Source organism: Acomys minous, assembly GCF_964271855.1.
Source record: "Acomys minous genome assembly, chromosome: 12".
NCBI lineage: Eukaryota > Metazoa > Chordata > Mammalia > Rodentia > Muridae > Acomys > Acomys minous.
The window spans coordinates 24,889,711-25,178,068 of NC_140493.1; the positions used below are offsets into that span (position 1 = coordinate 24,889,711).

At 45.1% G+C, this 288,358-nt stretch overlaps 2 protein-coding genes across 41 annotated transcripts; one reads left to right on the plus strand and one right to left on the minus strand.

Annotated features, from left to right (window-relative positions):
- Positions 1-6,429: 6,429 nt before the first annotated feature.
- Positions 6,430-243,468, plus strand: RBFOX2 (RNA binding fox-1 homolog 2). 39 transcript variants are annotated; one of them, XM_084750903.1, is made up of 15 exons: positions 6,432-7,085; positions 84,175-84,225; positions 182,864-183,088; positions 203,948-204,091; positions 207,905-207,958; positions 216,549-216,641; positions 219,275-219,335; positions 222,359-222,412; positions 222,522-222,614; positions 224,483-224,627; positions 228,104-228,143; positions 232,699-232,730; positions 236,472-236,560; positions 236,968-237,040; positions 238,246-243,468. In XM_084750903.1, the coding sequence occupies exons 1-15, from the start codon at positions 6,906-6,908 to the stop codon at positions 238,298-238,300; spliced, it is 1,389 nt and encodes a 462-aa protein (XP_084607029.1). In that variant the 5' UTR covers positions 6,432-6,905; the 3' UTR covers positions 238,301-243,468. The 39 variants fall into 39 exon arrangements, 38 of the variants coding, with proteins under 38 accessions (XP_084607031.1, XP_084607035.1, XP_084607029.1 ...); XM_084750924.1 differs by having other exon boundaries at positions 6,433-7,085; positions 224,495-224,627; XM_084750892.1 differs by having other exon boundaries at positions 6,435-7,085; positions 203,945-204,091.
- A 21,049-nt stretch (positions 243,469-264,517) lies between these two features.
- LOC311579910 (apolipoprotein L6-like) lies at positions 264,518-277,537 on the minus strand. 2 transcript variants are annotated; one of them, XM_084750952.1, is made up of 6 exons: positions 277,390-277,537; positions 275,167-275,335; positions 274,575-274,626; positions 270,832-270,932; positions 268,679-269,528; positions 264,518-264,675 (listed from the first exon to the last, which is right to left on the minus strand). In XM_084750952.1, the coding sequence occupies exons 2-6, from the start codon at positions 275,223-275,225 to the stop codon at positions 264,577-264,579; spliced, it is 1,161 nt and encodes a 386-aa protein (XP_084607078.1). In that variant the 5' UTR covers positions 275,226-275,335; positions 277,390-277,537; the 3' UTR covers positions 264,518-264,576. The 2 variants fall into 2 exon arrangements, with proteins under 2 accessions (XP_084607078.1, XP_084607077.1); XM_084750951.1 differs by having other exon boundaries at positions 275,167-275,360.
- Positions 277,538-288,358: the final 10,821 nt, after the last annotated feature.

Sequence of the window (288,358 nt, forward strand, 5' to 3'; positions counted from 1 at the left end):
GCATGGTGGCACACGCCTCTAATCCCAGAATTTGGGGGGCAGAAGCAGGTGGATTTCTGTGAGTTTGAAGCCAGCTTGGTCTACAAAGTGAGTCCAGGACAGCCAGGTTTATCACACAGAGAAATCCTGTCTCAAAACCATCCCTTGTCTGCCCCGCCCCCCAAAAAGAGAGACAGCACCAGCTTGTGAATGACTGTTGATAACCAGAGGACTGGGTTAACTGGTTTGAACTTGTCTTTCCTAAGATTTTTGATCTTCTAGAGGCTTTGAAAGAGTCTTGTGGATGGGTGCTCTGGTCCCCACTTGCAGATGGGAAGGCCACTTGCCTCTCATATTCTCTGTTTATTTGAAGACCGCCAGCACTGCTCTTGAGCCAGACTGATAGCCTCTGATCTCCTAGTGGGGAATGGCAGACACAAGAATTTACTTCCCTTTCTTCTGAAACCATAGCCTGGGGCTGCCAAGGTGGCTAAGTGAGTTAAGGTCCTTCCTTGCCTTCCCCTGGGCCTCACCAGCATGCTGAAAAAAGAGAGAGAAAGAGAGAGAGAGAGGGAGGAGAGAGAGAGAGGGAGGAGAGAGAGCTTGAAGCAGACAAGTTGTCCTTTGGCCTTTACACACACTAAATCAATACGTAAGTGTAAGAAACAAAGCCAAACCGGAAAAACAAAACAAAACAAAAACAGCCATAGCCTGGAAAATTGTTCATCGTTTAAATCTAGGTCTTAAGACCTAGGTTAACTATAGCATTCTGTGTAAAAACCGTTCTATCTCCTCCAGGCTGAGGGAGTAGCATCTACCTCTGCAGCCCTCTTGGTTTGGGCACATGCAATAATCATTCTAATAAGGATGAGAGAGATGTGCGCTGGGCATGGTGGTGCTCAGCTTTATTCCCAGCACTCGAGAGGCAGAGGCAGGCAGATCCCTGTGAGTTCGAGGCCAGCCTGGTCTACAAAGTGAGTCCAGGACAGCCAAAGCTAAACAGAGAAACCCTGTCTCGAAAAACTAAAAAAAAAAAAAAAAGACGAGAGATGTAGTGATGTGTACAAAGGTCTTCAGTGGCACTCATCAAGTACCTGTGAGCCGGGCGCTCGCGGCTTTACATGCATTATTTAATGCTCAAAAGAACCAGGAGAGACGCCACCTTTATCCTTTATAGATTGTATCGGTGAGGATTTGAGTTGGGCTGGTTGCATGTTGAAACCTATCCACAGTGGCTTAGGCAAATGGGAGCTTCCTTTTCTCAAACAGCAATGCATTACAGGTCGCCAGGCTTGTGTGGGTCTAGTGGTTCTCCAATACCACTCTTAGAAGGCAGCCTTGCTGCTGCAGGGACAAGCTCTCTGCTGGTTTCCCAGTTGGTGTTCTAGGCAGGAAGAAGGGTAAAAGGCAAGAATCCTTTTCTTCTTGAGGGTTTTGTCTTAGTGGTTGAGAAAAATTGCATCTACTACCTACATCTTGAGGGCCACAACTGTGTTATATGGTTGTCCTTAGCTGCCAGCAAGCCTGGAGAAATTCTTCCTTTTTTCCCCCTCCCTCCTTCCCTCTTTTCTTCTTTCCTCCCCGAGGCTGGGAAGATTGAACAAAGTTATGATTTTGCAAGTAACAACTAAGAAAGTAGATGTGGGGCAGTGCATGTGATATAGAAGGCATACTGGTCACCGTCAGTGCCAACATCCTTGCGCAAGCAGAGCTGTAAGGGAAGGCAGGCTTAGAGCTACGTCTAGCAGATGCCAGAGACTGTGCTCTTGCCCACTGTGAGAGGTGAGCTCCAGTCATGATGCATTGCAATTAGCTCTTTATTTATTCATTCTTTCTTCCTGGATGATGGTCCGCTTGGTCCTCAGAACAATTTTGTTTTGTTTTGTTTGAGACAGGGTTTCTCTGTGTAGCCTCGGCTGTCCTGGACTTGCTTTGTAGACCAGGCTGGCCTCCAACTCACAGCAATCCACCTGCCCCTGCCTCCCGAGTTCTCAGATTTTCCCTTTCTTTTAAGCAAGTTTGTATCTATCTCTATACTCCAAAAATCCACTTAACGTTCTCAGAGGGTGCAGTAGATATTAAAATAAGAACAGGCACTGCACAGAATGGACAAAGAATGATAAAAACGTTCTTTCCCCCGCCCCATGCATACATGTGTGTTTGGTATGTTAACATTTGAATGTGTGAATGTGCATGTGGCTGTGCTGAGGTCTGAGAGTCTTCTTCAGTCACTCCCTATCTCGTTCATTGTGGCAGGATCTCTCAATAGAATCCAGAGTTCATCGATAAATCTAGTCTGGCTAGGCTCACTCCAGGTATCTCTTGTCTCTGCCTCTGGAGTGCTGGAATTACTGGGGGCTGTCATGCTGGGATCTGAGCTCTTGTCCTTAAGCTAGTGCTGCAGGAGCCATCTCCTCATCTTGAAAATAATTCTTCAATGTTATTTATTTATTTTTCGGTACTATTTCATGCTTTGTTGTGTGACTTTGCCTGGGATGATGTGGATAAACATGTGTTCACCTCAGATAGGGCACCAATGACAGACCAAAGAAACAAGTCCACTCAGGTCTAGCTGTGATCCAGTGCGTTTATAAGTGCTAGTTACAGCAGTGTGGGTGAGGAGCTACCTCACGGACAACTCAAAGGTAAGTGCATCAAAGAAAAGCCCTTTCTAGCATGGGCGATGACTCACAAAACTACACCCCTGGAGCTTGCTGCAGGATTTATAGGCAGTTCCATAGGTCAGATAATCCCCGGAGGATCCTATTGTTTATATAGCCTTGGGGGAGGGGGCATTATGAACCCTTTAAATTTCAGGACCTTTCTGAGACCTGGGAGTTGTTTACTTTCTTGCTTTTGATCCTGGGGAGATAGAATGTTTGGATTCAGAGGAGACTAATACACATGTATCTATTTCCAGACAAGTAGCTTCAGAGTGTAAGAAATGGAAGCAGCTGTCTTTTTGCAGTTACAGGTGCATTTGACAAGCTCACTGGCTGACTTCTAGTCTCTTGTACTTATTTTTTTTCCCTAAATTTTATTTATTTATTTTTTATTGTATGCCTGCATGTCAAAAGAGGGCATCAGAGCCACCATATGGTTGTTAGGAATTAAACTCAGAACCTTTGGGAGAGCAGCCAGTGCTCTTAACCACTGAGCCATCTCTCCAGCTTCTCTTCTTCTTTTTCTAAAGTTTATTTTCATTTATTGTTATTATTAATAATAGTATTATTTTGTTTTTTTCTAGACAGAGTTTCTCTGTGTAACAGCCCTGACTATCCTAGGCGCGAGTGCTGGGATTAAAGGTGTGCGCCATCATGCCGGTTGCAAGTACAATTTTTTAAGGAACCAAATATGTATGTGCTTAGGTTTGAAAAAAAGAAAGTTATTGTTGCTCCATAGGTCAGGCCAGAGACAGCTGTGTTTTCTTCAAGCTGTCATGGTCGGGTGGACTGGACCAGGCTTGACCTAATCATTGTAAGATAGTGCCAGTTAGGAGACCCCGGATTTAAGTGGGACTCTAGTTCTACACACTGAGCTGGTAGGGAGGCACTGGTGGTGCAAACAGCACTATAAAGAGATGTCTGGGTTTCCATTCCCAGCCCCATGAGCTCCTGGCCAGTAGCTTATTGGCACTGAATGAATTAGATGACAAATAATTACTACCTATTAAGCAGTTACTGTGCTAGGCATTCTGGTAAGTGCTTTCATTTAATGCTCAGAAAGACATCATGACTATTATTATTGTCATTTTACAAAGGAGAGATGTAAGGCTTAGTAAAAATGAGTAATTGGCTTGACATTAGTGGTTACACCCGTGGATGCCTTGTGGAGCTTTGTCCATCCCATCTGAATCTTAGGTAGCCTCGTCCAAGCCACCTTATAGAGCAACCCCAATAATAGTAATTAACCCTTTCTTTCACTGGACATCTGAAGGCCAGATGGGTGACTGCAGTCACCCTTGACATTTCGGCTAGGGTTCTCATTCTTGCTATGCTTGCTCAGACTGCCACAGTCGGATCCAGAAATACTGGCTAAGCATGGGCCAGCAGTGTTTGTGTCAGCGTGGAAAGGACACAGGCTCATTGGCCTGCACGCCCTTCCTGGACTGGACTCAACACTGGCCACCCAGTAAAGGAAATCATGATAGCTTGTTGTACACCAAAACCGTGTAGAAACCTTAAAAAACCAAACCAACCAACCAAACAACAACAATAACAACAACAAACAGTGATAAGAACAGTTTTTGATTTTGGTAAAGAACATTTATTTTGAGCAGGGTATGGTGGTGCATGCCTGTAATCCCAGCACTAGAGAGGCAGAGGCAGGTGGATCTCTATGAGTTCAAGGCCAGACTGGTCTGCAGAGTGAGTTCCAGGACAGGCAGAGTTTTACAGAGAAACCCTGTCTTGAAAAAAACAAACAAACAAAAAAACCAAACAAAAGTCCAGCTTTGCCAGGTGATAGTGGCGCACGCCTTTAATCCCAGCACTAGGGAGGTAAAGGCAGGCAGATCTCTGTGAGTTCGAGGCCAGCCTGGTCTACCAAGAGTCTAGGACAGCCAGGGCTACACAGAGAGACCCTGTCTGTTGGGTGGTGGTGGGAGTGGGGAAGAAATGCAGCTTCGAGGCAAGTTGTACAGTCTTTTTCTTTTCCAGGAGCCTTTTAACCACCAGCGATCCAACATCACGCGGGCAGTGGGTGGTAAAGCCTTGGGGCTCTCTGGGTTGCTCTGACTCTGAAGCACTTCAGCACTTTGTCTAGTTCTAGGTGCTTAACTCAAGCTCAAAGGCCAAGTCACAGGCTGCTTGCAAGTGGCCTTAGGAATCATCTGACCTGGGGTTTCTCAATCTCTTAACTATTGACACTCCGGTTTGGACAACTCTCTGTTGCAGGGTCTGCTCTATGCACCGTAGAGTTTTGAACAACATCCCCAGCCTCTATTTACTGGATGCCAGCAGCTGCCGCCTCCATTTGTGAAAAAACGACATTTATCAAATGACAAATATGGAAATGGGAGATGTTGGGTGGGTGTGAAACCTTCCCTGGTTGGGAACAACTGACCCAAACCATTTATTTTGCAGATACTACACTTTGGATCCAAAGAGAAAAATTAACTTGTCTAAAGCAGCAAGCCAGCCTGACCTAGACAGGAGCAGGGGCTGTCTCTGACTCTGCTGCCTGCCTTTGGATCCCTTTCCCTTGGCTGGGCTGCCTTGTCTGGCCTCAGTGGGAGAAGATGCACTTCCTGCTGCTGTGATTTGAGGTGCCATCGTGGGTTGGTACCTCTTAAGGCCCCCTCCCCTTCTCTGAGAAAAAGAGGATAGACTGGAGGTGAGGTGGGCTTGAGGGTGGAACGGGGAGGAGAGGAGGGAGTGGGGGCTGGGATCAGGCTGTTAAGTGATTAAACAAATAAAAATTGAAAAATTGAAAAAAAAAACAAACAACCTAGTATACGCTCAGCAACAACAAAGTAGCAAGCAAGGGAAAGCCAGGGAGGCTATTGTGAAACATCTTACAATGGATATGTGACGCATGTAGCATAGTATGAGACCCTGAGAGGCAGAAGCAGTTTCCACTACAATCAGGCAGAGAAAACCTACTGGTCAGACCTAACTGCACGAAGCTGATAAGCAATGTAGGGCCATTCAGGCAGCAAGGAGTCAAACAAGAAAATGCGATCTGGACCGGTCACGGTTTCTGCTTTGGGACTTGAGCAAATTTAGGTTCATCCATTAGATTGAAAGCAACTTTTCCACTGTCAGGTTCAAAATGGTTCTGTGTATGCATTGTGTAAACCTTAAAGTACTTTAAAAAAACAGGCATTATTATTATTAATTATTATTTATGGTTTTTCAAGACAGGGTTTCTCTGTTGTAGCCCTGGCTATCCTGGAACGCATTATGTAGAACAGGCTGACCTCGAACTGAGAGATCCTCCTGCCTCTGCTGGGATTAAAGGTGTGTGCCACCAGGCCTGGCAACATCAGGCATTATTAACATCATCAGGGATGCTAATTCTATTCATAGCAAAATTTCTCAGAAAAGTATATATGGGAGTCTTTATTCCTGGACTTGCCAGTTCTTGGGCGGGAGAGGAAGCAGGCAAAGAGACCCTCCTCTCGCAGAGTGCCCCTTTGCTCCCCCAAATCCCAGGCAGCTAGATAGGAGACATCAGGTCACTACTTGGCACTAGCCAGAGTTGCTCCCCCGTACTCCGGCCCTTCAAACTCCGCCCTCCGGCCACCGCCCTAAAAGAGGCGGACCCTTTCCTCTCCGTGCCTCCCAGAGCATCCCGGAGATTCCCGAGCTTTTCCGATCCCTTCCCGGCCTCCCGCGGGCGGCCCGCGCGGAGGCGGCGGAGATTGCCGAGGGGCGTAGCCACGCCCCTCGGCACAGCCTCCTCTCGCGCGGGCGGCTAGAGTCCCACACATCCAGGTCCCTCCTTCCCTCCCTCCTTTCTCTCTCCCCGCCTTCCCGGCGCTGCCACAGTGGCGGGACGGAGGATCCCGACCAGTCAGCTCGCTGTGGCCTCGCGCTCCTCCTCCTCCCAAATAAACAGCCCTCCCCACGCTGGGAGCCCGGGCCGCCCCCTTCTTCGCGCAGCCGGCGAGTGGTGAGGGAGAGCGGGACTGAAGGACCAAGGGGACCGAAGGAGCGGCGCACGCGCGTGCGAGGGAGCGAGCGAGCGGGCGGCCGGCGCGAAGCCGTAGTAGAAGCCGGAGCCGAAGCCGTAACCAGAGTCGGAGCGGTAGTGAAGCCGGAGCCGAAGTCAAAACCGGGCTCCGGGCCGGCGCGCACGCACTCACGCACGCGGGGGGCGGGGCCGGCGCGCGCCCGCCTGTCGCGACAGTCGGGGCTGAGGCCCAGGGGGAGGTGGCCTGTCGCGGGTCGCCCGGCTCCCGGAGGCGAAGGGGGCGCGGGCGGATGGCGGAAGGTAGCCAGCCGCAGCAGCAGCCGCCTCAGCTCGGGCCCGGCGCTGCCGCCCGGGGCATGAAGCGGGAGTCGGAGCTGGAGCTGCCGGTGCCCGGAGCGGGGGCAGACGGACCCGAGCCCGGCCTGAGCAAGCGGCCGCGCACCGAGGAGGTGGCCGACGGCGGGATGCAGGTGACCGCGCGGGACGGTGCCGGGTTACGGCGGGCCGCGGCGGGCTCGGGCCTCGGGGCGCCTGGTGGGCCTGGCTGGAGAGTGAGCTTGGGGCCCGGTGCAGGGGCTGGGCTCCTAAGGGGCCGCGGAGGCAGCGCGAAGGAGTAGGATTTTCTTTTTGGAGTTGAGGAATTGAACAGGATCGGGATGCAGCCAAGCCCGTCCTTAGTTCCCTGAGAAGTTGGGGTAACTTGGGTTTGGCTGTCCTGGGTGAGCTTGTTGGGCCGAGCCGAGGGCGAGGGAATCTGGTGGGAAAGCTCCTGAGAAGAAGGGGGCGCCTTTTGGTTTACCCTGGGCGCACACTGGGATAAGGAAAGGGGAGCCGCCGCCGCATGTGGAGGACAGATGGAAAAGCTAGCCAACTCCTGGAGAGAGCCTGAAAGGGGATGTGGCTTAGTTTGTGGGTTCAATCAGATACTCGAGTGTGTTGCGAAGTCCGCGGAGTTTGGTAGCGTGATGCTCAGGCTTAGTTTTGGGCAGCGTGTTATTCAGTCTGAAGTCATGTCCCTTCTGTGCTTTACTCACTGCATTCTACATTCATAGGGCACAGAGTAGCTCCTTAGAGACCTGAGGTAGAGAAGAAAATTTATAGGGCTGTTAGGAGACTGGTTTCTGAGTTGTGGCCTCAAGGGTAAGCTAAACTGAGGTGGGGAATGGCAAAGATATTGATACTGTCGGTTGCTACTTAGTTTGAAGAAGGGCATGAATCCTTTATAGGCGTTAGGATTTGCTCTCTGTTTACAAAATATTGGCCATGAAACCGAGAGGCTCACAGCAGCAACGGGATGCTTTCTAATTCTTTTAGAACCATAGAATGTTAGAGACGGAAGGGACCAGAGACACCATCTTTCCCACCAGGGGTTCTCAATCTAATTACACTTGCAAGAGTTAAACAGCGTGGCTTATGTACACTTTCTGTGAAGAGTAATCATCTTTTTTTTTTAAAGTTGTGGTAGGAAAGGGTGTGTTTAAGTTTCAGCATGTGCTTTTTTTTTTAACCTCATTTTTACAGATAGGCAATTAGAAGGTCCTGAGAAGACTAGTGACTTGCCTAAAGCCACCCAGTTAGCTGGTTCTAATTCCTATTCCTGCGCTCTCTCCGCTCTCTCCGTTACACCACCACTCTTGGAAATCTCTGCGGCGCTGAAAGGCTTCCTGTGCCTGACTTCCTGTGGCAGGGAAGGAGCAGTTCTTAGCCTGGCATGTTTGCTGTATGCCTCTTGTCTCCCGTGCAGAATCCGCCCTGTTACCTCTGTTGATTTGAGCAGAAGGAACTCCCTGGGAATTTATTTTTGAATTCTTTTGTTTGCTGGCTTTTATTTCCCTTAGAAGAAGTCTGTCAGGCAGAGGGATTGTGAGGTCAGTCTTGGAGCCATAGAAGAGTGAGGAGACGAAAAGTGAGCCGGGTCAGCACTGGATGATAAAGGGGGACCTCCGTGCAGAGACGCTGATGGGCCTGTTCGCTTGGAGTGTGCGCACATCCCCCCTCCCCCCAGTCAGTAGTGAGTTTTTTGTTTTTTGTTTTTGCTTTCCCTTTCTTCTGCCTGGGGCCTATTACTTGCTGACTGCCTTCACATTGGCTGAGGATAGTGATACTCAGAGTAGTAGTGCATAGGGACTTTGGGATGTGCAGAGGAAGGAGTGAATTAGGTCCTTTGGGTGCAATTGGATAACTTAAAACTATCCCGCAGAGAATTAGTTTACTCTATATTTATGGATAGTCTTTACTTTTCCTTTTGTACATGCTTATGGTTGTAAGGTTTTGTTTCTGTTTTTGTTTTTGAGATAGGGTCTTGAGCTCACTGTGGTAGCTGAGGATGACCTTGAACTCTTGGACTCCTGATCTTGCTTTTTCTCCCTTCCCATCCCAGGAGGTTTCTGAGCTTATGGGCGTGCACGACCATGCCCAGCTCGTTATAATAGTTCTCTTACACCGTGTCACACACGGGTATTAATATCATTATTGACGTAGCCCTCTGTTTTTAATTAGCTGTATTGTCCTGGGGAAAACCCATGTTTGGGGACCTCTGTTTTCTTATTTAGAAAAGTATTTGTAGAGGTTGCCTTCTTAAAAACTCAAGCTAAGTTCCCTTTCCTAATTGTGCATGTGACCTGGGCAAGGAGACAAATGAATGAAAAGTTAAACAAAAAAACCTGTGGGTGCTTATCAAGCAGCTGTGACACTCTTAGGCACTATTTTTTGTTTATTTGCCTTTGAGACAGGCTCTCTCTATTTAGTCCTGTCTTGGAACTTGCTATGTAGACCAGGCTGCCTTTGAAGTCACAGAGCCCTGCTTCTGACTCGGTAGTGTTCAGGCACTGTTTTAACCCTAGGGGATATATAAAGAAACCCTACTTTTATTGAATTGTTATTCTGTGGAAAGAGGCAAATCAAGCAGTTTTTGTTTGCGTGTGAGACAGTTAAGCAGGGAAAGGGATTGGGCACCTTAGAGGTGGTGCAGGGAGGTCTCTCCGTAGGTGACCTTTGAAGTGAAGATGTGAGTCATTCAGAGGTTTTAGGGAAGAGGGTTCAGGCCATTCAGTGGTTTAGGGAAGAGGAACCCAGAGGGCTGAGGCATTGGGAGAGCAGTGGTTTGGTGCGCTGACCTGGAGGCTAGGGTAGCTAGGGCAGAATGTGCAGGCATGGGTCTTCTCAGGAGATAACATCAGCACTTTAGAAGGGCCTGGAGGCTCTATGCAGCTAGCTTATCTTCATAAGGATTTTTATGAATTTGAAGACAGCTGGAGTTTTTCTGAAGTCATGGCTGGGTCTTTGAAGACTTCTCCAACAGCATAATTGGCACTGGCTTGGCTCTGCCTTTGCCTGCTGGTGTATTTATTTGTACTTACGCCTCACCTTTTGTTGTCATTAGAGGCTTCATTGTGCCTACTTCCTTAGACTGTAAGCTTCTACAAGGAAGAAACTATATTTCCTTTGTTTATTCTTCATAATACCTGGGTTTATAATAAATGTTCAATGTCTACTCAATTGAAGTTGAATTTTACCACTTACAAACAACCTAGGGATTAAAATAATCATGAGATGCCTGAGCAAAGGAAGCATCACAGAATCATAGAGTGAGTGCCAAGGATTAATTTTTACAGAGTGCAGCATTGACTGAGTTAATTCCCCGAGACCATTTACTAAATGGAACTACAACCCTTCACTAGGTCCCAAGGCTGAGCTGAGTCTCAGTTAGGCCTCTAAACTTTTTATTTCATCCTTCATCATTACTTCCAAAGTGGAGTGCTGGGGTTCCAGAGAGTCTGGGTTTGTATTGTCAGCCTTGGGTTGAGAAGGAAGCTGAGGGAGAGAGGAAGACTTAGTGCTTTTTAGAACAGCAGCACACAGAAGCCTCATGAGGGGAGAAGAGTTCACTCAGCCCAGGGGAGAGTACAGAAGTAGAGAGACCTGGACTGTGGAGTCGGAGGGAACAGATGGTCAGTGTGAAAATTGAAGTGTGGGTTGAGAAGGATAGCTGGTACAAAGGGCCTGGAGGGCCGGGCGTGGTGGCGCACGCCTTTAATCCCAGCACTCGGGAGGCAGAGGCAGGCGGATCGCTGTGAGTTCGAGGCCAGCCTGGTCTACAAAGTGAGTCCAGGACAGCCAAGGCTACACAGAGAGACTCTGTCTCGAAAAACAAAAAACAAAAAACAAACAAACAAAAAAAAAGGGCCTGGAGCTAGTTACTGCACTCGTGGAACGCTAAATGTGTAACATGTGTAGCTGTGAGCACATCACCTCACTTTCAGCAAGACTGATACGTTTGACATGGAGGTTCTACCAAAACACACCAAGGGATGCTTTCAGTCAGCCTTTCTAGTGATTACAAACAGTTGAATTATCAAAAATTGTGTCCTTATGTCACTTTCTAGGAATTTGGCTGCTGTGTAAGGTGCGTCTTCATTATCACTTAAAACCTTCAGCGAAAGTCCTTACGGCAGTGAAAAGTTGGTATGATTTTGAGGGCTACTAACTGCTTCTGACCATAGTCATCAATCCAGACAGCTAAGTGAGTTCAGCAGTGTGAACAAGTGTGTGTAAGTACGTGTGTGCTAGTGTGTGTATAAACCCATACATGCTGGGGACTGAGCCTAGGGCCTCATGCCTGCTTGGTAATTGCCCTGCTACTCAGCTACCCCTGTAGTTCATGCGAGTGTTTTGTTTCATTTCAGCACTGCAGAGTCAAACCCTTGAGCATGCTAGGCGAGCATTTTACCATTGAGCTATATTTCCAGCCCCATTTTTACTCTATATTTTGATATAGTATCTTACTTCTTTGCCTGGGTTGGTGAACTTACACTGTGGCTAAGGCGGGCCTATTGTCCTTCTGAGTCAGACTCCTGAGTAGCTAGGGTTATAGATCCTAGCCATCAGGTGTAGCTCATTTTTTAGTGACTCTAGTAGGGAGGCTCTTCCTGGTCTCGGGGAATGGCTCTTAGGTATCCTGTGTCTGATTGTGGTATCTGTTTATCTTCTCATTTGCCCATTTCTGGCTTGATCTTCTAGGTAGGCATCTATTTGGACCCTCATTTGGGTTTTTGGTTCTGAAACTTGACACTGTGCTGCTCTCAGTAAAGTTACTCAGCACTGTGCTTTCCTCACAAGTTCTTTCACGGACAGCACCTCACTTCAATGACTTACACCTGCTTTCTCTCTGACTTAGTCGCCTCAGGCTGCTAAATAACAGGCATTTATATCTCGCAGCTTTGAAAGTCCAAGATGGTGCCAGGATGTTTGGGACCTGGTGAGGGTCTGCTTCTTGGCTTACACATAGTACCAGCTGGCTATCTGCTGGGGTGGCCTTTGGTAGAGAAAGTGAGAGCTATGTAATGGTACTTATCTCAGCGGCCCCGCCCTTACCACCTCATGGAATCCTCAAACCTTCCAAAGACTCTATCCCCAAATGCTCTCTCCCTGGGAGCTAAGGCATCCACTGAATCTTTTTGTTGGCAGTGGTGTTTTTTTGTTTGTCTGTTTTGTTTTTTTGACACAGGGCTTCTCTGTGCAGCCCTGGCTGTTCTGGAGCTCACTCTGTAGACCAGGCTGCCCTTGAAGTTGGAGAGATCCTCCTACCTCTTCCTCCTGCTTGTTGGGATTAAAGACGTGGGCCATCACTGTCCTGCCACGTGCACTGAATTTTGGGAGAACACTTAGGTGGGGAAAACTGAGGCATAACCACAGAATTTATTTATTTATTTAAAAATTTTCTTTTAATGTATGACATGGAAGCGCAGAAACGTAAACCTGGGGATGTACCTGACTTACAAGTAGAATTACTCTTCTGGGTGGCTCAGGCTGAGGGGCCCGAGTCTCAGCTCCCTCCCTCCTCTAACCACCTAGTTACCGTTTTCTCTATCATACTGACATGCAGTGTAATCTGAGCTAACCGGAGGTTGAACTTTCATTTTGTTATTAAGCAGACTAGTGCAGACAGGCCCTAAGATTACAGGATGAGGGAAAGGAAGGCAGACTCCTTCATGTAAACACCCACAGCAATGGTGCTAGCGACGGGCTAGGCCGACACTCAGGCCTTTAGTGGCTGTTGGGCTTCAGTGGCAGAATTAGTTGTTCAGTGAGTGGATTTGTTTGGATTTTTGTTATATATTTGACACAGCATCATAAACACCTTACTCTAGGACACACTAAACTTCCTGTGGAGACAGGAGGGAAGAGCCATGGAGGTGGTGGAAAGGAAATGGCATCCTCTGGAGCTGGAGTGGACAGATGGGGCGAGGCATGGCGAGGACATGTGGCGTGTAGGTGGCCCCAGGAGGATTGAGTTTCTTATTCTTTTCCCTGCCGCCCCAGTGGGAGCGGGCAGCTTACATGGCTAAGGTTTCATTACCTAATCCATCTCAGATCAGCCTGAGTAAGCCCATTGGCCGATGCTGATCTAGTTAGGAGGGTATCGCAAAGCTGCTTGAGCCAGGATTGGGACAAATCGGATCAGAGCTGCCATGTGAATCCTGGACATAGTTCTGTAATTTGGGTTGGCAAGTGGTTTGGGAGATCAACCGCGAGAGTGAGGGAGCGGCAGGGCTTTTCCCACCTAAGTGTTATCTTAGGGGCTGCAGGGGAGTGTGCGTGGAGGGTGTATTTCTATGGAGTAGAGACAAGTTGCTTTGACTGTTTGAGCCTGAACTTAAATTTTTTCTTTTTAGTTTTATTTTACTTTATGTGTATGAATGTCATGCCTGTATGCATGTATGCGTACGCATGCGTGCCTGTTGGGTCTCCTGGAACTGGGGTTAAATATGGCTGTGAGCCACAATATGGGTGCTGTGGGTGCTGAGAATGGAGTTCCAGACCTCCTCAAGAGCAACCAGTGCTCTTAACCTCTGAGTTGTGTCTTTAGTTCCTCAGCCTGAACACTTTTGATTATTAGTGTTCAGGGGTGACCTTTTTAAAGCAGCATTTGGAGGTTCCATTTGTTATCATTTAGTTGTGACTTACCTTTCTGAGTGATCCCTCAGCTGAGACTTTAAAGGGGGAGAGGCTGCTATTATCAAGCTGCTTGTGTAAACACTTGCTGTCTGTACATTTCACAGGTGATGTGCTAATGTCAGGAGTCTCCCCTGTTTGCGCCTGAGCCCTGGCTTCTCTGTTTCCCAACTCTTGGCAAGGCTCTGAGTTCTTGCACACACATCTGTGACCTGGCAGAATTAACGCTTATGAGCTATGGCAGTGAGTGACTGAGATTATTTAAAGTGCCTATCAGTGCTGACTGTCGGTTCCCAGCCCTCCTTACATCCTGCTGTACAGCACTCAGCAAGTTCCTGCTTACTGCTTGATCAGCATGGAGTGGTTAATGTGCTTCCGATTGATTAAGTGCCAGAGTTGGGGATGTCAGAGATGAGTGCTGTTAAACTGGGAAGCCTCCTTCGCTCTACATCCATGGGGAGGAAGAGAATGAACCTGGCATTGAGGTCTCCTGTGGTGCGGAGGGGGCTTCATTCTTTGTGAGAGGCAGAGGCTACTGAAATAACTTGGCGGGTATAGCGTCCAGGGGAGCCTTCCTGGGAGGTGGGCGACAGATTGGCTGCTGCTCCTCCAGAGAACCTGGGACACAGGATCAGTGCAGATGTGTTTGTTGGATTACTACGTTGCACTGCATAGGTTGATTGCTGTCTCGCTTGTTTCCTTACAGCTGCATTTGTAGAGTGGTACAGGAGTACCTCTGTTTTCTCAGTGTCTTCAAACTGGCTTTAGACTGTTGATCGGAGGGATTCCCCAAAAGTAAATCTGTTGTTAAGTCAGCTTAAAATGTTGTTAGAGCCTGTGCGTGCCCCAGGATCAAGTCTGTTCCCCTGTTGGGGCTCCCAGGTCCTTCTGGACTGACATCTGCCCAGAGTTCTAGCCCCTCTTTTTTCTACTTTACCCCCACGTCCATGGTCAGACACTGCAGATTCTGAAGACAGTGTTCCTCTACTTTGTTCTACTTTGTTCCTGTTCTTTTTCAGGAAACTCCTGCCTCTTCTCTGTGCCTTTGCCCCTGCCTCCTTACCCCTTATTTGTAAGGCCCAGTTGACGGCCCCTGGATGCCTTCTGACTACTCCCCTCTACCCAGTGGTATGGTTTTGTTAGTTGGTTTTATTTTTGTTGTTGTTTTTTTAATGTTTTCTCTTAGTATGCTTACATGTGTGCTTTGTATGCACATGTGTAAATGTGTTGGCGTGTGTGTATGCTCACTGGTGCACATGCAGGTTTGGAAGCCTGAAGTTGATGTCTGTGGTTTCCCGTGATCACTGTCCATTTTATACACTGAGGTAGGTCTTTTGCTGAACCCAGAGCCTTTTCTGTTAGTCTAGTTAGTGAGTTTGCTGGGGTCCAGCTCCCCATCTCTGCCTCTCTGAAGCTCAGATTACAGGATGGCTACCACAGCCACCAGCATTTAGGTGGGTTCTAGAGACCTGAATCCAGTCCTCACACTTGTGTGGCAAGCGTGCTCCCCAGCCTGTTACAGGGCTTCTAGGCTAACCTTTGCTCAGATGGCTGTGCTCCTCTCCTGCCTGAGCTGTGATGGCCGTGGGGGCCATAGGCTTCAGTCCACTTGAGGCCTGCCTCAGTGGCCACGGAGCCATGTTCTTGAGGCCTGCCTCAGTGGCCACGGAGCCATGTTCTTGAGGCCTGCCTCAGTGGCCATGGAGCCATGTTCTTGGAGGAGTTCAGATTTGTCTTCTGTTTCTAGTTGCAGCTCACAGATGGCTTTAATTGTTTCCCCAGGTTTCCGCTGACGGCCTGGCCCTTGGTCTGCCTCGCAGCTCCGGGGAAGGCTGGGTGTTGCATGCTCTGCGTGTGTTATTGGATCTCTCCGCTGGTATTGGGGTTAGAGGTGAGAAAAGGCTTTCTGAGAACAGAAGCGGGAGTGGAATTGAACTGCCAAATGTGTTGGGTGGGCACGGCAACCTGATATTTGGTTTCCTGTGCTCAGATATTAATTGACTGCACGTGTGTATGTGTAAAAGCGCCTTTGTAGTAGTGTGTTAAGGAAAACAGGAGCCACACCAGAGAGATGGGCGCTGGGAACTAACATGTCGGGTTCATTGGGGCAGCTTGTTGACCGGCCTTTCTGCCGTGCTGCCCAGGGAGTCTGGCAGGTTGTGGCTGAGCGATATCACCACCATTGCCACTAGAATTGCCTGATCGGTGTGGGCCTTAACCTTCCCCTCTCAGCCATCGAGTTTCATCAGATACTGTGAGGGGTCCAGGAAGATTAGTACGTGGAGACACTTTACACAATGGCTGTTTGTTTTTCACTCATGTTGGGTATGTTTGAAAATGAAGTGTGACACAGTTCATTGAAATTTCAACTTTGGAGATAGATTCATTGAAGAATTTTACAACGTTTTTCTCTCTGGCCCTTGTTTTCCCTCTGCTTTCACATGGAGGCGCTTGTACTGATTCCTGTGTATCCCTGGCCTGTTTTCCAGCTTCCAGCCTTGCCCACTTACTGTAGTTAGGGGCCTCCTAAGGGCTAGTGGTCATGCTTCATGGTAGCTGGCACTTTAGCTTCTGAGTGGAGGAGGGAGAGCAGCTGCAGAATCCCTTTAACTTGTCTCACACTGTGTGGCATCTAGTAATTTCAGTTGAGTAGTCATGATAAACACTGTCACAGAGTGGCTACTACTCTTGAGTTATCAAAGCAGTGGTTGACTAGCTGCTTAAAAGCCTGTCTTTCCAAGGGAGGAAAGTGAGTTTTTGAGATGGGTGTGCCAAACCGTATATACATTTTTTCTTTTTTTAAAAGACCCAACTCCCCAATAATATTTGCTTTGTCTTGTTTTGTTTTTTCAAGACAGAAAGTTTCTCTTTGTAGCCTTAGCTGTCCTGGACTTGCTCTGTAGACAAGGCTAGTCTTGAACTTACAGAGAGATCTGCCTGCCTCTGCCTCCCTGAGTGCTGGGATTACAGGTGTGCCTCACTGCGCCTGGCTCCCAATAACTTTTTTTCTTAGCCTTGGCTGTGCTGGACTCACTTTTGTAGACTAGGCTGGCCTTGAGCTTGATCTGCCTGCCTCTGCCTCCCCAGTGCTGGGATCAAAGGCGTGTGCCACCACGCCAGCCTGGGATGTTTCTAATGTAGAGACTGGTTTCTTTGTTGAGTAAAAGCACTTTTCCTTTGGTTATTACATTTTATTCCAGGCGTATGACCTTTGTTTGTTTGTTTGATTTTTGAGACAGGGTCTTAAAAATATGGAATTAAAGGTGAGTGCCACCACCACCAGACTGGCAGTATGGCTTTTTTTTTTTTTTAATTTTATTTACATTGGTATTCTGCCTCCATGTATGTCTGTGTGTGTGTGTGTGAAATCTCCTGGAACTGGAATTAGAGATAGTTGTAAACTGCCATGTGGGTGCTGAGCTTTGAACCCCTATTCCTTTGGAAGGAAGAGCAGCCAGTGTTCTTAACTGTGGAGTCATCTCTCCAACTCTGGCAGTATAGCCCTTAAAGCAGACATTCTGTTTATTTTTCTTTCTGGCTCCCCCATCCGAATTGGAAGTACCACAAGCAGAGCATAATTATTTTGAGGGATGGGTTGGTGGCTGTGGGACTCTTCTTGCTCTGGAGGTGGGTGTGGGCAGAACAGGGGACAGATTTGTTATCAGCAGAGATAGAGGACCGGCAGACTGGGCTGTGGGGTCCCACTGTGGCCTCAGGCTACAGCTTGAGTTGGAACACTTGAGCAGAGAGGCTCATGGGAAGTTCTTCCAACTGCTTTATTTGGAGAGCTTTTCCTCTGCATATTGGCAGCTGTTTGGAGGAGGGGACATTAATTGCTGACAGTCAGGATGTTTTCCAAAGCAGGCCTATATGGATCTCATTTAGGGATTAGTTTCTGGGGATGAGCCGAGACAGGAAGACTTTGGTTCCATTTCCCAGGAAGTTGGTGGGTTTTGTGATGTGCCTCTGCCATTTGCGTTGGGTGCTGAGGCCAGTAGAAAAGCAGTTGCCTCATGCGTGGAGCTAGTGGCAGAGATTGCCTTCTCCTGGGACTTTCACACTCATGCTTTCAGCCTTCATTTGTTTTCCTTTTCTCTTTGGTTTCTTTCTGTAGTTAGTATGCTCCACAGAAATTCTTGAGAGGCTTGGAAGTGATCTTGTGGAAAGCAGGGCTTGTAGATCTTTGCTCAGCTTCTTCCCTCCTTTAACTTTCCACCCCCTGTGCAAAAGCGTCTGCAAATAAGGTCCCTTATGCCTAGTCAGGCTGGCCCTGTAGCTTTGACAGCTGTACCTGCTGCAGGGTGGATTCCGTGGGATGGGATGATGGGATTGTGTGACTTGAAAGCACAGTTCGGCAGAATCACACATTTTGTGGTGGTTTTTAGCATCACCCTGCTTAACCCATTGCCTTGTAGCATGGAAACAAATAGGAGCACTGTCACTATCAGTGGTGGGCAGCCTGGGCTTCATCTCCGCAGCAGCTGCCTTGCACACTGGGAGCTTTGGCAGAGCGTGTTGAGGTTAGTAGTGCTTCTCTTGAAAGCACCACCAGGTTTTGTACTGCACATCTTTCCAGGAGAGAGGCAGAGAAGCAGCTGGTTTGCCAAAATGGAGCAGAGTTAGGCAGGTTTCTTATATCTGTGTTTGCTCTACTCACTGGCTTAACTGCATATTTTCTATGGTGTATTGGAATTTGAAGCCATAGGCTGAGCCATGTTTTCCAATAAGCCAGTTTAATATCAGTGAAGACTGTGAGGTAGGTGTTGCTGGTCACGTTCAGGTTTGCATCTGGCTTCAGATAGTCCTTTTTTGGGGGTGGGGGTAGGGGACAAGGTCGCTTGTGTCCTAGGCTGGCCCTGAACCAGGTATGTAGTTAAGGGTGAGCTTGAACTTTGGATCTCTCTGCCTCTACCTTCTGAGTGCTGGGATTATAAACACCCATCACCATGTATGCTGGGCAGATAGTAACATTTTGATCACCCTAGTCCCATGTTACTCACTGCTCATTGTAAACATCTTTTGGCTTTCTGCTTGTGCATAGGTCTGTAGCTGCTTCCTGTGATACTATGTGGGTCTTTTTGCTGTAGCAATTTGGGCTCGCTGGCTGTTTTACAGTGTTAGAGACCAGTTGGTTTACTTGGCACAACGTGCCTTAGGCCATAAGTTTTAAGGTGTTTCTGTGTGTGGCAGAGGTCATTCAGAAAGATGCTTCTCTGGGACCATCAGTGATTTTTGTCAGTTGGCTAAATGTTGTGATGATAGATGGCGCTGTATCTGTTTGTGTCCCCTATTGCTTTATGCCACTCTAGGTTTTGTTTTAAAAGCCTATCTTAAGAATTACTTTCATATTCTTGGGCTTAGTGGTGGGCTCATTTACTTTTAGATTTTTAAGTTGGAGTATCCCAAGCTGTATTTTGTTGATCTTTGAGAAACATAATAAATATCATTCTGAAAAAAAAAAAAAGTGAAATCACTTCGGGAGTTAGAGTTAAACAGAGTTAAAACTGTAATGGTGCACATTTCCAAGCAGATGTGGGGACTGTGAAATCTTACTTGTTTGTTTTTTCAAATCAGGGTGTCTCTGTGTAACCTTGGCTGTCCCAAAAGTTGCTCTGTAGATCAGGCTGGCCTCGAACTCAGAGATTGGCCTGCCTCTGCCTCCCAAATGCTGGGATTAAAAGCATGTGACACCACTGCTCAGCTGTGACTGTGAAGTCTTATATAAGCATTTCTAAATAGGCTTAAACGAATCTGGATTTGTGCCTAGGTTTTCTGCTTCTAAGTTAATTCCTCACTCTGACTTTATAAACATAATATTTAATGAGGTGCCTCCCTCTCTTGGTGAGTCCCATCTGTCCCAGATGCAGCGCACTGTAGTCACCACTCTTTGGAACCCTACGTTTTTCATTTATTCTACCAGAGTTGTAGGTGCTTTTAATAGGACAGTGAAACGTGTTCAGTAGTGGTTTGAGGTGTGTGATGCTCACGGATGCTTTTCTCAGTCACTGGTTACAGAAACTAGAGTGGACCTCACACAGTCCTTACTTAGCTGGTGACTGAGCATCTTCCATCTCCCATGTGCTGTAGTTCCCTGTGCCAGGGAATAGCATATAACTCAGTAATGTTTATTGAAAACAGATAATAAGCTGGGTGTGGTGGTCCACGCCTTTAATCCCAGCACTCAGGAGGCAGAGGCAGAGGCAGGTGGATCTCTGTGAATTGGAGGCCAGCCAAGGCTACACAAAGAAACCCTGTCTCAAAAAACCAAAAACCAAAACAAAAACAAAACAAAAAACCAGATACAGCTGTGAGTATTTCTAAACATCTCTCAGTGACCACCTTTCTGAATTAGAAGCATGCTGCCTAAAGGTGCATGGAGTGTGTTTGTGAAAGGCCTGCCTCCGACAGTCCTAAAAGTCAGGACTAGGGAGAGACAAGGGGAGGCTCCTCCACCTGTGCAGAGGCTCTTTATCACGGCCTCTTATGTTTGTTCTTCACTGGAATCACTGCTATGGCAGCTGAAAACCATAGGCAGGTACTTCATTGTCCTTGAATGCCACACACTTAATCCTGAAAGTACTTCTTCCTGCTTCAGGTTGCCGGGTGCTGGGGTTGAGGGTGTGCCCACCAAGCCTGGCTTAAAAACATTCAAACATTCCCAGTGATGATGTTTTCTGCAGAACCTGAAGCCAGCATTGACCCCTGTGTCTTTCTTAAGTTATTTGGATATAGCCAGTGTGTGTCCAAGTGCCAAGCATATCAGGGCTTTGTGTGTTTATCTTGGTTTCCTGTGGTTTAGATTTATGGGAAGCCACATGAGATCATTGGTTGTGGTGTGTATGATGGGGTGTTTTTTTTTGCTGTTTTGTCTCAGAATTATCTCATTTCTAATTTTTTTGTTGATTGAATGGTGAATTGATCATGGAAGGCAAAATAAAATCATCAAAGCTAAAGGCATCTAGAATGTAGGTAGCTTTTCCAATCCTTGGCTTTAGTTGGGGGGGGGGATAGTTGATGTACTTAATTTATTGTTGTACAAGGTCTCATTGTGTAGTCCTGGCTGGCCTGGAATTCACTATGTAGATCAGGCTGCCCTGGAACTCAGAGATCAGCCTGCTTCTGGGTGATGAGACTAAAGTGTGTGCCACCATGCCCAGTTTTACATTTATTTTAAAACCTACCATATATTCACATGGGTAAGAGTCAGAATACACAGACTGAGGAGTAGAAAGAGTGCCTTCTGCTGGCTTTCCCATCTCTCCTGGGGTAACTGGTTGGTAGTCGTGCGTTCTCCACAACAGATAGTGCCTCCACGTTTTCCCACCTCTACAGCTCTAACAAAGGGTTAATACAATTCTCACTGTTGTTTTTCTCTATTTGGGCATCCTCTCCTGTCAGTTTGATCTGCCCTTTCTATTTGTAAGCTTTCTAGAATTAAGATGATTTTGTTTTGGTCTCTGAGGTGCATCTGTATGTCCAGCATGGATGAATGATTAGTCCTGGGCCTCATTTGGTACCCTGCCTTGTTTCTCATGGAACCAGAAACACAAGGCCAGAGACCTAAACTGCATCTTTATTCTTTGACGTGAGTATGCTACACATCCTTGACTCTACAGAGTTGGTGGAGTAAAACCCAAGTACTGTCAGCTTTCTCCCTGCCAGTGGCTTCGGGTTGTCTGTCTGTCTGTCTGTCTGTCTGTCTGTACTAGTGGGGCAAGCTGTGGGTCACATAGCCCAATTGTCATTGAGCTAGTTATTTGTGGTCCTCAGGATCTGCCTTGCTATTTGCACATGCTATCTGACTGCAGTGATTTTTATTTCATATGACATCTCTTATAGATAAGACATCTCCCATGTACCCAGGTTTATTTAGATTGAATGTCACTGCTTTGCAGTGACTCAAACTTGCTTTTGAATTGTGAGAAAGGAGGGTTTAATTGCCTTTAGCCACCTGTAACCCCTGTGTTCATGGAAAGCCCCAGGTTGATGTTCTTTTCTAGAATATGGGCTCCCTGTATCTGAGGCCTGATGGGAAGTAAGAAAATATGGCTCAACACACAGGAAATGTTTTTATTTCCTGGATGGTAGAGGATTAGAGTTCAAACTCAGGCTTGATTCTAGCACAGTAACCTTTGCAGACTAATGCATTTAAAGATGGGAAAGAACTGGTTTTATACTTTGTTTCGAAACCGTTTCTTAGTGTGGTCCCAGAACTCACTATGTAGACCAGGCTGGCCTTAACTCACAGATTCACCTGCTTCTGCACCCGACTTGAACTGTTTCTAGAATTGGCTTCTGTGGGAGGCTTTGTTCCATGAGGAAGAATGCATCCAGGGCCAGCATCACAGTAGCCTGGAAATGAGAATGAGGCCAGTGGAGGTGTGCCTTCCTGTCTAGCTGGATGTCGAGCTCTCCTCAGTCCCGGCTCATCACACAGTCATTGTGACCCCTCAGGCTCAGTGGGTGAATCAGGGTTGCTCTTAGTGGCCTGAGTCTTTTGCCTGATGAGTGAATGAGTGCAGACAGGGTACCAGATGCTCTGTTGTTTCGCCTATTGCTCTTTCCTTCACACCCAGTGTAAGGTTTCCAGGCATTTGTGCAACCTGATAGCGGAAAGCGCCTGCTGTAGCCGTCTAGAGATGGGCTGGCAGGCGGCTCAGGTTACCGTGATCTTGATAAGAGCCATCGATCTAGGTTGGTGGCTGCTGGGGGCGGGATGTAAGCTGCCAGTGCTGTCTCCACTGGGAAAGGTGATGTGGGCCTCTGCAGGACCTGTAGAATGTCCCCCAGTTAGCCTGAGAGGTATCTAGCCAGTATCTCTAGGGAAACAGCACACACCGTTATGTGTATCTTACCTTCCAGAGAATGCCTTTGTTTCACCATCATGGATCTTAACTCTCTAAAGCCGTAAGCCCAATTAAATATTTTCTTTTATAATTTGCTTTGGTCTTGTTGTTTCATCACAGCAACAGAAAAGTAACTTATGACAACATCTATCTGAAATAATAGAATGTTCTCCGACCTTAGATATGAGCCTCTCAAACAGTGGTTTTACAACTTGTGGTGCTGCGTAAGTGAATGTGGAGGTCATAATCATAAAGAAATGCTGGCAGCAACATCAAGTTTATGAATATAATACAAAAGATTAATTCAAAAATACAACATGTAATAGACCCAAAGCATCTGCAGCATTCACCCACATGACTTCTCCCCACGCTCTACAGCCTTGGTTCTAAGTACACATGTGCATGCTACACTGTGCGTGCCTGTCACGTCACACACTGTCAACAGACACTGACTGAAATAGCTCAGATTTGAGACTGATAAAGCAGTTATGAATAATAGTGTTTTTACTGCTCTTACAGAAATGTCATGGTTTAATCATGAAGACTTAAGAGTTCCCTACCAGCCGGGCATGGTGTAACTCCAGTTTAAGAACCAAGTGGGAGGGCGGACAGTTTACAAAGGGAGCTGATGTGTGTGCGTTGGCTAGGCATGCTACTCACGCCTAGTTGAGTGTTTATGGAGCATCTATGGAGCGTTCTGCTGGAGCTGTTGCTGAGCACTGAGGGGGAGTGGAAGGAGTAGCCCCTTCTAGGAAAAAGCAGCAGCATTTTTATGGACAGGGCTTGCAAGGCTGGGGTCAGGGCTAAGGGTGGGGAGTTTTCAGTGTCCTTGGCATCCTCAAGTCAGCCTACCCCGACCATCCTGTGCCAGTGTTCACAAAGCTAGCTGCATGTGACTGCCTTATCCTAGTATCCCTCAAGGAGTATCTTCTGTAGTGGGGTTGGTGTAGTGAATGCTCTTTTGTTCATCAATGGAAAGCTTGGGCTAGCTGTGGAGCGCAGTGGTAAGGCACCTGCCTAGCACTTCCAAGGCCCTGGATTCACCCCCTGCACTGCATCTGGTGATGGTGGCGGGTGTTCTTGTGTAGCCTCCAGTGGGCTCAGCTGTCATCAACATACAAGAAAGTTTCCTTGGTTTGGAATCACAGTTTGCTCTGTGGAAACAGCTTGAACCTTGTGCTCTTTTATTTTATTTAATTCATGCAAAGCCCTTGCTCCCATTCAGGTGCAGGTTTTGTTCTTCATATTCTGGGAGCTACAGCTGGCCCATTCTGAGAAACTTTGAGATGCTCCCGAGAGCTGAGTGCTTCATTGCTGAAGGCACTGAGTAAGTGCGGCTGGGTGCCCTGGGTGGTGCTGCACTGTGATTGTCAGCCCTTTAGAGGAGCTGTTGTTCCTTTGGAGCTGAACGTTCCATGCTTTGAATCCACTCAGGGACAAACTATTCCGAAAAACAAAGCTTGAGCTGAGCCTGGTCAGAGTCTCTGGTTATGAGAGAGGGATTGAAATCAACTTTTCCAGCTAAAAATAATTTTGCTCACATGTTACCAAAAATGGTTCACTAGAACTGCTTTTAAGACACTTGTCTAAGCTTTGAGGTCAAGAAAAAGTTGAGAACACATTTTAAGAAGGATTTTACTTTAACTTGCTAAAATTTTTGCCAGGCTGCTTACCCCATAATTACCTCATGAGACAAAAGCTAGTAAAAAAGTGTTTATCTTGGATTCATTGGGGGCCAAGTAACTGTGCTTGTTTGGGCTTTGAAATGGGTCCTCATGTAGTGCAGGCTAGCTGTACTGCAGGCTAGCCGTGTGTGTGTGTGTGTGTGTGTGTGTGTGTGTGTGTGTGTGTGTGTGTGTGCGCGCGCGCGCGCTTCATGAGTATGGGGTTAGGGGAAGGGTAAGAGAGAAACTGTAGAAGTAGCTGTTCTCCATCCAGAAGCAGTGGCAGTCCCATATAACTCCATACTTGGGAGGGTAAGGCAGGAGGATTGCTATCAGTACAGGCTAGATTGGGTTATATAGAGAGACCCTATCTCAGAAAAATAAGAGCAGTGCTCATGTGGGCAGCACATTTTTGTGATATGAAAGAAAGAGACTCGGTCGGGCAGGGAGGTTGTAGGGGACAGAGGGACAGGGGAGCTGGGGACGGGATGGGAGGGGAGGAAGGATCTTCTAAAACATACTGTGTTTGAAATGCCATAACTATAGCTAACACTTTCTATGCAGCAGTAGCTGTTTTCCCTGTGTAGTAAGGATTCCTGAGAAACTCTCTGGCTTGGAATCAGGCAGTCTGGATGGCGTAAAAAATACTTTTTCCAAAATTTGCTACAGTGTATACTGATAATTTGTATACATATGAATGATACATGTATGTAGATACACATGCCATGGTGTAGCTTAGGGGAACTTTGTGGGATCAGTTCTTTCCTTCCACCATTATGTGGGTTCTAGGGATCAAACTGAGGTTGCCGGGCTTACATGGCAAGCTCCCTTACCTGCTGGGCCACCTTGTCAGCCCCAGGCCTTAAGTTTACCAAACAGACTTAAAACATCCATGAGTGTAATCTAGTGCCTTAGAACTGAGCATTGATCTGTTGCTGAGGCAGATAGGTTTGGATAGACTAAAAAGTTGGGAGAGAGAAAGACAGGAAGGAGCTTGTGATCTGAGCCTGGATCTTGACTTTGCAGGTTTGGGTAGTGGCGATTCCTGAGGGTCTGATGGGTGACTGTGGAGGTGACCCCTGGAAATAAGAACTTGGGTTTAGAGTGTGGATATGTCTGGCAATCTGTTGAACAAACAAGACTGGGCATCGAACCTGCTGGGCAGCAATGTTTCACAAGCTGGAGGCTGAGGAGGTGGAGATGATGGAAGGGCTGAAGGCCACTTTGTTCTTGCCTGGAGGTGATCTGTTGGGCTTCCCTAATTGAGGAGATGCTGGTGTCTCCACAGGATACAGGGCAGGGATGCTGCATGACATCCTAACATGTGCAGCCGTAGTCCCCCAGTGAAGGGCTGCCCAGGAGCTTGGAGGTTCAGAAGCTGCACCTACTTAAAGAACAGGTGTTGAGTCAAGACAGCAATTTATAAAATAGGATTTTCTCTTCTTCCATTCTGCTTTGTAAGCCTTGCCACATCATCTGGTGACCGTTGTGGAGCTCCAGGTACAGCTGGGCACTGTGCTCTTCAGACATAAGGACAGTAAATTAACTAGATGTTATCACTTTCTTGACGTTTCTATTTTACTTTTAAACACTACAAAAAAAAAAAAAAGAATTTTTGTAGTCTAGTCTAGTATTAGACTTGTATCCTGGCACAGGCTCCCGAGCGCTGGAATTACAGGCATGCACCCCACACCTGGCCTTTAAAGTTTGTTTATACTTCCAAGTTAACATGTAAATTTGTTCTTACAAACACTCCTTCCACATACACACTGTAAGATGTAAAGCCAATTGCCAGTGACCACCACCTTCAGTTTCTGTTGGTCCCTTACAGTGCCCAGTGTTAGCAGCTGTTAGCAGTTGGCTTTGTTTAGCTGACTGTTTGACTGTTGCCTTCTGCATTCCTTTTCTTTCCCATTCTTTGTTTTTTGAGATGGTTTCTCTGTGTATCCTTGATTGGTCTGGACTTTCTTTGTAGACTAGGCTGGCCTCAAACTCAGAGATCCACCTGCTTCTACCTTCCTAGGGCTGTGATTAAAGGCTTGCACCTCACTGCCTTGCTTCTTTCCCATTCTTATTTGCCATGTTAAGAAGTTTAATATTGAACATCTCCCCTTAGGCTGCTGTTCCTGAAGATAGGGACAAGGGCTAGCCCTTTCTTCCTTTTTCTCTTATTTATAATGGAGCACAGTTGTCATTCAATAAACGTCTGCCTAGTGTGTGAGATAAACCAACAGAAGAACTGTCAGTGGGAGTGAAAAATACCAAATCCCAGCAAAGGGCTCCAGGCCCTGGGCGGGAGGTGTGTTGGTGTGAAGGAGCAGCCCAAGCTGGGTGAGTAGAGGTCCTGGAGGGCACAGCTGGAGTGGGCCCGTTGATACAGACGGCGCAGGAGATCCGGGCATCTTTCTCTGTTTTCTTTCCATTTTAGACAGTTTCACCAAGTAGGACTGGCTGGCCTGGAACTCCTGGTGATCTCCCTGCCTTGGCCTCCCAAGTACTGGGACTATAGGCTTGAGCCAGGAAGCCGGAGGAACACGGGGGCTTTTTAGGAAAGGTTCTTTTTGGAACACTGACATGATCGATGTCAGCGGCCTCTCTTGTTCTGGAAAAGAGCGTCGTCTTTGTATACCCAAAGATTCAGCAGGGCTTCTTCACTGAGCAGAAAATCTCAGGGAATGTTCATTTTGGCTTGTGCAGTTCATCTCTGTTTGAACTACCATATAGTACTATTCACTAGTAAGGAGTGGTGGTGGTTTTTTTGTTTTGTTTTGTTTTGTTTTTTAATCTTATTTGTTGGAACATTTCCTTTTGGCAAGCATTTGTTACTGCTGTAAACAACCCATCTTCACACAGCTCCTGTGGGGCAGGGCAAATACAGGTATGTTGAGCGGAATCCTGTCAGCTGGCTGAGGATGTGCACAAGCAGGCACAGCTCTGCTTTGCCAAGCAGCTGCCACACATGTCCAGAACAATGGAGTAGAGCGTCTTTACTTTTGCCATACTTTGGTTTGTACCACTTGGGGTGGAAAATTGTATCTTGATCTTCTAGTTTCTTTAATGTAATCTCCCCTCCCTCCGCCCTTCTTCCCTCCCTCCCTCCCTCCCTCCCTCCCTCCCTCCCTTTTTTCTTCCCTCCCTCCCTCTCCTTCTTCCTCTCTCTCTTTCTTTCGGTTTTGGTTTTTCGAGATAAGAGTTTCTCTGTGTAATAGTCCTCTCTTTAGGCTGGCCTAGAACTCACAAAGATCTACCTGCCTCTGCCTTTTTTGTTTTTTTCAAGACAGGGTTTCTCTGTGTGTGGCCTTGGCTGTCCTGGAACTTGCTCTGTAGGGCAAGCTAGTCTTGAACTCACACGAAGGTCTGCTTGCCTCTGCCTCTGAAGTGCTGGGATTAAATGTGTGCGCCACTATGCCCTGCTTAATAATCTAAAAAATTTCTTTTGTAATTTTTTGTTGATGCTCAAGAACTTTTGTAAGTTTAATAAACTTTCATAAATAGCCCATGTTGTTTATATTTCAGTGTTTCCCATCAGCGTGCCATTTGTCTTTTGAGTTTGTTGTATGGTTGTGTGCATAATGTAAACGTGTGTTTGTATAGTCCTGTGTGCATGTTTGTATGTGTGTATTTGGGACGGACAAAACTACTTTTTTTTTTTTGAGACAGGGTTTCTCTGTGTAGCCTTGACTGTAACACCATAATGAACTCTGGGATTAAAGTCTTTCTGGCTTTTGAATGAGATTAGCTTTTGTGATTTCTGGAGACATGGAGTTGGATGTCAAGGCAGGCAGGACGACGTGCTAGGAAGACCAGCAAAACTCAAAGGAGCATGACAAGAGAAGGTACCCAGGGACCAATGCCCCCAGGAGGCACCCATGGATGCAGAAGGGTAGGTACCAATCAAGGTGGCTTTCTCCAGTTTCTTTCTGTTTTGGACAGTTTCACTAAGTAGCCCAGGCTGGCATGGAAGTCCTGGTCATCTTCCTGCCTTGGTTTTCCAAATGCTGGGACTACAGGCTTGAGCCGGGAACCCAAGGAGCATGAGGGCTTTCTAGGAAATGAAAATACTTTGTTCAGTCATCACCCCCAGCTCCCTGCCTCTTACCTCTCTCCTCCCTTCCTTTTCTTTCTTCTAATCTTTAAGGTTAAGTATAAGGCAAAGGTTATGAATAAGCAGGAGTCAGAGCTTCAAAGTCTTCCTCTTGTTGCACATGCATAGCCTTTATTTAAAGCCAGGTCTTAGAAGTCCTTAGGTGCATGTTTTGGCATTCCAGTTCTACAGTTCCGTTTAACTATAGGCAGATATTTTACCATTTTCTTAGCCATAGTGTTTACATGGATTCATTTTAGGTACTGTAAAGTTAATGTATTTATATATGTTTGGTGTTTCCCATGTGTCATTATAAAAACTAGCCTTCTGCCTTGTGAGTGCCAGTCCTCTATGGGACTGTGCGCATGGACGTCTTAGCTGCTGAGTGCGCAGGGGCCGCCTGCCTCACAGTACAGAAGGCAAGTTCCTTGATCTTGTGACATAATGTTGTTATTTGCAAAGGTCACAGTTGTGAACTATGCAGTTGACTTATAGAAAAGGGACAACATTTTATGTGTTAGTAAGTTTGTGAGTTTATGTTGTGCTGCATCTGTAGTTGTCTTTGACTGCGCATAGGGCTTGGGTTGGGCAATTAGGATCAATTATTTGTATCAGTTAAAAGGTCAGTTTGGGGCATGTAGAATGCATTCTCAATGGCTTAGCGCACTGGCTGGTCTTCCAGAGGACTTGAGTTTAGTTCCCAGCACCTACGTGGTGGTCACAGTCACCTCTGGCTCCAGTTCCAGGAGATCCACTGCCTTTTCTGGTCTCTGTGGGCTCCAGCCTCATGGATACTCAGAATAAAGTAAATAAGAAAAAAAAAAAAATCAACTGCTTTAAAGAAGGTCAGTTTGTGCTTTGCCCTTAGATTCTAATTATGACTACCTTGTTATCTTGGCTGAAAACTAAAGAACTTGTAGGAAAAATGTGCACACTTGAGTTGTGTCCTCTGACCTTTCAGCTGATGGTAATTTTTTTTTCTCACAAACTCTCTTTACCTTTCTAACCCTGTGGCCCCTCTGGAGCTGGCCTGGGCCAGTCTTTTGTTGGCAAGTTGCCCCTGAAAACATGACTAGATATATTAAAATGATTTCTTGTTACTGTGGCATTGGTTCTTCCACCCCACTGGAGGCATTTTCTGTGAGCATCAGAAATGCATGAGGAAGAAAGGATGAAGTTGAAGGGTTTCGGCTTCTTAGATCTGTTCTAGTTCTTCCTTTGTTATGGGGAGGTGGAGAGACCTTCTCTTCCCCACCATGATTTGATCAGAAGCTTTCGCCTGCTCCACCATTGGAGTGTGGCTCACTTTCATCTGTTCCTCATTTTGTGTAGTTTAGATTCAGTCTTTTCATCTCAGACTTGCACTCATGTGTCTGACATATAACCAGGTCAGAGGTGTTACTTGAGGCTCTGCTGTGTGTAAGGTAGTGTGGGAGGGAAAGGGTTAACTTTTTCTGAGGGCTCAGGATTTAGTTGGTGACAGCATGGAAACTCATCCTTTAACTGTCCGTTGAAGTTGGTGATGTACAGCATAGGTTCATAAATTGCCATTTTGTTGGTGAGAAAGATATGACTAGGCTTGACATAAAATTGAACTAGAACTTAACAAGTAGTTTTAGCTTTGGTAGTTTTAGGAAAAGGAGAAACAAAAGAAGGGGGAGAAGATGTAGAATGTTACCTTTCTTGGAGACAGGATCTTATGAAGATCAAGCTGGCCTCAAGCTCACTATCGAGCTGAGGATGACTTTGTACTGCTGACCTTCTGCGTCTCAGGTGTTGGAATTATAGGCATGCACCACTGCCACGTCAGGTGCTTCGCCTTAAACTTGCGGTCTCACCCTGGAAGCAGCCCTTTGTCTCTTTTCCCTCCCATCCACTTGCCATGCACTGCTTGCAGGATCTCCTTGACTCTCTTCATTATCGCAGAATGTTTCATAAATCAATGTCACATAGTAAATAATAACACGTGTGAACAAAATGAAATTCTGTAGAGAAGGTAGAAAAACTGGGGAAAAGGAATGTGTAGAGAGTTTGGAACCTTGTTTTTTGTTTAGGGAAACTGTTCCTGATGGTGGTGGGACAGAGGGGCTTTTCCATGGGTTTCCATCCCCCGCCTCCATAAGGTTTTCCCCTGGCTGTCCTGGACTCTTTTGTAGACCAGGCTGGCTGGGATTAAAGGCTTGTGCCACCACACTCTGCTTTTTTTTTTTTCCTTCAGATAACCCTGGCTGGTCTGGAACTGGCTATGTAGATCAAACTGGTCTGGAACTCACAGACATCGGCCTGCCTCACCTTCCTGAGTTAGGGCGTATGCCCCCATGTCTGGCCTCATTGGTGGTTAATCTCTCCACACGTCTTCTAACGGCAGCATTGCTTCAGTCTCAGCATGATTTGGCGGGTGTCTCGGGCTTGATAGAAGTATCATGTGACTGTCTGTAGTGGCTGAAGAATGCCGGACTGACCACCCCAGCCGTGTGTGCATCAACTGCATTTGAGTTGTGAGCCAGAGACTCTGAAGGGTGGTGGCCACCTGGGTGTAGAGCGAGCCAGTGGGAGATTGCTCGTTAGTTCTCAGGTACTGGTGCCCACCAAGACACTGCTAGTTTGCACGATGCCAGGGAGAGTCTGTTTGCTTCCCTGTCAGTCACTGAGAGGCTCTGGTTGACAACTGGTCCCTCCTCTCTGGAGCATTGCTGTTCATTTTGGTTCTGTAGCAGGACTGTGCTCAGCCACTTTTCCTTCTAGAATTGACTTCCAGAATTGAAGTGTGACCCGTTTTTGGCCACAGTGGAAAGTGAATCAATAGTTCTGAAGTTGGTGGGCTTGGATTTGTCCAAAGAAATGCTTCTGATTTTTTTTTTTCTTTCTCTTCTTTTGGTTTTTCAAGACAGGGTTTCTCTGTGTAGCCTTGGCTGTCCTGGACTCGCTTTGTAGACCGAGCTGGCCTCGAACTGACAGTGATCCTCCTGCCTCTGCCTCCCGAGTGCTGGGATTAAAGGTGCGCGCCACCATACTCAGCTTGATTCTTCTTTCTTAATCAACAGTGTTGTATGATCTTTGTCAGGTGAGGCCCAAGAGCTGGTTCTTGGGTTTCAGCAGCCTTGTATTTTTGGTGTGTGTCTTCTCTTCTGGGCTCTGATACCCGCACCGTTTCTTTTATTGATGGAAGATGTATGTGCGTTCATGTGTGTGGGTATAGGTAAATGTGTACCACAGTGTACAGGTGGTCAGTGGTCAGCCTTGTGTGTCAGTCCTCACTTTCACCTTGTTTGAGATAGGGCCTCTTTAGTGATTTCTGCCACTGCTAAAGCCAGGCTAGCTGGCCTACAAGCTTCTGGGGCATTCTCCTGTCTCTAGCCTTCTGTTTTGGCAGTAGGAGTGTGCTGGGATTACAGGCTTGTGCTGCCACACCCTCTCCTATGTGGGTCCTGGGAACTCTAATTCATGTCCTTAAACTTGTGCACCAAGTGCTTTATCCACTGAGCCATCTCCCTAGCTGGATGTTTTCTTTTGAAAGTTTTATTTAAGTTACAGGTGTGTGGCTTTAGCAGATACTATTAAATAAAGCATTGTCACCATTTTCTCACTTGTTAGCTTCTGCTCTGCTGTGTATTGTGGGAGACCAATGGTGACAGTGAGTGGCCTCACATAGGCTAGTACTTTCATGGGGTCTTTGGTTGTGAATCTATCATTGTTCATTAGGAAAGTAATCTTAAGAAGGAAGAAGAAACATTGTTTTGGAGAGGAAAAAAATCATCTTTCCTGAAGTCAGAATGGGATCGTGTGTGATAAGCCATGAATCCATCCTCTTTCCTCCTGCTCTCATTGCAGTTGATCTCATGGCAGCTGTTTCCAGCTGGCTTCTGGATTTTGCCCAGGCCCCTTGGGATGGCTGCACTGACTCACACAGCTGGGCTGTTTTCTATAATGGTCTGAGTCTAGAAATGGTGGAGGAGGAGGAGTTTGGCACACTAGCGTAGGTTTTTTGTTTTGTTTTTTAGTGGGAATCACTGTCTCTTAAAGGACTACGGGTTTGATTGGTCCTTCTTTAAATTAAGGATCCTAGGAAGTATCATTGGTAGGAGCTAACTGGAGAAAGCCAGATGTGCCTCCTCTGCCTGGGAAGGCCAGAAGAAGGTGCAGCATTTTCCCTGGGATTGGAGTTACAAATGGTTGTGAGCTGTCATGTATGTAGGTGCTGGTAATTGAGCTCAGATTGTTCTGGAGGAGCCGCCAGTGCTCTTAACTCCAGGCCCCACTTTTTATTTGAGTTAGGGTCTCTCTACATAATCCTGGCTGTTCTGGAACACTATGCAAACCAGACATAGACCGGGCCAGCCTCCCAGCTCAGAGATCCACTGGATGCCTCTGCCTCTGCCTCTGCCTCCCAAGGGTTGGGCTTTAAACGCATGAGCCGCCATGCCCGGCTTCCTCTGCGTTTCCCTTCCCATTCTCTTTACTATCTTCTGTTGGCTGCTGGCCTTTAAGTAATCCTAGGACAGAGTGTGTGGTGGGTGGCTGGGGGAAGCACTAGTCAAAACTCAGGCAGTGTCTTTTGTGCTCTTGCTTTTGGTACTTACAGGGAGAATTAGTTTCTCTTGGATTTTTCCAAGGGATCCTTCTTTTTCCTGGCAGTGACAAGTAAGCACGGTCTTTCCCAGCTTAAGAACCTGTGTAATGAGAGGCCAAGCCCAGAAAAGAGAAAGAGTTTTTTGGTTGTTTGATGTTTCACATACTATACCACTTTCTTCAAGGGAAACAAGCTGCAGAGCAGAAACTGTACAGGTCACTGCTGGCCACATTTCACTGTCAGCAACCTTGATTAGCTGCTCTGCGTTAAATGTACTGCAGATGTGTTAAGCATAGGCTTTGAAGAACTACTACAAAAATTATGTGGAATATACCTTTTAAAATACAAAGTTTTTATATCAACATGTACAATTCCAAAATTTCAGATATATTAGGTTATTAATAAAATATGTTATTAAATCAGTCTCACCTCTTTTTACCCTTTAAATGTGGTTGCTAGAAAAATTTAACTTGTCTAAATGTCCTACATTTCTGGCTCTCATTGAATTTGAAAGCCCTTTCTTGGTAGAAGTCACTGAAGTGCAGGCAGTGTCCCCAAGATCCAGAACCTTTCTTTTTTGTTTTTCGTTTTTGTTTTTTCTTTAGTTTTTCAAGACAGGGTTTCTCTGTGTAGCCTTGGCTGTCCTGGACTCACTTTGTAGACGAGCCTGGCCTCAAACTCACAGCGATCTGCCTGCCTCTGTCTCCCGAGTGCTGAGATTGAAGGCGTGTGCCACCACACCCGGCTTTAAAAAAAAATACCCCCCCCCCCCCCACACACAGTGTATATGAGTGCTCTATCTGCATGTAGACCTGTGTGACAGAAGAGGGCATCACATGCTAGTATAGATAGCTATGAGCCTAATGGTTTGGGATTCCTGACTCCATGGGCTCTACTGTCATAGTGATATCAGCTGTCTGTTGGCGCATAGCAATGGCATCCATGCTGACTGGCTTCAAACAACAATTTCTTCCTGTCACATGTGTGGTGGCAGCATGAGGTTCTCTCATGAGGTTCAAGCCTGCAGTCTGCTGGACCTCAGTCACCTGAAGCCCTGTCTGCAGCAGTGGTTCTGCTTCAGTTTATGCCCTGTGCTATTAGAAGCAGTCTAGCTCCTCCTGGTGGGAGGAGAATGGGGCTCCACTTCTTGAGTGGACCTAGAAGCAGAGTATTTGCCATGTGGCTTAAAGCCTGGACTTGCCTGGCTGCTGCTTATGGTCAGTGCAGTGCCTGAAGCCCACTCCACCATCGTAGGAGGATTACTTGGAATGGTTGTTTATTTTGAGCTTTCAAATTCTGACAAGTAATAAAAACAGACCTTTAATGAGCAGGGCAAAGGTGAATTTAGCTCTACCATCATGTACGCACATGTGCGCTGTCTTACCTGTACCTTAGCTGAGGTACAGCAGGACGTTTATGCTGCTGGGGCTTTGCCAGTAAATGTGTTACAAGTGCTAGGGCATTACCTGTTTGCCCCTCACATTTCTGCTAAGTGAGATTCAGACTCCTGCTTGCTGTGCTGTGAGTAGGGGGATGGGTGTGAAGCTGAGTCAAGATAGGCACAGAATATAGACGTGGCTAGGGCAGAGGTGCAGCTGTGTCCCGAGGTGGGTTCCTGTGTGCTACCTCTCCTAGTAGCTGTCTTTTGGACTTGGCCCCAAAATTCTGAAGCAAAAGGGCAAGAGCTGTAGGTTAAGCGGCCCAGGAGATGAGTCTTGAGAGTACATGGCTCTCTGCTTGGGTCAGTGTTAATAGGCGGCAGGGGAGAGTGGCTGGGTTAGGGTAGGCCCAAGATTCAGGAGAGCCAGGGATTCAGTTCAGACCACTGGGCTTTATGTTTTTCTTGTGTACTGTGCTGTAGCCTGGTATTTCCTCAGGAATGGAGCAGTAACTCTTTAGTTTGGTAGGCAGTGGACTATGTAAGCTTGGTGCCTTAGATGAGAATTAAAAAGCTGTTAATTCTCCCCTAGTTTCTGGGGGTTCTTTTGCTACTAAGATTGGATTTTGGGTCCCCACTTTTTTCTTTTCAATTTAGAGATGGTCTCACCAAGCCTAGGCTGGCTTCCAGCTTTCTGTGAAGTGAGTATGGTCTTGAACTGTTGACCTTGTCACTACCTACTAAGTACAGGGATCACAGGCATGGCCAGTGTGCTGGGGTTGAAGCCAGGGCCTGGTGTGTTTCAGGCGGACACTATGAGCCGAGTTGCATCTCGAGCCATTGGTTATTATCTGGCCGCTCTCTTCAGACTTTATTTTCTTACACTCATGCCTTTGATTTATTTGTTCTTAAAGCTGTGTTTTGAATTGTGTAGGTGAGGGGAAATGTACTTGAGAGCAAGGATGGCCATGCCCATCTGTGTAGTTTGGTGAATGTCAGGCAGAGCTCAGTGGTCAAGAGTCTGAGGTGGCTGGGGTGATGGTGCACACCTTGATTCCCATAGTCAGGAGGCAGAGGCAGGCCAATCTCTGAGTTTGAGGCCAGCCTGGCCTACAGAAAAAGTTCTGTAACAGCCAAGGCTACACAAAGAAACTCTGTCTCGAAAACCACAAATAACAAACAAACAAACAAGCTTGAAGTTTAGAGCCACTGGGCTGTGCTCCTTAAGAGATGGGGATGGCAGGCGTGTTCTTGAGTTCTGAGGTGCCTTCACCTTACAGTGTTGCTGGTAGCTTCTGCCTCATAGGTTTGTGACAAGTACAGCACGTGGTACAGAAGGGCTATGTATATTATTAGGTTGGTAACATTGATTAATTTATTTTATTTTTCCACTAAAGGCATCAAAGTTCTTGAGTCTTGAAGTAATAAAGCATTGTTTATGTGACATTTATTAGTCATTGCTGCAGGAGGTGTCAGAAACCTAAGTGTTAGGCTGTAAGTGACTCCATTTAGAGAGTTGTCTGAGCTAGGAAAATAGAGGGGGAAACAAACACAAAGCAATCCTTAAGAACCTTGCCGTGTCCTATGGGCACAACTCTGCAGCTCTTGTCAGCTTGCAGAAGGTATGGCCCTGGTCCGGTGTGCTTCCTTCTCAGGCCCAGACCCGGTCTTCAGTGGCTCCTTCACTCTCTGTGGTCTGTCCTCGGTCCTGTTGTGTAGTGGCCGTCTCTTCCCCGCCCACCTCAGTCCTGCTCCTTTCTTAACTAAGCCCTGTTTCTCTCAGAGGTCCTGTCCTCGCAGTGGGTGCTCCTAGTGCTCCCGTCAAGGGAGGTGAGGGGTCTGCTCTCCCTGTCCCCTTTCCTCCTCTACCGCACATCTTTGAGCCCTCTGCTGTGGGACAAAGTGTCTCACGCTCTGATGTCACTTATTTGTCTTACCAGCTCCCTCCCCACTTGAAACACAAACAACTTGCGGCTCTTGCACGCTGGGCTGTTATTCAGGGGGAATCCAGAGCCTCTGGGAAGATTTAACATCTGCTCTACTGACTGTAGCCTCCCTTCCACCTATTTAAGGCCTGACCGTGTCAGGCTGGAGCTCCTTTATTTCTGCAGAGGTTACAGGCTTCTCTCTTTAAGTCGGCCTGGTCTTGTCCCCAGGCATTACAGCCATTGTGCCTCCATGTCACTGAGAAATGCAGGCCTCTGTTCTCCTCTCCAGCTTGTTCACACTGTTAGTCACTGCTCTCTGCTTACACAGCTCTTTGGTCATATGCTTGCAAACCCAGCCTGGATCCTGTGGCCATCTGCCTTCTGCCCTCATGGCTTCCAGCCTTCCTGGACCAGCATTCCTGATGTTTTGCTCCTTTTCACTTGGATCTTAGGTTTTAAATTCTTGTCCTTGGAACCACCTCACAGCCCACAGATGTGTTCTCCTTTTTTTGTGCCTCATTTATTCTTCCGTAAATGCTCCTGGGTCTCTTAGATTTTGACGTATCTTTCTGTTTTGTTTCATCAACTGAACAGAATGGATACAATCCAGCATGCTTTGTTTCATGACAGTCTTCACTTCTGGCTCCTTTTCTACTCTTCTTCCTTGTTCAGGCACCTTCTTGCAATAGCTGTTTGTCTGAACTTGATACAGTCTGGTTTCTACCTCAGCCACTACTGCTTTCCTAAGTATCACCATTTCCCCAGTGCCTAATTCTGCTGAGTTTCCCTTTCTGCTGCCTTGTCCTTGCAGTAGCTCGGCTCTGCTGGCTGCTCTGGGGCTAGCCTTTGAAATGTTCCCTCTCTCTGCCTGCCATCTCTTTCTCTCAGGAACATCCTCTCAGGAAAAGATCTGCCCTAGGCCTTTCACTCTGCGTTATTATGTATGTTCTGCCTGTTGCAAACACATCTATGTTTAGCTTTATTTAGCTGTGTGATGACAATTTCCAAGTTGTTTTCTGCGGTTGCCTGTGTCCTGTGTGTGCATATCTATGTATATACTTCATTACTCTGTAGCCACTGCAGATGGAGCATTGTATGAAACTGAGTGTTCCTCATCTGTCTCAGTGGCAAAACTCCACCAGCATGTAATTCGGGGACCAGTGCCTCCATTTGTCCAGTTTGCAGCCACTGCTAATAACCTTGTGAATGATCCTTTTACTCCTAATTTTGTCACTCTTGATCCCTGTCATTGCACTGTAGTGATGTTGAGTGACCCTTCTGAACCGTGGCTATGCGTACTCCTCAGCCCTCAGTGTTTCAAAAAGGTAGTGGTGTGATCTACCACGGCATGCTTTAGGCTCTCGGTAAGAATTCTCCCGCCTTCCATGGCTGCCCTCATTTTTGAGACTGCAGTTGGTGGACCAATTTTCATTGGGTCTTCTCAGCAATGGATAAGAAAGCAAGGGACTCTCTTGATTGCTGCCATCACCCCTTGTAGCCTCTCTGTCTCGAGTCTGTTGCCCCGTGTGTCAGCTTTCCATTATGATGGCAAATGATCCAAGATAATCAGCTATCAGAGGAGAAAAGGTTTTAGGCGGTTCAGTTCATGGTCCCTGGGCCCTGCTGCTTTGGGCATATGGTGGTCAGAACATTATGTTGAGAGTGTGGTGTAGGAGGCCTGTTCACTCACGGCAGTCGGAAGGTAAAGAGAGGAAAGTGGGCCAGGGTCCTTCTGTTGCTGTCAAGGGTACTCATTCCCAGTGACCTAACTGCCTTCCACTAGGGCTGGTTCTAGCACCTTCCAGTAGTGCTACTTACTAGGGACCAAGCTCTGGACTTGGGGCCATTCAAGATCTAAACCAGAGCAGGCCATGCTGTAAGTGCCTGTTTACTTTAGTATGGCTCATATTCAGTTTCTCAAGGGTGGGTACCGTGCTGGGTACCTTGTGTCCAGCACAGTGCCTGGCAAACAGTAAGCCCTGCATTTAATTACATGGCTAAATGGCTAATCGTTGGATAGACAAGGATTCTTTTTGTACAGAATACACCCACTCCAGATTTTGGTTCCTGTGCTAGAGATAATCAGTTGAGAGTCAAAGGTCCAGAGCTGCCTATTAATGCTTGCCTCTGACAAAGCACCCTGCTTCTAGCACTGACTAGTAAGTTTCGAGTTTTGTTTTGTTTTTCCAACATTCCTCAAATGTGAGGGCTCATTAGTGTTATGTGAAGAGCTTTAAAACAAATACTGCTCAGCTGAGTGTGATGGCCCAGCACTGGGGAGGCAGAGGCAGGCTGATCTCTATGACTTCAAGGTTAACCTGTGTACAAATTGAGTTCCAGATCAGCTAGGGTTATGTTTGAGGCTAGCTAGGATTACATGAGACCCTATCTTTAAAAACAAAAAACCAAAATTTTGTTCCAATTTCAGCACTTGAATGACAGACTCTTTTGTTGTTGGGAAGCTTGTTATTTTCCAGTGTATTAAAAGTGGTCACTAGTGGTTTTTTGTTTTTGCCTCCACCTCCACCCCCAAAGAAAGAGAGGCAAGGCAAGACTGCATTATCTAATTTCTGCGTGCAGCAGCAATTAAGCATTTGGAAATTTGGGGCCTTTTCTGTCTGAGGCTCTTGAGAGCTTGCTTCATAGACCTTGCTCGGATCATGACCTGTAACAGTTTGAACAAGTGAACATCTTTTGTCTTCTCTAAGGGTTCTGTGGGCTTGTCACTGTTGTGTGTTACACACTCCATATAATGGACTGGCAAATGTAAATAGGAGGATTTGTTATCATGGCAAGAAGCGGGTTTTATTTAATTACTTTCCCATTTTAATGCTATTTCTTTTGCTTTTAGGGCTGAAATACTTCCCAGTCAGCCTTTGAATTTTGAGAAGTTTTGTTTATGGCTGTTGATAACTTTGGAGATCAGGTTAATCTTCACAGTGGTTTTTAAAAGGATGGGCTCACACTGAGTACATTTATCTGTGGCAGTAATTGCTTGACAAGATAAACTTCCTACCACTTAGCTAGTGCAACAGTTGGTGTTGGGCTTCAGACCTGGGGCAAGCAGCTAAGGTGCCTTTTGGAACAAAGTGGACCTGGCTTCCAGGTTCTCCCAGCATCCCTTGGTCCCTACCTGCTGCATACTTGGTGTGGTTGGCATACCCTGCCCTTTACCCTTCCCCTTTCCCAGAGGCTCTTCACTATACAATCCAAGCATTTTAGTGCCCCCGCTACACCCCCCAACACTCTCTTTCTTTCTGCATTTCCTCTTCCTCACCCCTTGTCTGCTTTTCCACTCTCCTCTCTCTGCTTGTGTGTTTTCCTCTTTCCCTTGCATGGCCGGTTCCTTGGGACTGGTGAACCCACTGACACCTGCTCCCAATAACCCTGCATTTATATACGTTAACTTGCGTCGAATTAGCTCATTTCACCAGTGGAAAGAATGATAGCGTATCAGTTAGGATCTTCTTTAGAACTTTGCCTCTTTAGAGCCTTAGGATTTGAAGTGTACCTAAATTGTTCTTCATCCTTGATTGTTGGAGCAGCGCAATGTTAGTGTTGTGGCATTCAGAAGCTGGTTCATGCTTCGCATGTTGTTTACAAGTAGCATTTACCAGATGCAAGATGGAAAGAGTTGTCTGCATCAGCCAGCATAACAGCTTTCAGATACTGAAACACTTGAATAATTTTGAATATTCTGTTGTCATTAACAAACAAAACTGCAAGTTAAAGTGCCACACTGATCATGGACATGTGAAAATGGACTGTTGACCAGTTTTCTGCCCTACGTCATTTATGTAGTAGATTTTTATTTTTTTAAATCTTTACATACATAAGCCGGGAGTGGAGGCAGAGGCAGGCGAATTACTGTGAGTTTGAGGCTAGCCTAGTCTACAAAGGGAGTCCAAGACAGCCAAGGCTACACAGAGAAACCCTGTTTCGAAAAACGAGAAACCAAACCAAACTAAAACAAAACAAAATCTTTACATACCCGACACTCATCAGTCTAAGAACCAAGGATGACCAAGGCCAGTGCTCCAGATGTAACTGGATCTGTTTTCTCATCAGGCCTGTGGGCTTGGGTTAAGAGTGGTTGGGGTACCCATAAGCCAGAGGTTGGCATTGCCAGCTTGCAAATGGATATTAATGTTGGTGGTATTTTGCTTCTGCCTTCGATAGTAGTGGAAAGGATTGAGAGGAGTGCCTGTTCCTTTAGCTCTACTGGCTGGGGTGTGTGTGTTGTTGTTGTTTGGTTGGTTTGCTTTTCGAGATGTTCTTACTGCTTTGCCCTGGCTACTCTTGAACTCATATCTTCATGCCTCTCTCCGCCTCTGGTGCGCTGGGTTTAAAGCCACATGCCTCATGGAGGCATTCTTAGAAGATGGATGTGAGGAAAGTACATTCTTTTTTTAAACTGCACTATGGGACTGCTGCTTACTTTCAGGTTTGGTCCTTTTTGATGAGTTAGCACTCGGAAAAATAAACTTCTCCCACTCCACCCTCCTTCCCACCCCTCAACCCCCATCCTGCCCCAGCAGGTGCAGGTGGCAGTCTGTTGAGATTGCAGTTCTCTTGCTGTTAGCTAAGGGAGCTTGCACAAGCCATGGGGCTCAGCTTGTGCATGACAGGACTTTGTTAAGTGAATCAGGGTCTGAATTATTCATTCTTCGTCTCCATCCTGCTGTTCATATCACATTCCTGCTGTGTCCTTGGGGCACCTTGCCAGTCTTAAGTGTAATTGATTTCCTCATTGTCCTGTGTGGTGGTGTGTCTGTGTACATGGGTTGTGCCTGTTTAAGAACCTAATCACCTGGGGTAGCTGCATGTTGAGGACATGTGGGCAAAATCCTGACAGCCCAGGTTAGAGGTCCTTTTCTGGTGACACCTTTGCGGCCTGTTAAGCAGGATAATGGTTTTCCTGCGCTCTCATCGGTGCATTTGGGAGGGGACTGCTCTTTTTTGTTCTCTAGCCCTGTTACCTCCTTGTTCTTGTAGGAAAGCTGTGAAGAGCTTGGACTCTTAGTACTAGGAAAAGCTTAAGGATGATGTGGCTAGAGGAGCAAGCTGTGTGGCACTTGATTGACTCCTGCATGTGGGGTTACGTGTGACTGACTGACTGTTTTATTTCCTTAAAAACAGGTCCCATGTAGTTCCAGATTGTTTTGAACTCACTGTGTAGCTCCCAAGGATGACCTTGAACTTCTCATCCTTCCACCTCCACTTCCCGAGTGTTGGGGTTACCAGCAGGGCATGTTATAGGGTGCTGTGGATTGAGCCCAGGGCCAATGTCATGTGCTACGTCCCCAGGCTTGACAGCATCGGATTTACGCTCATGTGAAATCTTGATTGTGTGTGTGTGCAAGGAAATTTGAGGTAGTGTCTCATGTAGCCTAGGCTGGTCTTGAATACCACCTGAATGCTGAAATTAAAGGCCTCCATGTGTGCCTCCATGCCTGGTGAAATTCAGTTTTTTGGCTTCTCTAGGCAGAGTGGCTCCCATCTTATGTGCAGCAGTTGAAGCTGCGTAGGTAGAACTTTTAGCTACAGTTTTGCAAAGCTCCTAGCTGTGCGGTTCTCGATACCTCTGTGTGTATCATCCAAGCAGAGCCTGTGTTACTGACTGGGAAGGATTTGCCCACAGTCCCGTAGGTGATAAGGGTAACTCAGCTTCACGGTTCTTGACTTTTAGTTGGTTGTGATTACTGCTACCAATTAGAAGTTTTTACTTTCTCTTACATATTTTAAAAATTAATTTATTAAAAAGTACTCATGATCTAGGCCTGGTGGTGCACACCTTTAGTCCCAGCACTTGGGAGATGGAGGCAGGCAGATCTGTGAACTTGAGGCCAGCCTGGTCCACATAGTGAACTCCAGGCCAACCTGGTCTACATGAGTTGTGGACAGCCAGGGCTATGTAGAGAGACCCTGTCTTTAAAAAAAAAAAAAAAAAAAAAAAAAAAAAAAAAAAAAAAAAAGCAAACCAAAAACCAAACCAAAACAAAAAAATTGTGTACCAAAAGTATGAAAAAAAAAAAAAAGGTAAGATTTCTTGTTCTTGATTTGGCTGTGAGGACTCACAGGGTCTGCCCCCATTACCTACTGTGGCATTATGCCAGCACTTTTTCTGCTATTACCTAACCTTAACCACCATTCAGAACTGCCCCCCCCCCATTTGTTTTTAGTTTTTCAAGACAGGGTTTCTCTGTGTAGCCTTGGCTGCTCTGGAACTTGCTCTATTGATTGGGCTGGTCTTGAACTCAGAGATCTGCCTGCCTCTGCCTCCCAAGTGCTGGGATTAAAGGTGTGTGCCACCATGGCTGTTTCACATAGAATTATCTTAATGGTTTCTTTGTTTGCTGTCTGCCTTTCTAATCGAATATAAGCACCATGAGACTAATCTAAACCTTATTCATTGCTGTATTATTATTATTATTATTATTATTATTATTATTATTATTATTATTATTATTATATTTTGGTTTTTCGAGATAGGGTTTCTCTGTGTAGCCTTGGCTGTCCTGGACTCGCTTTGTAGACCAGGCTGGCCTCAAATTCACAGTGATCCACCTGCCTCTGCCTCCCGAGTGCTGAGATTAAAGGCGTGTGCCACTGCAACCGGCTATTATTTTTTGAGACATTCTCACTATATAGTTAGTCCTGGCTGGCCTGGAGCTATATAGACCAGGCTAACTTTGAACTCATAGAAATTGGCTTGTCTCTGCCTTTCTGAGTGCTGTGATTAAAAGCATGCACTTCCACACCTGGCTTCATTACTTTATCTCCAATGCCTGTGTTGATGCAGAACACAGCTGTCAGTTTAAAGAAAGTAATAAATAATATATATTAAGTAAAATTTGAGTGACAGTGGCCTGGGAATGTGGGTTCATACTACCTCACACGATGTATTCTAATGTGGAAGTGTTTACATGAATATTGATAGTCACAGAACAAAAGATAGTCACAAGTTGGTGGCATTATTTCAAAACTGTTGGTGGGAACATTAGGTGGGTGAGTTATAGAAAAGCAATACTACGTTACGTGGTGGCATTTTCAGCTTTTGGCATGGTGGAGGCTGCTGGTCTCTAAGTCTACTGCAGATGTTTTCCTGATGAGTAAAAAGATGTTAGGCAGTGAATGATTAGGGAACTAAAGATAGCCCAGGATAATTTGTCTTCAGATGCACAACTTTCCAAGTCTTTATAATTAGGGAGTTCTAACCCACTAACCAGCCTTGTCAGTGTAGTTTTTGTATACAGTGCTCTGCCTTCATGGATACTTGAAGGCCACAAGAGGGCATCCAATCCCATTATAGATGGGCCACCATGTGGCTGCTGGGATTTGAACTCAGGGTCTCTGGAAGAGCAGTCAGTGTTCTTAACCTCTGAGCCATCTCTCCAGCCCATAGGTGTAGTTTTAAACTTCTTTCATACCTTCCATAAACTCAGTGGTTGTTGAATGTAGCATGTAAAGGTAGTGGTTGGAGGGTTTTGAAAGATAGTTTTCCCTAGGGACAGGGTAAAGCTATTCTAGACAGGAGTTAGTATGCACAGAGGAACACATGAAAATGCATGGCGTATTCTTGTGCCTTCTTGTGGGTTTGTACATGTACCACAGGAAGCTATTTTTGATGCAGAAAGACCATCTGGGTTCTCTGTAAAACATGAAAAACTAAATGTCTCTGGGTGAGAAGCCTCCCTCGCAGCCCTTTCTCCTCCTGTGCTCTCTTAGTTCAGAGGGTGCTAGCCGTTTGCTCTCATTAGCAAGTTTTGGGACTCCTAGGACAGACCTGTCTGATGAACTTCTGAGGTGCTGGGCAGAGGCTCTCTGCCTTCACTAGCTGTGCGTGAGAACCCCCTTAGAACCTTAAGACACTCCAGTGCACACTCCTCCAGACCAGTGAAACAAGGACTGTTTGGATGGGCTTAGGAATCCACGTTTTCAAACTTGGCTGGGTTTTATGCTGCCACTGGCTTACAGGGCTACAAACGGGAAGGAACAGGCTTTGAGATGGTTTTGTAAGTTATATAAGGAGGAATTCCAGAAAGGATAGTCATTAAAAGAAGTAAGAAATAATATGTACTATTGGCTAATTATGGATGGTTAATTTAAGAGAACTATTGGAAGGGAGTAGACAAAGAGGGATGTCTTAATTTAAATTTAAAATTTCGATGTTATTTTTAAAGAATTTCATAAGAGTGCTGTATTTACCTCACCACTGACTCATTCAAAGCTGCCCCTCCCCCACCCATGGAAAAGGGGTGTTTTTGAAACTAGTTTAGAAATGTATAGGTTTTAGAGTAGTTAGAAGAAAGATGGGCTGGAAGCCCAAGGCTGGCGTCAGATGCAGAAGTGCTCATCCCGCTCCGTCCATGCCAAGTGCTGAGCACTGCCGGGGCAGATCGACTACAGCATTGTCATTGCCGCTAATGTGACTGCCATCCTGTGAACCGTTCTCCATCTGTTCAGGATTGGGGGACGCTATTTCTGAGGTTGCTTTTTAGCTCTGATGCCCCGTTAAATAAAATTTGTTAAAGACCAGTGTCTCCCCAAAGTAATTGCTGTGTTTTTGTCAGGAGGGAAAAACATCCTAAGCAAAAGTGCAACTGAGGATGCAGACAGAAGCACCCTCAAGACCTTGTAATTGCTTGGCCTCCCGTACTCTACCCTGTTCAGTTTGATTTTGGCTAGTGTAGTTGTCCAGGGTGGCGTGGAGGTCAGAACTGGCAGTGCTAGGGACAGTTCTGTGCAGATAGGACCCGCTGGCCAGGCGCTGTTGGTGTGGCCTTTGGACAGCTCTTCTTCCCAGTGCTTTGTTGAGTTCGTAACTACATCGTCACTCCGGTGAGGTTTGCTGTCATTGGCAACACGTTGCATGTCTTCTCGACGGCCATAAGAGAATCATATTGGGGGCTGGCGAGATGGCTCAGAGGTTAAAAGCACTGTCTGTTCTTCCAAAGGTCCTGAGTTCAATTCCCAGCAACCACATGGTGGCTCATAACCATCTATAATGTAATCTGATGCCCTCTTCTGGTGTGCAGGCATACATGTAGGCAGAACTGTATATGTAATAAATAAATAAATAAATAAACACATCTTTTTAAAAAACCAAATGGGGAGTGCTAGGGAGATGATCTTTCTGAGAACTCATGAGGATAGAGTGCATCCATTGTTTCTTGGCTACCTCATGGGGGATATGGTGAGCAAGAAGCCAAGGGTGAAAGGAGCCCTTGGAGAGCTGCTGAGAACCAGAGCTGGATGGGAGGCTGTCATTTTGTCTTCCTTTTGCTTTGTACTTGAGGATATAACACAAAGATGAGTAGTTTGTGTGTGTGTGTTTTGATTTTTGTAAATAGGTGATGCTCTGTTTTGTTTATTTTTTGAGATAGGGTTTCTCTGTGTAGCCCTGGCTGTTCTGGAACTCACTCTATAGACTAGGCTGGCCTTGAACTCACAGAGATCTGCCAGCCTCTGCCTCCCTGAGTGAGGATTAAAGGTGTGTGCCAAGACGCCGGCTATAAGTGATGCTCTTAATGTTATCTTTTATTCTGTTTTAATTTTTATTTATTTATTTTTTAAGACAGGATTTTCTCTTTGTAGCTTTGGCTGTTCTGGACTCACTTTGTAGACCAGGCTGGCCTCAAACTCACAGAAATCCGCCTGTCTCTGCCTCCCGAGTGCTGGGATTAAAGGTGTGTGCCACCAAGCCCGGTTATAAGTGATGCTCTTAACTTTGTTTTTTATTCTAAAGTTCTCTGTTAGAGACTGTTAAGAGCCAACTTTCTTATATAAATATGCTCACTGGTTTTTGTGTTGATAGTCCTCTACCTTTGAACCTCAGATTACTGCCAACTGTTTTCTTTTTCACAAACCGTGTCCCTGTTCTTTGAGCACTTTTTGTATTGACCCAGCATATCTCCGTTTTTGCACTGTTTCAGTAGCTCTGTTATAGTGGGAAACCAGTAGTGGCCGCACTGCAGTGAAGAGCTGAAAATCTGGAGAAACAGGGAAAGGGTTTGTAAGACAGCCAGGGGCAGGATAGATGTCACCGAAAAGGGCAGGGAGGTGAGAAATGGCAGCTCATTCGGTGGGAGGCTTAGGACCTTTGCCTTTGGTCTTTTGTGTTCTGAAGTATGGTGGCTTTCTTTGCTTCTTGTTCCTGGCAGCCGATTATCTATTCCTTTGAAATTATGTGGGCTGGAAAAGAATGGAAAGGAATTGGCCCACCTGCATGGAGGGAGAGGGTGGCGTTAGGGATGTGGGTGTTTAAAAGCTCTTGGCATGCCTGCCTCTAAGTACAGATGGCTATTTGTGTTGCCATTATTGTAGCTGTTATGCCTACATTCCCTTCGGTATGCCTCTCTACAGGGATAATTGTAGGCCCCTAACTTATATTTCTTCCTGCTGTCAGGTAAAATGGATGCTGATGTGTTGTGTGCTGCAGAATATACAGTGAACTCTGTGTGGGCTGTCTGCTGGCCGCTCCCTTAATCTTCTGGGGCCCTGGGGCATAAGAGAAAAGGTTTTTATAACCCACATTGGTGAAAACATAAAGCGAATATACTAGATTTTACTGAATGGAGCCAAATTAACTTTGGTGAATGTTTGGAATTTAAAAGTGTTAAATACAAAGGACTTGAACATTTAGGGTACAGATTTGTTAGTGGAATCCAAGCATCCTGTCAGATGTGAGAATAACTGAGGAGGATAGAGCAGGAAGATGGATTTTCCAGTCAGGCTGTCATTTGTGTACATCCCTTGAGTCTCTGTCTTTCCTCAGGCCCCCACGTTCTCATTAATAAAATGAGACTAATGATAATTACCAGAGAGCTCTGGTGATTAAGTGTTTATTCCCTGTTAAAAAAAAAAAACCCTTCACAGCTTTCTTTATTAAAAATCATGTTCAATCAAGTCAGGTGTGGTGGTGCATGCCTGTAGTCCCAGCACTCTGGGAAGCCGAGGCAGAAGGATCTCTGTGAGTTCAAGGCCAGCCTGGTGTGTAAAGTGAGTCCAGGACAGCCAAGGCTACACAGAGAAACCCTGTCTGCACCTCCTATCTTCCCTAAGAGTGCTAGGATCACAGAGAGAAGAAACAGACAAAAGTGTGTCCAGCATTTATGTAGTTCTGGGAATCTGAACTCAGGTCCTCATGCTCAATCAGCAAACATGTTTAGCCCCTGAGCCTTCTCCCCAGCCTTTCCTTGTTTAGGTGTCAGCCAAAAGGCCTTTCCTTCTCAGGAAGCCGATGCCTGGTTATTTTGGCTGATAGTTCTGGAGATTGAAGTTCAAGGTTTGGTCTCTGGTGAGTAACGGTGGTATATCTTAGTGAGACACCTGGAGCTGGGAGGCAGGAGGAGGAGAAAAGAGTCGCTTTGAGGGCATGCTCCCAATGGCCTCAGAACTCTCTGAAGGCTTCCAGCTCCTAGGACACAGCACGGCCGCTTGGGCTGAGTCTACCATAGGCAGTGGTGAGGGGTGATTCCCACATATGAACCACAGCAGCTCTTTTAGGTGATGTCTAGGTCACTGGGCAAGATGTGGACCTTAAGAGGTGCAGAATGTGCTTTGACTGCCCTTGATTTGTAACAGAAGGAAACCACTTCATATGCACGTAATTGATGGTAGAATCTGCTTCTTTGGGAGTGATTTGATGTTCATTTACTTGGTGCTGTCTTTATATAGAGAAATAATTCTCTTTTTAGCATTAAAAAAACCAGGGTAGAACTGACGACAGTAATCTAGCTTAGCTGTGTCAGACAGTTCTAATCCTATCATGACCCCTGCTTTCTAGTAAATGACTTTCTAAATAAAGTATAGAGACCTCTTAAGGAAGATGAAAACCTAAGGGCGAGAATAGCTGTTAAACCCGGTAGGTAGAGGCAAGTGGATCTTTGAGTCCGAGGCCAGTCTGTTTTACAGAGTTCCAAGAGGACAGACAAGAGAAACCTTGTCTTTAAAAACAAAAACAAAAACCAGCAGCTGTTTAAGCCCCTTCAAGTCTGCCTGTGTGTTAGCCAAATAAAGTCCTTCCCTGATGTTGCTGTGGCCATTCATGTTCTGCATGTCTCAGGTGTCATGGCCTCTTGCCTATTAACACTGCATTTTCTTCATTTAGATTTCTCAGTTGTTAACACTTTCCTATGCTTGCCCCATTGCCTGCCACTGTGTGGGGTGAGGGGGTTTGTATGTTTAGGTGTGCATGTAGACCCTTTATAATTTTTTTTTCTGAATTCTTTCTGAGATCAAGCTGCAGATGTGAAATCTTTTCACCCCTGCACATGCTCTAGTGTGTACCCTCCAGGAATGACTTTCCCATTTAGCTTTCTCTATGGCTCTCACATTAGGGAGTCAGTGTGGCACTATTTGTCTACTGAGCCCATTAGCATTTTGCTTGCCATCCCAGTAAACTATTTGTCTGTTTGGTTTTTGGCGCAGGCGCCTATGTAGGAGTGAATGCATGCTGGATTCCTGTATGCTTTTTCTGATCCCTGTAGGCTGAAACAGTTTCTTCTTGTTCTTTAATATTCTTTTAAAAAATTATACTCTGTGTGTGTAGGTGGGTAGGTAACATGTGTATGTGTGTGTGCATGCATGTGTAGGATAGAGGTCTGTCTTGGGTGTTGTTTCTCAGGGGCTGTCCATAATTGACTTTTTAGGACATAGGCTCTCTCGTTGGCATGAAGGTCACCAATCAGGCCGGACTGATTGGTCTAGCAAGCCCCAGCACAAGTGTGGAGGTCAGATGATAACTTGTGGGACTTGGTGCTCTCCTTCATTAAATAGACCTTGAGGCTCAAACTCAGGCCCCTTAGGCTTAGTGGCAGGTCTTTCACCCACCGAACCATCTCATTGGCCCATGTCCTTCATATTTGAAGAATCTAGAGTTGAGTTAATCAGTTTCTTCCTGGGGGTGGTTAGTTCATTTTTGTCAGGAATAGGGCAGAAATGGTGCTGTGTTCTTGCTGCCTCTGATCCCTGTCGCACTGTAGCGCCCTCCCCTGGTAATACCATTAGGATTACCTTGTAAAGTTGATATCTTCCAGATATTTCCACGGAAGCTCACCATTTCCTCTCTTGCAGTTGGTTGTGTTTCTTGTGGAAAGGTATTTTGAGATTACACATGATCGTGTTCTACAACAGACCTCTACCTGAGGGCCTTAGGCTTTGTGTTGTAATGTTTACAGTGCTGAAGATTGAACTCCGAGTGACTGTGCTAGAGTGTTGTGTCACTGAGCTGCAGCCTTAATGCTGACCTTAGTACAATTGGCAGCTCCTGCCTGGGCCAGCTGAGTGATGAAATGACCTGTTTATTAGTGCCATTCTGTTATTGGAAGGGGTGCTCTTGTTGATCCCCCCGCCCCCGTGTATGTGTGTGTATAGGTATATATATAATTTTTTCCTGCTATTCAGCCTGTCTTGCATATGGCCAGAGATCCACTTTAAGTTTCTTTGCCCTTAGATCTGTCACCCATCATTCATGAAAGGTTCCCTTGCTTTCTGTTAAGATTTTTCATGCTTGTTTTGTTTTATTCTTGTCAGAACCCGGAAATGAGTCATTCCCAAGCAGTTCCTAGTCTTTCAAATGGAGGTAGTAGTTAGAAGCCAAGGTCTGGGTGGCTGGTATGCACATTACTAGGTTTATCGTTGTCTCTAGACTCTCAGCAGACAGAGTAAAATGCTACAAATACAGCATACATGTATATCTTTATGTCTTTGTGTTCTGTGCATGACTAGTATTTGTGTGTATAACTATGCATTTTATATTATAGACCCATGAGTTTAAACAAATAACTACATCTAACACCTGCTCTATCTCTTTTATAATATCTTTTCTAGCAGGGAGAACCTTGGCTCCCTTAGCTTTAGTGTAGTGACTTATTTGCTCAATGGAACTATCCCTTCCACCTCCGTAACCTGTCTTCATGCCTGAAGTCCTCAGTTGTGGACTGTTAGCCCATTCTTGATCATGTGACTTCAGGTTGTCACTAGTTCCTTAACTCTCACTGTACCCGTGTCTTGGCTGTGGGTCTGTAGTGTGGGTATTCCTCAGCTTGCCGTTCCACCTGTGTCCTTAGCTGCTTTATTATCCAAAGGTGGGAAGGAAAGGGTATATTATTAGATGTATTTTACATGCAGTGACATTCATCCTGTAAGACTTTATTTTTTCTAATTTTTACAAATTTAGTCATGTAGCCATTGTCACCATCAAAGCACGTCCGTACAGTGTTCTTTTGGGCTTCTTTGAAGTTGGCCTTCCTTTCTGTTCCTGGCTGCTGGCCTTTCCATAAATGCTACACATACACGTACCTTTTTGAGTCTGATGTAGTTCTTTTAGAATTAATCCATTGTGTTCTGTGCACTAATTAGTAGTTTATTCTGTATTGTCAAGTGATTATTTATACACACACTAATGTGTGCATCTCTTTTTGGTCAACATTTGGACTCTCTCCAGTTTTGACATTTGTGAATAAAGCTACAAAAAGATTTGTATGTGGACTCTTGTGTATACCTATGTCTTTGGGGTAAATAAGTAGAGGTGGGATTAACCATGTAGTTAAATGTATGGTTAACTTTGTGAGAAGCAGGGAAGTGTTTCCCAAAGCGGCTGTTCTATTAGGATTTCCATCAAGAGAGTATGTCTTCTTTCCTCTCCCTGCTATTGTCACAGTAAGAGCCCAGAGTCATTCTAGGTGGCATGCAGTGCTCTGTCTTTGTGATTTTAATTTGTACCAATGATGTTCAGTTCTATCTGTGTTCTCTAACATTTTTGATGATGGGTTTTGTAAATCTTTTGCCTTTCTCTTTTCCCCTTGGTGACTAGAGATGGAGCCTAGGGTCTTAGGCATGCCAAGCAGGTGCTGTACCACTAAAGCTACAATTCTGGCCCTCTTAAAATTGGGGTTTTAACTTTTTTAACTTTAAAAATAATTATGTATCTTATATAGATGGGTGTCTTGTGTGCATGTATGTCTGCACATCAGAAGAGGGCATTAGATCTGAGACTGGTTATAGACGCTCTTTTGAGTCACCATGCGGTTGCTGGGAAGTGAACTCAGGACCTCAGGAAGAGCAGCCAGTGCTTTTAGCGGTCTAGTCTCTAGCTCCAGTTTTTGTTTTCTTTCTGAGTTGGTTTAGAAAGTTCTTGTCTTTGTTAGCAGTTATGGACTCCACAAAGGCTTGGGTATTTAAACGTGTGATCGTGTGATCCGAAGCTGTGCTGTTTCAGGAGGTTATGGAGCCTTGAGGGAATGTGGAGCTAGGTCACAGGAGGTGGGGCTTTGAAACATGACCCAGCTGTGGTCCAGTCCTTCCCTTTCTGCATCCTGTCTGTCACAGCAATGTGTGACCAGTAACCTTGCTTTCTCTTCCCTCCAGACTGTGCCTTTTCTGCAGTGAAAGACTGAAAGGACATTATCCCTAATGCCTAGAGTCTGGGGCCAAAATACTCCTCCTCCCTTAAGTTGCTCTGTCAGGAATTGTGTCACTGAGAGACTAATACAAACACTTCTCTCATGTGCATCATAGATGCATTTGCCAGTATTTCTGCCAGTTTGTTACTAGTTTTAAATAGAAATTAGCTCACTCTTTCTCTCCTTCCTTCCTTCCTTCCTTCCTTCCTTCCTTCCTTCCTTCCCTGTCTTGAACAAACAAACAAACAAACAAGTGAGATACGAATATATGTTAGTTCCACCAGAAGCTGCAAGAGATAAAATGAGAATTCGTGCTGGGAAGCAAAGGAATTTGTTCTTCTAGAGGCTAAGAGGAGAATGGTACAGGTTGTAGGTCTGGATTATGCTAGTTACAGTTAGCTGTGAAAACACAAACTCCCGAGGGGAGGATTTGCTGGAGTCTGAATTGCCTTTGGATTAACAGAGGGTTCTGAGTGAAGTTCTTGGAAAATGTGACAGTGGTCGCTGCTGTTTAACGTGATACTGGACTCCTTGCCTCTGCCTTTTCCTAATTCTTCATAACAATGAGGAGTGTTTTGTGACATTACGTTTCTAATAAGTACCAAAAGCTGGGATTCAGAGAAACTAGATGATGTGGCCAAGGTCATATAACCAGGAAGTTGGGCTGAGATTCACCCTGAGGTTTGCGAGGTATCCCAGCATGCTTTCTTTCTATTGTGCCAGTGTTCATTAAGGTATCATTTGTAGGCTGGGATTGTTTCCTTCACTGTTTGTTGTGATCAGTTCATACAAGGTAAGATGCAGACGTTGAAAGCACTTAGAAACTCATAGCAGTTGGACAGTAATTTCCTGAGTGTGCAGTCCAGTAAGACTGTGTTTTGTGTCTTTGGACTTTTTTTCTTTCTTTTCTTCTCTCTCTCTCTCTTTTTTTTTTTTTTTTTTTTTTTTTTTGAGACAGGGTTTCTCTGTGTAGCCTTGGCTGTCCTGGACTCGCTTTGTAGACCAGGCTGGCCTCGGACTCACAGCAATCCGCCTGCCTCTGCCTCCCGAGTGCTGGGATTAAAGGCGTGCGCCACCACGCCCGGCTGGACTTTTTTTCTTTTAAAATTTGATTTCACACATATACATTTTAGTGCATTTGAGCAAACAACATAAACAAGCAAGCAAAAAATGCTAATTCACTCGTGGTTAGAAACCTAAAAAGAAAAGGTTGCTTTTTACTGTTTCTCTGAGAAGCCCAACTGGCCTTGCTGTGACCCAGTTGTAGACACTTGCCTCAGTAGAGTTTTTATATTGATGTTTGGTTGGTGGAGTTCTGAGTGGGTGGGGAGTGAGGTCAGAGAACAGGAGAGGAAGGAGGGGAGAGGTGAGGATGGGGAAGGAATGTGCAGCAGAGCCTAGCCCTCAGCAATGGCAGTAAGGTAGGGGGCCCTGCCTTCTGTGGTCAGTAATGTCCCGCTCACTGTCTTTCTGTAGACTTACTTTTTATTAGACTCAGTGGCAATTTCTGGGAATGATGCAAATTAGACCAAATATAGAAGGAAGTCATAGGAACAAAGTTAATTGAAGATTGAAGTTCAGAGGAGACATACACACACACACACACACACACACACACACACACACACACACACAGTGCCTTAAAGTGTTTCCCTTTAAGGAAAAGGCTGCAGCTTTTTGGCAGAGCCAAGAGTTTTGATTGGCCCCCTCTCCTGCTGTTTGCCAGAAGAATCCTGACCAGTCCAGATTTTTTCAGACTTGGTTTGGGAGTCAGCCCGGCAGCCCAAGTCTCTGGATTTAATTTGAAGTGTATATTTCAGGGAGGGTTGGACCTGCTGACGCGCCCCCTACTGTTCAGTTTTTCATGGTCCACCAGCAAGTGCGACTTTGCTGTTTTGGGAACACCCTCTGCACACCCACCCCATGCCTCTTGGATTCTTGCTGAATTTCTGAGGTCTTGCCAGTGTGGAGAGGAAGGAAGCCAGCTAACTGAGGTGCTTAGGACTCCCAAGCAGTGACTATGGAAGACTTATTCATCCCAGTCACCCTCTGTTACTCAGGACATGAGCGTAAGGAGTGTGCTCTGTGACTGCACAGACTGGCTTTCTCTATTGCTTGATGCTCTGGGAGCTAGATCAGTTTCTGTTGTGAGGAAAACATTTTGGACATTGACTGGAGATGAGGGCAGCTGCTGTGTGTGTAGATGGACCTCTTGCTGAAAACTTTACATTTGATCTGTGGCAATCTCTGCCATCTAAGTTGTGTTTGAAGGCAAAGCGACCAGTAAATGGCAATTTAATCCCCAAAGTTCGATTACTGACTGATCTCAAACCCTAGAGTTTAGCCCTGGCTCCTTAGGTGTGACTGGTGCCCTTGGGGCCACAGTTGCAGTACACTGCTAAGTCTGGTCCGATGGCTCCTCTGTGTGGAAAGTGACTGCTTGTTTAGCACTTGTCGGCTTTGTGGGAAGGTTAGACAAATTGTAGTGTCTGCCTGCACATTTCATGGTGAAACTGTTAAACCCTCATAACAGATTAATTGAAGATGAAGATAGAAAAAAACACCACTTTTAAAAAGTACCCCTTAAAGAAGGCTTAGGGGAGCATCAGTGACAGGACTGCAGTATTTATTGTCCCTTCTTTAAATGGTTGATGCTAGCCTAGGTATCCTTGGATGTGTCCTCAGTGGTCTCTAGATCACTTATGATAGCAAATATATTGTCATGCTGTATAAATTGTGGCTACACTGTATTGTTTAGGGAATAATGACAGAAAATCTATATATGTTCATAGCAGATGTAGTTTTTTTGTTTTGGCTTTTCTCAAATATTTCCAGTCGATGGTTGATGCAGGTATGGAACCCACAACTACGGAAGACTTAACTTCACTTATCAACATTGTGAACTAAAATTGCCTTCTAACACCTGTGCCTCACCAATAGCCTCTAGTCTCCTGGCGTGTAGGCAGTTTCTTGGTCTGCTTTCTTCTCAGACAGTCTAGTCTTGGTCGATTCAACCGTTAAGTGATTCAGTTACATAAGAAGAAGCTTTTAAACTGAGAACAAAGGATGGTGTTCTTTCTGCAGCTTACTTGTAAGTTTAGCTCTTCTGGTCTTGGTGCTGTTCTTCTCATAGTTGCTGGGTCCAGGGGCTTGTAGACGCCTCCTCTTCCTTTAATGTTACCCACCTGCCTTGTTTGCCGGTCTCTAAGCAACATGAGGAGGCCCTGTACTAGAGGAGCTTTACTAACAGACAGCTTTCATCCATTCTCCCCTTACATACTTAACTCTCTCTAGTCTGGAGGGAATGAGAAGCTGCCTTAAAGTGATAGTCCCCACCTATGCTTCTGTCTTACTAAGTATGTGGAATCGGAGGAGTTCTGGTGGGTGCTGAGAGAGACTGCTGTGCACACTTTACTGGATTAAAGAATAGAGACCTGGGAAAGTCCAGTGAACAGCTATGGAAGGGCTGCCAAGATTGTTGTCAAGACTCGGAGTTCCTGAGCTGAGTCCCAGGCTTTCTCCACTCCACCAGGATTCCCAGTTTTAACAGAAAGCATCAATAAAACTTGAATTCCTGAAAAAACAAGTGTTAACAGTTAACCTAGGATTGTGAGTGGGAAAACCAATTTTTCTTCTGAATGCTAGGACAACTGTGCCAGTTCTTTTTTGTAGTTTTTGCACAATTTAGAAGACAGGATAAATAATAAAACTTCACAAAGACGTGCTTCATATACAGCTTTTTAAAAAGTGGAGCAATATTTGAGTTTATAAACATAACATTTAAAAGTGCTAATTATTAAAAAAAATTGGTTGCACAGATGCTATAATTTTCTTGGGGTTCCTGGATTCAGAGAAGATGGGAAGCACTAGCCATATGGGGTTCTTGATTGTGGCTCCCGGGGAAAGATGGAGAAACTGCCTCTGAAGTTCTTTTCCCTTTGTTTTTCCTTTCCTTTCTTTCCCCCTTTTCTTTCTCTTCCCCCTTCTATTTCTCTTTCTCTTTTCCTTCCTTCCTTTCTTCCTTCCTTCCTTCCTTTCTTCCTTCCTTCCTTTCTTCCTTCCTTTCTTTCTTTTTTCTTTCTTTCTTTCTTTCTCTCTTTCTTTTTTCTTTCTCTCTTTCTCTCTTTCTCTCTTTCTCTCTTTCTCTCTTTCTTTCTCTCTCTCTCTCTCTTTCTCTCTCTCTTTCTCTCTTTCTCTCTCTCTCTCTCTTTCTCTCTTTCTCTCTTTCTCTCTTTCTCTCTCTCTCTCTCTCTTTCTCTCTCTCTCTTTCTCTCTCTCTCTCTTTCTCTCTCTCTCTCTCTTTCTCTCTCTCTCTCTTTCTCTCTTTCTCTCTCTCTCTCTCTCTCTTTCTCTCTTTCTCTCTCTCTCTCTTTCTCTCTCTCTTTCTCTCTTTCTCTTTCTCTCTTTCTCTCTCTCTTTCTCTCTTTCTCTCTTTCTCTCTTTCTCTCTTTCTCTCTTTCTTTCTTTCTTTATTCCAAGCCTGGTCCTAACTGATTCCAGATGGGCTTGTTAGAGTACAAAGGTTTTCAGTGTGTTTGGGCTAAGGCTGACCATGAGGCCCCCTGAGCACTTCCTGTGCAGCTTTGCAATTGTATTCACCTAATAAGAAACAGCCCTTATGGTCAGAGCCCAGAGCAGCCGTGTTGGTGTCCTGTCTTTGTGCCTCGTTCTCTGAGCCACCCTAGCCTCTTGCTTGGCTTCCTCACTAGCCTCTTCTCTGTTGTTTTCAGGGACAGTAAAATACTCACATATGTACACATATTTTTCATGGATGAGAGAAAAGAAGAGAAGAGTTGTCAAATAATGGCAGATTATGACTATGTAGGAAAGCCTGCTTTTTCCTTTCTGGACCTGAGAGGAGTTGGTTGGCATGCAAATCAGACTGGGAAAACCAAGGCACTTTTTATTTCTAATTTTGAAAAAATTCTGGCATGCTTCCTGAGTAGTTCAGAATACCATGTGTGGTGGTATATTCTTACTGTACACTGAGCATCCCAAGCTGTGTCTGTGCTGCAGGATGAGCATGACCTTGAATTCAGAGGAAGGTGTTTTGCATTCAGACCCTGTGCAGCATTGTTGCCAAGGGAGTGTGCCTGCTGTACTGTGACACTGGCTTGAATTTGGCTGTCCTCCCAGCCGCTGCAGTGTATCTCAGGCCTCTGCACAGCTTAAAAGAGGATTCTGTGATGCTCTGCTGTGGGCTTTGTGAAGTGTCTGGGGCTTTCTAGATGACATCAAGAATATATTTATGTATATACTTAACTTTCTATTTTGGTTCCAATGCCTAGTAACTGAGGGTGTGCTGGTATCAACCAACTCTTAAGTTTTCTGCTTTGCAGAGACTCTGCCATCCTTGAGGTCTATCTGGGCCTTTGCAGTCGCATTCCAGTATAGTCAGGGGACAAGTTACAGGAGCCATTACTCCTTTCATTGTGTGGATTCTGGTGATGGAACTCAGGTCATTAGACTTGGCGGCAAATGCCTGTACTCAGGGAACCATCTATGTGGCCTTCCCCTCAGCTTTTTCTTGAGCCACACATGAAATGTAGGTCTGATTCTGAGTAGCAAGTATTTTGGTGTTCGTGACAGTTGGAGTACTTGAAGTGCGATGGCCTAAGACAGGACATGTGGTCACCTTTATTATGAGTGAGCCCTCGCTTTGCTTTTGAAGGCGATTACCCATAATTAAACACCTACTACTTGTAATGTTCTCAGTTAACCCGTAGGATCCTCTTTCCTTTACTAAAGTTAGCTGTGAAGAAAGAAGGCAGCCAAGATGTGTCTGCACCTTTTGAGAAGTTGACATTTGTCAGTACCCGGCTCCTGTTATCTCTTTCATTATAACTGTCAGGTAGATGACCTCATTTCCCCCTTCTCATAGGAAAACTGTGTTCACCATTGCCGCAGAGCTAGTACCAGATAGGTTTAACTCTCACATTCTGTGTCCAAAAGTGATGGTCATTCTCCTCCTAAACCTTTCTTGCAGCTCTTCCAAAGGATGTAGTGACTTATGAGACATAAAAATAAATTTAGGCTTATTTTTTGTTTCCATCATCTTCTCTTGTTAGGTTTGCTAACTTCCTGCCTCTGATGTATAAAGTGTTAATACTGAAGAAGGAGGCAAGCTATTTAGCCATTGTTTATAGAAAGACGTAGGTCTCCAAAAGATGCCATTTTTAGTTTTAAAATTTTCAGGGCAATTATAGAGTGGCATATATTTGTATAAAAAAAAGCAACTTTGAAATCACAAGAAAGCAGAGCTGACCTGGACACCTACTCACTGTCTTCCAAGGCACTGTGTAGGGACAGTATATGAGAGGCTTTGGGGATCCCACTTTAGGGGTGCAGTGATTAGATACTCTGAAGTGCTTTGAGAGGCACCTGGTGTGTAGCTCCAAGCTCAGGCTGTACCCTGAAATTGTACAGATTTGCCTGAGCAGAGATAATATTGAGACTGTGGGCTATGTCAGGTGGGGTACAGTAGCCAATCAGGTGGAGGTGGGCTCACTTGAAAGTCTCTGTGTATGTTTTTCCTGTGCTTGCAGTACTTGTAATGATTTACTTAGTGTAGTATCTTTTGTCCCAACTTGACTGAACTTCCCGAGGGCAAACACTACGTCTGCTTTTCAGGCAGGATTCACGGTGCTTGTTCATTGAGTTCTGACCAAGCCTTTGTCTATTACTTCAGGTTAGGGAACTGATTTTGCAAGTTTTATTGAGCTGGGTCTTGTGGTACAGACTTGGAATCCCAGCTGTGTGGGAGAGTGAGGCAGGAAAATGGAAAGTTCAAGACCAGCCTGGGCAAGTTAGAACCTGTTTTGAAATCAGTAAAGAGGCTGGAGATAGCTCAGTGAGCTAAACAGTGGGTAGAGCGCTTGCCCAGCTTGAGTGAGGCTGCTAGGTCCAGACCCACCGACCCACATTGGAAGAGGAGCTGAGGGAAGGGGGGGTGAGCAATGGGGAGGGGAAAGGAGGTGGTTCCTGCCGGTGGTTAGGATCCTCAGGCCTTAGGTTCAGCAGTGGACTCCTGCTTGTTCGGAAGATGGGCTTAAAACTGAGAAGCATCTTGCTCACCATGGCTGCTGAAATTAGCAACTCGTTCTTCCCCTGTTCTGGATGTTTAGTAGAGAACAGATGTCCATTTTAAGGCATATTGTAAGATGGGGGAAAGAGGAGTCACTGTTTACTTTTAAAACTCTGCTCTCTAACAGATTGGGTTTAAATACTGTTCTTTTATTTAGCCCCTTTAACTTTCTATCTTCAATTGACCTGTACATTTTTGTTTTATGAAAAGGTATACACACATGAGAGAGAGAGAGGGAGAGGGAGAGAGAGAGAGAGAGAGAGAGAGAGAGAGAGAGAGAGAGAGAGAGAGGGAGAGAGAGGGAGAGAGAGAGAGAGAGAATAAAATCTCTAGTTTACTGGTCTTTTTAAAGGCCAGCATTGAAAAAAAATTGGTTTTTCATTCCAAGACCAAGAAGAAAGAGATAAACAGTTATGGGCAAGAGAATTAGAAAATGTTTGGGAAAAAGAATAGGTAGGGTTGTGTGGGTGTGGTAGCATATGTGTACACATATGTTTTCCCTTCTCTGCTCTTTGCCTGGAATGACCTAGTTATTTTGTTTGTTTTGCTTTTTTTTTTTTTTTTAACATTGTGGAAATCATTGCATAATTTGTGGAGCCTGTTACTTTAGGTAGTTGGGTTAGAAAACACTTGACTTGTAACTCCCCCTTTAAAGGTCTTTCTTACATGTTTAAGAAGAGTATTTAATGATGTAGGTTTTAGATATGTGCATCAAAGAGGCAGTTGCAATAATAAAGTAGTGGCTTTCCCACATGTTCTGTGAAGTAGAAATTGCTCAGGGCTGGGGGTGATGAAGGATTATTTATTACTTGGGGGCTCTGATGTCAGACTCTTCTGATTTACTCAACTACTCAATACAACCAGTGTTTGAGTCATGCTGTCAGCAGATGTTGATGTATTAGCTTGGTTTTGTTCCTATAATGAAGTATTTAAGGGTAAGTCTATAACGTTTCAGAGGCAGGAAGCCCAAGCTGCATAGTATTCCTTGTGGAGAGTCCCTTTAGGTACAGTCTCATGACTGATGACTCCCTGCAGACCCTGGGGCAAAGTTTGAATTGGTTGACCTATATGGTACAAGAAACTTCATTTATGTACTTTATGTATGCCTATCTGATAATACAATATGCCTGGGAATTCTCTTTTTAAATTTTTATTTCCTTATTCTTCTATCATATATTATATCCCAATAACAGGTTTCCCTCCTTCCTCTCCTCCCAGAAAAGGGCAGGCCTCCCATGGATATCACCCAAACGTGGCACATCCCCTCAGATTAAGGCTGGGTGAGGCAACCCAGTATGACAAAGAGGATCCCAAAAGCAAGCAAGCAAGCAAGCAAAAAGAATAAGAGACAGCCTCTGCTCCCACTGTTAGGAGCCCCACAAGAACACCAAGCTACACAACTGTAACTCATATGCAGAGGATCTAGGTCAGCCCCATACAGGCTCTCTGTTGTTCAGTCTCTGGGAACCCTCATGAGCCCAGGGTAGTTGGTTCTGTGGTTGTTCTTGTCGTGTCCTTGAGTCCTCTGGCTACTGCAATCCTTCCCCTTTTCCGCAGGATTCCCTGAGTTCTGCTAATGTTTGTTGTGGGTCTCTGAATCTGTTTCCATCAGTTGTTGGGTAAAGCCTTTTTGATGACAGTCTAACTAGACACCAATCTTCGAGCATAGCAGAAAATCATTAGGAATCATTTCATTGACTTTTTTTTTTCCCAGTCATGTTTGGGTCTCTAAGCTATCCAGCTTCTGGGTCCTGGCCCTCCATGCAGTGTCAGAGATGGGCACCCTCTTAGGGCGTGGGTCTCACACTGGACCAATCATTGGTTAGCTATTCCCACAATTTCTGTGCCTTCTTTATTGCAGCACATTTTGTAGGCAGGACAAATTGTAGGTCAAAGATTTTGTGGCTGCGTTGGTGTCCCAATCCCTCCACTAGAAGTCTTGTTATAGGAGGTGGCCAGTTCAGGCTCCGTGTTCTCCATTGCTAGGAATCTTAGCTAGGGTAACCCTCATAGATTCCTGGGAGTTTCCATGGTACTGGGTTTCTTGCTTATCCCTGAGATGCCCCCACCCACCCCTGTTCCACTTGTCTCTCAGTACTCTCTCCATTCATCCTCCACCTACCTAGTTCCTCCTGTTTCTGTCCCCACCCACCCCATCCCTGTCCATCTGAAATGTCTATTTCCCCTTCCCAGGGAGACTCATGTGTTCCCATTGAACCCTTTCTTGTTATTTGGCTTCTCTAGGTCTGTGGATTGTAACATGGATATTCTTTACTTTACAGCTAATATCCACTTATAAGTGAGTACATGCCATGTTTGTCTTTCTAGGTCTGGGTTATCTCACTCAGGATGGTTTTTCTAGTTCCTTCCATTTGCCTGCAAATTTCATGAATATATAAATATATTGCTCCATTGTGTAAATGTACCACATTTTCTTTATCCATTCTTCCCTTCAGGGACATCTAGGTTGTTGCCAGTTTCTGTCTATTATGAATAGAGCTCTGAATGCCTGGGAATCTTAAATGATAAATTTAAAATGCCACTATATTAAAGTTTCTAGAGGAAAGCAGACAGATACTGCCTTAGTTAGGGTTTCTGTTGCTGTGTTACAATACTATAACCATAGACAACTTAGGGAGAAAGGGCTTGTTTCAGCTTACAGCTGTCAGTTCATACTTCATTGCTGAGGGCAGGAGCTGATGTAGAAGCCGTGGAGGAGCTTGCTTACTGGCTTGCTCCTTATGGATTGTTCACCCCGCTTTATCAGAGCACCCAGGACCACCGACTGGCCCAGGAGTAGTCACTGCCCACATAGTTGTCAGTCAAAAAATGCACCACAGGCTTGCTCACAGGTCAGCCTGGTTTGGGGAGGGGGTGATTTCTCAGGTGACGTTGCTTCTCTCCAGATGACTCTAGCTTGTGTCAGTTTGGCATAACCAGCCATTAGAGCCACCATTTCATGATACTCTATTTGAACAGGACTGTTTGGAAGAGACAGGATAATCCGAATGCATTCATTTTAGGAATAGCTACTTACTAAGAGACAGTTAAGAAAGTTAAAAAAGCAAATCACAGTGTAGGAGAAAGTATTTGCTACACACAGATTTGGCTGCTATCCAGAATACATCAATTATTCCTGCAACTCAGTATATAAAAGGAAGGCAATAAATCATTTAAAAACAAAACAAAACAAAACAAAAAGCCAGGCTTAGTGGTGCACGCCTTTAATCCAAGCACTCAGGAGGCAGAGGCAGGTGGATCTGTGAGTTTGAGGCCAGCCTGGTCTACGAAAGCAAGTCCTAGACAGTCAGGGCTACACAGAGAAACCCTGTCTCAAAAACCTTAAAAAAAAAAAAAAACATAAGAAAACAACCTAGTAGCAAAATGTGCAACATACATGAATAGGTACTTTACAAAACCTGATATCCAGCTGTTCAAAAAGTGGATACATGATTACTTTCCAAGGTGAAGCAGATGGCCAAAGTGAAGTGTTTCCTGCCTCCTGAATGACTGAAGGAAAAAGGCAGACATTCAGCCCTGGAGCCTCAGCAGTGCTGGGGAAAATGTTAAGTAGCACAGCTTTGCTAAGAGCTAGCAGTTGGCAATATCTCCCAGAGCTTTACCACTCCTTGCCACGGCAGCAGAAACAGGAAATGTGTAATATGATCACCAAGAGAGTGAACAAGGATGTGCACAGCAGCACTTTTTGGTAACAACTTGTGATAGTAGGTTTTCATCACCAACTAGGCTGGATTTGGGATCACTGAAAGATATACCTCATGGCATTACTTGTCTTTTGAGGAAGGAGACCCACCCTGGATGTGGCCAGTACCAACCCATGCTGGGGTCCAGACTGAATTACAAAGGGAAAAATGAGAAAGCCAGCAATACTCAGCTCTCTCTGCTACCTGCTCTGCCCAAGTGTGAGTGTGCAGTATCCTGCCGCCATACCTTCCTTGCACCCTTAAACTGTGAGCCACAAGTGTCTTTCCTTAGGTGTTAGTCAGAACCATAAGAGAAGTAGCTTGTACTTAGCCTAGGCTGGAAGTAATGCCTTTCACCATTTGGGAGTGCTCTCTGGGACAGTATGGTGTATTTGTAAAATAAGATATTTAACATGTACAAGTGTCGAAGCTGGTACAGAAGGGAGCATGACATGTGGTCATTTATTTACAAGACATAACAGTCAATCTGTGGTGCTTATGTTGTTGTTGGGTGCAGCTGAGGGTGACTTTACACAGGCACAAGACAGGCTTCCAGGATGGTGCTGGGTTTCTCTTGGGGTGGATTCATTTTTTGATTGCTGCAGCTGATAGGTGGCCCCTCAAATGTATATCATTGCCTGGCTGGTAGGATATGATATGTGTATATATTTATATTTTAGAGTCTTATGTGGGAATGAAGGGGCTTTTAAAAAATGATAATGTCAAATATTCAACATATTGTGATCTTAAAGAGGCACAGGAAAGACACATGATAAATAAACTCCTGTTTACTTTCAAAACCAGTTCTTTGAAAAGAGTAAGAAAACGTTCACTGTCCTCACTCACCAGGCAGCACATTTGGACGTGTTCTCAGGATAGAGCACTCTTTAAGAGGGTTCTTAGCTGGTAGAGCCTTATCCTCTGGACATACCTCGTTTTGGCTTTTTATTTCGCCATGGATATTTTAAAGATAAGAACTACCCACATGGTATTAAAATATGTTGATCTATTCCTTGTTGGAGATCTAACAGAAAAAGTCATCTAGGCAAACCCGATCTGCTGTGGAAGATCTAAGAGAGATTGCCTGTGCCTTCTGTTAACTGGTCGTTTCTCTCAACTCCAACCTGGCCTTGATAACTTACATACCTGAACGTTTTCCATACTTGCTGTGTTGCTTTGTTCCTTTCCTTCGTTTATAGCTCTTTGTTCTCTGTCCTAGGAGTGCCTTTATCTTTATTCTTTACCTAAATGAATCATGCACTCCTGGTGCTAGCAACCTTGCTTGCTCTACCCCTACACATTGTATACCTTTACTGTTGCATGTCATGCACTGCTGCGTTTATTATTTGCCTACGTGCTTCCCTTTTGTGATATGTGGTCAATGACTATTGGAAAACATCTGTATTCTAAAGGATAAAAGCTAATTATATTACATGGTATTGTTAGATGCATGGTTTGAATCTGTTTCCAAAATGTGTACTAGGCCACATTACTTCTTGATAAAGGCAAGTGTATGTGCTTATAATTAGTAGTGTGTTGCAGTAGGAAAGAGTGATGCCAGCTGGATCCCGTGAATATCAGACATGTGACCTTGGCCTCTTTAATATGGTCTCTAATCACCTGATTTAATTTTAGTGGAATCCCTGCAGAAATGCTCTGATTCAGTATGTAGAATGTGAAATTATAAATGTAATATAGATCCTGACTGCATTAGGGCTTCTGGTTTAAAGTTGATGGACGAGGGGCTGGGGTATAGCTCAGTCACTGATGAGCTGCTCATATTTAGCATGTTTTAGGCCCTGAGTCCCATTTTAAGCACCCAAACCTCATTTACAACTGTTCTCCATCAGAGCAGAACAAGCAAATGACACTACATACGCATTATGACATTATGACTAGGTCAGTGTGGGCATTAAGACTGATTAATTTTTTTATATCTCAATATAAGAAAATTAAATACGTTATCTGAAGTTTTGTCATTTCACTTCAGCATGTAATTTCTCAAGCTAATCTTAATTTTAAAAGATCTGAGTAGAATCATTACCATTTGTTCAGAAGTTTAGAATAATAGGATTAGAATAATAAATTTCTAAGTATTGCATGCCCACTTATAGTTAACTGGTTATTAATACATCAAAGTATGACAGTGACTTTGATGCCCAACAACTTATATTTTATTGATGATATAAGAGAACATAGACACAAAATGGTATTTTAGACATTTCTTTACAGCTATGTGTGTGAATGGGAGTAGGAAACTGCATAGGCCCTGGAGTTCAGCAGCCCTGAGGTAGGCATTAGACACATTGACATTTTGAATTTTGTTTTTCATTTTGCAGAGTGGAGATAAGAATATATACAGCTCACCATTTTTCCTTATTTTAGACACCTTCATAATAAAGGGTTCAACCCTAGCTGATATGATGGGCAGTCTCAGGCTACTTGGGTCTGCCCATGTGTAGAATAAGAATGGTTTGCTAGGGGTGAAACCATCTACCGCCACCTCAGAGACAAGCTAATCATCTCTGTCCCCAACTGCGGGGACGAGAGTCTTGGTGGTTTGTTAGTGCATATTGTGCCCTTTAGCATATTCCACTGTGCTTTTGAAGCACATTCTTTGGCCATGCAGAATTAATGTTACTCTCATGTCGCTTTTTTATCCTTGGAAGATGGGTGCCTTGGAGCTGAGTTTCTGCCGTGCACCCAAACCATAACTTCCCTGGGCATGCCATATTTTCATTGACTCTCTCTCTAATACCAGGTCCTGAGCTGCTTGGTGCCTTTCCAGCTCAGTTACAGCTTAAGCTTTGTCTGTCAGAGCCATATAGACATAGTTAGCTACTGAATCCATCAAGGAGGTTCCGAGAAGGAATTTTAACTAGAAGGTCAGTGGGCAGCTGGACTGAGAAGCAAAGCCCTGGTGCATATTACCTGTTGTCTAGGGAGGAGAGTGGGCTCCACTTTAGAATTAGAGCTTGGATTAAGGAAAGAGTAGGATCAGCTCCAGATGAGCACTAGGCACAGATGAGCTTACTCTGTTATACACCAGTAGGTGTTTTCAGAAGCAGAGCCCTCTGAAGGGACCGTCCAGGGGGTTGGTCATACATGTTTATGATTATGAGGTGGGTTTCTAGAAGCTCATGTTCTTCTGTGGCAGTTTCAAACTTTTCATTTTGCTAATCATGGTGTCACCATACTCACTTGCTTGGTCCCTTTGGCACAGGGACCTACTGCTTCTTACTCCTTTAGTCAGCAGCTCCGAGAGCATCCCTGTGTGGAGCTACTTTGTAGGTGACAGGTGTGAGAACCTGCTCTAGTTTCCATAGTAGGTCAGCCCGAGGTGTGAGCACTTGGATGCAGAATTTGCAGCATGTGGCCTTTCTGCCTCTTGTTTCTGTGATGGAGGAAGTTCTGTCCAAGGGCAGATACTGTTCTGCCTATGTAGGCATGACTTTTCTCCTCCGCTTAAGGTAGACATGAACAGAGGCAGCCCACTGATGTCCCCTACATGATATGCCCCAACTGTGTGTTTTGCATTTTGTTGTTGTTCTGTTTTTTCCTCTCCTGATGGGAGGAGGTGAATAGAGAGTGTTCCCTGGGCCAGCCCGTATGTGGGTTGATTTTTAAATTCTGGTTGATTTTAAGGCTCAACACATATTGCTGCTTGTGTTTGAGTTGGGGGTCAGAGAGAAGCAGCAGCAACCACTTTGGGGTGTGGTTTAGGGGCCGGTAGAAAATAGGAAGGAGGATATTTCTATGTTTTCTTAGTCATAGGACACAGAATCGCAAGTAGCTAAATTTAGCTCTGGTTCCTGTTGAAAGCATCATTTTTGCGGGCGGGCAGTGGGGGCAGAACGGAAAACCTTTTTGTGTATCCTGCTCCATGAAGCCAATAGGGAAGCAGGAGGAGGTGAGGTTGCCATGGCGATGGTAGCTGTGTGCAAGGGGAGAGCAGCAGGGTTTAGAATTCCAGGAAGGAAGAGAGAGTGATGTCATCAGATTCCATGGACCAGCCCAGGAACCCCTGTGAGGTTGGTGGGGCGCTGGGTGTGTGTGGGGTGGGGGTGGAGTGGGAGTGTGTAGAGGGGAATGGTGGCCTCAGTTCGGTGTGGGGAGTCCAGTTCAAGCAGAGAGATTGTTGCTCGGAATTATGCTCATCTGCATTAATGTCTGATTTGAGGGAAAATTCCGTAAATCATTTACAAATTAGCAGGATATTTTCTTTGTTGAGAAAGGACATATTTCTTCCACAAAGGAGCTCATCAGATACAAAAAAGCAGTATCTTTTTAAAGCTAAATCTCTATAGTATTTGTGTATGCCTTTATGTCTTGCATGCGAGGGCACTTAGACGCATATTTTAGATATGTAGTTAGTTACCTCTGCACAATTCCTTTTATGGGGCTGCATGCAATTAAATGATTCATTAGTGCTTGAATATGGTTCTTATTTTCCTATGGATAGATGTGAATAAATTCTGAATTAAAAATTATGAAATCAAAGCGTTACTTTTCAGCAGAGAGGAAAACTATGCTTCAAGACAGTTTTGAGCACATGCATGTTTATATTGGTAGTCAAGGACAAATGTATTTGTTCAGATGTGATTCAAAGGATGATTTTTAAAAGGAAAAAAATGTAACAGGATCTGTGCATCCGAATGAGTACTGTCCTTCAAATAGTCACCTGAGCTCTGGCCATAGAAGCATTGCGCAAGACATAAAGAACTCTGGTTTGAGTCAGCTTCAGAAACCAGTGAGGAGGAAAACATTTCCATATCTAACTACGGACTTTCTATGAGAAAATGCAGTCAAAATTGGTTTTTCCTGATCTCGCTGTGTTAAAACCGTATCCATGCTTAAACAAGCCCCTATCCCAATTAAAGCTATCTCATGTCCTGAAGGCATGTTTGTTTTCTGAACAAGAACCGCTGTGTGCTATAGTTCTGCAGTGATGTCTTGAATGATGGTTGCATGTGAGAATAAGAGCATTAGCTTTCCCTGGATGGCATCTCTGTGGTGACCCACTTGGGTTTATTTGTTCAAATGTGCCACTGGGCAGTGCAGGGTTTGGTGGTGTGTATGCCAGCCTAGAGATGCTGGGAGCAGACTGGTTCTACTCTTCTCTAGCTGACCTTGGACGAGTCAGTGGTTCTTGCTGCATTGTTTTCCTCGTATATAAGTGAGTTGTGATGTAAGAACCAGCCTCAAAGTGCAGCTTGAGGATTAGGCAGGCCAGTATGGCAAGTATTTATACATTGTATGTGTTCTCAGTGCCTACTGACTGGTCACTAATAATGCATATTTCTTAAGCTGGTGTGATAGGACACTCAGAATCAAAGCACAGGGGTAGCTGAGGCAGGAAAGTTATGAGTCAAGGCCAGTTTGAGCTACATTCAGAGATGTTGTATCATAAAATAAAATGGGTTAGTGAGATGGCTCAGTGGGTAAGGTAAGGTCGTCAGGCCTGATGACCTGAGTTTGATGCTGTGTGACCTACATGGTGGAAGGAGAGGACTGACTGCCACAAACTCTCCTCTGACTTCTGTGTGCTTGTCCTGGCATGCCCCCTCTCCCCGAGAGAAAGAAGGAAGGAAGGAAGGAAAGAAAGAAGGATGTTTGAGAAGTATTAAAACCAAACAAGGACTAGGGACACGGCTTGGTAGCTAAAGGGGTTGCTGAACAGGTGAGTGCTGGGATTCGGATCCTCCGCACCATGTCAAGGCAGTTCTGGCTGCCTGTGTGCCCAGTGTGGGAGGCTGAGACAGGATCCCCACAGCAGTCTGGCTGGCATCACTGGCCAGTTTGTGAACTCTGGCTTCAGCAAGAGATCCTGCTTCAAAAAACTTGTATAGATTGAGGAAGGCAGCCTCCATCAGCTTCAGTCTCCCACACACACTAGCCAACTTGTACCTATTAGATACACATGCATTCACACTTATGGGAATACACACACACACACACACACACACACACACCAAACAAAAATGTATTTCTTAAGATGAAGAACTATGAGGAAGAAGTTATCTGGAACAGTGTAGTCCAATGGTCCCAGTTTGGTATTGGAATCCACCTGGAACCTTTTCTACGTAACATGGGCCCCACTAGAAGGGGCCCAGAACTTAAATAGGGTTTTAAATGGTTGCCCAATTATCACATAGTACTGAGAACCACGGAGAGGAACCTATGTAGGACCAGGTGCCTAAGCTTCATCATGCATCACCTGGAGGATGTGAGGGCTGCAGATGTCACTCAGAGCAGTAGCTCTGATTTCCAGAATCTGCATTTTAACAAGGAACTAAGTAACCTGTCTTTACATTAAAGTGTGAGAGGCACTGCTGGGAACAACTGGGTAGTAACATGTAGTTTCCTCCATAGCCAGAAGAGAATCAGTTTGTTAAGTCAGCATCCAGATTGTCCTGTTTTCCTTGGCCTCAAGAGCAAGGCTTGTCTGCACTAAGCCCGTGTTTAGCATGTGGTGAGAAGAACATCTGCAGTTATAGCTCAACCATAAGTAGCTGCTTGCTTAGCTCAGCTCGCCTTTCCTACTCTCACTGTACTCATTTGGTAATGGACGTGATTCCTAACTGGGACCTAACGTATACATTGTGCTTTATGCCAAAGTTACGGCTTTTTCCTCTCACTTCTCCTTTAGCCTTTGTTTCTCAGAAGGGCCCCTTCTTGAGTCTCAGTATCATCTTATCTCTTCCTTGCCACTTAAGCCGTCCCTCAGCTATCTCAAGTATTTAATTGTACACACAGAAAATTGTACAAACAGATTTTCCGTACAAAATACCGTCCATCAAAAGTTTATTCCTCCCAAGACAGGCTGAATGAGGAGGTTCTGAATAGTTGAGTGGATACAGGGTCCAAGTGTTTGAAGAGGAGGCAGATGAGACAGCTCTGTGAATTCCTGATAGCTGACCACAAGTTTAGGAAAAGGAAGTTTGTGCTTTTTAGAACTTAATCTTGGGAGAAAAAGGATTGTATGTCAGGAAAGGTACCATGACCATTTCAGATATAATTTGTGAATAAGAAAGTTGTGTTTGTTACCCTCCCGCCCCCCAAAATCAACCTCTCAGGTGGTTTTGTTTGAGGGTCCCTTGATCGGTCCTAAGCAAGAGTTAGCATGCTGGGCTGGAAAGATGGCTCAGCAGTAATAGAGTACTCACTGTTTTTGTAGAGGACCTGGGTTTCATCCTTAGCATTTACCTAGTGGCTTACAACTGCCCATTCTTCTTCTAGCCTCCATGGGCACCTGGCACGCCCATGTCGTGTATTTACATGTATTCAGGCAAAACACTCACGCACTAAGATTGAGCATGGCAGTTACCAGCTGACCGCCCAGTCATCAGCATGAGTATTGCTTTCCTCCTGAACAGGGAAGCTACACAGTGAAAGGAAGTTCAGGCATCTCTCTAGGCACCCCAGGAGAGACAGCAGGGGTTGGCATTGCACTGGGAGTGACACAAGAGAAGGAACGGGAAAGGCCCATTTGTACTTAGTCATGCAGATCTTAGGGGACAGAGAAGAAGAGGGGGATTGTGAGCTCAGAGCTTTGCTCTGTAAGGTAGGTTGACCTGCACGTGCTTCTCTTTTTTATGCTGAATCATAACATGTGTACAGTATAGGTCTAGTTACATACATGTTACAGATGAGAAAACAGATGACTAAGGCACCGTGCCAGTAAGCAATAGAGCTGGTTTGACGTGTAGAATATCTGTTTGAGACAAGAGGTAGCTATAAAAGCTAAATTGAAACAGTCAGTATGGACCAATAAAGTAAAAAAAGAAAAGAAAATATTTAGTCTATATTGACTTTTGGGTAGAATGGTTAATTTAAATATAGACTGTGATGTTCAACATATTAACCTATTTCAGAGGGATTTTTTGAATATTACAGAATGATCATTTGGGATGTTTCTTTTGTGCTCAGAAGCTAGTTGAGGTATGTTTTCTTGTTTTGTTTTGTTTTTGTTTTTTAAGTGTCACTAAGCCTTGGGCTTAGTGAAACACCACTTTTAATTGAGTATCACAACACACACTAATTTGTTGGTAGTTATCAGTTGGCAAATTTAGTCATAATAAGTATTGTAATCATGTCTGTGGTTCCATTCAAATCCAGATGTGGATGATTATCAATTATTGCACAAAACAAATTTCATTTTCTTAGAGAGTTCTAAGTTCCAGCTGGGAGACCCCTAAGTATGTAGTTAGAAAACTTAGGCGCCAGGCCACTTTGCTATTGACTGCCTATGAGGTCTTGGGCATGTCACCTCAGCCAGCCTGACTGGGGTTTCTGTTATCAGCCAGAAGGGAGAGCAGAGTTGCTCCTCAGTGTCTGCAGAGATCGGTTTCAGGGTCCACTCAGACATCCAGATCTCCTCACATATCTAATATAAAATGGGGTGTGTTTAAAATGTAATGCATGCACATATAATACCTTTATACCTTACATAACCTCTATATGAATTTACAAATACAGTGTCAGTGCTATGTAAATATTATTCTATGTTATTTAGGGAGTACTAATTAGGAAAATGCATATCTGTGTTCAGTACAGACAGTTCTCCCTACTGCTCCCTGAGTGTTTCCATCTATGGTCAGATGAATCACAGATACTGAAGTTACAGATATGGGGGTGGCGTGCACAGCTTAACGCTACCTGTCCTCCAGGACTGTTTCCTGTAAGATGTCTCACAGCAAGTTCTCCCTCAGCTCTATGACCACAGGCAAGGTGTCTTAAACCTGATATGGTTTTCCTGTGGGTATTATGGTGCAGGTAAGACACAGTTGTAAGCTGCAGTATGGGTGCTGGGAGTCAAAGCCACATTTTATGGAAGAACAGTCAGTGCTCTTAACTGATGAGCCATTTCTCCAGCCACAAGATTAACTTCTTAAAATGGAAAATTTGGTTGCATATAGTATATTCTCAGTGTCAAGCCTATCATTGCTTCATATTATTTGGACATTTTTCATGACCCCAGGAGAGCGCTGACCCTCTGTCTCCCTTTAGCAACCACCAGCTCTTTCTCTGTTTCTAGGAGTTTGATTGTTCTCCATACTTCATGTTCCTTTGTGTCTGGTTTCTTCCAGCAGTGCAGTGTACTGATAAGTTGCTATATGACACACATAGGTGGACTTTGGAAACATCTTTTTTCTTTTTCTTTTTGGTTTTTCAAGACAGATTCTCTGTGTAGCCCTGGCTCTCCTGGAACCCCCTCTGTAGGTCAGACTGGTCTCTAACTCAGATCCGCCTGCCTCTGCCTCTAAGTGCTGGAATTAAAGGTGTGCGCACCCCCCCCCCCCAAGCCTTGCTAGGCATCTTTCAATAGCCATAGAGCAGTCCTTTGTTTATGTAATTCATTCTTTGTGTTTGTGCACTGATGTGCTGGTCACAGTTGAAAATAGCACTGGGAGCAGTGCATCCAGGGATTGTGTGAATATCTGCTCTATGTTTGATTTATGTGCCTGAAAATGATGGGAAATGGCTGGGTCTCATTTAACTTCCCAAGGAACTGGCAAATTGTCTTCCATAACAGCTGGTCTTTTATGTCCCCACCAGGAATGCTTAAGGGTTTATCAATTTATTATTAATGAAGAACACACTAAGATAGGGAAGGTAAAGAGAACAATGTACGCTTGGTCTTTTGAGTTTATTAGAGCTCTGTATCTCAGATTTTGTCTGGTGGACTTATTAAATATTTATTTACCATCACTTCAGCACTAAGAATGAAATTGAGCTCAGGGAAATATATCTAATCCACTTAAGTGGTGCACAGACTAAGAAAGGACGACTGGAGAAGTGAAGGAAGGGAGATTTAAATAGCCTGTGAAGCTTCTTGAGCGTAAAGGACCTATTTCTCTGTACATTTCAGTGTTTAACAAAGTGATTAGCCTCCCAAAACCTCTCAGGCTCAGTGATTTGCTAGGACTTACAGCACTGAGCATGCAACAAGAGGATGTAGTGAATGACACCAGCTCAAAGAGAGAGTGCAAGAGGCCCCATACTGTCTAGGAAAGGCCAGGCTCTCTTTCTCAGTGGTGTTGCCCAGGACAGAATTTGTCACATTGAGTTGCAACAGTGCTGTCTACCAGGGAAGCTCAGAAAGACTTGAGTGCTGAGATGGATATGGTGGGCCTGTTCAGACAGGGGTACCCTATTCCTAAATTTCATACTCTCAGTAGGAAAGTGAGTGTCAACTGATAGGAGCCACTGTGACTGGTCGGGGGATGGGGTTGGGGTGGGGAGGAGGCGGGCAAGAACCCTGCCCAGATCTATGTTTCTAGACTCCAAGCATTCAAAGGGTAATAGTGGGGCTTGCTATGTCCCTCCGTGCATAGATATGTTCCTAGGCTTTATGAAGAAACATAAATAACATTGTAGAGAACCAGCAAAAACTGGAGCATTGAAGGGCTTAGTGGGGTGATATGTTAAGACAGTAAAATAAACAGTGTTTACTCTGTACTAGTAGGTAGCTTTTAATATTTCACTTCATCTCATTTATAGCAGTCTGATGGAATTGGACAGAAAATTTGATGAATGTAATGCAGGGTCGGGTTATGTTACTTGAGATAAAAGCTAAACAATGGCACGCATAGTAGTCAAAATAATGCACTAATATGATTGCTATATGATAAAACACAGTGTAGCTTTTATATAATAACACCTACTCTTGAAGTAGGATACCTAAAGAGCTGGGTTCCTCAGTGGCTCCTGTACTTTTCACCACGCCAGACCAGATCTGGACTTTGTTGGAGGGGGTACAGCTATAACTCTAGATGGCAGAGAATAAAGTCTCACACTAAATTGCCAGAAGTTCACCCTCTGGGATGCTGGAGAATTAAAGGGAAATTGACTCAGCAGAGAGCTTTGCAGAGGGCTCCTGGGGAAGCTTCCAGCTGGCGCTAGGAGCTGGATAGAAGGGAAACTGCTTTTCCTATAGGACAGGCTGGGACTTTCCCTCCTAAGGTATCTCTGCTGTGCCCTCTACTGACAAAGTTGCACATCACGCCTGCTAGCAAAGCAGAAATAAAGGCCTCAGATAGAAATCTGTGCAGATGCATAGAATGGGCATTTAATTTCATAACTTTAGAACTGAAGATGATAGTAATGGATGGAGACGCAAGTAACTTTTAAAAATGCAAAGAAGTTGGATCCTACATGGTGTATAAAGCTCTGCTTAGGATGGTGAACCTTAGAATGATTAAAGAGAATTTAGGGTGAATCTTTATGACCCTGGGTTTAGCCATGGATTCTTGGGCACAGCACTAAAGGCACAGAATACAGAAGAAAGAAACCAATGTGTTTGACTTGATGAAAATTAAAATTGTTAGCTGGGTGTAGCATCTCATGCCTGCCATGTCAGGACTTGGGAAGCTGAAGCAGAATTGTTGTGAGTTTTAGGTCAGCCAGGGCTACATAGCAAGATACTATCCCCAAACAACCCAAAATCTAGAAAAGACTTTCATACTTTTATGCATCAAAGGGCATTGATAACAGAATGAAAGGAACTCACTGATAGTAAAAATATTTGCAGATTTTTTATTTGTTAAGTGATTGATATTTAAAACACAACACTGACCAACTGGACCTAGTAGCTAAATAGTATTCCACAGTTCAACTGAACAAAATATTTAATAGACTGTCAAGATAGTTCTAGCAATATATACATAAATGATCAATAAGGACAGAAAAGATGCCCAATTGATTAATCATAAGAAAAAGAAAATTAAAGCTATCATTCGGTGCTACTTTACATCCACAGAATAGCTGTCATTAAAGGGAAAAAAAAGAGCAAAATACGCAAGTGTCTATGAGGATGGGGAAGAAATTGAAATCCTTGTACTGGTGGCTGGAGAGATGGCTCAGTGGTTAAGAGCATTGTATGCTTTCCCAGAGGTCCTGAGTTCAAATCCCAGCACTTACTCTCTTTTGGCATGCAGGTGTATACGCAGATAGAACACTCATATACAAAATAAATAAATCATTAAAATAAAGAAAAGAAATGCTTGTGCTGATAAGAATGAAACATAGATGCTACAACTGCTTTGGAAAGTAGGTAGCATTATGGAGACTCAAAATTTAGTATCACCAATGACATAGTTCTCCTCCTGGATATAAACCCAGATGAGCTGGAGGCAGGTGGTGAGCAGATGCTTGTCAGCTTTACCACAGTGGCCAATGGCAGAAGCAACCTAAGTGTCCAAGAGGGTTAAATATGCTGTCCATATACAGTGCAGTGCTACTGAGCCTTAAAGGGAGACAGATACTAAGGGTCTGCTCATAAAGTGCCTTAGTAGTCAGATCTGTGATGACTCAGTGTAGAGTGGTATTTGCCAAGGCATATAGAATAGAGAGTTAGTATTTAATGTACACAGAGATTCAATTGGGGAACCTAGAAAGTCCTAGGGATAGGCAATTGTAAAAATGATAAATTTTATATTTAATAGACAACAACTTTTAAAAAAGAGATTTATTAATTTATTATATATACAATGTTCTGTGCCTGCACACCAGAAGAGGGCACCAGATTTTCTTATAGATGGTTATAAACCATCATGTGGTTGCTGGGAATTGAACTCAGGACCTCTGGAAGAGCAGACAGTGCTCTTAAATGCCGAGCCATCTCTCCAGCCCCCACAACTTTTTCAGAATGGGAAAAAAAAACTGCTTAAGAATATTTATATAGATTAAATGCACACACACACACACACACACACACACACACACAGTTAAATAATAAAAGCAAGGACAAGGTAAATGTAAAAAACCGGGGGTGGATGGCAGCAGCATGTCCTGCCTAGTGTACAAAGCACATTTATTATAAAAGGTAAACTTGCTTGCTTACTTAAAAGTAATCCCGTTTCTTCTTCAGATGCCTCGCTAATGATTTTGTTTATTTATTTGTTAATTTTTGTTTGTTTTATTGTTTCAGTTTTTTTGTTTTGTTTTTTGTTTTTGTTTTTTCAAGACAGAGGTTCTCTGTGTAACTTTGGCTGTCTTGGAACTCACTCTGTAGACAAGGCTGGCCTCAAACCCGCAGAGATCTGCCTGCCTCTGCCTCTCAAGTGCTGGGATTAAAGGTGTGCACCACCACTGCCCTGCTACAATTCATTTATTTAATTTTTGTTCCTTCAAAAAGGGTCTCAAGCTGGCCTTGAGCTTTCTGTGTAGCTGAAGCTAGCTGTGAGCCCCTGATCCTCCTGCCCCTACCCCTGGAGCACTTGGGTTACAGAAATGTGCACAGAAAAGTCATTCCTGACTTTTAAACATAGTTTTGCTCTCTACCCCTAGGTCCATTTCTAGCAGGTCTTGCTGTGTCACCTGGGTTAGCCTTGTACATCATTTCTAATGTGACCATCACTCATTCTTAGCAAGTTTTTAACATCTCTGAGACTGGATGGTCACTTGCCACATGTCTCAGGAACTGATGTTAGAGAAAGCGAAGAGAGCTTAGTTCTTTGGAGATGTGGGAAGTTGTGGAATACATATTCACTCATTATGTAGTTTAGAAACTGCAACCTGGAAGTCATTCTTTTGAGTATCTCTTGTGTTAAATTCTGTGCCAGGTAAGCTTGTCCTGTGTTTCCTAACCATCACTGCCATGTAAAGCAGACAGTCTCTATTATATAGTTCAGAAATGGAGGTGTGGCTGCTTGCTAGCATCAGGCAGTTAGAAAGCAATGTAGCCAGTATTTGAAAATGAATCTTTCTGAGTTCTAAAGCCTACACCTTCCCTGCTGTAAGGAGACAGGAGTTGTATGTGTAAGTTCAGTGGTCAATAGGATTTGTGAGCAGGGAATTCTAATTTCTCAGGCCAGGCAAGGCCTTTTACTTGGCACTGGTTTCTTTGAAAGGTGAACTAGGGATCTTCTCTCAACCTCTCAGCCTCCTCTCTAAAGAAAGGAGTTGATTTATCTTTTAGATCTTATGGCTTACTGGAAGATGGGCTATGAGGAGCCTGCATAGTATCCATCTAGATTTTGGTATGAAATGTATTTAAACCATGGATATTTCTAGTTATAACAAACAAGTAGTAAAATTAGCAAGGTCAGAGTGTGTGTATGTGTAACAAAGAGCTGTCATCCATTTTGGTGACCAGGAGGTGCAGTGAGCTGTTTTGTAATGGCAAGAAAGCTTAGTTTACCAGTTAGCAATTGAACCTTAAACTGGAAGCATGCTAGACCTACTAGATCTCTAACCCCTTAGAAATTCTCATCTTATAATTCTGTGATATGGGAGCAGAGTAGTACTCACGATTGCTTAGCAGTATCTCTTGTTGAGCTAGAGGTGTTTGTTGCTGGGCTTCTGTTTGCACATATTAGCATGTACAGCTTAGGCTAGAGTTCTGTGCCTGTGGTATTTGCTTCCTTCTCTGTTTAAACTAGAGCCAATACTTGAAAAAGAGCAACTTGCAGTGAACAAGGTAATGGAATATCTTGAGGAATTGCCCCCCAATCCAGATGGTGTAAATAGTTTCTCTTTCTATTGTTCCAAATACATGCAAAGCAATGAATTCATTTCAAACAGAGATTAAGTCACGAGGCAGTCTGAGTTTGCAGCATTGCCCAAGCTGTTAAATGTGCTTCCTTTATTCTCCTGAGGCATACATTTTGTTTTATTCAGTGAGCACTCCATCATTGTATGAGAGAGAGAGAGAGAGAGAGAGAGAGAGAGAGAGAGAGAGAGAGAGAGAGAGAGAGAGAGAGACGGGGAGAGGGAGAGACAGACAGATAGACAGACAGACAGATATTGATTATGAGAACATGAGCAAGAGAGAATGGGAATGAACATCCAAGGGCGTCTGGAAGAGTCCAGAGCAGAGAGTAAAGCCTAGTGAATAGCTTGCACTCACAAGAACAGCAGCGAATAGCAGGTTACAAGCAGGGCGAGTAGCTGTGCAGAGGGAAGGGCTGCAAGCCCTGAGAGGGGGTTTGAAATGATTAACAAGTACTTGTGAATAGGGACTGAGGGAGCCTGGAGGGTGGAATGAACTTTCATATGCAGCCACAGGTATATGTCAATGGAGCCATATGTCCCTTCTGCCAGAGGTAAGGGAAATGACTTTGTTTGGCAGATGGGAACCAGCTTCGCACGTGAGTGCTGGCTTTTATCTAACGTCAGAAATCCTCCTGTAGTCCAAAGTGAGCTCATTCTTGGATATTTGGACTGCCTGAGACCTAACAGTGGGATAACATTTGAACTTTTAAATTGTTTAGCTTATTTCATTGTATATTTATTGTTTCTGCCTCTACTCCCACCCAGCCCTCATCACTGGTACTTACCATATGATAAACCTTTATACAACTTTTTAGGTGGGTAAAGCATGCCCTGATGAGTACATAAGGCAGGAGGAGAGGCAGTATGCTGTCTCCTTAGGCTCCTGGGAGACTTAGCCCTAGTGCTGTATGGTCTGTATCCCGGCTGTACTTGTGAACTTGATGCTCTGCATTAGCACCTCCCAGTTGTATTTTAAATTGCTTTAATGGTACCATGTCCATGAAGTATTCTTGGAAATGGTGGCTTTAAAAATTTTTTTTTGCTCATACTTTGTACATATTTTAGGTAATTCAGAATGATACTGATAATTTTCAAAATAACTTATTTACTTTAATTTTTTTTACATAATTTTTAAGTGGCTTTTTAAAAAGCCACCATATCAAGAGCAGATTGTATGCATGAGGCCCTCGGCTGGGTTCTCTGTCTTTGGGATGAAGGCAGAAACTGACCATGGCCAAAAAAAAAAAAAAAAAAAAAAAAAAAAAGAACTGTTTTCTGTGTAGCATGCACCAGTTAGTCACAGTTTAATTGGATGTTTTATCCTAATAAAAAGTTAGGAATGGGGGCTAGAGAGATGGTTCAGAGGTTAAGAGCACTGACTGCTCTTCCAGAGGTCCTGAGTTCAATTCCCAGCAACCACATGGTAGCTCATTACCACCTAGAATATGATCTGATGCCCTCTTCTGGCCTGCAGGTGTACATTCAGGCAGAGCACTGTATACATAATAATAAAAAAAATATTTTTTTAAAAGCTAAGGATGCTAGGCTGTGCACTTCCTCCCCCCTAAAAAGGGTCCTGTGGTTCTTAATAGCTTCACTAATTTGCTTTCTAGTCATAAGGACTATGCCCTTCAGTAGCAAGGACACTGGTGCCTTGGTTGTCAAACAGACATTGTTCCATAGTTGACGGTTCTCATGCTTAAATGGATCTCTCATACCTAGGTGTGCCAGTGTTATTTGTTTTGCTGTGTCACTTCTCAGTGTCCACTTGCACACCCAGCATCCATTGTGGTTGCTCTACTTGACAATTACTTATGGCTCTTGTGTTGCCCTTTCACATGTTCACACAGGTTTAATTGTGGCCTCTGTAGCTAATAAGCATTTCTGTGGTTGTGATTACACTTATATGTGTAATTTAATTAATTAGTTAACTTACGGGTTTTTGAAACGTAATCTTACATAGTCTGGCCTGGCCTGGAATTCATTGTCACCAAGGACAGACTTGAATTCCTGGTCCTCCTGTCCCCTTTCCCCAGGATTATAGGCTCATGCTACCATGCTCTGCTTGTATGCACTTTATTTCTATTTAGCCTGTTAACTTTTCTTATAATTTCATCCCCGTTTTTAACTTTCACACCGATTAAATACTCAACACCGGGCCAGCAAGATATCTTAACTGTGTAAAGAACATGCTACACAAGCTGAATTATGTAAGCTTAAGTCATTCTTTAAAAAGGAGATTTTTCCCTTTATTTTTAAACTTGCACATAGGATGTTGAAATCACATAAATGATAACATTTCCCCATTGTGAGGTGACTGGCAATAGGAGCAATCCACACATGTGCTCCCTGAGCACATGAACTGGAGAGAACAGTGGGGCTCTAAGATCACGTAGCACTATGTATTTTTGTCCCATTGCTTGTCAGTGGCCCCTGCACACTCAGGTTTCCTCATGAGGTATGATGATTCCTGCTCGTGCAATCTTGACAATTGTAATCTCATGGATGGGAAGTGGTGTTTGAGCTCTAAAAGGATGCCCACAGGCTGGGTGGTTTTAAGCACAAAGTATAACAGAGGAATTTCAGTATTCATCAGCAAAGCAAGTAGGGTGGGAATGCCTGTTGGCACTTAGCAGAGTGCTGTGCCAGAGCAGCATTGGGGATGAGTGGAGTGCAGTGTGTGCATTAGTGGAAATGAGGTTCACGCAGCAAGTTGCTAGAAAACACATACTGCAAGATTAGTATTTATAAAATCCAAAGCCAGGAGAAGTTAATGCATTGTTAGAGACGGGTGTCTACAAGGTGAAAAGGAAAGGCAGGCCTTTTTATTTAGTTAGACCACTCTGAGGCATGGCTCTCCAGCACCCATGAGTTCCCAGGAGCCTGACCTTATTTTGGTATGACAGGTGTTGTTGTTGTTCCATCTTTGCTTCTAGTGTTTTCTAACAATGCTTGCTTCTAGGATCATGATCTTTTCTTTTTCTTTTTAAACAGTTTTCTGTACTGTTGGTTTCTAGAATGTCAGGGCATAAGATGTGTGTGTAGACTGTCGTTTTGGGGGTATGGGTCCTTGTTAGCAAGCACTTGGGCTTTTTGACTACTGTCTTAATCATCTGTGTACCCCCTCTGAGACTATGCTGCGGTAATATGGAGTGGTCATTGAGATGAGAACCTGCAACATGGAAGAACAGGGGCCCTGAGCTCTAGGTGCCACAGGCCCCAAAGATAGGAAACACACCGTTACATGCTCCTGTGTCAACTCTTTGTTCTCTTCCTCTTCCTCCTATCCTTGAGTCATACTGCTTGGACTACCTAAGATCTGTGCGCTTTCTTTGTCATTAGCACTGTTAGAAAATGACATTGAGGTAAAACTGCAGAGTCCAGATCAAGTGAGGTACGTGTGGATTTCAGGAGCCGTGATCCCTGTCTTCTCCTGTCTAGTCTTCCTGCCTTGCCCTGCCCCACCCTGCCCTACCCCACTCTGCTCCCCCATTTTTATAAGTAATCTGTGTTTCTTTCCTGTAATTGCTAATGTGAAAGAGCCAACATTGCCTTTGACTATTATTGTTTTTAATTTATTTTAATATCTTTTTAATAAAAAATGTATGTGTATACACATATGTACATAAAATACAAATACATGCTACAGTACATGTGTGGAGGTCAGAGGACAACTTTGAGGAGGCAGTTCCTGCCTCCTCCCCTGTGGATCGAGAGATTGAACTCACGTCCTCAAACTTGGTGGCAGGCACCATTTTGCTGGCCCCTATTATTTTTTAAGGGAAGAGACTGACTATTAATTTCATCTTTCTGGAGGATTGGTGGTGGTTAGTATAATCACGGAGCTGTGCATCTGTCACCAATACCTAATTCCAAGCAGTCTCACTACCCCAAATAAAACCTGTTAATGGTTACTGCTCATTTTTACCCCATTGTCTCTGAAACCACTCACCTAGTTTCTGTCACCATGGATTTGTCAGGTTTGGACATTTCCAATGAACAATGAAATTTGTGGCCATTTTCTCTCTGGTCTTTTTTTCACTCACTGTGATGTTTCTAGGATTCATCTACACTTAGTATTCTGTTCCTTTAATTGTTCCGTTCACCGTTTACTCTCTGAAATTAGGCTGCACTAAACACTGTCTGATTGGATATGTGGAATTTCTGGGTCATGTGGTAACAATGTGTTTAATTTTTAAAAGTTTTTTTATCTTTCTAACTGTGTGTATGTGTGTGTGTGTGTGTGTGTGTGTGTGTGTTTGTATGTGTGTGTTGAGTATGTACATGTGAGTGCTGGAGCCCACAGGTGCTACAGGCAGTGAATCCTCAAAGCCAGAGTTATGAACAGTTCTGAACCTTCTGACTTGGGTGCTGGGACTGAAATGGAGGACTCTGTAAGAATCGTCTGCACTCTTAGCCACTGAGCCATCTCGCCATGTCTAGCTTTGTACTTAACCTTTTGGGGGACTCTCAGCTGTTTATTAGGTGACTGTACTACTTTCTGTTTTTACCCGAGCTGTATAGAATCTTGATTTTTTACCCCCATCCTCAGCACTTTCTATTTGTCAGACTTATGATTATACCTACCCCATTGTGTGTTGTCTTTGTGGTAGGGTTGTGTCAGTGGCTAATGACACATGGCCTCTTTCCATGCACTTTTTCTTATCTGACATCTTCATATCTTTTGGAGAACTGACTGGCCAAACTCTCATTTCATTTTCAAGTTTTTGTAAGTGTGCTTTATATACTTGCATACTTCCCCCTTATCGAATATGATTCATAAGTGTTCTCCATTGTGTAGATTACCTTTGTTCCTGGTGGACTTTAAAGTGCAATAGTTGTAATTTTTAGTGACATTTAATTGATCTCACTTTCTTGTTTCCCATGGTTTTGGTATCATAGTGGAGAAATTGCTGCTTTTCCAAGGTACTGAAAGTTTTCTTCATACAACCTTACAGTTTTACATCAATCTATCTTGAGTTAATTTAGTACATGGCACGGGTCTTTAGCTCCTTTCACATGTGGATATCCGTTCATCCAATTGTCTCATCAGCATTTCTTGAAACAAAACAAAACAATCCTTCCTGCCCTTGACTTTCTTGGCATCCTTAAAAGACATTAATTGCTTATAATTGTGGTTTTTTCCCCCATAATTCTCAGTTATACTTTTGACCTACATGTCTAGTCCTTGCCCCTCCCCTCTCAGAATCACCAGGCTTTTATTTAAATCAATATAAAAGGGCTGGGGTAGTAGCTCAGTGTTAGACTGCTTGCCTTGTGCATGTAAGGCCCTGGGTTAACTTCCCAGCAGCATACATACACACAAAGAAATGGATGTAGGGAGCATAGTTCATCCTATGCACAAGCAGACATGCCTGCCCTTAGTGTCACACTGTCCTGATTGTCATGGCTTTGTAGTAAGCTTGGAAATCTTATTCTTCAGCTTGTTTCTTCTCAAAGTTTTTGGTTTGATATACATGGATTGTTTTTTGTTTTTTGTGGTTTTTTGTTTGTTTGTTCATTTGTTTTGTTTTGTTTTTTGTTTTTTCGAGACAGGGTTTCTTTTTGTAGCCTTGGCTGTCCTGGACTCACTTTGTAGACCAGGCTGGCCTCGAACTCACAGTGATCTGCCTACCTCTGCCTCCCGAGTGCTGGGATTAAAGGTGTGCGCCACCACTGCCCAGCGATATGCGTAGATTTTTAAAGCAGTTATCTCTTAATACTGAGCAGTGTTTTTTGCTTTGTTTTGTTTTTGAGGAGACTATAAATATTTAAGTGTCCAAAAGAAATACAGGTCCAGAAAATAACTTAGATTAGAATTCCTAGATTATGTAAGACCAGTTCTACTCATTTGCTTAAATATTCCTTTAAGTGTCTACTAGTGTTAGTCATTGTGCCAGTTCTTGGGAGGGAATGAATGAGGCATGGTTTACAAGACACGGTGGCCCTCTATAAGCTCAAACTGACTCTACCTCCTACGGTGGTTTTTGTTTGTTTGTTTGTTTGTTTTTTGGGTGTTTTTGCTTTTGTTTGTTTCTTGTTTTTCTTTTGAGACAGGGTTTCTCTGTATAATAGCCCTGGCTGTCCTGGACTCACTTTATAGAACAGGCTGGCCTTGAACTCACAGAGATCTGCTTGTCTCTGCCTCCCAAGTGCTGGGATTAAAGGCATGGGCTACCACACCAGGTTACCTCCTATATTTTTGAAGGGAGTGCAGACTTTGACTCTATGTGAATATATAGCCATACTTTGAATATAATTATATATTTGATATGTAACTGCTTACGTGGAAAGTTTGTTCTCCTCCCATGAAGCCCCATCAGTGAAGTTCCTCTTCTCTATAGTGTGAGTGAAAGAAAATCCAAGTGCCTGGAAGAGGACTGGGCTATTTAAATAGCTGCATTGAGTTCTTAGAAATTACAAAAAAATTGTATGCGATCTTTTCTCCTTTGTGTATATACTGTCTCTTTCTAAAGGTCCTTGGGAGGTGAGGACATTGTTTTACTCACCTTTCTAATGTCTTCAGTCATTTAACATTAATTTGGCATTTTTATTACTTGTATCTGTTGCCTGAATGATTAAGTGGGTGCAGTCAGCCAAAGTGGGAGCTCCTGATGTGTGTGCTGAGGTACTGAATTAGTTGCTTAGCTTTTGTTGGCTAGCACCTCTGCCCTCGGGGATCTTGATTTAATTTAATTGTTTGCTATGAAGAACATTTCTGAAAGGAAGAAATTAAAATAATAAATAACATGGAAAGTGAACTGTGCAAGTATTTAAGTGATACTAACTTGTAAGGGCCACAGGTGGGGGAGTCTTGAGCAGACGTGGAATTTCATCTGGGTTTAAAAGAACTATAGAAAAGAACTGGAACTTTACCAGTTAACAAGCATTTCTTAGCTGCTGGTGGTGGTGCACCCCTTTAATCCCAGCACACAGGAGGCAGAGGCAGGTGGATCTCTGTGAGTTCGAGGCCAGCCTGGTCTACAGAGTGAGTCCAGGACAGCCAAGGCTATACAGAGAAACCCTGTCTCAAAATCAATCAATCAATCAAACAAACAAACAAAAAACACAAGCATTTCTCCACAGGGTGAGTGCACATGGAAGCTTGTGGAACTCTCGTTCTCCTAGGTCAGCTCTGGGTCTGCTCTAACTTCTGGGGTGGATGAAGTTAGGACTTAACTCTCCCTGTGCCTCAGTAGTACTCCGCTTGAAGTACACGAGGAAGGAAACACTTCACTTGCATAAAAGGAACTAGGGTTTGTCTGTGGTGTGTTTCTGCTTATGGCACCGTAGGACTTATGGCACTGTAGGCAGGTAGAGTATAGAAATGGCAAATTTTGGGAACTTGGGCAGAAATTCATATTTGATTAGTTTGGATGATTTTGATTCTTAACATTTCCTTTTCTTTTAAAGTTTGATTATTATTATTTATTTTTGGTCTTAGAACGAGCCACTGACCCCGGGTTATCATGGATTCCCAGCACGGGACGGCCAGGTAGGTGTCTACTGCTTCTGATTCTGTAAGTGTGTTATGAAAGGATTCACTAAGAGACGAACAGTGACTTGTACTAAAATTACTTATTTTGGAAGATAATATAGTTTGTTTCACAAATGAATTTGCTTTTAGAGATGATAAATTAAGCACATTTCTTAATCCTAAAGGTATTATAGTTGTGATATTTAAATTTTGGGTCTTATAGGAGAATCAATCTCTCAGCAGTATATCTTCTCTAATGCCTTTCATCTCTAGGCTGTATTTTTAGCCTGATTTTCTTGGCACCTCCTATTTATTTATTTATTTATTTATTTATTTATTTATTTATTTTGAAGGGTGTCCCATTTCAAGACAGTGTTTCTTTGTGTTGCCTTGGCTGTCCTGGAACTCACTCTGTAGACCAGGCTGGCCTCAAACTCAGAGATCCACCTACGTCTGCCTCCTGGCCTCCTGAGTGTTGGGATTAAAAGTGTTAGCCACTACCTCCCAGTGGACCTCTTATTTCTTAATAATGGACTTATCTTTTTATTTTTGTCACTTGGATTGTGGCTGTACAAATTTTTGGAGTCTTTGCAATAATCTGTAGCAAGACAATTCCATTCTTCTTCCTGGGGTTGTTCTTAGCCATGTGGGTGGGTTGTATACAGGAAGGCTTGCTGGAGAGAAAGCAGTTTCTGTTGCCTTTGTTGTTAGCTTGATGGTCCCAAGCTCTCCTGCAGCCTGGGCAGAAGTACTTCCTACAAGACAGCCTCAGGACATCCAGTGTGAGCCTCAGGACAGCGGGTGTGTAAAACCTCCAGTCTCAGGACAGCTAGTGTGAGCCTCAGTACAGCTAGTGTGTAAAACCTTCAACCTCAGAACAGCCAGTGTGAGCCTTAGTACAGCTGATATGTAAAGCCTTCAACCTCAGGACAGCCTGTGTGAGTCTCAGATAGGCCTGATGTGAGCCTCAGTACAGTTGGTGTGTAAAGCCTTCAGTCTTAGTACAGCAGCTGGTGTGTAAAGCCTTCAGTCTTAGTACAGCTTGTATGAGCCTCAGGTACGGCTGGTGTGTGCCTCAGTACAGTCAGTATGTAAAACATTCAGAGTCTTTATGTTATTTAAAGACATAGGCGGGAGCAGAGGTAAGGTAGGACCCATAATAAGGCCATCCCTTAGGGAAATGATGTGAATGAGCTTCATCTTGTCAGCAGGATATTGACTTTTTAAAGGATGTTTGAAAGGATGATTTCTGGTAACTTTGGAGGCTTACGCATGTTACACTTGTCCGTGGAACACATGGTGTGGCAGGGCTAAGCGTAAGCTTGGGTGGTTTCCGGTCTAGTAGGTAACTGAATCTCATCAGATCTGCTAAAGCCGATCTCACTAGGATAATCAGCATGCCTTTGCATGATTGCCTTCCACTTTAAAGACTATTTGCCTAGTGCTTGCATTTTCGCCAGGTTGACGTCAGAGTGCCCACAGGAAGGATAGGAAAGACAGTTGTTTTCAAGGGCTCCTCTCCCAGTGACCGCTTCTGCTTGAAACAGAAGATGGGAGCTTTTATTGAAAGATGTGGTCACTGACCCCGAGTCCAAAGAGAGTATAGAAGTTGCGCATGCTTTTCTTTTTAGCGTAGGTCTGCTCTGGAGTGTACTGGTTATGGTTCTTATGACCTTTGACAGTTCTGTATCTTGGCTATATATCAGAAAGAAGATGCTGGTGCCTGGAGATGAGCCCCTGCAGATTCCGGCTGAGCAGGCCTCAGATTGGCTTTAGTGGCTCTAATGTTAGCATCCCTGCAGGCGGTTCCATCATGTGGAGCGTGAGCTGGAGTGGGGGGCGGGGCTGCTTGGTAAGAAGGGACTTTCCTTTGTATGGCCCTTTGCATTTCACCTAGGGTGCTAACATATAAGAGATCACATCCAATCTCCTAATCTGGTCTTGCATGGTAACACACATGGTTCATTATTTAAAAATACATTGCCTATTTGGGGGTCAGAAGGTAGGTTAATTGATGTACCTGTAGGGAAATAGAATTTAAAGGCTCTGAAGAGTACTGTCCAGTTTTGTGTTCCTGTGCGGACTGCAGATCAATGATGAGCTAAGAAAAGAGCTTAGTAAGAATCTGTAAAAGCCCATACATCAGTCTCAGCCCCACACTCTTTTTCTCTTCTTTTGCAGCAGGAAGCTGCCTGTGTATCCGTGTGACCATTACTTGGGCTACTGTGCTGTAGCCTGGTGCAGACTCTTTGCCATGGGGTAAAGCTGCCGATTTTACTTGAACATTCCAATGGTGAAAGGCTTATTTCAGTTTATTTTCTTGGGCTTTGTTTAGTACTCTTGTTGGGTCTTTGAATTTTAGGGATCTTAGAAGAGTGTGTAGATGCAGATACTGAATAGCTGCTTGCTGTGGTTGGTGGGGACAGAATCCAAGGAAGTTCTGCTAATTAATGCGCCTAACCTTGCGAACTCTCACTTGATGCTCTGAGATTTGGGAGGCATTTATCAGTGTGAAACAGTGGTCACTGAGCAGATTACACTAGGCAGGAACTGAACTTGTGATCTTTACAGCTCCCAAGTGTGGATTTGTCTCAGCAAATCCAGGAGCTGGGGTGGGGGTGGAGTGGTGGGGTGAATTTTAGTTGTGTCATTATTTGCTTTCCTTACTCTGTTGGGATTCTGCTCTAAACATGTAAGAACTATTTCTGCCCAGGACTCACATCAGCGTTCATGCCTTTCTGATTGTTGTGGGATGCTGTCATCAGTGATTTCCCCTTTCATCGTCTCAGGCTTCTCTCACAGTAGACGAGGCAAGTGTTCCCTTTGGAAAGGTAAGGAAACCAGTAAAATAAATGCCTTCCCAAGGGTGCAGTTTGCTGCAGCACTTGATCAGGTCTTAAACTTCCCTTGTGCTTGTGTCCTTTCCTTCAAAATGGAGGTGATCAGCACTCGCTCGCTCATGCTTTTATCCATGTAGAGGTTTCCTAGACTTTGTGGTGCTCAGCCATAGATCTGGTAGGAGTTCATTATCAACTTAGTGCACCAGCATTTCACTGTGTCTGCAGTACATTCATCACACTATAAATGATAAGACATCATTACGTTAAAAACCCATGAAGAAAGGCCTTCTGGTGCCTAGTGGTGCCTGCCTTTAATCCTAGCACTTGGGAGGCAGAGGCAGGTGGTTCTCTGGGAGAGAGAGAGAACAGCCTAGTCTAGAAAGCGAGTCCAGCACAGCCAGGGATCTGTTACACAGAGAAACCCTGTGTAAACAACAAAAACCAAGAAGAAGAGCAGAGGAGAACCCATCTACTGGTAAGGGTTTCATTTTCTTTTTAGTGGTGTTTTTGAGACAGGATCTTTCAGTGTAGCCCTCGCTGTCCTGAAACTCTCTTTGTAGACCAGACTAGAACTCACAGAGATCTGCCTGCCTCTACCTCTCACATGCTGAGATTAAAGGTGTGCATTACCACTCCTGACATGATACTTTTGTTGCTGTTTTAATTTTTACTTTATGTGTATGGGTGTTTTGCCTGCATGTATGTGTGCCAGGAATGGGCTCCAGGCCACTGGAACGGGAATCACAGGTGGTTGTGAGCTCCCATGCGGGTGCTGAGCACTGAACCAAGTCTGATGCAAGAGCAGCCAGCGTTCTTTTCTCCCCCAAGCCAGTGCTCTGAACATTTTTTCTAGCTTTATTTTGAGTTTCTTTTCTTCTTTTTCAGGTTTTTGTTTTTGCTTTTTAAATTATTTTATATACACAAGTACTCTGTCTTCATGCACATCAGAAGAGGGCATCAGATCTCATCACAGATGGCTGTGAGCCACTATATAGTTGCTGGGAATTGAACTCAGGACTTCTGGAAGAGCAGCCAGTGTGTGTCACCTGAGCCATCTCTTCAGCCCACTTTGGGTTTCTTTTTTCTTCCCAGATAGAGTTTCTCTGTGTAGCTTTGGCTGTCCTAGACTCGCTTTGTAGACCAGGCTGGCCTCAAACTCACAGTGATCCACCTGCCTCTGCCTCCCAAGTGCTGGGATTAAAGGTGTGCACCACCAGGCCCAGCTACCACTTTGGGTTTCTTAAGCAAGGTTAGCATAAACTTTTTTCCTGTGCGGTCACTTGGATGGCAGTCCGTTTCATTCAGAAAGTGCTCAAACACACTAGTACTTTCTATAAAAGCAGAGAAGGCAAACTGTTCGAGTTTCGCAGGAGTAGAATCATCTCAAAAAAGCTAAATATTTATCAAAGCCATGTATGAGTTTAGGCTGCTATTGCCATTTAGTGGTTTAGAATTCTAGCTACTGAGGGCTGGAGAGATGGCTTAGGGGTTAAGAGCACTGGCTGCTCTTCTGGAGGACCTGGGTTCAATTCCCCTCATCTACATGGTAGTTCACAACTGTCCATACCTCCAGTTCTAGGGGATCTGTACCCCTCACACAGGCATACATGCAGGCAAAACACTAGTTCACATAAAAATATACTGCTGTTGTTCTCTCCTGTCCCCCTCTTACTGCTGTGGCCCTTTTCTCTTTGCAGTTCATCTCCCTCCACCCCCAGCTCGATGGGTTTGCTTAAGGTGCTTTTAGAAGCACCCAGTGAGAAGTTATTTACAGTAGCATTGCTATATCACTGGACCCATTGCCTACCTAGAAATCCTTGGCGATACGCGAACCTCCTGAGCCCCATCCTGCTCCATGATGAGTGTTGATGGTCCAGCTTTGTGCAGCTAACTACAGCTGCTGTGAGTTCAAGGATGCCACAAACACGTCATACCTGAAACAGCATTCTCTGATGCTCCATCCCCTTCTCAGTTTTTTCGTTCTTTCTGCCCTCTCTTTTGTGGTGTCTTGAGCAGGTGACATAGATGTCTCGTTAATGGCTGAATACTACATGATAACAACACTTTGCTTGATTATGTATGAGTTAATACTGCCCAGTGAGGAGGGGTTCCTCTGGCCAAAGCTGTCAGCAGCACTTACCTGTGGGGATAAGCATATATGTGTAGATGGCAACTTGATGAGCTCATCGCGTCCATTCAGGAAGAACCACAGTTGCAGCTTCTCTGCTGAGACCTACGACTCCATATCATGCTCTCACGCTTCTGACCAGATTTATAGCACCAGACATGGATTCCTTCTTGTGAAACAGACTTGATTACAGTCTAAAGGTGGTTGGTTGATTATCCTTATAAAAGGCATGCCGCTGTTGCACTAGTGGACGCATCTTGCCTGACCAGTGTCGGTATTACAGCCAAGTCTCCTGCTAAATGAGAGATTTTGCCATGCACATACTTACAGATGTACCCAGGTATAGTAAGAATGAGACTGTTTGTGAGCTTGCATTGCTTTCTTTAAATGGGAGGATAATTACATGTGTCAGGTTTTGTTTGTGTGTAGAAGGGACTTAGGAATGGTGGTCCAATTAGAAGAGGGCTTAAGTTCTCTATAAAAACCTTACTGATTTGCTAAGATGATTGATTTGGAAATGGCACTCAGAGGAAACCTTCAAAAGATAGCAGGAATCCCAAGGCTTGTCTTTTGTCACTTCTGAGTGCCACAACTCTCTATATATACTATTATTAAGATAACTATATTAATCTGCTGTCAAGTTGGGGGCACTTCTGAGAGTGGAAAGGGATGCTGACAATTACACTAACACAGCCCCAGCCTAACTGGGTGGCATGGGAAAAGGGCTCATTTTAGCTGTGATAAAACAGTCGTTTGTAGTGTGATTCAGACTACTGGGCCACCAGGGGTTGAAGGGGAGAAGTAATTTTCAACTTTTGTTTTAACTCAGGGTGTTGTAGTTTAACTTAAACATGTTTACTCTTTTGTCTTTCAGTAGGAGGCCAGGGCATTCCACATGCACACAGCTCTACTGAAAGAAATGCTGTTCAGTTGTTTCATAGCCCAGCTTCACAAAAAGCCCAGTGTCTGCTAACTTTTGTTTTTTGAGACAGCTTTCCTGTGTGTTCCAAGCTCACCTCCAATTTGTGATCTTTCTGCTTAGCATGCAAAGTGTTGGGGGTAACAGTTGTGTAGCCAGCCTTGGCAGTGTGTGTGCTTTGCCGAAGAGAAGCAAGGCATCAATGGTGTTCCTACTAGCCTGCTGGAAGTCTGTCCTAGTTTCCTCACGTTTGTCTTGTCTGCGTCTAGTCTAACTGAGCAACAATTTCTAGCGGCTTATTAAAAGTTCTCAAAGCTTTCAGATTAAAATGTGAACAGTGTGCAAGGAAACTGCATCCAGTTCTACTGTAAGAACCGAAACTGGTCGCAGATAGCCCAGCAGCTGTGAGCAGGTCTCGGGGAGGAATGCAGGGTTGTGACTGGGTCTGTCAGGCAGGGGGCTGGAAGCATGGCTGGGAAGTGCAAAGCTAGTGACCTGACTGACAGCAGCTGTAGCTGAGATGGCAGGAGTTCAGTACTTCTCTAAAGTTACTGGGCTGAGTTTTGTTTCAGTCACCTCAGTGCAGGCGTGGGTAGGGATAGAGGCAGATGCATGTGGATGAAGAGTCGCCCATCTGAGACATGCGCAGTAGTGGTGGGAGAGTTGTAAACTAAGTGTTGGAAGCTAATCCTGCAGTGCCACCCTCTTGCAGTCCTGTCCACACATAGACTGTTTGGAATGAAGTGTTACAGTCAGCGTTTGAGACAAGAGCAGACTGGCTTAGGTTCAGGTGTTGAAGTCTGTAGAAATGGGATTATCAGTAAATTACAAACAACTGTCTGTAAGGTGCTCTGTGGCTTAGGTTTATAGGCTCTTTGTGTTACTTGATTTTTAGAGTAGCTCTTCCAAATTGGACTTCGTTCCTAGGTTATAAACAGATCACCAAAGCACTTATGTCCTAAAGTTCTGTTTGTCAAGTTTTCTTTTTTGTCTTGCTTTAAAGGGCTGGTGGCCCGTAGTTACTCTCTTTATTTTAAAATTAGAGGAAATTATTGTTATATTGTCAGGCTCTTGGTTTGATTGAAGAACAGTGACCCTTCTCCAACCCCCAGTTTTTAAAGTTTATATGGATATGCTTTAGTAATTCACAGAACTAAGTGAAAATTTCAGAGCTCATGTTTAACTCAGCATGTTTGGGGGAGCTAACACTGAGAGGAGGCTAAAAGTGATAAAATTGATTCCAGACCAGCCTAAGTGTTTTTAGATGTATTTGTTTGCTTATTTTTATGAGTTTACCTGCATGTGTTGAGCACTTTGTGTATGTCTGGCACCCCTGAGGTCAGAAGAGAATATCAGAACCCCTGGAGCTGGAGTTACAGATGCTTGTGAGCCCCATGTGGGCGCTGGGAGTTCAACCTACATTCTTTTTGTAGGAGCAGTTAGTGCTCCTAACTGATGAGCCACCTCTCCAGCCCCCAGGCCAGCTTTTGCAGTGAACTTCCCCAAATCATAGTTATTTTGACTGGAAGTAAGGACAAAAGCAGGTATGCCTTTTCTGGTCATTTGGCCTAGTGGCAGGCAAGTACTGGCAACTCAGCTTCTCGTGAGTAGAAATGGTAGATGGGGGGCATAGGAAGGAGTTCAGTTACATAGCTCAGTGCCTCCCAGCTTAAAAATGGACACAGGTCTGTGTAAGGTGTGCCTTTCAGTTCCTAAGCCAGTATGAACATGTACACACACACACACACACCCTTCAGTCTTAGTTTTACCACACCCCACTGCTATGTCTTAAATGTTGTAAGGTTTTCCATAATATTCCATCCCATTAAAATATTGTTGATTGTGGCCAACAGTTGATTGATGGAAATTATTTCCTGGACATGCTAATGGACTATAATCTGTGACTGAAAGAATATTATCCCAATCATTCTTGTCCTTCAAAATTCAACCTTAGGGACTGAGAATGAAAATCTGTTTAGCATGTGTGAAGCCCTGGGTTTAAGCCCCAACACAGATACAAACAAATCAATACAAGGATGCCCATGTCGTTAAGCATTCACTGCCCCACCTCTGCATCCCAGTCCCCAGCTAGAGGCTAGGTTAAAATGATTGACTCTTAAGTATTTCTTCTGTTCTCCCTCCTTCCCTCCTTCCCTTATCTTTCCCTCCCTCTCCCCTTCCCTCCCTCACTCCTTCCCTCTCCCCTTCCCTGCCTCTCTCCCTCTCTCCACTAAATATGCTAGATGTTGTCCTTACGCCCTCTAGTGGAGGAAGGGAGGGCACATGCCGCAAATTTTCAGCCACGTGGTTTGCTAGGCCTTGGCTTTTGCCTCTGAGGTCTCTCATTCCTCAGGTAGTTAACAAGTTGCATTCTTCTGGGAAAGAGCTTTTGGTGTTGGCATCATCATGGAGATGCAGAACTTGCATTCTGCTGTTTCCTGTTTATTGATTGTTCATATCCTCTTTCTGCTGCTGAAGATAGGAATTGTGTTTTTATAAGTATACCTTCTTCTATCTAATATATTCATTATAGCCACTTATTTATCGTTGTTTTATGGGTTACATGATACATCATTAGCGCTGTAAATATTTTATAGCCAAATGGTAAAGTAGTATGACTACATTTCCTTTTTTATATAGTACTTTCCTCCTGAGCTACTGTATGTATCAGTATACATAGGATAGGAATCTGTTTAAATGCACATGTGGCAATTCTTTTTTAAAAGCTCTATTGAAATATAGTTTCCATACCATAAAGTTCATCCAGTATAATGGTTTCATTCAGTGACTTTGGTAATTTGTGGAGTCATGAGCCTATCACCACACTCCAGTTTTAGGACACTTCTGTCAATACCAGAATTCACGTAGCTTCTCTTGTAGTCAGTCCTTGACTGTGAAAGTCTGGGTGGTTTCTGTTGATGGACTTGTGTGATGTACATACTCAATTGTCTGTGATTGTTACCTAGCATAGTGCTTTTGAGGCTCACCCAGATTGTAGTCTGTATCACTATATAGAAATGTTTTAGCCAGCAACAGTGTGGTAGCTTTTTATTTTTGAGCCACTAGAGTTCTATTGCAGCAAGTTGTCTATAATTAGCATTCAAGCAAAAGCACAGTTCTGATATTACTGGTGTCTATTAAACTGCTTAGCATGTATCTGCTGAGTAGTCTCATTGCTGGCCCCAGCCTCTTCCCCTGTGTTCTAGCTGGGAAAGGGAAAGGTGGCGTGCATTCATTACAATGGGTTTGAATTCCAGGACCTTTACTTGGGGACTGCCATGCTTATATTCAGCCCATCCCTAAGTCTCTCTTGAGTTGCTACGTCCACTATGAAGTCCTGCTGATCTGTTTATTTAGGAATAGGTTCTTGTTGTCTGCTATCCTCCAAGGGACGTGTACTTTCCACTTCTGTTGGTACCTTATCATTGCCATTAAGGGATGGTTAAAAGGTTATGATCCATATAGCTCTGTGCTAAGCCTTGATATATTTGGGCAAAGAGGGAACCAGAACAGCTTTGGCCAGACTGCCAGATTTCATTGCCTTTGTCTTGCCAGAGGTTTATGAAAAATTAATATTCAAGAAGCAAGATATCTGATCTTCCATGAGAGAACACCTCTTACAAGTTTAATGAATTTGGTCAAGTGGGTATTAAATGTAAATCTGTCATTTTATGTAGCCCTTGAAGGCTCTTAAAGCACCCAATAAATGTCTTTATTGAATTAGTAGAGCATTCCCCGTGTGTTCCCTACTATTAGGATTGCCCCCTGTTCTTCAGTACACCCGAGCCAGTGCTTTCAACGAGCTTCCTGGCATCGTGTGAATCACAGAGTCACCTAAGAACTCTGTAATTCTGTTGTTTTGTGATTGCCTCCCACCTGCAACCCAGAAGTTCTTTCAGTAGATGTGCTCTAACCTCAGGATAGCAGGTGGCCAGGCAGGGGTGATGTGATGAAGCCACCAGTGCGTGGAGAGCACAGTGGTGCCATGACCTGCAACAGACGCTCAGACCTCAGCTAGTACTTAATACCATATGTAGGTAAAGAAATAAGGCACAGGTTAAGACAGGCTCTGGGGTTCTGTGTCTCTTAGTGATTCTCAGTTCTAGATCTAAATGTGGTAGGTTTCAGATTTTATGAATTTTTAAATAGGCACATTTGTGTTTCATTACTTTCACTTTGATTAGAGAAATATTTAAATAAATTTCTTTGGGCTAAAGAGATGTCTAAGTGGTTGAGAGTACACACTGATTCTCCAGCGTACTAGAATTTGCTTCCCAGCTTCCATGTCCTCTGAATAACAGGTAGCTTTTTACAGCTGACTCTGCCTATCCAGAACCTTCTTCTGGCCTCTGCAGGCCTCTGTACCCAATCTGAGCCTTTACGTGTGTGTGTGTGTGTGTGTGTGTGTGTGTGTGTGTGCGCGCGCGCGCGCGCATGTACGTGTATGTGCGCGTGTGTGTACGTGTGTGCATATGTACACATACATACATATATATGTCACAATTACAAACAAAATCAATCCTAAAAGAATTTTGTTTTACTGTAGTCACATTAGCTTCCCCTTCTCTGAGGGGTCATGGCTTACTTTGTTTCTGCCTGTTATCTTCATACTGGCTCTCCTTTGATCTCAGTGAGACTTCCAGAGAGTCTGTATGTAGAGGGACAAGATTTTAATCCTTTCTGGCACATGATGAAATTAAGATTTCCAGTTTTGTGAGAGCTTGGTAAGACACTGTAGGAAGTGGCATGGCTGGCTCCTGCTTTGGTGAGATACACTGAATTTCAGGCTTCAAACTTTTTGAAAAATTTTCTCTCAAGATGTTTGCTTATGGTGGAAGTAAGGAAACAGTCATGAATGTTGTAAATCCTACAGTTTATTACCACACAAAGGCTTTATTTTGAGCCTTAAAGACAGGTGGAATGATGTAGTTACAGAATATCCTCAGTGGGCAGGGATGCTAACCAGACAGGGAGGGGACCGGATGGAAGCAGGCTTTGTGCAACAGAACCCTACTAAAGTTCTTGGGGAACACCAGCATGGAGTTCTTGGAGGACAGAAAGTGTGTAGCCCTGCCACGGCCCAAGTGCTCAGTGGTAATCAAACTCTTGAGCTTGGCGTGTATTGAACTTTAGTAGTGAAGGTCAGTAACTTACATGTGGATGTTGTCTAAAAGTTTTTGGGTAACATTCCTAAGGGGTGGGATCTAATGTCATACTCTAGAAGGGAGAGGGGAATGCATAATGTGTAGCAAGCCATGTAAGTGCCTGACGTCATTTTATAGCTCACAATATGAGCTACAGGTACAGAGTGTGCGGGTAGGTAAGTGGGGGTGGCTTTGGTGGAAACATAGGGAAACCAGAGCCTGTCCTCTTGGTTTCTTTAACTTGGGAGTCCTGGAAGCTGACTGCAGCAGTGTGAAAACCACTGGCGAGTGATTGGAGGACTTTGGGGTCAGACTCTTTGAAGTTTTGTTCCTTCTTTATAGAAAGGAATGTTGCAAAATATAAACTGAAAATATACCAACCAGCTTTACAGTGTTTCTGGAGACAAGATGGGTCAGGTACACTTAGTATGCAGGCATGGAGCTGAGTTGCTGGCAGGTGACTGCAGAGGCAGAGACCTCACTCACATGGGTGGTGAACTTTCTACAAAAAAAGAAGCAGAACCCGCCCCCCGCCCATGCCGAATGGGGCAGGCCCTGCTTTTGTCAAGTATTGGGTTAGATAAGCAAGCTTTGGGGGCCATTCACTCTGTTATGAGGAAAGGAGACACAAACAGAAAATTCAGCTTGTGTGTGGCTTTTGCTTTAATAACATTTAATTGGTGGGCCCAGAAATTAGAATTTTTAATAAAAGTTTCATCTGCTTTTGATTTTTGTTTTCATCCACTAAAAACAAAAGCAAAAACAACCAACTAGGCTAAGGAGTTGGCTCAGCTGATAAAATACTTGGTGCACAAGCACAGGGACCCAAGTCTGATCTCCCACAGCCGTGTAAAAAGCAGAACATGGTAGTACTTTTGGGTCTTATCACCAGGGAGCCAGAGACAGGTAGATCCCCTGGGCTCGGCTGGCAGCCAGCCTAACCCAGTCTTCAAACCCAGGGTCCCAGTGAGACCATCTCAGAAAGTAGGGTAGGTGGCTCCTGAGAAATTCTCAGAGTCAACCCCTGGCCTCTGTACATACAGGCATTCGTTTATACATGAGCGCCTTGAACAGGGAGGAGAGGGAGGGAGGAAGAGTGAGGCTGAGGGAAAGAATGTGCCTATCTTACACATAGGTGGTGTGTAGATTAAACAACAGTGATGGGTCGATTTTGGCCCACAGACTGTAGTTAACTGGTCCCTAATACAGATATTTCTTTTTAATAGCCTATATAGCTTTTGCCCTCTGAAAAACAATTAAATAACAGATTGTTATTAGGTGTTAGGAAAAGCTTACTTTTGATACTAGAAGTAGGACCCACCCTGTGAAGAGTTACATGCTCCTTAGGTTTTCTTAGTCCCAGTCCATAGAGGTGGTTACGATGTAGTTATCTTTGATGGCTAAGTGAAAGAAGAGTTCGGCTAGGCTTTGAATCCCAGCACTTGGGAGGCGGAGGCAAGCCTCCTCCAGAGGGTTCTCTGAGTTTGAGCCAGCCAGGGCTGTATAGTGAGACCTCTCTAACAAAAAGAGAGAATGTTCTAAATAGCAAAAAGACCTTGAGTCGTGGGTTTGTTACTGATTCCTATGGCGTATTTTTGATATTTGGCCTTTGGGCCCCTTAGGTTTTTTTGTTTTTGTTTTGTTTTGTTTTTCCTCAGATGAAGACCAGAGAAGGTAGACATGAAGACACTTTGTAGCTCTTGCTTTTGGCTGATACAGTTCTTGCCCGATAGAGATGCCCAGGATACCAGCAACATGTCACATTATACCGGGCACTTTACAAGAGCAACTTTTTTCCTATGCCACTTTTGAAGTGACAGGGTCTTACACTCACAAAACCATTCCACCAAATGCTGGTCAGTATTGTTCAACCGCAAATCAGTTAATGTGCTTGGAGATAAGATAGGGCCCTACACATGGGGAAAGGGCCTAGGAAAGCTACCAGAAGAAGTCTGTCCTGCATACTGTAGCTGAGGAAAATGTCTTAACTGGAAACCTTTTTGCCATTTGAGTCATATTGTAGGGATTCTTACATTTTCTGGGTGGGAGGAGGCTAGGGAGGGAACAAAGGTGAAATGCTTATGCTGGGTTTTGTCAGCAGAGGGCACCCAGAGCAAAGCGAGTAGCTGTTGGCCTTGGGTGAATTTTACTAGCTAGGCACACAGCAACTTGCCCTGTGTGCACAGTATCTGTCTGTTGCACATTGTTTATCTGTGTTAGCATTCTCAGATGTTTTTATCCACATCGGAGTGTGGCCTTGTTTGTAGCCCACTTTCAGTAGAAACCCAGCTCCTTGAGTGTCCTGGGGTGACTTACACCACACTGTAAATCTGGTCTCTTAATAGATACTTTATTTCATATAGAGTAAGAAAATAACTTTGATCTAAAAAGGCCCTTAAAGGCCATATGGCATATTGTCAGGTGACTTTGTTCTTGTTATGTGGGGCAGTGGTCTTCAGTGAATGGCTTCTGGGCCAGCAGTGTCAGCACTACCTGGCAGCTTATGTAAATTTATGGTCTTCCTGCCTCCCAGGCCTACTGAACCAGAAACGAGGAGGATGTGGTGCAGCAGCCCATTCCAGCGTGCTCTCCAGAGGATTCTGGCTCACACTCAAGGCAGAGAGAACCGCTGTTGTGCAGAGAAAGGGTTAACAGAGCCCAGGCTGGTCCTTGCTGGAGGGTGCTTCCAAGAACACAGCCAGGAGTTTTCACCTTTGCTTTCTTTTTTCTTTTTCTTTCTTTCTTTTGTTTTGTTTTGTTTTGTTTTGGTTTTGGTTTTTCAAGACAAGGTTTCTCTATGTAGCCTTGGCTGTCCTGGAACTTGCTCTATAGTTCAGGCTGGCCTCGAGCTCACGGAGATCCACCTGCCTCTGCCTCCCAAGTGCTGGGATTAAAGGCGTGCGCTACCACCGCCCGGCCACCTTCGCTTTCTAGGCAAGGATTTCAAGCCTAGGAACACCCACTCACTTGTCACTTGTGTATAATAAGTGATGGGGAAGCTGTGAGCTAGTTGCTAAGAGAGTACTGAGGCATTGAATTCATGTTTTAAAGTCTTTAAAAGCAGTATGCATCCATTAGAGAAAATATATAATACATAGTAGATCAAAGGATAAAATGAAAGTTTCTGTAGTGTGTTGAACCTTTCTGCTCATTGTTTTAGTCTTGTTTGTATGTAGCCTCTTTGTGTATATGCACATTTTAATTTTACTCCCAGAATGTCAGTTGTATTGATAGGCTCCCAGCTCAAGCCTACGCTACTGGAAATTTCATTTCATGCTATTAACTACTGGAGGATTTTGGTTGGGGGTGGGGTGGGGTGGCTTCCTAGTATTCCACTGTGAGAGTATCAAGTTCTGTCGTAAGTAGTTTTCATGATACACTTAAGAAGAATAAGATTGTTAGTGCTGTACTGGGCAACAGTTATCCAGGGTGGCTTAAAAGTGTCAAACTTAAGATGATAAATACAGATGGTGGTAGAGGAGGGAGGTGAAATAGGAGAGGCATGTTTGAGGTTAAAAAGTGAGTTGGAAAATAGATAAACAAATTGAAGAGCATGCCAGTAGTACCCAGCATGCACCTGGACTTGAGCAAACTGGACCAGGCCATCTAGGAAGTGGTTATAACCGGTCTGGTGCTAATAAACTGCTTTTATCACTGGCCTTTTGGCATGGAGGCCAACCTGCCGGTTAGGTAACATGAGGAAAACTGGGTATACAGTTTCTATAATTGGTTTTATCATCGAGTACTTTCAGGCAATAAGCATCATATTAATTATTCACATAGATTATGTTGCTTAACTTTTGCTATAGCCCACATATATTAACTCTGTTAGGCAGTATTTCCAACTTACAGAAGTGGGTGCTGAAAGCGAGAGTTAAAGAAACTGACGGCTTTGCTCTCAGCCCTACAGTTTGAAGCAGCCAAAACCAGGGCTGTCGCCTGCTCTCATGATGTGGCGGGCCATTGCATCTCTCTCTCTCATGGCAGTGTGTCTGTGTGTGACCTCACTCTCCCTACTGCACAACAGAACAATTAGATGTGTGGGGAAGGATACTAAAGTCAAGACTGAGCATGGGCTGTCTGTAAGAACCAAATCAAGCTGACATGAGCCCCGTTGTTCTCTTGGGGAAGGTGGAAGGAAGCCTGACCTGGATACTTCAGAGGAACAGAGAATGGGGCTAGAGAAGTCACAGGCAGGAGCTGGCAAGCATTGAAACAGATGGCTGGCTGGAAAACCAAATCTCCCTCATCAGCTTTCCTTCCAGAAGAAAGCTGCTATTTCTTCGGAGGTTTGTAAATGCTGGCTCTGAGCTCTATAACCTGTATGCTATACAGTTGAGTCATTTAGTGTAAATAATTCCACTGACTTTGTATATGCTCGCAGAGTTGTTCGGCCACCTCACCATCAGATTCAGAACAATGTCATCACTTCATCCAAAGCTGCTTCCCACTTAGTCATCCCTTCCTGATTCCTGGATTCCACCCATGCCCCGGGTTGCGGGCAGCCACTCCTTTTGCTGTTTTCTTGATGGATTTTTCTTTACATATAGTTAGGTCTGGGGCGCTTTGAGTCTGGCTTCCTTATACTGCATATTCATCTATCCACCCATGCTGGGTGGAGGGTTGTGTCAGTGCCTCCTTTTCCTTGCTGTTGCTAAGTCATGTTTCTTTCTATGGCTATGATGTAAAAACTTATTCTTGAAAAAAATATATATATATGTTTTACTGCTAGGAAGAAAGGGTAAAGGAAATGTGACATTAAATAAGCTTTGGTAATTCTTAGATTATGGGAACTGCTATGTAAAACAGACATACCAGGCCTGCAGAGTATCAATACTGACCACAAAACAAGTACAATGGCTGGCAGCTGCTTCTCTGTGGATCGTTTGTGGCAGAGCGGCAGTGCTGCCAACCTGGACACGTGTGGCTTTCAGGGAGCCCGTTGTGTAAATCTTGTGTGGTGGCCAGCACAGCACCTCTGCAGCACCTCATGTGGAACTGGAGAGGCCTTTGCTGATCTAATCTGGATACAGTCGCCCTTGGTTCCCGTGGCACTGAGTCCCTTGAGCATCTTTTCTAAAGAGTTGGCAGTTTGCTGAGTGCAGGCAGTGTGAGATTGTTTGTGACCGGATGGTTTGCCCAGGGCAGACAGCTCCCTTTGGTTAGGGCCTGATCCACTGGTCAGATGTAGCTGCCATCATTCCTGTGTGGGGTATGAAGGACAACTCAGTCCCCTGAATGTCCTTCTTAGCTGAGGTGTGTGGGAGGGTTTCTTTACAAGCCAATAAAGTGCCCTTCCAGGTGTCAGGTGATTTTCCGTTTGCCTATTGTTTCCTGCAGCTCTTTTATTTTATACTCCAGAGATGTGTCTTGACTGGACCTGAACTGTCAGTCTGCTCTAGAGAATGAGCTGTAATTACCGTTCTTGATGCCTTGGCTCTTCACTGGCATGTCTTCCAACATGAAAACAGCCCAGGGTAGGAACATTAGCTGGGGCTTCAGCTCAGAGCTGGGTTTAGTCATGTTATCCTGGTTCTGCAATTGGGGAAACCAAGTCAGAGAGTGGTGTTTGTTTGTTTTTAACTTACTCTAAGCCATAGTCTGGTATGCCTACTGTAGGTAGTAAAGAGGTGGGCCTGGGATACAGGGCTTTTATTATCTGTGTGCGCTTTCCCCAGAGCAGTTTCCTGATGGACATGTACTGTCATGACCAAGGTCTGGCCTGGTCTTGCTCCACTCCAACACGCAGGCTTCGAGGAGTGGGTGGGTGTGAGTTTGACAGGTCAGGGTTGTGACGATGAAAATCTCAAGAGACAGCAATCCTAACAGCACTGGGTTGTAAGCTCAGGACCCAGATTGACCAACTCCTCCCCCTATGTGGTGAGTGTGTCTGTCTGTGATTATATGATTGTAATTCCTTGAGAGCGTATTTCTGTTTGATAAAAGCATGGGCCCTAGTCTAACAAGCAGCTACCTTACAATGTCTGCCTAGAGAGTTGCTTATGGTTGTCAGCTCCACGCCTAGTAGGATGTGAAGAGACGAGGCCAGAGTCCTTTTCCTTCTTACCCACATTTCCTGCTGTCCGCCCCACTTTCTTTATGTGTGCAGATCGGAGAGGGTTTGCTTTGGAGCACTCCGGTGTGGTTTTTGTTGTTGTTTGTTTGTTTGTTTGTTTGTTTTTGTTTTTAAATCTCCACAGATCTGTTCACTATGCAGCACTATGCAGTGGGGCTCTGAAGCTGAGGGCTGACTCTGTATTGAGACCCTGCTCACTATCTGGCTTCATGACTTTCTTTTCTCTGTGCTTCCAGCTACAAGTCTCTGGCAGAGATATGGTGTATTGCATTCTGCTCCTTCCATGGTCTGTAGCATTCTCATGTTGTTTATATTGCACCCATGGGATGGACAGAGAACAGAAATGCTAATAGGATGGTTGTCAACTGGCAGTGTTACTTCTCACAGCGTCATTTTACAGCTCTGCATTATAATTTATAGCAACAGCTACTATTTATGGAATGCTTACTATGCATCAGGCACACACTAAGTAATACACCTATGTACACCTCCCTTCAACTCCTCATTATCTTAACCATCATTCTCTTTCTAAGGCGACTGGGAGAAGCTGTGTTTTGCAGATACATAGACTGAGCTTTAGTGAGGTTGAGTCTCAGAGGCTGAAAGTGGTGGAACAGGTATTTAAGCCTAGACCTTCCTGACAGCCAGCCTGTGCTCCTAACAGCTATGTTCCTGTCTCCTCTGAGTAGTTAATTTGCTGAACATTCCTGAGAAAAGACTGCCTGGTGACCAGTGCTTCTGAGATGTACACAGGAGGCACCTGTGTTAGCAGAGGGCCCTAGCATCATAGTGTGAGTTAAACTTGGCTTTGGGATCCAGAGGCAACTGCTGCTTAGTTCCTCAGCTCTGTTCAGGGGTTTTTGCCCTTGAGGTCAGAATGATTGCAGGTCTTCCACAATCTCCATTTCTGAAGAGATGGGGCTGTCCAGCCTTTCTGGTTTGTTCGGTTGGGCAGGGGAGGATGTGGCCCAGCCCAGGTTCTGAGGCCACCCAAAGGTGAGCTTAAGTTCGTCCCTGCACGGACATGGTTTAGGCTCCCAGCTTTGCCACTGAGTGGGAGCCCTGCCACTGCCGCCCCTACCAGTTTAGAATTTGTGGTGCTTTTTAGCTACAAAGAGCACAGAGCTGATTTCAGTGACTTTGCTGCTTAGCATGTGGAATCCTTGCAGAGCGAATGCTGCTCCAATGCTCTTCACAGAACAGATACACTTCCTGTAAACTTTAGAGATGGGGCAGAGGAACTGTGGAGCAATTGAGTTGTATAGTTATGGCACGAGGGGCTCACATTTCCTGCGTCCACCCTAGGGGAGAGAATGTAGCTAGGACTGAAGGGCATCACCTCAGCTAATCCAGTTAAGTGGCCCCAGCCTGACTTAATGACTTGGGCAGACCTCCCAAAGGATTTGGCAGCATATTAGGTTTCTCTCTTCTCTTCCTTCACCGTGTGTGTGTGTGTGTGTGTGTGTGTGTGTGTGTGTGTGTGTGTTAACACAATTGCAAAGTTATAGCTTGAAGTGAGAGCGATTTCTTTCAAAATCAATCTTCCCCTTCCCCTTCCTTTCTCCCCTCCCCTCCCCTCTCCTCCCCTCCCCTCCCCTCCCCTCCCTTCCCCATCGCTTTCTTCCTTTTTTGATAGGATCCTTCTTAAAGAGAGTAGAGAGACAAACCAGAGCAAGGAATGGGCTTGAGTAGCTAAGTCGTGTTTCCAAAATGTCAGAGGGAAAACACAGGTAGAGTGAAGACAGGCTGGGTCCATGTGGAGGGGGAGGGTGTCAGTGTGAGCTTTCAGCCCCAGAGCTTGAGTGTGGGGCCCTGTGGAAATATGAAACTGCACTAGTAAGTGGTTAGTCATCCCAGCTGGATTCTTAGGACTCTAGTCCTAGAACAGCAGAGGCTTTGGTTTTTGGTGAAAGTCAGAAGTGACCATTTCCTGAGCTTGGTGGTCACTAGTATTCAGAAATATGTTACAGACTGAGTGGAAAACCTGAGCAGATGCTCCACTGTTTTTTACTGTGGAGAATGGTGGCATTCTTCTCTCTTCTTCTTCCCATCCCTTTGGGAACCAACCAATCATTGCTTCTCTGGCCTCTTCCCATAAGGCCCTGCCTGGCATCTCCAGTCCTAGTAAGGCTGTGTGTTTAACTCTTGGATGTCTGAATCACAGAAGGGACAGCAGTACAGACTCTGAGCCACCTCCCTCCCCTCCAGGAGATGTGAATGGACTGAGCAAGAAAGAGCTGGGTTTAGCTCAGATTCTGTCACTAACCTGTAGTATAACTGGGAAAGCTACTTTGCCTTCTGGGGTTTGATGACCTATTCTGCAAAAGGAGAGCGAGGAGAAAAGAGACCAGAGCAGGATTAAGGCATATTCCTTTACTAACCACTTTTCCTATATCCCTAGGATCTGAGGTATGGGGGAAGCATTTGATATATAGTAGGGGCCTATTCTGAAGCAGCTTACTTTTTGCCAAATTCTTACAAATACTGCTCACTCCGTTTTATAGCTGAGAAAACAGCAGGCTTAAGAGAGGCTGTCCAGTTCCTAAGGTTGCTTCTCTAGGAAGGCGCATCTGGCTCTCCTGCCCAGACTAGACTCCACTGGATGCCAGAAAACGCCTTGGACATCCTCCCAGCCACTTCACTTCAGTCCTCTGAAAACTTGAATTCTTTGCCTTTAGTCCCATGCTAAAAAGCCAGTCCTGCCTCCTGCTCTGCTGCAAGCAGGCTAATGGGCTCTACACGTTCCTCGTGCCCTAAGCAGCAGTGGAAGCTGGTACAGCCAGGGGCTGGGAGAGTTAGATCTCATGTCTATTAGTCCTTTAAATTTAGAAATTCTTTATTTGTGGGAGAGGCAGGCACACATGGTGCATGTGTGGCGGCCAGGGGACAATTTGAGGGAATTGCTTTTTCCTTCTACTGTGGGACTCAGGGATAAAACTTAGCTAAGACATTTTGTCAGCCCCACTTAACTTTTGTATATGCATGTTTTAATTTTTTACTTGTTTTTATGTGTTTTGTCTGCATGAATGTAGATTACTTCGATCCCTGGTGCCTGTGGAGGTCAGAAAAGGGAAGTGTTCGATCCCTTGGAACTAAAATTAGACTTTTATAAGATGACATGTGAATGCTGGGGACTGAGGAAGAGTAGCCAGTACTCTTAACCCTGAGTCATCACCAGCACCTCACCCCTTCTGAACTCACTGTAGATCAGGCTGGCCTCAAACTCACAGAGATGCACCTGCTTCTGACTCTCCAGTGCTGGCATTAATGGCACAGACCACAACTGGCTACCTCCCCCTCTCAAGATTCATTCTCATCCCCCCTCCCCCAGGGTTTCTCTGTGTAGCCTTGTGCTGGGATTAAAAGTTAATCTCTTACATTTAGTTTTTGGTTCCCTTGCTTAGTTTAAAAAAAAAAAAACCAGACAATACATTATGCTTTATACATAGACAATGATGTTTATTCTTTGGCGGTGTTTTGAGAATTAGAATGAGATCAAGCACAGATGAAGACACCACAGGCCCTCTGGTGTTCCCATCGCCACTTGAGGAGCTTGCTGTGTGGGATTGCTGTGGATGGCTGTTGAGCATCCAGGGAGTTCCCACCCACAAAGCATGCCACAGGAAGGACTCCTTTTAAGCTCCCATAATTTACCTTACACTGTGCTGTGGGAGAAGATTTAGGAAAAGGAGCTTCTTTCTCTGTCCTCTCTGCCGTGCTTGCTTCACTTAAGTACCTAGAGATAAAGATAAACATGGGGACTTGACATGAGAGCAATATTAGCCCCAGAGAAGTCAGAGGAGGTCATATCAGCTTAAAGTGGAAACTATGTTACAACCTAAGTGAGGAGCAACTGATAGGTCTATTAATAGGATTTTATCTCCTCAAAGAACATTTCTGGCATGGTTTGTAGCTTCCCATGTGGGGGACTATAATATTTACTAAAAATAAACTGTTTTCCAGAAATAATTAATATGAATCACAATGGACTCATTTGTGTTGTTAAAAGTATTATCACAACCTGAAACTAGCGGTGGCACTAATTTTTAGGACCGCTTTGTTATGGAAAGCACTGGTTAGAGGGGATAGAACAGCACGGCCTGTCTAGTGTGGCTTTAGATAGGCCATTCTCTTGCAGACCCAGGTCACTCCAGGCAGTTCTCCTTGCTAGTTGGCCATCGCCCACATTCAGACCCAGGAGCTGGTGCTGTGAATGTTCATCTAGGCAGCTGGGCGGCTCTCTTCCTAACAGCTGGCCCTGTAAAGCTGAATAAATACGGCAGTTCAGAGCAGAAGCTACATAAACCAGCCCTTCCATTGGAGAAATAAAATCTGGAACTGTCGGGAGCCCATTTCTCACACTCCTCTTATCTGACTGTAGCTCTTAATTTTGTTGCAGTTTTGGCATCTGTCTGCCTGTCAGCTCATCTTTGACACCCCTTAGTAGTTTTTTTCTTCTTCCTATCAGTATTTGTAAACTTTGTCAAAAAACGTCTATTAGTTCTTAAATTGGGCAAATAGTAAAATTACTTAAGTTTAATTCTCAGTTATTCTGAATCTTTTTAAACTGGCCAGGATTGAGCAACACGGCAGCGGGGTGATTCAAGTTCAGTGCATATGGAGTAAGAGTCACCATAAATGGCCTCAGAAAAGAGGTGATTTCGTGTACTCTTTCAAACTGTAAACCACATGTTGAGTGTTAAACAACTTATGGGTACACAGATCTTTTTTTGGTTTTTCAAGACAGGGTTTTTCTGTGTAGCCTTGGCTGTCCTGGACTCACTTTGTAGACCAGGCTGGCCTCGAACTCACAGAGATCCTCCTGCCTCTGCCTCCCAAGTGCTGGGATTAAAGGTGTATACCACCACACCCAGTGAGTACACAAATCTTAAAGAAACTAAGCCAGTTTTGTTTTGAAAATAAAATTCCAAAATGCTGAAATTGAAAATTTAAGATTAGTTTATCATCAGAGTAAATGGCATGTGTGACATGAAGGTCGAGGAGCCCGTGTCCCTCTTCTCAGAAGGGTTATGGCTTCGTTCTCACAAAGTAGAGCTATACATGTACTTGGCCTTTTTGACTTGAAAGAATAATTTTTAAAGAAAAATGAAATCATTAATTGAAAAATTCTTGGGGGGCTGGAGAGATGGCTAGCAGTTAAGAGCACTTGCTGCTTGCTCTTCTAGAGGACCAGGATACACGACAGCAAACAGATTTCTGTAACCCCAGTTCCAGGGGGCGTGCCTAATGCTCTCTGCTTGCCTCCTTGGTCACTAGGCACACAGGTAGTATGTATGTGCCATATATACATATATGTGCATCATATATACACATGCAAATTCACATATAGTAGACAGTTTGTGAAATTGTAGGGCAGCTTAAAGACTTCAGTGGACCATTCACAAGGCATTTTAAGCCTTTAACTATTCTTTGTTTTATTATTGCTTCCCTTCCATTCCTAAAAGGGAACTGAAGTTCCGAGTAGAATAGTTTTGGAAAGATACAGAAAGGAGAAAGCTGTGAAAAGAGGCTAGACAAATTCACTGATTTATTTGGGTTACAAGTCAGAGTTTATGCCTACTTAATTGTTTTCATGTAATTTTTGTTTGTTTTCTAACATTTGCCCATTTTCTGCTGCAGTGACCACATGTGAATATATGTGAGCATACACTCGAAAGGGGGCAGGGACTGTGTGTGGCCGTGGCTGTGCATATGGAGGTCACAGGACCTTTTAGGAGTCCATTCTGACTCTACCATGTGGGTTCTTTGGACTGAACTCAAGTCACCATGCTAAGGTGCCTGGATCTGCCAGTCCATCTCTCTGGCCTGTATTTGACTGTTCCTCTCAGCAGTACTCAGGACTGCTATGTTAAACTTTGGTTTCAGTTTCGGTGAGAGTGCTCAGGGACAGGAAGCTAGGGGGATTGACTAGTGGACTTCTTGGCCAGGATTTCCTGTTTAGACATTTCAACACTCTTGGATAGACAGTTGGTTAGTCATTACATTTGTACACTTTTGCTATGTATAGAAATTTCTATGCTTCCAAATGAAGTTGAATGGGTTTTTTTGTTTTGTTTTGTTGGTTTTTTTTTTTTTTTTTTTTTGGGTTTTTTGGTTTTTTGAGACAGGGTTTCTCTGTATAGCCTTGGCTGTCCTGGACTCACTATGTAGACCAGGCTGGCCTCGAACTCACAGCAATCCGCCTGCCTATGCCTCCCCGAGTGCTGGGATTAAAGGCGTGCGCCACCACGCCCGGCTGTTGAATGGGATTTTAAGTTAGTGTGAAATAAATCATTTGGGTAAAGGTTACTGTGAAAAACCAAACCAAAACCCCCAAACACACAAACGACCTTCCAAATAAAAGAGGTTATTTACTTAAATAAGAGAGGTTTATTTGTCTTTCACAAAAAATAAGTCTGAGCACAGGTGGCCAAGGCTGGTAGGGGCCTCATGGTTGCTGCTGTGGGGTTTGCTACTGGTGGGGTCTCCCCTCCTGCCTCTCCCTTCCACCTTCCATCTTTTTCCCTTCTCTCTCTCTCCTTTATCATTTCTTTGTCGTGTGTTTGGTGGGAGGTGCTTTTGTTCAGGTGGAGGGCAGAGGTCAGCTTCAGCTGTCTTCCTCTGGTGTTCTGCAGCTGTCTGTTTCTTCAACATCTTGACTAGACTGGGCTGACCAAGAAGCCTGAAGGGCCCGCCTGTCTCCGTCCTCACTCCCCAGCACTGGGATCACGAGCATGCCCTGTCACGCTTGGCTCTTTATGCTGCTCCTGAGGATCTGCGCTCTGGTCCTCGTGCTTGTATAGCAGGCACTTTAACCAGTGAGCCATTTCCTCAGCCCCTTATCTCCCTTTCCTACAAAGTAATTCAAATGGTGGCACAGGTGTGGGGCGGGGCGGTAAGGCATGACTCTCCCAAGAGGACGGGACTTCAAATAGCTTTTCTAGGCAGAGTGTAGTCATCTATCTACACTTGGCTGCAGTGAGGACTAGGGAGAAGAGCCTAGTTGCTGTTAGGTAAGGCAGAAGAGCCGCCTTCTGGACAGTGCCCTTGGCCATGTGCCAGAATGGAAACCATGGCTTGGTTACTAAGGAAGGGGTATCACCAGCATTCTCAGCCTCAGTGCCTGTCTGAGAGGTCTTATGGCACGGCCATATGGCATAGAAGGCTTCTGCAGCCTCCCGGGGGCTTGTTTAATCTCTTCCTATCCAGTGAGCCACGTTCTCCACTAAGATGACTTAGGCCTGCATATCTATCTGTGTGCAGTTAGTATTATTTTAGGTTCAGTAATGTGGGCCATAAAACATGAGTGAAACATTTAAATATCTGATAAAGGAAATTCTTAAAAAGGATTGATTATATTTTAGTTTTTTAAAGCCTGGATAAGCCATTAGAATACAATCCATTTTGTGGGGAATACAGACTTACTTTAAAAAAAAAAAAAAAGATTGTTACTGTGTAGCCCTGGCTGTCCTGGAACTCTCTCTGTAGACCAAGCTGGCCTCAGACTCAGAGATCTGCCTGCCGCTGCCTCCTAAGTATTAGGATGAAAGGTATGTGCCACTACTGCCCAGCCAAGACTGTTATCTTTTCTTAAAAATTTAATGACAAATTTATTTGAATCAATCTCTGAAAAGCACACAGCAGTCATATGAAAAGTTGCCACCTCATTCCTTCCTCTAAAGTCTCAGTTCTCAACCTGTGGGTTGCACCCCCTGGGGATGTTGAACAATCCTTTCACAAGAGTCCCATATCAGATATTTACATTATGATTCATAACAGTCGCCAAATTACAGTTATAAAGTAGCAGTGAGCTGGGTGGTAGTGGTCCATGCCTTTAATCCCAGCACTCAGGAGGCAGAGGCAGGTGGATCCCTGGGAATTCGAGGCCAGCCTGGTCTACAGTGCAAGTCCAGGACAGCCAAGGATATACCTGTCCCAAGAAACCAAACCAAAACAAAATAAGTCCAGGACAGCCAGGGCTACACAGAGCAACCCTGTCTTGAAAAAAGTAGCAGTGAAATAATTTTGTGGTTGGCGGGGTGTAGTCACCACAACATGAGGAATTGTATTAAAGGGTTGCATCATTAGGAAGGTTGAGAGCCACTGTGAAAGATAATTGGTGTTTCTGCCGTGTATGTGGCTGTTTGCCTTTCTTAAGTAACTGGTAATGTGAGATACATCATTCTGAAACTTCTCTCTCTTCATTGTGATACCATTTAGCACCCCCCCATACTCCCATGGTGTTCTGTTGTATGGTTCAAAGGTAGTTAAAGAAAAGTAGGGGACATGTCTTACTCTCTTAGATACCTGCTTTGTAACCTGCTTTGCTCATGTTTGGTAAACTAAAGTCTTAAATTTAACCATTCAGATGCCGGGTGTGGTGACGCACGCCTTTAATCCCAGCACTCGGGAGGCAGAGGCAGGCGGATCACTGTGAGTTCAAGGCCAGCCTGGTCTACAAAGTGAGTCCAGGACAGCCAAGGCTACACAGAGAAACCCTGTCTCGAAAAACTAAAAACAAACAAACAAACAAAAAACAAAAACAAAAACACACCAAACCATTCAGAACATTTTTTGGATGGGTGTTTTTGTTGTTGAGTATCGTAACTAGCTGAGAGGATTTACCCCTTGGAGAACCACGATGTTTAAGAACAGTCACTGGAAGTGAGTTCTTTAAGGAAGTGCTACATAGCTTTTTTCTCAACAGTGAAATGTAAATATAGACACTTCTGAAAGGGGATTTTAACACAACTGTCAACACCTGAGATGGCTGGGTGTGTCAGGGCATGCTGTGGGAGTGGGGGCTGGCATTCCTTACCAAATGCTGATTTTTGCCATTGTTTTGCCTTTTGCGTCTTCCTTGCATCTAACACAGCACCTCATGTCCTACTACTCCCTACATTGCTTTCCTCACTTTGAACCTTTGGTGTGCAGTTAGCCAGGTCACTAGGGCTGAACTCCTAACCTAAAAACTGCTTTCCGAGAAGAGGGCTTGGGCGCGTCCCCACGCCGAAGGCACACAGCAGTGCTTCAGAGGCCTTCTGCTTCCTGGTCAGTACCATTCTGTCCACACCGCTTTCTGTTGGTGAAAATGTTTTGTGTTTGCCATGTCCACGGTGCTATCTAACAGCCATGTGTGGCACTTAGCTGTGGTGGAGGAACTGTACTTTGAATTGAGGAATTTGAATAGCCACATAGGCCCACCTCAGGGGTTTAGATTTTCGTGTCCCTCATCTGACTTCAGTTGGGTGGTTTTTATCACAACAAGAATAAATTTACAGCATTAGAAATGAGGCAGTTTGGAATATTAATTATTAAATTAGCTTAAAATAAATGAGTAAATTGGACTTACCTTTAGTACTAGTATTTTGATTCTTTCTAACTGCTATATTTTGAAGTCACTGGTGCTAATGTTTATTTTTGGTTTGTAGTGATGGTGAAGCTTTCTGCCCTTTGGTAACTAGGGGGAAATTAGTAGCACTCTAATTTTATTTATAGGACTGGTTAAACAGTTGCTGCGTGCCAGAAATGCCTCCAAATAACTTTGACCTTCCATAACAAGAAGTCAAGGGATAAAACAAGTGTGCCATGATAGAAAGTCTTGTGTCTGCCTGACTCACAAAGCACTGCTTTCTAAAGGAGAAACTAGCCGCAGACAAGGGGAGGAATGTCTAAAGAGTTTGTGGAGCTGTCAGGAAGAGAAGAAGCAGGCCATGGCGATAGAAGGCCAAGGGTTGGGAGGAAGGGCCTCACTTGAGTGGAGTAGCTGGCGAGTCTTATTTCAGGGAAGGGTGTTTAAGTTAAGACCTGAGCCATAAGAGGAGCCAGCCTTGTCAAGAACAAAAGTTGAGTGTAGAAAAATTTGGAGATGAAGGAATAAAAGGGTTTACAGTGTGGGGAAGAGGGAATGGTGTTTACCGGGTCAGGAGCTGACATAAGACCCCAGTGTATTCAGAGCATTGATAGGGACAAGATAATGGTTTGAAGTAGGGCTGGTGGTTTGGGAACCTAGCAGAGCACAGCGAACATTAAAGGAGTTTGGATAGAAAAAAAATCCGTGTGTGTGCTGACATTGGAGACGGAGGGAGTGTTGTGTGCTATCCTCTTGTTTTGTGGCTGCGGTGTGTAGGTATTTTGAAGGGGGACAGCAACAGAAATGGGGGAAGTATTGTGAGCTTTAGGAAAGAGATGTCCCCTGGGTTATGAGAGAGATGCCAAGGCAAGTCGGGTGCTTCAGGAAGGGTCCTGTTCTTGTACTTGCCGGTGGTACCATTCACTGAGGTAGGGAAAGGCAGGGGCGTGCTAGATTTCAGAAGTGGTGGTGGTTAAGGAACCAGTTTTGAGCATGTAATATTTTGTCATGCCTGTGGGCCATGTAGTGATTCTGGATCATGGGAAGGGAGGCAGTTTAGGCTAGGAATGTCACTTGGTCATTAAAGGTGTGATCGAAGCTATGGGAATAGAGAAGACAGCTTGGAGGGAAGAGAACAACCTAGATTGAGTAACAGGGAATATTCTCTGATGAGGGGAAAAGGCCCACTCTCCAAAAAGCCACTGAGGAGTAACCAGTGATATCTTCAAACAAAACTACACACACCCAAGTTGTAGCCTGTTCAGAACTAGAGGAGAGCATGTTAAGAAGCTGCCAGCTTAGTTGACTTTTGCTAAGGAGCCAGATAACTTCATTGCGTTAGATGACATGAATGAGGGAGGCTGAGTTGACTTAGTGGAGTGCAGGCCTTGGAAACGTTGATCAGATGGAGCAGAACGGGTAGGGGGAGAGATAAAGAGGAGGCAGATCCCGAGGACTTCTTTGAGTTTTACTGTGGAGTAGTGGGCAAGAAAGTGGTAGGATCACAAGGGGCTGAAACGGAGTGCGGGATGGCAGTAGAACCTTTAATAACTATGCCTCACCCCACCCAATCACTACTGAATACTCAGGCTTAAACTTTGCATTTTACTCGTAGAGATTGATGCAACTCTTGGAGTCTGTCCTCAGATGGGCCACTTGAGGGACATTGCAGTGCCACAGGCCTTCACAGTTCACAGGGCATTGTAGACTGACTGACTTCCAACATCAGGACTAACTTAGGCGTTGCCCAGAAGGTGAGATAGTGTGTCTTATCTGACCATGATCAGCAAAGAGCTGAGGCTTCCTGTAGAGGTTCAGGAACGAGTGGGCAGAAGGAGAGGCAGGGTCTCACTGAGGCACTCAGGGGATAGTATACATGTGCCGTAGTGAGGGGGCACTGGGTGGGAGAAGTACCGTTTCCTTGTGCCTCTCTAGGCAGAACTGAAGCCTTAATAGTGAGAAGACACTTTCTTCACTTTTAAAATGACCCATTTGTAGAAAGCACCAGCTAAAAGCAGGTGGTAGGGAGAGAATGTGGCAGGTTCCAGATTGTCTCCCAACCCCCCCCCCCCAAAAAAAAAGAAAGATCACCTTGGAGAGTGCAGAAGCCTACAAAGACAGCCTTGGTAAGAGCACACATTTACAGTATGCAGTGATGTCAGCCTGTGGGATTTTCCTCTTGTAGCATCAGCTAGAGGGGTGCACACCCAGAAGACAGATTTGTATTCAACCAGGATGGGATTTTGCTGGCAGTGACTAGAGCAGGTGCTTGAGGCACTCAAAGTTGGACAGAGGCAGTGGAAGGCAAACCTGGAGTGGGTAGGTAATATAGAAGTGTCTGGGTTATGAAGGCTTCTCGAAGTCTGAAATTATGGTGGAGGAGATACCAAAGAAAGTCACAAGTCGAGGAGGTTCTTTGAGAGAATATTTGAAACGTGTTCTTAAGATAATAATGTTTACTATTTCAGGAATGGTGGATCTGGTTTCTTTCCCTTGGGATTGGAGAAAGAGTCCTAACATATACCCTGCTTGCCTTTGCCCAGAAGCCAGCTATGAGATTTCCCTTTTATTATGTATATAGCTAGAGTTTATCTTAGCTCTCCTGGAACAGCCATCCCTCACAGAATGCTCTTGTCAGTGCCTCAGCAGTATGTCCTCTCTTTGGCCTTTGTTTTCAGCCTCCATAATGGGCAGAGGTAGAGTGTAGGGTAAAATTCCTAAGTGACTTTGCCAGTCTCAGTTGTTGGTGAGTAAGTTTGACATTAAAATGATCATGTTGGGGCTGGAGAGATGGCTCAGAAGTTAGGAGCACTGTCTGCTCTTCCAGAGGTCCCTAGTTCAAGTCCCAGCAACCACATGGTGGCTCACAACCGTCTGTAATGTGAACTGATGCCCTCTTCTGGCCTACGGATGTACATGTAGATAGGGTATTCATATATATGAAAATAAGTCTTTAGAAATGATCATGTCATCTTGTGATCAACTTACAGCCCTTTTAGTCAGCACTGTGAGAGCATGAGTGATGTTAAACTCTTTTGGCCTCATTTACTTTTGATACACGTGGTAGATGTAGTGAGGCACTGAACGTAGTTGTAGTTGAGATTGCCTGTACAGGAAACGCACTTGGAGCCCTTGTTGCCGTGTGTTTTGATCTTGTCTTTTTGGAGTGCAACTCAAGAATCTCTGTGTCTAAGAAGCTTCTTCTTGGTGATGATGATGTGGGTGCTGGTCGTGGGGCACATTTGAGTAGCAGAGCTGCCTTATGGGGAATCCGTGCTATTTTAAGTTGAGAAAATAAGGTTAAGAATAGGCTCATTCTTTTGAGCTTTTAGAAGTCAAATTCAGCTGGACAGCTGGACAGCTGGACCTCCAATCCAATATCTCTAGCTTAACTTTTTTTTTTTTAATTTAAAGATGGGTCCTCATTTTGTAGCCCTGGCTGGCCTCGAACTCTAATCTGTAGGCCTGGCCTCTGCCTCTAAATGCTAGGATTGAAAGCATGTGCCAACATGCCTAGCCCTCTAGCTTTGTTGTTGTAGTGAGGCCTTTATTGTCTTTTCTTGGCTTGGAGGTGAAAGAAATAGAAAGTGTATGTGATATTTGCCTCAAGTTCTTCTTAAATCTCAGTACTTGATTTTCCAAGTGTGTTCTTCAGAAATTATGCTGCCTCGAGATGTAGACAGCCTACCCCAGCTTTTCACAGTCACAGGAAACTTACAAAAACTAGTAGTTGTGCCTCACACCACACCCTGAGACCAGAGGCCTGTGCCTGTCCCCCACCCCCACCCCATACAGGGTTTCTCTCACTTTGTAGACCAGGCTGTCCTTGAATTCCCATAGATCCACCTGCCTCTGCCTCCTGAGTGGTGGGATTAAAGGTGTGTGCCACCACCTCCAAAACTAGTTTCTTAAGAATATTTAAAAGTCTAAAATATGGCCCACTAGACTTCCCAGAATAGAATCCAGCCCTTTTGGAAGCCGCAGTCAAAGGCAGGCCCATGGTAGCTTTGTAGACAGCACCTACAGCTGTCCTGGGCTATCTTTCCCAGAATCAAGCATGCTAGAGATGCCTTCAGACCTTCCCTGAAGAATGCCTCCTTCATTCCTCAAAATGATCCACTCCCTCTGGACTAACACGGAGGCTGATACAGTTTGAAATGTGGACACACAGTTTTAAGGTAGCTACATAGTGTGACGTCATTAGACCATTCTGTGGTGGCACCCAGTGTCCCACACATGCTGCCCAAGCAGTTTTATGTGTTCTGTCCCCGAATCCGATGTGGCTGTAAACCACAGGCTTCCTTATTTAACTCTGATGTTTGGAAAGCCTTTTTCCCCTCCCTCTTTGTTTCTTTTGTTTTAAGGGAGGGAATGTGAGCATGCCCCAGCTGGTCAGTGTCCTTCCTGTTTGGAAGGAACAACACAATGGAGTTTGACTTCTAAGTGTCCACCTTATAATATAATATAAACATTTCCTATGGTTTCAAAGATGTTTCTAAGTGGTTCTACCTGTGATAATTGGTAAAGGTGATTTTTTAATTTTTGTGACATATTTAGACTTTACTTGTTTTATTTTGAGGATTTCCCCCCATGGCTTTTATCTTTCTTTGCTGCACATATATTTTTATTTTTTATCTTATCCCATAAAATGAGAACATGAATATTTGAACTTGATCATGTGTTTTATTGATGCCACATTTAATGCATGATTAAAGAATAGCAGCAAAGTCTTAAGCTGGGTATGGTGGCATAGGCTGCTATTTCTAACATTTGGGATGCTGAAGCAGAAGGGTTGCTTTGAGTTCAAAGCTAACCTGGGCTACACATGGACATCATATCCTTTTCCCCCACCCCTCTCCAACTACAGCCTCTTAGTGTGATGCTATTTTGTTTATTTCTCATAGAAGAGGGGTGGGGCTGGTGGCTTCAAATTTAGATCATTGTCTCTGAGACAGGAAAATTGCATGTATTGATTAGCTGTGGACATATTGCAGACTCTAAATAACAGTTTGTTTCATCAAAATTTGTTTTCTTAGGGCTGGAGAGTGTTTCAGAAAAATACTTTTTTGTTCTTGAATAGGGGCTAGGGCCAGACTCAGATAAAACGCTACCATTTTAGTAGGCATGTAGGACAGAGCAGCACAGAAACAAGTGCCAGAGATAGCTTGCCTTGCCTCTGACTTGCTTACAGCCCTTACTCAGAGATTTCCCAAGCTGGAGGGAGCTGTTTAAACGTGTCAGAGAGGAAATGTAAGGCTGAATGTACAGCTGAAAGGCAGTAGGCTGTTGTTTTTGTTTGTTTTCAATTTTGTTCTGGTTTCCATTTAATAAGTTAACCAAGCAGAATATTCCTCTAAAACAAAAACATTTTGGGAATATTTTTGTAGCCCTTTGCCAGTCATTATGCAGAAGATTTCAGGGTCAGAAATAGATAAACTGTACCCTAAAGGATGTAAAGAGAAGATTGGTTTGAAAATAAATACCTGTTGTTGTGGAGGCGGTGAATGTTGAGTTACAAGTGACAGGCCTGGGAGAAGAGTTAGGCACTACTAGGGTGGGCTTTGCTTTTATTTTGTTTTGTTGCTTTTTTGAGACAGGGTTTCACTTTGTAGCCATTGCTGTTTGACCTCAGACTGCAGGATCTTCCCTGAGTCTGACTCCTGAATGTTCTGAGTGGGAGTGCTTTTGAGTTTCAACACTGAGTAGTGAGTCAGTTAAGTCAGGAACGAGTGTGAGCATTGGCATATATAGGGGCAAATTTGCTGGTTTTGAAATGAAAACCACCAGGGCAAGTGACATGCTCATCATTGGTCAAAATGGGTAGAAGACTTGTCATGCAGAAGACGTAGTGTTTAAAACTGAGTTAAAATCAGAAAATGTAGGGGCCTGGAGAGACGGCTCACAGGTTTGCTCTTCCAAAGGTCCTGAGTTCAAGTCCCAGCAACCACATAGTGGCTCATAACCATTAATACTGAGATCTGGTGCCTTCTTCTGGTGTGCAGGCACATATGCAGGCACACACGTAGGTGAAACACTGTATACATCTTTAAATTTTTTTTTAGAAAGTGTAGCCTAGTAGTGATGGTGCTCATCTTTCATCCCATCCCTTGGGAGGCAGAGGCAGGTAGACCTCTGTGAGTTCAAGGCCGCCTGGTCTAAAGAGTGAGTTCCAGGACACCCAGAGCTACACAGAGACCTTGTCTTGGAAAACCAAAAGAAAGAAAGAAAAAGAAAGAAAGAACCTGTACTGATGTGGCAGAGGTTTACAACACAATATGCATTTATCTAATTGCAGCTCCAAAAAGTGTAAACACCTGCGGTTTAGGGTTGAGGACTTTACATCCAGACTCTTCCCTGTCCACATGCTCAGGTCGAGTCTGTAGCATACTAGAGACCCAAGGGCTATGTGACGCTAAAACCCTTGTTGCTGGTCCTTTCAGACAGAAGGCTGTGTTACGTAGGGACAGTAGTGATGGCAGCAAGAGCTAATAATGATGACTGTGAAAAGCCATCTTAAGTTTGTGTCTAAGCCTTCCTGTATTTTAAAATCTTAGAGATGGAGAGCTTTTAGTAAAGAAGTGACAAAAAGCATAGTGGGCCCCTGGCCAGTGTCATGGAAATGGAATGCAAAGCCAGCAGATCTGTGTGCCCAGAAGAATCAGGGCAGGGGCAAGCTTGGTGTGTTTGCCTTGGTCTTGGAGGGCAGAGTGTTTTGGTTGTATCACTCATGTTTGAAGTAATTTATGTCTAACACTGGAACCTGGTGTTGGTTGTTCACTATCAGCCCCGCCCGGCCCTGCCTTTTGCAACAGTCTTTGTGAGTGGCGATTGTGCTTCTTGAAGGAGAATGACTGAGAGATTCCCTGAAGGCAAATACAGAGAGTGTGTGTTGTACACTCCAGTTTAGACACTTGGGCTGGGAACTCCCTGAGAGGGGGAGGGAGGGAGGGTGAGAGGGAGGAGAGAACAACAGAGCAGTCCGCTGGAGAGGAGGGAGGAGGGGGGAGAAAACTGGTGGGGATTTTTTAAAGAGGATTTTTTAAACTCAAGTGATTTGAGGGGTTCTCCCCGCACTCGATCCCTTGCTCCCCTTCTAGTACCCCTTTCCTCTGGTTCACTGAAGTGCCTTTTTGCAGTCGAGGCTCAACGCCAGCTGAGTCTGCAGCGGCTCTGCCATGATGTACCTCTGGGTGAGTAGAGTGCTCTGGTGAGGCTTGCACTTGCACTTATAAGGAGTGGAAAGCTGAGGTTCTGTCTTGCACAGAGGCTTCACAGAGCACAGGCCACAGCCTTTCCTCGCACAGGTGTGAGGGCCGTCTAGCCTAGCAGATTACGATGTCAGTGTTTGGTTTCTGAATGTTGTTTATCTTGTTAGGCTTCATGCAAGGGCTGAGCTCCCTGAGCAGTGCTGTGTCCCCTGGGCTTGGTAGGTTTGGAGAAGAGACATGGGTAGGTGACATGAGCTGGAGGTTTCAGGAGTGGCAATCTTACTTGTGGGTTAGGATGGGCTTGTGTGTTATGTGTTGAAAACACTAACTTTGATAATCAAGCCATGTCTGTAGATAGCACCAGTAGATGGCACAGTCCTTAATAAAAAAGCACTTAATTAGGAATAAGCTTTTGTAAGTTTTTATCTAATAACTAGTGTCCTTCACAGTTGTCTTGTGAAGTATGTCGTTGTTGTTATTAAAACTATATGAGGGAAATAATTAAGTGACAAAGAGCGACTTGCTTATAGTTAGAAATAAAGCCTATGGCAACTGGAGTAGCAATTAATAACCAGCCATTATAAAGCATTTACTTAATGTATGCCTTACTTTATTTTAATTTACTGGTAATTGTGGCATTGTACTTTGGGGTAAAGAGAACATTTTATACTTAGAAAAGTTTACAAATGATGAAATATAAAATCTTTTAAGAGAATGTTAAGGAAAATAATACAGAGCTCACCTTACTCCCTTTGCTTTTAGTTGTAAAAAATATTAAAATCAGCAATCTCTTGTAAAGATGGCCATATCTGTCTTGAGCAAACAGCTGTTGTGAGTTGCTAAGGGAGCCTACTATTCCATGTGATGCTCTGGCTTCTAGCCAGCTTTTGGAAGTTTTGATTTACCCTTTGCCCTTCCACCCAGATGTCTGGAATTGCAGGAACCTACTTGGCTCTGGGAAGCTACATTTGTAAATGCCAGAAGCCAACATTTTAACGAAGTGCGTGAAGATGGAGCTGTGTCGTAGAGTGTATATCTGTATGGTGTGTTAGGGAAGCTTCTTTATCTGTTTCTTCTTCCCCAGTTGAATATGACCTTGAAATGTAATTTCCTCCCCTCTATTGATTTATTTTTGTAGCCCTGTATTTATGAGAACTCAGGGGTTTGCTGGCACACTAATGCACACTAAGTAGCTTTCCCTGGGTGAGGGATTGATCACATCCTTCTCTGGAAGGATGGTCTCTTCTTGCTTTTGATTATTTCTAGGACAAATTATGAAGAGATATGAGTTGAATAAATCTAATTTCAGCGTACTTAGGCTTGATGAAACTGACAGTGACATTCTCCATTATTTCTTCTGTGTGTCTCCTACCATTACACATATATTTACCTTAGTCCCTTTACTTAAAGCCTCAACTAATACACCATATATTGTATTGAGATGCTGTTGTGCCAAGAGAACTGGATGAGCCAAAGGGTCTTTGATTTTTGTTGGTTGTGTTGACCATGTAAATCTGCAGCTGCCACTGTGTGCCATTATTATCTATCTTTCTATCTGTCTATCTATCTATCTATCTCTATGTGCCATAGTCATCCATCCATCCATCCATTTATTTTTTTTTTTTAAGATTTATTTATTATGTATACAGTGTACACTTACAGTCCAGAAGAGGGCACCAGATCTCATTCTAGATGGCTGTGAGCCACCATGTGGTTGCTGGGAATTGAACTCAGGACCTCTGGAAGAGCAGACAGTGCTCTTAACCTCTGAGCCATCTCTCCAGCCCCCATCCATCCATTTTTCTGTGTATCTATGTATCTATGAATCTATCTGCCTATCTAGTTACTTGAGACAGGGTCTCTTTATGTTGTCCAGGCTGTCCTGGAACTCACTGTATAGATTGGGCTGGACTTGAAGTCACAGAGATCCTCTGCCTCCCAAATGCTGGGGCTAAAGATGTGTTTTGTCACACCCTATTCATAAAAATATGATTTTTTTCAAAGCTAGAGAGTGGCTTAGTGGATAAAGTGCTTGTTGTATATGCATAAGGACATGAATTCAGATCCCCAGCAGCCATGTAAAAGAAAATCTAGATGTGACATTGTATGCCTGTAACCCCAACACTTGGCAATGGAGACCCCATTGGCCAGCCAGTTTAGTTAAAACATGATCTCCAGGTTCTGTGGGAGACTGTATCTCCAGCCATAAGGTGGTGGAATGATAGAAGAAGGCATCCTCTGGTCTCCACATGCGCTCACAGACACACACAAATCCCCCACACTCTCCAAGCAATTTTCTGCGTGTACTGTGACACCTGAATGGGTAGGGGGTGTTGTCTGTTCCTGAAATGTGTGCTCTCCTTACCGTTTTCATTGCCTATTATGTAGACACCCAGGAGAAACACAGCCGCACAGCCCCTGAATGTGAAGGAGGTTGTCTGGGTGGTCAGGATTAAGCAGGAATCCCTGGGATGTTGCTGTACGGGAAAGATGGGAGCTCTACCAGGCTTAGCCTGGACCAGCAGTAGTCAGTGAGTGCCAGCTCATGTGGCTATGCACAGTCCTTTAACTGCCTCAGCTTCCATATTCATGAGACAGTAGGGTTGTTCCTCATTCAAGAATTTTGTATAGCAGTAAGTATGCCTAAAAGGTATGCTCTTTAAGAACAAGAAAGCTGTGATGCCATGTCACACATGGCATCTTCACCTGGCTGTTTGATTCAGTACTAGTAATATGCCAGCAGCACTGTGGGCCGAATTGCAGGAAAGGTGTTGAGCTGGTTCAGTTGTCGGTACCTCTGAACAGTGTGGACATTCATCTGACCTGTAGTTGACAGGCAAGGATTACAGACCATCTAAGTGTTTCAGTTTGTGCATTAGGTACAGCTCATTAACTTAGGACTCTGAAAGAGAATGCTGTGGTGTTTGCCTCTTTGCGTTCTCCTCTTTGGTGAATTTGGTGGTGTTAGTGGGTGGCCTAATCTGGGGCAGAGTCTAAGAGTTAGAGACTTTACTACATGCTACTTGTGCCCTTCCCAGTTGTGTAGCTGTGAGCAAGCTACTTAGCCTGCAGGGAAATTCATGCACACCAGATGATTGTCATGATTTGAGATGACCTATAAGACAAACTTGACACGGTGTAGGGCACACTGTGGTCACTCAGTAAATAACTAGCACACAGCTGTTTTTATTTTGCTTGTTTGTTGTTTTCTTGACAGTCTCATGTAGTCGAGGATGTCCTCAAACTGACAAAGATGACAAAGACAAAGGTGGCCTGGAACCTTCCAGTTGCTGAGACGATAGGCATTGCACCACCTTGCTCATCATAAGGCCAGCTTTTTGCTTTGAATATTTACATCATAAACAGACTATAACCATCCCTGAGTAAGTCTTCTCCATTGTGTTAGGGATGTCCTCAAAAATGTAAAGTGACTGTAGTGAAGTAGTCCCCAGACAGCTGGGGGAAGTGGAACTGTGGGAGAGACTCGGGTAAAATAGGCTCAGTGTTGCCATGATGTGGATGAGTGGCAGCTTTTTGTAGGAGGAAAGGTGAAGGGGATCATGGGTATGGTTTTGAATTTGGTATTTTGGGGTAACTTGGAGATGTTCAGAGAGGAACTACTATGTAAAATAGCCATCTGCAGGTCCAGGAAAATGTGCAAAGATAGAGGTTTAATTTTCGAGAAACTACATGACGTGTCACAGAACCTATGTGCTTAAAATGGGAATGGTCTCCAGAGAAGGTGGGGGGGCAAGAAAGGAAGTAAATCCCTGCTAGCCATGGCAGGAAATAGGAAGCCTGTTCTTGAGGAATAAACACAGGATGTGGAGACCAAGGTAAGAGATTGGGAATTAGCAACATGGTGGCTACTAGTGACTTTAGCAAGAGTTATTTTGCATGCATGATGAGGACAGAAGCTGCCTGGAATGGGGTCAGGTGAGGAGGAGTCCACTGGAGAGAGACGCAGGAATCAGATGAAAGCAACAAGTGCCCAAGTTTGATTCCGAGGAATGCGGTGGGAAGCCAGATGTGGGGAGAAGTTGTGTTCGCATTGTTCTCAGTATAAGAGACTTAGGCCTAGGAGTATAGCTCAGTAGACAAGGCTCTGGGTTTGATCTCAGGTTTTCCAGGAATATAAAATAAAATCTAGGAGACTATCATGTTTAAAAGTGAACTGGTATATCTGCTGGAGTAGGAGAGCCGGAGATTATAAGAGTACAGAGGATAATAGCTTGTGCTCTGCTAAGGTAGGGACGCCTTTGGGAGGAGGGCAAGGAGGAGAGAAACAATGGCTTGAGGATTTAAATAAGTTAGCAAAACACACTCCCCCACCCCCACCCCCCTCTCTCTCTCTCTCTCTCTCTCTCTCTCTCTCTCTCTCTCTCTCTTTAAACAAATAAATATATGCCCAGAAAACTGGATTTGAGTGATGGTTCAGTCAGTAAAGCACTTGAAAAAAAATCCCAGATGTGGTAATGGGCACTTTCCCCACTGAGGATCCCTGGGACTCTCTGGCCTCCTAGTAACCTAATTGATAGTCTCCAGGCCAATGACAGACCCTATTTAAAAAGAAATGATGACAACGACACGGACGGTGGTAGTGCACACTTTTAATTCCAGAGGCAGAGGCTGGTGGAACTCTTGAGTTTGAGGACAGCCATGGCCACACAAAGAAACTCTGTTTCAAAGAAAACAGCAACAGCAGCAACAACAACAACAAAAACCCAAACCAACCCCTCCCCCAAAAGAAAAGTTGTTGTCACTGTGTTTGAGATATCTGTTAGATATGTAAGTGGCTCTGGAGCACAGATATATGAGCTGTGGGTAGAAGGCTGAGGGTCATTGGGTATTCTGCTGAATAATTAAAGTCTGGGGATTAAATGTAATAGAGAATAGGTTGAGATCAAAACCCTGAATCATTTCTGAAAGTTACTGTAAAGAATGTGGTTGGAGGCCGGGTGTGGTGGCGCATGCCTTTAATCCCAGCACTTGGGAGGCAGAGGCAGGCTGTGAGTTCGAGGCCAGCCTGGTCTACAAAGCGAGTCCAGGGCAGCCAAGGCTACACAGAGAGACCCTGTCTCCAAAAAAAAAAGAAAAAAGAAAAAAGAAAAGAGAATGTGGTTGGGTAGGAAGAGAGCTAGACAGATGTGCCTGGAGAAGAAAGGGCTGCTAGGTTTGGGTAGTAAGGTCCAGCACTGTCACTGGCCTCAGTAGGGTGCTAGTGCTAGTTGACTGGAGAATGTTGGAATGAGCTCCATTGCTAACTGGTGGGTGTGGGGTTTGAGGCACACTGTTGTGGAGCAGACAACAGGATTGGACGGTAACTGCAGGCAAATGTAGGATGAAGGACTAAGTGTCAGGCGTGTTTCACGTCTCTTGGAAAGATTCAAGCAGAGATGAAGAAACAGAGTATTGGAAAGAAAAAGGCTATTGTAGGAGCAGAGTGTGTTCTGTCCAGCCCAGCACAGAGGTCTCTCGTGGAGAGGAGGGCAGAGTGTGAGCAGCCAGATAGGATGGCAGCACTGGTTTTGAAGAGGTCTGGCTTATCTTCTCTCTCTGTCATATCTGGTAAATAGAGCTCAACCTTGAGTGTAAGAGTGGCAAGTACCACAGCTGTTAGCCTGAGGAAGGGTGTGAGGCTTCTGGACCATTGCACCTAAGCTGTCCAAGAAGGCAGGAAAGACATGATGGGAAGTAAGGACGGTAAAGTGGGGTGGGCTCACTTTGTAGACTAGAAAGCATAAGAAGGTTGGAGAAGTGCTGCAGTGGGAAACTAGCGTACACAGTCTCTCCCTGATGTGAAAATAAACCTGGAGGCACTTGACATTTTTAGAGGTGATGATGGCGTTAGCCTATGATTCTAGGTACATGGAAGTGAAAATTATATTTTGTGCTAAAAACATTGAAAACAAATCTAGGAGGCCAAATACTGGTTCTATGTGGATGTCGAAGTCCTCAAAAGACTACCAGTGGTCATGAAGACAGGGCTAAGACTAGGAAGTCAGCAAGTGGAACCTCTTTAAAGATCTGCACTTTGGATGGAGGTCAGGGGATGAGTTTGGAAGCTTCACTGGGAAGCAAGGAGGCTGCTTGCCTCTGCCAAAGCAGGGAAACAGCTTTTGCTGCAGGGGCTGCCAGGCTTCTTTTAGAGCAGAGGGGTAGAGCACATTGTAGGACAAGTCGGCCAAGGACACTGTTGACTTGCAATTCTTGGTAGTAGGATGTGAGATTCAGACAGACATGTAGACAAGTGGCAATGAGCTGTCCCTGAGGCTTGGGTTTACTTTGATAACAGAGACAAAGGGGAGATGGGCCAGGTGGGACTGTTTGATAGTCTCTCAGAAGAACAAGGAACTTCAGTGACTCTGTTGGGCAGTGGCAGTGATCTCAGAGAAGCAGATGTCCTAGCTCTGCTTCCAGCTTTAGAGTTTTTGGACGTGGGTGGGCCTGAAACTACATTTCTAGTAAGTTTCCCACAATGCTGATGCTAATGCTGCAGATATAGAACACACTTAGAAAACCACTGGTCTAGAGAGATAGTTGTGGCTAGCTGTGAACTCTACCTCACAGTGGTGAGTATCCTGGCTGTAAAGAACTGACATAACTTGGAGTACTGGGGATTGAGTGCAGGGCTTCATGTATGGGAGGCAAGCACTGCACCACCGATTTAATTCTTAGCCCCAGAGTGATCTTTAAATGTCACGTGTTGTTGCTTTTCTCACCCAAACTCTGAGTAGTTGATATCTCAGTGAGCATCCAAAGTCACATGCCTTACACTGGCCCGTGTGGCCCTGCTATTCGTTCTCCTGCTGAAGTGTTGGCATCATCTTCTTAGAAGCTTGTCTCTGCTCCACAGGTGTCACACTGACTGACGTTTATCATTTGAACATACCAGACACAGTGTTCCCTCTGGGCCTTAGCATTTAGCTGTTTCACTGCCCTTTCCTTGGCTAGCTGCATGACTTCCTTTCTTGTTTACATGGTACTGGATATCATCTGTAAAGGAGTCATCTACATATGTGCTGATTCCTTCCTTTTCCATCTCTACTCTCAATTTTTATTTTTCTCTATGGCAGCTACTACCAGTTGAAATTCTTCCTTCATGATGCTGTGCCTATTATGTCCTTAGAAAGGTGCCTGACACATGATGGGCATTTGAAAAGAAGCAAGAAAGCAAAGTTTGGGGGGAAATGAGGAAAACAGTTATCCCTGGAAGTGACAGACATGGGAGAGACATTTGGTGGATACGCTGGAGGACCTTGACCATTAAGTCACTGTTTGCTGAGCCCAGGAAACTCTTGAAGGTTTTTCAGCACAGTAACACATAGCATTCTTGAAACAGTGCTTTGTTAAAATGTGGGTTTGTGGAAAGGGTGGTTTGAAGAAAGACCATGGAGACCTTTTCCCATTTTAGTCACATGGGAGAGAAAAAAGGTTTGGAAATGAGGGGTAAGGTGAGGATACACTTTAGTTAACTGACTCTTCTGCAGGAATGCTAATTGTAACAGGTTTCTGATTCAACCAGAAAGCTGTTTTTGTGATTGTCTAATGTGACCTTTAACCTTAAGAAGATTTGCCATCTTTTGAACCAGCGTGTAGAGCTTTGCTGTTATATAACAATTTATATACTAGAGAAGCCAAGTACATAGAGACTTAGCTTTGGATATTAAGCTGTTTGGAGGGCTAAGGCATCATTGTACCTAAGTGGTCCAACATGGACCAGAGAACGTGGAGAGCGCTGCCACTCCTAAGTGCTCTTCCTGAGGTCCTATGCCCAGTGACAAAACCCATTAGAAATAGTAGTCACAGTAGTCACTTACTCTCCCCCACTTTTTTGGGTCCAAAAATATGGGTTGTTATTAAAATCTGCGATATTCCCATGTGGATATGAGCTCCTGCTGCTCTTCACATGTTGCTTCTGACAAGTCTTCACTTTTATTAGAGAAGAGAACACATGTCACCTACAATATAGGTCTAGCATAGGCTAGGCACTTCACAAACACTGATTATTGTAGGTAAAACAAATGTCAGTACAGCAGTGTCCACTTGAAATACTGGGTTTGTATTCCACTTAGCTGAGGCCAGTCTGCTCTGCACTGCTGTGCTTCTGAAAGCCTGTGGGCTTTGCTTGCTTACTGACTTAGGCCATTCAGAAGTTAGCTAAATTAAGGCTGGATTTTATTATTTACAATAAATAATTCTCATTTTTTGTGCATATGAAATGTACTGCAAGGTTTGTACATTCCTAGAAATCAGACACCAGACCAGCTGTGGCTCCACTGTGCGTTGTATCACAAGCTGGTTGCATTTCCATTGCTGCCTCAGTCCTTAGTCTGCTCTGTGGTCCTTAAGCCACATGATCTTTATGCTTTTGTCTCACATCTAAAATGGGTGCAATTACTTCCCAGAACTTTTTAGAGCGCTATTCTTCAGGAATTTGAACAAAATTAACATGTGCACACATACATGTGTGTGCCTGAAGGTCAGAGGACAGAGTTGGTTCCAACCATGTGGAGTGGATTCCAGAGATTGAACTCAGGCTGTCTGGCTTGGTGACAAGTGCCCTTACCCACTGTGCTATCTCACTAGTCCAGAAAAGCAGCTATCTAAGTAAAGATTCTTAATGATTTATTTTGTTTAATGTAGTTATAGTTACTACTATACTAAAAAAAAATATTTTGGATTAAGATGAGCTGAAAGTCTCCCTAAATAGTGCAGTAAAGCAAAAGGGAAAAATGTTGGCAGGATAGATGTTGGGGGTGGGGGTGGGGCAGCTGCTACTGTGTGTTCTTTCTGTTAGATTTAATTATTTGTAGATGTTTATTTTTTTAACTTTTAATTTTCTTTTATCAAATTAAAAATAAATTTCCTGTACTCACTGAAAATGAAAAATATTTGGTATGCTTCTCAGTGCTGTGCATTCACAGATAGTATGCACGGCCAGAGAAAATGTCAAGATTGTTCAGACGGTTGGGCTAGGAAGGGATGGGGAATAGAAATTGCCAGATGCTTCCTACAGATGAAGTATTGGGTAAGCTATTTCTACAACTGTTACCTTCTTTTCTCTGCACACGAGGAATCAAGATTATTCAAATCTAAACTGATCATGGCACCTTTACTGCCAACACTCAGAAGGCAAGCTGGAGGCCAAAGTAGGCCATACAACAGGACTCATTGTCTTTTAAAAAGATTCAAATCTAGCCATAATGCTTCAGAATTAAGCCTCAACTAGTCTGTGATAGATGGTATCTGGAACATTCGGTGATGATATCTGCTCACATCCAGGCCCTTGTGAGCTTCTTCCCTTAATGCAGACCAGACCTAGTGGCTTCGGAGGACTGGAATGTGGCATTAAACGTGGGTGGGAGACCAGCTTTGCTCTTTAGAGCCTGTCCTTCCCAGTGCTTTCTCTTTGGGTTCACTGTTTGGGGGAACTTGCTTGTCTTCTAAGTAGCCCAATGGAATGGCCCACATGGCTAGGAGCTGGTGACCAGGGCCAACAACCAGATGAATGAGCTTCAATTAAGCCTTGATGACTGCCAACACATGGATGACAACCCTGGGAAAGACCCCAGGCCAGAAGCACCCCACTAACCCAGTAGAATTTTGTGTCCACATTAATTGTGAGGTGATGCTGTTGCTTTAAGCTGCTATGTTTGAGAGGGGTCTGTGACACAGAAATAGGGAACCATGGGCTTTGGTAGCAAAAAGGGAGTACTTAACAGCACAAGTCTAAAGTGACAGGTGTAATCCGGAGACAGGGCAGTGAACTTGAAGGGAGAAGGTCACTGTAGCTCAGAAAGATTTCTAAAATGTAAGACTTTGAGGGGATTGCCATTCGGCCTGATGGAAATGAAGTTGGAGATCCTTGCTGCATGGTGGCAGAGTTGGCAGTACTGTCATTTGTGGTTCTGTGCCTCATGAGATGGGAGGGCTAGCTAAGGAGGCATCCAAGCCGAGCACAGAGGATGCCTGCTCTTGGTTTTACTGCTTGTAGTAAAGGTGGTGGGGAGTAGGATGAGATGAGGGGAAGACTTCTAAACACACAGCAGGCCAGAGTAGGATGCTTTGGAACCTCCTGTGCATTTCTGGATGGTAAATGGTAATAATTTTTAAGCACATGTTCTCAGCCAATGGCAGTTCAAAGAGAAGACAGTCTAAAGAGGAAGCCTACAACTGTGAAACCATTCAGTAAGGCCTCACAGAGACCAAAGGCATTATTAGCGAGGGCTGGTGGCTATTTACATAGGAGCTGCCTTCAAGATGTTTGTGGGGTAACTTTTCTCTCCTGATGAGTAGTTTGCTGAACACCAGTGAACCCGAGACAGGAAAGAAGAAACTTTCCATGAGAAGAGGCTGGCTGAGAGAACTCCTCAGCTGTTAGCACATGCCACTTTTCATGACGATGGGATGACTCAGAGTTTGGAACTGAGAGTTCAGACAACGGAGGTGAGAGTCATGGAGAGCTATTTTCCAGCTTGAGACTGACCCAGGGAACTTATGCCTGCCTGTATTTTGGGATCACTGGGGACCAGAGGCTCCTTTGTGCCTGCCATTCCCTGTCCCTTTCTCAAGAAAACATTCTGCCTATTGACTTCAGAGAACAGAACCCAAGATGGTGAATTGGAAAGATGCTGCAATCTGTGCCAGAGCACCACACTTGCTATTAAGTCACCTATAGGGGTGGAAGGCAAGAGAGAATTTCCTACGGTTTTCAGAGCATGTGGGAGAAACAGCAAGGAGAGGCTCGCCTGCACGCCACTGTCAGCTTAGGTCCTATCTGTGTGCTGGGACTTGGATCTTGCAGCTCTCCGGGATCCTTGCGTCTTCTCTGTTGGGGTTTCACTGTGCTACACTCTGCTGCCCTTTCACCTCTTAAGTCACTCTCCTCCCACCAGTTCTGCCAGCAGCTGAGCTGTGGATTGCCTTTGCCTCCGAGGCAGTGCACTAGGGCTGTTTTCATCCCCTCTTGAACCACAAAGTTAGGTTTCTACAACCGTTGTATTACTGGCATGGCTCCTGCCAAGATTGCCAGCAACCTGCCTGCTAATGAAGCCACTGGTCAGCTCTCAGCTCTCATGTGCCCCGTGTCCATCCTCACCCCCGTGATATACTTTCTTGGATGTTTGACTTTCCTGAATACTTGTAAAGTTTATCATTCTTAGTTTTAGGTTTATAATACCCTAGACTAAGCCCATGCATTTCTTTTAGTCGTTAGTTGCTCTATTCATAGCTTCAGCACACAATTAAAAGGAAAATTTTTTTTTAATGTTTAGCATCAGAATACAATGGGCCCTTTAAATTCTGATTAATCTAGAAGTAAAAATAAAAGGACTGGTGGAATAATAGAGCTGGGTATGATTGTGCACACTTGCAGTCATGGCACTTGGGAGGCTAGGGTAGGAGAGTCACAAGTTTAGAACTTGGACTACATAGCAAGCCTCCCTCCCCTCGAGAGAGTGGTGTACTTTTTTTCATGTACACCTGTACAGTGTCTATAAATCACCCCCTCCCCCTATATTTCTGTTCTGGGGTGCTAAAGGAAATCAGGGCTCTGTGTTCCCACTAGCTCCGTCTCCTGTCTTTATTCTGTTTTTAAACTCCCCTTTGCAGTGTTTCATGTTTTCTTTCTTTCTTCATGTTCTATTTTCTGAGAGCTGCTGCTGGTTTTTGTTTTTGTTTTTTAATTGTTGTGGCCTATTTCCTAGTGTGTGAGAAGTGATCTTATTTGTGATACTTTACTCATAGAAGCGTTCACCTTACTGTAGAGTATTGCATTATTTATGATGTATATATGTGCCTATTTTATTTTTAAAGATTTATTTATTATTATGTATACAGTGTTCTGCCTGCATGTACTGCCTGTCTGCCAGAAGAGGACATCAGATCACATTATAGATGGTTGTGAGCCACCATGTGGTTGCTGGGAATTGAACTCAGGACCTTTAGAAGAGCAGCCAGTGCTCTTAACCTCTGAGCCATCTCTGCAGCCCCTATGTGTCTATTTTAAAGACAAGCTCTCAGATAGAGTAGGACAGCCCGGAATTCCTGATCCTCCTTCCTCCACCTCCTTAGCATGAGGATTTTATGTGTTCTGCCATGACTACTATATGCAGTGCTGGGGATTGAACTCAGGGCTGCTCCTGTCTCTGGCTTCACACCTCTGCTTCCATAGCAGGCAGCTGGAGCATGATCGGGGAGTCTTCCCTGTGTACTACATCAGCACTGTCTGAAGCTTCCTGCCATCTTATTTTACTATTTTTTTTTTTTATCTATTTTTATTTTGTTTTTGCTTTGGTTTGGTCTTTTGGTGCAGGGGTTCTGAGTCTATATCTGTTGGCACAGTTCAGTGGTCTCAAAGCTCCCCTCTACCCCCTTTATTAGTCAGTAGTTTCTTGTGGCCTAATCTCCACATGTACACTCCAGCGATCACATCTGATCTATTAGACCATTGAAATTAAAAGCAGGTTTTAAAACTATGATCTATTTTGTGAATTTTAGTATTATATGATAGGAGGTGAACTCCCTTTAGCGTTGACTTCAGTGTTTAACAGTCTTGTATCTGTAAGGTGAGCCTCACTGTTGTTACCTATGCTCCCAGCATCACAAGAACATTTCTCTTTTTCTTTCTTGGCATTTTAAAAATTATTTATTTTTTATGTGTAGGATTACTTTACCTCCAGGTATGTTTGTGCACTGTCGGTGTGTCCATCCATTGCCAGGGAAGCCAGAAGAGGACATCAGTGCCCTGGAACTGGAGTTACAGACAGTTGTGAGCTGCCATGTGGGTGCTGGGAACTGACCAGGTCCTCTGGAGGAGCAGCCTGTTAAATGAAGCACTCTCTTAACTGCTGAACCATATTTCCAACCCTCTGTTCCATTTCCTGACGGGTGAATGGATGGGTGTGTGTAGATGTGCACATGGGTGAGTGAGTGAATGAGTGAGTGAGGTAGAGAGAGAATATACTTTGATTTAATGGTACTTTGTAATTTTCAATAACATTCATTTTCCTTTGAAATGCTAAAATTCACTTCTTTTATATAAGTAGACTAAATTTTAATTTATACCTTATAAATTTTATATTTAAGTTGAACAATAAAGCTCTATTTTAATTACTTGCCTCTTGTCTGGGACAAAATACCTGACAGATTAAAGAAGGGCTTCTTCTTCTCACTGTCTAAGAGTAAATTCCATCATGGAGGAGATGTTGTGGGAGGAGCCTGAAGCAGCCATCACATGAGTCCGCAGTGGAGAAGCCGATGCAGTTGGTGCCAATGCCGGGTTGACTTTCTTCTCTTTATTCAGTCCTGGACACCAGCCCTCGAGATGGTGCTGCCCACAGTAAAAGTGGATAATTTCACCTAACTTAACCCAGCTGAGCGGCTCATTTACAGGTGTGCCCAGAGATGTGTCTCCTAGGTGATTTCAGGCCTGTCCACTGGAAATACAAGCCCTTTATTTATATTTCTAATACTTTAAGCAAAACGTATTAGGAAGAGTTCTGAAAGTATTGAAAAGTCACCTTTGTTTTGTTGATAAAATGTGATGAATTTTAAAATATAGAGAGATAAAATGTGGTCAGGATAGTAGGCTGGTTAGAAAAGTAAAGACTTTCCAAGTTATTAAAATTGCATTCTCAATGCCATGAGCGTGTACAAACACACACACATGCAGACACATACATGTAGATACACACTCACACATGGGTTGCTACACATATGGAGAGAGAGAGAGAGAGACAGAGAGAGAGAGAGAGAGAGAGAGAGAGAGAGAGAGAGAGAGGGGAGAGAGAGGAGAGAGAGAAGAGAAGAGAGTGCATCTCATCCCATCCACTGAGACCCGACCTGTGAGCAGTTGCAGCATCATTTGGGAGCTAGGTAAAAGATCCTTTACTTTTGTAGCTACATCTGTCTTAACAGTTCATTAGTTGATGAAGGTTCACTGAGTTTCTACTGTGTCTTTAAAGAGTTTATGTGAAGTCCTCCCATCCTCTCACATACATACCTGTAATCCCAGCACTGAGGAGGCAGAAAGACATGGATCTGAGGCAAGCTTGGCCAGTCTAGTAAGCTCAAGACTATTCTGGGTTATATAGTGAGCCCCTGTCACAGACAGACATAGGCACATTGTCTGGATCTTTGCTAAAACTAAACCTGGCCAGTGACCCTGTGGCAACATTTTCATTCTCATAAACAGAAAGAAATGAAAAGGAAAAAGGGGATAAGGCATATATTTGTTCTTTAAGTTAGAACTTCACCATTTTGAATGCGTTCAGGCTTATTGTCTTAGCCTGCTAGGACTAATGTAAAAAAAGTACCACAGACTGCTGACCCAACAGAAACTTAACCTAGAGAGGCCAACCTGCCAGCATGCTCTGCTTTATTTCAAGGCATTTCTCTTCGTTTATAGGCTTCTGCCATTCTTACATTTTGGCCCATGTCTTAGTTGGGGTTTCTATTGCTGTGACTATGACCCTGGCAACTGTTGGGAAGGAAAACATTTCGTTGGGGCAGCTTACAGCTTCAAAGGTTTAGTCCATCATCGTGGTGGGGAGCATGGCAGCGTGCAGGCAGACATGGTACTGGAGGAGCCAAGAGTTCTGCGTCTTGATCCTTAGGCAGCAGCAGGAGACTGTGTGCCACACTGCCTGTAGCTTGGAGACCTCATAGCCTGCCCCCACAGTGACACACTTCCTTCAACCAGGCCAACCTACTCCAACAAGGCCTAGTAGTGCCACTCCCCATAGGCCAAGCATTCACTCACATGAATCTATGGGAGGCCATTCCTATTCAAACCACCACAGCCTACATACATTTGTGTTAATGTGTGGTGGGGGGGGAGGGGAACCACAGACAATTCATGACACTTTAATTCAAGAAGAAATGAAGTTTGTAGACTGGTATGGCAGCATGTGGCTATAATTTAACCACCTGGGATGCCAAAACAGTGCAATCCTTTCATGAATTGGCATGGTTTCTAAGAACTTAAAAGTTAACTATATGTGTTGACTCTTTAACAGATTAAGCAGTATGTGGAGTATTTCATATATCTTTCTGTTAAGCATACTAAAACCTCATACGCTTATTTTACATAGTTATTTTTAGTTGCTGTAGCACAAACATGGTTAGTTTTTTTGTTATTGACTGTCCTTTGCTAAATCATTTTCTCTCAGCGGTGGTTCAGAGGTTGCTAGAGATGCTGGTGTTTAGATACACTTCTACTGAAGCATTTCATTTTTTATTTTTATTTTTTTGAGGTTATAATAGAATCACATTGGTTTTTTTCTTTTCTTTCTCCAAGCCTTTCCATACATCCCTGCCTGCTCTCTTTCAAGTTCATATAGTGTCTTATTTTTCATTACTTGTTGTACAAACATATATGAAGATGTAGTCTTAAATACATACATATTCCTGAGTACATTATATATGTCCCTGAATACATAAATCCAGCATGCTTAGTCTGTATACCGTTACTGGTATGTGTGCATGTTTTCAAGGCTGGAATGCTGGCCTCCACCCCTCTCAGCACTCCTCAGGTGCCTGTAGGTCTTTGTGTATGGCTGAAGCCTCATGAGCATGACCCCTCCCCCTACTCAGCTTTTAAAAAAAAGAACAGCCCAGATAAGGCTAGTTTGATAGATCCATAAGGCTTGCACACTTGGATCTTAGCTTCTCTCAGTTTCTTCTTTGGCCAGCCGTTACTCACTTTCACAATTCTTACTCCCGCAATATCAGTTTTCCTATAGTCCCATTGTAGCATTTAGAAGCTATTGCTGGTCTGAAAAACATTTCTCCTTCTGCTTGGGGTTTTACAATTCCTTACTTTTCCCATCTTTGAGTTTCACATTTTAAAAAAATATTCTCTCTCCTTTGGCTACCTAGTACATAGTATTTGAAGAAACTGAGTTTTATTTTGAAATGTGGGCCTTGGAAATGTGTTTGTCCATGGCCAAAGCTGTTTTCCTTCACTTACCTATCCCTTCCTAGGTAATTAGCACAAATGAATAGAGTGACCTTTTGGAATCTCTTTCAAGGACACTGGCCAACGCGCCAGCTCCCCCGGGAGACTATTGGATGGAAGCAAGCTCCATGAAGTAAGGAAAAGAAGTGTGAACATTTAACACAAGCAATTTCAAAAGTATGGAAGCAATAAAGGATGCCTAGAAATGCTGCTGTGCCTTACCACTGAAAGGGTTAAAAACATCCCCTGAGCTAGTCTCTTTAAGTGGCATGTTCTGTGTAGTTGTGTCAGTGTGTTGGTAAGTGGACTAGATTCATGGTTTAAAACTCATTTTTGCATATAAAGTTAAACAAATAATTTGTTAACTCTTGTATGCTGTCACTAAACAGACTGTAAGGTTTCAAATCACTAGATGTAAGAACATAAAAATATACCCCGCTGCTTTGTGGGAGGTGATGGGATCTATTTTTTCAACCTTTATCCAAAAAAAAAAAAAAAAAAAAAAAAAAATTGGCATATGATCTATCAGTCTAGCTGTGTACCCTGCACCACAGCACGAGTTCTCACAGAACAGTTGATATTCTTAGGAAAAGGAGGTGGCTAACAGAAAGCAGTGCTGTGGGCCTATCAGAGAAACATCAACCTGGAAGGATTTAGTCCACATCAGTCTTGCCACACCAGTCTGCGTTAGCATTTTGTATGTTTAGAGCTCTGGTCCCAGAAAAGAATGAGAGGGTCGTGGAGACCAGAATCTTATGGGCAGCACACAATCTCTACAGTTCAGAAATGAAGTTTTTTGCAGGGTGTGGTGGCACATTCCTTTAATGTGGTGGCTGAGGCAGGCAGATCTCTGAGAATTCAAGGTCAGCCAGGGCAACATAGTGAGACCCCGTCAGAAGAGAAGGTTTAAACCTCCAGGTCATAGTCGGCATGTCAGAAAATAGGTGGTACATGCTGTTCTGGGTTGCTGGAAGATTCAGAAGATAAAAGTAGATATTATGAAACAAGGATTTCAAAATGTTAAGAAACACTGCTTTAGAGGCTTTCATTTTCTTGGACTAAAAGAATGTCGGCTTTGGTAAATGTGCAGTAGAAACATGTCATTAGAGCTTGTTCTGGCTCCAGGATGTGGGGTGGTGTGGTAAAGTGCAGGCACAACCCGGGCGAGCAGCCCTAACCCACGTGTTCACATGGAGACCCGAAGCCAGGTTACTTCAGACTCTTAGCCACCCAGCTCCCTCAGGGGCACTGGCAGTTTTGGGAGCCGGAATGTGTCTGGTCAGTTAATCCCTGCCTTGAGGAATCACCATGAGGTGTAGGCCTAGCCATTAGTAATTAGTTAATGTGAACAAAGGTGACTCTTAGAAATGACACAAAAAGCTTTTTCATCGACGGGAACCGTAGGAGGAGGTAGGACTGGGAAGTAGGTTGGAGAGTTACCCAAACCAGAATTGCCATGCAGTGTGTGGAAGCTAGAAACAGGGCACTTGCTGCCCACTGAAGTCCTAGCACTCAGGAGGCCCAGGAAGGTGGATCCTGTGAGTTCAGAGGTCCAGGACAGCCAGGGCTGCATAGGGAGACCCTGTCTCAAGAAAATAAGAATATTTGAACAGAGGCGTCCTTGAAGAAGGAGTTCCAAACTTGTTAGTTTTCTGTCCTATTGGCTTTCAGCTGTATTTGGGGGTTTGACATCTAGTTAAGACTCTGGGTGGAAATGCCACACATTTCAGTGTCTTGCCCGATTTTAGGGGCACTTGTAGAGCCCAACTGTATTAAAGACATATACGTTCTTCTGTCACTTAATCTTGCCTAGATTTAGTGAAAGTGCGGCAAGCCTGGTATCCCAGGAAGTAGATGAAGGCTAAAAGATGATCAGGATTGCTTGACACGCAGATAAATTACTTCGGAGTAGAACTATCTGAGTGCATTAGGGCTGTACTGTGGGGTGGGGTTTAAGGACTCTGCCTTCATTTCAAATCTTTTTAGTCAGTACTCTTACTTTTGAAAACCAAAGATGATTGATACAACCAAAGTAGATAATCCGTTATCTACCGGATAGACTGGGGAGCTTAGAGAGCCATCTGCAATGCAGGCTTCACTGTGGTCCTGCGCAGAGCTTGCTTACCACGTGCCCTGTGGTGGAAGGAGAGAGAAGTATACTGCAGGAAAACTGAATGGTAGGAGACTAGACAGTAACAAGCAGAATGGCTCCAACTCTGGAGACAGTGACAGGACTGTGATGGCAGAGCTCTGGGGCTGCCACTAGTCCTGTGGATCTTCCCTGTTGTATAGATGCCCTGCGTAGGTTGAGCTCCAGCATTTAAATGTTTTCCTGGTAGTGTAAGTGTAAAGGAGACTGCAGAGAAGATTGCTGTGAAGTGGGTGCTGCGGTGCACAGCACACTTGTGAGTTTGAACGCTAGGGACTCGCAGCTTTCTGCAGTCAGTGGCCTTCAGGTACCATTTGTTGATTTATTTTCTTTTACTTAGTGAACACATTGTCCGCCTACCGTGAGCCACCATTGCAGCACTGCGTGTGCTAAGGGGTTTTTAGTTCAGATACTGAGTTCCTCCATGCTTCCTCATAGAGCTGCTTTTGTACACTGCTGGTGAGAGAGACAGACAGGCTGAGATGAGAGGAGCAACCCAGGGCAGCTACATCAGGTCATAGCCACAATGAATAAATGATAGGCCAGTTCCTGGAGAGCAAATGAAAATTGTTCTTTGCTGTGTCCACAAATATTTCAAAATTGAAGGATGGGTTTCCATGCATTGTTAGTTTAGAATAGTAAATAACAGGGTCATTTATGTGTGTGTGTGTGTGTGAGAGAGAGAGAGGGGGGGGGGGAGGGAGAGAGAGAGAGAGAGAGAGAGAGAGAGAGAGAGGTGGGGGAGATCTGTTTCTTTATTTGGTTTGTTTTTATTGTTTTTTGAGACACAGTCTTACCATGTAGTTGTCCTAGAACTCACTCTGTTGCCCAGGCTGGCCACGAACTCACAGAGATCTGCCTGTCTCTGTCTCGGCCTCTGCCTCTGCCTCCCGAGTGCTGGGATTAAAGGTCACCATGCTCTGGAATAACACAGCTTTTAACGAGGTTAAAAAGAAAGGTGACTTGAAGGTGTCAGTGGTAGATCTTTTCCCAGCACTGTGAGACTAACCCAGACTCTCCAGGAAAATTCTGCATAACACCCTTGGTCCTTAATTTTAACCAGATATTCTGTCTTAAGTTTCCCTTATAGTTGTAAATTTTTAGATAGTCTAAAATCCAGTTTTAAAAACTAGCTGGAGCTGGTGTGGTGGCACATACATTTAATTCCTGCCTGTATGTTCAGCCTGGTCTACATATGGAGTTCTAGTCTATCCAAGTGACACAGTGAGACTCTGTCTTAAACATACGATTCAAAACCAAGCTCAAGTGGTTGTGATCTGTCTTGGATATTACCTTTGATGAAACAGTTATTTCTGAAACTGAGTCTTCTGATAGTAGTGTTTTGTCCTTAAGCTAAATAAATGAAAATTCCCCTAGAGTAATAAATTACACAGAGTGTGTGCTGGATGGAAGCCAGGGCCTGGCACATACTAGCTATGGGCTTTGCCACTGAGTTATATCCTAGCCCAAAACAAAAGTTCTAAAAAGATTTATTTTTTTAGTTGTGCGCACATCCACATATAGGTATGTGCACCTGGAAGTTGAGGTGGTTGTGAGCTGCCTGGCATGGGTCTGAGAACCCATCTCATTTCCTCAAAAGTTGTAAGAGTGGTATGTGCTCTTAACCCTCAGCCATTTCTCTAGCTGCCCGAGACAGACAGATGTTAAAACTCTGAAACTACTCTTGCTTAATTGGCAGAATGCCTTTATTTTCCCTTCACAAAATATTTTTCAAAGACTTTTAATTTAAAAGCAATGAGACGTACCAATAAAGGAAGAGCCTGAGTTCTAGGAGCCCTTAGAAAAGCAGTAAGGGGGCTGGAGAGATGGCTCAGATGTTAAGAGCACTGTCTGCTCTTCCGGAGGTCCTGAGTTTAATTCCCAGCAACCACATAGTGGCTCACAACCATCTATGATGAAATCTGGTGCTCTCCTTGGCCTGCAGGCTTGCATGCAGGCTGAATACTGTATACATAATAAAATAAAATAAAAAAAAAGAAAAGAAAAGCAGTAAGATGTAGTGTTTGACAAGCTTCTAATGTGCAGGCTCAGGACCAGAGGGTTTTCAGATTGGCAGCTTCTGCGACTGTGGGCATTTGTTGCTTAAGCCTCCCTAATTGAGGACTCTGAAACTAAAATGCTTAAAAATCTAAGAATTCTCAACAGACACTTGAAGGTTGCATTATTTTCAGTTTTAGGGTTAACAAGATTTGACTTATGTATTAAAAACATGAGCAATAAACCAAAGGATTATTATGGGATCTGCATACTGACTATGATGTGTACAACTGTGTAACCAAGGCACACAAAGAATGTGGATTCTGCAAAATGTTTCGTGAGCTCTATAGACACATTGCATCGAGATTATGAGTCTATCCATTAACCTAGAAAGGCTTTTTAAATTATCTTTTTGTCTTACTTGTTTTAACATATTTTTAAAAACCCACCTGTAAGTTAATTTTAAATTATGTCTATGTAAAGTGTCTTGAAGGTTCCCAATAATTCCATATCTAAAACAAGGGCATCTTTCTACTTAATTCCAGTAACATCAGAATCAGACCATTAACTTTCGCTGCTGTCATCAGACTGGCTGTGCATGTTTTTTAAATCTTTTTTAAATAGACATAAAGTATCAGATAAATGGTTTGCAAATGCCTTCTTTCAACAGTGTTATTGGCAGTGATGGACTTTTGAACTTTGTATGCATATGTGGTGTACTTGTGTGTACAGGTTGGTTAAGTGCTTGTAGAAGCCAGAGATGGACATTGAGTGCCTTCCTTAATCACTCTCCGGCATATTTTTGAGACAGGATCTTGCAGCGAGCTCCAAGGGACACCTTTTTTTTTTTTTTTTTTTTTTTTTTTTTTGGTCAATGCAACATTACAGACAGCCACTGTCACGAGCTTGTGTGGGTCTCTATGCTTGTAGGCTCTGGACTTTCCCAGCAGACCCATTTCTCCCATCCCTCCTTGAGCTTTTTATTTCCAAATAATTATAAATTCACACACAGCTTCCCAAACTACAGAGAGTTCTGGGCCTCTTTTCTCCAGTTTTCAAGATGGCCACACGTAACACTAGTGCAGCTTCTCTGCAAGGACCATGGCAGTGATGCTGTGAAGACACAGACTTTATTACTACAAGCTCCTCTTGTTGCTGGTTTGCAGCCATGTCCTCTGCTTCTGCTCCTTGAGTGGCATGGCTTCCCCTAATCTGTTCTTCATTTCAACAGTAGAAGAAACATTTGTTTATCTTCTCTCTCTTTCTTCCCTCTTCCCTTCCCCTCCCTCCCCTGTGATCATGAACAAAGGATCACAGACATCTGTATGGAGGGTTTTGTGTGAGTGTAAGTCTTTCTGTATGAGTGCCTCGGTTCTGCTATATTCCTGTCACACTCGGTATCATTACTCCTTTTAAGCCTTTCTGGTCAGTCTGTAGTCTGTTTTGCTATAGCTTTAATGTGCATCTCCCTGTTAGGGTGCCATTTGTTTGTTTGTTTGTTGTTATCTTTAGATAGTCACACAGTGTCCACATCAGTCCAGCTCACATGTGTTATTGAATGCGTCCCTCTTCTACCACCACACAAAAGCAGGAAAAGAATGAAAGGGAAACTTTGTTGTAGACTTTGGGACTTTGGAACTAAGGAGACAGGGTTTTGGACCCTGAAGTACGCTCATTAGCAGGCCTAGCCCCAGCAGAAGCCCCTGTCTAGCCTGCAGCTCTCCCAGTTAACCCATGAGGAGATGAAGTAGGCCTGAATTTGCCAACTGTGATTGTTTCCATTGTGAAAACAAAAGTAGCTATTGATTTAATCCTGTTACGTGGTGTTGATCTGAGAAATCACTGGATTCATGCTAGGATTTGGGGTTTAATCCTGTAAGGATCAGACTTTCTCATCTTATTTATCCTAAGTCCTTTTTAATCTCATTAGTTATGCCAGGCCATTTTCCCAAAGGGCTAGTGTGTATGTGCAGGGGTGCATGGGTGTGCCTGGGTGTGTTTATGTGTATACACATAAGATACTCATGTCTCACCTTCTGTTTTTAAAAGAGAACTCGAGCTTTTTCATGAAGAGGTACAGAGCCCTTCATGGGTCTCCAGATAAGCATCACCATTGGAAGCATGGCACCAGCTCTATATTCCTATAGCTATGGCTGAAGAAGGCCTTGGCAGGCTTCTGATGAGGAACTCTAGTCTTAATCTTGGATTTCTTGAAAAGGCATATGGTACTCTGCTGAAGGCCGTGTGCATGCGTGCATATGTGTGTGTGAATTTAGAGGCTCTTAGAAATATTAATTGAATTAATTATAATTGTGATACCATTCCCCTATTATGGAACAGAAGTAGAAAAACAGTTTTTAACTTTTGATCTCCATGCTGAAATTGTACTGAGTTTGTTAGGAAACAAAAATACATAGTTTTGGGGCTTTTGTACTCACTTTGCAGACTCTGCCTGAATGGAGCTTTGGACTCTCGAATTCATTCTTTTCTTTATCTTTTTTCTTTTTTTTTTTCAACGAATATCATTATTGGCCACCCCAACAACCAAAATGACAAATTTTAGCCATAAATTATTATTATTTGGAGGGTAGAAACTTTCATAATTGGATCGTCAGTGTTATGATTGATTCAAGAACTGAGTGTGCTAAATAGCGCACGCACACACACACAGTCTCTGGGTGCTTGCCCTCATTGTGCAGTTGTTGTTTTTTCATTGGGAGGGGGCTACCACAGTACTGTGTTGGTCAGAAAACAATGTGCAGGGGATGGCTTCCACTTTCCGCAATGTGCACCCCTGGGATCCAACTTAGGCAGGCTTGCTGACAGGTGCCTTCACCATGGAGCCTTCTTACTGCCCTAACATGCAGTTTTATGCAGGAGTGTCTGATGCAGAACCTTTGAATTGCTGTAAGATAGTAATTTGATGCTGTCAGTGAGAAAACCCTAGGAGATAGTCTTAATCCTTACAGGGTTAAAAATATCTCATAATAACCTTATGGCTTAAGATTTCCATATATACAAAATATGCCGTAGCAAACTGCTGTGGTTTGAAGTGAAATGAAACTGGCTGGGGTGGGGGCAAGTTGGCCTTGATTTGCTTTTCAATAAATTAAGTTTTCCCTGCCCCCTTTCTTTTTAAGGACAACATCTCACTAGGTAGCTGACCGCTATCCTGTGGGCCTCCCAGGAGTTAGAGTTACAGGCGGAGCTGCTCACCTGTCTGCATGTCTTTTACACATGTGTGTATAAATGTTTACTTTGCTTGCTTATTTAAAGGGGAATTAAGGTTATTTCTTTGCCAGAAGGAAAGATCAATCTTTAGTCATTTCTCTAATGCTGATATTATGATCTTGCAAAGTAGAAAGAAGAATCTAATTATATAAATGAGAAAGACTTCGGCCTGAAGGACCTACTTTAGGTATAGGGTAATAGGAAGGGGGAGGGGTTTAGTTTATAATCCTCTTTGGAGATGCTCCGTATCAGGCCTGCACAGAAACATTCAGTGGAGCAGCTCCTTTATCATAAAGGGAATTTTAATTTAAAAATGTTCTTGCATCATGAGCAGAGTAAGCGACAGACAGCTACACTGGGCATTTATCTCCTTCAAACCACATTACCAGTAATTGCTGCATTAAATCAAAGTCAGAAGAGATTACAGGTCTGAATAGAGCAAGGGGCTGGTGCCAGCCCAAGGGTTCCCACACTGCTTCGTTGTGCTGTCAGAGCCCTGTCCCTTTCTCAGTGGGGATGAGAGTCTGGAGCTGCCCTGATGCCTGACTGTGTGTGTGCACTGTAGGGCGCAAGGTGATGAATGTCCAAACCTTACAGTCCCCCTTTCAGTTAACTCTTTATATTGGACCCAGGGGGATGCTTCTATTTTATTTTACTTTATTTTATTATTTTGTGCTACTAGATAAGTAAGAGATAGAAATAAAAGTGTTTTCCCCTAAGCTCATGTATAGATAATACTCCCTTCTTCCTGAATTATTGGAGCTGATGCTGAGGACTCTCACTGTGCTGGGCTTGTTTGTACACTTACTTGGTGAGCACAGCAACTGTGAGGTGCTGTCATTACCTTCTTCCAGAGGAAGAGTTTGAGGTAGAGAGACATTAAATACTCCCAGATTGTACGGCTGAGAGCCTGGCTGCTAAGATTTGACTCCAGCTGGTTTAGCACACACTCATGTATAGGCTGAGTGTGAGGGATGCTATATAACTCTCTCTTTCCAGGATTGGAGTAACAGAAAGATGTGTACAACAAATTGAAAAGGCCATTTGTAATTACAAAAGAAAGGGTCTGCCAGTGACCTAGCCTAGGTGGTTAGTAATTTCCAGAGAAGCCTGACCTTTCAACTCTGCTTACATCTCATATTTCTCCCTAATTTCCACCATACCCTTTATCACCTTCCCATAGGATAGGCTGGTGCTTTCCTCATTTCCCTTACCAGCCCTCCCTCCCCTCAAAACAGATTAACTAACCTTCCAAAAGCTCTGCAACGAGGAGGGTGGGAAGAGAGTCTTTATTGACAGATGTGCTGAGGTGTAATTAATACACGGTGAATGGTACAAAGTCACAGTTTGTTAAGTTCTGACATGTACACACCCACGAAGTCATCATCACAACTGAGATAAGTAACACATTAAAGATCTCCAGAAGATTCACGGGGCGTGGTGGCACATGCCTTTAATCCCAGCACTTGGGAGGCAGAGGCAAGGAGGATCTCTGTGAGTTCGAGGCCAGCCTGGTCTATAAAGTGAGTCCAGGACAGCCAAGGCTACACAGAGAAACCCTGTCTCACAAAAACAAACAAACAAACAAACAAAACAGAAAAAAAAAAAAGATTCTTTATGTCCTGGCACCTCCTCTGCCCAGCACACTAACAAGCAAATAGTGGTTTGCTTTCCGCCATTGTAGGTAAGTTTACACTTTTAGAATGTGATAAGAATGTAATTGCACAATAAACATCCCTACTCCACCTGGGTTTCTTGTACCTAGTACCATTATTTCAAGGCTCATCTTGTGTGGCTAGAGGCTCATTCATTTTTGCTGCTGGATCACAAGTGTCCTCTTGTGACTGTGGCAGTGTGTTAAGCATTGCCTCTTGATACCCAGGCTGGGTATCAAGTATGGGTAATTTGCCTGTGTTTATTTTTGTGCACTATATGCATGCACAAAGGTCAGAATCTTCTGAAACTGGAGTTACAGACAGACAGTTGTGAACTGGGAATCAAACTCTGGTCTTCTGGAAGAACAGCCAGTGCTCCTAACCACTGAGCCATCTCTAATCCCTAGCCTACTTCTTTAGACTCTTCTAAATTTCTTGATAACAGTTTCAAAGGCTTATGTACTTCTGATAGAATAGTTTTTAATTATGAACTTAATTTAGAATTGGTGTTGGATAAAATTCTCAATAAGGGGTTGTCTAGATAGGTTTGCCTATGAACAGTGTCTATGGGGATTGTCTTTTTGTGTTCATTGAACTATAAAGACTTGCCCGTTGTACATGGCTCCATTCCCTAGAGTTCGGTCTAGATTGTGAATGAGCGAAGAAAGTAAGCTGAATACATTATGTATTCTCTTTCTGCTTTTGACTGCAGATGTGAATAGCTGCTTCAGGTTCCTCCCACCTTGACTTCCTCCAATGATGGATTCTAATCCGGACTCGATTTGTAGACCAGGCTGGCCTCGACCTCACAGAGTTCTGCCATTCTGCCTCTAACTCACTCCTGCCTCTGCTTCCCAAGTGCTGGGGTTACGGGCATGCGCCACCATGCCCGGCTAACAATTCTACTTTCAGTGTTGCCTGGTTTTCGTCCTGTGACAAGATCTGAGAGAACAGCTTCAAGAGGGACGTGCTGGCTCGGTGCAGAGGTTGTCTGCAGCAGTTGTTGCCCTCCCCCCCGCCACCCAACCTATTTTATATTTAAACACTCAACAATCTTTTCCAAAACCTACTTTCTTAAGATGAGGATAATTGTTTATTCAGTGGATTTTGTGGGCCAGGAATTTGGGTGGTTTTAGTTGGGCTGGATTGGCTGGGCACAGATACTATCAAATGATCTCTTTGTATCTGGCAGTGGACAGGTTGTTTGGTCTTGGGGAAGTCTCAACTAGGATAGCTCATTTCTGTTCCACTTGGTCTTGCTGTCACATTCCTTTACACAGTGGAAGCAGGACTGCAGAGAAATGCAAAAAATGGGTAGCTCCAGTGAGGAAGCACCTGTCAAATTCTCTGCTTTTCATTTGCTAATTTTTAGTTATCCTTTGCCTTAAAAGTTACTCTTTTCATCTTTATTCCTTTATATCAGTCAAGACTTGAATGACTGATACTTTTATTTATAGATATATTTTCCTATCTTTTATTTTTCTTTTGAGACAGGGTCTCACCATTTACACCTGGCTGTCCTGGAACTCACTATGTAGACCAGACTGGTCCTGAGTTCCCAGAACTCCACCTGCCTTTGCCTCCCCACTGCTACCATTGCAGACTTATTACTTATTAACAGTATTAGCTGCATTAGTTAGTATTAACAGTACTAGCTGCATACCCTTATTGAAAATGCATGGGACCAGAAGAGTTTTAGACTTCTGGGGGCTTTGTGGGCTGTGGAATACTTTAACAGACTGTACTGGTTGAACATTGCTAATGTAAAATTTTGAGACCTAAAATGTTAAATCTGCAACTTTTTGAGTCAGTATCAATGACCAAAGGTTTTAGATTTCATAGATTTGAATCAGGGCTTCTTAAATGACACCAATTTAGAAAGACAACACCAAGAAAAGTGTTGTCGATCGACTTGCCTTACAGTTGATTGGTCATGCCTTTCATTCCTGAACAAAATGTGTGTTTTATACATTGGTTTTGTTACTGCTCACATTTTTATCCTGTATGTCATGCAAACGTGTTTCTACCCTTCATTGTGTTCCAGATAGGCATCATTTGTAGCCTTTCGATTGGTGCAGAAAACTCAACCATCTCATACTAAAACCAATACAGTTGTTATGCAGACAGTCAGTCGTACAAGCTTTTGGCTTTGTGGTGTTTTCTGCGCCTTCTGTGGGCACCTAAGGATAGCTTTGCTTACAAAGAGTTGTTTATTCACTTGGAATGCTGCTCCAGTCCCAATTCCATACTTTTCCCATTTTATCTGAAAAACTTGATTAAGCCCTCCTAATTCTCACTTTTAATTGTCTATGGGCTATTCTCAACCTTCTTCACTCCTGGAAAATGGGGAGTGGGTGGGGTGACAGTGGAGAACAGTAGGTTGCTGCTGTATTTTACTTTATCCCAGCTATCTTCAACTAGGTGTGGCATTCATCAGATGTGATTCAATGATTCTTTCTCCTGCGTTGTCAGCTGTTTAGGAGCTGTTTTTGCTCCTCATACTTTATACCATGTTGGATGTTTGATGTGAATGGATAGTGACTGAATGAAGAAATTAAGGATGGTTGCTATAGTAGACCTTCTGCTTTTCTTCTCACTGTGATCCAAGTACCTGAAGAGCTAAGTTGACAGAGGAAGAGTTTGCTGGGCTTGTGGTTTTAAAGGGATTGCCATTTGTCTCGGCTGGAGGGAGCTGGAGTGGGAATGGCTCAACCCTGATGGCAGAAACATGTAGCATGACTTATATCATCATGATTTTGAGAATGATGCAAGACAAATGGATGGGTCTTGTCCTTAAGCACAGGATCTAATACAAGTGTACCCTGGATCGCATAGAAAGTGCCATTATACTCAACAGAAGGGCAGATGACCCTTACTGGACACAGGAAGGGAGATGAGCCTGTTGTGTAGCAAAAGTTTTCCTGGAAAAGACAAGGGTAGACCACTAACTGTGTCAGTGACTGTCCTGTGCTTCCCACTTGGGCCCAAGGCAGAACGTTTTGGTGAAATTCAAATGGAGGTGTGGTTTCTACTTTTTATTTTGACCGGCTTTGAGCCTACCCTAGTACCAGTGTCACAAACCAGCTCTGGGAAATAGAACTCCTTTCTCGTGAGTGCAGTCATGTTTTCTAAGTCCTCATTCTCTTCGGCCTTTTCCTGTTGGCTAGTGGCATCATTTAGGGATGGGAGTTGCAGAAAAGTAGAAAATGCCCTCTGTGTTGTGGTCTAGTGAGGTTTCCTGGGCCCCACTTAATCTTGTGCTAACTGCTTTCTAGAAGTTAAGATTTTTTAAGCGTCCTTTTGGCTTTTAGAGACAGGGTTTCTCTGGGTAACCTTGGCTGTCCTGGACTCACTCTGTAGACCAGGCTGGCCGCAAACTCAGAGATCCAACTGCCTCTGCCTCCCAGAGTGCTGGGATTACAGGAGTGCGCCACAGCGCCCAGCTCTTACTTAAGATTCTACGCACAGCTTTTTGCCTTCTTTCTGAGTGTCTCACTACCCATTCTCACCCTTCCTCTGTTATCTTTTTTTTTTATCTTTTGTTTTTTTTTTTTTTTAAGATTTCTTTATGTATACAGTGCTCTGCCTGCATGTACACCTACACACCAGAAGAGGGCATCAGATCATAGATGGTTGTGAGCCACCATGTGCTTGCTGGGAGTTGAACTCAAGACCTTTGGTAGAGCAGCCAGTGTGCTTAACCTCTGAGCCATCTCTCCAGCTCCTCTTCTGTTATTTTAAATACAATACCACCTAAGCATTTCATCTTTTGTAGTTAATTCACCAGATATCAAACTGGACTAACTGATGAAGCTTTAAGTTTGTCGGGCATAGTTTATTATTATGGTCCCATTATCATTTTCTTTTCTTTTCTTTCTTCTTCTTTTTATTTTTTTAATTTTTCAATTTTATTTATTTATTTATTTTTGGTTTTTCGAGGCAGGGTTTCTCTGCATCCTTGGCTGTCCTGAACTTGCATTGTAGACCAGGCTGTCCTTGAACTCACAGGGATCCCCCTGCCTCTGCCTCCCAAGTACTAGGATTAAAGGCGTGCGCCACCACTGCCTGGCCCCCATTATCATTTTCATGTCTTCACACCAACAGGAATCTTAGATTTAGTGGGTAGCTAAGCTCAGCACTGTACCACCAATATGGAATCTCAGAAGATTCAAAAGTGACTTATGGAGCTAATTGACCCATGTGCCCAATGGTGTAACTGATCTAAGCCAAGTGTAGTGAAGTTGAAGTCACATGGACTTCTTTGACTTAAGAGGATATTTTGTGTAAGGTTTTTATTACAGAGACCTGCCCCTGCCCCTCTCTCCCCACCTTAGGGTAGAACCCAGAGTCTTATGCATGCTAAGCAACTGCTTACCACTGAGACCTATCTCCAGACCGTCTGTTATTTATTAGCTGCAGAGGGGACAATTAAAGTGTACACCATAGGCTTTAGGATGTAGCCAGGCAAATGTAAGATGTTAAAAGCCTCTGGTGATCTTCCTTCAGAGTTGGCGAAGCAGGTGGTACAGTTTAGTGATAGGAAACACTGTAGAGAGCACTTTTTAACAGTGCTATCTAAAGCCGGGCAGAGGGCAGACACTATGAGTTCGAGGCCAGCCTGGTCTACAAAGCGCGTCCAGGACAGCCAAGGTAACATAGAGAGACCCTGTCTTGAAAAACAAAACAAAAACAAAAAACAAACAGTGCTATCTAAGTAAGTTGTTGACAGTGCTTAGATCTGTACTACGGCGGTACTTCACCTCTGACTCCACCTGTACCTTCGAAGTCCTTCACAGCCGGGCTGTTCCTACTAGTCTCTCCAGTCCTTAGCATAGTGCCTTATGTAGAGTAGGTGTAAACAGTTGTCTTTTGGTATGGGCGTGGGTGATCTTGCTGACTTATCTCAGTACCTGGGATTTACAAGCATATTCCATCATACCCAGCTGTTTTAATTATATTGAATTGGTTTAGTTGGATCCTCAGAGAAAATCAGTGCTGGCAAGCTAGAGATATTCTAGTGTTTTGTATGGTCCTGATTGATTTAAAGTACATGTTGTACCTGGAAGACTGTCTCTAGATATGTCATTGACAATTTGAACCTTAAGAAAAGTTTCTCCTGAACACTCTTGTGCTTAGCTTCAATGGCTGGAGAAGAAGGTTATGCTTCAGATGGTTGGGAGCAGCCCTACCAGCACAGGCCCTCACTGAGGGGTATGCTCCGCTAACCCCTCGGAGGCATAAACTAGCGTTACTGGCTCTGCCTCAGTAGATTAGAAGGTCATAACACTGAAACAAACTTAGAATTGTCATTTTGAATTTTTAAATGCTTATCCCAGATAGAGGATTTCTTTTTTTTGTTTGTTTGGTTTTTTTGTTTTGTTTTGTTTTGTTTTTTGTTTTTTCAAGACAGGGTTTCTCTGTGTAGCCTTTGGCTGTCCTGGACTCCCTTTGTAGACCAGGCTGGCCTCAAACTCACAGCAATCCACCTGCCTCTGCCTTCTCAGTGCTGGGCCCAGATAGAGGATTTCTTAAGAGGACTAGTTTAACTTGATTATTTTCATTTTTTGTGATTGTACATTATTTTTTAAAGACTATTTTGCTGTTCTGATTGTAGATGAAAGCCAACTCCAGCTTGCTGTGGGCAGTCAAGTAACCTCACACCTGTCTGTGTTTGTTACTGCTTTTAATATCAGTTACAGAAATATGTGTGCACATGTGTGTGCAAACAATGGCAGGGTGGGTGGAACCACATCCTAAAAGGAGAGCAACTGCTTCTCTGTAGCGACCTCTCCACCCCCACATCTTTACAGGCAGCCACAGTTAATCCCTCCGAGTTTGACTGGAACAGCTGAGAGTACACCCTGCATATTTTCAGGCCTCCAGTGTACTCATGTTGCTCTGAGTTGGGGCCACCTTTCTCTTTTCTAGCTGATCCTGCCAGCTGTCCTAGCTCCTGTTAATGCAGGAGGGGCCTGTGTGTTAAACGATACAGAAACATACAGTGTCATGAAAGGGACCCTTTACTGCATGTATCAATGTGGCTTGTTTTTTCCTGCCAGTTCTTTCTGTAGCTGGGCTTTCTGCTGTTAATCCTAACACCTGTCTATGCCGGAGACAGTGAGAAGGAAGGGTGCATGCGCTTGCACATGCGCACTCACATTTCTGCCTAAGGGAGAGCTGGAAAATAATATAGTCCCATTTGCCTCCCATGTCCTAGGTTGGGGGCATTTCCTTGACACACATCCTGGGACATATACATATATATATATATATATATATATTATTTTGTCTCTGGATACTTCATGCTTCTGCCCTTGTCTGCCATTTAAGGAGACAGAGGTCTCTTCCCTGGCTGTCATCTTCTGCGTCTTGGCTTACTGGTGGAGTTGTCAGCTAAAAACCAACCCCTAGTGCTGTCCTCAGTGTGCAGCTAGCGCAGTTGGAGTGCTCTGCTTCTCTTTGAACGTCTCTGTGTACACTGCTGAATCTTCCTGGTCTGAATTAAACTCCGACTTCACCAGCACACCTATCTGTGCAGACGGGATATAGGTCAAGGTTTTGGTTTGGTTTGGTTTGGTTTTTGAGGGTGCTTCTAGTTCCCTTGGTCAGGACACATCAGACAAGACAAAAACTTGAGGTGCTTTTTGTGCTGTCCAGCTCTGGAGTCTCCTTCCCTCTGCTATGTATGGTGTATACTGCATGGATTATCAGTATCCTCTTGTCCAGGTAAGCTGGGTTATGACTTATTTTCCAGACAGTAATTGATTGAAATGAAAGTTGTATGATAAAAGAGTATACAGGCTTTCTGTCATTCAACATGGTGCCATTTGGGACAGATTTGTCAAGACTTTTTTTTTTTTTTTTTAATTTTCTTTAGCAAGAGGTTTGATTTTTAATAGTGATGATGACTACACAGGAGTGGTTGGTTTTTCAATTTTAGAAATTCTGGAGCTCCAGAGATTGTTGGGGGCAGGATGGGCTGGGCAATATAGATGTGGTATTTACCACGTTGCCATGTATAATAAACTTCAGGGTTTTGGGAGGCAACTGAGAGGTACAGGTGGCAGTCTCCAAATGTCGCTATATTTTTAAAAAGGCAATACATAAGTGATGCCATGCCTAGACTATTTTAAGTAGGTTTTAGCCTACCAGTTTCAGTTATTTTCTGGTAGAACTAGTGACATTTTCATTGTTAACTTGTTAAAACCCAGAACCAGAAAATGTTAAGCCATTATAAAGCATATTACACTATCAGACGCCTTCAGTTGGTAGCAGCACAGGGAGTAAATGGAGGAGAGTGCTGGGTGCTGGCTTCAGCTACGGGAGTTAGTCCACGTACGCTTCCTGGAGTAACCTCACTTCATTGCCTTTGAGTTCTAAATTACAGGCATTTCATGGTCCTTAATTATCGTCCTTTCTGGGGCTATTTCTAATAACTAGCACCTAAGTTGCAGGTGGAGCAGAAATACACAGGGTTAAAAAACATGGCCTATTGTTGGTAAACTCGCTCTTGCTCAAGCCTCCAGGCCCCAGTCCTGGAGCCCTGCGGAGGGAGTGTTCTATTTCTCTGACATGTCCGTCTCGGTGGCTTATGGGAGGGACATAACCATTTCCATGGTTTTTGATTTTTTCAGATGAAATGCAAGTGCACATCACGTTTGTCATAATGAGGGTTGCAGCATTTATGGATCGTGTTTATCTGTGGACTGTTTCTCTGCTGACATCAGGGGTACTCCTAACAGCCTAAGGCTGGGTATGTCATGAGACAAGACTAGAAGCAAATCTTACAAATAAATACTAGTGGGTCTTGGTGAGACACAGTTGTGACCAGGCAGCAGTTCCTTGGTGGAAAGTTCTCTTCAGTCTATGACACATTGGATGAAAGCTTTGGCAGTGAAACTTTGATTCATTTGTGAAAATGATGAATTGATGTGCTCTAAATCTTTTCATTCACTCAGATTTATTATTGGTCAATGCAGTGTTTGGTATTTTAAACCATACTTCCCTGGCCTTGCTCTGTTTAGTGGGTTTATTCTATCTAAAATTAAGGTAGCTCAGAAATACCGGAAATGAGATGTTAAAATTAAAGGTACTTTCTCCATTCTTCTACACCAGTAAGTTAATGGGATTGAAAGAACAGTTTTACATGGAAAGATTAAAAGTTATTTTATGAACATATTTATTAATTTTTGATGGAATCGTTTTCATTGTATTTATAAATGAGTGATAGATGGTGGTTTGCTACATACTCTTACACTGACTATAAAGTGCTTCTTTAAAGTTTCTGTTATATTATTATACTTGTTTTAGTCAAAACTCATTGCAAAATACTTGGAGTTATGTACCAGCACATTATACAGTGAGCATGCTTAAGGACAAGACTGAACAATATTTTTTAATAAGAAGATTTATATCTATTTTTAATTGAGTATTTCTAAAATTGCTATTGTGGAGATAATGAAATAACTGAAGCTTATACAGTACTTGACATTTCATTGCTCTTAACGTTAAAAAATAATGCCTACATAAGAGCATGCAATTGAAATTTATTATCTTATTAGTTAGAATTCCGGCAAAACTCAATCTAGGCCAGATCAATTAAAAAATACAGCTAGATTAAAAAAGATAGGGGATTGCTACAGAAAAGGGCTAAGAGACAGAATTTTCTTGTTTAGAAAAAAATTAAGTAAAATTATACCTAAAATAATAATTTTTTATTTAATTATTTTATTCTTTTAGGTTTGCACTATAAAACTTGCAGTGTAGACAGGGCTGACCTGGAACTCAAAATCCATGTGCCTCTCGCTCCCTAGTGCTGGGATTAACCAGGCCAAGCCCTGAAATTTTTGTTGGTGGTCTAAGATTAAACACCTGTTACCTCTGACTGGATAATTAAAATGTAGCTGTTATTGTGAATTAAGGGTGGTGTTTATAGTCACAATTGTTCCTTAGTGGAAAAATGTGATAGACTACTATCAGGTCACCCTCTAGTAGTGAGGCAGCTAGAGGAAGAGGGAGCAGAGTCTTACATCAAATTGGAGGTAGGTAAAGGCACTGCTTGTAGGGCAGCCCGAAGACCAGTCTTGGTTTATGGAAGAACAAGACAGACTTACCTATGGAAGTGATACTGTTGTAACTGAATTGTGCTTGGGTGTGCAGAGTACTGGAACATTAATTAGTGCTTTGTAATTCTTCAAGAAGTTATGACCCTGACATATAGTGATATACACACATACATATGGTCTCAATCTGAATTAGTTTATTGAATTTTTTAAAAGCACCTACCATGTGCCTAGTACTTTGCCAGACACAGAAACAGTGACAGCCAAACCAGCATAGTCTCTAGTAATTTAATAATAGATATGAGGCATATTTTAGTATTAGAAAAAGGACACACCCCAATTTTCGGTTTCATCATGTATTTTCTTGATAATTTAGTTATTGCCACATTTGTTTACATTGCATCCCTTTTAGTATTGACCTGGGAATTTCTCAGATTACCAAGAAAGTAGACATCATTTCAGTTGTAAAATGCCTCAAGTTGTTTAAGGTTGGATTATTACAAGGAATGAATAAGTACAAAGGTATGAAGTCAAATTACAGTTAATGAAGTACCGTATTTTCTGGCGTATAGGATGACCCCAACTTTAACTTTTCCAGTTAAAATATAGCTTGCAGGGAGGCTGGAGAGATAGTTCAGAGGTTAGGAGTGCCACCTGCTCTTCCAAAGGTCCTGAGTTCAGTTCCCAACAACCACATGGTAGCTCACAACCATCTACAATGTGATCTGATGTCTTCTTCTAGTGTGCAGGTGTACATGGAGGCAGAACACTGTATAATAATAAATAAATAAATCTTTTAAAAAATATATAGCTTGCAGCCTAAGTCGGCTGCACAGGGTGTGCGTTGGAAGTGGGGTGGTCATATATGACAAGTATATTCCAGACTCTGTATGTTTAATCTGTCTGGGTTTACCAGGGTGCTAGTACATGTTTTTAATGTTCCTTTCTAAAGGTTGGATTTGGGGGTACAAGAAGTAAGTGTGAGGATTTTGTGTGTATATAAACGTGCAAGGTTCAAAATAGTTTTCAGATTCTACTCTCGTTCTTTTTTTCTAACATGGGCCATCTGTATTGCATCCTGCAATACAGAAAAAAAGATAGCGGCTGATGGTTATGGGATTAAATCTCATTGACATCACTGGTATTGAAAGGAATGTTGGAACAAAGAAGGATATTGAAGTCGTATCTCGAGATGCTTTGGGAAAAGTATCCAATAATAGGAGTGGATCATCACTTAGAGCTGTTGCAGGGCTGTGCTGGGAAGGGCTTTTGTACTGACAAGGTCTCGTTGTCGGAGGAAGTACTGTCTCTTTAATGTTGCTCTTCACTTGGGTGTCAGAGGCAGCCTGGGAAAACATTAGCAAGCCCTGCCTCTAGTCAGGGACTCTGGATCTGCTTTTACAGCATAGCTGCTATGTGGGTGGAAGGTAGGGAAGAAGAGTCACAACCATAAAATTATAAAGAGCAAAAGTATTAAGTGAGTTTTTAATTGGCAGGTGTTCTAGCTACAATCTCAAATATTCTAATAAAGTTGAAAAAGCTTTATTTCCCCTTACATTTTTTGCATATCTCTTTAGTTCAGCGTTCTAAAAGATGCTGAAATAAATTTATAAATTTGAAAATATTGCCAGATATAGTTTTACAAGAAAGAATGCTTTCATAGTACTTCAATAACTACCAAGATATTTTCCATTCTTATTTGTCAAAGTATGCCTAAATAATGGCTAAAGACAGATTTTGATGATTTTTCCAGGAAAAATCATTATCTTGAGTTAAATAAGCGTTGCTACTACTACTTACAGTTCATCCAAGCCAGAGAATTGGGATGTGATATAAAACACTCTTTCTAACCTCTGGCTGCTCACAGTGTAGTCAGAATTATACAAAGAGTTATGTCCATGAGATAGATGCCAAGATAAAGTGTGCACACAGGTAATGGGGCAACTCACTGGAATGTGTAAGGCAGATACGGTCAGGGAATGTTTTCAGGGGTGAGGACTGGAGAATAGGCTGCTTGCAAGAGTCTAGGAACAGAAACAGCGTTGGACTTATTGTCGTTGCTTCACGTGGCAAGCTGGATGAGTTCTGGAGGGATAAGGAGCTGTGAACCTGACAGATCTGGTAAAGCACACAAGTGATGCTTTCAGTTCCTGCCTAAGAGTTGGGAGTGACCTCATTGACATTTACATTACCTTGTAAGGACAGAGAGTAAGGAGGCGGTCATAACCCTAACCAACAAAGTAAAAGTCCTCAAAATATAAACATGTAGAGGAGGTTGAAGGGCATTCAATATTGATGGATCAGAAGAATGAATGCAGTGAAATGATTATATTACCCAAAGTAGCCAATGATATTACCTGAAAATTCAGTGTTCCGGGGTGGGGTGGGGATACCCTAAAATACACATGGAAGCACAAAGATCCTCAGCTAGCCAAAGCAATTTTCATCAAAGAGAGTAACACTGGAGATAACACGGGACCACCTTCAAATTATACTGAAGATTGATAATCAGTACAGCTACAGCACAAAAGGACACCTGCACTGAATAAAGGACCTAGAAATAAAACAACACGGAAAACATACATTGCAGAAAAGCCAACCTCTTTGACAAATGTGCCTGGGTGAACGGGATATCCACAGAAGCGAAACCCCTATCTCTCACCCTGTACCCAAAGTCCACTCAAATTAGCCCGAAGGCTGTTTAGTATAAGATCTAGAACTTTGAAACTACAAAGAGGGACCTGGTTCAGAATACAGGCATAGCCATGGGTTTCCTGAGTGGACTCTGGTAACTCAGGGCTGAATCACAAGGACTGATGAATGGTAGATGAAGATAAAGAGCCACACACAGCAGAGAAGCACTTACCAGAGTTAAGAGACCTTTCCAGCTATTCATCTGGCAAGGGATTGATGCCAGAATATATGGACAAGTCAAAAGCTAAGCCCTGAAAGAACAGATCACATACATACATACATACATACATACATACATACATACATACATACATACTTGATGCCAGAGTATATGGACAAGTCTAAAGCTAAGCCCCTGAAGAATAAATCTAATAAATAAAACAAATGGGCTGATGAGTGAAACAGTTGTTCAAAGAGGTGTAGATGCTAACATACACAAGATAACATTCACCATCCTTAGCTATCAAGGAGTGTAAATCAAGTGCACACTCACAGTTTTAGCTGGGTGGTGCACACTTGTAAGCTTATTACTGTGTACAATTAACACTAGTTTTAACAAAGCCAAAGAGGATTTTTCCTCCTGTAGAGAAGTGGCAGGATGAGATTTGCGTTTAGAAAGATTACTGGCAGCAGTGAGATGCATGGAGGATAGGCCAGAGACACCAGCAGAGAAGCAGCTACTGAGCCATCTGTGAACATGGGGCTGGGCAGGTGGAGAAAGTAGGATTGACTCTGACTTAATGCAGCTGCCAGTAAGCAAGAGCCCTCTACTTGTGGGTTTGAGTTTGACCCTGATGGCTGCAACGTGCTAGCCTGGGTGCCTATGGGCAAGGTGCTTACCCTCACCTAGCTAATCTCTACAAAGGAGATTTCACCATCTCACCAGTGTCCTGAGGATGTCGTGAGCCTGCTCAGAAGCCATCTCAGAGTAAGTTCTTCAGAAGCAGTAGCTGTGTTGCCTGCTGTGAAATCTAGCCTTCACCGATAAGACAGGCATGCTGGAATGCAAGGGTCACACGAGAATATTCTCCTCTCCTTGTCCTTTGCTGTATTCCTCAGGGCTAGAGGGGTGCCTCGCATAAACACAGCAGACACTCAGCTGTTCTATGAATTGATGGTTCGATTTTGAGAACTTAGTTCAGTTTTGGATTTAAAGACGTACGTGTGTGTGTGTGTGTGTGTGTGTGTGTGTGTGTGTGTGTGTGTGTGTGTTGAGGGGTATGGATACATATATGTGCCATAGAACATGTATGGGGGTCAGAGACAACTTGCAGAGGTCAGCTGTCTTTGAACACAGGTCAGGCTTGGTGGCAAGAGCTCTTGCCTACTGAGGCATCTCATTAGCCGCAGCTTTGGACTTAAAAGAAGTATGTGTGCAGTCTTACAACTGTTTGGGCTGGCTGGGTATTGTGCTCGGAACTTAGGAAAAGATGTGAGCTAGAGCAGAAATGAGGTCCTCTGAGTGAGTGGACATTATTGCCTGAATCGATGGAGTGAGATCCAACAACTTAGACACACATATTGTAGATGCTAGCCTCCTTGAACTTTGTACCCTTTCTGAAAATCTGAAGCACCTGGCTCCTCTCTGCACAGAGGAAAACACATTGCCACTGGGGTGCTGCTAGGAGGAGCTTTGGGTGGGTACACTGCTAGTTGTACCAAGAGGAGATTAAGGATGATGCCTAGTGCATTACCAGCACTCAGAGGATAAACAGGAAGGAAATGAACAGGGAAAAAGAAAAAATTAGGAAAGACTGGTGTATTGTTTCCCCCTTTTCCTGTCTCCTCCTTTCTCTCTCTCCCCTCGTTTTGAGGCAAGTGAACAGCTGAGGGAGCCTCATTACCTGGAGTGCTGCCAAGGGACAGCTGTAGTCTGAGGACCAGCAACAACAGCACCCAGGCTCCTGTGTGGCTGTGGCTGGCAGGGTGGCAGTAGAAGAAGCAACATTTGAAGCTAGGAGTGAGCGTCCTAAAGACAGGAATTCAAATGCCACAGAAATGTCAGAAAAGGCATGATGTGTCCATTGGATCTGGTCATCACCTGGAGATCTTTATTCACTCAGAGATGAATTTCAGTTGAACAACAGAAGAAAGGAAGCAGGGGTTCTGAAAACAGAAATGCCAAGGAGACCACCAAGAAACTGAGACACAGAGTACCCTTTCCTGTGTTTATTTATTCAGCAGATATTTCGTGAGTGCCTCCGAAGTCCAGGCATACTGCTGAGAGTCAGGTTGCTCCACCAGGGCAGACATGATCTTCTTTAGCTGGCTGCTGTACTCTGTTCAGATGCCCACCTCCCCATCCCTCCAATCCAGTCTGTCCTTCTATTCCAAGAGAGAGACAAAAAAACCAAACTGTCAAATGAGCTTTTCCTGGGTCTGTTCAGCCACCAGGGACTTCAGCTGTTCTGCTGGGTCAGACTTGGGCTGTTCAATTGCTCTTCTCTCTCTTGGGCACCAAAGAGCAAGTTGTTCTCTGTGTCAGCCATTAAAGTCAGGGACACACTTCAGAATGCGACTGGCCAGTATGCACAGTGATCTTGTTATTCAGAGACTTTATAAAACTCATTTCAGCATATTTTATTTTTAGCTTATACTATCCCTTGTGGCAATGAATTTTTAAGCCTATTATTTGCAGTGTAAAATATTAATCCTATGTATGAAGATGCAGTTTAAGTTTCTAGACCTGTGGAAATCCTTGTCCAAGACTTTTGCTTATGGGAACCTTTCATTTTCCTTTTTATTAAAAAATAAAAAGTTTCCTTTATGGGAAGGGACTAAAGTCACACCCAAGCATCCAAGTAGCTTTTCTGGTGCTTGCAACTTTTTGTCAGATTTTTTTTTTTTTATGAATTCAACACATGCATTACAGGGGCCTGCAGCTTTATTTTATATGTCAAAGCTGAAAACACAATTATTTCATAAATATGACTTATTTTTTCTTAAAGTACAGGAAGGATTGCAAGCATTGCCATGCCCTGCTTTTGCCTACCCCTTCTTTTTTCTTACTTTACCTTTAAAATTTTTTGATGTCGTTTGGTTGTGCATGCAAAGAGCTCTGGTGTTCAGACTTTAGTGCTCAAAAAGCTGTTGGTTTTGTGGTTTATTCCTCCTCTCCCATTTTTGTTTGCTTAAAGACCTCACCTTTTAAAAAAAGGCGTATGTGTGTGTGACTGTGCGCTGCCCACAGAACGGAGAAAAGGGTGTCGGATCCCCTAGAGCCGCCCAGAATAGGTGCTGGGAACTGAGCTCGGTGCGTACCTTTGCCACTGAGCCTGCTCTCTAGCCCAGTACTGTGCTTTTGCACATATTTCTTCATATCTGTAAAATATGGGGACAGTTTCTGCCCTGTTACATAGTTAGCACACCGCCCTGACTGTGGTCTCCAGATTTTGTTCCTGGTTCTATAGTCTGCATTCTTTTTGGAATTATTAGAATAATTGGTAATTAAGAGAACAGGATGATGTGTTGGCAAAGTGCCAACCAACAGTATTGCATGGTACATTCTAAAAGCCTGGTTCTGCTCATGCCAGACAGTCCTGGTGGAGACAGCAAGAAACTCTACGGCTGTGATTACTGACTCACAGTTTCAAGTATTTATTTTTTAAAATAAGAAGCTAAGTTTGCAATTGATCTCCTCTACTTTTCAATGAATATAGTAGAACTAAAATACGTGATCTTTAAGACAGGATTTTATCAGAATACATTTAAAACCTTAATTTTTATTAGCTAATTGGCAAAAGTCCTAAATTTATCAATTATTCACATAATTTATATATAGAGATAATGAAATTATGTTCAGAACTCAGGTTTTTTTTTTTATCTGAGGTCACCAGTAAAGGACAGAATGAGACTAGCACTCCAGCCCAGCTCACCTTGTGAGACTCTTTTCATTTGAGTTTTAAATGTGAGGACGTAAAAGAAGCATCTGTGTTGAGTAAACATTCTCCTGAGCCACTGTATTCTCCAAGCTCTGTAGTAACTGTTATCTGCAGGAATGGTGCAGGTACTGGGCTGCTATATAAGAAAGGCATCGTTCTTTTTACTACAGGCCGAAGCGCAGTAGCAGAAGCATGGCCTGAGCTTTATGAAGTGGGAGCTTCAGCAGTCAGATGTGGTGACACCTTTTTCAGAATCTCTAGGGTTTTAGAGGAGAAAAAAATAGGTACATAACTAACCTTCCTTCTCTCCTAGTCCTATGCCCTCATTACATTGCCTCTGGCTTCTAGCACTGTTCTGTGTGATGTTGTCCTTGAAACCCTTCCTGTGTAGTCACTGAGAAGCTTTTTGCTCCACACCTTTCACTAGACCCACTCTTATCTATAAATGCCCATCAGTGTGGGGAAAAGCTTAATTTTCATCCCTTTTTTATTGTCAGATATTCATGGCCACAATCTCTTAAATCTGTATTAACTGTAATAAGTTGTGGTAAGTGCTTCTAGAGCAATATAATTAATACACCATCATAGCCTTAATATGCCAGCACATGGCGCCTACATCACGCTTACCCCTCCTGCTTTATGTGTGCGCACGCGTGTACACACATACACACACACACACACACATTCACTCACTCACGCACACACGCGTGCGCACAGTAAAGCACAGGCCAAACTGCCATTCTCCAGCAGGCCTGCTTCTGGAGTTGGGAGCTGTCAGCCTACTGGGAGGGGTGGGGGGGAGGAGGAAGAGGTGGGGCTCCACTCTGATTAATTACCTTAGGCATTCAGGGGTGGGGCTTCCTTCAGCCATCTGCCTGAGATATGGGAGGGAGCTGGAGAAAGAAGGAGGGGGAGAGACTGCCAGAGAGGAAGAGAAAAGAAAGGAAGAAACACTAGAAAGAGAAAGGCAGGAAAACCGTGTGAAGGGAAGCCAGTCACCCTCCCTTCGCCAGCTAGCTGGGGACGGAGTGGCAGAGAGCCACAGAAGTGCGCCCCACTACGACGGCTTTCAACTGGTTATCATCTGCTTCTTCTGGTTTATGGAGAAAAAGAAAATGGTAACTCAGGTAAGACCTGTGTGTCGTCCACACATTCTGTCTCGGGATCTGCGAAAAGGGCTGGGGTGGAGTGTAGCCAGCCAGGTTTTAATGAGGGTTGTCTTCTTAAAAAGGCAGATTTATTGTTATCAGCTGAAGTGTGAGTCCTTCGAGCATGTGTACTGTGTCAGTGCCCTTTCCCCCTCCCCCGGCTCCATAGCCGATCCCAGTTCCTGTAGTGTGCAGCTGTAGCTCAGGAAAGAGCCTGTGGGGATTTGTCTACCTCTTTGTCTTGATTCTGAGAAGAGGGAGGGAGAGAGACTGCAGAGGTAGGAAGAGATTCTTGTAGACTGCCAGAAAAGGGGAGAGGGAGTGACTTCCTTTTAAGAATTGCAGAAGAATTTGTGTTAGTGGGAAAGCTGATTCACGGGGGTTTCTCAGGCTTGCCGGTGGAATTGCAGTTTGCTGCCTTCTTTCTAAACGGATTATCAAAAATGAAGGCTAGGAAAGAATGTTTCATTTCCGTGGCTTTGTCGTTGCCAAAGGATGTTTTCCATAGGAACTCATGGAGCATCTTGTGAGGCAGAGGCAGGTACTGCTTTCCCTGACAGAATAAATGTGTACATGTAAGTGACAATTGCCTGCTTTAAAAGGCGTTTGAAGGAGATGGAGTAGGAAATGGAAGATCTTCATCTGCTCTCCTCTCCCCACCCCCTTCTCTCTGCCTCTCTGGTTGTGTTAAGCACTGTCTGCACTGCATTTTAGCAAGTCATTCCCGACAGATGGAAAGGTGAATGCTGTTCCGAAACCTGGTAGGGCTGTTTAGTTGCCACCCTACTGTATTCTCCTCTACCCCACCCCCACCTCCTTTTTTAATGTGTGGCTTGGGAGAGAGTGGTGAGGCTATGACTTACCAGAACATCCTTTCCATGACAGGACTTTCAAACCCTTTAGTCTCGGGCTTGGGATCAGGTCCCCCAGGCCTCCCTCGCTGGACAGTGTTCTCCTTTTAAGGAGGTTGCCCCTTTTTTGTATTCTCTCCCATCTTTTCCTCACCGCCGGAGGGCGAGAGGCAGCAGGCTATCGGATAGAGGCATCGCCTTCGGTGCTAGAGCCCAGTTTGGTTACATGTTATATAATGGCCTGCAGTGCTGTTGGGAAGGAGGGAAACCTGTAGAGACGGCTTCATCCATCCTGACCCAGAGAAGAGGGAAATGTCAAAGGATAAATTCTTTCAAGGAGGATTTTCTCCAAATTTGAGTTGGGAGGTTGTCAAGAAATTCCTTCTTTGAAAAGTGGAGGAACTTGAATTTTTTTTTTAAGAATACTTCTTATTCCTTTGTAGAGTTAATGGTTTCGAAATATCTTTTTTTCCCCCAAAATCTCCATGGAAGGAACCCAGGTCTTGCTCCTCTGCTGCCTGTGCCATTGCTCGCTCACCTTGAGTCCACGTTGGGCTCCTCTGAGGGCACGGATAGAGGGCTGCACTCGCGCTCACTGAAGGCTCTTACACTGCAGTCGCACACAAATTTTAAAATCAGTGAAGGAGTCATCTAAACACGAACTGTTAAAATCAGACTTGTGTGGCCTCATGGAGCATTGCCCCTTGGTTTTAGGATGCGTATGACAAGTTAGAGCGTGCGTGCCTGCGTGCTTGTACGCACTGTGCTCCTAGTCATCAGATACGGAAAAAACCCCACGGAAAGTGGGGTTTTAGGAATAAGGTCGAAGAAAGAAATGGAACCTGGAAAGAGACTTTTTTTAAAAAAGTGGTTGAAGTTCTAATCAATGAATTTAATCTTTGCGCTTTCTCAGATGTACTAAGTGCTAAAGGAAAGAGAGCTCATTTCTTCATGTTGAATTCATACAACTGAAAAGACAGAGCTGTGGGACTCAGAGTGACGACATTTGTTTCAGTGCCTGCACCATTTACCCGAAAGTAATGGAGATGGTTGTTTGTAATCTAGAAAACAAAATCAAAGAAGTAATGAGTGGGTTCAAATCTTTGGTCTGTTCCATAGTTTGTTTTTTGCTTTGTTTTTTAGGCTTGTCTGTTTTGAACCAGACGTCAAATCCAAACACTTGATAATGCCCTCTCGCCTAAGTGTATAAACTCTCTGGACTGGGCAGCGCTGGCTGTCAGAGTTAAAGTGGCTTGTTACCATGCTTCTTGTCCTGGCTATGATGTTTGGTCACTTCACACCTTGGTTCACTGTCTTTGCCTTAGATTCTCGTCCCTGTCCTCCATCTCCTTCACTGGGTGGAAGAAGTCATCTTCGCTGTTTGTTGTTAGATTGGTTTGTGCATAATCTATGCTTTGTAGTTACATACACCATAGTTTTATATGGCCTTTTTGTTGTATTAGCAAACTACTTTACTGTTAACAATAAAAAGAACATGGCTTTTTAATAAAAACAGTGTTTTGGTGGCAAATTTTTCATACAGTAGTGGCTAGACATGCTCATGTGACACTTTAAATAATGCCTTTATCTCTTGCTCATGGTCGTGTTATAGAAGTTTTTCACTGAAGTCTCTTTAGCTTGATTCACATTCTCAAAGATAGTGCTTGTCCTGTCTCTAGATCAGCGCAGAAGTCATTCTTGTAATACGTGTACACTAGGAGAACAAAACTGAAAATGACTTTACCTAATTAATTAAAAAGACGTTTAGCAAAGCACAAGCTCTGTTACACTATTTAGTTTTGAGGGAGTTGGTATATTAGGCAGAGGGGAAAGCAAGCTCACAGTACAGCCTGAAAGCGGATGTCTGACTCTACAGCTACTATGGGACATCCAGCTTCCAGGGCCCTCCCTTTCTTGGACAGTTCAGTGCTTTGCTGGCATTTTCTTCAAAATCTGTTTTCCATCAGAACCAGGAGGAGAGAAGGTGTTAGGCACAGGGGAGGTTGGGAAGGAGGTTGCTGTTCCTTTAAATAGCGCTGTGAGCCTGAGTGGCAGCAGGCAGCAGGCGCTCTGGAGTGTATTCTTTTGTAATGAATCACCAGCTCCATTGTCTGCTATCTCCCCCTTTGTAGCTGGAAGGCTGGAGTCTTTCACCTGAGCTGTGCCCTCCTAGTCTCTGGGTAGTTGGGGAGGTGGGGGGAGAGGAACGGGAAGGGGTGTTTTATGCTTTAATTAAAGGCAGACATGACAGCAGGTATGTTGCTTTGTCTGTTTCCCCTCCCGTTTCGGTTTGTGCTTTCTGAAGTGCACTAGTGTTGGGAATCTGGTCTGTGAATTTGCTAAGCACATCCCATTTCTGGGAGTCTGGGAGTCCTGTCCTTCATTGAGTCTCCATTTTGTAGCCTTCGTCAGAAGTGATTCCATTCCCTTGCCTGCCAGTTGTGCTCCTTTCCACACAGCCTCATCTCCCCCCTCACCCCCAGAGTGGAGCCCACACTGTTTGTTTTGGCACACTTTCTACTTTCTATGGGCTGCACAGGATTCTGGGGATAGGCGGGAATGTGGGTTGGAGGCTAAATTTATGTTCCTTTACAATGAACCAAAAAGAAAAAGGAAAAGCCTTTCTTTTTCCAGTGATTTTGTTCCTTTCTGAATTCCTCTACGCTGGTCCATATCTTCAATTTTAACCATTTCCTTACTAAGACTGACTATTAAAAAGTATCACTATGCTAAAAATTATTTATCTTTCCTGGAAGCTACCCAGAATTCCATAAATGGGGATGTTACAAATCCAAGCTTTTGTAGTGCTGTGTGTTCACCTCCATCCCATACTTCCTTTTTTCTTTTGTCCCTTTCACTTTTATTTTTCCTTTTACTGCTCAGTCTGGCAATTGAGGATGGGAACCTTGGTGTCTGACAGCTTCCTGTTGAAGCTTGCATTGCTAGAAGCCAGCTTTATGCTGAAAGGTAATGACAGCCCTCATCCCTCATGGTTGTGTTCTTCCCCGAAAAAAATTGCAAAGTCACTTCTCCACAGATGGCTATCTGGAACAGTCTCACTCTTTCTGATTTGTGGCCCAGCTTTTAACCTCTCCTGATGTAATGCCTTTCTTTAGGTTGTCTCATGGAATAGAACTATTTGTGATGCTAATGTTGTCACTCAAGATCAGTGACAGCCCAGTCTCAGGGACCTACTGCTGCACACGGTTGATTGTAGAGCCACAAGTCCTCTCACGGCGCCCCCGACATTCTAAGCCCACTGTCCATTCTTTCCTTGCACCTTCCCACCACAGAGAGTTGTACCATGGACTCTGCCAGTCCCAGTCACCAGCACGGTGGCTTCCTTCAAGAAAGCTCAGATGCTCCGCTTCCTCTAGGCAGTCAGATGCTGTAGCCTTCTACTGTGGTGCATCCTTCCGTTTCCAGACTTGTAAATGTTGCTGTTACTTTAGAATGATTACATTCAGGAAATCTTAAAGTCACCTAATTCCTTAAGGACCCTGCCAATCAAACTAAGTGATAGTTTGATTCTTGTCAGTTTTGAGCTTAAACCTCTCAGTCTCCCAAGTAAAGTCATGTGTCCATTCCAGTCCGCCAAGGCCCTTCACAGTCAGGAACCTGTTTGTCCAGCTTCATCTCTGTCACCCAGATTCCACTCTGATGGCACTGGCCCCCCTGCATGCCTTCCTGCCAGGCCTTTCCTCTCCCTTCCCTGCTGTGCTCTTCCCACTAAGCCACCAGCCCCCTCTGCTCACTCCACCAGGTCTTGAAGGGAGTGTGCCTTTGACTGTCCATCAAAGCCAGCACTCTGCCTGCTCCTGCCCTCCACCTTTTCTTTTCATCCTCTTGCCACTGGTCTCAGTGCTGATCACTGTCTATCTCCCCTCACCCCCTAAGCTCCTCATAAGTGGTCTTCCTTCCTGTTGTCTGGACCAGTCATCATAGCGGCTAACCCTTTACGCACGGATGTGATAGTTCTACCAAACACCGTTCTCATCACCTCACCTAAATTAACTCATGGAGTCTGGCAACACAGGAGTGTGAGTAACCCAGAGAGTCTATGTCCAGCTTTCTTGTTCTTAAGTACCACCAGTAAAGACTTTCATTAAAATAACTACATCTTACATGCTTCCATACCTAGTTTGTACTGATATGTACATAGCACATTTACAACTGTGAATTATGATTGCTTGCCAATCACTTTTTGAGAAGTTAGTTGTCACATGCACGCGTGCGCACATACACACAACATACCCTGTTGAGGTAGTTAGTCATGTGTCGCCTTCTCCTTCTTCAACCTCATTTTCACATGAAACTTGGAGACACTAGAGGTCACGCAACCTAGTAAGTCTTGAGTACAGAAAGATTTCCAACCTGAGAGCTATTAAATCCAGATTTCTGTGCAGTTTGATAATATTGCTGGCCTCAGAAGCTGCATCTCCACTTCCATGCTGGTTGCTGAAAAGTAGATACACTTTCCTTAGGGGGAACTGAGCCTGTTTCTGTTGTTGTCTTCCCCTAACTCCTCCCCTCCCTCCCCTCCTCCTCTTCCTCCTCCTCCTCCTTCCTCTTTTCTCTAGAAGCACCTGAGTAATGTTTAAAAAAAAAAAAACTGAAGATGCAATTGACTCTTCCTTCAATGTCTGGGCTCATTTTACCTAATTCCTCAAATTAGTCTTTATTGAAAGAAAATACAGTTTCCAGAATCTTTATTGTCCTAGACTAATTACATTAATTTATATAAATACAAACTATAATATTACTAAATATCATGTCTTTATCAAAAATTTGCCTTATAATATCTTTTTTCCTATTAAAGTATTTTGTTGTTGTTGTTGTTCCGTTTTATAGCATACCACTACCTTCCTGGCAAGAATCTGCTTGTTACTTAGCCCTGAGCTGGGTGTTGTCATGTATACTTGTAATCCTGGAACTTGGGGGTCTGAGAGAGAAGGGTTGGAAAGTCAAAGCCAGAGAATAGACTCTGTCCAAATAACTCATTAAAAGTCTGTCATACTTGCAGGCATATGAAAAGAGAAATTAATTTCATTGAAAATTACAGGGAAAGATTTTGGCACCAAATTTTGGTTGCTATTTCCTTTTTGGTTAAAGGAATCTTTATACAGAAGTCATGGTTAATAGAAATCAGTAATTATCTGTGAAATCACGATGACTCCCAGTAGCTAGTTTTTGTTGTTTTGGTTTTTGTTTTAACCTAGTGTTGATTGTGAAATTCCTTGCAAGATTCTGTGTGCGTGGCGTTTGTGTGTAAACTTGTGCATGTGTGGAAGTCAAAGAATGACTTGGTGGAATTGAGTCTATCTGTTCACCATGGGAGTTCCTGGGATTAAACTCACGTCAACAGGCATGGTGGCTAAACCATGCTAAACCTGCTAGACTGTTTTGCACACTTCCTTGCAAGACATTTTAAAGAGACAATCTGAGACTTAAGCAAAGGAGATTCCATTTTGAAAAATTCTTAACTTGATCGACAAACTTTTTCTGGAATGTTTTGGGGTTTTGTTTTTTTTTTTGTTTTGTTTTGTTTTTTGGTTTTTTTGTTTTGTTTTGTTTTTTTGTTGTTGTTGTTTTGGGGTTTTTTTGTTTTTGTTTTGTTTTATTTTGTTTTGTTTTATTTTGTTTTGTTTGATTTGGTTTTTTTTGTTTTTGTTTTTTGTTTTTTGTTTTTGTTTTTTGTTTTTTGTTTTTTTTTTTTTTGGCTTTACAGGCCTCTGTCTGTGTTTCCTCTTTTCAACTTGTTGCTATAACACCGAGGAAGCCATAGATAATGCTTGAATGAATGTGTTCGATAATACTTGATGAACAATAAAATTAGAACTTCATGTCATTTTTGTGTTCCAAAGTCAGTTGGACTATTTTCAGCTAGCTATTTATTATTTATTTAAGATTTCTTTATTATTTATATGGTAGTTAGCCTGCATGTACACCTGCAGGCCAGAAGAGGGCATCAGATCTCATTATGGATGGTTGTGAGCCACCATGCTGTTGCTGGGAATTGAGCTCAGGACCTTTGAAGAAGAGCCAGTGCTCTTAACCTCTGGGCCATCTTTCAAGCCCCCTACTTTCAGCTATTTATAAAGGTAAAAGTTTGCTTGATGTCTTAGTTACTTTTATAATGTGCTAAAACACCATAACCAAGGCAGCTTATAAAAGAAAGCATTTATTTGGGGCGTATAGTTTTAAAGGATCAGAATCTATGACCATCATGGCAAAGAGCTTGGCTGCATTCAGGCAGATAGGCATGGTGCTGGTACAGTGCCTGAGGACTCACATCTTGAGAGACTAGCGTGAGGCAGAGAGAACTAACTAGAATGTTCTAAGCTTTTGAAAACTCCTAATCCACCCTCAGTGACACACCTCTTCCAGCAAGGCCAGACCTCCAAACGCTTCTCAAATGGCTCCATCAACTGGGGACCAAGTGATCAAATCTATGAGCCACAGGGGCCATGCTCATTCAAAGCACTTGGTTTGCTGTAAAGCCAGGAGGGGTGGGCAGGCTTCAGGCCACAGACAGCTTGCCGACCCCCAGGGTACAGGTCCTTGATATGGTTTTAGCATGGGTTAGGTTTTCCTGTGTAGGTTGATTATAGTGGCATAGTTCTGAGCAGTTTGACAGGCCACTTTGAATCTCTCTTTAAAAGAAGCCCTTTAAGGTCTCACCAACATGACTGGCCAAATGTGAGCTGAACAAGGATGACACAGTGCACATTGGCAAAGTGGGCAGGGAGAAACTCTGGAGGCCGTACTCCTACGCAGAGAGCTAAAGCCAATTGACGGAAACTGGCAGTGGGAAGGAGGCCTTCCCCAGGGAAGAGCACACCAGTTGGTTGTCCAGTGCCAAATGGCCAGTCCTAAACACATATATACAAGCAACATTATATAATAGGGTATATTTAGGAATGTGTAAGTACACACATATATGCATGTAATAACAATTAGTGAAAAAAGAAGCCATAAATGTGAAGGGGCATATGGGAGGGTTTAAAAGGAACAAAGGGAAGGGAGAAATGTAATTACATTGTGATATCTCTCTCTCTCTCTCTCTCTCTCTCTCTCTCTCTCTCTCTCTTAATTAAATCACAATCTTTTTAAAATTATGATTTAATATTTTTCATGTTTTTTTAGACAGGCTTTCCCTGTGTAACCTTGGCTGTCCTGGACTTATTTGTAGACCAGGCTGGCCTCAATGCTATCTGCCTACCTATGTTTCCCTGGGTGCTGGTTTTAAAGGTGTGCACCACCATACCCTGCTTAAGTCGTATTCTTTAAGAGAAAAGAAACTGTTGACCAGGCTGGAGAGATGGCTCAGTGGTTAAGAGCACTGACTGTTCTTCCAGAAGTCCTGAGTTTAATTCCCAGCAACCACATGGTGGCTCACGGCCATCGATAATGTGATCTAATGTCTTCTTCTGGTTTGCAGGTGTACATGCAGATAGAGCACTCATACACATAAAATGAATAAATAAATAATCTTTTTTTAAAAACTTGACCTTTGCCCTCACATGAATATTTTTCTTCCACCCTAGAGTCAGTATTTCCTTACTATTTTTCATGTATCATTATTTTAAACCAGAATACTTCTTTCCCTTCAGCTTTGTTTTTGTTGTTCAGGAGTCACTCACTAAAAAGCTCTCTAGTTTAGAAAGTTTGCCTAACAGAGGTATGCCTCTCTCTGCCTCCTTGGCCTCTGTGTAGCTCTCCTGTAAGCCACTCCTCTGACACCTATAGCTAGAGCACATTGTCTGACTCTTTCTCATGCCGGACTCTAGGGATTGGGGCTAAGTCACCAGTGTCCATCACCAGGTCTGATTCAGTGATGTGTTCTTGACGCTTTGCTTAGCTAGAAGACAGATAGATAGGGTGTTCTCGTAGAAAGCTGAGTATATCCAAGGGTAGCCTGGGATTCAGTGGCGTAGGCCATTCAACCTCCCAGAAGTTAGCAGGGAAGGAAGGAAGGAAGAAGATGGCAAACAAGGAAGGAAGGGAAAGGCATGAAAGAAGCCTGAGCCATGGCCGCCCAGGGTAAGGGTGTAAACGGCTGCCCGGCCATCTCCCTTCCCTTTCCCACATTCAGGTTGCCTTAGAGTTAGAGCCTTTGTCTAGTGTTTATGAAAAGCTGCCAACCTAGATATGTTTCAGATCATTTCATGTTATTTTCAGGGCTTACTGTTCTTGGGGGTGTGCATGTGCTTTACCCCCTTATGTTTACTTTTACAATTCTTACTGTGATGTCATTATGCACACTGATCTTTCTGCTGTGTAGAGCCTAGTTGTCATTATGTGTTTACTTTTACAATTCTTACTGTGATGCATTATGCACACTGATCTTTCTGTTATGCAGAGCCTAATTGTCATTAGTCTAATCCAATTTCCAAATCTAGAATTTTACATGGATCTTGTTTGTGCCTCTCATCTCACCTCAAGGTGCTTGTGTTTTCTCTTCATATCGCAAACACAGAGAGTGCAGATGCCTTAGCTCCCTTCACTGTTCACTCTGGGTGTGTGTTGGTCTAGATCTGTTCTCAGTGTGACAGGCTTGTGTTTTCCTGTTTCTTTGCAAGCCTGTGAACTAGTTGGATTCTAGACACAATGAATTTACCTTATGGGTGTGGTTGTTCTTAATTTTATAAATACTCAAGCTTTATTTTTGAGTTTCACACAGCTAGGTTTCTTAGAAGTAACACAATCCTCTTGGTCTTGTTTTAAAGCATTGTTAGACATAACCAGAGCTATATTTAGTCTCTGGCAAATTGTCCCTGCTACAGAGCAAAATGGGAATTTCTAACCAATGCTAAGAGCAGGTCCTTCCCTGACATCTCAGGTGCCTAGCCCTGTTCTCTGGGTTTCTTTGAGGTGGCTCATTCTCCAGTCTCTAATTCCGCTCATGCACACAACAGCCAGTAAGGTGGGGCATGTGGTCTTTTGAGTCTCTGGACAGCTTTAGCTTCCCCAGGGCACCCACAGTGACCCCTAGTAGGCCTGCCTCTCAAACCTGTGCTCACTTCCTGGAGACCACCAGCTCTGGCTCAGCACCCCCCTCATCCTCCAGGCAGCAGCTGTACAGCCCACCTTCCTGCCCTCCTATCTGAGGGATCACTGCCTTTTTTGCCTACTGTGTTGTCTTCTAAGTGTTCTTGCTTTTTGTGTTTGGGGTTGAGGTAACAAGAATGGAAGCAAAAGAGAGATTTTTTTAAAATAAAAAGTGTCTCATTTAGTGTATTCTTAGCTGGTGCATGAAAATCAGCTGAACAACAATTTCAGGCAGCATTAAGAGAAAATACCTAAGATGCACGCACAGCTGTAGTCCAAGGGACCAGTGACTAATTTCTTTAACTGTGTTTTATGTCTTTAGTAAAGAAAAACAAGGCTCCCCTTCCCTTATGTGTGTCTGTTAATGTCAGTGTTTACGGGGGAAAGAACACAGAGAATTTTAAGATTCTAACTCAGTGACTGATTTGTATTTTGGATGACTAAAGTCTCTACTGCCTGATATTTTTTTATTTTGTTTTTAAAGCCATAAGCAAAGAGTGTTGTAGACTGATCTCCATGCTTACATGTACATTGATGAGCAGTGACCCCCTTTTCTACTTTACAGATGAAAAACATGAAGCACTGAGGGACTGAATGACTCGTACAAGACAGAGAGTCTGGATTTTAACCTAGATTTCTCTTTCCAATGTCTTGCTACCCTCTTTCTTCCACCATGGTCCCACATTACATCAAGTACAGCATAAAGAATATAGACCATGGCTGGGCTGGCGCTCAGTCAGTAGAGTGCTTGCCTACGATGCACAACGTCCTGAGTTTGACCCCCAGCACACATAAAAACAGTATTGTGTGCATACCTGTAATCTCAGCACTTGGGAAATGGAGGCAGGAGAGGCGGGAACTCAGTGTCGTCCCTGGTATATCTGGAGAGGTGAAGGCTAGCCTCGGCTGTGTGAGACAATAATCTGGGCTTTGGTATATAACTTTTACTTAGCAGTTTTCTACCCTTAGTAAATTTCTTTAAGTCATCTTACCCAATACTTTGCGAAGCGTGTTACTTTTCTCAAAGCCTTAAGTTCTAGCATAAGTTTATGGGGATGTCCTTGGTGTAACTATTTCTTGACCTTTTGTATCAGCACAGTGGTTGAGAGTCTAAGGGTGTAGTAAGTCATGTGGGGAGCACTGTACAAGGTATGAGAGAGACCAAGAATGCTCAGCACCTAGCTGCCTCCAAAGAGTTGGTTCCACCCGTGTGAGGTGTTTACAGAAACCCTATGCATGCCATCAGACCTTCCCTGGGTTATAGTCCCTGAAGCAGTGTAACTGCTTTGAACGGTTGCTAGCCTTGAGTCTCTGGAGAGTAATGAGAAGGAAAAGCCTGTGTATCTTTAGTACTGACTCATCTTTTTCTACATATTGGGAAGAGATGTGCCTGTAGATAGGGAGGACCAACTTTATTGGCTCTCTGCAATAGCTTGTAGCTATTTGAGCTGGAGAACAAATAAACTGTTTAATAACATTTTGCCGACTCTCTTACAGAAGAAAACACTTACTTTTACATGGTAATATACCAAACGCATTTCTTCTTTTTCTAGAAACTTGATTCTTTCCCTGAGTAAGGCCCCTTATCACAGAACTGCAGGCTGCTGAATCCCAAGTTAGATATCATAGTACACTCCAGAGAGGCATGGGCTGCTCAGGCGCCTGGTAAAGGCAGGACTGAGGCCAGAACTCATGTTCCCTTCTGTGTGTCCTGCTGCCTAACAAGTGGCTGACCTGTAGTGACCCAAGTGGCAGGTGCCTTTTGTGCCTCCCTTCCGAAGGGGAGTCAAACTTGTATATTAGCCTGTAATTTGTCCCCCCTCCCTTAGTTTCACTTATTTTATTTTACGTGTATGCACATGTGTCTGAGTATTGTATGTGCAGTGCCTGATGGTCCCCTAGAACTAGAGTTACAGATGGTAACAAGCCACCCTGAATGCTGGGAACTGAACCCAAGTCCTCTAGAAAGGGGTGCCAGTGCTCTAAACCACTGAGCCGTCACTCCTCCAGCCCTGGCTGTCATTCTTTGCTAAAAATCATTTAAATACATTTTCCTCTGTGATGCTGGCATGATTCTAGGCCAGTATTCCACCCAATGAACTTTTTTTTTTTTTTTGGTAATAACTGTGTGATTTTGATACAGATGATGGAATTCAGATAAGGAGAGGAAATAGATAGTGACCACACTACCATCACCTTTTAAAATTGAGTCTTGACTTGATTATTCACAGGAAATGTAGAGAAAAATCTGGGTGTGTCTTGATCAGGGGAAATGGCCTGCTTCTCTGATTTGTCCTGTGAACAAAGATTAAATCTTGCAATCGCTGGTTTATATTTCATGGCTGTTCCTGACTGAAGGCCATGACATGCCTTATTGATCCATTTGTTAGATCAATGAGGCAACAGAAATAATTTTCCTCTTTGGGTTGCATTCTTGTCTAGGCCACTGTTGCATTCATTAAGGAGGAGGCTTTCTAATTAGCAAATACTTGATTTTTCTTTTGTTTTCTGAGAGTGGTTAGATACTTGGAAATCTTTTGTCTGTCAAGGCTTAGAATAACTGCTAGCATGCTGTCTTGGGACATTTGGACTGTGGGGCGCAGAATGCTCTTGACTCTGATGTTCCTCTGAGTTGCTCTGCTTTCCACAGCCTCATTGTACCAAATTTCATCTTTAAAATATTTATTAATTTTTGGGTGTGTGTGTGTGTATGTGTACGACATGTGAGCGTGCATGTTTATGTTTGTGTGGCGGTCAGAAGGCAGCTTCTGCACTCGTCTTCTGCCTTGTTTGAGGCAGGGTCTCTCTTCATGTTTGCTGCTGAGCTGTGTATCTACCCCAGGCCAACTGGCTCACAAGCTTCCAGAGGATTCCCCTGTCTCTGGCTCCCATGTCACTTGTAGAGATGCTGGGATTACAGACACACGTCCTGGGTCTGGGCTTTACATGGATTCCTGTAAACTGATCTGGACTCTCCTTGCACAGCAAGTGCTTTTCCCCATTAACCATCGTCCTGGCCCAGATGCATAAGTTTCTTCAAAGTCTGAAAAGATGTAAATCAACAGAAGAAAGTGGAGAGTACCACAGCTGATAACAAGGGCTAAACAAAGTCTGGGCAAAATGTTAGGTAAAAAGAAGGAGCTCGAGCCTGGCAGCAGACTCACGAGGCTGCGTTGGTGAAGACAGTGTACCCAGCACAAAATGACTCTGGAAATCAGCCCAGGGCTCAGCTTATATGGGGTGCTACGTGCTTGGCACTGTGCAGACCCCTCTAAGCATTTCCCTACTATGCCACCCACCCTTTTCTTTGGTATAGAAGGTGAACAAACAATTGCTTCTCTTCAAAGAACCTGATCAACATATTTGGGGATTTTAATTATACTATTGTTTTATTGTTGTTGTTTGTGGATGGTTTTGTTTTGAGACTGGCCTTACTATATAGCCTTGACCGTCCTGGATCTCCCTATGTTGACCAACCTGGCTGAAACCCATAGAGATCTGCCTGCCTCTGCTTCCTGAGTGCTGGGATTAAAGGCGCGTTCCGCCACACCCAGGTTTATTCTTATGTGTGGGGGTGTTTTACCTGCATGTGTGTCTGTATACCACTTGCTCAGTGCCCACAGGGATCAGAAAAGGGGACTGGACCCCTGGAGCTGGAGTTAGAGATGGTTGTGAACAGCCATGTAGAATGTTGTAAATCAAACTTGGATCCTTTGGAAGAGCAGCAAGGACTCTGGCCTTCTAAACCATCTCTCCAACCCTTCATTCTTTTAAAAAAAATATTATTATTAATTATGCATAAGTGTACTTGTCACGGGCGGGGAGGGGGCGGGGATTGGAGCTGGGTATATAGAGGTATCCATGGAGGCTCTAGAGCATCAGATCCCCTTAGAATGGAGTTACAGCCCAACACAGAAACTCGGGTCCTCTACAAGAACAGTATGCACTCTTTAACGGTTGAGCCATCTCTTCAGCTGTGGAAGCTGAATTCATTACTATGATACTTGGTAGATGGAGAGATGACATTCCACACTAACAGGAAGCCTGTGATGCCCTCCTGTCCCTGTCACATTCTGATTTCCCAGTTGGAATTTTCATTCCAGAGAGAGATCTCATCAGAAAACAGATGAGTAAAGGAAACCACATTGGGTTACGGGCCCTTCCACCTGGGTCACTGGAGTATGAAGATATTTGGCAGTCCCAGAAGAACTTTAAACATACAAGAGCCAGAGGAAACAAAAAGAAACCCTGACCTGAGGGGAACAGAAGAGAACTTGAGGGAACCTAGTAGGTTTAGAGATCATGCATAGCACTAGTACATTGGTGTCAGAAAAGAGTTAAGAAGACCAGCAGCACACTTCAGAAAAGGATGAGCAGAGGAAGGGTAGGAAACTTGGGCTTCACACCTCCAGAGGTGTAAAATAGAAGGCACACTGGCTTCCTTCACTTGGGTCTGAGACAAAACCTGCTAACATTGTTACCAGGAGAGATCTCAGGGCAAGGCAGTAATGCCTCCCAAAGCAGTGTGTTGGGTGTTGCTTATTGATGGCTAACAGTCTCCAGAGAGACTAAGGGTGTCCCTCTCTGCTCCCTCCCCCATCAGAGGCTGGCACAGCACTGTTCTGTACCCGCTTTGCACAGAAAACCTCACTTGTCCCTTCTCCAGGAGCCTCAGGTCCTGGTACATATGCACTGTGGTGTGTTGGTTTCCCTAAGTGTAGGAACATCCTGGCCCCCTGCCTAGGACCTCTGCCTCTTAAGAGATGCTAAAAGAGGACCATTCCCCCAGAAGACTGAGGGAAGGATAGGTCTGCTGCTTCTTGCAAGCTTCTGAACTGTTTCGTTTGCTGTCACCTGCATGGGCACATTTAATCAAAATTAAGGATTGAGGGGTTTTGCTTTTTATTTATGTGTGTGTGCCTGTGTCTGTGCTGTGCAGGAGCCAGAAGAGGGGATCAGACCCTAGATCTGGTATTACAGACAATTGTGAGCTACTTGGTGTCATGGTAGCAACCAAACTTGTGTCCTCTGACAAACAAGAAATGCTTTTGAACCATTGAGCCATCTATCCAGCCCCCAAAATAAAACTTAAAAGGGAAAATGAATTGCCATCTACACCATAGAAACGACTATCATGGATTTTTCTGAGTTGGAAGCCTTGAGTCTAAGCTCCTTATCCCTTCCTGCAGTCTCCTGTCCCTGTGGTTTTTCTTCTGCTCTATCGTCAGTATTTGGATGTTTTTTGAAATAGCAAAAGTTTATATATACAAGATTATAACTCCTTTTTGGTTTTGTTTGGTTTGGTTTTTTGAGATAGGGTTTCTTTGTTTAACGGCCCTCACTGCCCTGGAACTAACTCTTTGTAGACTAGGCTGGCCTCAAACTCACAGAGATCCACCTGCCTCTGCCTCCTGAGTGCTGGGATTAAAGCCGGGTGCCACCAAGCCTGGCAGTAACTCCTTTTTTATGTTTAAAAAAATACCCATTGGAAGGTTGAGAGGTTTTCAGTAGTCACTGGATCTAGGAAGAAGAATTGAAACTGGGTATTTACCTGGTTCGGGTGTCCCCACTCTGTGAAAAACCACAGATCAGTGGATCAGCAAACAAGTAAAATTACAGTGGGATACAGGGCCAGGGAAGTTAAGTATCAGGGTGGGATAAGAAGAGGGGTCTGTTTTGAATGAGTAAGAGCCCAGAGAGGAAGAAATGCTTGAACCACAAAGTAAGCACTGTGTGGATTAGCCCCATCAGGGCATGTCGACAGAATAATTGGTGTACAGAAAGAAGTGGGGAGGTGGGGGCAACACAGGATGAGATGTCTTTTCAGGATCTCAAACACTGCCTCTGAGGGAGTGTTTGGGATGGGTCTAGTGCTCCTGCCTGTCCACACTACCTCTGTGCCTGAGCTCTTGCTTAGACCACACAAGCCAGAATGCTGGCCGACTGGCTGCAGCTCCAGCGGCTCCCTCCCAGCTGTGGGTCTGTTCCCACCACCACCTTCGTCACTTCATCACCTGCCACTTTGTCTTGCCTATCTATTCCAGTCCAGTCACATGCCTCTGGGTCTCTTGCTCTGGACCTCTGTACTGTGTTTCTTTTGTCTGTGGTGTTCTTCTATCCAAACAGACATCTTGCTGCCTTGATCTCCAAAGAGACTTGACCTGATGTCACTTTTCCTGGCCTCCTGTAGACGGTAGAAGTCCCCTGTCACCCGCCTTCCAGCAGTCTGTTTGGTCATTGCTTTGCTTGTTTTTGGTTATTTTTCTGTCCCTACTAAAAGTAAACTCCACAAGGGCAAGGGCTGTGTAGCCAGTGGTCTCCCACAACAGAAATTGTGTCTATGTCATGACACAAACTTGGCCAGAATGAGCTGACTAAGCAGAGCAGACCAGAGCACAGCTAGCTCTATTTTCAAAGAATCATTTTGGTAGCTTCTTAGCAATGAGTCAAGTTAATGTTTAAATTTTTAAGTGCCCCCTCCCTCTCTCCCTCCCTCCCTCCCCCACCTCGGGCTCGGGTGTGTGTGTGTGTGTGTGTGTGTGTGTGTGTGTGTGTGTGTGTGTGTGTGTGTGTTGCCCATGGAATCTGGAAGAGGCCCCTGGTCCCTAGGAGCTGAAGTTACAAGCAGGTACATGCTTCCTAGTGTGAGTGCTGGGAACTGGACACAGGTCCCCTGCAAAATCAGTATGCACTCTTAACCACTCATCTCTTTAGTCCTCTGTTTTTGATACCGAGTCCCACGTAGCCGAGGCTGGCCTCCAACTCTGCGTGCATTCCCACGTAGCCGAGGCTGGCCTCCAACTCTGCGTGCATTCCCACGTAGCCGAGGCTGGCCTCCAACTCTGCGTGCATTCCCACGTAGCCGAGGCTGGCCTCCAACTCTGCGTGCATTCCCACGTAGCCGAGGCTGGCCTCCAACTCTGCGTGCATTCCCACGTAGCCGAGGCTGGCCTCCAACTCTGCGTGCATTCCCACGTAGCCGAGGCTGGCCTCCAACTCTGCGTGCATTCCCACGTAGCCGAGGCTGGCCTCCAACTCTGCGTGCATTCCCACGTAGCCGAGGCTGGCCTCCAACTCTGCGTGCATTCCCACGTAGCCGAGGCTGGCCTCCAACTCTGCGTGCATTCCCACGTAGCCGAGGCTGGCCTCCAACTCTGCGTGCATTCCCACGTAGCCGAGGCTGGCCTCCAACTCTGCGTGCATTCCCAGCCCTCACGCTATTCTCTTCCTTCCCTGTGGTATATAGCGCAGCCCCAGGACCCCAGCTTCTAGTGGACACGCCTGTGCTGGAAACCTGGCACCTCAGCTTCTTCCTCGGCTGCTAAAGAAATGCTACTGTATGCCCATCAGCCCCTCGCTAAGGGAAAACCTTAGAACAAAGAAATCTGTAGTTCATTTCTGACTTGACTTGCAAAATAGAGAATGTCCAAACCAAACTAGAATTGTGATTGTAGACACATGCAGGTTTTGTTCTGGGAAAGGAATAGGGACCAAGTAGACTACAGTAGAGCACCGCCCATAAAACATAGTTCTTACATTTTTGGTTGTGAGCTTAGCCTTTAATAGCTGAGCCATCTCTCTAGCCCAAAACATAGTTCTTTTATAATTCTGAAAGCATTTCTGCCCCGGTGTTTTATTCTGAACCAGAGTTGTTACTATTCCTAATAATTTTCCAGTTTTGACTTAGTTATCCATGAAGAAAAAAACTAAATTAATTTAAATTATAGTGGAAAAGTGAGCAACATCTATAGATTGCATAAACCATCAATCATGTTGACAAGACTTGACTTGTAGTCCACAGGAAGGGGATGGGGGAGGGGCTTTTAGTTGCAAGCAGCAGGTGTTGGTGGAAGCAGAGTTGGTAGTCTCGTTGCTCATGGAAGGCATGATCCATGGATGTCTGGGCCTCTGAGTGCTGCTTTCAGGGGAAGTGGAAGGGGGCTTCTGAACTTTGGAGACATTGCCACCAGTACAGTTTGTCTCTTTTAACCTAGTAAACTGATGGTTCTGAAATATTTATTTTCCTGTTTAAATATTCATTCATTTATGTGTGAGATAGAAAAGCACAGCCTCAGGGGGAGAAATTTGTATTGTCATTTCCCTCTGAGTAAGTCAAAGTGTGTGTGGGGGGGAGATGATTTAGAGGTAAGCTTGCAGTGTGCCCCAGCTTAGCCTGTTTGTTTTTTATCATATTGACTGTTCAGTAGTGCCTGATTGTACTGGTGGCTTCAGCACGTCGCATGAAAGCAAACACACTCAGCCTTAGTTAGGTCCAGTCCTTTAGTTCTCCAAGAGCTATTAGGCCTGAAGTTTAGTCCATTTGCACTGTGGGGAAGAGGTAGTGTTAGTTCTCTCTGTGGGCACCAGTAAGAAGCTGGTCCTCTACTTGCAGGCAGTATGCTTTTGCAGCTGCTATTGCCTCTCTCACAGCTGTCCCTTCTAGAAGCACAAGCCTGGCAGGTATTTTCTGGGGAGATACTGCTGCTGTCTCTCTTTCACTCCTCAGAAGCAGTGCTTCTGAATAACAGAAAAGTTAGCCTCTGCATCCCGCCACTGCATCCCGCCACATGCTGCTTTAAAGGATAGCAACCCGTAGATTTTTAAGCATACTTCCTGAGTAGGGGGTGAAGGCCAATAAAAAATGAACACACCTGCTGTCAGCACAGAGGTGAAACACGGGTTCATGGAAGTTGAAGCTTGGTATGTGGCATTGGTTCCTAGCTAACTCTTGAGACTGTAGCAGGAAAAGATTCTTGATGATTGAAATTAAATAACAATTCTGTTAATTTTTTAGTGCTAATAGATTTTTCAGTTAGTAGGTCTTTTATTATATAATCAGTTCATCTGATTTTTGTGAGCCTTTTAAGGAACTAAGCCATTTATAAACTATGAAGAGTATATTAGATAGCTTAACTGATTCTAGATGTTTTTTAAACACAGAATATTTTAGATACTGAAGAGGTTTGAGAGTAGCAGAATAGCTTTAAGTATATAGCTAAGACCAGAGTTAATTTTGCTACAGGTCTAGCATATTACCATTGTTTTGTCTTCCATGTGTGATTGGCTGGTCTATTCTTCTGCATTTACTTCATCATTCTTCTATAAACGTCTCTTAAATTATCTTAGTTTATGTGTGTAGGTGTTTGTGTGTATATGTGTCTGTGCACCACATGTGTGCCTAATGGCATTGTATCCTCTGGAACAAGTGTGATTTGCCTTGTGGGGGCTGGGAATTGAACTTGGATCTTCTAGAAGAGCAGCCAATGCTTTTAACTGCTGAGCTGTTTCCTCGGCTTTAGAAAGCACTTTTAAAACTGATTCTAGATTTTAAAAAAAAATTCTTCTTTATGTATATGTGTGTATGATTTGCATTTGTAAGTATCTATGTTCATATGTGGGGGATGCACATACCTATGTGGATGCATGTGTATGTAGAGGTCCAAAAGTGATGTCGAGAGTCTTCCTCACTTGCTTTTCTACTATATCCTTTGAGGTGGGGTCATACTCAAACCCAGAGCTTGCTGACAAGGCCAGCCCAGCTAGTCAGCATGCTCTAGGGATCAGCATCTGCTTTTAAGCCTGGAGTTATAGGCCAGCCACCAGAACAGCCAACACCACTGGGTTCTGAGTTTCCAAACTTGGACCCTCACATTTACAAGACAGGTGGAGTGATTGACGGCTGAGCCACCTCCCCAGCCCTGCTTCCAGATTTTAAATCTATCACTCTTTCCTTATCTCTCTGTGGTAACAATTAAGTTAGGTGCATTGTTTCTTTTGTCATAGTCAGGGGCAACACTCACTTTGCCAACAGATCTAACTAATAGGCCTCTCTGTTCAGGCTCCCAGCTGAGAGCTTTTCATATATCTTTTTCGGTGTACACATGTATGTCTGTGTCTGTGGGTGTGTACATATAAATCTCCTTCTGTATATCTGCATGCGTGCTGAAGCTATAAGTTGGTATACAGTGTTTTCTTCCATTGCTTTTCACCTTAGTTTTGAGACAGGATCTCTAATCTAACCTGAGATTCACCATTTGGCAAGACTGGCTGGCCAGCAGCCCCAGGGATCCTCCTGTCTCTGCTGCCCCAGCCCCAAGTCCTTCAACTACTAAGCCATCTTCCCAGGCCTGTTGATTAATTTGATTTAGGAGATGTCAAGTTTGAAATCTGACCCTACCTAAGCAAATCCCAGGGAATAAAGGTGACATTTGTAAAATGCTTAAAAACAAAAATATTTTTGGTATCCTAGTTACCCTGGGGGGATATTCTTTTACATATTTATTTATTTTTATGATGGGGAGACTGGGATTAGTGGGCCTTTAGGATTTGCAGCCTGCTGTTTAGATTATGTCTATAAATTGGAGTCAAGATTACAAAATAGAAAAATTAGAATGAAGTTGAAAAAAAAATGAATGGAAAGACAATCAAAATTCTCTTTCCTATATCACGTGGACTTTATCCTAGGAAGATGATAATGGTTCACTTTTCCAGGTGTGAATATAAAGCATGTGGCTCTTAGTGAAGAGCATGCGCTGTTGGTACTGGTTAGTCTCTGTCATCTTGACACAAACCAGAGTTACCTGGGAAACGGAGACTTCACCTGAGGACTTCACCTCTATCAGACTGGCCTGGAAACAGACTTGGGCCATTTTCTTGATTGGTGTGGGAGGGCCCAGCCCACCGTGGGCGGTGACACCCCTGGGAAGGCAGTCCTGGATTTCATAAGAAAGCAGGCCGAGCAGGCCACAAGGAGCTAGTGAGCATTATTCCTCCATCAGTTCCTGCTTCCAGGTTCTTACCTCTGCTCCTTACCAGTGCTCCTAACTGCCGAGCCATGTTTTAAACCCTACAAACTAAATTGCTTCTAGATTGTATTTGCCTTTCTCAGCTTTGTGTGTGTGTGTGCATACACGCACACGACCTGGTGTGTGCACATTCATGTCCAAGGTTGCTGTCAGGAGTGGTCTTCTTCACTTGGTTAAGTCAAGTGCACTGTCTTTCCTCCCCTAAGTTGCTTTGTCCCAGCAATAGAAAGTAGCACATTGGTCTTCCAGAGATCTGAGTTGAGTTCCCCAGGCAGATCACAAACACTCTAGCTCCTGAGTATCTAGCACCCTCTTCCACCTTCTGCATGCACATACACACAAACATACATACATGCATGTAAATCTTGAAAATAATACAAATATTTTCAAAGCATTTCCTATAAGTAGAGGTAATCATATCTACTATGACAGGTTGGGTGAGAGCCATTGTATTTCCCTTTAAACTTAAAACTTTGAACTGAAAATTGATTAGAAAATATTCTTAATTGTTTTTTATTATTAAGAATGTTAAATAGGAACCGGGCATGGTGGCGCACGCCTTTAATCCCAGCACTCGGGAGGCAGAGGCAGGCGGATCACTGTGAGTTCGAGGCCAGCCTGGTCTACAAAGGGAGTCCAGGACAGCCAAGACTACACAGAGAAACCCTTTCTCAAAAAAAAAAAAAAAAAACAAAAAAGAATGTTAAATAGCCGGGCATGGTGGTGCACACCTTTAATCCCAGCACAAGGCAGGCAGAGGCAGGAGGATGGCTGTGAGTTTGAGGCCAGCCTGGTCTAGAAAGCGAGTCCAGGACTGTCAAGGCTACACAGAGAAACCCTGTGTGAAAAACCAAAAAAATAAAAAAGAATTTAAATGACTTTATATTTCTAATAAAAACAGCAACCATAATATATTTGGTAGAGCAAATACTATAAAACATAAAGCTTTATCCTGAGTCTATCCTCTTAGCTTTGTTTTTAGCAGAAAATTGAAAAAGTATTGCTGTCACTCACATGTCTAAGTAAAAAGTATTCCTGACCTCCTGATGGTGGATTGCACCCCTCTTATGGAAGACAGAGTCCTACTGTGGGTGCATCTCTGCAGGGCTTAGACTACAGGTATGCCCTAGAAACATTCCCTCTCTCCCCATCTCCTACCACTAGCTGGTGTTGACTAAGCCAGTTCTGTCAGGAATGGCCCAGTGGGATGACTCCTACTGTGTACTTGTGTGCCACAGTCTCATTCCCATCAGGGTGGGCTGGAGAATGGAGGTTAGAGTTCATGAGAGCTAGAGGCAGTCCCTTAGCCACTGAACTGACCTTAGAGACTGTGTCTGTAAGCCCTGTGTGTTTCTTTTTCTTTTTTAAAATTACAATTTGTTTTATTAAAAAACAATGATTTTTTTCTAAGTTTATTAAATATTTTTACATATGCATTTATATTATTACATATATATACAATAAACTACCTATAGCAAAAAGAACCATGAAACAATCAGGAATTATATATATGTTGCATTCATAGTATTTTGGCTATTTGTATTTGGCAGTCTTAAAGAAATCCTGTGTTTCTTAGTAGACCCTTTCTGAAGATTTCAAAAAGGCAGTACTTGGCTCTCGTCTACTGATCTACCTGAGTTTGATTTTTGTCTGTTGCACGTCAGTCCTCTAAAGGCCTTGGAAGCAGTGTGCTCTGGCAGCTGTGGTACAGGCAGGAAGCAGTGTGCTCTGGCAGCTGTGGTACAGGCAGGAAGCAGTGTGCTCTGGCAGCTGTGGTACAGGCAGGCCACCAAATGATTGGGAAACAAGCTTAAGAACTAAAGCTCTGGGCTGCCAAGATGGCTCAGTGGTAAAGGCGCTCGCCACCAAATCTGAGTTGGATTCCAGGGACTCATATCAAAGGAGGACATGGCATCACGTTGTCATCCTTCCTCCACATGTATCATAGTACTTGCAGCAACACACTCACACCTAAAATTAAGGTAAAAAATTTTTTTTTGTTTTTTGAGACAGGGTTTCTCTGTGTAGCCTTGGCTGTCCTGGACTCACTTTGTAGACCAGGCTGGCCTCGAACTCACAGCTATCCGCCTGCCTTTGCCTCCCAAGTGCTGGGATTAAAGGCGTGCGCTACCACTCCCGGCCTAAGGTAAAAAAATTTTAAGAGTGGAAGTTTTCACCAGGCGGTGGTGGTACACCCCTTCAATCCCAGCACTTAGGCAGAGGCAGGCAGATCACTGTAAGTTCAAAGCTAGCCTGGTCTACAGAGTGAGTTCCAAGACAACCAAGGCTACCCAGAGAAACCCTGTCTATAAATAAATAAATAAATAAATGTATGTATGTATGTATGTATGTATGTATGTATGTATCTGATGATCCAAGCAGTTTTTTCCTGAGTGGGGACAGTGGAAGAGCATGCCAAGAGTCCTGTATACTTACCTTCGAAGTGGTTTTGTAATGAAGATTTATTTACTCACTCTTCTTTCTCTTCTGCCTCTTGCTCTAGGGTAACCAGGAGCCAACAACAACTCCTGACGCAATGGTTCAGCCTTTTACCACCATCCCGTTTCCACCACCTCCACAGAATGGAATTCCCACAGAATACGGAGTGCCACACACTCAGGACTACGCCGGCCAGACCAGTGAACATAGCCTGACACTCTACGGGAGCACACAGCCCCATGGAGAGCAGAGTAGCAGCTCACCCAGCAACCAGAACGGATCTCTCACGGTACGTGAAGGAGGAGCCGCAAGGTGGCGCGATGTGTGAAATCTTCACCTTTCTCAGGAAAGAGAAAGAAAGCCCTTTGAGTTAGCTTAGCATTTTGTATTTCACTGCATAATGTGCAAGGACTGGCTGTTCTTCCCTAAGCCTTGTGGCTAGACAATGGGGAGTTCAAATTAAACCTCACTGTCACTGCCCCAAAGCAGCCTTCCTGCACCTTCCATCATGTGAGTCCCCAACACCCAGCTCTCATCTGTACAGCCTCACGTACAGCTCTGGTCGTTTGACTCGTCCCTCCCTCCTGTGTGTGTACTCAGCAGCGGGTGTTCTGATGGGAACCCTTCCTCTTGTCCAAATTCCAGATGTTGCAGTGTTCTGGATTTGAGTCCTAAAACCCCTTTTTCTTAATTTACAAGCTTTCTCTGTATACTTAACACTACCAAGTCACTCAGTCACTTAAGCAAAAGCCAGGCACCACGGGCCCCTTGCCCTTCATTTCCACCCGTAGTCATTAGGAGTTCAGCAAGCACAGTTCCACAGCCGTGTTCACCTCAGCTCCTCTCGCCTTCCCCCAGGCAACAGTTGCCAGTTGCTTGGGGTTGATTCGGGTGACAAGTTTAAATCACAGCCTGGCCTCAGAAGGATGATGTTAGGCAAGTTATTTAATGTTCCTTTCCCTTGAAATAGAAGAAAATGAAGGCCACAGTACCCACCTAGAAAGCTATCAGGAACATTACAAGAGTTCCTGATAGGCCTGGTAGCACAGCCTTATATCCTTGCAACCCAGGAATCTGAGGCAGATGGCTTGCCATAATTCAAGGTCTCCTGGAGCTGCAAAGAGAATTCAAAGGCAGCCTTGATTCACTGGCAAGACCCTATCTGGAACTTAAAAGTACAAAGGGGCTGGAGGTAACTCAGTGGTGGCACACATGCATTACACAATTCTCAAGTTACCTCTGCCTGACTTTTCTTTTTATCAACATAATATTTTATTGATTATTTGGGAATACAGATAATGCACCCTCACTTTCCAGTCCTCCCAGGTCCACCTCTCCATCCTTGCAACTGTCTCCCTCCCCCAAACAAAAATAAAAGAAGAAAGCAAGTCCAGTTTGTGTTGCCCATATACTCACTGGAGACTGTCTAGGCTGCACAGCAGCCATAATGGCTTTGTTTTTCAGTCTATGATAATTTTCTAGCACAATTAGAAAAATGTACAAACTCTGTACTTGGTTTTCTAGTACAGCTCCACCCCTTACCACTTAATAAAGGAAAAGAAAATGTCGAAGCTAACCACGGATATGTATCTCACGTACCTATCATGACCACATCATATCTGCAGGGTTTGATTCCAGATGTTGAATGTTCTGTTGTCTGTACCGCGCTGTCTCTTGTGTTTAGACCCTTTCTTCCTCGGTCTCAGGTTAGTGGAGGGGCCGCTGTTCAGGCTCTGTGCACCTGGGGAAGACGCACTTGCAGAAGCTAAACTCTGAAGTTGTGTAAAAGCGGATGGAGTCTGCAGAGGCATTCATTTGATTTTTATAGATATTAGGCATCGCCATTGGGGTCAGGCTTATTTTCTTGGAAACATGCTGTCTTTCCAATGATGGTTACTTCTGTGGAGGCACATAATTTTATACCCATACGCAATGGGCTTTAATGGGAAGTTGGTTTGAAGGAAGAGTCTGGGACTAAGAAGTAACAAGAGACTTCTTACAGCATTTGTTCAGGAAATGGAATGTACAGGCTGCTGTGTCAGCTGTGTTCCACTTACCTTTCAAATGATAATGAATTTACAGACTTAATAGAGCAACTGTTTCTACCAAAGGAAAAAATAATAGTATGTTTCCGAGTCTTTTTAATATTTCTTAACTCTATTTCTAGACTATTTAACAGTTTTTGTAATTGCTGGGGGATTTTGTTTGTTTTTTATTTCATATCTAATTCTTTGACAGTTTTGGTCTTTTCAGTGTCTTTCTGCAAAACTATTTCCTCTAAGTTGATAATTTTGTAAATATAAAACTACTAGGAATATAAATCAGCTGATGAGAGCTTGCCTTACACCCATGAAGCCCTGGGTTCGATTCCTCAGAACTGCATAAAAGTGACATGGTACATGCCTATAACCCCAGCCTTTAGAGGTGAGAGGAGGGCCAGGTGTTTAAGGTCATTCCTGGGGATCTAGGGAATTGGAGATCAGCCTGGGCTATATACTTTATCTCAAAATAATTTATTCATAACTATATATGATCCCTTTTTATTTTCTAGAGTTTATAATGACACTTTGTTTTCTAAGACAAAGTCTTGTGGTATACACCCTGGTGGATAGGAACTTCTAATGCGGGATTCGTGCCTCCTCTTCCCACCTGCTGAGATTGCAGGAGTGTGCCACCATTCCCAGCATGCTCCTTCTCCCTCACTCTCTCCCCCTCTTCCCCCCTCCCATACACACACACACACACACACACACACACACACACACACACACATACCACATCACCCTTTTTTTCTTTAGACAAGATTTCTCTGTGTAGCCGTAGCTTGCTTGTAACTTGCTATGTAACTGGCCTTGAGAACTCTCAGAGATCCACCTGCCCCTGCCTTCCAAGTACTGTGATTAAAGGCATGCGCCAATGTGCCTGATTCCTCCTTAGTTCTGATAATTTATGTCTTCTTTGGTCAGTCTAAAAATTAAGAATTATATTTGTGTGTGAGGATGTGGGAGTATGTTCATGCAGGTACACATATGTACCATATACGCGTGTACCTGCATGTGGAGACTAGAGAAGAAACTCAGGTGTGCTTCCTCGGGAGCTACTCATGTTTTTTCTTTGGCCTGGAGCTCCCTGCTTAGGTGAGGCTGGCCAACCAGCAGGCTTCCCCAGAGCTGGGATTACAGGCATCTACCATCATGCTTGGGTTTTTTACTTCGGTTCTGGGGACTGAATTTAGGCTCTCACACTAGCAAGGCAAGCTTTGTACCCAATTGAGCTGTACCCCAGTCTGAATGCTTACTGTCACGATCTAGCCTTCACTGTCTTGCCCCTTCCTGTGTGTGGCTCCTTCTCCTTTATAGTTTATGTGTTGGATGTCTGCCTGAGTGTCTGTACACCATGTGTATATACCGTGCCCTCAGAGGCCAGGAGGGCCATCAGATACCCTGGGACTGGAGTTGCAGGTGGTTGTAAGCTGCCATTTGGGTGCTGGGAGTCTAACCCAGTCCTCTGGAAGAGCAGCCAGTGTCCTACACTGAGCTGCATCTTAAGCCCTTTTTTTTAGCTTTTCAAATTAGACACTAAGGCATTTGACTTTCAGAGTTTCTTCCTTCTGTGTCTAAGCTGTAAGTTTCCCTGTACAAATCCTTTTAAGTGGAACTCACAGGAGGAGGTAGATTGTGCTATTATTTTCATTTCAAGATGTTTTAAGAACAAACTAAGTACTTACATTACTGGCTGGGCAGTGGTGGCGCACACCTTTAATCCTAGTACTCTCAGGAGGCAGGGGCATGCAGATCTCTTGAGTTCAAGGCCAGCCTGGTCTACAGAGTAAGTTCTGAGGCAGCCAGGGCTACACAGAGAAATCCTGATTTGAGGGAGGGTGGGGTGGGATGGGGCTTAAATCTTGCTTCTTTATATAATAAATTGATTTGTTACCACTATTAATCTATATCTCCCTAGAAATTGGAATTCTTACTTGTGATATTTTCCTTTAAATCCTGAACTGTATTTGTACTTGCTACATTGGCATCATGCTCAGTCTAGCCTGGGTCCATTTCTAGATGCTGCTCATGTTTTGAATCTGGGTCATACTTTGTACTTCGCTACTTTTTGTCAGAAGTGACTCTGTCTTACCTGTTCTCTGAGAGGATGTGTGTGCACGAGTGCCACCCCACCCACACCCTCAGCCCCGCTGGAAGGCAGGTGATGCTGAGGTGTGCACGTGTGTCACCCCACCCACACCCTCAGCCCCGCTAGAAGGCAGGGCCGCTGAGGCACCTTCTTCATTGTGTCCACTGCCTCGCCATTAGGAGACGCAGAGTTCAGCCAGCTCATTCTCAAGTCGCCGTGGGTTTTCTTTCCATTGCTTCTATTTTCTCGTCCCATCCCCCTTCTTACCTGTGTGGTTTTGCAGCCTCTAGGGGAAAGGAAAGTGTGTCTTCTCCCAGCCCCACCCCGACCCCAGAGTCTCCCTTTTAGCTCTCTGACAGATCCACTCCTCATCCCAATTAGACCACAGCCTTGAGCTGAGTTGTGTCCTGTTAGAGTCTTACCTTTTTGCCAGCTGTTGCTAACAGTGTCGTGAGTTTTGTTTCTCATTCTCCTTCCACAGTTGTAGGAGATGGGCGTGCATTGCTTAGAGATTAAGTAGGCAGTAAAACTTGGATCTAACATTTATTCTGCTAAACTTTTACCATCTGCTTATGTGTCTCATAAAACAGTCTAGCAGTTCATATGGTCAATTAAATCCAAGAGGCAGATAGGAAGCAAATTAATTAATCATAACCTAAGTTTGCATAGCACCTTTCAGTTTAAAACGCTTGTTTTATTGTGGCCTGTAAAACACCCTGAGTGGGGAATTCTAGATCTATACCCTTTGCTGTGTCACTCAGATTCCCCCGATGAAACCCAGTGAGATAGACTGTATGCATATTTGTTCATTTTCGCGGGTTGTATCATTTCACTCGGCCTGTGTAGGTATCCTTGTTACCAGAAGCCTTCCTGACTTTCCAAAGCTTCTAAAGAAAAAGTTCTATTGTGTTCACCTCTGCATTCCATAACTTCTCGCAGTGCCCCACACTTGATGCTTCTTAGGTAAATGATACAACAAGGTACAGATGTGCTCAGGAGGAGAAGCTGGGCTTCCTGTTAAGGATATAATCCATTCCCGCCTTGTATTAGCAGCAGCAGGAATTCAGGCCTGCATAGACGCTGGTACAAAGGATTGAGAAAATCAGTTCTCCATTCAGGGTTGGAGAGGATGAGTCAGAATGCCTAGATCAAAGCATGGATTCCCGTTCGGACAAAATTCAGGGGTGTTTGATAAAGGCTTATGGGAGAAAATTCATTTGAGCGTTTGAACCTTGCAATGAGAATCGAGGACTTCGTTGGAGGTTTTGAGCAAGGAAATGAAGTGAGTGGAACATGCTTCTAGAGCATGGTCTGCTGCGGCCCTGACGGAGGGACGCCAGGAGCTAGAGTGGGAGCTCACAGCTGCACGCGCCACTGATGTGCCTCATACTGGAGGGCCGTAATGGCTGTGCAGAGAAAGTGAGTTCAGGAGGAACAGTGAGGGCGGAGAGTTCAGAGGGGCAAGTAGCCAGCCATGTAGTGGGTGAACAGCATCTTGGGTTTCATTTTCCTCTCTGAGATGAAGCTGGTACCTGACCTGGAGTTCAGGGAGAGTGAACTAGAAATGCATAGGCTTTGACTTAGTTGCTGTGAATACCTCAGATCTCCTCATTCTGGCACTGCCACAGGTTAACCCAGGGCTTGCCTCTGAGTTACATCCCCAGGAACGTTTGAGCGCAGACAGGCTTTAAACCCAAGACTCCCCTGCGAGTCATGGGATTGCAGTGTGCCACTGTGCCCAGCTGTGTCTGTGCTGCTTGTTGCTATGAGCGGAGCTGTTGTGATTGTAGCTCTTGCTGCGTTGGCCTGGACAGTCCTGTCTTGTTGGAGAGAAGGGACTTCTCACTCAGAGGTAAGAACTGATATTGTGTTCTGGAGTTTTTATTTTTAAAGTGACTTTTAGAAATCGATCTTAACATAAAGCTAGAAGTTTGGTCTGCCTTTAAAATGAGAGTTTGTCACCAGGCATGGTGGCACAGGCGTGTAATCCCAGCACTCAGGAGGCAGAGGCAGGCAGATCTCTGTGAGTTTGAGGCCAATGTGGTCTACAAAGTGAGTCCAGGACAGCCAAGGCTACACAGAGAGACCCTGTCTCAAAAAACAACAACAACAAAGATGAGAGCTTGTTTTGATGGTCATTTGGTCTCTTGCTATGCACTAGCAAAAGTAATAACAGTTAGGGGCTGCCTCCTGGCCTGCAGAGAAGAGAGGAATCCAATTCCTACATGTGCAGATATTTCTTCTAAAGGACAGCAAGCCTAAATAACCAAAGCACTTGAAGTAGTCAAACTTTAAAAATTCTATCTATTGGATTATATTTTTTCTCAAGAGCCTAAAAACAAAACAAAACACCTTTAATGGGAGAGAGCTTAATGGTATAATTTGGTTTCTGTGACTGATTGGTAGTACAGTCTTAGAGCTACACTACTGGGGTTGGAGGGTTGTGTTATCTTGCAGAGTGCCCAGGGTCAATTCCTAGTTCCTATATGGTGGTTCACAACCTCCCATAACTTCCGTTCCAGAGCCTCCATCTCTTCTGACTTCTGTGAACACCAGGCACATATATGGTAGACACATATGCATCAAAATCTTTAAAAAAAAAAAAAAAAAAAAAGGAAAGATTTATGTATTATGTATACAGTGTCCTGCCTGCATGTATTCCTCCATGGCAGAAGAGGGCACCAGACCTCATTATAGATGGTTGTGAGCCATCATGTTGTTGCTGGGAAATGAACTCAGGACCTTTGGAAGACAGACAGTGCTCTTAACCTCTGAGCCATCTCACCAGCCCCCAAAACAAAACAAATTTGAAGTTATTTTTAAGAGGCAGGTACTGCATCCCCTATACCTGATATTTTAAAATAAATAAATAAATGAATGAATAAAAGCCGCAGTGGTTGGAGGAGAGTGCAGGATAGGGTATTTGTTTATAGCAGTGGTTTTCCTCATGTGGTCATGGATCATTGGCAGTTCCCAAGATTAAAAAAAAAGGTCTGGTTAAACAGTTTACATGATAATACATCATAACACCTGCCATTTCTACTACATTTGCTAGCTTTTGCCATCAGTCCAAAAGCAATAAAATTTGCCAGTACCTTAGCAGGAATCAAAACAGAAAACAGTGATGTAAACCTTGCTGGTTTGGTAGTTGTACCCTTCATGTCCTAAATGAACAGAACAAAAGAAAACATAAACTCAAGAAGGTCCTTGGTGAAGTGCTGAGCAGCTGCTCCTTTCTATATTCCCTGGGGTAGAAGGAAAGATGTTCACAGCATTTATTTTCTATTCAGAATGCTCTCCATGCTACAAGTGAGAGCATGGTTGCTGAGCTGCAGGCTGGATTCACTGCTATTTTTCCATACAAGAACCACTGCTGTGCAGACTAGCACTCTGATATGAATATGTGGCAGACTTTCTCTTGAAAGTGAGTAGACTCATCTTTTTAAGGGAGAAATTGACCAGAGATGCTAGCAACAAACTCAAATTTTCCTGCAAATATCAGAAAATTTTGTGTCCCCTGTGAGCTTTATAGTTTCTAAGTATACTTAGAAACAGTATGGCAGCCTCCTGGTCAATGAGAGGCCAAGTGTAGGACAGTGGTCCTTTAAGATTATCTCAGGGGCCTGGGTGTGTCAGAAACAGGCAGATCTCTGTGTCTGAAGTAAGCCTGGTCTACATAGCAAGTTCCAGACCAGCTAAGGTTATATAGTAAGACCCTATCTTTAAGAAAAAGAAAAAGGGAGGAAGGAAGGGAATATTATAATGAAGCCAGAAAATTCCCATCACCCAGTGGCATAGAGTAGTATTTGCACTGGCCCTGGTGTGAGCACAACCCTCTGCTCCTATACTGCCTAGCTTCTGAAAGCACAGCACTCTACGGTGCTGTGGATACAGAGATAGATGTATTGAGAGAGGGAGGCCTGCTATAAAACAGCCATGTGCCAGCTCTTCAGGAGGAACCTATAAGAAAACAGGTGGGTTTTTTGTTTGTTTGGTTGGTTTTGGTTTTTGGTTTTCAGTGATTGTGTCTCTTCTTTCTCCTATTGCCAACTCGGCCACTCCTAGATTCTTTGACTTTAGGGAGATCTCTGTGGCCTTATTCAGCCTCAAGTCTTTTGTAATAATGTTGCTGACCTCTGGGGTTGCAGTGATGAGGACAGAGCCCCCTTGCATCTCTCCAAGTATTCTCAAGGCTTGGCTATCCTGGGTCTCAGTCCCCATGTCCTGTCCTCACACCCTGGTTCCTCAGGCTCCATTTCTCTGACTATGTGGTCTGCTCCACACAGTGAGCTTTTGTGTTTGTTTGTTTGTTTGTTTTGTTGTGTTTTGTTTTTTGAGACAGGGTTTTTCTGTGTAACAGTCTTGGCTATCCTGGACTCACTTTTGTAGACCAGGCTGGCCTTGAACTCACATCGATCCGCCTGCCTCTGCCTCCCAAGTGCTGGGATTCACCACCACACCCAGCTAGAAAACAGTATTTTTTAAAAACACAATATTTTTATTAACATTTCAAATTTTTATATGATTTTTATACAAGCATTTTGGTCATATTCAGTCCTTATTCTTTCTTAGCTTCCTCCAAGGTCCACTCCTCACCCTTCACTCCTTCTCAGTTTTGTGTCACTCACCCTCCCCCCTTATAGCACACCAGTTTCCAGTTTGTCCTGTCCGTATACTCATGGATGTAGTCATCCATTACAGCATGGTCAGGCTGCCAGGGGCCACTTTTAAAGAAGCTGTCAACTATCAGTAGCTCCTCAGACACAGTTCTAGGCTCTTGAGCCCCTCCCTGCTCCATACTAAAATGCTGGCTGGCTTGATCTTACTCATGCCTTACACAGGGAACCACAGAGGGGCTGAGTTCGTGAGAGTGGCAGCCCTCTCACGTACAGAAGACACCACCTCAGTCTGCCCCACCCTCCGGCTCTTACAGTCATCCTACCTCCTCTTCTCTGGTGGTCCCTGAGCTGTGGGCTGGTAGATGGGACCTAGCGATCCCCTCTGTGGCTGAGCACTCCACTGACACTGTGTTGAGTTTGACCAGTTGTGTCTTCACTTCTGACTACTGCACAAAGAAGCTTGTGATGAGGTCTGAGGGCCGCTCTCATTTGTGAGTATCAACATAGCAACTTAGAGGGTGGATGACACCATGGACATTTAGCAAAGTAAACGGTAGTAGGTTGATCCCTGGACCTGGGAGCTCCCCCTGTGAGTTCGTGGGTAGAATTCAAGAATCACTGGCAATGCATTTCCTCCTGTGGAGTGGCCCTTAACCGTAATCAGAAAGTGCTTGGTTACCCCGTAACATTTGTGCCGCTGTTGCACTCATGAGCGCATCTTGCCATGCCAGCCCTTTCTGTAATTTACCGAGTGGACATCTAAGACTCTTGAAGATTTTTTTTTTTCTTCCTGCATAGGATCTGAAGAAGACTCTATCCTATTAGAGATGGCATTTTCATGTGTGTTAATTGCCCCTGAAGACATAGGGTAGGATGTGTGGATATCAATACCCTGACTCTGTGTAAGCTAGGCAATGATGCACATTGTCTGTTCTTAGTTTTTTTTTTTTCAATTTGTTGTATTATTTTACGTGTGTAAGTTTGCCTGCACCTTTGCCCGTGCACATATGTGTGCTTGGTGCCCATGGTGGCCAGAGGAGGGTGTCAGAGCCCCTGGGACTGAAGTTGTAGACAGCGTGAGCCACCGTGAGGTGCTGGGAATGAACCCAGGTTCTCTGGGAAATAGCCAGTACTTTCAAACACTGAGCCAACTCTCTAGCCCCTATTCCTTAGGTTTTAACAAATAAGTTTTAAATGTAATAAAAAGCTAAATTTTAAAAGTATAAATAAAGCACTGAATAAGGATATTATTGTCATTTATTTTTTTGCTTCTGTGGTAAAATGCCTTGACTAAAGCACCTTGGGAAAGGGGGATATATTTTAACTTACAGTCCAGGTCACAGTTTGTCTTTGTGGAGCAGACAAAGCAGGGAATTTAAACAGCCAGCCCACATCACTATATTCACAGTCAATAGCAGAGAGAAACGAGTGTGTGTGTGCTCACTTGCTTGTGCTCAGTTCAATTCCTTCACTTTTCCACTGTTCAGGACCCAACCCTGGGAATGACGTCACCCACGCCTGGCTGGCTGGGTCTTCCCACATCAGTTAGCTTAAGACAGCACCCCTTCCCAGGTGGTTCTAGGTTGTATCAAGTTGGCAGTGCTAACCATTGCAGACAAAAAGGAAATGTTTTGTATAGCTGAATGGGGTGTATGTTTTTAAAGCTAAGTGTTATTGCAAGAGTTTTTAAAACTAGCTGGCTGTGGTGACACACATTTTTATGCAGTTCTTGGGAGATGGAGGCAGCAGGACCATGAGCTCCAGGCCATGGTCTGCTCTCAGAGGTTCCCAAGCTGTGGGTCACAACCCTTTCATAGGGGTTACCTAAGACCATCTGCATACCATATATTTACGTTATGATTCATAGTTATGAAGTAGCAGTGAACATAATTTTATGGTTGGGGGTCACCACATGAGGAACTGTATTAAAGGGTAAGAGCATTAGGAAGGTTGAGAACCACTGCTCTATAGCCTAAGTATTTAGTGGGCTATTGCATCTAGCTTTGATGTTTGCACAGTAATGAAATTGCCTAACACTCTACATGCCTGTCATTAGGAATATCTGGCTGTACTTAGAAGAGTTTTCCAATAGGATCCGTGCTGATATTAACAAATAGAGTGGAGGGGCTAAATGCAATATAGCAAAATGTACAGTGGTAGCACACACCTTTAGTCCCAGCACTCAAGAGGCAGGTTTCTGTGAGTGGTCGACAGAGCTAGTTCCAGGACAGTCAGGACTGCACAGAGAAACTCTCACTCTCTCACTCTGTCTCTCTGTCTCTCTGTCTGTCTCTGTCTCTGTCTCTCTGTCTCTCTCTTTTTTTTTTTTCTTTTTTTTTTCTTTTTTTCTTTCTTTTTTTTGGGGGAGGGGTTGGGGTTTTTGTTGTTGTTTTCTTTTGGTTTGTTTGTTTGTTTGGGGGTTTGTTTTTGTTCTTGTTTTTTTGGTTTTTTGAGACAGGGTTTCTCTGTGTAGCCTTGCCTATCCTGGACTCACTTAGTAGACCAGGCTGGCCTCGAACTCACAAAAATCCACCTGCCTCTATCTCCCAAGTGCTGGGATTAAAGACGTGTGCCACCACGCCCAGCGAAAAACCCTGTCTTGAAAAACAAAAATAGATAGATGGATGGATGCATGCATACTGCCTAGTCATCAACAAAGCAACAGTTTTTATCACTTACAGATAATGTTACAAATCATGCACAAGTGAAAGATCTGCACAAGTTACTTGGTTGTCCAGGAAATGGTTGCTTGACAAGTAACACGAGAAGTTTATTGGCATGGTTTGACATTGCCGTGAGCCTCCAGGGACTGCTGCTTGTCAGGGCCGAGGGTGTAGCTCAGTATTGAATGCATGTCTAGTGCGTGTGAGGCCCTTAAGGTCCATCACCAGCAAGAAACCACGGCTTGTCAAGTTTGGGTAAGTTGTTCAGGATGGTAATGCGCAGCTCACCGAAAGGACTGTTAAATACTTCTCTCCCTCTCTTAGCAGCCTCTGTGGGTCAGAGCAGTGCATGGCAACAGAATAACTGCGTGTGTTATGGAGACCACTAAAACTTAACTACATTTTACTTTAGAAAATGCTACTTTAGCAGACAGTAGGCTTGTGACCTCTATGTAAATTACTACCTGTTTTTAAATATTTCCATAATGGTAAATAACAGTGGATACAGATCCACAGGATAAGAAGCCCTATGTGCTCTGTAGTGTAAAGTGAAAGGGACTGGGCTTGTGGTGCGGTCCTTGCACTCCCAGCCCTCAAGAGATAGGCGCAGGAGAATCAAATTTGAGACCATCCTGAACTGCACAGCTAGACCCTGTTTCAAAAAAAAATAAAGAACCGGAGTTAGGAGTGTACATTGAAGCCTTTCTGTTGGTGATAAAACTTGGTACATGCTTACAGCATGGTGCTCTGAGTGCAGTGTATTTGGTGTGAACTTGGTAGAGCTTGGTAGAGGCTGAGCTGTAGCGGGCACTGGATGTAAAGCCTTTGTCACATAGCAATGTAAATATGGAGTTTGATTCTCTTATGGATAAGGGTATTGCAGAGTTGTTGATGAGTTAAAGGCAAAACACTGAGGAAATGGCTGCATAGCATCTCCTCATATATTAGCCAAGTCTCCTGAATGCAGGTCTTTGCACACACCTCTAGCTGACAGGCACTCAAGACATCTTACTGTCCTCCATCCTCTAGGTTCTTCGTTGTGTACCATTTCTCTGGATTGCAGCCACTTTCTCTTATGACTTACTAACACCTGGCTTGCCCTGATTTCATGATAACACTTGTAGACCACTGACCTGCTATCAACACAACCAAAATGCAGCACTTGCCAGTGGGACCTTTGAGCTATAGTTCTTTCATGGTTTATATTGCTGGGTCCTCTTGCCTTCAGCCTGCAGCATAGCTGTCACTGCCATGTCCCTGATCTACCATTAGAGGCCTTCTCCTACCAGGCATCCATGAATCCTGTCTGCCTCAAGAAATAAAAAGTAGGAAGAATAAATTAAGCCCACATCCTTTATCAGTGTATTCATAAAAATAACCTTTCGTATCTTTCACCTTCAGAGCTGTGATGCGTGAGAGTGGTCTGGCAGTTTCAGTATGGGTAAAGAAGACATCCATTTCCTGGTTTGCAAGCCAAGAGTTGCCACATGATGCTAGAATCAGACAATAGAAACAGCTGTCCTTGAACCATGTAGGAGCCAAGATGCTGTTGTGGCACGTTGCTGTAGGAACTGTCTCCATAACTGCTGTTCTGCCCGCATGCCATCATTTCTTCATTTGCCTGCCCTTGCCACTTAAAGAGACCAAAGAGAAAAATGACTAGGAACGATAATGCTGTAGCTTACCAACCCGTACTTCTTCCACATCTCACAGCAAGGGTGATAAAATTATAACGAATATTTAGGGACTTTAAAAGCGTTATCACCGTGGATTGGCTGAGAAACATTATAACTAATGCTCTCCCTGCAACATAGGCAATAGTTCCCTTCTTGGAGGTGTTTTGGGTTCAGGGAGAAGTTACTCTCACTTACCTTGGGATGGGACAGAGCAGCACTCAGCACATTGGCTAAAGTGCTGTTTGTTGTGTATGAGTCTCTGACTGTGCTGGCTAGTTTTATGTTAACTTGACACAAGCTAGATCATCTGAGAGGAGGGAGCCTCAGTTGAGAAACTGCCTCTGTAAGATGGGGCTGGAGGCAAGCCTGTAGGGTATTTTTAGATTAGTGATTGATATGGAAGGGCCTAGCCCATTGTAGTGGAGCCACCCCTGGGCTGGTGGTCCTGGGGTCTATAATAAAGCAGACTGAGCGAGCCAGTAAGCAGCACCCTCCCTGGCCAATGCATCAGCTCCTGCCTCCAGGTTCCTGCCCTCACTACAGCGGCTCTCAACCTGTGGGTTGTGACCCCTTTAGGGGTCACCTAAGACCACCTGCATATCAGTTGTTTACATTACAACTCATAACAGTAGCAAAATTATAGTTAAGAAGTAGCAATGAGGTAATGTTATAGTTGGGGAATCACCCCCACATGAGGAATTATATTAAGGGGTCACAGCATTAGGAAGGTTAATAACCACTGTATTGTATGGAACTCTGAGTGAAATAAACCCTTTGCTCTTCAAGTGGCTTTGGATATAGTGTTTCATTACAGCAATAGTAACCCTAAGACACTGATGTATAAATGCAAGTTAATCAGCCATGATAATTTTGTGTCCTAAAATCCATTCTGATTTGCCAGGCATGGTGGCACGTGCCTTTAATCCCAGCACTTGGGAGGCAGAGGCAGGTGGATCACTGTGAGTTTGAGGCCAGCCTGGTCTACAAAGTAAGTCCAGCACAGCAAAGGCTATACAGAGAAACCCTGTCTTGGGCGGGGGGAATCCATTCTGATTAAACAGTATTTTCCAAAGACACCCTAAATAGAAAAAAAAAAGGAGTAAACAGGTAAGTGGATGGTGTGTATCATTTACCTCCATTTAAAGGCTGTGATCTTTCCAACTGGTTTTACATTGGCATTAAATTCATCACAGAGCTGTGTAAGCCTGATAGTCCAATCATAGAACCCTTGTAAAGTAGGAGAGAGATGTTACCACAGTTGTCCTCTGTCTGACCACATGCACACAGCACACATTGACTGCTCAGTCACATCACACATGCACACACTCTTTACATTTAAATATAGTACAATCTTAACTCAAAATTGGATTTGAATAATAAGAGCTTGAAATACGATTTTTAAAAGTTAAAGCAAGCCAGGTGTGGTGGCACACACCTTTAATCCCAGCACTCAGGCAGGCAGAGGCAGGTGGATCTCTGTGAATTCAAAGCCAGCGTGTTCTACAAAGGGAGTCCAAGACAGTCAGGGCTACACAGAGAAACCTGGGGGCGCGGGCAGGTGGGGTAAAGAAGTTTCTTTTTTTTCCTGCAGATTTTGCCGTGAATCTACCCAAATGGAAATCGATGATAATTACCTAATTTCAGCCAGGGTGGTGGCAACTACTTGGGTGCTGGAGGCAGGAGGACTGCTTGAGCCCAGGAGTTTAAGATTAAACTTGGGAAAACCCCTGTAAAGAACTGAGTGAGCACTTCTCATGGCATCTGCTGGGCAGTGCCTCTCCAGCAGCTAGAAAACCCTCTAAACCCTCTGCCCAGTGCAAACATAGTCCAGGAACCATGTGTGCTTCTCTTCATAAAGCTGGGAGATCTTCCAGGGGAATGCTACAGGAGTTGATGCCAGTTGTGACTGAAGCTCTGTGTGTGAAATCATGAGATTCACAGCTTAAAATGTTTCTAATTGGAGCCAGGCCTGGTGGCAAACACCTTTAGCCCTAGCAAGTAGATCTCCAAGTTCAAGGCCAGCCTGGTCTACATAGCAAGTTCCAGGACAACCAGGGATATACACAGGGAAACCCTGCCTCTCACAACCAAAAACAGTTTCTAATTGGAAATGAATAGACTTCTCAGCTATTTCTGACTTTCTTGCAAGATTTCCAGCCATATTTTGAATACAAACTGAGTGTACATAGTCATTAAATCAACTATTCTTTATGTTTTAAAGGTCTAGTGTGTTAAAATCATACATCCCAACATTCTTTTTCTTTCTTTGAAACTTGATTTTTAAATAATTTTAAATTTACACTACAGTCGCAGAAGTACAAGTTCTTCCCATGCACCTGTCCCCAGGCTCCTGCAATGTCACCATCTTAAATTGCTATAGTGCAGTTTTTCAAAGCAGGTGGTATGGGGCAAGGGAAGGTGGTTGGCTCTCCAGAGGCCTTTATCTGGACACTAACTAGTTAGTTGTATCTCGTTGGCCGCAAACATTGTAACTATTTTCAGCTAGTAAGGGAACTAGTTCTAGGTTCTAAGGCACTGCTAGGAGCTGTGACTCACTCCGGTCTCCTGCTTATCTTCTCAAACCTCTCTGTGTACACACATAAGGAAAGGGCTACAGTAATGTTTGTCTTTGTCTGAGGAACAAAGGGTTAAAGCTGCATCTCCTAAAATATTTTATAGTGGCTGACAATAAGTATAGACTATTGTTGGCATATTTGGATGCCTTCATTAAAATAAGTACTTGCATCCCACCAGGAAGATGGCTCAGCACGTAAATGTGCTTGTTGCCAAGCCTTACCAGACTCAGAAGATGGGAGAGGAGAGAACCAACTCCTGAAAGTTGCCCTCTGACTTCACATCTGTGCCTGCCAAGCTCCCCATACACAAATAAATGAAAGTAATTTATTTGTTTGTACTTAAATTTTTGTAACATTTTATTAAATACCTGCCACTAATCTCAGGTAACTTCTAAATACATAAAGGCTAACTGTCTGTGTTTCAGAAGTTAGTGTCAGCAAATTATAGGAAGACTACTCTTTTCTAGAAGCAGAGAGAACAAACTTCACCTAACAGCCCAGAGCGAATCACAGCCATCCCGCCCCAGCCCAACTCCGATAGACACCTGGGAGAAAGAAAGCCAGCCAAGACAGAAAGGAAATTGGGGCGTACAGAAAATATGGACCTCTCAAAGCTGCCTAAATATATTCATATCCTCAGAGAGATAAGAGAAGATGCTTCATCCACTTTAAAAATAATATTTAAAAAAGAAGAATAAAATGCTAGTCTCAATTATTTATAAACATAGCACATAGTGGGCAGTATTGCGTTACGGCCCAGAACATATTTAGTTGCAGAATACTCAATAAATTGTTCTTTCTAGTAAAAAGTTTTTCAAAGCATACATAAGTTCAAGTCCCAGAGCCGCCGTAAGTTTGAGGCCATTGTGGAGCCTGGGCCTGTTGTTCTAGTGCCTGAATGCTGGGGCAGAAGACCCCTGGGCCCAGGAGTTTAAGGCCAGCCAGGGCAATAGAGCAGCACCATGTGATGTTGAGGGGCAGGGAGGAGAAGGAAGGGCATTACAAACAACAACAACAAAACAAATCTCTTTTTTTCCTCCTGTTCTCTTTTCTGGAATGAGGTTTTTAGGCTTTAAAACATGCTTGAGGGCCAGCAAGATAGCTCAGTGGATAAAGGCATTGCCATGCAAACCTGGTGGCCTGAGTTCAGTTCCCAGGAGCCTCTGGTGAAAGGAGGGGACTGACTCCTGAAAGGTGACCTCTTCTTCACATAAGCAGTGTGTCATATGCATACCCACAAGTGTACACACAAAACATGTGCAATAATAAAATGCCTTTAGTCTGCTATAAGCTGTAAGAAGCCTGCACTCTTGTGCAGTTGGAAGTTGCTAACTTCACTTGGGATACTGTTGGAGGCACAGGGTCCCTCATTGGTTGCATCTGAAATTTGCTGTTGGTCCTTCCTGTGAATACTGAGCAAACAGACACTGGCTGCTTTATGCCCTCCCTAGTGAGTACTTTGTCAGAATGTCCACAGAAAGCAAAGATAGTCTTCAGAGATGCTTGGAAAAAGTTGCTCAGCAGCTGTGGATTGAAAAGAAAAAGAGGCACTGCTGTTAGATTTTCCTTAGAGTAGCGTAAGGTCCGCTCTTCACAGTGAGTCAGTCGCTTTAAAAGCTTTCATATACTTAGCTTTCCTGTTCCCTTAACCCATGCCATCTCAGCCCAGGAGAATACTTGCTCCTCCATGGTAAGGCCTTAGGAGTGAGAATGTGGCACATACAGGTCTCCTCTCCTGGGGGAATGAGAGGGTGGGGTGACAGTGAGTCCATCACTGAGTGCCTGCTCTGCACTTAGGGAGTGACCTTAGCCACCTGCTGACCTCTCTTCCAGGCTAATAATAATGCCTGCCTCCAGGGCCTAGGAGCTTTAAAGAAACAGTACCTAAAAGTATGTGCCCTGTGGGGCTGGAGAGATGCTCATTGGTAAAGAGCACTGGCTGCTCTTCCAGAGAACCCTGGTTTAGTTCCCAGCACCCACCTGTATGGCAGCTCACAACCATCTGACACTCTGGCCTCAGTAGGCACCTACCTGCATATACACCTACTTATGTGCATATAACTCACATACAGACAGATATATATATGTATGTATGTAAACATATCCTAAAATAATGTTAATTACCTACTATGTAGGGCTAGTGAAATTCTACATTAAAATACTTAGCTAATGTCTGACAGCCAATAAACATATGTCAGGTCTAACATACAATGTGCATTCAGGAAGTAGTTACAGTTATCCTGTAGGGAGTTTCTGTTTTTCAGTAAAATCCTAAGTGGAGAGGGGAGGGGAAAAACAGGCAATGCAAAGACAGGGAAGACAGTCTGAGTGCTTTCATAGGAGGCAGGAGTCCTCACTGCCTGAAGGCAAGTGGTGAGAACTGACAGCCAAATGCAGCGCCACACACAGCATGCACACACCATACAAAGTGAGTAAAATAATCTTCAGAATCAGTGTCTGCAGCGCATGTATTTATGTCATTACTTTTTTTATAAAGAGCACCTACAATCATAAACAAAGCCAAACATCCCAGTCATAAAAGATTTGCATGGGATGACTAGCAGCCACCAAAAAACATGTGAAAAGCTCTGATGTTCCTTGTCTTCCACCAAAATAGCTCCAACAACTGTATTACAAGTACCTAGGGCGCATGCCCAGCCGGTGAGAGTTAACCATGGCGCAGCCACTCTGGACGGGGGTGAGTGTGCACATATATTGACCCAGCTGGTCATTCCTGAGTATGTATTCAACCAGCACCAAAAGATGTGAATGCTCATAGGCACGTTGTTAGCAGGCAGCGACACAGATAAAGTGTGCGTGTTTATGCAGTGGGATACCTTATGGAAGGGAAAGTGGCTGTGCCAGTTTGCACAGTGATGCCTTCGGCTAGGACTGACTGGAATGGGTCCTGCTTCTTACCCTGCTTTCATAGCTATGTGGGTGGACTTTCTAACGAAAGTCCACACAGCCCTGTGCTTATGACGTCAGTGTCTTGAGTGCAGCTGCATGAATTTAAGTCTATCCACCTGACTTGCAGAGGCCAGAAGACAGCCTGGAACTGGAGTTTACAGAGGGTTGAGAGCCATCATGTTGGTGCTGGGAACCAAACCTACATCTTCTGCAAGAGCAGCAAGTGCTCTTAACCACTGAGCTATCTCCCCAGCCCTTATTTGTGCATTTTTTGTTGATGTTAAATCTCCTGTTTGTTTGTTTGTTTGTTAACTTACTTGTTTATTATTTTGGGTTTTCTGAGATCTCTCTGTGTAGCCCTCTGGAACTCACTCTCTAGACCAGGCTGACCTCAAACTCAGAGATCTGCCTGCCTCTGCCTCCTGAGTGCTGGGATTAAAAACCTGCACCACCACCACCACCACAGCCTTCCCAGAAGGTCTTCATTTTAAATTGCCTTAAAGGACTTAAAATTTTTTAAAATAACTGTCACGTTTTCCACCTACCAGGTCTTCCTAGAGTTAATAAGTGTTCACTGCAGACTGGAGAATCAGCCACTGCGGCTTATAACCTTAAGTTTAGTCTTTAAGACAGAAAGGAACCCTCAAGAACAGCAGCTAAGAGCCTCCATCAGCAGCCTCTGAAGTAATCCTTCTTCCCCATTTATCCTGCCAGTGTGCATGCACCATGACAGGCTACATGGGGAGCATATGTAAGTCATATGTAAAACTGACTTAAAGTTTATAAAACCAATCTTTTAATTTTGTGTGGCACATTGGCTTTGGAAGGTTAAATCTGATGCTTTTAAGGATTGAGGAGAGCTCTGTGTGATCCAGCTGTGAGATAGAAGGGGCAAGTAGGAAGGTATTTAAATAAGCTTTATTGCAGTTGATGCTTCTTGCTCTGACTGTACGCTAGTGCCCGTGATGCTGTTTCATCTTTGAATGGAGTTTGGGTTTGTTTTGTTTTGTTTTGTTTTGTCTGCATTGCGCTTCCATTGGCGGCTGAAAACATTACATTTTTTCAAAGTATGGCTCTATAGCCTTCCCTTTGTGCTATCTTTACACCATGTAAGCACTGTACACTTAATGCATCTTCAAGACTGATATGAAATGAAGTACAAAGCTGACAGCTTTATATTAAACATGTAAAAAGTGAATCTTTAAAAGTTTATTCTTGATTATCCTTTCAAGGTGGTTGCTAACATCTGAGCCCAAAAAAAGTGCCTCTGATTCACAGTATCTTTAGCCTAAACACTAGGCCAAAAGGAGCTTCTTGTATGTCACTCAGAAGAATCTACTGGAATCAATTCTGTCTCAATTAAGATAAGAAGAGTCCACTTCACTTCTTTTTAAAAGAATGTTGTTTTAATTAACTCAAATTATCAGGTTTGGTAAGCACTGTACACCAAATGGTAAAATGTAAGGCTAAATTACCAGATGACAGCCACAAGGAATGTGCCTATAAAATATTGTTTCTCAACATAGGAACTTTGAGAAGTTCATATGGGAAAAATTAGATCAGATGTGTATCTGGTATGTTTGATTAAAGCTGTTTACTCCCTGGAGCTGATGAGATGGTTTATACCCCACCCTCTGCATAAGCTCACAAAGACACAATAAGATGTAAAAGAAAGGATGCTCATGCTCAGTCACCATGGAAACAGGCAGATCAGTGTGTTCTCTAGTAGCCAGGGTCCCATAAAGCCTTAGAGTGGAAATGTACCTGCGTTTAGGGTACCAGGTTGAGCGTTCCCTAATACCAGAGTCACCTGGAACTGAATCAGAAGGAAGTGAGAATAAAGATGAATTCAAGATAAGAAGGCGCCTCCAGGCCAGGCGTGGTGGTGCACACCTTTACTCCCAGCCCTCGGGAGGCAGAGGCAGGCAGATCGCTGTGAATTTAAGGCTAGCCTGGCCTACAAGGCAAGTCCAGGACAGCCAAGGCTATTCAGAGAAACCCTGTCTCAAAAAACCAAAAGAAGCTGCTTCAGCTTTTGGGCAAGTAGACTGTCATCACTAGGTTCCCACCTTCATAAGTCATATCCTCACAGTACTTTTGACAGAAACCAATAAAATGAACAGAATGCTAGAGCACTGCCTTCTTGGGTTCCTTGAGAGTCTGAGATGACAGAGCTAAAGAGGCAGTGACCTCTACAGCCAAGCACAAAGGTTGCTTTGTTTTCAAAACAGAGAAGTCTCAAAAATAGAAGGCTCTACTCAGAGCCTGAGAAAAGAGGGCTATTTTTACATCTTCACGCAGGCTTCAGCAAACCACAGAGGGTTCTGTGCCTGCGCTCCCATTTTGCTAATGTACTAAAAATAATCAAAAGACCCAAATTTTGTTTGTAGACTAGAAGCATTTTGAGCATCAATGACACCTTGGGCTTTTTCTTCCTCTAAAGGATAGTTACAAGTCTTTGCTTACACACCTGCTGTTTGAAACAGTAGTAGAGGAAAACTGTATTTCACGTCATTCTTAGGAAACAATTACAGATTTTTATTGTTCATTGTGTTTATTTCCCTCTTTAGCAGACAGAAGGCGGAGCACAGACAGATGGACAACAGTCACAGACACAAAGTAGTGAAAACTCAGAGAGTAAATCCACCCCCAAGCGACTACATGTCTCTAATATCCCCTTCCGCTTCCGGGACCCCGACCTACGGCAGATGTTTGGGGTAAGTCTCTGATATCTTTCTATTGATTTAATTAAAATAATGTAATCCAGGCTGGGTGTGGTGGCGCACTCCTTTAGTCCCAGTACTTGGGAAGCAGAAGCAGGCGGATCTCTGTGGGTCTGAGGCCAGCCTGGTCTATACAGCACGTCCAGGACAGCCAAGGCTACACAGAGAAACCTTATCTTGAAAAAACAAAAAAACAAACAAAAAAATTTAATCTACCAGAGGTGTTATTAGTCATTAGGATTTAGGGTAAAACTGTAAAGATGTTATGAGAGAACTTTAAGTAAACCATTGTTGTCACCCATAAGTCTGGAAACCTTTTCCTGTCACCTTACCTGCCCCAGACATTATTAGCATTACAAGTTGTCACACAGACACACAAGCTGCATGCAGCTGTTAGCTTGGACTGAGGTAGTTCTTGTAAGACGGCCACCCTCCTCACACACCAACCTCAGTGAGCATGTCAGTAACATTCTTGGTTTCACTAGAAGAGCAAACATCCACCGTCTTTATAGCATGATTCTTAACCCTGCAACTCCATTAGAAGTCCTCTGGGAAACCTAGAAAACACTGCACACCCAAGGTGTGATTCAGCTGCCCCGGATGCAGTGTGAACCTATGTACTCGCTGTACAAGGTCCCCAAAGATTCTGTGTGGGTCTCAATGTAGTGGCATGCACTTTTTCCGGACACATTACTGCCTCCCACTCCTCACTGTCGTCCTTATTTCTGCTGTTCAGGATGCGTTAGTGCTGCCCTCCACTTCTGCATTGTCTCAAGTCAGTGTGGATAATACAGATTTTCATGTGGCTCATTTAAATTCAGCAAAAACAAAATGGGATTTTTAAGGAACCCAGGATCAAATCCTAGTTACTTAGGACCTTAGGAAATTCATGTAATCTCTTTTTTGACCTTGAAATGTTTATCTAAGAAAGCAGTAGTAATCTCTAACTTGAGTGTTAAAAGTAAATGAAACAGTATGTGTAAAAGCAGGTGCTACCCAGAGCTTTGTTTTCAGTTCCTGTATCACTCAGTAGTGTCAAGGCCAGCATCTAAAGTATGCTGTGGAGCACTGTTTCCCTACCCCTAATGAGCTCCTTCGGCTGTTTTCATCCTCCCAAATCACCATGATAAAACCGAAAGTATAGGGGCTGGAGAGATGGCTTAGTGGTTAAGAGCACTTACTGTTCTTCCAGAGGACCCAGGCTCAATTCCCAGCACTCACATTGCAGCTCACAACTGACTGTAACTGCAACTGACACCTTCACACAGACACACATGCAGACAAAACTCCAATGCACATAAAATAAAAATAAATTAAATGAAATAAAAATGAAAGTGTAACAGCATAAATTCCTGTTATTGAAAGTGAGTGGCTGCTAATTTTTTCTGAGCCTGTGCTTTGCTGTCTGTTTTATTTTGGCTGCTGCTGTTAATTTGACCTAGGACAGAAAGAATCAGTAGTTCCTTAGATATTTCCTAAGGACAGCTGACTAGTGCCATGTCCTGCTTTTTCTTGGCCATGCCACTTAATTGTTACAAGGCTTGGGAGCCATGTTCTGTCACAGCTAACTACCTGGACATATTTTTGCCACTAAAAAGGTCAGCGTTGAGGTGTAATGCCACGTATCATGATGATGAGCTGTTTCCATCTTCAGAGAGAAGAGAGCAGTGGAGACTAGCAAGGGCAGCTACAGGACTGGGTCACAGGGGAAAAGGAAGCACACCCAGAGAATGACCTGGTCTCAGTGCTGAGAATGGCAGTGTTGTCCCTTGAGTCAGAAGGGTGATGGCCTCCCAAGAGCTGCCTAGGTTTCTCAAAATGGCTCATACTTTTTCCTAAAGCATAAAGTGGGGATTTTCTTTTCTTTACAAAAGACATCTGAGTGTCTCTTTTCTTCCACACGGTTGATGCCTGTCCCTACACAGTAACCCTGGAAATGAGCAGGAACTCCATGCCACGTTCAGTAAGACTGTGAACTTCTACCATAGCTACTTAAGCTCCACTCTTCTTAACCAGAAGAGGAGGGCACACAGTGCTCCAGAAACGGCCTATCTGTTAGCGTGCCTGCTGCTGCTGCAGAGGTCCAGAGTGCAATTCCCAGCACCACATGGTGGGTCACAGCCACCGGTGACTGCACACCCAGGAATTCCAACACTGTCTTCTGGCCCTTGTGGGCACCCACACAGATATGGGCAGGCATGCGCACACGCGCGCGCGCGCACACACACACACACACACACACATACACACACAAATAGCAAAACTTTCATATAAACAAGATGTTATACGACTGTAATTGAGGCAGGGCTGTGGTGGCAAACACCTTTAATCCCAGCACCCAAGAGGCAGAGGCAGGCAGATCTCTGAGTTCAAGGGCAGCTTGGTCTATAGAGCAAATGTCAGGACAGCCAGAGCTACACAAAGAAACCCTATATTGAAAGGGGTGACGGGGAGGCAGGAAGTACACAATAGAAAAAGTTTAAAAAAGGAAGAAAGAAAGAAATGCTAGCACTCTGTGCTTAATAATTTTACATAAAATAAAACATTATTCTCTTTTCCTTAATTTTCAGTTAATGATGAAACTAGAGTCAAGTCCAAGTATCTAACAGAAAAACTGGGGCTCTGATTGAGACAGTAACATTTTAATCTAGTATGAAAACAGCATTTCTGGGCTGGAGAGATGGCTCAGAGGTTAAGAGCACTGACTGCCCTTCCAAAGGGCCTGAGTTCAATTCCCAGCACCCACATGGTCACTTACAACCATCTATAATGAGATCTGGTGCTGCCTTCTGCTGTACAGGCACACATGCAAGCAGAATACTATAAAAATAATAAATAAATCTTTTTAAATGAAAGAAAAAAGAAAACAGCATTTCTGGCTTATGTTTTTCTATTTTTCAGAGCTTTTTCTCCAACCTCTTATAGTTTGGTTTGAAATTCAAATGAAGCAGATAACGGAGACAGGTCAAATGCGGCGCTGCCAGGAGGTGCCATGGCCTCACTCTGACTCGGGCTGTGGTTAGCAGGTTGTCCCTCTATGCATAATCCCCAAATAGGCACATGTAGGGATTTGAAATGAACTTTGTGGCTTTGTATCTTTTTAGCTATGAGGTTATATTTAAATAATTACTGAACAGATTGTCATTTTAAGAATATTCCTGATATTTGTTACAGAACTACTAAAATGGCAAATAAATGGACTCATCCTTTATGTCAAAATATTTTAAGTATGACAACATTATGTCACCTATAGAAATTGCAACATGCACATATTTATTGGGCCAATCATTCACAGTTTCAAAAGACAAAAGCAATATGTGGCATGTATCTGGTGTTCCGTCTGTATGCATGAGGAAAAGCACAGAAGGGCATGTGCCAAGTCGAAAGTAGAAGGCTATGGTTGATCTGTTTTCTATTTTATTTTTCCTTTTTTTTTTTTTTTTTTTTTTTTTTTTTTTTTTTGGCAGACAGCCCTCAACAGTGTACTGGTTCTGCTTTTTAAACTGAGACTTTGAAAAATTAAGGCAATGGTTAGAAAAGGGCCAGGACTTGGCCACATGGGTACCGTGGGGCAGCACTGTGAGGTCCTTGGACGGTAGCTTCCACACATGGAGGAGGATGCTACTGAGTGAATGGAGGAACCACTGCAGGGAGGGGACCCTTTCAGAAGTTCATGTTGGGTCTGTGGACAGGTGGGAACGTGCAAGTTAAATGCTAGTTCAAAAAAGAAAAAAGAGCTGTCTCCTTCAGAAAGAAGGCTAGACAAAGGCTGACCTTAAATAAATATTTCTATTTTTATCTCTGCAGCAGTTTGGCAAAATCCTAGATGTGGAAATCATCTTTAATGAGCGCGGCTCCAAGGTAAGCCCTGTGTTCATACTTAGAGCCCGGCTTCCTCTCAGACCTGTTTCAGGGGACAGCTGAGTTCAGGGAGCAGAAGCGGCCGTGCTGCACAGAAGTCTGCCAGGTGTCTTCCTTGAGCTAGACTCTCTAGAAAGAGGCTCCTCACAATGAGAGGGTGACAGGAGAAGCTAGGGGAGTGTGGCAGTTCCAAGGACAGGAGGCACGGCTACTCAGCCAGCTAGGGCTGCCTTAGAGAGAGGAACCGGGGAGGGTGTGAAAATCATTCTGAATTCTCTTTGAACAGGTCAGCCTGTGAAATGCCAAGGCAGCATGTTAGACAAATCGTTTAGGGTTCTTTTCTCTCAGTTACCCCAGTCATTTGTTCTCTTTGGAATAAATTTTGACAAGGCACCCCCCAGTGACTGAATAGTGAGGTGTTCTGGTTCCTGGAGCCACAGCCCGATGAGCAGCCACTCTGGCTCTCACGTTAGATTTTAGATTTAAAAGTGAGGGTAGCATTGGTGTGCACGCTGGTGTATGTAGTCTCTAATAAGGGAGTGACAGTTCAGTTCAAACTATTTTTCTTATTAGTGATTTTTAAACTAATTTTTTGTTTGGTCATATCTGTTTCTTTCTAAATAGCTCTTGACCATGATTACAACCCTAAGAATATAATTTAAGGAAAAGCTGGATGCATTAAATGAGTTAACATTTACCTCTCTTCAGTTCCACTGCAGATGCCTGTGCTTTAGTAATTGCTAGCCTCACCTCCCGCCCACCTGCACGGATGCACACACGCACACTGTTCTGATGCCTCAGTACTCTTGCCTCCCTTTTAGAGTGTCCGATAACTGATATTTACTCATTGTTAAAGAGGTAATTATACTTTAAGCTTCCAGCTTTCAGTTAAAACAAAAAAAGAGTAATATGTGTATACAGACCTTCCTGCAGCACTTAACCTGGTAAGTATCTTAAAGTGGAATCTGTTACTAACCCGTAAGCTCCCGATGCTTGTACTGCTGGACAGTTATTTTTATTAAGCATTTAGCTACTAAGTGGGAAAGTAACCATAGCTTCAAAGTTAGAGCATCTGAGCGAAGATGAGAGTGAAGGTCAGTAAATGAAGAGCCTTGACTGTTTATCCACAGTAGCTAATTGAGACATTTTTGGTTTTAAGTTGTATGTACTTCGAATAACCTTCATTAAGTTGTACCAGCCAGAAGGCCAGTGTAATTGCCCAGGTGCTAAGAACTTGCTCCATATGGAAAAGAATATTTGAACTCTTGTGAAGCAAAGGAAATTGATCTTTCCAAAGTCCTTTCACTCACTTCAGGATTCACCTGCTATCGATGATTAATTTCACCTTAACCAGTTACCTCTCCCATGGCATTTTGTTTTAAAATAATGGCACCTGCCTGCCTTTTTCCCTCTGGGGACCCTAAAAGCATGTGTTATTTCTGTAGCTTCAGGCAGTGTCCTCACTGCCCCTGCTTTCTTTGGGCTGTGACAGTATAGACACTGCTAATTGGCAAGTGGATCCAGAGCAAAGCATAGAACTCAGAATCACCCTGCACCTGCATCGGGGCCTGAGAAACCCCTGGATGGGACTTTTGCCTTCCTGACTGCTGTGAGGCCTTTCCCAAAATAGGCACCCTGGAACGCCACTCCAAAGCTGCTGAAAAGTGATTAAGAGTCAGCCTAATGTCTCCTTGGGATCCACCTAAAAGAAAGAATAAGCACTTCCCATTCTGTGAATGAAGCGTCTTGTTTCTTTTTTCCTTTCTTGACTCGTTTTTGTTTTTGTTTTCTTTGTTTGTTTGTTTATTTTTGAGACAGTTTCACTAGTAGCCCTATCTGTCCTGGATCACTCTCTCTGATTAGACTGGGCTGGTCTTGAACTCACAGAGATCCACCTCTGCCTCTCGTGCTGGGGCTAAAGGTGTATACCACCATGCCCGGCTTCTCATTCATTTTATATATTTGGAGTTGACTATAAAATGTCAGAATGACTTCATTGTGGTACTGTGGTTTTAGCAGTTGCCCTGCTTTTAAACAGAGTACTTTTCCTTGCAGAAATAAGCTTTATTAAAAACTTTTAAGTAGTAATGAAAAAAACTAGTCATAAAATAATTTTAAAATAAGTGATACCGACATGTAAATTAATGTTTAACCAAATCATTCTAGAGAAAAAAAAAATACTCTTCCTCAGCCTGTGCTGGGTGTGGAGTCCAGGACCTTGTGCCTGCTAGGCAGACACTCAGGCAGTGGGCTTCATCGCCAGACCTCTTTAGAGCGAGTCTGTTTGGGAAGGTGTGACAGTGACCCCGCCCCCTCTGTTCGGCCTTCTCCAGCACTCCCCGTGGAGGTTGTTGTGCTGTACAAAGCACTGATCGCTTCAAGTTTGACTGTTGCCTTTTTAGCTTTGACTGTTGTTTGAATTATGCAAAGGGTAAATAGACTATAATCATAGTATTTCTTAAATTATTTTATGTGAGTTTACTGTTCTGTTCTTTTCTCTGTAAAACAATCAGCTGTGTATTAAAAAAGTATGAGCAGCTGAAACAAAGATAGGATTTGCCTTTTAAAAATGTGTAATTCAAATATATGAGAAGTAATACCCCTGACCTGCAAAAAAATAGCTCATTTCCCCAAAAAGAACCTAGAAAAGTGAGTGTGAGTTATATGTAGCTTTCTTACGTCTTGGATTTCACTAGTAGCCGCAGGATGCTAACATACTCATGAACCTCAATAGACATTTATTTTAGATTAGCCCAAGTTTGTTCCTGTTACTATACAGTACTTTATAATACCCCTTTCTTCCTCTGAGTAATAACTTTAAAGTATCTTTTTAGAAGGAAAACAAGGCCCTTAATGAAAAATAGAAAATAAAAAGCAAACTTAACACAGTATGTCCACCCCTGGGTCTGGTTTTTACTTCCACCCTGCTGTCTCTTGTGCGCTGCAGAGGACGACTCGAGTCACAGCTGCCATTTAGCCCGGGCTCTTTGGGCTGGTATTTGTGCTAGCAGGTTCTCATGCCTGAGCTTCTCCTAAGTTCATCCCGTTGTTGAACTTAGGACTTCCTATCCTCTGCCGCTCACTGTCACCAACTACACAGAAAGCTGTGGCGGTGCTCGCCATGGGGACTGATTGATTCTGGATGTGCTCTCATTCCTTCTCTCAGGTAGATCCCTCGTGACAGGCACCGGCTCCAGGGTGGGTCTGTTTAGGCTGGAGTGTGGGAAGATGCAGGGTCTTTTTCCTCCTCAGACACAAGAACTACGCTCTGATTTCTTGACCATTGCCTTGGCTTTTGATTTCATGTGAAGAGAAATTTATTTCCACATATAGTCAAAAGACTTTCTTTGAAGACATACTAAGCAGGCCTTTGTGATTTTCAGTAAAATTGATAGACACTGATGGCGTAAATGTTTTCCACTGTACTTAAAACTGACTTAACAATATGTATGCCCAGAGGCTTCCTTGATTTTCTTTGTTACCACTTTATGGGTTTTAGTTTTCTTTTTCTTTTTCTTTCTTTCTTTCTTTCTTTTTTTATTTTTCATTTAATTTTTATTTCTATGTTCTGGCCATACCCAGGAGATCCATCTGCTTTTGATTTCTCCCTTAAAAGTTACATGGTAAATTTTCTTTCTCATTCTTCTGAGATGGAAAAACTAAAAAATTATACAAAGTTTTTAAAAAATGTTTTTACACTGTTCATTTTGTTGCTTGTTATTTATGCAGTCTGAGGCCAGACCAAAGAGGTGACAGTTACTCGGCTCCTATGTGTCATTGATAAGTGGGTGTCAAGGCAGGTCTGAGCACACTGTTCCTCCTGTAGAACTTGACCACAGCCACGCACCTAACTCAACACCCTGTTTCTTAAGTGCAGCTAAGACACTTGGGCAGCTACTACTCCAACACTGGCATGTTCACTAACACTGGACAGGACTGAGAACTCTAAGACAAGCATGTAAAGACCTGTGTTGTCCGCCCTGACAACCACTGTGAGCCTTGAAATGTGAAGTCTTAGCCTGAGATTCATACCATAAGCACACACTAGACTGCAGAAGCTTAACACAGAAGGGACACTAGGCACCTCATTCACTAGAAGGGTTTTTTATATTGAAATGATAACATATGGTATATGCTGGGTTGAATATGTTAAAATTAATTTCATCTATACCAGAAAATTTACATGTGGCACACATCCTTTTTTTGGATAGTGTAAGCAAATGTGGCGTCTTTTTTTAATGAAAAACAAGTTTACTTTTTGTTACCTGTTTTTAAACTTTTTTTTAAAGATTTATTTATTTATAACATACACAACGTTCTGCCTACATGTGTGCCTGTACACCAGAGAGGGCACCAGATCTCATTATAGGTGGTCGTGAGCCACCATGTGGTTGCTGGGAATTGAACTCAGGACCTTTGGAAGAACAGACAGTTCTCTTAACCTCTGAGCCATCTCTCCAGCCCACTTGTTAATCTGCTTTTCTTAATGAGGGTTACATAAAAATCATTGCCTTACACACTTAAACTATTTAAGAGTAGAGGGCTAGAGAGATGGCTCAGAGGTTAAGAACACTGGCTGTTCTTCAGTTCCCAGCAATTTTTTTTTTAAAAAGAATTTAAGAGTAAATTGGGTGTGGTGACATACACCTTTAATCCTAGTACTCAAGAGGCAGTCAGGCAGATCTCTGAGTTTGAGGCTAGCTTTGCCTATATAAAAGAATTTGTGAGTAACTATCTTTATTACAAATTTTATAACATTTATTTTTATTATACTAGGGCAGGTTGAGTTTTATATTTCAAAATTAGCTTATATGGTCATTTTATACTGCTCAAGTAATATGTGTTGTATTTAGACTTGGTTTTGGTTTTTTCTCCCTTAGAACCAGAGATTCAACCTGAACTTACTCTTAGTTTGGTTTTGAAGAATAGCGGTACATTAAAGCCTGGTTTCCTGGAGCAGGTTTTCCTGTGGGTGACCCTTAAGCCGTAATCTGTGCCTTGCCATTCTGGGCCCTTGGAGGATGCCCACTGCTACTGGGCTGTGGCCCCTTCTGTTTTCAGGGCCAGCATGAGCAGCCAGGCATTTTTTAAAAACTGTTGTCCTTGGATTCTGGAGTCTGGCCCTTTTGTGTTCCTTTCCTTTATAAATACCAAGGGATTACACGGATCCCACCCGATTATCGGGGTAATCTCCCTGCCTTGACATCGATTCATCTAATCGCATCTACAAAATCCCTTTTGCCTTGCAAGGTAACATATTCTGTGGCTTCAGGGATTAAGGCATAAGGAACTTGGGCCTGGGGAACATTATTCTGCCTGTATGGGCAGAATCTTCAAAGGAAAGAATGAAATCTTACCTCTGTTTCATATCAGAGTCCTGGCCATCCAGGGGCCTTCTTCCTCCTCTCACCAGGGAAGACTTGCTGGAAAGACCACTTTTCTTTGATGTCTGTGGTATCTTGATTAGCATTCCCTTTGGCATTTGATCATCTTAGAATAGAAAACACTTTAATACAGTCGTGTGAAAATGCAGTTTTTCCTCCAATAGTCATTATTGAGAAAACCTTACATAGATGTTAATGTTAATATTTGCCATTTGCAGATCAGTTGTCAGTACTTGTGATGCTACATCTTTTGACATAGTGACTATGTTACTGGGGGTCTGCTCTTCACACCCAAGAGAAGACATCAGAACCATTTCACTGTTGGATTTGGAAAAGCAATGAGGGCTTGTAGAGTAGTGGGACTTAGTAAACAGAATCCGCACACAGACTGTCAAGGCTTAAGCTATGCATTCCTTACCACCCACTGTATGTCACAGGGTGTTTTCCTTTCTTTTTAAATCATCTCTTTCTCTTTAGAATGACTCTACCAGTTCTGCCCTGGCTGTTCTGTTCACTGTAGATGTACTCAGACAGTATGTGTGGTTTTGGTGTTGGTATGCAGCACGTATAGGCAGTTACAGTATTAAAACCAAGTGCGCATTTTCACATAAACAGCCAGAGTCAGTTTACAATTTATTAGTTTAAACAAAGACATGAGTTACGACTTGGAGAGTCAGTTGGAATGCAGTTTATGATTCTTCTCAGGGTGGCATAAGAACTCATGTCGACGGGAGAGACGGCTCAGCGGGTGACAGGTGTGCGCTCCTTTTGAGCAGTCAGACAACTCACACCCTCTGGCCTTCTCAGACACTTCCACTAAGGTGCACACAGACACACGCAAGTAAAAGTAAAATAAGCCTTCCGAAAACTCATTGCTCTTTGTGACCTTTCTTAAAACCAACTTACCTTGCCTGCCAATTAATAGATTCTTAGGTAGAATCTTCTTGTCTTCAGGGTCTGTGTACCTTCAGAGAAAAGAAAACACTGGCATCCTTTGTAACTAGCCTTCAGTACCTTGAAGCTGTCAAAGTGGCTATAGCATGTTAACATTAAAACTTGTTCCTGAAAATTCTCTCCTATTGCTATTTTCAGCAAATGTATACATTCTGTAGGAGAGTGCTAAGAACAGTCACCCCTAATTCCCCACCACAGTAAACATTCATTTATTTTCTGTCAGCAGAGCATGCTCTCCTGTGATATTTGTACTGGTATGAAAGTTGTGGCCAGAGACAAGTCATTGGAATCTTCCAGATACCACCTACCTGTATTACCACCAATTAGACTGCCAAGGGACCACATTTTTGGTTTTTTGAAACAGGGTTTCTCTGTGTAGCCCTAGCTGTTCTAGAAAACACACACATCTCTCTCTCTCTCTCTCTCTCTCTCTCTCTCTCTCTCTCTCTCTCTCTCTCTCTCTCTCTCTCTCTCTCTCTCAGGATCTGCCTGCCTCTGCTTTGAGTGCTGGGATTAAAGGAGTGTACCACCACATCCAGTTCTATAAATTCTGTTTTAGACAGGGTTTTATATATGGAGGCATGTTTGTGCTGTTATACAGCAGTGACTCCCCAGAGAAGGCTGAGAGATGTCCTCTGCAGGTGTGAACAGAAATGATACAGTTCCAGCTGGGGGATGGACAGTGCCAGCGCACCTGCAGTGATGTTGGTGGGCACCTGATGAGGCGGTCCTGAGCTCATAGAGTGAGCTTCTCCTTGGAAGTAGCAGTGACATGTGAACAGAGGAGTAGGCCAGCGCCTGGCCTCGTGATTTGTGTGCTCTACCTTTGTACCCGCCACAGGGCGGGGCACATTATATTAATCCTAACACGCAAGTCAGCTGCGTCATTACTTCATGGCATTTTTTTTCACCTATTGAATAATAGTCAGCCACTGTTACTAACATTCCTCGCTCCTGGTGCCTATGCCTGCTTTTCCTCATGTGAACGATCACTAACTTGCCCTTAACAGCAGAGCTAGACATCAACAGTAGTTTATGGTATCTGTTTCCATAAAGTGCCAATCTGATCATTTAAAAATATTGTTGAAGAAAAGTCCTAGTTGTCAACTGTCCACTGATAGTTATGCTCCTCCCTCAGCTGTTACCCACAGAACTAGACCTTACCACTGTCTCACTGTCCTACTCCCAAACACAGACGGGTAAGACGTAGATAAAGTAGCAGGAAATAACTCCTTTACATTCTGTAATAGCCAGTAATCTTGAATGTGAGCTTTTATACAGCAGCTCGTGGAGAAGTACAGATTCAGGGGTTAGAGAGTCAACTGAGAGAAAAACATGCTGCTCTGTGTGTAAAGTACTTTCCTTGCAAGTGTAAGGACCTGAGTTTGATCCTAAGCACTCATGTTTAAAAAAAAAAAGCTGGGCATACGGAAATGGGTTAGCAGATAAAAGGAGCCTGCTGCCAAGCCTGACAACCTGAATTTGATTAACCCACGTGATGGGAGGAAAGAACCAACTCGCTAAAATTGTCCTCTGCCCTCCATACACACACTGAGACACACATAAATAATAATCCGAGGCAGAGACAGGAGAGTTGCTGGGGCTTGCTACCCAGCAAGCATGGCTAAGAGTGCCATGTTCAGTGGGAGACCCTGTCTGAAGAATAGAGTGGAGGGCCAGTGAGACGGCTCAGTGGGTAAGGGCACCACCGATGACCTGCGTTTTATCCCTGGAACCAATCCCGAAAGCTGTCCTCTGACCGCCACATGTGTGCCCATACACATACACACTAAATAAATAAATGTTTAAAGAATAAGAACAGTAAGGTGCAGAGCAGTCAGTGAAGGTGCTGCATTTCTCTCTGCCTTCCACGTGCACCAGTGCGTACATGAGCACACAATAATAGCAGCTTTGTGGTTTTGTTGTGTTTGTATGCTCAGATTTTTGGTTGAATGGTTTGACCCGAGTAACTTCCTACCTTAATATTGGTCTGGCCTCATGTACTTTATATCTTATTTTATTGTTATTGTTGTTAATTAAGTTAATGTTACTATTATTACAGTTCTTTATCCTTTTATTGGGTTTAAATTTCCCTTTACAAAATATGCATGGATCAAAAATACGCCTTTGGAAGAAATTGCTGGTGTTAGTTGTGCTGGCGTCACCTCATACTGTGATGTTTTCTTGTTTACCAAGAGATGAGTATTTCAATATAACGATGTGCATGTTTTCCCTTCTCCCGCTGCATGCAGGGATTCGGGTTCGTAACTTTCGAGAATAGTGCTGATGCAGACAGGGCCAGGGAGAAATTGCACGGCACCGTGGTAGAGGGCCGTAAAATCGAGGTGCATGTCTTCAATAATTCAATTTCTCGTTTATATTTTTCTTTCTCTTTGTGTATTGCCTCACTTATTTCACATTTGGATCCCTGTCCTGTCCATGTGTGCACACCTGTCTGTCCTGTCTTCACTTTCTTGCACTACGCTGTAAAAATAACAACTCCTGTCTGCTTCTCCCCGCTCTTGGTTGTTTGAGGTTTAATTTGGGGGGCAGGGGCGGGGATGTGTGCTTACCTGTTTTTTCATTTTTTTTTTTTCTCTTCCAAAATGTTCATCCTTCTGCTCTCTCGATTTTTTTTTTCCTTTGCTTCAGTTTGCAAGACTCTGAATTCCTATTATGAGGCCTAAGCAAAACTAACTTCAAAAATGTCTAAAAACTATCTAGCTTATAGCATTGTGTCTTGGAGGCCAGTTCCCCTCCATGTGCGTTTGATAAGTGTGGATAGACGATTTTAGAGGTTTTGGGGGGAGGACAGAATCCAAAACTTTGGTAGTTTTAAACTTTACTTAATACCAAGAATTTCAAGGCTTAACTCCAAAGTTGACAAAAGGCTGTCTCAACAGAGGGTTCAAGGGTAGCTGGTGGCATAGGTGGACAGACGTTGTGAGTGCTAGTCAGCCCTGGGCTCACCAGCAATAGAGTGACTAACGCATTGAAGGTTAACTGGCTCCTCTCCCCTTTCCCAGTTTTTTAAAGTATTAAATATAAAAGCCACCATTTGAGTAAGATGTCTGCATATTTTGCTTTTTTTCCCCCTTTCCAATGGTTTAGCATTTAGGGCCCTTCACTTGACTCACTCTTTCCATGGTAATATACACAATGCTGGCGATGGTGCCCGTTGGCGGTAAGTGAATCGAAAGTGCTAGAGAAGAAGCTTTTAAAAGTGTAATCACAAAACAATTATGAGAGAAAGAGTCCATCTGCCATCTCACATTAACACTACCAGATGTGGTTTGACTTGCTTCTCTCCCTCCCCGCCCCTTTTATTTTCACTGCTGTGGGGTGATGTCGCCTGGACTTTGGATGTACATCCTGTCTTGTAGCAGTCTGAGCTGTTTGGTTACTGACTTCATGGTGATTTTTTTCCCCTTGCGCATCTTACTCAGAGTTACTGAACTCCAGTTTGGCTGGTTTTATTAATGCACTTCTGCCCCTTTCCCAAACCACTGTGCAGCTCTTCCTTGCTGACCCACTGCCTCACGTTCTCCTATCCCCGCCCCACTGTTCTCTTTCCCTGGCTTCTCACTCCTAACCCGTCCTTTCTCCCTCCCCAGCCCTCCGTCTGAGCTGTGGGGTTTCTTGCTGATTGGTAGTGTCTGCTTGGTTCTGGCTGGTTTTCCTATGAATTGCTTGGTGGCTTTCTGCTCTAGCAGCTGGTTCAAGCCCTTGCTCCATCCTGACCTTGCTGTCCACTTTCCCTCTTCTTTCCAAGTCGTCCCTTTCTTTTCTTTGTGTGTGTTAACGGCATGCTCTCAGTCTCATTGTTGTTGTCTTCCATTCTTTCTTTGTAAATGTGAAATGTTTACATTATTGGTGGTCAAACTAGAGTAAATGGAGTTTCAGGCTGTCTTCACCCAGGAAAGGGGCGTCATGAAGGATATGAGATGTTCTTTAAATTCTAGTTTTACCCAACATTGGTCTTCATAACATAAATCTAGCAAATACATTTTTCTAGAGACAAAGTAAGCTGGCCTTGGTGGCATAAGCCAATAATCTCAGCATTCTGGAGGCTGAGGCAAGAGGGTCACAAATTCGAGGACACCCTGACTACATAGCAAATTTCAGGCTCAGCCTGAGCTGCCTGGGAAGACTTTGCTTTAAAAACAAATGACACATTTATATTTTATAAGCTCGAATCTCAAGGCAGGCTGTGCTTAAGTTTATGGTGAGGCTTGGGGTTGGTCCTGAGGCCACTCACACTGTCCTGGCTTCTAGGCAGTACCTCTCCTTTCTCCAGCAGCACCCTCTTTGTGAGGCCTACCTACCTTGGCATAGAGAATGCCTCATGCTGTGTGCTTTGTCATGGGGTAGAGAGGACACCCCCCACCCCCACCCCCAGGAGAAACTGCACTCATTCTTCATTGCTGAACACCTGTGCCACAGGCCCTCGGAAACTTCATCTAGAAAATTCAGGATGGCCCTGCAGAGTGCCAACGTGGGGATCTTTGCTTCCTCTATTTATTTACTAATTCCAGGCAGTTAACAAAAATGTAAACTGTCAGGACAGGCTGTGGCATCAACATTATGGCTCAGGTGGCAAGCCTCTGTTTTATTAACAAGCTCCAATGTTCATTTGCAGATATATTTGTTCCCTATTTACTTTTTTCCAAATTGTCCTCAGTACAGAGATATCTTAAGATTATACCAGAGAACTTATAACTGCACCTTTTCTCTGGAGTGCCAAAAGGTAGACCAACCACAGTTTTCTATTTGGAGACCAAGAAACTACATTTTACTCTTGTTAGCCTCATTTAATAATCACATTTTTTAAATCTATGGATATTTTATAATGCTGTGTTAACTATCTAAATGCTATCAGAAATTTACTTTTTAAGTTACATACTGTGTTACGGGATGAGCAGTATAACGCTCCCTAATGAGTGTCTTCCCGCCCCTCCTCTCTGCTCATTATTTTTAGGTGAATAATGCTACAGCACGCGTCATGACCAATAAGAAGATGGTCACGCCATATGCAAATGGTGAGGAGTTATAAGCTGCCTTGAGGGAATGTTTGTTCTCATGTAAATGTATAAAATTTTCCTGACTTTCTAGGACCATCTGCTCAATTCTCATTCGACCTCTTAGAAGAATGTTTTTTCTTTACAGGTTGATCTTTTTCCTTAGAGTTAAGCTTTTTACTTACAAAGGTGTTCTGATCTCAGTAGCTTTCATCTTCTGCACGGTCCCATCAGGCCACATGAGGCTACTCCCTGTTAGAGCAGAGTAGGTAGCCCGTGACACCCTCCTCTTCAGCCTCTTAGCTCCTTACAGCATGGCAATGGCCCGTGTAGCCCTGCCGGCCCAGCTGTCTTTCCTTGCTGACTCCTCTTCACGTGAGTGTGATCTGGAAGGAAAATCTAGTCTCAAGATTTTGCAGTTCTAGATTCTTTGCTTTCCTTAAAGCCTGTCAGTACTGGCTATGGGGCTTCCCGGTGGAACTTTTTATTCCATGATGAGAGGTTATACAGTAAGTTTAATAAACATTTATGAGAACAGAATTCTTAGTGAGTAATCTGCCCCAACAAAAACAGAGACAGTGGGCTGGAGAGGTTGCAAAAAGCACCAGCCATGCAAGCCTAAAATATGAGTTCAGTAGCTGGAACCTATTTGAGAAGCCACATGTGACAGCCTACGCTTACCTAGAGATCACAGGTAGACACAGAACAGGCAGAAGTCCGGCCCAGCTAGCCAGGAGTATGCCATACGGTAGTAGGCACAAGAGAAGCCATGATTCGGCAGGGGGAGGAGAGAGCTGACTTTAAGAAGTGGCCTTCTCATCTCTGTCTCCCTCCATGGCACACCCACAGCCATGCTCCTACACATGAAATAAGTTTACATTTTCTTCTAAAATACAGCGCTGAAGTAACGGCTCAGGCTAAGAGCCCATACTGATCTTGGAGAGGACCCAAGTTCAGTTCCCAACACCCGTGGCAGGCTGCTCTGAACTACCTATAAGTCTAGCTCTGGGGGGAATGAATTTGTGAATGAGTGCATGCACATGAGCATTTTATTCATTTCGGGAGGTGAGTATGTGTGTGCACAGGATCAAAAAGGCTTGCTGGCAAATGCTTTTACTCACTAAACCATCTTGTTGGTCCTCATGAACATTTTAATCCTCAGAGTAAGGGATTGGACTAAGAGTGGGTTATCTCAGCCAGACAATGATGGCTCACACCTGTAACCTTGGCACTAGGAAGGACAGGACAGGAGGGTAATAGGTTCAGGGCACATAGTGTAGACTGCATAGGGCTCAATAAATAATTAAGACAGTTAACTCCAAGCCTGATGACCTGAATTCATCCCCCATGCCCACATGGTGAAAGGAGAAAACCAGCTCCTACATACTCTGACTAATACACGTGCACAGCGGCATGCATGCACTACCTTACATGCATGCTCACTCGCACACACACAGAGTAAATGTAAAACAGAAAGAAAAATCAGTAATTTCAATAGAGCTGCCCTTTCCTGCTCTCCTACCCCATCCCATCCCCCACCCCGCGTGTTCATATGGCAGTGGCTAGGGAAAGAAATGAATAGAGAGCTAGCCCCTCCCCTCCGGAACATAGGATGACAGGGTATGTTGCTTCTTGTATATAAAAGTCAGTAAATACTTCCTAAGTTTTTATGTAGAATTCTACTCACTACTAGAAGGGCAACATGTATTGCTTGCTTACAAACAAAATACTTGCCATATTCCTTTAAGTATATAAAGTAAGATTTCCAAACTGGGCAGTAGTGGCACCTGTAGTCCCAGTACTCAGGAGGAGAGGGAGTTCCAAGACAGCCAGGACTACACAGAGAAACCCTGTCGGGCAGGATTCTCCTAACACAATATTATTTGGAAACTCAACATTTCTAAATCTTAAACTTTTTTTTTTCCGAGACAGGGTTTCTCTGTGTAACCTTGACTGTCCTGGACTCACTTTGTAAACCAGGCTGGTCTCAAACTCACAGTGATCCACCTGCCTCTGTCTCCCAAGTGCTGGGATTCAAGGTGTGCACTACCACCGCCTAGCTCTAAATCTTAAACTTAAAAGTTTGACAGCAGTCTGGTGACCTTTAGAGTTTAAGTAATACGTTTATTAAATAGGTCCATTATAATTTTAAAACCTCTGGTGCTGTGAAGATGGGAACAGATTTCACATTTCATTGCTGCCTTGTCTTTCCCTCACTACTTGGTGAACCCAGTTTTTACTATGAAGAGGTATTTCCATTTACCCACAAAATTTGTATGGTATAACTGAATGTGCCATCAAGTTCCAAGTCAGACTTTAATTCATTCTGAGGCTGCCCTAATGAAGCCTCTAATATAAAGTACTGTTAAAATGGTGTGTAAGGAAGTGTGTTGCCAAGTGGTACAAAATTATAGATGTTCAGACTTCTTTCCTCTTCTAAGCTCTGAGTAGGTCATCTGGGTACAGTTCTGAGCACAGTCTGCCAAACCCCACAGTGTGTTTCTGTTCCCTTTTCTCACACCCTGCACATCTTCCTCCCTCCCTCCATTTTCTTTCTGTTCTAATTACAGTACTGTACTAGTCTATGGCTGTGATAAAACACTTAGGCCAAAAGCAACTCTGGGGTCCAGTTTTATCATTAAGGAAGTCAGGGCAACTCTCAAGCAGAAACTGGAAGAACACTGCTTGCTGGGCCACTGAAAAGCTCAGACTTAGTTGTACAGCACATGGTCACCTGTCCAGGGAGTGATGTTACCCACAGGGGGCTCAGCTCTCCTGCATCAGTTAAAAATAAAGACAACCCCACAGATAGCTCCACAGACCAATGTGATCTGGACAATCCCTCTCTGCACTCTGTGCACACCTACCTACTGCCTCCTCCCCTTAGTGATGCTGCTAAAAGATGATACCATGCCCTTTCCTTTAGAAACTCTAACCTGGGGAGGGAAGACCGCCCAGAGATGCCTGAAGCCACCTTGACTTGCAGAGTTCACTCCTGTCCTCAACATAGTCTTAAACGTTCAATGTCCTCTTTTCTCTTTCAGGGTGGAAGTTAAGCCCAGTAGTCGGAGCTGTGTATGGTCCTGAGTTATACGCAGGTAGTACTGCACTGCTTCCCTCTCTGCTACTTAATGGCATCTGTAGCTTTTCATTTGGTTGTCTTTATAACCTTTTTGTGTTTTTAATTTTTTTTTTAAATGCACCTAGCATCCAGCTTTCAAGCTGATGTGTCCCTAGGCAATGAAGCGGCTGTACCCTTGTCAGGAAGAGGAGGCATCAACACTTACATTCCTCTAATCAGTAAGTAGCCTACACTGACGTGGCAGGGGTTTTGACTGTTGCCCCATGTGCTAGTTTGGTCTGTTTTTGTTCTCCTAGCATAATGCAAAACTGATGGAAAAGAGAAGGTGATATGTAGGCATAGGTTATTGTGTAATTCAAACGCTGGTTTCTGTACCCTCCATATCTGGTTGCAATCCGAGTTCTAAGAATCTCCTGTCTCAATATTGTATAAACACTGCTCCCCAATTGTCCTCTGATATGCCAATAAAGCAGCTACAGCCCATCGCTGAGCAGGAGAAAGAACAGGGCTGGACTTCCTGCCAGCCAAGGGAGAAGGAAATAGGGGACTGAACCATGGGCAGAAGGCCAGGTGACATCAGCGAGAACAGCTGAACAAGAAAAGCCACAGAGTGCAAGTATCTCAGGGATTTACTCTAGAAGGAAGCCAGACTAGCTTAAAGGATTAAGAATAGAGTTATAACTGCTCGGGATTGTGTTGTGAAATTTTATAAACAATATAATATAATAGAGTCTCAATTACTTGTGTGATAGCTGGGTTAAGAGAGAAACTGAGAGACACAATATTATAAAAATGACTTTAACAGTAATAGATAGCACAGTGCCCTGTTTTGTCTACTCATACTAGAAGTGTCTGCAGATAAGACTTACTGGAAAGTGTATAGAGGGTGAACATGTAAATATCCTCTCTGTCTTTGATCACAAGGAAACCAGAAGATAAGAGCATGTGTAGACTGCATTACTCACATCACCCCTCTCTCCATGGAGTACCACTTAGCACAGCTGCAGGGTCAGTTTCAGGCCACTCTCTTACTGTCTCTAAAGTCATTTTGACCCAGGCCCTTTTCCCCTGGCAAGAGGTGTAACTAAACTGGATTCAGCAAAGTAGGATGTTTTTGGATGACTTTCAGAACAGAGCACACTTAGAACAGGCCTTTGGAAAAGTCTGCCTCATTAAGTGTACAAGGTGACTGTAGAGGTTAAAATATTTTAGAGACACCAGGCAATATTGGCACACACCTTTAATCCCAGCAGGAGGCATACATAGGCTGGCGGATCTCTGTGAGTTTGAGGCCAGCATGGTCTAGAGAGCAAGTTCCAGGTCAGCTGGAGTTACCCAAAGAAACCCTATCTTTAAAAATATTTATTTATTTATTTATATTAGAGAAATTAGATAGACAAATGAATTCTCCAAAAACTATTGTATGCCTTGGAGGTTTATACCATGTAAAACTATAAAGAACCTTCCTTTTGAGGAATACGTATAAATAATAGCATTTAGAAACAAAATTAATAGTTGGCCAGTTAAAGAATTTTATTCATCTGATTTAAACTATCAGGAGAAATTAAAATTTTTAGATCTTTTTAATCCCAGCACTCAGGAGGGAAGAGGCAGGTGGATCTCTGAGTTCGAGGCCAGCCTGGTCTACAAAGAGAGTTCCGGGGCAGCCAAGGCTACACAGAGAAACCCTGTCTCACAAAAACAAAAAATGTACACCTTATTAAGATGATTTTTCAGAGCTGCTTCTGATAAAGAATTTTTTGGTTTTGGTTTTGGTTTTTCTTTTCTGGTTTTTCAAGACAGGACCTCTGTGTTGCCTTGGCTGTCCTGGCTGATACAGAGTTTCTTATCATCAGCTTGCATTATGACCGGAAAAACCCCAGATTTGTGCCCAGCGAGGCATGGAATCGTTGCTTGGTCATCTTGTATCTCTCCAAAGCCCCAGAGACAGTAGTGTATTAACTAGTGTACTTGCTGTCTTTCCAGGGAAGGTTTGGTGCCTGTCCTTCTACTTTTTCATAACTGATTCTCAAGGTAGCTTTGTGCCAGCTCCTGACTGCAAGTTGAAATTTCTGTCATCTTTTGGGTCTCCCTTTAGTTCCTGGCTTCCCTTACCCAACTGCAGCCACCACGGCAGCTGCTTTCAGAGGAGCCCATCTGAGGGGCAGAGGGCGGACAGTGTACGGTGCAGTCCGAGCGGTACCTCCAACAGCCATCCCCGCCTATCCAGGGTAAGCATTAGATTCCAGAATCGTCGTTCCTAAAGCAACTGCGTAAGAAAAGAAGGGAAGAAAGCGTACTCTGGCCCTCTCTGCCTTCTAGAATGTTGCTGGGCAGCATTTAGATGCTGTGTGAATATTTGCAAATTATTGGGTTAAGGACAAGAACTAAATACAGAAATGTGACCAATTCATTATATCAACCCTCATTTTGGCCACCTTAAGTCTTCATGGTGATGGCTTAAGACAGTGGCCAGAGCCATCTTGTGTTTGCTAGCGGTGTGTTGGCATGGAGTTCACTCAGCAGCGCACGAGTGTGGATTAACACTACTGCAGAGAAGTGAGAAGGGAGCTGGAGATTGTAGTGCCAGACTGTGTCTGCTGTGCTCACCCGTCTCACCACCCCATGTCGGGACAGAGGCCAGCACATGGCCCACCCCATGGTTTCACTGCCTGGGTAGTGAGCAGCAAAGCTAGTTACCCACAATGGATTTGCTTTCTTTGTAGGAAACAGACTAAAAGAGGTGAATTCAAAGATGGACCAAGTCCGATTAAATAGAGGGTGAGAGGGAGAAGTAGGGGCTCCAGCTGCAGCTGGCTTCTGAGATGGTAGCAGCTCATGTAGCTGAGCGTCCCTCACCTTCAGTTTGGAGTGGAGCGTGTCTCATGCAGTGGACAGATTCCATAGCAACAAATAAATCCTTTGTTTTTGAATGGGGAGAAGGAGGGAAGATGGCAGATTGGCTGTTAGTTGTTTATCTGTGTCAGCTTAATGTATTTTTTTATATAAAGCGAACTTCTAGTTCATGTGTACTAAGGACTCTTAAGAGTTGATATTTCTCTTCATCTTTTCTCTGCCTATGACAGGTAGTTTTTTGTTGTTTTTTGTTTTTGTTTTTTTCTATATTCTAGAGAAACATAAATAGCTGCAGAAAAGCCAATTAGCTGCTTTTTAGTTAAAACATAAAGGGAGGCTATTCCTTTCTGATAGCAGAATTGGCTTCCGCAGGAGGTATACTAATTTAACATTCATTCATTCATAGACCAATGGACATACCATTAGGAGTCCTCCATGCCACAGAATTAAAGCATTTTTATTAGACAAGGCAAGTATGCATGCTGAAGTGGGCAGACTCCAAGACACTGCAAGGGAACTGCTTCAGAAAATAACTTTCATTTGCAATTTATAGATAATTAAATCCCATGCATTCCATCATCTCCATCTTCTGCCATGACTTGCTTTTAATTTTATCCTTTTTTGTCTCAACTTGACCTTTGACCTTCAACCTCTGACATCTCTTTTTTTAAAAAATTAAAGATACAGCTTTGTTTCATTAAGAAATATTTGAGTGAAACATGAAAGTGACTCTTTTACAAGCTCAGTACACTAAGAAAATTGCTCATGACCTGTCTCCCATTTCAACCCAAAAGCATTTACTGTCACATTTGCAGGGAGAGGATGCACAGAGAAACATGAAACTTCCAATTTTGTACCTCCCTGGGCTACCTCATAAAGTAGTTGAGTTCATTCCTGTCCAATGTAGGGCCTTTTAAGAACCTTTCTCTGCTAAGTCTCTGTCAGGTATATATTCGCTTAAACGGAGCTTACCAGTTTCTGTGCATTGCATTGAACACTAATTTCACATATATTCTTTTTTTTTTTTTTAATTAACTGAACCACCTGTATACATGAAAAATGGCAAGGAATAAGTCCAGGCTCTCATGGGGAGTAGCCTAGAATTGCTTTCAGCCTTGTGAGCCACTGTGTTCCCGCCTCTTATGGCATCGGGTACAGGGAAATCAAAATTCTTGTAGAATACAGATGAATATTCACAATAAGTGATTTGCCTAAGAACAAAATATATCTGTCTTTAATGGCAACAGTCTATAGAAGGAAGGTGTTGGTTTTTGCCTGCGTTCCCTTACTGACATTGATGAAGATTAATTCCACTTGGCCTCTGTGTTTTCCACTCACCAGCCTTCTCCTATGCAAGGCTTTCATGAGAACGCAGTGGAGAAGCAGGTTCATCCCAGGGTCAGGCTTAAGTGCGTGGAGACGGAAGCAGGTAGAGCCTGCCACAGACACTGGAAGTCTATTTGCTTTTCCTGGTGCACAGAACAGGTTGAGTGTAAGGTGCGTTGCAGGGTGAGACTTTGCAGCTGGTAGATGTGACTTAGTGGCCCCACTTGTTAGTTCAATTCAATATAACTTAGCTAATGAATCAAAATAGACTTTTAAAAATAAATAAAACAGCTAAGTCTTGACCTGACAAATGTGAAGAAAAGGTTTGTCTTTTCTCTCTACCACTGTTTATGCCTTTTGCTCCCAAAATAATGTTTTGGGGAAAATCTATATGTACATAAGCACTCCATAATGCTGGAGCAAGGTCTACATTTTTAAAATAATAGTATAGTACTGCTCTAAATTCATGTTTTAAAAAACTAATATTGCCTCCTTGGCAAAGCCCATTACCAAACAGGAGAGTGAGTCCTGCCAGCAACCTCCTCAGTTTCACTGTCAGGTAGAACAGGCCTAGTCATGACCAGAGCTTCAGTCACCAATTGTATTTTTCAGAATTCTTCGAATGCTCTATTAGTTAAGAAAGAACCGTTAAATCTTCCAGTTGCTCCTTCCCGCTCTGGATTATATTGTTACTATCTGGGATCCCACTGCACCTTTCAATTCTTGGACCAATCACTTTAACCTTGAGCTCATTACCTCTGCTTGTGAAAGCAATGCATTGTGGGTATTTTTGGTTGTTTTGTTCTTTTGGTTTTTTTTTTTTTTTAATTACATTTCTCTGTTTACTTTGGTCAGAATTGATTGACTTGTTTTTCCGAGGTGTTGCATTGGTTCTTAAAAATGCTGAATAATAATACTTTGCATGCTTGTGTGATCAGCCAAATCTTATCGCATGTCTAATGTGCAGGGTAAAAAGCAGGTGATGTATGGATAGCAGGGAAAGCTACACTTTCCAAAATGAACAGTACTACTATGCATCATTTGAAACACATTTCGCACGACGGTCCTGACCTAACGGAATTCATTTTGTTCCCTCTCTTCATGAAGCTAAGCCCTTCACCATCCCTAGTCTTGGACAGTCTTTAAAAACAACATTCTCCTAGGACAAACTTAGATTTAAAAGTGCTCCATATACCAAAGTTGACCTGTTTAGCCCAGCACATCTCAGACAGCTACAGAAGGCCTTGCCGGGAACACTACTCATGCCTTCAGTTTGAGCTACCCGGTGTCCAGGCGCTCGGTCTAGCCTTGCAGGCCCTTAGCTCTCCTCGCATGTCCTGGAGGCGTGGAACACACACATGGACTTTTGGCATGTCTCTGTCACCAGCTTGCCGAGGCCCCATGTCCAGGTCACATTCATACATCACCTGCCTGTGTAGCGCATGTGCATGCTGCCGTCCTCAATAACCGGAATGTGTTTCTGTTCTTTTGTTTTTTGTTTTTGTTTTTGTGTGGATTTCTGCAGTGTGGTTTACCAGGACGGATTTTACGGTGCTGACCTCTATGTAAGTACACACATTGGGGCCTTTTGGACCCCATCCCCTGACAAGCCAGCCTTTTTTTTTCTGTTTCTTTAGTTTGTTTTGGTTTTATTTTGTTGTTTTCCTTTTTTAAAAAATATATATATAATTTAATTTTTGTTTTCCTTTTTCCTTGTGGATATATATATATATATATACATTTATATATTTTAAGAATGCAAGCATGCTTCTCTGCCACTGCGCTTGCCCCTGGGTGCAAGAACTAAGCCTTTTGGGTTTTGTGACGGTTGCTGGGGTCAGTCTGCTGGACACATTCTTCCCCTCCCTGTGCCCATGAATGTTCTGGACACCTCTTAACTTGTGAGATGATCAGCAGGTTTAAAGTCGTATTGTCGCATCATCTGCATACATAAATAACAGGACTAGCTTAGTCTGACACCAGCTCTTCCCCTATTGTGCTTTTCTTTTCATCCCACACCCTCTTTAGAGCGTTAGGGCTTTGTTTTATGTAAGTTTTCTGAACTGTGTGCTTTTTAATTTTACATGATTTATGAAAATGAACTTGTGAAAGTGACACTAAGCAACTGATATTATAGTATAGTAGATATAGAGAGGAGTGTATAGTAAGTAAAGGACCACAGACACTCAGTTTAAAAGCCGTCTACCTGTAAGTCCACAGCCAGTGAGTCTTTTCCTTAGGAGTCACCCAGGGAAACTGGGGAGCAGGATTCACAGTCTGGACTCTGAGAGCCATTCTGCTATTGTGAAGACTTGCCAGTTGTGACATTTAATCCATCATCCATCTAGAAGTTCCATGGTTTGTGGTCACATACTACTTAAAAGATGTCCATCTAGCTGACACAGGAAAAGCTTTTGAGTTGTGAGGACTATTATTAAGAGCCTTCCAAATGGTCTTTTTTTCTGAATGCCAGCATAGTCTACTGACCCAAATCATTAAGACAGTTTTGTAAGAAAGACTTAGTAGTAGGAAGTTCTTCTGTGGGGTCGGTCAGTGTATCTAGACAGTACCTTCTCTGCCCTCTCCTCTCTGGTCTGTAAGGAGGCTATTGGTGCCTGCTTCCTCAGCAGGCCATTGACAGTCACTGAAGCCTGCCGCAGTAGAGCACGCCACTTCCTCAGGCCCAGTGAGCTGACACTGCTTGTTAGAATCCTAGAGCGTGTCTCTCTAGTAACGGGCCGTCGGCCTATGATTACGAGAATCCCCAAGTAGTTTATACAGCCAGGACTAGAGGCCACTTACTCCATAGTTCATTACCTTTCTTTGTACTTTAGTTAAAACCTAACTCTTGCTCAGCAAATTTTCAAGAAGTAATTTCCCCATGTTCATGGTTGAGGATTAGGCAGATCTGGCTTACTTTACAGCAGATTGCACGCTTCTGGGCATGCATATTTACGCTGATGTTAGCATATAAAAGTTCTCTGCTCTCATGAAGCATCTTCATAGTCTTTCAGTCTGCTGTCTGCTCTAGTGGAGCACGCTTTTCTATTTGAATTCGTTCCCCAACTGAGGTTTAATTTTTTATGCAATGTCCTCCGCACATGGGATTTTTCTAAGTTATATTCTACTTTTATCCTGGTTTTGCCTGCTTTTACCTTAAACCAACCAACTAAATATATGTTTATGGTTCTCCTTTTTTCTTATTTTGCATTGTAACATGTTTCTGTGCCCATCAAGAGAATGTTCTGGTGGGGTTGTTTTGTTTCTGTTTTGTAGTTTGTTTGTTTTTTTTCATCTAAATGAATAATCTGCAGACTCTAAGCAAGTAATCCAGTGACTTGGTCACAATATCCTTCCCAGTGGCCCCTGCCTGCTTAAGTACTGATGCTTGTTTCCTGCCTCTTTCTTTCTCCCATCTAAAGCAGAGCTGTTGGGAGGGGGAAAGTTGGCCAGTGGTGCTGAGGTACCATCTGAGCCCTCTAGCAAGAACCAGGACTACAGTGTGTGTTCTAGCTGTGGCTGTTAAACTGGATGGCCCATGTGTGAGGGAGCTAAGGTGGGCTCTTAAAAGCAGAAGCAAAAACTGGCTGTTTTCCTGTTAGTTTTTTCTACTTTTCCCCGTACATTTCCAAACTGTGGAGCCTATCACTGTACCTTTACATCTGGCTTCCTCAGAAACGTATGCTAGATTGGATGAGTGCAGGGTTTAGTGTGGAAAAAGGCAGAGCACGAGCCAGAGGCACTCGGGGGAGGAGCCTCGGTGCTGGCATCTTTCTTAAGTCTTCCCTCTGAGAGTGGCATAATTTTTTCTGGAAACAAAGTGTCCTGCTCTAGCCCTCACGTCCTCCATTTGTAAAGAACCCTGCTCTTCCAGGCTAGGTGTGTGTCCTCCCCATCCTCGCTGCCCCCTTTTTCCCATCAGAAAAGCCAAGGTTCACCCTAACTCATCTTTTAAGTGGGATAACAAACTGCTCCTGATTCTCATCCTGTGAAAAGCATGCTTGCATCCAAAGGAAAGAAAAGGCTGGCCGCCCATGACGGGCTCTTTGTATGATTGTTTTCCTTCCACAGCTGTGTTTTTGAACTGCTCTTCCTGTGTTCTGTTATAGAATAGTCTTACAGGAACCAATCATTAGCGCTAAAATACCTCAGGTAGGAGTGCCAGTGTGACCTGCCAATCAATCAGATTGTGGATTGCAGTGAAAAAATTGAATTATACTAACCATTCCAGCTCCACGTTAGAGATGGGAACAGAGGCTTTTTTGGACAATCAAGACTTGTGAGCGTGTGATCTAAGCCCTGCCACCTCAGCAGTGCACACATCGCATCCACACATCACGGCCCTTCCTTCAAAACGAGCCTTGCGGGCCCCTTGACACACATCTGCCACAGACGCATCACATGCACTATCCCATCATTGCTGCCTCTCTCAGCTTGTCAGTCACATTTGCCTGTGCTATTTAAACTAGTCTTTTCTATTGGGGATACTAGCATCTGAGGGTGCTGTGAAAGAAATGTCAAAAGGGAGGAGACAGAAGTCTTCCCATGTAAGGCTTCAAGTCCCATGTTTAGCTCCCTAGTGAAATCCTAGTCAGAAATGGACTGTGCTGCTGCCAAAGCAGGGCGTGGTCACAGGTCTAGACATGCCAGGATCCTGTGCCCTCTGTCCATTCACCTGAGAAGATCAGTGAGTGTTTGGGTAGTAGCATGTCTGTTAGAGCGTTGGCCACGAGCTTGTTGCTAGGAGAACAATAGTCTGTTACTTAGTAGCCCGGTTATTTCATGTAACCCAGCATTATTTTAGAAATGAACTGATTTGGAGAAATGCAGAATAGTAAAATATTTGAAAGATTTAATTCATTAAAGATTATCTCTCATCTATCATGTAAATCAAAGATAACCGAGTTGATCATAACAGTCTCTCTCCTTAGCCCCAAACTTAAATAATCATGACATGGAACTTCAATGATACTTTCCAGAGTAAATAGATCTGTCCATCTAGAACAGAAACTATGCCTTTTGCATTCAGGTCTGTGCCGTTGTCTGCATGAGAACTTGCTGTCTCCTATATAAAGCTCTCAGCTGGAGTGGGGAAAGAGGGCGCCAGGATCCCCTAGGACAGATCCAAGGGTTCTAGAGGTCAAACATTAAACCTTTGCTAAGTCAACTGGATCTCTGCTCCATGGTCGGGATGTTAGTCGTCACGCCTGCCAACCCCCAACACACATGCTCACACGTGCACACACTTGCCTTGCTCTGTCCATCTGCACACGACATAGGGATAACAAGCTTTCATTTGTCTGCTGGTCTTGAGCTACACACTTTTCCTCCTCAGTGTCACATGTCATTGTCTTTCAGGTAGAGAGAAGGTGTCTTGACATCACATGCTCACCAAAGTCCTGTTTTAATGTAAACCTAAAGCAAAAATACAATAAAATTAAAGGCGAGGTTAAAATCAAGATGAAAATTTGTAGGTGTGCAGACAAGATCATGTGCAGGGGAGCGATGGTGAGAACGTGTCAGCTCCAGGAGCGGTACAGAAGAGCCAGTAGTAGTACAGAGTCAATTGGATGATAAAACCAATCCAGGAAGTAGAAGGGGCAACCTCAGAGAGGTGTAACGCCAGGCGACAGAAACAGGCTTTCCTTTAACGTTGTCGGAAAGTCATTAGCAAAGGGACTTAAAGCAGCAGCATTTAGCTTGAGAATCTGGAAGTAGCAGCAGAAATATGACAAATAATTGAGAAAACAAAAAGTTCTCAAGTAGAGGAGGAACGTTGGTCATACGCTAGGTAAGGCTATGCCAGTGCTCCTCGAGAGTGAGCGTCTGGGGTAAGCTCCGTGGCTTGGGCTGAGCTTTCTTGCCAAAGCCAGGCAGGTTGCCTAGCGGAGTGATGTAGGATTGAGCTACCAAATTGGAAATGCTAGGCATTACTTAGAAAGGTTACAGAGGAAACTAAGTGATTTTTAAGGGGCATGTGTGGATTTGAACCAGGCTTAGCCATGCCAAACTTAGGCAGCTTTCAGGGTTCCAGAAGCCGTCTGTGTGTGCCCTCCTACACTATGGTGTGCTGTGGCCATGCTAATGCCCATTTTTTGTTTTATTTCAAATCACACACAGATAGAATCTGCAAACTGCTTCAGATCAAACAGGTCTGATTGTGTGTAAATACATATGTCCTTTTTAATTTTTATTAATGGTTGCTTCAGTTTTGCATCAGTGCATGGTTAAAAGCAATACACATCAGCTATTCATGACTTCATATCTCCAAATGAATTATTTCTCCTCCTTTTGTTTGTTTGTTTGTGCAGTCAGCTGAGGAATTGTTAACATCTCACTCTAAATCTCTCAGTGGAGTCTCTGTTCCCTTCTCTGATATAACAGATGGGTTACTGCTTGTTATAATTATTAACATTGTGGTATGGGCCAGGGCTCGGGTGGGCAAGATGTACTCCTCCTTTGGGCTGGGGAGGGGCCAGTTGTTAGGGTATGGAATGTTAACTCAAGTGGTGACTGACTGTTTCCGTAATACCAGGTCGTTGTGGCTGCACGCTCTAGTAATTGAGGCTGTGTACTTCACCGAGCTTGTGGTAGAGCCTAGGGCAAACCGCTGTCCCAAGAGAATGCTGGGATAGATAGTTAGCCAGTGCCGGTCTGGACGTGGTGGTTTTGCTGTTGTTTAGCTCCGGATGTCGGCATGCTCAGTTTTAATGTGATTAATATTAATGTGGCGCCACCCTCCCCCACGCCTGAGCCCTCTTCTCCTTCCTCCCACCTTGTTCTTTTTGAAAATTTTAAGAAACAGTAATGAAAACCTTGGTGTTTCAAACTGCACTTTGTTCTCATGTTCTATAAGAGCCTTCAAAATTGCTGGTTAAAGTAAAATCTGGAGGAGAAAAAACAAAACAAGTCTCTTAGCCTGGAATCTTTGTACACTCTGAAACCGAAAACATTTAAGTCAGTTGTATTGAGTAGAATTTGTCCTGAGTTTGTGTAGTGTTCTGTGGAGAAGGATGTGTCTGGGAAGCGTCACTGCTGGCACAGTGCACTTCTGCCTAGGCATAGGTGAGGGACCGTCCTGCCCACACACAGCCCTCCTTCAAATGACCTCTGTAACTGCTGGGTGATCTCTGCCTTTTAAAAGCACTAAATAGGTTTTGGGTTTTTGTTTTGTTTTGTTTTGTTTTTCCGAGACAGAGTTTCTCTGTTTAGTCCTGGTTGTCCTGGAACTGTTTGTAGACCAGGCTGGCCTTGAACTCACAGAGCTCCACCTGCTGGGATTAAAGAGGTGCGCCACCACGCCTGGCTTTAAGTAGGCTTTCTTACTGCCATTGTTCTCCCAAGCCCATCAGTGTCAGTAAAATATTTCATCCCGTCCCACACTTGAAGCAGAGAGAGAGCTTCATCATTCCGACCCCAAAGTCAGAGTCCGCTTGTGAAAACAAAGTGCTGCAGAGAAAGAAAGCCATGTCCTTCCTGGTGGGAAGGACCTCATCGCTAAGGAAGCCATTGCTGTCAGTTGCCCCGCTTAGGAGCCCTTCCTTCCACTTAGCAGGCACAGCTCAGAGCTGTGGTTGGAGAGAGCGTGCAGAATGCAGCCTGTACGCTCTCTTCAAGCTCCCAGGGCTCAGGCCTGAATCTGAACTCTCAGTGAGAACTCCAGTCTGCAAATGTGTACCTAGCTAAGCTTGGATCAAGCTTTAGCTGATCTTACCACCTCAGCTTTCTGAAATTGTGAAGATTATTTTGGTGTTTGAAGGAATGCTGAAGAGACAAAGCACATAGTACTAAATTACATTTGTTACAAAGAAGTTTCACTAAAGATTTAGCTTCCGATCTAAACAGCGGAACCATATCTAAAGAGAAGGAACAGCTAGCTGAGCCTTTATGGCCCAGAGGAAGATTGTACTGTGACAACAAACTTTATGTCCTCTAACCATTGCTTTCTCCGTCCGTGTCCTCTTTGGAGGCTTACGAATTGGAGCAGGCCCTGTGGAGCCAGAAGTGAGGCACTGCCCAGGAGGTCCAGCCTGCTCTTGCAGTAGACATGGCTCAAAATCACAAGGGTGCTTCCTGCCACACTCCACTTAGGCCATGTCACTGCAGGGTTTGGTAATGGTGACTCAGATTGTCCCTTACAGATACCTATAGAGAGGGTGAGAGCAAGGAGTGTTGCACAACTGACGCTGCTGACGCTGATTTCTTACACCACAGACTTGGCGAGCTCCCTCATATTGCTGGTGCTTTACTAGAAAAAGGTTAGAAGTTCATAAAATTATAGGTGTTTCCAAATTGAGATTTACCAGGAATCAAAGAAGCCATCCAGAACTGCTAGGCAGAGTGCTAGAAAAGAGCTAGGATCCCACCAGAAAATACTTTTTGTTCATAGTGGCACACACTTTAATCCCAGCACCTGGGAGGAAGAGGCAGGTACATTTCTGTAAGTTCAAAGCCAGCCTGTCTACATAGCAAATCCCCAGACAGCCTAGGCTAGCTCTGTCTTTAGAAACAGACTAGCAATATCATCTCCAAATGCACCTGCACATGAACACACTCACACAAACACACACACACACACATCTTTTCACCTCTAAACAATGACAAAAAAAAAAAAAGCAAATGTGAAATCTTTCTTGTAAAGTTAGCAAAAAATGAGATATTTCAGCTGCCATGGTATATTGACCATCTACAGGAACAAACACTGTTTTATCATTTATAACTGAATCAACTGAGCCAGTTGGACCAACTGAACAGCTATTTTTGATCTGAAGGATGACAGTAAAAATGTGTATCTGACGCTGCATAGTAATCCCAGCACTTGGGTGGCAGTGGGATCTCCGTGAGTTCGAGGCCAGCCTGGACTAGAGAGCGAGTTCCAGGACAGCCAGAGCTGTTATACAGAGAAACCTTGTCTCATAAAACAAAAACAAAAAAAAAAGTGTATCTGGCCAGGCAGTGGTGGCACACACCTTTAATCCCAGCACCCGGGAAGCAGGAGGATAAGTGAAAGGAGGCCTTGCCAGTGGTGTTGGCCTGTCTCATAAACCCTGGTTACATGACTATCCTTGAGTCCTTCCAGAAGGCACATCTCTGTTCATCCACACACCGGTTGCCTTTGTTTAGGTCATCAAAATGCAGGTGGAGTAGCAGCTGTCCTGGCTCTGAGTTCCTAGGACTTCTCAAGAGGGTGTATGAGCCAGTGTGGGGTGGGGTGGGGTGGGGGAAACTCCCAGAGAATACTATGGGGAAAAATAAGCAGTTGGGGCATGTCTGACCGCATCAGAGCTAGCCAAATGCTCCTAAGCTGCTTGTAATCTGATTTCCCCGAGTCCTGAATGTGGGCTAGAGTTACGAGTTTTTCTGAAGAGAAGTAGGGTTAAACAGTTAGCTTTTAAAGCCATAGTCTGTCCCCGACAGACAAGCTTGGACACATGGGCCCAAGCTCTGGTCAGATCTTCCTGTGACCTACTGCATATTCTTGGTAACCAGCCAGGCCCAGTGCAGAGAATCCGAGATTGCCACTTATGAATGTTATAGATTTTAATTCTTTGAACTGTTATAGGCATGTTGGCTCACAGTTCTCCCAACATTTCAAGATTATTTTCTCTGTCAAAAGTTCCAGAAAACACTGTATTCCTTAAAATTACTAGGTCATACCTGTGTACTTTATTTTGCTTAGTGTCACAAACTGGAAAGCAAATTCCTATATTGGCTGCAGCTTGATTTCCGACCATAGGAGGAACATGTGGACTGGTGCAGTTTGAAACATCCTTTCCCATGTGTGTCTGTGTGTGTGTCTGTCCTTGTGTCTACATGTGTGCGTCTGTATGGGGGTAGGGGGGTACTGCCTTGGGGAGAGGTAGCTGTAAAGTCAGTTCTCTTCTCTCCTGTAGGGTGGATATGCAGCCTACAGATATGCACAGCCTGCTACTGCAACCGCAGCCACAGCTGCTGCAGCCGCTGCAGCCGCTTACAGCGACGGGTACGTACAGAGCCAGAGAAAGCCGGCTCCTCCATGCCCTGAGCACCGTCCATCTGCAGCACCACTCTCTCCGCCTCACCATTTCCAGAACTGCCCTTAGGCCATGGGCTCCTGCCAGCCTGGCGCTTTCTGGGGCCTGTTCTTCATGGCTTGTGCCACGTGGCATCTAGGCCTAACCTCTTCTCATACTCGCTCTCTTGGGCTGTGATTATAGTCAATCTTCTTCCTCATTTGACCCCATCTTTGCCATTTTGTAAGGTGTGTCAGGGCTTCCCAGTTCCTGCATTCAGGAACAGAGATGGGACTTCTTTCCATCGCCATTTTCCCACTGATAGTTCACATCTGTAGCACAGGGCCTTCGGGGTTGGCCTCAGCTTTCTCCGTCTGACTACACTTCTCCTTTCCAGTTACGGCAGGGTGTACACAGCTGACCCCTACCATGCCCTCGCCCCTGCCGCCAGCTATGGAGTTGGCGCTGTGGTAAGTGTGCATACCTTTTTTCTTAAGACACATTAACTCTAACCTCTGCATGTAATTTTTGAAAAATCTGGGGCAGTAATATATTGTCATCACAACCACGGCCAAAATGTAGAAGTCATATGAGACCCTGGGAATTTATGTTAACTTTCTTTACCTTTATGTCTGGAAAGGCAGAGGGAAGGAAGGGCTTGATGGTGACAAAGGGAATGGGTCCCCACACCGGGCACATACCAGTGGTGTCATGTTCTTGATAGTAGCCGAGGCTTGGGAATGTTGTGGTGGCCAGTTTTCACAGCAGGCTCTCGGTGTATTCAGTTTTTAGTTGCTGATGCCTGACAATGCCCCTGCTGTCCTCCTGCCTTCTGGTATGTTGTACTGGGACTCCAGTATTGGGAACACTGCAATCTCCAGTAGCCGTTGTAGGCAAGTGTGGAAGAAGTACATAGAGCGACTCTAGAATAATCCATGGGACTGATGTTCTCGCTGCAGCCTTCTTGGATTTGGCTTAGATGCCCTTACTGCTGCCTGGGATCCATAGCTACAGGGGTGGGCCACTCCATAGTAACATCTGTTTTATCTCATGCTGACCCTGAAAGACCGACCCAGGGGACGATTCCTGGGTAGGTTCATGTGAAGAGAAATAAGATAACCAGAGAAAGCCAGTCGGTAAAGGTAAGGAGAAAAGCAGGGTGGTGTGCACATCCACACCTCACATGCAGACTCTCAGTTTCAGGGGGAAATTATCTTCATTGAACAAACGTAGACTCATTCCCTTTGTTAGCCTCCAAACAGTGTATTCACAGAGCTTAACCTTGTATGGGTCCTTTGTGTGCTGCAGAGACAGGGCATTTGCAGGAGAATGTGTCTTGTATACAAACACCAGGTGGGATAGAGATGTTGCTGTTTGGACATCTATGTGTATATCTTGAATTGGTGCCCCGTGGATACTGAGAGGCAACTGTATTTTATAGATTATAGAGTTGTTTCGTTGATTGAAAGATTGACTTAGGTTTAAATGTAGCATCATCACAAACAAAGACATGACCACCTCTGCCTAGCAGTATCCAGAAGTAACACATGGGAGAAGGGAGCTCAGCAGTCCAGCATCAGCCACGACTATGGCAGCATCACAAAGACAGACTTGAAAAACTTCTAATGCTTCTCTCATCGCCTTTTAATTATTTTTATGTCTTTACTTACTGCAGGCGAGTTTGTACCGAGGTGGCTACAGCCGATTTGCCCCCTACTGAAGTGACGTGAGACCCCTGCGAATGGGACAGCCCCCAGTTCATGAGGCCTGGCTATTGCAATATTTACTAGTAGAGGACTCTATAGCAAGATGAAGAGGAAAACAAACAAACAAAAAAAGAGAGAATACTTTTTTATACCTCACTATGTTCTTTGAATATGTATTTTTCCTTTAAATTTCTGCCTTTAATTCTTTTGTTCCAAAGATTGTGCTTTTATTTTTGTTTTGTTTTGGGATTTATTTTTATTTTATTTTACTTTTTGTTTTGTTTGGGGAGGGTTTTTTGTTTTTTGGGTTTTTTGAGGCGGTTGTTTTGGTTTGGTTTTTGGGTTTTTTGTTTTGTTTAGGGGGCGTTGTTTTTATTTTTGCTTTTTTTTAAACTGTGGTTTGAAAAAAAAAGATACTGCATTTCCACGTCTATATGTTCGTGCTTAGCTTATTCTGTCAGTCATGGAAGAGGCAGTCCAGGAGGAAGGAGCCGATATATGTGTTTGATCAGAAGCCAGCAGACAGAATTACCAAAGTGTATCTGGTGCTGAGTGGCTGGGGGGCGGGCAGCAGAGTGCAGATGAGCTCTGCAGCAGTGTGGTCTCTGGGCCTGTCTTTGGGCTCTGACTGGCTGTGGCTGGAATCCACAGGCCACTAAGTAGGAGTTTGTGCTTGCAAAACAGGAGAACTTCAAAGATGCTTTTCTCTCCTCTCCCCTCCTGTCTTTGCATTCTTTTCACAATCATTTACACGCACAGCCTGGGAGTGTTGGCATGGTGTTTAGAGTTACAGTGCTGGTATGTCCAAGCATGTTCTCAAACTGTTGGTGAGAAACAACTCAGTAGAAACTGATCTTGGAGTGAGCTCCAGAATAGAAAAACACTTATTTTTCTTTTCAGAAATCCCAGCTTTCCTGCTGGGCTGCTGCCCCTTTAAGCCACTGTGCAACTCATCTGTTCTTTTATTAACATGCTACTCCCATGTCCTCAAGATTCAGGAAATTAGGATCCAGGGACCGAAGAATGAATAGTCAGTGGCCAGATTTCCCCCAGGTATCTGGGCACAGCTTGAAGATTAAAAGTACAAATTCTTCAGAGCCATTAAAGAGTGCATAGAAGAGAAAAGGGGGTATTATGCCTGCTATTTCTTCCTTTTCTTGCAGCACAAAGTCAGTACAGAGTCAGAAAGGCATCAGAATGCCTCTGCTGGGGCAAGATAAGGAAGCAAGTCCCAGCAAGGGTGGTGATGAGGACCAGTAAGGGCAGGCAGAGGCACTCTGTACTCGCTCCAAAGCCATAGGAATTGCCATCTTTCAGAGCCTCTGTGAGTCTCCAGCCCTCGTGGCCACTGCACCCAGCTTCACGCTATCCTCAAGTCACGGCCAAGCACCTGGACCCCTTGGAGAACATTAAGACAGCAGGCCATGGAATCTAAGCCTACCTTGGAGGGAGGATGTAAAATGAAAAGGGTCCTCCTGCAGGGGCCGTGGCACTGAAACCTGGCATCAGTTTTGTTTCCAAAGGACTTCTCCCCAAGATCTGAGATGTGCCCGAAAGGCGAGGGTCCCACAGAGGCTCCAGGATGGAAGCATTAGGAAACGGCACATCAGCTGGCTCCCTGCGCGGTTTGCCTGAGGGAATGCTGCTAACGGAGTAGTTCAGGGACACGAGCTTTGGTTCTGTTAGAGATTGTTTTAGGGTTGTTTTTATTGGGGGTTTGGTTCTTTGTTGTTTTTGCCTCTGCCTCTACACATTTTTGACTGATAAATGATTCATGTCCCTGAATTAAAATGGCTGACATCTGACTGCATTAAGCATCCTTTTGTGAGCAGGAAGGGCTATGGCCTGCAGTTGACACATACCATGTTGCCCTCAGGTCCTGTCCCCCAATGACCTCTGAGGAGACAGCATGGAAGCCAGAGACCTCAGTGTAGTTCTTGGTTCTGAGGCAATGTGTGGAATAGGAAACAAGACTTCCTATCCACTGGCCATTTATGGAGTCCCTTCCCCAAGCCAAAGTTTGGTTTGTTGTTGCTGTTATAAGTTTTCGTTGTATGTGCGTAAATATTTTAGATAGGGGAAGGGATGGGCCGGGGCCTTTTGGAGTTCTAGAGAATGAGGGCAGAGAGATTTTTTTTCTTGAGAAAATTTACTGGCTAAAGGAACAGAAATTTTGGGTCTTTGTTTAATAAGGGTCATTCTCAGAAAAGAAAAAAAAAAGCAAGCCTGTTCACCTGGTGGAGACTGGACCAGTCCCTCGGCAGTTGTATCCACAAAAGGGAGAAAGACTTGGAGGCTTCTTTCCCTTCCCTAGAGAGGAATGAGGGTGGCGTGGCAGGTGAGGAAGGCGGTCCCCACGGCCCGTGCTGGAGGGGCCTTCGTGCACTTCAGCTCAGCTGGTTCTGGCTGAGGCCTCCAAGGCCAGGTGTTTGCCAGCACATCTCTGCTGCATGTGCAAGGACGTTCTCCAGCGCCACTTCAAGCTCCCTGTTCCAAGGAAGACTAGATGGAGTTGGCTTTTTATGCAAGGGTCTTTGGATTTCAGGGTGAGCACTGAAGAGTCGGGGCTCCCCTTAAGTGTCCGAATTCCATTGTGTCCGCCTCACCTTTGGGCCTCAAGGGTAACAGCACCGGCATGTTGGACTGCTTTAGGAAGCAGGCTAGAGGAGACGGGCATTTTGTGACTCTGTGAGAGGATTCTGGGTGATGGTTTTTAAAAGATGGCTGATGTAGAATCGCAGCGTGAGGACATCTTTGGCTTTGCAGGCATCTGTAGCCTGGGCTCTATGCTGCGAGTCTTACCTTAGAAGCTGGGCTCCTTTAAGGAGACTTGTAGTTAAAACGTTTGACTGGCTGTCCTTTCAGCCTGGAGGGCTGCCTTAGGTCTTTTCTAGAATTTCTGTGTTACTTAGTTCACCCTCAGCCCAGACCCACCATGTTACTCGTCATTTTCAAGGCTCTCAGGTTTCCCGGAACCTCCGTCACCGTCACCTGCAGCAGTCGCAGTCTGCATTGCGCCAACCTGTTTCCTTCCCTAGGACACCGCCTGGCGCCTGGCTCCTTAGCTCTTAGTGTAAGGAGAGCTTGCGGCTTTCCCTCAAACACGGACTCCTCAGGGGCTGAACCATTTAACGTAGGCTGTGCTTTTCCTAGAGGCACAGCCGGCAGGTCCATGACCACCTCCGCCCTGTGACTGACTAGTCCTGCAGCTTCCAGACACGGGGGACTGTAGATGAGTGGAGCCCCCCCCCCAAGGATATGCAGGAAGAGCACAGCGTGCCCCCTCCCTGTGCCAGGCGAACGAGGCCGAGCAGGGGCAGCCTGGAACGCAGGTGCGTCAGGAGGCCCAGAAAGCTGCCTGGCCAACCTTCCCCTTTGGCCCAGCCAGTTCTCCACTACTCAAAACTCTAGCATGGCAATGTCTGCAGATTTTCCCCCAGATATTAGGAGGAAAGGGACTTTGGGGGGGGTGGGGAAGGGGTTGTGGTGTTTTAAAGCATAAGTTACCTGTTTGCACTGTTTTCAGATAGGAAACAATAGTGGGCACGGTGAACATCTGATGTAAGCGTGTGTTTTATTTTGTCATGCTCTTGAGAATGTCTGACCATTTGTAGTATACACCAGTGACACTTGATTCTCTGTTGCATAAAACACTATATTTTTGAAAATGTTGCTGTCCAGAAGCCTCTTCCCACCCTTTCCCTCTTTATCCTTGCTTTCCTCATCAGCCAGGCAGTTGCCATCCCCGAGCTAGAGCGGGAAAACAGGGCCCCGTCCCAAGCAAGCTCTGGGTGTCCTAAGCCAGCATGTGCCCTCTAGGCTCCTGAGTGCAGGACAGTCCCTTGGCAACTTTCCTTTCAAAAGGCTCACCAACCACCACAGGCTGCCGAACTCTTCAGCAAGGCGCTGGAAGTGCGCCAGGGGGCACGGGTCCCTGAAGTATTGTGGTTGGCTGTAGAAGCCATGTTCTTATGCAAGTTACCGAAACTGTAGCCAGTTACAGTGTACTCAGGAAAAACGGGAGATGAGTTCAGCCATGGTGGTGCTGGCTGGCAGGGATTGGTAACTGAGAACTGCTCATCAGCCAAAACTCAACCTTGCCTTGACAGAGACCTCCCGCCTAGGGGGCTGCCTCTGCTGGTAGTTCTGTACGTGCCAGCGCTGGGGGTGCTGCATTCTCCCTGGCAGGCAAAAAGGGAACAGCGATGCTCTTTCCTTCCCCTCCACCTTCCGGTTACCAATGCCAGATTCCCAGGGGCACATGAGTTTTTGAGTTTTTCAGAAAATGCTTTTGGTTTGGTTTTTCTGGGGACCGACGTGCTTTACTGCCCTCTGCCCCCATCAGGACTCCTAGCTTAGCTGTTCTCTTGTATTTTCTGTTCACAGTATTTTTGTGTGTGCGTGCTTGTTGGGCAGCTCATTTTGGCTGCATTATATATCGAGTGAACTGATCCTTCCCCCCGCCCCCTCCCCCGGAAGGGACATGACTTTTCCCCTTATGTCACCATTCTGCTTGTGAAATAGCTAGAGCCACCCTGGGGCCGACATGTCTACATTAGAGCTGCAGAGCAAACCGAGACCCTATGTTTTTGAGTCTCAATCTTTTCAAGGCTCAAAGTACCACAGAACCTCGCTCTTCTCCACACCCTGTAGCAGGGAGTGGCCTGCCTAGCGCGTGCGGTTTCCACGTGGCAGGACAGGTACCACTAGGGAATGGGGGCATTCGCGGATGCTTGTACAATTGACCACCTAGCCTTGTCTCCTTCCCTCCCGTCCTCTCCCAGCATCACCTCCTAAGGACACCCGAGCTGCTTGCCCAGGATCCTGTTTCCCTGCTAACTCCAGAGGAGCACCCAGGGCATTGTGACAGTCTCTAACCCCCTCCCTCCCTCCCTCCCTCCCTCCCTCCGTACCTCCCCCCTCTCTCCTCCTTAAGAATCATATTGTATAGTAGCCTTCAGACCATACAGTATTCATTGGGTTATTCCTATTATTATCAAGTAGCTGGGATTGTGAAGGTCGGAGTAGTTAGATCTTTAGCTTTTATTCCTTATTTTTTGTATTACTCTCCATGTGTATAAATTATTGATCATGTTGCTGGCTTTTATAAACTCTAAGCAAAGGAGGGGCCCTGCCTCCGCCTTTGCAAATGGTAATGAAGCACTGTTTTTAAATAAAAGAGAGAAACACCAGCTCTGGCAGCTTGTGGATCCTTCTTTCTTGCCGAACCCTAGGCTCCAGCAGGGAAGGAAGAGGAGAAGCCCAGCATGTCTGAGTGGCCAGGAGGGAGGGGACACCACCAGCTGGCAGCTGTCTGATGTGAACTCAATTTGCCGCTTCCCTTCACACCCCAGCGCCCACTTGCAGGGCCTCAGACACTGTTTGCCAGCTGAACACTCCTCAGGTGTCTGCTTTCCTGGCTTCTGCTGCCCTTGGTCACCGTCCCCGGCGTGGGATGCCTCTGCTGATAGACTGCCTTCAACTCTCCCTCATGGTGGTTTCTCAGACAGTCCCCCAATATCTAAAGCTTCCCCAGTCACTCCTGTCCTGGACACAGGGAGGATGGGGTCATCGCAGAGGCTCCTGGGCAGCTTCTCCTGGTGTACAAACCTAGGCTCCTTCCTACTCTCCTTACCGTTCCCAGTGGGTCCCACCTATGCTCTGCACCCTACCCTCCTACTTTGTCACCTCTTCCTATCTGGGATCTTCAACCTGAAATGTTTCCTTAGCTTTTCACCTAGAATCACATGGTCTCTTCTCCACGGTAACCTGTAATAAGCTTCCACCCAGGGCCTCTATTGGTCCTCCACTCTCCTGCCACCTGGCTTCTGGCTTCCGAGTGAGGAAGCAGCCCCTTGGGGTGAGAACCAACAGGCACTGTTCAGTCCTCCAGCCTTCAGCTGCCTCTGCTGGGCCAGCAGAGGAAGAGCCACAGCAGTAACACATGGCTGGAGAGTGTGGGGCTCGCCTGCGTTTACCCCTCCCCGCCACTGCCACCCACCCTGGGCCTGACACTGAAGCTCAAGCACGGACTGAGGATCTTGTCCAAAGCCACATGGGAAGTGGCAGAGCATGCATGGTCCAGGCCCAGGCAGCCCAGCTCGCCCTGCATGCACCCCACAATGTCACTAATTCCAACAGCAATTTCTGCCCATAAACGGGTAGATTACAAGGGAAGCTTGTTTCTTACCATCAGGGGCACATCAGTAGCTTTGTGTGGTAAAAAGATGGCAGGTGCTTTCTGGGGCTTCAGACTGGCCATGAGGATTTCAACATCAAAATTTGGGGGGGGGGGGGGGAGAGGCATTGTGCCACAGCAGTTCCCTGGGGCTGTGAACTGAAAAGTGAGTGACAACTGTGGTAACTAAAGCCCTTGGGGAAAGGAGGATAAGAAGGGAGGCTAAAGGGGGTTACTGACCAAAGTATATGATACAGTACAAAGTGCCAAACATATTTTAGCTAGTAGTGGTGTCAAAAACCACCAATCACAGCTATCAAGAGGCAGAAGCAGGTGGATCTCTGTGAGTTCAAGACCAGCCTGGTCTACCTAGTGAGACCTTGGCATGAAAAGAAGAGAAACCCATAGTTTGTTCAATGAATATACTCTAATGCCCTGACTCTCATAATACAGTTCCTCAAGGTACGGTGACCCCAAACAAATTATTTCACTGCTACTTCATAACTAATTTTGCTACTGCTCCGAAGCACGATGTAAATGTCCAATATGCGGGATATTTGGGGTTTCCGTGAGAGGGTGTTCAACACCCCCACCACGGGGCCTGACCTTCAAGGTTGAGAACTACTGCTTTAGCTAAAGAAGAAAAAACTTTTGAAAGGAAGCTGCACTCCTACCTTTTTCTTCCCGATCATCGCTCATAAACCTTCATCCCGGGTCTAGAGAGATGGCTCAGAGGTTAACGGCACTGACTGCTCCTCTAGAGGTCCTGAGTTCAATTCCCAGCAGCCACATGGTGGCTCACAACCATCTATAATGTGATCTGTTGCCCTCTTCTGGCCTGCAGGTGTACATGCAAGCAGAGTGCTGAATATATAATAAATAAACCTGGTTATCTGAAGTGCTGGGATAGACAACACAAGTCCTCAGAATCAAATGCCACCACTATGGGTCACCACACCTATAGCCACCTAGAGGGCTACGAGCTAGAAAAACGTTTTTACCTTTCATACAGGAAGGCATACAAAAGGCTTTAAACAAACAAAATTGGGCCCATCGTGGCTCATAGTGACTGAACTGCCAATCAGAAAGCATGCATGGGACAGACTTAAGCCCTTTGCACATACGTAACAGTTGTGCAGCTGTGTCTTCATGGGGAAACTTCTAAAGGGCTGTCTCTGGCTACACTGCCTGCCTCTGGATCCCCCTCCCCTGACTGGGCTGCCTTGTCCAGCCTCAATAGCAGAAGATGCGCCTAGTCTTACTGCAACTTGATATGCCAAGGCTGGGTGACATCCATGGGAAGCCTCCCGTTTTAGATGGAGGAAAAGGTGAGAGACTGGGAGGAGAGGAAGGAAGTAAAGTAAATAACTAAATCAATTTTTTAAAGAAAAATATGGTCTCGATGTGCAGGCCCGGCTTGCCTAGAATTCACTATGTGGACTAGATGGGACCTTGAACTCAAGAGCGCCTCCCGCCTCTACTTCCCAGGCACTGGTGCTACACACACTACTTCACCTGGCAAAAAGCACTTTTCCACGAACTCATTCAGATCCGAGTTTGCAAAATTGCACAAGATGAATTAGAACTCTATATACATACCCAGTGTTAGAAATTTTTGAAGAGGGTAAAAATTAAAACTTAAGAATCCAGCTCAAGGGCCGGGCGTGGTGGCGCACGCCTTTAATCCCAGCACTTGGGAGGCAGAGGCAGGTGGATCGCTGTGAGTTCGAGGCCAGCCTGGTCTACAAGTGAGTCCAGGACAGCCAAGGTTACACAGAGAGACCCTGCCTGGGAAAACAAAAAGCAAACAAACAAAAAGAATCCAGCTAGAAGTACATTACAGGGCTACATTGTAACAGTTCCATGAAAGCCCTTGAGAGCCAGCTGGCTTCTTGCCAACTTGAACTGTATTTTGGAAGTTTGGGCTAATGGTGTCTGTTTTCCCCCTCATAAGACATAGCTATCTTTAAAGCATTGGCATTCGTTGTCGTCAAGGCTCTGATGACTCTGCTGACTGAACTTTTTTCTAGTAAATGTTCTTCTCATGCCAAGCTTCTGCTGTGTTAGACGCACAGCAATGCAGGCTTGCTGGTGCAGACCAGACAAGAAGGTTGAGGCCACAGTATCCCCATTCTCCGTAAAGTAAAGCTGCCCCCTCGCTCCATCACAGCCAGTCCACGCATCCAAAGGTTTTACCAAAAGTGGAAAAGCAGCTGGGTGGTGGTGGCACACACCTTTAATCCTAGCACTTAAAACAGAGGCAGGCAGATCTCTGTGTGTTCAAGGCCAGCCTGGTCTACAGAGTTCTGGGACAGCCAAGGACACAGAGAAACTCTATCTCAAAAAACAAAAGGCAAAACAAACAAGTGGAAAAGCAATTGTCATCCCCTCAAAATTCACTCTTAGCATCCTTACCCTCACCAACCACAAGTCAAACATTTTGGTTTAGAAATCAAAATCTATTCTTCCATCGTACAGGGCTAAGCAAAAAAACAAAACAAAACAAAAAGCATGATGCTTGAGTGCATGGGAAAGCCCTTCAGGGTTGGAATCTCTTAGGGATAGGAAATCCATTTCATTTTTCAAAATTAAAAAGTTTAATTTGGGACTCCTGGTTGTAGAGAGCTCGAGTCCATGACCGTGGCAGCAGGCTGGTAGGCGTGACACTGAAGCAGCCACTGAGAGCTCATGGCTGACCCACAAGCAGGAGGCAGAGGGACCCTAGGAACAACATGGCCCACCCACAGTAACAAACCTCCTCCCACAAGGCCACGCCTCCTCCTCTTTCCCAAACAGTTCCAACTCTTCTAAGCAAGTTTCCACCCCTGAGCATTGAGCCTGAGCCGTGAGTCACGGGAGGTCCTTCCCATTCAGATGCTACCATGACAGAAGGAAGCGTGCGCTAGCTTTTGTGTCACACTGAGTCAAGAGTGCAGATCAAGCTTCAACAGGTAGGCCCCTGCCCCAGGGTCCTGTCGTCTATCTTATAATCCAGAAAAGCGCTGTTCTGCCCCAATTTGCACACACACCCCAATTTCACATTCTTTTTTTTTTTTAATTGGACCCATTGAGTCGTTAGTATGCATGTGGCTGTAAGGCCATCACAATGGAATATTTTAAGTGGAATCACTTTCCACTACAGACCGGTGAGAAAGTAGACTCAGCTTGGCCAACAGGATCTTCGATGAAAGGCACAAGGACAGAGTGAGGAGAGAGAGCAGGATGGGTCAGGGCCTGGCAAGGGAGTGGGGTTTAATTTTTTTCATTGCTATTATGAATATAGTGTGGGGTCACATGCAACTTCGGAAACACACATCCTGTATTTATGCAGCAAAAGTTTGTTTGTTTGGACTTGTTGTGTGTGTGTGAGAGAGAGAGGGAGAGGGAGAGAGAGAGAGAGAGAAATGAAATCTAGACCATCCTCAAACTCATGGTAATCCTCCTGCCTCAGGCTACCAAGGGATGAGGTGACAGACCCACCATAATCAGTTTAATGACCACAAGTGTATTAATTTTCACTGAGACAAAATACCTGGCAGGAGCAGCTTCAGGGAACAGAAACTGACGTTCGTTCACAGCCCAGACAGCAGCGTGCTGTGGCAGGAGGGCCTGCCTGGAGCAGCTTTCCTAGGCGTGGAAGCTTGGGGTGGTCACATTGTAGCAGCAGCAAGTAAGTATAAAGAAGGTAGGCTGCGGCGGCGGTGCAGGCTTTAATCCCAGCACTTGAGACACAGAGTATATATATTATTCTTAGCAACAATCTAGTCCCTGAGGAGCACAGGAGAGTTTTGGGAACAGGCTGGCACACGTGCAGACGAAGTCCACCAAACTAGTGTACTCTGGTCAGACCTGAGGTGGTTCCTGACCAGGACCCCCAATGGAATTACAATACACCAAGTGACATTTTAGCTAGAGACAGGCCCGTCTCCACAAGGCTGCCCTCAAGCTAGTAGCTTGTGAGACACTTCAAGAGGACAGACAAGAAAACCCATCTACGTTCCTAGAACGCCTTGCGCATCCTACGGTACACTAATCTGGACCTGAAAATCCACAGGGCAAACCACGCCTGATGACCTGTTCCTTTTCCCAGAGTTCCCCTGACATCAGGGACAAGCTTAAGCGCTTGGAGAGAGGACCCCTAACTCCACATGCAGAAGTCTTAGCACTGAGCTTTAAGGTGCACCATGGGAGAGCTGAAAAAGCCCACAAACAAAAACACCAAGTGCTGGCCAAGGACGTTCAACCAGCTTTGGCGACTACCCAGACTTTCTTGCCTCCTAAAGGTCTAGAACCACCAGGTCCCTGTTTCAAATATGGTCAGGAGGGTCACTGGGCCAGAGCCTGCCCTAATCCCCGCAGGCCACCAAGGCCATGTCCAAAGTGCCGCAAAGAGGGACATTGAGCTGTTGATGGCCTCCTTGTCCCCTTGGCACAGAAACATCACTCCCAGACCACCCTCCTCCATCTGATCGCCTAGGCCTGGCCATGGGTGACTGAAGATGGCGGGGCTCTCTTGGCCCAACCACTGCCGTCTCTGACAGGGAGCCCCAGAGAGTCCTCATGGTATCAGGGCGACCCACCTCCTTTCTCAGAGCCTCTTCCTCAGTCCTAGAGGACTTTTGCAGACTCACCTCTCCTCATTTCCCTATTGTTGGGAGAGGGGGGACAGCCTCACCAACCTCTCCAGACCCTGCCACTCAATTGTATTTTCAGGGGTGTCCCTTTCACCCATTCGTTTTTAGTGGTGCCAACCTGTCCCATCCCCTTATCGGGAAGGAATCTTCTAGCTAAAACAGGAGGCTTTCTTTGCTCCCCCGTCTGCCTGACCCCAGGCTCACCAGCAGCTCCCCTCCTCCTCCTAGCCACCCAACCTACTGGTTCTAACACATTTTTCCCTTTGCCAGCCCCCAAGTCTGAGATGTCCCAAACTCCTCTGTCGCTAAGCACCATGCCCCTGTTGTCCTCTAACCACAGGACCATACCTGGTATAGCACCCAAGCTCAGTACCTCTCTCTATCCGGAGCCTCGGGGGACTTAAGCCTATGATCTCTGACTTTTTTTTTTTTTTGGTTTTTCAAGACTGAGTTTCTCTGTGTAGCCTTAGCTGGCCTAGACTCACTTGGTAGTCCAGGCTGGCCTTGAACTCACAGCGATCCACCAGCCTCGGCCTCCCAAGTGCTAGGATTAAAGGCGTGGGCCACCACCGCCCAGCAGATCTCTGACTTCTTTTTTTTTTTTCCCCCGAGACAGGGTCTCTCTGTGTAGCTTTGGCTGTCCTGGACTCTCTTTGTAGACCAGGCTGGCCTCGAACTCACAGCGATCCGCCCGCCTCTGCCTCCCGAGTGCTAGGATTAAAGGCGTGCGCCACCACAGCCCAGCAGATCTCTGTCTTCTTAAAACAACAACAACACAAACCTCTTTGCCCCACTTCTTCATCCTTTAGCGCCCCTATACTTGTAGTTAAGATGCCCAATGGAACCTACCGCCTGGTCAGGATCTCGAGCTCCTCAGTTCCACAGTGGTCCCCTCTACCCTGTCACAGCTAACCCTTCTAAGCTCCTTTCCACATCCCCTCAGGGACCTCCCAATTCTCAGTCCTGAATCTCATGGATGCTTTCTTCTCTATCCCCCTTGACACCCAGTCACATAACATTTTTGCTTTCACCTGACTGACCCCAACACCCACTTCCCTACCCAACTCAACCTCGACTGTCTTGCCCCAGGGGTTCCAGGACACCCTGAACCTGTTGGGCCCAGGTCCTAGCCTGTGGTCTACTCTTTTTTTTTTTTTTTTTCCTTTTAACTGTTTTTAAAAGATTTTATTTATTTATTATGTATACAGTGCTCTGCCTGCATGCATGCCTGCAGGCCAGAAGAGGGCATCAGATCACATTATAGATGGTTGTGAGCCACCATGTGATTGCTGGGAATTGAACTCAGGACCTTTGGAAGAACAGCAGAACAGTCAGTGCTCTTAACCTTTGAGCCATCTCTTCAGCCTGGTGGTCTGCTCTCTTTATCTCTCCCTAAATCTAAACGCACACAGTACGTAGATGTCCTTCTCCTCTGCAGTTCATCCCTACAAGGCAGTCAAACTAGCACCTCTGCTCTTCTAACTTTCTTTTCCAGCTGGAGCTACAGTCTCATCTCCTAAGGTCCAATTGCCCACCCCTCGGGCCACCTGCTTGGAACTAACAATTACCCCAACCCACACAGCCATTACCTTAGGTACAAAACACCTAATCCAGTCTCTACTGGTCCCCTCGACTAACGAGATTTTATCGTTCCTCAGAATACCTTGCTTCTTATGCCCCTAGGCCCCCTCCTTGTCCCTTCCTGCCTGCCCCCTATGTGAGGCATCCCTAGGTCCCTCACATGAACCCCTCCTCAAACCTATTACCAAGCCCTTTCCAGAGCTCTAATGGGCCCTCACTCAAGCCCCAGCCTCACACCTCCCACACCTAGCCCCCTTCTCCCTCTACATAACAGAAAAAGAAGGCTAGGCCCTCGGGGTCCCAGGTCACTAATTAGGACCCTCCTCTGCACCCGTAGCATACCTGTCAATAAAGTTAGACCTCACCACCCAGGGATGGGCACCCTCTATCGGTGCTTTAGCAGCTGCTGAGCTCCTTATTGGTGAATACAAAAAAAAACAAAAAACAAAAAACCTAGCCTTTGTGTCACCCACCGCTACCTTCTCCTCCCACCTCCTAACGTATAAAGGCTTACAAACCCTACCTCCCTCCAGGGTCCCTTCGCCCCAGGTGGCACTAGTAGAAGACTCTACGCTTACTTTCCAACCATGGCCACCTCGTAGTATCTCAAATCTTCTTCCCCAACCTCACGCTGACTGCTCCCCATCTCGTTCCCCCATTGAAACCTTAGAGGAACTATTACCTCACCCCTCACACGTACAGGAGGGCCCTGGGCCATCTACATCTGGTACGCAGATGGCAGCCCCTTTGTACATGAAGGAGCTTGAAAGGCTGCCTATACCATAGTGTCAGATGTTGGCCCTCCCTACCACGCCAGAAACCATCAGGCCGAACAAACAGCCCTCGTTCATGCTTTCCAGTTGGCACAGGGACAATCCCTAAACATCAACACAGACTGTAAATAAGTCTTTCATATCCTTTTCATATCCTTCTGTCCCACACCGCCATCTGGAGAGAGGGTTAGTTACAACAAAGGAGGGCGGGGGGGAGGGCATCAACAACCAGCACAGACACAAATTCTGGCCATGCTAAAAGCCTCTGGTCTCCCCACAGCTACTGGGGAATCTATTACCGGTCCCACCAGACCAGCAATTGCATCATCTCTAAGGAAAATGACTGAGCTGATGAGGCAGCTACATCTGTGGCCCTTGGAGGCCCAGACTCATTTTACCCACCACAGGACATCCTTGCACTACGGGAGTTCTGGGCTGTAGTGCACTATGCCAATCGGGTGTCCGCACTAAGTTCGGCTTCAATATGGTGACCTCCCAGGATCGGGAACCACCAGGCTGCCTAAGGAGGGGCGAACCAGCCCAGGTCAGAAATAAAACAGGTCAAAACAACCGTGGGGGTCAGTAGTGCGATCACACCTGTGAATGACTTCAGCCCCATTAGAACAAACCCCATTCCAGATTTCACCGCTCGGCACTACTACTCCACACGCTTTCCCCACAATTATCCAACGAATGCCTGTAAGTGTTTAAGATGCACCTATACTGCTTGTGGCTCCTTTCTGCCCTTCGGTCCCCTACAGCCAGCTGACGCCAATCTTAGAGGTCTACATGTCCCAACAGTTTGTGACAAATGGACGTGACCCATGTTCTGGAGTTTGGTCATCTTAAATATGTACATGTCACGAGTGACACCTTCTCCTCATTCCTCTTTGCCATGGCCCAGACTAAAGAAAATGCCAAGATGGTTGTTGCTACCCTTACAACTGCCATGCTGGTTATGGGCATGCCATATTCAGCTAAGACTGACAACAGGCCAGCGTATACTAACTCTGCTTTTACATCCTTTTGCTCTGGATAGAATATAACACACACCTTTACAATCCCCAAGTACAATCCATAGTGGAAAGAGCCCATACTTCTCTTTTAAAAAAAAAAAAAATTTAAAAAGAGGAGTATCAGGGATATGACCACAGGATAAATTAACTGAGGCTCTTTGTACCATTAACTTTTTAAATTTTAACAAAAAACCAGTCTGCCCCCTGCTAATAAACATTGGGGTGCGATGCTTCCCAGGATCACCCCTTTGCCATTAGTCTACTGTGGAGACCCTGTAAACAATACGTGAAAGAGAACTATCCCCCCTCTTACTCATGGGATGAGGGTTTGTGTGTGTTTTTCCAGAAGGTTCCTGGTTGAGCTATGATGCTGTACAGCTACTCTGAGGAAAACGATGGAACCACTCCAGAAGGCTCGGCGGAATCTATCCCTGAGTGAAGGAGAAGATGGTGACCACCAGCCTAGGGTTCAGGAGGAATTTTAACCAATGAGAGTAGTGCCACACAGCTCCAGCATCAACATAATAGCGGGCACCTGGCACCCGTCCTGCCTTTCTCGCCTCCATAAGCTCCACCTGGAGACAGATTCCACCGGAGTGGATGTAGTCGCCCTATCTGATCTGAGACACTATCTTCCAGGACATGGCTTCCAAACTCGCCACTTTATTTTCACCCAGTAGTTAATTTGTTTATGCCATGGCAATTATAATTTTACTTATTAATATTTTTCCTGATACGGCTTAAAAATCATACATGCCTCCAAAATCAGCATACCAGAACTCACCTACCGGAGATTTTCAACCTTAAAATTAGAACGGGGGGAGGGGGGGGCCCTATGGGGAGCGTCAGGATGAGCCTTTTGGGGCCCTCAGAAAACGGCGAGTGAAGCGTCAGGGGCTCCTAAGACTTCTCGAACCATCCTGCTCCACTGCACACAGTGTTGATCCTACTAGGGGTTCCTAGCGCACCAGCGAAGTCTCAAAATGGATCCAATGCTAGGGCGGTGACTGCTTCCCCCTTCTTTATGAAAAACTCCTGAGGTAACCTTGGCCTGCTACCCCCCACATTTCCTTATAGCTACACTAACCTGATTGGTTGCTATTGGCGCTTGAGGCTAGCACGGGATGGTCTGGTTGGCTTTTACACTGCACAATAAAGTTAGAGCTGCGCCTTGACTCTGGTCTCCGAAGTCTGATTCCCAGGATTCTGCGTGGGCTCTGTCTCCACTCACCCCCCTCCTCTCGGTCCTCCTCCCCACACGGTCCAGGATAGCTCCAAATTCTTCTTCCCATCAAACCACAGGAGCAGCAGGGGCGAGCAGCAGCAGCCTTCTTCTTCCTCAGAAGCCCCTGTCTCTCTCCTGGCACTGGCAGTTATTTCTTCTTAGTGTCTCCTGAATTAAACTATCTGCAGCTGGCAAAGATCACCCTCCTCTCAGCGCCTGCAGGAGACAAATAGTCTGCTGCTGTAGACAATCTAAAGCATCCACATATCCTACACCTGAGGTTAAAACAGAAACAGGTTTACATAACATCACTGAGTTTTTAAAGACACCAAAACTCCCACTACAGGATCCTAGGTAGGAAACAAGCGTCGCTGGCAAACTCTACCGCCACTTCAGATCTGGGCTCCTGATAAGCACCAATAACATCCAGAAAAAAATATGTCCCTGTTACCCAAGCCCTAGAGATAGAGGAAGTAGAAATGGTAATTAAACACTCCCCCAAAGTCATTGCCTGTTCAGCATCCCTCCCTGTCATCTCGTCTCCTGCTCCAGACTCCGACCGCAGCCCACAGGCTCCTTAATGTCACCCAACTTGGCTGCTTTGGAGATTGCTGGCTACTTTCCCTCCTGGGACTCATCCACAACTGCTGCGTACAGCTTCTCCGGTGACCCTGTCAGATGACCTTACCTCACGGTTCCTAACTGCCCTTGTCCCTGCCCCCGCCTCCGCCCCGCCCCCACCCCTGCCCCTGTCCCTAGTATTGCCTTGACTCCCTACCTTTTTCATGACTCCCTACCTCTTTGACATGGCAAAATGTTTTAAAGACATCCTGGGACACATTTAGGGGCATTAAATTCCCTAGACTGCAACGAAACCATAACCCTTGATACTTCATCTCAGCCCCAGTGTCCCACAGTCCATAACACCTCTGTGGGACCCAGGTCTACCATCGCCTTCCTGCTGGTTGGTGAGTTTGTACGCTAGCTAGCGTTTCTCTTGCCCCGAGCTGAGGGTGATGCGAGGAGAGCCCCTACCGATTTCAGTTGTGGGCTCAATAGCTGCCTGGCATTATAAAAGGGCAGTTCAACTCTTGCTCCTCCTGGCTGGCGCAGGAATAACCACAGGCACTGAAAGCCTAGACAGCAGGACCGGCCACTTCCCTAACCTCGTATCATCAGTTTCCAGGATCTCCAGGAGCTGGCTCAAATCTTACTCGCTCCTCAGGGACAAATTGGCTCCCTGGCAGCGGTGGTACTTTAAAGCCGACGAGGACTGTATCTTCTGACAGCTGAAAAAGGTGGCCTTCCGCCTCTTCCTCCAAGAGAAACGCTGCTTCTGTGTCAGCCAGTTGAGTATAGTGAATCAACAAAATCCAACAACTCTAGACAGACCTCCAAAAGCGAAAAGAACAACTCCCCGCCTCCAGCCTCTGGGGCTCTGGAAACCCCATCTGAAAGTGGCTTCTGCTCTTCCTGGCCCCCAGTCTCCTCATTTTTCTGTTTTTACTATTCACACACTACTTTATCAATTTCTTCCCCACATCCCTTCAATGACAAATTAGAATCAGTTACTTTTATAGGATTTCCAACCTCTGGCCACAGAGCCTGCATCTAAGGACAACCGAGTGTGTCCTGACAATGACGACCCCCTTAGACAGCAGAAATCATCCTGAGAGCACCAAGGACCCCGCCTCGCCATCACTTCCTTCTAGTTCCTCTTTTATACTAAACAAAAGGAAGGAATGTTAGCAGTCAGGCACCGCCGCGGCCAGCTCCAGGGACTTGACGACCGCCGGACACATCATCACCAGCTACAGAGACGCAACACACTCCCTCTGTCGCTGTGAGCCCCATGTCCTCCCCCTGCGCATGTGCCACATCGCCTAGTAAAAAGGAACTGTTCCTTTTCCCCCCTCCCCTTTCTCCCTCCACCCTCACCCAGAGGCAACCTCTGTGTCCCCTCCCTTAATAAACCTCCCCCATATATGGATTCCGTCCCACAGTTTCTGGATCGTTATCCACACACACTCCAGTGCCCCTCCCCTCCACGGCAATTCTCTGACACCAGTCTCCGCTTTGATTCTTACTACTAATTAGTTCTGTTTCCTAAGACGTTTATCAAAATGTCGGTGACAGCAGCTGCCGAGAACATAGACGTCCCACTGTGGCAGGTGCTAGGGTCTTGAGTGTGCACGTGACTCCAGAAACCCTGACGAGATAACTTTGAGGCTGGGCTCAGAGACCACCCTGAGGTCCTGGTAACTTGCCCTGCACTTGGGAGGCAGAGGTTCTCTGTGAGTTCGAGGCCAGTCTGGTCTACAAAGTGAGTCCAGGAAAGCCAAGGCTACAGAGAGACCCAGTCTCCAAAAACCAGAAGCAAACCAAACCAAAATGAAAAAAATGTATAAAGGAAGTGGCCCAAGTTGGACTTGATCCTCCTGCCTCAGCTTCCCAAGTAGCGGAGATTACAAGCTTATATGCCACCTGATGGGGCTAGAAAATACTATTAACTAAAATGTCCCCTAAGAAAGGACCCTGTTCAGTTTTCCCTCTGAATTCATTTGGTCCAGATCCTGGCTCATAATAGTCTACAGGGTTTCAAGAATCATGGCTTAGGCTGGAGAGATGGCTCAGAGGCTAAGAGCACTGGCTGCTCTTCCAAAGGTCCAGACTTCAATTCCCAGCATCCACATGGTGACTTACAACCATTTCGAATGAGATCTGGTGCCCTCTTCTGGCCTGCAAGTGTACATGCAGACAGAACATTGTATAAGAAAGAGAAAGAAAGAAAGAAAGAAAGAAAGAAAGAAAGAAAGAAAGAAAGAAAGAAAGAAAGGAAGGAAGGAAGAAAGAAAGAGAAAGAGAGGAGGGAGGGAGGGAGGAAGATCTAAAAAGAAAGAATCATGGTTCTAGGCCAATTTGTTTGCTCGTCCCTGTAGGCTATAATGAGCCAGGATCTGGACAAAATGTCAGTGGATGCAATCTCCTTTAAGAGAAGTAAATTGAGGGCTGGGCGTGGTGGCACAAGCCTTTAATCCCAGCACTCGGGAGGCAGAGGCAAGAGGATCGCTGAGTTCGAGGCCAGCCTGGTCTACAAAGCGAGTCCAGGACAGCCAAGCCTAATACAGAGAGACCCTGTCTCATAAAACAAAAATGCAAAAACAAAAACAAACAAACAAAGAGAGAAGTAAATTGACCCTACAGGGCAGTGCCTCTTTCCACCACACCCCAGACAGGGATGGAATTCAGGTAAGAGTCCAGGACTCCCATGTCCTAGAGCCTGTCAGCTGCCCCAGCCTGGCCAGGAAGGAAGGAAAACGCATCTCGCCCTCACCCAAGGGGACAAGGTGCACACCTTGGAAGTGACCCGCTGCCTCCAGTTTAAGTAGGTGCTCAGCGTCCCTCAGTGCTCTGGGTTCAGCGGAGCAGGGGTGAGGAGCCAGGCAGAGGTCAAGGGCAGGCAGGCTGTCAGGTGGCAGGTGGGTGGCTTGGCACTGAAGATCTATCTTAGACTACAGAACCTGACACCAAATGTGGTTCAGTCCCATCTCACTACAAGCACCGTGACGGTGAGTCCACGGGTCACAGGTGAGCCCCAGGGCTCTGGATCACAGGTGAGATCTCTCCTGGCTTGGGGAAGGGAGGAGAAAGGCCAGGAGATGGAACTGGACAGTGGGAACGGAACACATTGGGTGGAAGGCTCCGTCAACCTGCTTAGGGTGCCTGCCCCATCCGTTTCCTGCAGAGCATCTCACAGTGAGACTTTTCTCTCTCATGCTCAGCTCATGTGGCAGAGGACCAAGAGTGTGCTACAGAGTTACTTTTCTTTTCTTTTCTTTTCGGTTTTCCGAGACAGGGTTTCTCTGTGTAGCCTTGGCTGTCCTGGACTCACTTTGTAGACCAGGCTGGCCTCGAACTCACAGCGATCCGCCTGCCTCTGCCTCCCGAGTGCTGGGATTAAAGGCGTGCGCCACCACGCCCGGCCCAGAGTTACTTTTCTTGTTGGGAGCAAACACTTGGCATGAGTAACTGCCATGTCCCTGGCATTTGAATACCTGGTCCCCCACTGGTGGCTTTTGGGAGTGGCTTAGGAGGTGAGGTTAGAAAAGGTATGTCACAGGAGACCTTAGGTTTTAAAACTTACTCCAAGCCAGGCTATGGTGACACACACCTGTAATTCCAGCACTTGGGAGGCAGAGGCAGGTGGATCTCTGTGAGTTCGAGGCCAGACTGGTCTACAAAGCGAGTTCAGGACACCCAGGGCTACACAGACAAATCCTATCTCAAACACCAACAACAACAACAAAAGGCTCACTCCATTTTTTTTTTTTTTTTTTTTTGGTTTTTTGAGACAGGGTTTCTCTGTGTAGCCTTGGCTATCCTAGACTCATTTTGTAGACCAGGCTGGCCTCGAACTCACAGTGATCCATCTGCCTCTGCCTCCCGAGTGCTGGGATTAAAGGCGTGTGCCACCACACTCGGCTTCCATTTTTTTAATTACTCCTCAGCTTCCTGTTTGGGAAGAAGGAGGAAGAGGAGGAGGAGGACAAGAACAAGAAGGAGGAGGAAAGGAAGAAAGAGAGAAAGGGAAAGAAAGAAAGTTTTCAGAAAACAGCGTGTTGGTAAGAGTGTCTCCTTTGCAGCTTCATCTTGGTTACCAATTTGATTGGATTTAGTATCAACTAAGATGGGTCTGTGAGGGCATTTACTGGAAGGAGTAACTGAGGCAGGGCAGGCAGCAACCCAGGTATAGGGAGGTCCCCGTGTATGCGGTGGTGGCACTTTCAGGATATGAAGCCCGTGAGCATCATAGTGGTCCCTCTCTGGCTTGTCTAGCTGTGAAACTGGTCCCTCTCACAATGACACCATCTCCCAGGAAGTCCTCTTCACAGTAAAAACCAGTGCCAGGCACTTGCACCTCGGAACTTTGAGCTCCATAAAACTCTTTATAAAGTCCTCAGGCTTAGGACGGTGTGCCAAGAGCCCCCGCCCTACAGGGATGCCCAGTACACTAGCTTACAAAAAGTTTCCTGCCGCCTGCTGGGCTGCAGCACCATTCACAGTAGCTAGGGCAGCTACGCGCCTGTACCCTGCGATGGGGTCGACACGTGCCAGATGAAGCCTAGACACACAGTGTCATCCATCCTTAAGAAGGAAATCCTGACATGCGCCTCAGTGCGAATTGCAGAGATGAGGAGTCTCACAGATCCCTGGCAGACAGACAATGAGGGAAGGAGCCTCCTAGTAGATTAATGTACATTTTCATTTAAACGTTTAAAATGTCTAACTTACGATTCTCCTCCTCCAAGACTAAGATGTGGGGGGTGGGGTGGGGGCTTTCTCCTACTGAAGAAAACTGTTAGGCAGGGCGTTCAAGTCGCCCATAGGGGGTCAGGTAGGATGCCTGCGGTGTGGTCCAATCAGCTTCCCGCTCTGGATCCTCCAGCCAATCCCAAGGGAGAAAGGAAATTTACCCCACCTCCCAAACCGGAAAGCTCTCTAGACAAACGCGGGTCTTGATCCCCTTCGCTCTGGGGAGTGTGGCTCATTATATGCTTTGCGGTGCGAATGTGCGCTTCTGCTTTCAATAAAATCAACCTGGGTGCTAGGACCTGGCTTTGCACGCGCTTTATCCTCTGAGTCGAGCAGAAAAAGAACCGAGCTCTTAAGGTAGAACATAAAAGCTACTATATTGTTTTTAAAATTACAAGTATTATCTGTAGGCCCGGCTAGCAATCAATCAAGACACAGACACTTGTTATATTTTAAGATAGCCTTAGTTTACCTGGGGCAGGGCAGATATCAATCCTCTAAACTACCCCCCATAGTGGGGCCTCAGGCGTGGGATCCCTGTCTCAATCCCATGCCATCTGCTTCTAATAACTTCTATAAAGCTACCTCCCATCCATAATCCCAAATACTTGCTCATGTTCTTCATCTGGGCCGGATTCTCCATCCACGCCAGCCATGTGCTTCTCCTCCAGCTAACCCATGGCAGCCTTCCTCTCTTCCCTTCAGGTCTCTCTCCTTCTCCTGGTGGCGGTCTTTCTTCTTCCCAGAATTCCTCTCTCTCCTAGCCCCACCTCTCTCCTCTGCCCTGCCCAGGTGGGATGGCTTTTTATTAAGCAAAAGGTTGGTCACAGAGACAGTAAGCACTAATTAGCATCAAAATACATCAGACCATCCCCCCAACACTACTGGGGCTTGGTGGTGCTCACTGTTGTTATAAAGAAAGTCAGTCCCAAACTGTTCAATTGTACCAATGAAGACTCGAGAGCCAGATGCTGGGGGGTGAGAGCCTGCTAGCTCAGAGAGGCAGAGAAAGCGCCCTGCTGACTTTCCCCCTCAGCTCCTGTGCCAGAGGAAAAAGGCAAAGCTCAAAGCTTGCTAGCTCACCCAACAGCCCAGGAGGAGAAAGCCAAAAACTAGAAGCCAACGAGCTCCTTCTTCTCCACTCTGTCTTAAATACTTTTCTCTCAAAGTCCCTCCTCTCTACTTAGCCCCTGTCAGCTGGTTTCTTGCTCTGCCTCCTGACCTAGAGTTAACTTTATTAAACCCCGTGTACAGAAAACTCTTGAATTAAAGCTGTGTGCTAGGGCTGAGCCACATCATAATCACCTGTTCACAGTAAACAGAAAGTTCTTGGATTGAACGTGTGTGCTAGGGCCGAACCACACCAAACACAGTTCACAAGCTCAGGGTTCATAATGGGATCAAATATCCTGTAATCCTGGAAGACCTCTGAGTTTGAAGCCAATCTGGCCCATAGATCTTGTTCAGGACAGCCAGGGTTACACAGAGAAACCCTGTCTCAAAACAAAAACAAAACAAAAACAAAAACAAAGAAAGAAAGAAAGAAAGAGAAGGAAGCCAATCACAAAAAAAGTCAAATACTGGATGTACCCACCCAAAAGAAGTACTCAGCTATTGACCGCCTGAACTATGCAGAGTCGGCTAGGAGCCACGGGGAAGGGAGACGGGGGGGGGGGGGGGGGGGGGGGGGGGGGAGGTTGGGGGGGGGTGATGACTATCACAGGGTGGAGTTTTGAATCTGGAGATAAGTGGTAGGGTCGGACTGGGGCATGACAGTGTGAATATATTTAGAAACAGAAGCTGATGCTTAAAGATATTGTGTGATATGTGTAAAAGATAAGAAGGGATGCTTAGGGACCATCTTTAAATTATTAATGCTGTATAAACTGAGGCCATGACTGATCCATGGTATGGGTGAGGGGAAGGTTTTTATTGTGGATATGAGGGAGATACAGCCAGGGCATCTGGAAGAGTCCAGAACAGGAGAGAAAGTGATGCACTAAACATGGCCGTGGGGGAGGGAGGGGCAAAAGGGCAAAGAGGGTCCTTGGCCAAAATGAGAAGGTGGGGGGGGAGTATAGGGGGGATGGGGGGGGGGAGGGGGGGAGAAGCCTGTGAGCTGGAGAAGTTTCGGACAGAGGTCAGGAGAGCTGAGAGGAGCCACGGGTCCTGTGTAACCCTGGAGGCCAGTGTGGGCCTTGTATGCTAGCGGGCACCAGACTTGTGCTGAGTTCCTCTCCCACACGCCCCACCCCCCGCACCAGACAGGGTTTCTCTGTGCAGTCCTGGCTGTCCCAGGCTGGCCTCTAACTCACAGAGATCCTCCTGCCTCTACTTCCTGAGTGCTGGGATTAAAGGCAGTGAGCTGTCACCTCCAGCTTGGGTTTCTTTTGGACCTGACAAATGCCTAAAGCCATTGTTTAAGCGAGGATGTTTGTGATGTGTTTCTCACAAATATCTTATGTGTAGAGAAAGAAGAAGAATTGCTCATAGCTGATAGGAAACATGGAATAAACATGGGCAGAAGGGGGCTATTGGAGTGGCTAATGAACCCACGGATAAACTCAGGGTTTATAAGCTCTACAGGCATAACACTATCGCCCTGTCCCCTGCTTTCACTAGAGTCCTCAGGTCCACCTGAAACCCTATGAGCCCACCTTCACTGCCACTGCCACCAGCAGCTTTCTAAGCTCACCCAAGAATGACCCAGCAAATTCCTCCCCCAGACACCAGTTTCCACTGGCTGTGGGAGCCACACTGTGAAGACCAGTGCGAGCTGGTAATGAAGGCTGTGTGGGTTTCCCTCAGGAGAACACTGAGAAGTTGCAGGCTTCCCAACTGGGCAGCACCCATTCACCAAAGACTGACTTGACCTCAATGAGATGAGCAAGACAGCTTACACCTACAGGATACTCATGGACCACCCCCCCTAACACACAATAGGATGCTCATGGACCACTCCCCCAACACACAACAGGATGCTCATGGGCCACTCCCCCAACACACAACAGGATGCTCATGGGCCACCCACACACACACACAACAGGATGCTCACAGACACGCCCCCAGCACACAACAAGATGCTCACAGACCACACACGCACACACACACACTAGGATGCTCACGGACCACCACCACCCCAACACACAACAGGATGCTCATGGACCAACACACACACACACACACACACACACACACCAGGATGCTCATGGACCACACACACAGGCACACAATAGGATGCTCATGGACCAACCCACACACACATACAACAGAATGTTGATCAACCACACACACACACACACACACACACAGATGCTCACAGACACCCCCCCCAACACACAACAGGATGCTCATAGACCACACACACACACATATACACACACACAACAGGATGCTCACAGACCCCCCCACTACACACACACACACAACAGGATGCTCATGGACCACCCCCCACACACACATACACACACACCACACACACAACAGGATGCTCATGGATCACCCCCCAACCCCCACGCACGTACGCACTCCTGCTTTACAGAGCCGTGAGTTCGTACTGGTGCTTCTCAGACATTTCAACTCCCCAGCCAACACTGTGACAAAAGACTGTCCAGCCTCAGGGCACAGCAGCCTGAAGCGGAGTGGCAAGGGACTTTGAGATAGAATTACAGTTGTGACCTCAGGAAAGAGGAGTCACTTTGGTAAGGCCTTTCTGTGCCTCTGGTGGAAGAGATGTGGCAATCGTCAAAGGTTCAGAAAAAAGACCACATGAATGATCCGGCCTGTTCTGGAAGGCCCGGAAGGAAATTAATTCTGCCGACAGCTGTGACATGGAAGTGCCTTCTGCCCCACAGAAGTGAGACAAGAGCTGGGCCAGCCGACACCCTCCCTGACTTTAGCCTTAGTCCAAAGCCCAGGCGACCAAAGTCATGCAAAGGCTGTCAGGCTCCTTCAGAAAAGCAACTCTACACACAACAGACAACCACTGTTTTCACAGTGATTTCAAAGGTCAAAGTGCTTCTAGAAAAGACTGTTCATTCTGATGTCTACCTTAGAAACAGTGAAAAGCAACTACTTCACTCTAATGTTTAACCCTAGATACAGTGACTGCTGGAATCCCACTACCCACAGGTCACAGGATTTACAAACAGAGCCCCCACTCCACAGTGTGTTGGGGACGGCGCTCCCTGCCTCACACAGCTCCTGGCTGGGGCTGCGTTGCAGCTGTGTGATGTAGCACTGGTGTGTCACACACGAGGCCCTGCTTCCATCCTAAGCAACACACACATACATGCACGCGCGCGCGCGCGCACACACACACACACACACACACACACAGACATGCGTGCACACACATGCTCACATAAGCACATGCACATATACATATAAACTCCACATTTCTTCTGCTGTGTTAGTCCCCCTGTGGGTTCCTCTCCTGTCCCTTTGGAGGGGTCTTTATCTTAGGTGCCCCCTTTGGAGGACTCTACGGAAGCAGCCAGGTAGCAGCACAAAGCCAGCAAGGAGGGTCAGAAAAGACTCAGCCTCAAAGCCCTGGAAAGGAAGTGCCCAGGTGCTTCTTTTTCTCCTTCAGGGTTCATCCCAGGAGAACCTACTCCTGACCAACCAGAGTGCTCGCTTATCTAGTTCCCCTTTGCACAGCCGACTCCCCGGGGAGTGGCCTGGGGCGGGGTACAGCTCTTCCTGGCAGCAGGGAGCAGAGACAGACAACCTCTGACCTGAGCCCCTAAACCCAAGTACTTGTGTGCCAACATAGTCTACCTGCGGTGTAAGGGGGTGAGGGTGGGAGACGGCGGGGAGCAGGGTGGGAGATTCAGATCTGCAGGCAAACGAGAGATCACAAAGGATCAGAGAAAAGGGGCTCAGTTCTACAGCGCACCAGGAGGGAGGGTCGCTGAGGAGCCTAACGTGTGCGGCTGGCAGCCAGCCCCTAGCCGGCCAGAGAAGGAAGAACACAGGAAGCCTTTCCTTCCCAAGGTGTGTTTTTGTTTTCTTAGGTGTTGTACCACCCATGTATCACTTTCAAAACAGCAACTAAGACAGAGAGAAAGGGATTTTTTTTAAGACGGGAGATCTAACAGCCTGCTAAGGGCTCAGGACCTGGGGCAGAAGAGGTGAGAGCAAGCCGCCCTCTCCACTTCCTCTGCAATCCGGCCTAGCAGGTTCCAGTGACAGCCTTTGTGTGCAAACCTGGCTCTGTGCCAGCAGTTCACACTGGAGAGAGGTGAGGGGGGCAGAGGTGGGGGGGGGGGAGAGAGACTCTCACGTCTAACCATTGCTAATTACTGTGAAAGCTGGCAGGAAGCCATAGCTGTGTAAAGTCCAGCAGATGCTCTGCAGTGTGCGGTGGGGAACCACGGGGAGAGTGGATGTGCTGGGTGAGTCGGAGTAAAAAAGGGAGGGAGGGTCAGGAGTGGGGCTGACAGGGATCTCCCTGTGTGTGAGCATCCACGCATCACCTATCCACCCCCACCCCCACCCCCACCCCCACCCCCACCCCCGCAACCCCGCCTTCTACCCCCATCCTGGTTCCCTCTTCATTAATCTCAAAGACCCAGGGTCTCAGTGCCTCTGCACCGCGGTCCCCCGGAGTCTTGCTTTCTCCCTCAAGGACGAGGCTGAGTCTCTGGCTCCTTTCGAAGATGACGTCTTCTGGAGTTTCTGAGAGAAAAACCAAACAATGTAACTACGATGCCCAGGTCTTGTTTTTAGGAAAGAAGAGCAAAATATAATCCCAGCACTCATGAGATTGAGGCAGGAGGATTGCTGAGAGTTCAACGCCACCATGGGCTATATAGTGAGGTCAAAGCCATCCCAGACTATGTAAGCGAGGCCTTGCCTTGAAGAAATAGAGGAGGAGGTGGTGGCAGTGGAAAGCCACAAATTTTTGTTTGTTTGTTTGTTTGTTTGTTTTTTGAGACAGGGTTTCTCTGCAGAGCCTTGGCTGTCCTGGGCTTGCTTTGTAGACCAGGTTGGCCTCGAACTCACAGCAATCCATCTGCCCCTGACTCCTCTGAGTGTTGGGATTAAAGGTGTGTGCCACCATGCCCAGCTGGGAAGTCACTAATTATAGGAGAGCCCCAGGCCAGGTTTGGCATCAGGAGGTAGCCCCTCTCCAGCCAGCCAGGTGCCACATGCCAGAATTTGCCATCCTGAGCCTGCCACTACTGAGCCTGCCACTACTGAGCATTTGTTTTGAGAGGGAGACTGAGGAGACTCACGCTGTATTCCTGACTGACTTGGAACTCAATAATGTAGCCCAGGCAGGCTTCAAACTCAGGAAGGTCCTCTTGCCTCTCTCAAGTGCTGGGATTAAAGGTGTATGCCACCAAAGCCAGTTTGCTACCACCTGGCTTTGAGAAACCTGATTCCCAGTGTGACACAATCAGGAAGTGGGGCCTTTTGAGAAGGCTGTTCAGTCATGAGATTTGGGATAAGATAGCTTCCCTAGGACAGGGGCCACTGGGAGCTGTTTGTCCCTTCCTCCCGATGAGGACATAGCAGAAGGTGTCCCTGAGGAATCAAGACAGAGCCCTAACGGCCCAGGGCCTGCTGGTGTCTGGCCTGTGGGCTTGCCGTCTCTAGAGTGATGAGTAGCTGTTCTTCACAAATGACCCAGCCCAAAGCTTTTTGTCACAGCAGCCCACACAGACTGAGACACTTGGCAAGCCACGTAACTTCCCTGCCTTGGTCCTCGTGGACTGCGCTAACAAAATGCCACACAGGGTAGCTTATACAACAAACAGTTCTTTTCTCACAGTTGCAGAGGCTGTGAGGCCCAGGCTGTCAACAGACAGTTAGCTGGGAATTGTGGGAGGGAGAGGAGAAGTTCTTCCACTCCCAGGATTGGAAGCTTTTATAACCCATGGGCTCTGAGCAGTAAGCAGGGGCTGTGGTTGGCTGACACAGCAGCAGGTGATACCCGCAGTGTCATAGCTCCTGTGCGGGCTTGTCACCTGGTCTCTTAGCCCTATAGTGGTGAGTGTGCAGGCCCCAGGGAGTTGGGGATTTCCCATTGGGTCCCCTCTGGAACTGTCTCAGTGGCCAGAGCCAGCTCATTACAGGCTCAGCCCTCTGCCTTCTCCTCTCCCCTCCCCTCCCCCACTCCTCAAATGTTTCCGCTGCAGCTGCTTCTGGCCACTCTGCCCTGGCTGCTGCTCTCTGGAGCCCCTCAGCTCATCTACTGCCTTTTTGTGATCACTGTAGTCACCGTCATCAGTGAGACGGCAGCCTCTGACACTCTGCCACTGTTGGCATCAGTGAGACGGCGGCCTCTGCCACTGTTGGCATCAGTGAGATGGTGGCCTCTGCCACTCTTTGCCACTGTTGGCATCACTGCTGCTGAATTGCTGCTACATGACCTTAGTGTCTGCCACCGACACCACTATGGCTCCCTCCACTGCCTCTCCTGCTTCCTTCTTTCCCTGTGTTCCCAGCTCAGCCTGTTTTACAGGTGAGGACAGTAAGGCCACTGGAGAGAAGCCTTTTCTTGGGCTTAATATGATATCAGAAGCAGACAGCACAGTAGTGGGCAAAGCAGTTTACATAGCCCCAGAACAGGTGTTTGATCCAAATCACAGCATAGCCTCATGCAAATTAAAGCCTGTGTTAGCTGGGAGCAGTGGCAGCTGTAATCTCAGCACTCAGGGAGGCAGAGCTCTGTGGATTTTCTGTAGCCTGACCTACAAAGCGAGTTCCAGGACAGCCAGAGCTACACAGAGAAACCTTATCTTGAAAAACCAAAAAAAAAGAAAGAAAGAAAGAAAGACGAGAGAGAGAGAGAGAGAGAGAGAGAGAGAGAGAGAGAGAGAGAGAGAGAGTTGTGTGGGGCCTGTGTTAACACCAGCTATGACACGGTGGTCACCTTTGCACTAGTCATGGCATTCCCTCTGCAGGAGCACCAGGGAAATACCTCAGTGGAAATAGTGGCAAGGTCATTTACATTTCACTGAGGGTTGTAAAGGCCAAGCTTGGAGCCATCATAGCCAGGGCTGGGACTTCAGGAGCTGGAGTTACACTTTAGCAGCAAGCAGCCGTCAGTGCTGTGTGGCTCTGGGATGGGAACCCTTCAGTCAAGGCGACCAGGGAGCCACAGAAGAGAATGATCATCAGGTGGTCAACTCGCCCCGTTCTTCTATGTCTTAGCTTATTTACGGGTGAAATGAGTAATTAGAAAGAATTCTTATAGTCAGGCCTCATTAATATTAGCAGTGATTTTAATAGTGGGTTAGCAGTGCTTACACCAGGCATAGTGACACAAACACATAATCTCAGCACTTAGAAGCCTGAGGCAGAAGGATCATATGTTTGAGGCCAGCCTGGACTACATAATGATGCCAAGTCAGCCTGGGCTACAGAGACTCTATCTCAGAAAACAAAACCAACACTACCCCACCCACCCAGCACAACCATCCACCCACCACCAAACACACTACCTACCACCAACACACCCACCACTACTACAACACACCACCACCACACCCGCCACTACTACAGCCCACCACCACCACACCCACCACTACTACAACCCACCATCACCACACCCACCACTACTACAACCCACCATCACCACACCCACCACTACTACAACCCACCATCACCACACCCACCACTACTACAACCCACCACCACCACACCCACCACTACTACAACCCACCATCACCACACCCACCACTACTACAACCCACCACCACCACACCCACCACTACTACAACCCACCACCACCACACCCACCACCACTACAACCCACCACCACCACACCCACCACTACTACAACCCACCACCACCACACCCACCACCACTACAACCCACCACCACCACACCCACCACTACTACAACCCACCACCACCACACCCACCACCACTACAACTCACCACCACCACACCCACCACTACTACAACCCACCATCACCACACCCACCACCACCACCACCACACCCCGACAACCTTATTCTATCCTAACTTTCTCCCCAAAGCCTCTACGCCAAATATGGAGGGCTTAAAGCTCCCCCATAGGGTTCGAGAGGGTGGTTAGTCCAAATACTTCCCGTGACCCAGAGACCTAGTGTATTCCACCAGGAAGCTCTCTTCCCCAACCTGGAAGCCACAAGAAGACAGAGAAGGCTAGCCAGGCCAGCTGAGGACAGGCTGCCCCATCTCTGAGAGGCACCTGAGCTCTGGAACCTATTTGGACCTTGTCCTGGCTAGCTTTTGTCAACTCGACACAAGCTAGGGGAGGCTGAGAAAGTGCCCCCGTCAAAGTGCCTGTAGGCAAGTCTCTAGGGTGTTTTCCTGGTTTACTGATTGGTGTGGGATGGTCCAGTTTATGTGGTGGTGCCACCCCTGGAAGGTGGTCCTGGGTGGCATAAGAAAGCAGGCCGAGCAAGCCATGGAGTGGGGGTAAGCCAGTAAGCAGCACTCCTCCATGGCTTCTGCTGGAGCGCCTGCCTTGGCTTCCCTCAATAGACTGTGACTTGGGCTGTGTAAACCAAATAAACCCTGTTGATCATGGTCCATTATCACCACAATGGTAGTGTGGTGCACGCACGCACGCACGCACGCACGCACGCACGCACGCACGCCTAGGCACCCTTAACCCTGGCTGTTCTACATGGCTCCACAAATCTCAGTTTGTCTCCTCGCCCTTTCCGAAGCCTAACCCTCACCTTTGTCAGCTTCTTGTAGTAACAGGTTAGTTTTGATATCTCCCGCTCCCATTCCTGAGCCCGCATTCTTAACTCTTTCACAAAATCTGTTGGCTCTTTAGACTTCAGGTCCTTGCACTCCTCGATGAGATCATATATGTTCAGGCCAAGGAATACGGCATCACCTACACCTCTCCTCAGGAGAGCAGTTTTGGTCATTGCCAGGGCTGTGCCCCCAAAGGCCTTTTGCACCTGCCTGCTGTTTTGGGTTAAACTTTCTCCAGCAGTCATGAGCTTCTTGGCAACTGAGGTGACATGGGGGTGTGTTTTGGTTATCTGGAGGGCTCGCATGTGCTTTCTGATGTTTTCCCAGGCGCTCCCACATTTGTAGACAATGTCACTAGCAGCTATGACATAGGACGTCTTCTTTCCCTTGGCGTCCTCAAGCTCCTGGTCACTGGCAGGCATGATGCTGTTGGCCTGAGCTTGGGCTCTTTTTTCGTGAAAGCACTCCCTTGTGTTGGTTATGATGTTGGTGACCCCAGCAAGTGCCCCCAAACCTTGCCCAGCAGCACTGAGCAACAGGCTTGCCCCTGAAGTTGTTGGAGCAAGGACGAAACCCAGGAGGCTCATGACTCCAGAGATGACTGAGGCAGAGTCTGTCACTATTTTGATCTTGGTGGCTTTTCGGTGTTTTTTGTCAATGTGGTCTGCGATGGCATAGAGTTTTCTAATCTTCTCCTTTTCATTCTTTTTCCAGCTTGGAAACTCTTTTAAAAATGTACGTTCTTCCTCTGTCAGAGCGTCATCTTCAACTTGTACTTCTTCCTCATCAGTCAAATCTCCGCCCACAGGACCATCATCCTTGCCCCTGGGTGTGAGGGAAACACAGACTTAACATCCCAGAGAAAAAAACCCACTGCCCATCCAGCCTGTGTGGCCTCCAGGTAGCCTTCGCTCCTAACTGTGAACCCTCTCCACATCTCCCTAAAAGGCCGCTGAGCACCACTGAGCTCAACCCTCGCAGGAAGCAGCTGGTACAATGGGAGTCACAGAGCAGGGGCAGTGGGCAGCGGGGTGGGCCTGAGGGGCATTGCATGCCCTGCTCCGAGGAAAGGCGAAAGGGAATGCCACCGTCCTGACCAAAAAAAGGGTGTAGAGGACAGAGAGGGAGGGAAGGGGTGGGGGGAAAGGAGGAGAAAGATGAGGCCAGGTGTTGAACATAGGAAGGGGAGGAAGGGATGAGGAAGAGGGGGTGAGGAGGAAGAGGAGGAAGGGGTGAGGAAGCGGGGGTGAGGAGGAAGAGGAGAGGCCAAATTATATAACACTTCTGGGGTCTGACCGTCTTGACTGGCTACAATGGCTGTGTCTTCATGTCTCCTTTGAGTCACACTTGGAGAAGGCTGATATGAATGGTAACTAGTTTCTGTGCTTTCGAGAAGACAGCCCCTCTTCCCTCACAGTGATCCTGCAGGGCTGGGGTGGTTCCAACGAGAATGGCCCTCAGAGGCTCATCAATTTGAATGCCTATATTCACCAGGGAGCAGAACTGTTTGAAAGGATCAGAAGGATTAGGAGGTGTGGCCTTGTTGGAGTGGGTGTGGCCTTGTTGGGGTGGGTGTGGCCTTGTTGGAGTGGGTGTGGCCTTGTTGGAGTGGGTGTGGCCTTGTTGGAGGAAGTGTGTCCCTGGGATGGGCTTTGAGGTTTCAAAAGTTCTCTCCAGGCCTCCATTTCTCCCTGCTTTCTCCCTGCTTGCTGGCCTGTGGATCAGGCTGTAAAGCTCTTAGCCACTACTCCAGTGCCATGCCTGCCACCACGTCCCCCCCTCCCCCCCCATGATGATAATGGACTAACCTCTGAAACTGTAAGTCACGTGTTTTCCATTTTTTTTTTTTATAAGACAGGGTTTCTCTGTGTAGCCTTGGCTGTCATGGACTTGCTTTGTAGACCAGCCTGGCCTCGAACTCAGAGATCACCTGCCTCTGCCTCCTGAGTGCTGGGATTAAAGTCACCACAACCTGGCTATGCTTTTTTTTTTTTTAAGAGTTGCCTTGGTCATGGTGTCTCTTCACAGCAACAGAACAGTGACCAAGACAAGTGGTTATTCGCGATTGAGAGAACACGTGCTGCCTCAGCACGACCAACCCTTCCCAAGAAACCAACCCCTGGGTTACCTTTGCAACTCAACGTCAGCCTCATATTCCTCCCCTGTCAGACGGTTCAGCTCTCGTGTCTGCACCAAAGCCATGTCCTTACAAGTCAAGTTCTCTCCTAACTGGAAGATAGAAAGCAAATTTACTGCTAATATCATAAAACATTATAAAGTTCAAGTGTAGAAGGATTTAGATTATGCATTATTGAAATCAAACCAAGCCATAGTTTATACTAACTGTAAGACCTGAAAACTATTGCTTTTAAATTTTTTAATTAGCCGGGCGTGGTGGCGCACACCTTTAATCCCAGAACTCGGGAGGCAGAGGCAGGTGGATCGCTGTAAGTTTGAGGCCAGCATGGTCTACAAAGTGAGTCCAGGACAGCCAAGGCTATACAGAGAAACCCTGTCTCAAAAAAACAAAACCAAAAAAATAATAATAATAAATTTTAATTAGAGCCGGGCATGGTGGTGCATGCCTGTAATCCCAGCATTGTGGAGACAGAGGCAGGCAGATGGCTGTGAGTTCAAGGCCAGCCTGGTCTACAAAGCCAATCCAGGACAGCCTCCTCTTAGTACTACATCTGGAAGAGCTCACCACATCTGACTTCTAGAGCCATTGATTCATCAGCCTATTGGCTTTTATGTGTATGTGTGTGCATATGTGTGCTTATGTGTTTGTGTGTATGCATGTGTATCTACACTTGCCTGTGCATTTGCGTGTGGAGGTCAGAGGGCACCTCAGGTTTAGTCCCTCAGACACTATCACTGTTATTGAGATAGGGTCTATCCTGGGCCTATAGCTCTCCCAACTGCGTTGGGCCAACTACAACAGAGATTAGGATCCTCCTGTGTCCGTTATGTGTAGTCATATACCATGCCTGCCTGGTTTTGTCCTTTTTTTTTTTAGACCTGGGCTTAGGGAATGAACCCATGCCCCATGCCCTTTATGGACTGAGCTACCTCCCTGGCCCTCTTGACATCTGTCACTCACAAAGACCTCTGTGAAATCTTCCCATCTAGTCAAGAGTATCTATAACATTTTAAAAATTACTATTGCTATGTAACATTTAGTGATACAAATGCACTACAAGTGATACAAAACTGTATCTGTTTTCTTGGAGTTGTTTCTCACAAGCTATTGAGAACAAAGAGATGATTTCATTTCACAGGACAACACAACACTAATAAAGACATGGTACAAGTTATATTTCAAGGGACATAGTAACATATATTCTGTAGAGAAGGCATAATTCTGGGCTGGGCTCCAACACACCAGAGTAAAAACCTAAGTGGGGTGACCCAACGTGCTACTCCAGACCAAAGGGAGCTGGGGTGTCTGTTACCCTAAGAGAAATCAGCAGAGTGCTGCCGGCCCACTGCCTACAGGCCAGATTCATAAAAAGTTCCCTCAGCATATATGTGCGTAAATGTGTGTATGTATATGTGTGTGTGTGTGTGTGTGTGTGTGTGTGTGTGTGTGTGTAAAGAACTTGTGGTCACCTGAGGTCCCTGCTGTAGTAGGGCAGTAACTCTGACGTGACCACTGCTCTGTGCTGTTCCCCCTCCACCCTTCCAGGTCTATGAGCCCAGCCTGCCCCCTCGGCTCACTGGAAACTCGCTCCATCTTATGAAGTGTTACTCAATTGTAGAATTAAAGCTGAGGTCAATCAATTTCTTAAAATTAAACACATTTGGATTTTTATCCTTCAAATTTTTACATTGATTACTAAATTTTATGAGTGCAGGGACAAGAGGCACATCTGTGCTACCTTGTACATATGACCATTGGGGGACAACTTGTAGGAATTGGGTCTCCTTTTCCACCTTGCGGGTCCTGGGATCAGAGTCAGTTTGCCAGGCTTGGTGACAGTCACCTTCACCTGCTGAGCCATCTTGTCAGCTCCAGGATTTTTCCCTCTGGTGGCGAGAACCATATCCAGTCATCTTCCCTGGTCTCTGCATAACTAAGACCCTTGGCAGCTGGGCGTGGTGGCACACGCCATATTCCCAGAACTTGGGAGGCAGAAGCAGATGGATCTCTGAGTTCGATGCCAGCCTGGTCTACAAAGCAAGTCAGGGCTACACAGAGAAACCCTGTCTTAAAAAAACAAAACAAACAAAGACCCTTGGCATTCCCCAGGTGATAGGGCCCCAGAGATGACAAGACTATCATGGCTGGTCACGGCAAAGTTCTTTCAACCTGGACCTCCTGTAATGGCCTGATTGTGGGAAAGCCCCTAAGGGTGGGGGAGGGGCTGCCAAGACAAGCAACTGTGCTTTTAGGCTTCCTGGAGGGAAGAGGCCAGGACAGGCTCAGCCAATGGTTTAGTCACCCACGGTCCATACTGCCACCTGCACATGGGCCAAAAGGACTCTCAGGATAGTCCAGAAACTGTGTCAGCCACCTTTGCCCTTAGGAAGGAGGCCCCTGACACTGCCAGAGGCCAGATATCAGATCCAAGGTCTCAGGAGCCCTTGTCTGCAAGGATACCAGGAGCTCACTGTCCGCAGGGGCACAGGCCAGTGTGGGGATGATCATCTTCAGGTTGTGGAGAGGAAGTGGAGGGACTTAGGGAAAGAACGCCATGGCTATTCTTGGAGTAACTGGGTGACAGCTTGGAGCAACACTGTGGGAACCCTTAGGTGACCCCAGTGGACACTGGGTGTGAGAGCCGAGGGCAGCATGAAGCCTGGGGGATGAGCAAATGCTCTGCTGACCCCTGTACTGCTGCAAAGGCTGATGGGTGCTCATAGGTTGTGAGGTGTGGTGGAGGCTCACTGCTGCTGAGAGTGAGTGAGAGACCAGCAGACTGGAGGGAGCCAGTAAAGTTGCTCACTGAGGTGAGGAGGACAGAGGACAAGCAGAAACTGAGCCACCCAGTGTCACAGCTCAGGAGAAAGCAGAGATGAGGACTATAGCTGAGGAGAATGTTCAAGAATTCAAGAAAGACAGGAGTTTGTGCCCTCCTGTTGCCCACTCCCCCCACCCCACCCCCAGCCCCACAACCATGCTACACACACACTGTTGGGAATTGACCCAGGCCTCCTGCACTTGGCACTGAGGCCACCCTACCTAGCCCTCTGGGTATTTTTCAATGTCCAGCCTGATTACTTCACCTTTGACCCATGATGGCTTCCCTCTGCTGATGGACTAAGGGACGCACCTTGGCAGATCCTGCCGTGGCTATGTCTGAAACGATGGCCCTGCTCTCTTCTATGATCCAAGTGGCTAGAGCAGACAGTAGGGAAGAAGTTCTGTCTGTCCTCCCTGCTCGAGACAGTCTGGGCAGGGCAGGCACAGTCCACGGAGGCGGACCCATGGGCCTCCTAATTTCACTGAATCTGGCTTGCTGTTGGAAGTTTCTCTGTCTTGGGGAGAGCTAGCTAGTGAAGGCCCTGATGAGGGCACGTCATCGATGGGCTTTTCATAATTACACACAGGATAAAAAGCAAACCCAACTCTATTCAGAGGAGAGAACGCTGCATAGAATAACAAGGCAAATCCCACCCACGGGTCTGTCGTGAGTGGCACCTCTGAACCAGTGGGGAATCACGTGTAAGGAGCGGAACCCAAGACCCTGCCCAACTCTCTAATTCCTAGCTGCCTGGACATGGAGACCTGTCAGCCTGTCAGCTTGTCAGCTTTTTCCTCAGCTAGTGCCTGGCTTCTGTCCCCTTGATCTCTTGTCTACTGTGTTCCAGAAGCCACCCTCCCCTGCCTGCTGTCCCTCAGAGAGAGGATGCCCCAAGCTCAGCCCTCACCTCTCCAGGAGCCCTCCAGTCAGTCCAGCAGGAGCTGCGACCACAGTCTGGCCTGAACAGGGACAGAAGCAAAGGCAGATTTTTATTTCCAGCTGAGCCAATGGCTGGAGCTGGGTGGTTCATGGAGGAGGGAACAGGATTATGAAACTGGTACATCTTAATCACAAAGCTGGCTATAAAGTTGCAGGCCAACTTTGAAGTCCATTTCCCAGAAAATGGGCCTTGCTGAGAAGCAGCCTCTTTCCCTGTTTCACTTTCCCTATCTTCCTGCACACTCTGTGAGGTGAGCGGGCAGAGGACTGGCTGTGGCCTAGCTCAGGATGGTCCAGACCCTGTAGAGAAACCCACCATCTCCCCTTCCCAGCTGTGTGCCAGGCTCCGTACTGAATGAGCACTGCTGAGCCAGGGCGTGGAAGTCCACAGGGTGCCCGTGTGTCTCCAGTACTGTGGGCGGGAACAGCCTGTCCTTGGTCTTGCTTCACCATCTGTGAGGTGCATTTCAACTAGTGCTGATAAGTTTAAACCTTTGTGAGAAGCTCTCTGAGCATGCGCAGTCACCCAGCAGCAATAGACCCAAAGCGGCTGCACTCACCGTGGCCCCTCCCATCCCAGACGGTCTTCTGTTGTGTGCTGGGTCTCTGCAGATGCCATGGGCCAGCCAGAGTGTGACCCACAGGAGGCAAGAAGGAAATCCAGTTCAACACAACTTGGTTAGCCAGTGTTGGTTCAACCTTCCAGGGTCTGACCCAAGCAGTCCACTTCTGACATAGGTAAACACAGCACAACCTTGTGGGAAAAGTTTCCTTATGACAATTACCACAATAAAGTGTCAGGCATGACTACATCAAAGCCCCTTTGCCGCGAGCATGTCTGTTGCAAAGTACCGGTGACCTCTCCCACAAGAGTGGGTTCTGTTGACTGAGAACTGATGGTCAGGGGTCTGGGATAAACATGATAGTCTGGGGGACTCTGGTGAGGACTGGCCATACAGACAGCAAATGTCACCAGGTTAACTGCATCCGATCCAAGAGAGAAACAAATGTGACTTCCTTCTGTTGAGGAAGGCAGCACGTATAACACTCCTGCTTGCTCCAGGGTAAGCTCTTCTGTGAGCAAAACAGACCTCATGTACCCCGCACCATCGCATCTGATACAGATATGTGATGCTCATCACAACCCCAGGAGGAAGACAGCATCACGACTGATGACCCACACCTGCAATCCTTCGCTGCAAACTGCTTTAAAGATGATGAAAGCTGGGTAGAAGGCTCGGCTGGTAAAGTGGGGGCCTGAACTGGCTTCTCAGCACCCGGAGTAAAAGCCACTACAGGTATAATCCCAGCTGGGGAGGTGGAGGCAGGAGGATTCCTGAGACTTGCCAGCCAGTCAGCTTCTGAGGGAGACAATAACTCCAAAACAAAGTGGAAGGCGGTTGATTCAGGGAGACAGTCATGTCAATCTCTGCCTCCATGTGCACAGGCCCATGCCCAAAGGTGTGCACACACACACATAGGAAGAGTTACAATTAGCCCATGCATTTGGTGGCAAAATCTGACCTGAAGCCTGGGAAGGAGGGGTGTCATAGATGTCCCATTGGGGACTGAGCACGCCACACTCCCCTGCTTGCTGCCCTGAGAGATGCAGAGTATCAAATTGTCCTCTACCTTAATTCTTATGTTTATCAGCTTCTGCTGCAGACGCTCATATACTGTAGGCATATTGTTAAAACTATTTTTATTTTGGGTTCACTAATTCTCTCTCTCTCCCCCTTCTCTTACCACAATCCCTTCCAACACCCCAACACCAGGTAGGAGAGAAAGAAGGTTTGTGGGGAGAGGGGGCGTAATTTTCCTCAGCTACTTCCTGCTGTTTAGGGTTGTCGGCTTCCTTGGTGCAAATCCAGCCCTCATTTCAGGATATCTCTGACTTCTTCTGGTCTCATGCACGGCATCAACAGCAGCCAGGAGCAGTGGGCGGGGGGGGGGGGGGGGGGGGCAGGGGGGGAGAGAAGCACCAGCAGCCTTCTCCCTTCTCGGAGCCCCCAGTCCCTCTCTCTGGGTCTGGCTTTCATACCCACTGACAAAGACACACCCTGCACCAGGTAGTTCACAGCTGACAACCATCACGTGCCCTCTCAGGAGGCGGTTATCAGCTATGGATAAATGGAGCAGCTCCCATATCCCACACCTGGGACTAAAACAACAACACGTTTGCATATAACCCAAAACTTCCACAACAATATACACATGCTCCAGTCAGCCCCAAAACTTCCACAATATACACATGCTACAGTCAGCCTGCCACGTCTTAGAGATTCCACAGCTGTGGATCCAACCAACCACAAACAACACTATTGGATTGGCTGAGAGAGGCTTCCCATAATCCCAGCACTCAGGAGGCTGAGCCCAGGGGATGAAGGTGAGGTTAGCTAGGCTCCATAATACCACACCATTAGTTTTCCTTTTGGCTTGGGAAAGCACTGCACTGCCAGGACTGAATAAGTACAGATGTTTTCTGTTACCATCAGTGACTCCCTATTTGCATATCATTTACATTGTATTAAATGCTTATGTCGCAGGAGGGTGGAGTCAGGATCATTCAGGAACGGGGGAGGTGGGTTGAGGAGGTTGTGGGGGGTTTTCTACAAATACCATGCTGTGTTATCTAAGAGACTTGTGCATCCCCAGGGTTTGGTGTCTGGAGGGGGAGCTGCAGTCCTTCCCCATGAGTACCACAGTTGCTACAGTGTACACACAGGTGTGCCTGGCTGTCATCCCATCCCCCACAGGAGAACGGGCCCAGGGAGCATTCTCACCCTGCAATTCTCGGATTCCAGGAAACGGTGATCTTTTCCTGGCCTCAGTATCCAAGGATGTTTTGTGCTACAGACGCCTGAGATTGCACTGTGCCAAGTGCAACAGAGTTTCCATCTCAGCCCTCCAGGCTCTGCAAAGAAGCACCTTTAGGACCCTGGGAACACAGGGCAGAGCAGAACAGGAAGCAGCAGTTGTGCTAAGAGTCGGGCACTCCGAACTTGGCCCTAACAACGTGGCATTTCGGGTCTGGTAGTTCCCCTAGCTTCACCTCCCTTCCTGGGCTCCTGCAGACATCAAATTGGGTGGAGTACAGTAGAGACTGACACACACACACAACCTGTGAGTATGCTTTTGCATAAGCACTCATGTGCATTCATGTGGGATATTTATGTATATATACACGCTTTGTATCTTGACTCTCTTTGAAGACGTGAGATGCTTTTTAAAAAATATGTTGTGTATTCATGCATGTGTGTGCAGAACAGTGTGCATGTCACAGCACTCAAGTGGAAGTCAAGGGACAGCTCTCAGAGTTGGTTCTTATCTTCCACCACGTGGGGGGTCCCAGGGTTTGAACTCAGAGACTCTCAAGCCCACCGGCCTTTACCCTCTGAGCCATCTCTCCGGCCCATGAGAGGCTCTTAAGGGGATTTCCCTCCACTTCATCCCACCTCACATTCAAAACTAATGCCATCCTATATTTTTTTCCTCTCTGTAATTAGCCCCCTGTCCAGTGAGATGGGGGAAATATTCCAGATGGTCTGACCATCAGAGCTGGACCAGCTGTCCTCTGTGGGTAAAGCAGGCAGGACTGGCATCCTGCCTTGGGAGAACAGGTGAGGGCAGTCAGTCACAAAACAAAATGCCAGAAGGGTTTTTTGTTTGTTTTTTGGTTTTTCAAGACCAGGTTTCTCTGTGTAGCCTTGGCTGTCCTAGACTCACTTTGTAGACCAGGCTGGCCTCGAACTTGTAAGACCTCTAGTGAGGTCTCTAGTCTTATTTCCAGAGTCCCTACTGAGAGACGGAGCCCGTTGTCAATGTAAACGCATAGGAATTTATTGAGCCAATGCGGCGGGGTCTGACAAGCTCTTTCGAGCTGGAGACCCTGAGAAGCAGAGGCACGGGCCTTTTTTTGGGTTTTAGACAAAGAGATGAGTTTTACAGTACGTGATTGGTTGAAGCGTCACAGGGGCGTTAGGTACTTTCTTAGTTGGGAGGGGTAAGTACATTCCTGGGAAAGTAGAAATTTTAAACACATGCTGTAACACAGACTCGCTGTCATTGAGCCAAGATGGGCTCTTTAAGGTCTCTCCTGTCTCTGCCACACACACACACAGTGGTCTGATATGGCTGTCTGTCCGTCCCTGGTTCAAGCTGGACTTTCTAAGCAGAGGAAACTTACAGACTTTGGCCTTAATGGGAGTTCTTAAGGGAGGACTGGGTAGGCCAGCTTTTATATTTTCCCAGACTTTGGCTTTAATGGGGGTCCTTCAGGAGGGGCGGCTGGTTCCTTCAAACTCACAGAGATCAGCCTGCCTCTGCCTCCTGAGTGCTGGGCTTAAAGGCATACACCACCACCGCCCGGTTGAGGGGATCATCTTATAGAACAGAAAGATTGGTCTGGGCTCATGGTTTCAGAGACTTCAGTTAGAAGCCAGTTGGCCCGGTGTGGTAAGGGACCCTAACCAGTGGAGGAGGAAGGGGAGGAGGGCAGGAGGGGAGGAGGGCAGGAGGGGAGGAGGGCAGGAGGGGAGGAGGGCAGGAGGGGAGGAGGGCAGGAGGGGAGGAAGAAGTAAGAGGGGAGCAAGGCAGGGTGATAACAGGAGACAAGGGGAGAGAACCGAGTTCTAATCCCTTTCCTTGTGTGAATTTAATGACCTCACTTCCTGGTACTAGGTCCCTCCTCTTAAGGTCCCACTACCAAGCTCAAGTCCCAGCAGCCATGTCACGTGGTACACAACTGCCTGTGACTCCAGCTCTACGGGCTGCAACTCCTCTGTCTCTTTGGGATTTTGCACTGACATGCATATATAACCTACACATAGACATCCACGTAATTGAAAATAATTTCAAAAAAACCAACTTTTTAAAAGGTCCTGTTACTCCAGCGATATCATACGCTGGCCACTAAGCCATTAGCCTGTGGCCTCTGGGGGGCATCTCAGAGCCACACCTTGTCAGCGGGGTGGATTGCGGTGGTGGTGGAGCTGGTGTGGGCTGGAGAGCCTCCAGATGGACCAGAAAGGAAGCCTGGGCTAAGCCAGCCAGGGCCGCCACGGAGCAAACTAGGGGAGCAAGTGGGCTTACTTGGCCCTGTGTCTGGTATGGAGTGAGGCCCGCTGGCTCTGGGGTCTATGAACCCTGTCAGTAAGAAATGAGCAGCCGGTTCTGGCCGCCTCAGAGAAGGGGCTGGTGGCTGGGTTCCCAGGCCAAATTCCTATTCCCTCCGCTCCGAGGCCTCAGAAAGCTGAGGAACCCTCGGTTTCAGTCCTATGCTGTGTTCCTGGTCAGGGAGCAGTGACCCTGTCCAGAGGGCAGGGAAGACAGAGCAGGGACTCCCTCCCCTCCCCCCAGCCCCCAAGTGGGTGGAGACTGTGGGAGTTATGAGGCCTGTTCAAGAGAGATGGGGGAAGCTGCCCTATCCCCACCCCCTACCCACACCAGACAGGGAAACCCGCCAGTGACTGTGGGACGGGCCTCCCCAGTGCAGCTGGGCTCCAGACGGTTTTTCCATGAGTGTTTTTCCAGAGTCCAGAACCGGAACCACAGTAATCCAGAGACTGGCCTAGCCTCCCTCTTCAGGGCAGGGTTCCCTTGGCTACCCCTGTGCTCACCATGAGGTCTGCAGTAAATTCCTTCTGCTCCCCCTACCCATCCCCCCACCCCACCAAAGCCCAGGCTGAGATCATGTGACCTGCAATGGGACCATATTTGGAAACATTTTCTGAGGATTTAAAAAAAAAAAATCAACAACTAAAATCTGGAGATGAGGTCATCTTGGCGCCAGTGTGAGGAGGGGGGGCGGCGGGGGGAGCGGGGCGGGGTGGGGGGGAGCCAACAGCCGCATTAGGAGCTAGGAGGGCTGGAGGCAGAGAAGGCAGAAGTGCCAACCGCCCTGCAAGCAGCCCCGCCCTCTTTTCTAAGGCGTGTGTAAAATCAAGGCCTCTAGCCACTTGACTCCTTAGAACTACAGGGCCTGCAGAATTTGCCAGAACTGCCTCAGCGATGGCTGTGTCTTCCCATCCTCTGACACTGAAGACCTGAATGTGTGGGGTGCGGAAGGGTGGGGGGATGGGGGCGAGACTCTAGCCAGGTGCTGCTGGTGAAGATGGGGAGGCCTGTGGAAAGGCCATAACCATACAGGGCTTAAAGCTGCTGCATTATCAACCAGCTTAAAGGGACAGTGAACTGAGCCACAAAGACGGAGGAGGGGACCCGTGTTAGGGTGACCTGGTCCTCTAGCTTCCCTCAAGGAGGGGCTGTAAAGAAAAGGAGGACCTCTCCAGCTCAACCAGGAAGCTGACCAACAACACCTTACACTGCCCAAAAGCCCCGCCCCCTCCCCCGGTGCTACCCACAGCCCTATGTGAATTCCTGGAGGACAGAGAGCTTTGCTCTCACACAGCACTGCCTGCCCAAGAGTCCCCAGAGGCTGCAGCTGCCGGCCACACTGTGCCTTTTGGCTTCTGGGCCAAAGGGACTAATTTTAACTGACCCTTTGATTCATGCCAGAGGCCTGGACCCGCCCCTGACTCCAGCCATCCTGCGGCCCCCTCAATCACGCCCCCCCCCCTTTGAAGCCTCACGAAGTTTAAATTCATTCCCAGTGAGCTCCCAACCCTCCTTTGCAACCTCATGCTTGACCAACCCGCTTCACAAACTTTCCCACCCAGCCAGACTGGTCATCTTGGGTTTCCAGAACATTCCACGTTAGGTTGCTTCTTCCCCGAGCTTGTTCTCGTCATCCCTCAGCCCTCCTGTGTGATCAGAGCTCTTACCTGGACCACTCAGGCCAGTGAGAATGGTGGCACAAAGCCTGAAGCCTCAGATGCAAGTCCTCCCAACCCCCTCCAGGCTCTCCCCAGTGCACATCAACCTGGCACTGTCCTCCCTGTAAAGCTGCCAAGGCCCCATGCTGTTGGTGTGTTTTTAAAATCCTTAAAATCTCTTTCTTCCTCCTCTACCCTAATCCCTACCGAGAAAGAAGGTTAGTGGGGGAGAAGGGAGTAGAGTTTTCCTTAGCTACTTCCTGCTGTTCAGGGTCGTCATTTCCTTGGGGCAAATCCAATCCTCATTTGAGGTTATCTCTGACTTCCTCTGGTCATCACACTGCATCAACAGGAACCAGGAGCAGCAGGAGGAGGAGGCAGAAGCACTAGCATCCCTCTTTGCTCAGTCACTCTCCGGGGCTGGCTTTTATCCCCACTGACAAAGACCACGCCCCCTGCACGAGGTAGTTCACAGCTGACAAAGATCACAGGCCCTCTCACAAGGCAATTACCAGCTGCGGACAAAGTGGAGCAGTTTCCCAGATCCCACACCTGGGATTAAAACAAAAACACGTCTGCATGTAACCCAAACCTGGTTAGTTTTGTTTTATTTTGTTTTTGTCAACTTGACACAAGCTAGAGTCATCCCGGATGACGGAACCTCAGTTGAGAAACCGCTTCTATCAGGTAGACAGGCCTGTAAGCCAGACCGTGAAGCATTTTTTTTATTTAAATAATTGACGTAGAGGGCAGAGCCCACTGTGGGTGGTGCCATGCCTTAGGCAGGTGCTCCTGGCTTGTAGAAGGAAGCAGGCTGAGCCAGCAGTGAGCAGCAGTCCTCTGAGACCCCTGCTTCAGTTTCCTGTGATGATGGACAGTAAGATGTAAATCAGCTGTACCCTTTCCTGGATAAGCTGCCTTTGTGTTTATCACAGCAAAAGAAAGCAAGCTAAGCCGGGCTTTGGTGGCACACGCCTTTAATCCCAGCACTGGGGAGGCAGAGGCAGGCGGATCAATGGCAGTTCGAGGCCAACCTGGTCTACAAAGCGAGTCTAGGACAGTCAGGGCTACACAGAGAAACCCTGTCTCAAAAAATAAAAAGAAAGAAAGAAAGCTAAGACGAGGAGACCTTCTTTTTTGCCTTGGCACCAAATTTGTGCTCCACAGGACAAACTGAAGCATCTCCAAATTGCTGGATAACCCCCAGGCTGTTCTGGGGTACAACTAGGATACAGAAAGGAACAAATCATCCCCCTCCTGTGACAGAATAAAGTGGAGGCCTAGGCTCAGCAAAGCCCCAGCTATGCAGATGGGCTGGGGGGTGGGGGAGGGGGGACTGTCTCCCAGCACCCTGCATTGCAGAGTGGGTTTGATTATGGAAATGCAAGTTGGGGTGGCCCAAGGGTCCCCTGCCCCTTTCCTTTTGAGTCCCCCTTCCATGGGGGCACTTTGGGGAGCAGGTCCTGGGTTTTCCAGGGGTCAATGGTGGAGGGACTTGTGACCCAGGAGAGGGCCTGTGGGGAGGGCACTCAGTTCCACAGGGATGCTGTAAATCCCGGAGCCTTACATCCACAAGTAAGTATTAGCTCCTACCCCTCTTTGAAGACGCTTCTCTCTACAGCAAATGGAGACCACGGCAGGAAAGCCACAACTGGTCACGTTGCAGAGATCCACAGATTGTGCAAAGCCAGTCCCAGAAGCTACATCTACGTCACAGCTCCTGTGTCTATGGCTCAGGGAACAACATGGAAGAGGGGACAGAAAGACTCTAAGAGCCAGAACACCGGGAAGTCTGCTGTGCAACACGCGTCCTAGAAATGGCTGCATAGCCGGGCAAGGTGGCGCACGCCTTTAATCCCAGCACTCAGGGGGCAGAGGCAGGTGGATCACTGTGAGTTCGAGGCCAGCCTGGTCTACAAAGCGAGTCCAGGACAGCCAAGGCTACACAAAGAAACCCTGTCTCGAAAACAAAAAAACAAACAAACAAACAAACAAAAAAGAAATGGCTGCATAAACAAGATCCGGACAGCGGCCACATCAGTGGGAATGCTGACGTGAAAGGAGACTTTGGCAGGGTCCCACCCCTAAACAAAGAACTACAGGCAAAGATGAATGCTGGGAGACGGAGAATTAGCCTCACCCAGGAGGGAGCCTCCTCACTGGCTTCCAGCCATGAAACCACATACACACCACCAACGTGAGCAGACGCAGCAGGTTGTATATATATGCTTGTGCACATACATCATACACACACACACACACACACACACACACACACACACGTATGCAACAACCGTAATGAATAGGAGGCTATCAACTTGAGAGTTGGAGGTGTGGGAGGGTTTCCAGAGAGGCTGAGGAGGACCAGAGGGAGAAAAATGATGTATTGCTATTACAATTTAAAACATGTTTTAGAAATTAAAAGGCAAAAAAAAAAAAAAAAGAAAGAAAGAAAGAAAGAAAGAAAGAAAGAAATAGCTATATAAATCAGGCATTTAATAATAATAAATCGTAAGATAAATTTATTTTAAGCCGGGCGTGGTGGCGCACGCCTTTAATCCCAGCACTCGGGAGGCAGAGGCGGGCGGATCGCTGTGAGTTCGAGGCCATCCTGGTCTACAAAGTGAGTCCAGGACAGCCAAGGCTACACAGAGAGACCCTGTCTCGAAAAACCAAAATAAATAAATAAATAAATTTATTTTAAAACAAGTCTTTAGGGGCTTGGAAGATGGCTTAGCGAGAACAAGCATTGGACCCTGACTTCAAACCCTAGCACCCACAGAAAAAGCTCAGTGTAGCCATGCTCACCCGTAACTCCGGCAGTGTGGAGGTGGAGGCAGGGGGATCACTGTGTTCAGTGAGAGACTTGGCTGCAGAAAAATAGGTGGGGAGGGAGTGATGGAGTAGAGCCTTGGTATCCTCTTCTAGCCTCTGGGCTTAGGTGCACAGATGATATACACACATACATGTGCAACACACACAACACACAAGCACACATGCATGCACACACATGCACCCACACATGTGCACCCATACATGTGCACAACACACAAGTACCAGCATATACATACACAAACATATACATTCACAAGCACACACACTCATGCACACGTGTGTGCGCACGCGCATAGACACACACACACAGCTCAGTAGCTGTGCACTAAATGCATCTTTGGGGACTGTATTGTTTGAAGTTTGGTGTCATGCACAACCAAGCCTTCCCTAACTCACCAACCTGGGTGCTTTGGTTTTTGTGCTGCACCAAAAGTTTTCAAAAAGATAGCTGAAATAAAATGGCTTACTGAGACATTGTAGACGCTATCCAGAAAAATGACCCTGGACAAGACCCCACAGCTCACACAGCGGCAGAGGGGAAGGTGTCTGCTGAGCCCAGAGCTAAGGGTGTGTTTATAGAGAAACTGGGGTGGGGGACTGTGTTGCCTATATGCAGATAAAACAAAAAAGGAAAAGCTTTGCCTGAGGGGCAGTCCTTGAGGCGTGGGCTTGCTGTTTCCGATCTGCCTGCTAGAACTGTCTGGAAAGCTCAGGCATAAACAGGGCAGGCGGCTCTGGTGGCCGGCTGTGACAAGATCTAAGCCAAGGTCATAGTGCACATTCAGAAATGGGAGACAATCTCTTCTAAACTTGTTTGATTAGCTTCTCTCACTCTTCTCCTTTTCGCCTTCTAAACCCATGTAATTAAATGTAGAATATTCCAGAAGTTTCCTTTCAACATATCCTTCCCTCATTCTGGGCCTGCAAATGGCTCAATGGGTAAAGGCACTTGCCACACAAGCCTGACGACCAAAGTGCCATTTCTGGAACCCACACAAAGGAGGAAGCAGAAGACTCACTCCACAGAGTTTTCCTGGGTGGAGGTCAGGACATGCATGACCCCCCCATATCATACACACATCACATACATGTAAACACACTATTTATATGTAATACACAATACACATGTATGTCTGTGTTGGTCTCTCTCTCATGACTTCTCAGTACCTTATAGCACAGTGTGCAATTATAGAGCCCCTACTACATACCAGGCCTTGCCGTGTGTTTGCATCCACTCCCTACCTTAACACTCATGAGGAGATACAAATAAGAGTGACTGTTACACAGCCATGAGGCTGTGAGTTCCAAACTCCTGCACTCAGGGGAAAAGGTAGGGCTGGAGAGATGGCTCAGAGGTTAAGGGCACTGACTGCTCCTCCAGAGGTCCTGAGTTCAATTCCCAGCAACCTCATGGTGGCTCACAACCATCTATAAAGTAATCTGATGCCCTGTAATTGTACATGCAGATAGAGCACTATATATATGGTAAATAGACCTTAAAAAAAAAAAAAAAAAAAAAAGAAGGCTTTTGCTTGTGACCTCAATGCTGGGCATGGGGGTGGCTATGGAGACAGGCTGACTGTGGGGCCGTGCTGACCAGTCTAGCCCAACTGAAAAGCAACAGGCTCCAGGTTCAGTGAAAGATCCCATCTCAAGGGAATAAGATGGAGAGTGATAGAACAGGGCAACACACACACACACACACACACACACACACACACACACACACCAAACACACAGAGAAACATCACATACACACACGTACACATAGACATGTACACACAGAGACACACAATATTCAGAATGGCACTTAAGAAAGAACACTTTTTAAGGGCTGGAGAGATGGCTCAGAGGTTAAGAGTACTGACTGCTCTTCCAGAGGTCCTGAGTTCAAGTCCCAGCAACCACATGGTGGCTCACAACCATCTATAATGTGATCTGATGCCCTCTTCTGGACTGCAGATGTACATGCAGGCAGAGCACTGTATACCTAATAATAAATATTTTTTTAAAAGACCACTTTTTTTGTCTTATTTTTGTTTTTTTGTTTTGTTTGTTGAGACAAGATTTCTGTATGTAGCCTTGGCTGTCCTAGACTCTCACTTTGTAGACCAGGCTAGCCTCAAACTCACAGCAATCCACTTGCCTCTGGCTCCCGACTGCTGGGATTAAAGGCGTGCGCCCCATGCCTGGCTAGAAAGAACACTTTTTAAAGTTCTCATTTTACAGATGGTGGAAGACATGAGGTTATCACTCTTTCTCTGAGTGGCAGAAATAGTTTAGGATGGCACCAAAGCCGTGTGGCTCCCCAGCCTCACGCCCTGGCCCTCACGGCCATTCACATACCTGCTAAAGCGACCTTCCCTCTGCCACATTAGAGAATCTGGGGCCACTTGCCTGTCCTCAGCCACCGGAGATCAGCCACAGAATCTCACACAGTCAATTCTGCACCCTTAAGTCCTCTCCTGGCCGCCAGGTCCTTCCACACAGGGCTCCCCTCCCCCGGTACCGGGCACCCTCCTGCTCTCATTCATTTCCACCACCTGTCGCCTCTGCCCACAGGGGTACCACAAGCCAGGCACAGCCTGCCAGCCCTTCCACAATCGCTGCCTCAAAAGGATCACCTTGAGACCCTGATGGCTAAGATCAAAAATTCAAGTGACACCACACGCTGGCGAGAATGTGGAGAAAGAGGAACACTCCTGCATTGCTGGTGGGAATGCAAACTAGTACAACCACTTTGGAAATCTATCTGGCGCTTTCTCAGAAAAATGGGAATAGGGCTTCCTCAAGACCCTGCTATTCCACTCCTTGGAATATACCCAGAAGATGCTCCAGCACACAACAGGGACATATGCTCAACCATGTTCATAGCAGCCTTATTCATAATAGCCAGAACCTGGAAACAGCCTAAGTGTCCCTCAGTTAAAGAATGGATACAGAAACTGTGGTACATTTACACTATGGAAGACTACTCAGCTATTAAAAACAAGGAAATCCTGAAATTTGTGGACAGATGGACGGGACTAGAAATGACCATACTGAGTGAGTTAACCCAGAAGCAGAAAGACTCACATGGCATATACTCACTTATAATTGGGTGCTAGCTCAAAAGGCGTGTCCCATGAAAGTCTTCACTTACCAGGAGAGTGGGATAGATGTGAGGACATCCTACTAGGACTCTAGGTAAGACAAATAAATATAGGAGATGGGGAAATAGAAGGACCCAGAGGGTCCTAGAAACTTACAAGAAGAACATCATGACTGGCAGATCAGGGCCCAGGGGGTTCTGCTCAAACTATTGCACTAACCAAGGACAGTACATGTGGTAAACATTGAACCCCTACTCTGATCTACTCAATGGAGAGGACATTCTCCACAGTTATGTGGAAAGCGGGAACTCACTCTGACATGAACTCTGGTGCTCCATATTTGACCACCTCTGGGTGGGGAGGCCTGGTGGCACTCAAAAAAAGAATAAGCAGGATACCAAGATGAGACTCGATAGCCTATGACCATATAGTGGGGAAGGAGGTCCCCCTCAGTCATAGACCTAGAGAAGGGGAATAGGATGAAAGCGGGAGGGAGAGAGGAACGGGAGGAGACACAGTTGGGTTGTAATCTGAATAAATTAATAACATTTTTTAAAAGAGAGCAAAAAGAAAAAAGAAAAAAAAAAAAAGGAGTCTTCCAGGCAAGGGGCAGTAAACACACAGGAAGGAGTGCTGGCAGGTAACGGCAATTCTTCTACTTGCCACTAGATGGCAGCAGGCCCCCCAGTTGACAGCCAGGGGAAAAGCAACCACTTCCTTCTGGACCCTGGGACCCTGGACTGAATCCAAACACTAAAATAAGCGTTCAGAATGCCCAGCCCTGGTGCTTATCAGTGCTGCCCGGAAGATGAGAAGGCGAGGAGGTGGAGAAGATGGAAGAGGAGGAGGAGGAGGAGGAAGAAGAGGAAGAGGAAAAGGAGGAACTAAAAATCAGACCACCACTGAGCCACAAAGCACAGATGTGGCCACAGACTCCTTGGACTTTGCTGGCTGACCTTGAACAAAGTTCCTAACCTTTCTACGCCTCTGTTTCTTCGTGTGTAAGAGCCGGAACTATAAAAGTGGTTACCCCAAAGGAAGGACTCTGGGAG

What these genes read in the sequence shown, in the direction of transcription:
- LOC311579910 (XM_084750952.1), bottom strand. Translation starts at nt 275,225, where the DNA reads ATGGCATCTGCAGAGACCCAGCACACAACAGAAGACCGTCTGGGATGG. An exon ending in ACTGGAGGGCTCCTGGAGAG is followed by an intron (nt 270,933 to 274,574) that starts GTGAGGGCTGAG and finishes TCTATCTTCCAG; the next exon opens with TTAGGAGAGAACTTGACTTG. An exon ending in GCTGACGTTGAGTTGCAAAG is followed by an intron (nt 269,529 to 270,831) that starts GTAACCCAGGGG and finishes CCTCACACCCAG; the next exon opens with GGGCAAGGATGATGGTCCTG.
- RBFOX2 (XM_084750892.1), top strand. Translation starts at nt 6,906, where the DNA reads ATGGCGGAAGGTAGCCAGCCGCAGCAGCAGCCGCCTCAGCTCGGGCCC. An exon ending in CACTTACATTCCTCTAATCA is followed by an intron (nt 222,615 to 224,482) that starts GTAAGTAGCCTA and finishes GTCATCTTTTGG; the next exon opens with GTCTCCCTTTAGTTCCTGGC. An exon ending in GCAGCCGCTTACAGCGACGG is followed by an intron (nt 236,561 to 236,967) that starts GTACGTACAGAG and finishes TCTCCTTTCCAG; the next exon opens with TTACGGCAGGGTGTACACAG.